The 288,358-nt window shown below is 32.1% G+C and overlaps 8 protein-coding genes and 1 long non-coding RNA gene across 12 annotated transcripts in view; 3 read left to right on the forward strand and 6 right to left on the reverse strand.

The window, feature by feature from the left end:
• Positions 1–77,958: 77,958 nt before the first annotated feature.
• Positions 77,959–84,168, reverse strand: LOC127698676 (dual specificity protein phosphatase 10-like). Of its 2 annotated transcripts, none has more exons than XM_052202277.1 (4): positions 83,339–84,168; positions 81,141–81,287; positions 80,653–80,838; positions 77,959–79,000 (listed from the first exon to the last, which is right to left on the reverse strand). In XM_052202277.1, the coding sequence occupies exons 1-4, from the start codon at positions 83,931–83,933 to the stop codon at positions 78,735–78,737; spliced, it is 1,194 nt and encodes a 397-aa protein (XP_052058237.1). In that variant the 5' UTR covers positions 83,934–84,168; the 3' UTR covers positions 77,959–78,734. The 2 variants fall into 2 exon arrangements, with proteins under 2 accessions (XP_052058237.1, XP_052058238.1); XM_052202278.1 differs by lacking the exon at positions 83,339–84,168 and adding an exon at positions 81,427–81,621.
• Positions 84,169–87,119: 2,951 nt separating this feature from the next.
• Positions 87,120–90,374, reverse strand: LOC127698715 (uncharacterized). The gene is made up of 2 exons (XR_007980944.1): positions 90,137–90,374; positions 87,120–87,998 (listed from the first exon to the last, which is right to left on the reverse strand). It is a non-coding gene; the product is annotated as an uncharacterized LOC127698715 (long non-coding RNA).
• Positions 90,375–100,996: 10,622 nt separating this feature from the next.
• LOC127737054 (uncharacterized) lies at positions 100,997–125,628 on the forward strand. Its single transcript, XM_052247587.1, has 9 exons — positions 100,997–101,131; positions 101,755–101,821; positions 102,428–102,662; positions 103,073–103,291; positions 107,003–107,385; positions 113,943–114,129; positions 123,843–123,958; positions 124,724–124,882; positions 125,193–125,628. Exons 1-9 carry the CDS (start codon positions 100,997–100,999, stop codon positions 125,414–125,416), a joined length of 1,725 nt encoding a protein of 574 aa, XP_052103547.1. The 3' UTR covers positions 125,417–125,628.
• A 3,464-nt stretch (positions 125,629–129,092) lies between these two features.
• LOC127698641 (uncharacterized) lies at positions 129,093–145,629 on the reverse strand. Its single transcript, XM_052202208.1, has 6 exons — positions 144,440–145,629; positions 140,109–140,139; positions 136,552–136,738; positions 135,415–135,555; positions 132,791–134,926; positions 129,093–132,275 (listed from the first exon to the last, which is right to left on the reverse strand). Exons 1-6 carry the CDS (start codon positions 144,698–144,700, stop codon positions 131,423–131,425), a joined length of 3,609 nt encoding a protein of 1,202 aa, XP_052058168.1. The 5' UTR covers positions 144,701–145,629; the 3' UTR covers positions 129,093–131,422.
• Positions 145,630–147,126: 1,497 nt separating this feature from the next.
• Positions 147,127–165,018, reverse strand: LOC127698693 (delta(3,5)-Delta(2,4)-dienoyl-CoA isomerase, mitochondrial-like). The gene is made up of 8 exons (XM_052202319.1): positions 164,897–165,018; positions 158,745–158,910; positions 157,503–157,591; positions 156,695–156,813; positions 154,339–154,452; positions 153,750–153,892; positions 150,822–150,972; positions 147,127–147,803 (listed from the first exon to the last, which is right to left on the reverse strand). Exons 1-8 carry the CDS (start codon positions 164,934–164,936, stop codon positions 147,708–147,710), a joined length of 918 nt encoding a protein of 305 aa, XP_052058279.1. The 5' UTR covers positions 164,937–165,018; the 3' UTR covers positions 147,127–147,707.
• Positions 165,019–170,963: 5,945 nt separating this feature from the next.
• Positions 170,964–204,606, reverse strand: LOC127698648 (spastin-like). 2 transcript variants are annotated; one of them, XM_052202222.1, is made up of 16 exons: positions 204,079–204,606; positions 201,264–201,350; positions 198,097–198,180; positions 196,536–196,745; positions 188,858–189,012; positions 186,749–186,878; positions 183,156–183,220; positions 181,999–182,073; positions 181,319–181,390; positions 180,872–180,947; positions 180,402–180,493; positions 179,617–179,696; positions 178,435–178,557; positions 177,697–177,767; positions 175,982–176,022; positions 170,964–175,178 (listed from the first exon to the last, which is right to left on the reverse strand). In XM_052202222.1, exons 1-16 carry the CDS (start codon positions 204,497–204,499, stop codon positions 175,056–175,058), a joined length of 1,905 nt encoding a protein of 634 aa, XP_052058182.1. In that variant the 5' UTR covers positions 204,500–204,606; the 3' UTR covers positions 170,964–175,055. The 2 variants fall into 2 exon arrangements, with proteins under 2 accessions (XP_052058182.1, XP_052058183.1); XM_052202223.1 differs by lacking the exon at positions 196,536–196,745.
• A 1,640-nt stretch (positions 204,607–206,246) lies between these two features.
• LOC127698690 (retinol dehydrogenase 11-like) lies at positions 206,247–207,846 on the forward strand. Its single transcript, XM_052202316.1, has one exon. It carries the CDS (start codon positions 206,326–206,328, stop codon positions 207,265–207,267), a length of 942 nt encoding a protein of 313 aa, XP_052058276.1. The 5' UTR covers positions 206,247–206,325; the 3' UTR covers positions 207,268–207,846.
• A 10,457-nt stretch (positions 207,847–218,303) lies between these two features.
• On the forward strand, positions 218,304–242,556 carry LOC127698658 (protein-cysteine N-palmitoyltransferase HHAT-like). The gene is made up of 11 exons (XM_052202242.1): positions 218,304–218,342; positions 222,429–222,579; positions 229,978–230,048; positions 231,435–231,545; positions 232,123–232,320; positions 234,726–235,025; positions 235,718–236,043; positions 236,596–236,631; positions 237,678–237,876; positions 238,666–238,807; positions 239,505–242,556. Exons 2-11 carry the CDS (start codon positions 222,441–222,443, stop codon positions 239,606–239,608), a joined length of 1,626 nt encoding a protein of 541 aa, XP_052058202.1. The 5' UTR covers positions 218,304–218,342; positions 222,429–222,440; the 3' UTR covers positions 239,609–242,556.
• A 9,448-nt stretch (positions 242,557–252,004) lies between these two features.
• Positions 252,005–288,358, reverse strand: part of LOC127698645 (uncharacterized) — a 45,823-nt gene continuing 9,469 nt past the window's right edge. For both annotated transcript variants that reach the window (XM_052202215.1, XM_052202216.1), the window contains exons 2-3: positions 274,190–274,334; positions 252,005–261,234 (exon numbers count right to left, since the gene is read on the reverse strand). In XM_052202215.1, coding sequence (XP_052058175.1) covers positions 258,445–261,216 — 2,772 coding nt within the window. In that variant the 5' untranslated portion in view covers positions 261,217–261,234; positions 274,190–274,334 and the 3' untranslated portion in view covers positions 252,005–258,444. The remainder of the gene's footprint in view (positions 261,235–274,189; positions 274,335–288,358) is intronic.

Genomic DNA, 288,358 nt, shown 5'->3' on the forward strand with positions numbered 1-288,358 from the left:
GACGTATTATGAAATGTGACTCAATTTCGGAAACAATTAGGATTGATTCCGGGAAAAACGGAGTTCTACTTTTATTAAACCAGTTTATCCTAATGTGATAAACTTAATAAATCAAAGATACGAAACTGTTTTTATTTAATATATATATATACATGTCTCATGTGTGATCAACCAAATTTCTCGATTTCGTTTAATATATGTCTCAATTGCGATCAACCCCTTTCGCGGATAATAATAGTTTCTCCTTTTATATTCAAAGATAAATATAATAAACAAAGAATTTGGAATGATATGGCCACAGTATGAATTTTTTGCGCACACAAGATAAGGCAAGATGAACGTACAAACCGCCGAACCATTATTTTTGGCAAGCCTGTGCTTCGCTGGTAGGCATTGAAAGCTACAATCCTCTACGTTATTTGCTGTAAAATAGAGAGATCGTATGGTAAATGAGACCCGATACGCAGCAAGTATTCCCCAAAGAACTCTTTGGTTTACATTTGAAGCTTATTAAAATTCAAAGAGAACACCTGAGCTCCGAACTGGGACCAATTCAGGAACCGGTCTCTTTGGTACATTCATTAGTTTGTGATTAGATCAGTTTAAGATGAACTGCTAATGTTAAGTCAATGATATTTGGTATGCAAATTTATTGGCATTTGCAAGTGTTGTTTCCATGGAGATTATATAGCCCCGTCCCCTCATCATGGGTCATTGACTTTGAAACATTTACATAGTTTAATGTTAGTGTTTAGGTTTGTTTAAAGGGAACGACTTATGATAAGTCAATGGTATTTGGTATGCAGTTGTATTAGCATTGGCACATCATGGCGATTGTTCAGCCATGTACCTTCAGTCATGGTTCATCGACTTTGAATATTTGCATAACTTACATGTTAAAGTATTGCTATTTTAATTTCAACATTTACATTATCAAATTACAAAAAGGCGAGACATATCTCTGTGATAACAGTTTATTTTACAGACAGTTGGTATTCTAAAGGACTAATTTTGTACTCTTATGAAGCAAAATTCATACAGAACATACAGAATTCTCATAGACCGACAGAAAAATATCTTTGTATGTTCTTCATTTCACTTTCAGATATATATTGAGGATGTCATGTCACTCAATAACCTAAATTTCAATTATGGTTGCTTGCATCTCACATATCATAGTGAACTTTTGATTAAATATACTTCCGAAACAGAAGTGGTCTTCCAACAGAGTTAAGAGGAAAATCGACTGAAATCGACATTACTTGAGGTGTAGAACCACTAATTCGGGCCTGGTCACAAAGAAAATACAAGAAAATAGTTCATATTTGAAACAACATAGTTCCTACGCATAGCTATAACTTTGTCAAAAAGTAAAACATCAGGTTAATTTTGGTATCATATGAAAGCCCAAGGACTTGGGATCATTGTAGAACTCTTATTGAAAGTTTCTCTTGATTAATAATATAATATATATATATATATATATATATGAAATTATGACAAGAGGGCATAATTGCCCTGTTTCTCGGACCAGAAGTACCTGCTTTTATACTACCCAACAAGGTATGTTGAATTTTCAGCAAAGGTCAGGATAAGATATAGTTTTGTAAGGGAATGACTGCATTGAACTTAAGACAAAACAGCTATAAATGTTTGAAATTGCATACTTTAACATAAAAACCAATTGGGCTATGAATAAGTGGTTTTATCCAATGAGTCTTACGGTCACCATCACGAATTGGTTGACCAATACGATGTATCTGCGTCACAACCGACGTGTTTTTACGGTCTTGTATCTTTATATATCAGAATAGTAGTTTAATATGTAATTTTACCGATTGTGACCCTTTTCGAATCGATTGTGACATTATAACGGAGTGTATTTGCATGGCTGTTGGTGCATGCATAGCAGGAGATGCTAACCCTGTTGACACACCTGGTCTCGCGCCTTTTGGAGTTCGTGTAATTTAATCAGTTTTGTTTTTTAACCGGTATTTGTATCTTTATGGTTTATGAGATTTGAACATCGGTAAAATAGTGTGGCCTCGTAAATGATACCTTCATATCTTAACAAAATCATAGAAATAAAAAAGCCTATAATAGCATATATCGTAACTAACTACCAATTTTGATGAAAGAAACACGATTGAAAGGGCACTAAAAATACAATAAATATATATCTAAAAGATTGTCAAATCATTTAAATTATCATAATTGCCATACTTCCAACTGAAAGAGGAAATCCATCTCTAACAAAATGTTGACGTTCTAGCTGCGGCATTTTAAAAATTTAAATGAAAGCCTGTGTGCTTAATTCAAAAAAAAGGGAACTAGAGTTCTAAATAGAAATGATTTTAAGTGTGAATATGGTAATCAAAGCAATGAAACAATGAACTGTTTGTAAAGAATACTACATAAAACAAGCAGGAAAGTCACTTCGCAAGCGCATGGCCGCACTACGCCTGCAGATTAAAAACCCGTACACTAGACACATATCGCTTATGAAAATCCACTATTCCGTATACACCCAATCTATAAATGTGCTGATGATGCAACGGAACAACTGAGAATAAATTAAAAAAACCTATTTATTAACAAATATAAACATGATCTTCATTGAATGTGACTACTAAACGACCGAGGCTTATATGATACATTTTGTGGAACTCTGGTAAAATTAAGTTTATTTCTTTTAAATTTCTACTTACTTATGGGGGTTTTTAACGACCTTGACTGGCTATAAAGCCCTCGCACGGTCGGTGTATTAAATTTCTATTGATGCCACCACGACCGTTGCAGAAAACCAATGTTGTACAAGAGATTACCACGGAAAAAGGAATCTTTTCTAGTAGCCATAAACTAAATTTTGAATTATTCGAAACACTAAGGTTGTTTTACTCCTGCCTTAAAGGGCCTTATCCGTATATTGCATAATTTTCCGGTAGTTTTGGTTTCATTCCTCTTTTCAACTTCCTTTTAATTAACCTTTCAACTGTTTCGATTCGGGCGCCACGATGCGATTATGCAGACGAAACACGCGTCTGGCGTAACAAATTATTATAAACCTGGTATCTTATTAGTTTTTACTACCACTGGGTTGATGCCACTGCTGGTGGGCGTATCGTGCTCAATGGTTTCACTAGAACAGTAGTCAGAACTACTGTGTAGACATAAATATCAATGATACGGTCATTTTTTGTAAATTTTCTTTTTACAAATTTTGAATTATTTAAACCACAGAGGTTTTTTTTTACCACAGGCATAGATGGCCTTTGTCGTATTTCGCGCAATTTTTCGATAGTTTTAGTTTCATTGCTCTTCCATTGCGTATTTGATTTGGCATTTCAACTGTTTTGATTCGAGCCCCACTGAAGCAATTATGCAGACAACACGCGCATTTGGCGTCACAAATTATAAGCCTTGTATTTTGATGAACAGTTGGTATGCCAAATCAAATACGAAGTTGAAGAACATTGCAACCAAAAATACCTAAAATTCTGCAAAATACTGCTAAGGTCATCTATATCACCAACCCATTAGTCATCTGTAGTTTGTGTTGACATGAAAAATATTCTTAAGCTATCATCTTTCTGTTATCTGCTGCTTCAAAATTGTTTGGTATAATGTACTCCCATCACTCTAAAGAGAGAGTAGTGCTGCTATATGTTAGTGATCAGTTGCTTACACTACATCTTCCTTCGGCTTTTTTCTTTCTTTTGATCACGAATTGTTTTACTTCTCTGACGTTATGTCCTCTAAATTTCTTCCTTATTTATTGTAGGAATAACATTGTTGGGAAATACAGGTTCCAATTCTATAGTTGTTTCCAGAATATATACTGTCGCTATAGCCCTGGACAGAAGTATCGATCTACAATGTAGATTTCGTACTAAAGTTTGAATTTCAGGTTCTTGATCCAAACGTTCTCATATTCGATGAAAGTCTTTAAATCTCGAAATTCACTATGTTATTGAGTATTCCAGGAAGTTTACTAAACTTGGTGGAACAATAGTTTTAACCAAAAGTATGATAGTCTTCCAAGAATTTGACCCGGATCGAAATTGCATTTTTTTTTATAATAATTCTTCACATTGAACTACAATACTCTCGTAGAGCAGACTAATAATCAGCTTTGTGTTTGATTTGGCTTTCCAACTGTTTTGATTCAAGCGCTACTATGGAGTCCTATATAGACGAAACATGTGTCTGACATACCAAATTATAAGCCTGGTATCTTTGATGAATTTTTACAATCACTGGAGTCGATGCCACTGCTGGCAGACGTTTCGTCCCCGAAGGTATCACCAGGCCAGTAGCCGGCACTTTTATATCTACATGAAATATCAAATATCATTGATATGTTCATTTTCTGTTTATAAAATATTCAAAACACTAAGGTTTTTCTAACCCATGGTATAGATTACCTTAGCCGTATTTAGCACGTTTCGGAATTTTCGGTTATTAATACTCTTCAACTTTCTATTTCATTTGGCTTTCCAACTGTTTTGATTCGAGCGCCACTGATGTAAAAAGTTAAATTACAAAATACTGAACTCCGAAGAAAATTCAAAACGGAAAGTCCCTAATCAAATGGCAAAATCAAAAGCACAAACACATCAATCGAATGGACAACAACTGTCATATTCCTGACTTGGTACAGGCATTTTCTTATGTAGAAAATGGTGGATTGAACCTGGTTTTATAGCGCTAAACCTCTCACTTGTATGACAGTCGCATCAAATTCCATTATATTGACAACGATGCGTCAATAAAACAAACAGACATAATAGGTAAAAATGTCAAAATAGGGGTACAGCAGTCAACACCGTGTCACAATCTTAATCACAACAAAAACAAACAAATATTTAACAAAGAAGCACAAAAAAGCATATATCACAATTAACAACCTCGTTCATTGCTTACTTATTTTTGTATTTTATTTATGTATGCCAAATCAACCCATAAAGGATCGAGGGATTTTAAGCACTGGGACCGAATCGTAATTTTAACATTAACTCTGGCGTAGAATCGCGTGTTTGACGAAACGCGCATCTGGTATACCAAATGATAAGCCTGGTATCTTTGACGAGTTTTTAGCTTGTGTGCATAAGGATAATATTCACACACAAAAAAGCAAAAAAAAACACATTTATATTCGATCATTAGTATGTTCGTTTCTATCTTCTTTATGTCCCTGTAGACCAATATATCAGACAAAAAACTTTCTCAGTCTGAATATAAAATGATTCCTCTTTTATTTCGTATCTGTTGGGTTTTTTTTTTCATTTTACTAAAGTCCTATTGTAATTGTTCCGAATAGTCGTACTATCATTCTTGTTGATTTAAGTAGTGTTCGTAGCATCAAATTTCATTGGGATAAAGACATATTAAACGGTTTGAAATAATGCAACCTTATATATATGTAGGGCTCTGAAACGCGATGGTACTCCGAGCCGCGATGGTCACGCTAAAGTGCGATGGTACTCCGAATCGCGATGGTCACGCTGAAATACGATGGTTTGAAGCTGAAGTGCATTTTTGATTACGCTGGAGTGCGATAGTGGCATTATGACGCTATCTTGTTGATGGCTACGCCGAAGTGCTTTGGTGGTAATGCTGAAGTGCGATGGGCTACAAAAACTTTTGTGTTAATGTTTATCCTAGAAGTCAATTTGTTTAAAATTGTTAGATGCGACCTTTTATCATCATCGAAATTATAAACCGTGTAATATTAAAATTGTCAATCCCATGATAAATAGTTATTGCATTAATAGGCATTACTGTAATGTTGTAGTCTAAAAGAGGGACGAAAGATACCAGAGGGACAGTCAAACTCATAGATCGAAAACAAACGGACAACGTCATGGCCAAAAATAAAAAGACAAACAGACAAATAATAGTACAGATGACACAACATAGAAAACTAAAGACTAAGCAACACGAACCCCACCAAAAACTGGGGGTGATCTCAGGTGCTCCGGAAGGGTAAGCAGATCCTGCTCCACATGTGGCACCCGTCGAGTTGCTTATGTTATTACAAATCCGGTAAATAGTCTAATTCGGTAAGTCACATTCGTGAAAAGGGAAGGGTATTGTAGTTACGACATAAGGAACATATTCGATATCATCTGTGAAACGGTTATTCCATAACGGTCAACCAACTCGTGATGGCGTCCGTAAAATTTACGAAGGGATGACTTCAACTTCACCATTTGGAACTCTTGGTTTAATAGCTTCCTTTTGAGCAGCAATCCTCTATCAAGGAAATCATGATAGGAAACACAAGCCCGGGAATATCGTATCAATTGGGAGATATATACTCCGTATGCAGGCGCTGCTGGAATGTTGCTACATAGAAATGGAAAGTTCACAATTGGGAAGCTGAAATCATCTCTTTTGTCGTAAAGTTTTGTTTTCAACCGACCCTCATTGTCAATTTCTAGATGTAAGTCAAGATATGAGGCAGACTTAACTGTATCTGTGGTATCCTTTATCTCTAGTTCGATGGGATAGATTCGTTCAACATAGTCACCAAATTTTGTATTATTTAGTGAGAGAACATCATCTATATAGCGGAACGTAGAGTTAAAGGATATTGCTAACTTTTTATCTCTCTTCCTAAGAAGCTCCTGTATGAAGTCAGCCTCATAATAATAAAGAAACAAGTCGGCAAGAAGAGGGGCACAATTGGTTCCCATTGGAATTCCGACAGTCTGTTGAAAAACACGTCCTCCAAACGTAACAAATATGTTGTCAATCAAGAAATCAAGCATCTTGATAATGTCAGTTTCAGAGAAAGTACTAGTAGGCTTAGGCAAAATTAAGACAACGTTCATACAATCGTTCATGAATTTATCATGAACTATTATAGTTGCTACATGCATAGGATCTTTGCCATTAACCCAGTATTAATTACAATGACTGAAAATCGTGGTAGTTGTTTGAAATGCATAACGAAACAAAATAAGCCACCAATCTATTTCAACCATACACATCGATACATATTATCGATACCGAAATGTCGTAAATGTTTTATGGACAATATTGAATGTAAATTATATACTAACCAAATAAAAAAATATAATTATCATAACAATTGCACATCTGTAGAATTTAAACTAGCTACATGTGTCATATAGACAATCACAATTTAGCGAAATGACCATCGCACTTCGGCGAAGACCATCGTACTTCAGCATGACCATCGCACCTCTGCGTCCCCATCGCACCTCCGAGTCCTACACATATATTACAATGTTTAACCATTTGAAATAAATCTTGAACATTCTCATACATGATATATTTACTTCACTTTTTTGAATTTTGTATTGACTTCGATTAACATATTGCACGGGAGGTAACAAGTTAACAATATACATTTTATTGATTTCAACCAAAGTTGTCTTTCTTTTCCTATAAAGTTGAACTCGGCATATATTTTTTTCTTTCACAAGCTATCGTGTCGTCATTTGTTTCTTCGAAAGACAGCGAGCAGGATAAAAAACCATAATCACTCTTAAATTACATAACTTTATAGCTTGACGGCAAAGATACATAGGTTACATTATCCGCCACTGGTTCTTTAGAATATTTAATGTCGTTGACACTAAATAAAGTCATTAAAATGACAAAATTTTGAATTACTCCATTCGAAACAGTTTTCGAGATTTGATATCACACTATGCCGCTGCTAAATGACTGCCTCAATCTATACCTGCTCTGTGTACCATTGAATAGCACGGCCCATAGACACTGAAACACATGTTTGTGTTTTGGGGGCAAGAAGAAGTTGTGAGGTCCGAGAAAAGGCTAATTGCAGTTGTCCTTTTAAGCGTACGAGTGACTTTCTCAAGAATTTAATAGTCGCCTTTTAATTATGTTTCTGGATATTGGCCCATACCCGGATAATTCGTTTTATGTACATTATGTCACTTATTCATTCTCTGTCTTCTAGCATTCTAGTAATTTTATCTTCCCTCATTTATGAGTTATTTGAATATCCTTCGTCAGTGGATATTTTTTTTCGGTTGAGGAAAAGGTTGATTCAGTTGTGATTACTATTGTACGATATATTATATATATATTGTGTACTTTGTAAATGTATTTTATACTTAAACTCCTATCCTCTTATACGTAAGAAATGTAAAACAATAATTTATAATTGTATAATACAACGGATTTTTATCATAATATAATGTTGTTGTTTTTTTCTTTCTCTCGTCCATATTTTATATGTTATTTAACGAAAACAAGTAAAATATCTGTCGCTACACGTTAAGCAACTATGCAATAATCCTTCAATCGTGTAATTTAACAATTTTTAAATTACCCTTATGAATTAAATCTGAGCAATCAAATACAGAAATTGTACCTTATATTTTATTTCTAATTTGATAAACAATTAAGATGCATTTCGTATTATCCTTTACAAATTTACAAAAACTATTCCTGGTTATGCTATGGTATTATAGATCTTACAATAATTCATAAGACCAATAAAGTTCTTTATCCATGTATCCGAGAATTCTTTTTTATCTTGAAAAATATTCCTATTGCTTTTATTTCAATTTGATACCAAGGCAATTTTTTTTCAAACATAGTCATTATTTATGTTTTGCATCTTTTTATTTTCAAAATTATGTTGAAGTTTATTTCCTAAGTTTTGCCAAACCCAATAGCGCACACATAACAAGTAGCTTGTTAGTCACCAAATTAATTTAATTCTTTGGTAATAACAATGATAACAATGAACTTCTTGTGCAAACTTCAAAAGCTTTATCGTTTTTTTCCTTCATCTTTTAATGATCCGTGTAATGCATAATCAAACTGCATATCATGCGTTTATTCTCACCTGCCGATGACCTATTTACATGACTCATACCTGGAATCTCCGACACGTGCTTGAATATGAGTAATACCTTTTACAGTAGAATATTTAATTCGGATTTAGGTCTTAGATTTTGTATGCAATTCGCCAATTTTATTCATTATCAGATTTGTTTACATACATACACAAATATATATGATACTTAATTTCAAAATTTTAAAATATACTATTAAAATGTTGCAGTCGATGTCACAAAAAGTTAATAAATAAAGATGCCACTTGAATTAGATTGCTGTTCAGGAGTTACGCTAATCCTCGCATGCCGTCATATATATAAACGTAAATTCAATTTGACTTTTAAAGCCTGAAGTTCAAAATTTTATGGTAAAGTTTGCTTCGCAACTACAATATACTCATCATAGATACTAGAATAACAAATTTGAACTTATGACGTGCGTTTTGTCTACAAAAGACTCAACAGTGACGCTCGAATTAAAAAGTTAAAAACTCCAAATAAAGTGAGTTATTGAAATAATTCTTCATAGACACAAGACTTATTATTTAAATAAAAGAAAACAAATCCTGGCACAAAAAAGCAGGCATAAATGCCAAAATTTGGATTTCACTGTTGGCGACTCTAATTTGCCCATTCGGGACCATAACCTTAAGTCTATAAAATATTTTATCTTAATATCTATAGATAGTTTGCAGTCCTTTTTTCAATGAAATGGATCCCTGAACTAATGCAAACATGAAAAGTGAGTTTACATCACAAGATTATGTGGACAGATAGACAGACAGAACCAACGACGATATCCACGAAATGTCCTCTAGAAGTGAGGGGATATTTACTGTATATCAATACCATCATGAAAATCTAAAAGATACTTACGAATCTCTCATCGATGAGTTTTACAAGTATCATTCAGATAACGCACATTGTCGTGTCAATGTTGAATAGCCGAACTTTTGGTACAATAGCGTTCGAATGTTTATATAAGACCATGGTCACATTGTTGTTCATTCAAATAAGCACCGTAGGCCTTTTTAAAACCTACTGGTATTAACTTTAAAAATGCATATATTTCGAATGACGTTGATGTTAGCAGTTATATAGGTCACCGTATAGCCTTCAACAATGGGCAAAATATAAACCGTATAGTCGGCTATAAAAAGCCTGACATGGCACAGTTTGTAATCCAAGTCAAACGAATAAAAACATCGGCTTGATTTGAGACAAAGATATAAACGAAAAACAAATATAACAGACAGCAACCAACGACAACCACTGAATTGCAGACTCTAGACTTGGGACAGACACATATAGAATGTTTTCTCATTCAAATCAATGACATTCAGTCGCAATGGTTAATTTAAGTTGCTTTTAGCTACATATTCATAAGGCGGTTTGAACTGACCGTGAAAGCTTCAATTGTTCTTATTATATTTTTATTCTCCCTCGATCATTTGGATCGATTTCTCTGAGACCAACTTCCTCAATAAGACTAAAAAGAATCCATCGCAAACTCATAATCCTCTGTCCGCAATGTGGACAAGCTTAAGACAATATGCATGCTAACCAGATTATTACTGAAGACCAATAGCAATCGATTACAGTACTTGTTCATAAACATGTGGCAATACAGCAATAAGTTCGTCAAATAAGTGAATATCTTTCCTTAATTCAACTTTTTTCAATCGAAAGATAAACATATGCGTCATCTCCAGTGGCCGGGTGGGTACACCATACAATGTGCTATGAAACAACAGGCTTAGCTATTTCCCGCCGCATTGTCCATTGACTTGGGGCCAGGTGTTCAGTTAAAACGGTTGCTGATTATCAAACTGGAAATAGTTAAAGAGCACCTGGTGGCGGGTTCAATCTTATTGTTAATTCCTACCGAATAACCAATGTTCTTTTTACAACGAGTCAATGTAAATGATATTATTTTTTAGAAAGGGAAAGAATTTAAAACGTCTTTAAGTGAAATTCTTTCAAAATATTGAATTTGTTTAAAGTAATGTGTCAGTCACCCGAGGGTATCACCAGCCCAGTAGCCAGTACTTCGGTACTGACATTAAAAAACGGATATTATGTTATTAAAATTTGCTGTTACAAAATTTCGGAAATTATTTGAATTAAGGACTACACCTCCCTCATGCAAAACTCTATTTCCTAACCCGGCTTTGGCTATGCTTTTTGTTCATTTAGATTTATAAGCTCTTCTATATTTTGATAAGTTTTTGATTTTCTAATATTTTGGTCTCCATCATCACTGAAGAGACATTAACTGTCGAAATGCGCATCTGGTACAGACAAATTGATACTGTTAATGTTATTACTACCACTGGATCGATACCTCTGCTGGTGGACTGTTAGTCCCCGAGGGTATCACCAGACCAGTAGCCAGTACCTCGGTACTGACATGTAATACGGATATTGTGTTATTTAAATTTGTTGTTACAAAATTTTGAAAATTATTTTAAATTAAGGACTACACCTCCTTCATGCCAAGCTTTGATTCCTTGTCCGACTTTGGCTATATTTTTTGTCAATTTAGGTTTATAAGCTCTTCATTATTTTAATAAGTTTTGTATTTTCAAATATTTCCGCCTCGAACATTACTGAGGAGACATTTATTTTCGAAATGCGCATCTGGTGCAAACACATTGGTACAGCTAATCTTATTACATTGAATATTGTTCATAATTTCGAAATTAAATGGCGCAACCACTGATATTTGGGATAAAAAGGTACATCAACTTAAAAGCTCAAAACAATATACGATAAAGAAGACGAAAAGACGACTTTTATATTTTGACCTTAAAAGGTCTTTTTACTTGATGGTTGAACCAAAACAAATTCTTTATTGTCATTTAAATTCCTATTACTTTTCAACTACTTTATGATTTCTTTAGTTTTGTGAATTTTATGTTTGCTTTTATCTAAATACACAATATGATATGAAGCGCACGTCAAAATTAACAAAAATGTCAGATTTGTCATCACACTGCACATCCATCGGAATCCTTCTTGTTTAAAATGTGTCATCAAGATTTTTTCACATCAAAATCAATAATTCTACAAATTTACAAGAAAAAAAGTGGATTAGGTCACCCTCATTAAGATTTGACCGCGCGTGCTTCCATAAATGCTGAGTCATTCTCCGTCCTATCATTCCACAAAAATGAACTGACTTTACATTACTAATTCTTAATGTGTCAAATTAATTGAAGAAATTGCCTTATCCTATCAGAAGGGATGATCTCATCTCTACAAGACAAAAGAAAGAAAGATTCCTGAATTCTCTTTAAAAATGTGATCAAGATATTTCAAAATAATGAAATTGTCCAACTAATAATTTCAATTTGAAATATAGTATTTGAATGCAACTACCCAAGTAATTATTTAATGAATGATGTGTTAAAACATCCCACAAGTCGTGTATGCAGATGCAGTAAGAATCAAAAGCGTAGCAGTAGAGAAATGTCATACTTTTCTTTTTTATTCTGATATTTTTATCATTTTTTGTTTCTTTTTAATTATTTCTGAGATTTTCAGTAGACTAGATTTTATAGTAAGGTTTCAAATTTTTGTATCGGGTCCAAGGGTTCTAGTATTTGAACCTATCAATTCGAAAATGATTTATAGGATTTGAAAATGGAAAAAAAATACTTTAGTCACTATTTATGTACATAAATATATATTAATCACCAAGGCGTATTAGTAGGGAAACTGGCCACTATGTTATAATTGGAAACCAGATATGAACATATACTTTTCCTCTGCTACAACATTTTCTGCATCCGCCCTTGAACTGTTACAGTAGCTTACTGTTAGCGTTTGTAGTATGTGTGACACTTAAAGATAAAATGAAAATCTGAGTCATATATTTTAGACATGAACTCATGATCACTAAACCATCTGTTACAGTCGTCATTTATTATATCATATGAAGATTAATATCATAATCATCCACAGGCAAAAGAGGGACCTTCGCCATGTTTGAAAAGGGAACGTGATTCTTTTTAATTTATCTACATGATGTAATTTTACATTTGTTGCTGAAAAAGAGAAGCGAAAGGGATATTCAAATTCATAAGTCAAAAAAACTGACAACGCTATAGCAAACAAAAACAAACAACAAACAACATAGGAAACATAAGAATGAAAATGTGCATTCTGTGTCTTTTTAATTGCAGTGTTGAAGAATACAGAAAAGCGATTTTTTTTAATAATAATAATAATAACAATAATAATAATAATAATAATAATGATAATAATAATAATAATAATAATGATAATGATTTAAAGTCAACTATCATTTTAATCATTGATATGGTTGTTTTGTTGCGTCTATTAATATCATATTACATGCAAATTATCAAATTTGTCCAGGAAAAACCTGGATGTATATAGATATCAAGCCAAGTGGCATTACCAGTTATGTACAACAATTGAATAAGAATGACACAAAGCAAACACAAAACTACCAAACAAAGCTCAACTAAACATGAAAAAGATGCCTTGCATTATAAAAAATTGGAATTGAATATAATAGCTTTGCGTTCAATTTAAATATAATCGTTTGTCTTTTGCATTCTACTTTTATTACTTTGTGTATTGTTAAACGCGTTTTTTAGCCGTTCAATTAATTGTGACTGTTCTCACGATAGTTTTTGATTGCACAAACACATAGTTTTTAATTAAAATAAATGTTTACATTTGAAACAAAAAATGATAGAGTTTGTTATTAAACAAAAGTGATGATATTTTCAGGTAATGATCCGTATATAAATCAATCGAGTGTTCCTTTTATCATTAAAAAATGGAAAATATTTACACTATCAAGAAATCAGTTCCATCATATTCAATTACAATAATTTGTTCGATTGTTCTTTTTTTTACAATGATATAGATTAAGCATCATATTTGATATGAAAAAATGTATTTGATTGATAATATCAAATAAACAATGAATCATCTAATAGAAATCGAATTTCTATAGCAACTATATAAAAGGTTCTTTTTATACAAAAAAAATATAGCAGATTTGTATTAAAAAAACTTCATGTGATTGAAAATAGTTGTGTGCGATATATTTTTTTACTTATATCATTGAAAATAGTGAAGATATAATTTGCATTTAAACTTAGGATTACTTACACGACCTTAATATTTTTGTATAACTTCAACTGATTTGAAGGGGAAATGGTTTAAATGATTCTTAAAAAAGATAATCTAATTCTGCAATTTGGCCCGAAAAGAAACATGCAAAAGTCAAGAAATATAAGATTTTAAATTTGCCTCTTAGAAATTATATACTTTCAAATTGGCATCTGTTTCATGAACAATCTGTCTGCGTGTAAATCTAGTCCCTCTCACATACCATAACATTTAATAGTTGCTAATTTGCCTATTTAATACCTCTGAATCGCCAGAGCTGTTTAGTTTTTTTTTTAAATCATTTGGTTTTGCTAAAATATTACATTTTGATTATGACTCTTCTTTTTATTTCAGGCAAAACAAGCTTAAAGCAAGAAGCAGCTCAATGTTTAAACCAAGTCAATGCAAATCAAACAAAAACATTAACATTTTATATGTATATGTCATGCAGTATTTATAACGAAAATGTATATTGACCTATTGGTGTCCTGTGTATATAAACAGTATGCGGGGTTTATTTCAATGAGACTGCAACACAATAACACGAAAGGTCTCTTGATGTCAATGTACGGTCTCCAAAAATTTAGAAGAGCGTCTTCTTTAAATGAAAAACTCTAAATAAATACCTTGCTTGAGAATTGTTTTCTTTTGTCTCATTAACTTGAACCACTCATCTCTTTTATTCAACCAAAGTATGAGGGAATGCAAAAGTTATTAAAGACCAAAGCCAAAGGACAGACGTTATTCACGTAATATGTTTGACAATAAAAAAAATATGCATGTAAAATTATTCTTACACTTCAAGATACTAAATAGAAAACCAGTGTTTGAAACTGAATGTTTGGCTTTGCATGCATTGATGACATAGATTCATTAAAGTTTTGTTTTTTTCGTCAAGAATTTGTCTAAAGAAATAAACGTCTCAACTCACTATTGGTTTGTATTCAACTGAAGTTTCTACATAAAAGGAGTATATAGGACTTTAACTGTCAGTTTAATTCTTAAACATATTGTTTGTTGTTATATTGGCCAAATTTACCAAGGTCGTTCATATACCGGACAAATGTCCAGGTTGTGTTATTGAATTTACAATATATATCCATTATCATGCTATGTTTAGATATAACGCACGAGGCAAAATTAATGAATAGAAAATTATTGTTCACTTTGAAATATAATATCGTAATAAGATGACGAGGTAAATTGGAGGTTAAATCATTGATAAATAAATTCCACATTGAAAAGACACGACATGTCCAACTGTTAATTAATTTTGATGTAAGGGTATATCAATATTAAACTATAAGAAAGCAGTATTTTGACTTAGCACATTCAGATTCATTATGTTAGCATTTTTTTGAAATTTGCAAGTTTTTTATAAGGTTTGACCGCCTCGGTTGTCTCGTAGTCGTAGGCCGTGGGTTTAATTCCAGACAGGTTAAATAAAAAGCTTGAAAATTGGTATTTGCTGCTTCTCCGCTATTTAGGAGTAAGAGCAAAGACTGGTTGGCTCGGAGTCAGAATAATGTGACCGCTTAGGTTGACATGCCATCCTGTGGACTGTTATCTTGTAAAATAGCACGTTAAAAATCCAGTTCAGCTTGTCCGTCTAGTACAAAGCAGAATTCATATTCAAATCTCATACACATGTTCTCGTCCTCATCATAATAAGGTTTGAATACACGCAAGAACCTATAAAGAAACCACTGAAGTCCGTACTCGAAGTCAAATAATGGAAAATATGACTGATTTGCTATCAATTTCAGTGGCAAGAATCATGTCAAACAGGAAAAGAAAGAATACAATTCAAGACACAACATCACTACAAACACATCGGGAAACAATAACTCAATCATGGAACAGCACATTTATTGTTGTTCTTCATCTCGTAAAATTCACGATATAGTCATCATTGATTTTACGGGATCTTATAATAAGAGATGTTACCCATTACAACTTAAACACATTAAAAGAGCAATTTCTGTCAGATGAAATGCCTAAAAATCGGACAGTTCAGTTGTTCAGTAGCTATATTTAGATGTTCAACCTTTTTTGGTTTGTTTCTTCCAGTGTTATGGGCTATCATTGTTGACGCTACAACAGTTCTGTTCTCTTAGCTACTTATTCACTTCTATTGGTATCATAGGTAATGCTAACCCTAAAAAAATCCGATAAATGTAATCATAAATGTACTGTTACAACTTTTCTCAGCTACTTGGAAGAATAAAGTATATAAATAAGGAGATGTGGTTTGATAGCCAATTAGACAACTAACTACCAAAAGAAGAATTGTAATATACGGGTGTTTTACAACTACAGATCACCATACGGCCTTCAAAAATGATTTTTTTTTTATATAAACAAATGCAGGATCTAATTTTTACTTTTATTGCAGACGATTAGTGATAATCATTTCGGTTATCATGGCGGAAGATCACTATTCCATTTATAATATCAGTGAATGTATTCTTACATCTAGATAGTTGATATCATGCACAAGGTATTTACGAGACAGGTAGTAGCGGGTGGTTACAGTTCAAACACCTTTGAAATGATTCCGTCAAAAGATGTAGGTGTCATCTCATACATCATACAGAAAACAAGCAGAGAAAATCAGGAAAAATATGTACATAATGTCTTTGATGGATGGTACCGTGCAAGAATATGTCTATACATCAACTTATAACCAGCCTTGAGGAATGATATATATATATATATATACTCAACAACTGAAGAAATGCAACACCACCAATGGTTTATTAAACTATTTTGCACACATTTTTTTTTGAATTCTTAATATCAAATTTCAAAACAAAGAAGGAATTACTATTTGTCCTTTTTTGCTCCACTCCCTGATAACGAAAACAATGAGAATTTCTCTGTTGGCTGCGGATTATTTTCTTAAAAAATATCAACAAACTATGAATATAGTATTTTATAGTATTTTAACTACTAGTATTCTCCTTTCTACAATTTTAGATTTTACTTATGGGTGCATTGCATTTGTGCCAATTTGTAAAAATCCAATCTTTCATTTGCCCCACAAGGTTATATTTCATTTGCGCCAAAAAATAAAATCTACATTTCGCCATTTTTCAGGTAACATATAATAACGGAAAAGTTTAAAATATTCAGTGCTACATCTTGAATAAGAATTTTTCCTTCCTGGGTAAATAAGTAAGTTCATACTCATTTCTAATATAAAACTGAGCGTCACTTAGGTTTAAAATTATATAGTGTTCACATGTTTGAGGTGTCAGGATTGAAATTGTCAATTCTGAGACAAACAGGAGGTTAGTTTTCTCAAAATTAAATTGTTTTATATTTTTCATGTCGGGGCCGTTTGTAGCCGACTATACGGTATGGGTTTTTCTCATTTTTGAAGGCCGTACGGTTGTCTATAATTGCTTTCTTCCACTTCATTTAAACTTTGGTGGATAGTTATCTCATTGGCAATCATACCACATCTCCTTATTTTTATATAGAGGAAATAAGTCTGTAATTTTTTTATGACCACACATATGGGTTATCCAGTGTACATGAGTACATCCGAGCCGTTGCTTACAAGTCTTTTGTCTGAACAACATTTTGGTTTTACTCCAGTGTATAGTGCTTTCTGTTAGGTTTTATGATCTCGTTATTAGAAATAAGAAGATGTGGTATGAGTGCCAATGAGACAACTCTCCATCCAAGTCACAATGTGTAAAAAGTAAACAATTATAGGTCAAAGTACGGCCTTCAACACGGAGCTTTGGCTCACACCGAACAGCAAGCTATAAATGGCCCCAAAATGACAAGTGTAAAACAATTCAAACAGGAAAACCAACTGTCTAATCTATATAAAAAAAATCGAGAAACGAGAAACACTTATGAACCACATCAACAAACGACAACCACTGAACAACAGGTTCCTGACTTAGGACAGGTGCTCGTTAGTTTAAAACAGAACTGTGTTTTAACATTATTAAGAACGTATCAGTGAATAATGCTTTCATTATGGTTACGATGACTGATTTCGGAGGAATATGTTTTATAGTGCTATCAAAAACTGTGTTTTAAAGTTATTATTAAAAGAATCTTTTGAATAAAACTAATTTTTATACTATTTACCTTTATTTACCTGTATTATTGGCGCATATGAAATGTTTTATTTTGGCGCAAATGAAATATGGTTTGTGGCGCAAATGAAATGCCAATTGGCGCAAAAGCAATTTGATTATCTAATTAATGTTATTTGTAATGAATTAATGAAAAGAATGGAATGATTGTTTTTGGAGTGTAAAAAAACCTCTTGTATTTTTTTAGATAAACTACATGCTTTTGATGGTCCTTTCAATTCTGTAGACAGTTTGCCTCTACATTTCCACACAATATTGTCACACAGAAGTCTTCTTATTTAAATCAATGGTCTTTTGAAAAATATGATTGCAACATATGTTTCCTGCAACTCATATAAAGACTTCTTCAGTAATTGAAAATTTAATAGGCTAGATATGCTGCGTAGAACTGTGATAAGATGATAAAAGTTGTAAATTTTCTTCTTAACAACATGAACGTTTAGAAAATAAGTTTATCGACAAGTTGTATGTAGTAGTTATTCATATTTGCATCCCTTTAATAACAGACTTGTTCCTGTATTTTTATGGATCACAGTGTATGGCCAAACTCCGTAAATTCCTTTTAATAAAATTATATATATATAAACAACATGTCACCGTTATCCAGATGGCATTTTGTTTGCTTGAAAAAATCTAGAATTCCCTAATACTGGGAAATTTACTTTAAATAAATCTAATATAAACTGCAATTATTGTCCTTTGCTAGATCCGAATATTTCAATTTCACACAATAACTCTATACAAAAATAGACGACAAAAGATACGATGTTTCTGTCCCCTTTCGTAGACGGTGCTGTTCCTTTGGTCCATTCTATCGGTGCGTATATAACCCAAATCGTTCGCTATGCCTCTGTATGTAGTGATGCTTAACTCTGTTTAAAAGTTCAATAAACGCTAAGGGGACGACCATTTGATATTCTGGGGGGAGGGGAGGGGGGGGGGGGGCAGGAGGATTTTGAAAATAAATAACTCAGCCTTGATAATCACAAAAATAAATGGTTTGTTCTGTGGTAGTTCGAAAATAAATAACCTGACTTACAATGTATTGAAAATGAATAACTCGGCAGGTCTTTAAGCCATTTTATAAATGCTATTCGAAAGTATGAGGTGGCACTAGATTCTTCATAAAATTCATCTTTTTTTCAAAAAAAAAATTCGGGAAACACTTCCCAAATCTTTTTATAATAAAGGTATGAATATTATTTAAATATACTTGAAATGTCTGAAAATGGGTTTCATTTAACTTGAGGTATATTGGCTCAGGAACACTTACCTCACTTTTATTACAGGGCTGTAACTACATTGAGGCAAATGCCTTTATGTAGGAAATTTTAAAACTAAAAGCTTGTCTTTATATCAAATTGTTTTCACAGCGAGTGTTTGCAAGAAGCAAGTTCTGTTCTCCCTTGGACGTAGCACCTGTTTTTTCGGGATCAATGTTTCTTTAAATTTGTCTTTTGTTCATTGATTGCCTTCTGTATTCTCTTAGTGTTGCATTCCTTTTGTGATTTAGTAATTTTGTTTTCAACTTGATCATGAGTTTTATTTTATTTAAGACTATTTAGCTAATTTTACAACTTAACTACTTTAAATTGTATCCCAGTTAAGAGCTACATCAAGTTGTAATTGAAATGTGTTATTAAAAATTACTTGACATAGTTATATCACTGATAATCAGCCCCCTCTTAACTTAATTTGAATAAAACCCCATATAATTTACAGGTATAAAAGATTTAAATTCTGCATGCCAAAACAAAAAAAAAACAAAAAAAAAAAAAAAAAAAAAACCAGCAGCCACATACTTAACTATGTGAATTACATTTTTACTTTATTCTTCATATTGGTCTTTTAATGTTGTCCATAAAAACTTAAGTCTTACGCTGAATCTAAACATTTTGCTTTGAGACCAAAATATTGTCAAAAAATTATTAAAACAGAACTTGCGTTTTCAGAATAAGAAAGGGTCTGGGAATGCCCAGAAAGCACGATTTTGCACCATTTGTTCTATAGTTTCTTTGGGCCTTCAGCGGCTTCAAAACCCTTCAAAATTTTTTGGCCTCGCTCCGCTCGGCGTAAATATATTTGGCAATACTTTTAAAAGAGGCTAGTCACAGCCCAACTCTAATACCGTGTATGTATGCAATACATGTATATGCAGTTTGGAATTCAGAAGATTCATTTCCGCACAGGATGATGATTAATTCTGATTAAATGGTACATTAATGACTTGACTGTACATGTATTATTTATAATAAAAAATGAATTTAAAAATTGTATGTTTTCAAATATTATTAATATAGTTATGAAAATAAATAATCAGTCCCTTGTTTTAATGAAAATGAAAAATCTTGCTTCAACAGTGCAGAAAATAAATAATCTGTCCTCTTAGTTTACAAAAATAAATAACCGATCCAAAACAAATCCTCCTGCCCCCCCCCCCCCCCCCCTTACCCCCCCCCCCCCCCCCCCCTTAGAATATCAAATGGTCGTCCCCTAACCGTGTATAAGTGGTATTTTTCAAGTACGGGATTTCGTTACAACACATTACTAATTTTTTGACTTAATTCTTTCACAGATACAAACATTTGTTTTGGAAGTTTGGCTAAACTTTTAGATACCTTATTACAAACGGGATTACCGTTGCCTATTTTTTACGATAATGTTGTTTATAGAACCGTAAATTTTGATACAATTCATATGTAAACATATTGATTCTTTCAATATACGTATTCTTAAGTTAACAATTTAACAATTTAATTCATCAATTTTAATGTAGTTTGATCTTTGATTATTGTTTTTTATTGGTACCAACATTGATTTTTATATTAATACATTAAAACATAACTAAATATGTACTAGCTGCTTTACAGTAATTGACACTAATGGTCCTACATCCTGTCGATACTTCTCGTTTGGCTTTCAGTAACTAAGGGTACTCTTAGATCGGTTCTTGGTGTCTTTTTGTCTCTTTATTAGTTGTTTTTCGACTTCGTGTCGATCTGATGAGTCAACCCCTTTCCAAATATTTTACTTCTTATGTTGTGTTGTTGTTCGCAAATATTTTTAATCCCACGTCACATTCTGTATGTGCCTGTCCTGAGTCAAGTTAGGAGCCTGTAATTCAGTGGTTGTCGTTAGTTGATGTCTATCATATTTGTTTTTCGTTTATTGTTTTATCATAAATCAGGCCGTTAGTTTTCTCGTTTGAATTGTTTTACATTTTGTCATATCGGGGCCTTTTATAGCTTACTATACGATATAGGTTTTGTTCATTACTGAAGGTCGTACGATGATCTATAGATGGTTATATCGACGTCATTTTGTTACTAGTAAATAGCTGTCTCATTGGCTATCATATATTTGCTTATTTCTATATTTTTAATAAGGAGAGCAGTGATTTTTTTTCACAAAAATTCTTACAAGTTTTACTCTTAAGATTTTTTGTGAAAAGATTTGCAGGATTTTGGCTGCTGATTATATTCAGTTCTTTTACCATAACATTGTTAATCAAGTAAATGTCTTTCCTTGAAAACTTCTATTGAATGCCAAATTCCTATACACTTCTTTTGAGACTGTTGTCAAAGGACATGGATCATTAAAGGTTTTATTCGCTACAATTCAGAATAATGTTTTAATTAAGCCAAACTATTTTCAGAGCATTAAAACCTATTTTAAATAAGATAACAAAAAATATAGGCATCTGAATCATCACCACGATGACAAGGAACCGCTTTCAAATTTTGACGGTATTTGATATAATTTATGCACTTTTAAAAATGCTCTCATCAAATGGTTTTGGCTCATGCTGATCTCTCTCTCGAGATATATATATATACATATATCATTACCTTGGTGCATGCATGTACTGATGTTCATTAATAAATACTATCATATAATTATTTATTCATGCCCTTGATGCAAGGGTAAAGGTTCTTTATTCTGTTTAAAGTCATGAGTTTTGATTATTTCATATATTTTTTTCTGTATTTTGCAGCTAATTTTAACGGAATTAAATATAAAAACTAATATTTGTGTGTAAACATTTTCCACAATCCAATTTTGATTTGATTTTTTGCTAAACCTTTCATCAACCATTACTAAAAATCGAATATACAATATGCTGGTTGAAAGAGAAACACGTACTTAATAATGTCGTTTTATGATGAATCAATGCAACTGTTTGGTTGAACATTCACTCTGACTATTATCTGTTCTGGTAATTCCGTCTAATCAAACTAAATCGGTCTATATTTGGAAAGATTTAAATTTTCATCAATATTGCAAATAATTATGTTTTGTTTATTCGGTTTTTAATGTTGGTACTCGAAAAAAAACCTAGAAATGTTAACGGACAACATTCTTTGCAAACAGAAATACCAATATTTTCTTTAAATAAATAGATGTTAGGTATAGGCCAATAAGATGACAACATTTTCTATTTAAAACCGACTAAGCATGTTTTTTTTTTGTTTGTTATACAATTTTCAGATTTTTTATGCATTTCACTACAAACTGCAATTCCGAATACTTTACTTAGCAACGACCACTTCATTGTTAGCTAGTTTGCAATTAATATTACAAATAATTAACTCTTTATTCGTCCCACTCATTACACATAATGAGTATGATGATCTAATATAAAATCTATTTTACATAGCCCGAATGGTGATTTGATTACAAAAGTATGCAGCGTATATGTATGTACATTGCAGAGGTACAATTCTTTCTCAGTCGACTAGAGTTCGGAATGATTTGATTAATTGAATAAATTAGTCTGATTATAAGAAACATTATGGTTCTACTGAGTTTGCCCCCATCTTCCTATATATATATATATACAAATCTAAATTGAAAACAACGTTCAAACCTATGATTGACTTGGATAAAAACCGCAATTTTTATACGTGTGCATGCAAAACAAATTTCTTGGTAGAGGGGTCTAAATACAGCACAACATTTTCCAAAAGACTAAAAAAGTGAAAAAGTATATTTTAACAAAACGCATTTGACTAGCAGGTCGAACAACTGATGTTCTTAAACCCTGCTGACTGCCATTGGCGATTGCCAAATAAACGGATCACCAGATGTAACAAAATGGATCTTATTATTGATTTATTACCAAACAGAAAACAATAAATTTGCGGAAAAGATGGTATACCGCAAACATGAGGTGCAAAAATTTGTACACCATATCCGGATTTCGACAATTAATGTCTCTTCAGTGACGGTAGGAATCGAAACGGTATTTGGAAGGCCATATAATTTACCTCAATTTAGGATAACTCTTGAATTTTGAAAGAGTCGAAATAGGATGAACGGATCATATAAACCCGAAGGCAAATATAATACAAGCCCAAACGAAAGAATATAAACAAATCTAAATTGAAAACAACGTTCAAACCTATGATTGCGTTGGATAAAAACCGCAATTTTTATACGTGTGCATGCAAAACAAATTTCTTGGTAGAGGGGTCTAAATACAGCACAAACAACATTTTCCAAAAGACCAAAAAGTGAAAAAGTATATTTTAACAAAACGCATCTGACTAGCAGGTCGAACAACTGATGTTCTTAAACCCTGCTGACTGCCATTGGCGATTGCCAAATAAACGGATCACCAGATGTAACAAAATGGATCTTATTATTGATTTATTACCAAAAAGAAAACAATAAATTTGCGGAAAAGATGGTATACCGCAAACATGAGGTGCAAAAATTTGTACACCATATCCGGATTTCGAAAATTAATGTCTCTTCAGTGATGTTAGGAATCGAAACGGTATTTGGAAGGCCATATAATTTACCTCAATTTAGTCAAATGCGTTTTGTTAAAATATACTTTTTCACTATTTTGGTCTTTTGGAAAATGTTGTTTATATATATATATATATATAAGTGTCATCGAGACAAGTTTCCACCAAAGACCAACGAGCAAGGGTGTGGATAACTAAACGTCACTAAACGACCTTCAACAACAAATAAATCCCATGTATTATAGCACGCTATACAAAGCCCCAGGAAGACAAATGTGAAGCAAATCTAAAGAGAAAACTAACGACTACTGTATTTTAAGGAAAACGTTAATGCAGGCGTCACACTTTCCCGAAACTGACACCATATGGCCATACAAATATGGAATTTTTAATTTCCCACGAAGATGATCCCGAACTTTTTCAAAAGCCAATCATCAGTCGGATGCCTACAGAAGGTCACACGATGGCGCCCGAACAACACACGAAGGTAACACGAAAATATAAATTTTACTTACGATCTTATACGCAGGACACAAGATGTCGTATTGAGAGTACGATGCGTTCTAACTTGGTCACGAAGGCGTCACGAGACATCCCGCTGGTATGAAACCATCGGCAGGCTGTGGGAAATTTAATCTAATTACCTTTTTGGGGCCTTTATCCTTACTAAACAAGTAATTTAATTTTATATCCAAATTTCAGAAACAAATTTTGCTTTAAGTTACAATGCAATATGGGAAAATAATGTGTTCATCATCACAATGTTAGTGTCTATGTATTGATTTTACTGACACTGCATTGTGGGAATAATTACTGGGTTATCCTGTCCTGCCACGGCATCAAACAAGCCTTTGAGGTAAAGTAGTGACCCAGGTATATTCTTATTTGCCTCCCATCCTGAGTTCCAGTGTTCCTTGCCCTCTCATGGTAAACATCCAGAAGTACTTTGTCATTTCTCACTGCCCCTGGGAAGACATCAGGTTCTGGTCCTCCAAGTTCATCAGGTTTTTGTCGGTGACTGGATTTCTCTGTCTAATGAGATTTTGAAGGATCACACAAGTTGTGATGATTTTTCTGTGTGTCTCTGGCTTCTGGTTCATGATCCTCAGCAAAACTCGGAACTTGTGTGCCAGAATACCAAAGACATTCTCCACTACACGCCTGGCTCTGGAGAGTCTATAGTTAACTACTTTCTCATGATGCTCCATTTTTTCTGTTGGAAAACCGGTTCATCAGGCGCTTGTTGATCCCAAAAGCATTCTCCCCTACTATGTAGAATGGGACAGAAACGTCATCACCAGGTAAACATTCTCTTCAGGAAGATTGAATATATTGTTCGAACTTTCAAAGCCTTCTGTCAGTTCAGACCCATTGTAGATACTGGCATCGTTCCTGGAACCATCAGAGCCGACATCAATCCAAAGAAACTTGTAGTCACGTGACCGAAACATGCTTGCCATCCAGAGCACCACAGCAGTGTGGAAATTTCCGTTTCTTCTCAAACTGCTCTGCAATGGCGGTCTACTCCTCAGTTGTAGTAGGACACTAGATCACCTCAACAGCAAACTCGGTTTGATGGCATCGCAGATATCATTGATGATAAGGGAGATGGTGTTTGGAGCAAATCTGAAGTTGAAGGACATGCTTGGATAATTGTCACCGGAGGCCAGGTGTCGTACAGTGATGGACAGCTTGAGACGAGGAGGGAGAGACTGTCTGTACCATGTGTCCTTCTTCTCTATTCTGCCTTATACCCTTCGCAGGACCTCATCGTAGACGCCTCTGGGAAGTCTTGTGTAGTTGTAGCAGGCTTTCTCATCTTCTGTCTTCAGCTACTTTAGTAGAGTGCTATAGTGGCTATAGCTTTCTCTTCGTTTGTCAGACAGCAATTTTCTGACCCGCATAGACCTCCGGTTCCTCCTTCGCCTCCAAATTTTGGAGTAACGTACTCTTGCCCTGAATTTCAGTCCAAATATGCGAAGGAAAAGGTCTTCCTTCTTGGGTTTTAGTTTTGTCTGACCAGATTTTTTCTGACCCGCATAGACCTCCGTTTCCTCCGTCGCCTCAGTGTGTCCCTGTACTGGAATATAAAAAGCAAAACAAGACAAGGACATTGTCGAATATTAGAAAGGCAAATATCAAGATATGACAAAGATATGCTGCCTTCTTTTTCCTGATTGTCTCATCATCAAAGTATGACATTCTGCAAGAACTGATAGCTGAATAATTTTGATTAAAGCTTTGGAAGTTACAACGCCTTTGTTCTGTTGGGAGGAAGATAGTCTGAGGCTGGCCTTTGATATGTCCACGTTAACATGACCTATGTGAAACGCTACTCAAATTCGGCTGTCTTCGCCGGCACCGTGGTCTCATCTCGATGTCATCTTACTATAATACAATTGCTTCAAGACGGCATTGCTAGGGCTTCGCGTAGTCGTGTGGCCTTTCTGAGACAATCAGGCAGCTTATTTTTTCCTTCGTATTGTCTTCGTGTGGCCAAAATGCCCGATGGCACTTATGATCACACGAAGTAAAGACAGATGACACAATTTGACAAGATGCCCTCACGATGGCCTTACGAAGGGTAAAATAGACATACGAATTCAACACGAAAATGAACCTTCGCAAGGTCTTTCGGAAATTTGTTGGCATGCCAAAGATTTTGCCACCGCTCTCAAAGTTGCTGCCGGAGCCTGAAAACTCAACCGACGGTCATACGATGGCTTAAGATGCCCTCACGAATGGCCCGATTGTTTTACGATCACACTCGAATTTGAACATTTCCTTTACCGTGTGTCCATCTTGCGTCAATTTCGGGACAGTGCACATGCCGCCTATATAAAGAAAGTTTTCTTCGATGTATATTTAGTTTTAATGATATTGTATGATAGATTAGACAAATCAAGTTTGTATAAATGAAAAGAACACTGTTTTTGATAGTTAGAGACAAAAAGAGTGCCGAAACGATTGTATGTTTGAAAAGTTTTCTGTCCTTTACTATATCATAAATCTAGCTAATCATGGCCTAGTAAAGAACGCGCGCGGGTAAAACTGAGTTATCAAATATCAAGATATGACAAAGATATGCTGCCTTCTTTTTCCTGATTGTCTCATCATCAAAGTATGACATTCTGCAAGAACTGATAGCTGAATAATTTTGATTGAAGCTTTGGAAGTTACAACGCCTTTGTTCTGTTGGGAGGAAGATAGTCTGAGGCTGGCCTTTGATATGTCCACGTTAACATGACCTATGTGAAACGCTACTCAAATTCGGCTGTCTTCGCCGGCACCATGGTCTCATCTCGATGTCATCTTACTATAATACGATTGCTTCAAGACGGCATTGCTAGGGCTTCGCGTAGTCGTGTGGCCTTTCTGAGACAATCAGGCAGCTTATTTTTTCCTTCGTATTGTCTTCGTGTGGCCAAAATGCCCGATGGCACTTATGATCACACGAAGTAAAGACAGATGACACAATTTGACAAGATGCCCTCACGATGGCCTTACGAAGGGTAAAATAGACATACGAATTCAACACGAAAATGAACCTTCGCAAGGTCTTTCGGAAATTTGTTGGCATGCCAAAGATTTTGCCACCGCTCTCAAAGTTGCTGCCGGAGCCTGAAAACTCAACCGACGGTCATACGATTGCTTAAGATGCCCTCACGAATGGCCCGATTGTTTTACGATCACACTCGAATTTGAACATTTCCTTTACCGTGTGTCCATCTTGCGTCAATTTCGGGACAGTGCACATGCCGCCTATATAAAGAAAGTTTTCTTCGATGTATATTTAGTTTTAATGATATTGTATGATAGATTAGACAAATCAAGTTTGTATAAATGAAAAGAACACTGTTTTTGATAGTTAGAGACAAATAGAGTGCCGAAACGATTGTATGTTTGAAAAGTTTTCTGTCCTTTACTATATCATAAATCTAGCTAATCATGGCCTAGTAAAGAACGCGCGCGGGTAAAACTGAGTTAGCCCACCATATTTGGTGTCTGTCTCTAATCAAGCAATCTGGACCATGTGATGTTTGCTGTTGTTTGTCTTTGTACTAGTATATAAAAGGAATCACCAAAAAATATTGAACAGTAGAACAGACAAGACTAAACATCAACACCCGTCTTGTTTTTCCATAAGAGTTTGATACTTGGGGTTGGTGTGGTCTGGTGTACCATCCAATATTTTTAATAATTCCTGTGATCCTTTTTACGTATCATGAGATTGATAACATACTCGCTTGAACAGGCGAAACCAGGTGTGTCATCAATGTTACCATCTCCAGGGTTACGTTCAATATCGTAGCAGCTAGTATAGCCGCTATGTCCTAGATATCTATCTACCCCGGTATGTTGAATGACATGCCTAACTTATCAAAATGACGTTATTAGTAATAACCTATCCGACGCCATTTTGGATTCTCTGAATAGCATGAATTATACAGGCTATCTAGATTTATTTAGCGGCTAGGCTAGCTATACGTTCAGTAGTCAAAATCTACGTAGCATTACGAAGAGGCTACGATATTGAACGCAACCCAGCTATACCTACATCACCAATTACGGAATTCAAAGTCATATCAAGTTACAGGTGTCGAAAGCAGGAAAACGACACCGCCGCTGATAGTTTTGTAACATAAGAGTGGTTGTTTTTTTGTTGCTGTTTATCATATTTGTTTTTCGTTTATTGCTTTGTACATAAATCAGGCCGTTATTTTTCTTGTTTGAATTGTTTTACCTATGTCATATACGGGGCCTTCTATCGCTTACTATGCGGTGTGGGTTTTGCTCATCGTTGACGGCCGTACGGTGACCTAAGTTGTTAACTTCTATGTCATTTGTTCTCCTTTGGAGCATTGTCACATTGGCAATCATATCACATTTGATTATTTTTATAGTTAATATGTTTCTGGTTGGTCGACAGGCTGAGGTAGTGTATGATCAACACATTCGCAGAACTTTTGAAGTAACATGTCAGTTGTTATAAGAAGAAAGAAATATTGAAATGTTTAGAGTCCACAGCACAAAGCTAGACGATGGAAATAAATAATTAATCGCAAGGACATGTTCTGGCAATGACAAAATTTGGTAAGAGTTCCATATGGCACCCCCACCATACTAAAAGAACATAATAATGTATTACAGTTTATTCCGTGGGGGTGCCATATGAAACTCTTTCCCAACATTTTAATGAAAGAGCTGCGCCATGAGCGCATCATACGCCCGTTGCTTTTTCAACGGATAAAGTTCCACAACTCCTCAATGTCATATCAGAAATTTATAAAAGAAAAACTAAATGGAGCTTATTTCAATAGATATAAAGCAGTCACCAAAGTTTCATGAAAACTGCTCAAAGCTTTTTTGAGTTAGTGTCCGAAAACTGGAAAATCACCCCTTTTTTTTTTAATAAAATCCCATAAATCGGAAACGTAAAATCTAAAATTTATAAAAATCAAAAAGGAGCTTACGTCAATAGATAAAGTTTCATGAAAATTGGTTAAAGCGTTTTTGAATTATAGTTGTCCAACATGTTAACGACAGACGGACGGACGAACAACGGTATACCATAATACGTCCCGTAAACGGGCGTATAAAAAGTATATTATACATGAGAAATTTACATTGTTAAAGGATGAACTAAATTCATTTTTTATAAAAAAATCTACAAAATAATATTTAAAGCTTTATTATGTAACGCCTTCGGATATCCCAAGTGCTAGCTTCTGCTATCTTTGGTGTTTAAATTTTACATTTGCCCGGAGTTACCTATATTGCATATGTAAATTGCATTGCTCTCAACTGAAAAAAACAGAAACAAAAACAAAATGATTTTTAATTGATTGTTTTTTAACAACAAGTTACACATTAATAACAATGTTTATACTGAGGCGACTGTGTGGAAAATTAAAGCTAAACATCCAGAGATCAAAACAAGACAAAGACATACCTAAAAGGACATCTTGCTATTGTTGAAGACCGTTTGTTGACCCCTAGGTCGATTTTTATTCTGTGTCGTAGGTTGCTGTCCTATTGACGTATACCCACAACTGCTGTTATTCATAAAGACCAGTGAGATTTATCAATAATTAAATACAATAGTAATATATATATGGAAGGACAAGCATTGAATTTGAGTATACCCTATAGTCACAAAATCCGAAATATCCGGTAATTAGTCATGTCATATCCGGTTTTAAAAGCGAGGCATTTGAAAGAAATATGTTTCCTGTCGTCTCTTATATACTATAAGCATGCTTTGAAGGCGAACATATACAAATTTTACTGAAGATCCAGACCTGGTCTGAAAGATTCCTTGATTGAGTGCTTTCTGAGATAGCTATTTCCCTTTGGAAAAGAAGTCATTGGCAAAATCTCTTTTAAAAACAGTAAATGAACTTTGAAATATGAAACAGCATGCAGAAGACGTAAGTTTATTACCAAAGGAAAAGAAAAATTAGCGTTTCTGAAATTTAAACCAGTTGATGTAATTTGAACTACAACATGGGAAAAAAGATAGGAAAGATAAAGCTTTAATTGAAAAATGCAGTCCTAGTTTTTTTCTTTACCTGTAAAATGTATACTCACCTTTACGCGCTCACTTTAAAAAAGTGACTATGGTTATAAACCAAACCAAAGGTTCTTCTCCAGAATGAGAGAGGGCCTCGGGTGGTCTAAGTAGTCGAACTACTGTATCACTAGCCTGTCAACAATGAGGTTGCGAGTTCGAATACCGCACGTGGCAAGTATATCGACTCCAATCTTAATTGACTAGGATTGTCAGTTTTCCTACCGAAGGTCGGTTGTTCTCTCCGGGCACTCCGGCTTCATCAATCAATAAACACTGAAGCCACGAAATAACACAATAGTGCTGAAAATGGCGTTAAACACCAATCAATAAATTCAGAATGAGAAAAAAACCAATGTACTTAAGCGTAACTGTATATTTGTACAAAAACTTGAAAAAGAACTTGAAATAAACGAACAGAAACTGTAAAGACTTCATTATTCTCATTGTAAACAACTATTTTTTTTTATTCTTCTAGTGATTGTAAGGAGTTACATTCCAGTTGAGTACAACACTTTTTAGTATTTAGTGCATGGGTACCATGATAATATAAAATGCACTCGTCTAGCAGACGATTTCAATAATATCAATCTGAAATCTTCATGTTTGGTAAAACAAATACTGCTCTTTTATGCAATTTACACGAAAAAAACAAAGATTTGACGTCACTCCCACAAGAGAGAACGACACGAACCGCGTTCATCCTGATGTAATAATATACAGAGAGTGTAACTTGGAACTGGTCCACTTTGGTGTAGGTGGTAACCAGTAACGTATGTGTGTTTATTTTTGGATTTTTGGCAAAAGAAGACTAAATGCATGTGATGCATGTACAGCGGTAATATCGATGTCTGTTTACCTGTGTGTTGTGCAATGGTAGTTGTGTTTCTTTTTCAAGATCATTTACAAATCTTATTAAAGGTATTTCGTTTCATTGTTTGGTGTATTGTTATGATAATGAGGTGAACGGCACAAATGCTGAATGCTTGTCGAATCCTACAAAGAGGTTCTGTCAAACTTTGGTATTATTTCCCACGAAGTATATCCGAGTAAAATCTCCATGGTCCTATTGTTCCATTGAAATTTTATTGAAAATCTAGATTGACGTCTGAAAAAATAAGCATAAGTACGGTAGTAAACTATCTGATTCTACCATATAAATAAACTCATCATAGATACCAGGAATTAAATTTTGTACGCCAGACACGCGTTTCGTCTACAAAAGACTCATCAGTAAAACACTATGGTTGTTACTAGGAAGGTCTACCAAATGAGTAATGACAATGTCGATGTAGGAAGGACTATGAAAATAATAATGAATTTATCGATGCAGCCACGAATGGGGATATCGATGGAGGAAGGACTGTCAAATGGGCAATGTTTATATCGATGTAAGAAGGACTTCCAAATGAGAAATGATTATATCGATGCAGGACGGACTACCAAAAGTGTAATGGTTAAATTGATATTGGAAGGTCTTCTTAGTTGGTAATGGTTATATATGTTTTAATTGCCGTAACTACAATCTCGTCCCCTTCCCCCGCTTGTGACCTACCGAATTAGAGATATCACCGGGTTTGTACTTACATGAGCAACACGACGGGCGCCACATGTGGAGCATGATCTGCTCACCCTTCCAGAACACCTAAGATCACGCCCAGTTTTTGGTGGGGTTCGTGTTGCTCAGTCTTTGGTTTTCTATGTTGTTTTGTGTACTGTTGTTTGTATGTTTGTCTGTTTGTCGTTTTCTTTTTTAGCCATGGCGTTGTCAGTTTATTTTCGACTTATGTCCCTACGGCATACATGCATGGTTAATGGTTACATCAATGTAGTTTGGACTGCCATTTAGATAATGGTTATATAACTCTCATTAAAGTTCCATCACTCAAGATTTTCCATCGATCAATAGTTCTAGCAAAATCCAAGATGTTATTGTAGTTGTTGGTATAACTTTTCTTCGACCATTGTGGCTAGCGCAAGATGATTTCGTATTATATTGTCTTCGAAGAAGTGTATGCCAATGCAACATTATGCGATAAACAATTCGCCGACTATAAGATTTTGCTTCAAGCTGTTTTGATCTTGTTTTAACTCAGCATCCTTTTCAGCAACAAAAATCTATCACGAAAAGTAAGAGAGTACTATCGAGATAGCGTATTTAAAAACATCATGTCATTCGCCAAAAAAAATAAAATATGAAGCAATCTGATAGGTGTGAGTCAACTTCCTTTTTTGATAATATATTTGGACGTAAATCGTGCAAACAAACGACCAACACGATCCATGTCGTGTAAACAAGAGACCAAACACTACGAACCTTTTGAACTGTGTTTATTTCTTCAGTGTATCGACATCTGTGAATCATGTTTTGTATAATATAACCCTAATTATTTGTGCTTTTTGGATAATTCAAAACTGCAAGCAGGACTAATAAATCTTTTGCAACTAATTACAGTGTATTATTAAACAGTAGTTACCCTAACGCTGATAAACTGTGTCTTTGTTTATTGCCAAAACATCTATTCGTGAATAAATAATGTGTTTAATCTATGACGTAATGTATTATCTCTCGTCAAGGTTTTTGCCAAACTGAAATCATATTCATTAGCTGAAGTGTTTCATCTCTTTAAAGAAGAGTTCTTATTGCTTATTTTTATTTGTAAACTATATGTACTTTGTCAGCAAACATGATATTTGTAGAACCTTTAGAAATGGGTAATATTGTAGCAACGGGCGAGCCTTCGTAGCCATTATAAAATGACTCGTATTTGGCAACACTTTGCTAAAATTGTGTCTATCAACGTCCAAAAACAGAAGGTTGGTGTCTTTAGCAAAGGACAGCTATTTTTCGCTCAATTATTTTTCGAACTTTGCATTATCATTTGAAGTAATTACTGATATTCTGGTTATAAAAAAAACGATTTTTTTTCATGAATTGCACTGTCGAAATTTAATTGTTTAAAATTAAGTAAAACTGAAAACTTCAGTATACTATAATGCATATTTATTTTTGGAACCCTTGGAGTGTTTGTTTTTGCTTTTTCTTTAGATTTCATAATTTTAAATCTGCAACGGAAACTCAAAGTTTAAATCTATCAGGGCAACTTGTTTGTGAAATAATCTTCTAATAATACGGAAAGTAACTTATTATGGAAACTTCGAAACTTTTGGATTTATCGCTGAATAAACTTAAACATGAAAGTCATTTTTAGACTGAACGGTAACAAAATTTTACAATGCCGTTTTTATACTAATTGTATTTACTTAAACTGATAATTCCAACACCGTATTTAATATAACAATTTTTAAATTGATCTGCGTATGATATTAGAAGAATACTGAGACTCTAAATGGTCCACAAGAGTGATCTGGGTCAGTTGATTTTGTTTCATTATAAATGACAACTTAAGTCAGGTCTACCTGTTAATGGTTTCTTTTCTCTTCTATTGAAATTTCCTTTTTTAAGTCAAGCAAGTGGTATATTTAGACGAAACAACACATTTGCATTGTATTTCTACAAGACTTTTCATTACTGCATTAAATAGTGAATTCTATTCAGTATTTATACTTCATGGAAATTGGATTTGTAACAAATTACATGGTAACCGAGAACTAATTACCCTATTAAAAACTAATCATTTCTAACCAGAATGCCATGTTATAAACGTATTTCTTGTATTATGTAATTATATTATCCCCTAATTAAAGTTAATGGAAATATGTTGCTTCTGTGGAAACAGAATCTTCAGAAGTCCTTAATAATGGATGAAAGACTATGTTGCAAGGAGACACTCGGAAGGCCTATGAATGAAGTCATTGATATATTATACATACAATCAATACTATCGTGGTCTTTTCATTAATAAACCATGCAATATTCACAAAGCAGAACAGGAAGCAATGTCAAGACCTATTTCTGCTTGCATGATTTTTTGTATATTTACTGTGGTTTATCATGAATATTTCCACTTAATTGTTTGTGATCAGAAATTTTGCTTTCGTATGCATGCACATTGACACATTTAGTTTAAATCTCATCTTATTTGATTTGATATTTGGTATTCATGTCACTGAGACATCAACCTAATGACACAAATAACTAAAACAGCAATACCGGTGTCTATAAATTCAATATTATTTCTGAAAATGGTGAAAATATTTTAAAAACCGACTATCAAACTTAAAAGTTTTATACAATTATTGTTTTGCAATGTTTGAAATCAGCTTGTAAACCCCATTGCTAATTTTGATGTTTACTCCGCACATTTCGTATCTTATCCCTCTTGCAGTCACATTAAGGAATATATTATTTCCAATTAAATAAAAAAAATATCAGTTCGTGAACTTGTTAATCGGGTTTTATTAGCAAAATTCGAAATAACAAAATAATTCGCTTTAGCAAAAGCTGGTTCCGGAGTATCGAAAAAATCCTTTAAAATATTTATAAAATAAAAAATTGGACAGTTTCGATATTGAGACAAGATATTTGATATAGTGTTCACCTTTATTCCACGTAACTTTTGAAGTTGAAAAATTGCGCAAAGAAAAATATTCACTACAAAATGTTTCATTTTTGTCAAAGACTGCAAAATTGTTGCAAACCGTTTCGATATATTTGCTATAGATATAAGTTTCTCTAGCTCATGCTGACATGACTTTTCTGGTAAGTCATTCTGTCTTTACCATTTTTGGCAGATGCATAATGCCAATACATGAATGCTCAATCGGCAGCCAAATCACCACTTGTTTACGTTTCCACCATTCTGTAATAAATACAGTAATGATATGATATGCCATCGCAGAGTGATTTATCATTTGTTTTTGCGGTTAACCTGCTCGCGTGGCTAATTCATACATATGACCAATAGAAACGTCCATAAGTGTTGCTAATCATAGGTATCTCAGGTAACCACAGGAATGCAAGAGATGGGCAGGTGCTATTTTGATTGACAGATGATAGTCATTCTACTGATAAATATCAGTTCGTTCACTTCGCCAATGCATTGGAACAGAATATATATAGTGTTTGTTGATCGTCGGTCACCTCTATTATTTTTTTCAGCACACATGCACTGGATCAGAAGATATTTACGTTTTGTTTAAAAAAAAAATGGAGAGAAGATACCTAGGGCAATCAAAAACTATAAGGCAGAGAAAGACGGAAATCACAACGACAAACAAGAAAAAAAGACGAACAGACAAACATCAGTTCACAAAACACTCAATGCAATTTTCATCGTCTGAAATTGTATTCGTGCATTTCATTCAAGCTATTTTGTTTCTGCTTTTTTTTTTTTAATTTATTTCCAAATCATCTGAAACAAGAAAAAGAACATTCGTGTTGATATTTAGCGCTTATGTAAGGCTGAAGTTTATGGGAAAAGTCTTCAATTTTATGTTTTGGCCTATCAGGCATATTCATGTTAATTTTATATATTGTTTAATATTTTGGTATATTTAGGATTGAAGATTTTAACATTTTGCTTACTTAATGTTTGAAATTAGACAAAAATGTTTTCTTTTTTGTTTGTCTTGTCTGAAATTCTGTATAGGTTTACTTTGGGCAATCTCCAGATTGTGTTGTCCTACACTTATGATTTTACTGTATTAAATCTAATATCAAGTACAGCCGCTGATATTAGAGGGGTTGGTGTTTTGAGTTTAAACCCATGAGTAGCGAGAATTCTTTGAAATAGTACTAATTATTGTTATTTCAGTTGTATCTTTGTTTTCGTTGTCGATTATTACGATATTATAGAAAAACACATTTTTACTGAGCTGATTTTAGATCCCCACTTTAGGAGTAGGGGCTATACAAATTGCAATCACCTTTGTCCGTCCGTTCGTTTGACAGTCGGTTGGTTCAACAAATATTTTCGTTACATTTTTTAAGGTACTATTTGAACAGAATGTCTTCGTAATTGGTCATCAGATTAATAGTTGTGAGTTGTAACGTGTGATCACTTTCGAATCTGTCATGAAGAAACGTACTTTTTGTTTCCAAAAATTGTGAATTTGCAATATAATGAATGAACTTGATATTTTCGTCATACAAAATGACTTTATATTTTGTCAACAGTGATGAGTTGATACGTGTTGGTGCATTTAGAATCCGTCAGACACCAAATTCCTGTTTTTCGATACTTTAAATTACGAGTACCGGTATGCTTAGCACGTCAACGTGTGTGGCTTCTTGTATATTGCATATTCGTCTGCGTACCTTTTGTTATTCAACTAATGGGGATATAAAAAGATAATGACTGAATTATTAGAATACATGTAGTAGTTAAACCCCGTCACTCGTTCAATTGTTTGTCTACAGTTAGGGACCTTCTGAATTTTTTTTAATAACATCGTAATGTTTTTTTTTTAAGGTTTTGTGTCTATACTGAATGAGGTGTTGATTTATTCACAACCTTTCTACAAATTCTGTGTTTTTGTGTCCTTCGGTTTTCATTTTATTGAAATATATATTCCATATCATCATAATTTCATATAAAATGGAAAAACGGAAATGTATTTATACTTCCGTAGAGGCGAAGGTGTTATATCAAACCGCAAGACATAATATAAATAACACATAGCTGAATGGGTGATAGAGCAGATTGTTACCCCGAGAAAACATTGTCAACGGAGGCGAAGCCAAGGTTGACAATGTCTTTTCGAGGGGTAACAATCTGCTCTATCACCCTTTAGATATGTGTTATTTAATTTATTATACTGAATGTTCTGTTATTACTGTCTATTAAATTTCAAATTCAAAGTACTAATAAACTATGTCGTCTTGTACATAACAACCATCCGTATTAATTAAAGCGCACACTTGAGCAAGCGTCTCCGTGAAGGGTAATAGAGTATTTGCCATGGAATAGAGTAAATTATCTCCCTCGTATTAACCAATCAAAATCTGGCATTTTGACATGAAGTATAATGAAATAAAATGACTTTCCTTTTCACTATTCCCTCTTTCTCCAGTGGCATCTTATATGTTCATCTGTTCATTCCGCTTGACTCATTTATTTTGACCTACCTATTGTAGTAATAAATGCTGGTTTGTTCTCGTCCTGAATAAGCATGAAATATTTGACACTGTACGTTTAGCAAACATCAACCAATCAATTATGCCACCTTTCTAGTTAATTGGCTTGTCGAGTTCCTTGCAAAGTATCTGATCTAGTAAGAAATAAACTATTTAAAATTCTCGGCCCTATTTTTTTAAAGAGGCATATTCGATAATTGGATAAACTGTCTCGCATTTGTTCTCACCTTGAAATCTCAATGTTTTCACAATTAACTGCAGTTGAGCGCTCCTTTTCAATGACGTAAACAAACTTATCGACAAATCGTGACAACAGTCATTCTGAAGAGGATTTCTTTTATTCACAGTTTTGTCATCCTGTCGTATTGAAGAGCGTGCACGTACAATTGGGACGATTAATTTGTGTAATTAGTCACTTAATTTGCCATAAATTACCCTCCATGTTGAAGAGGTTTATTATAGAGGATTATATCGATTGATTCCCACCGTAAGTGGTTGTCCAGACAATTATATGCACTAATTTCGAATTAAACATCGAAAAAATGGCGATTTTATTCTGTTAAAAGTTTATGAAATAATTACAAATTTTTAATGATCAACACACAAACTATCAAACATATATAGCAGCATAAAGTGGATGAAAATATTAGTCGGATACGCGTGTTTAACATTTATAAGTGTTGAAAAATGATTTAATTCATTATATTGATGCATTTCCCATTCTTCCCCCAGAGAATATTCAAAAGAACATAGCAGTTTTGAATCATGTATGATGTCTTTATTTGTCATCTCAAAAGACTGTCAAAGAGGTATGGTACATATGTACTATTATCCTTTCTATTCCAACAAATCAAAATAATTGGCACACTTATATTGTGCATCAATACTAATTTACTGCACATCTATCTTTCGCCTATCAATCAGCTGTTGTATGAGCCAAGTTTAGAAACAATTAGTTATCTGTCTCATCATATTGGGGGCATCCAAGTATAGTTGATGTTTGTGTTTTGCAGTTTGTTTTCCCACGTGCTGTGTTGTAAAGTTGATGATGCTCTCAGATGAAAACAAAATGACTTAAGCTGTAAGGAATTTCATCAGCTTAGCTATGACGTTAGATTGTTCGTTTCTTCCTTTAATGGAATGTAAATGATCATTTTGTCGGCAAGCTAACTTTTTCAAACAGCTACAGGAACTTATTGCTTTATAACAATACAAATTTCCAGTTCTGCCAGTAAGCAAACAGGTTTAATTTGCAAATATATAATCTTTTCTTGTCGAAATAATTTCCCCTTTATGTTTGAACTTGACCAGAATGCATCTTTTTCTGAGTTCAAAGCACGTTACTTGGACGGTCAATCATGAAAGGTGCTTCGAGAGCAAAACTCTCGGATTATCTGATTTCCCTTCAATAAAAACGTTGTAATAAGAATAAACATAGTTAGATTTACTACATTAGCTATCAGGTTAATTTAGCTGCAAAATTCCAAACAAAAGTCTTAAAACTGGCATAAGGTTTTCAGTAATGTTCCTCTTTTAACCATAACCATAAGTTACCTCAACAGAAAGGGTTGGAGATGATTAGAGTATGGTAAAGCACAAAGTAAACAATGCATATATAAAGTTACTTGGTACATTTTTTTATAACATAATGATGGATAAAACAAGGTCAGACAAACTTACATCCATACAGATACGTTATCATTAAATGCATGTAGGATTTTCTATTAAAGTACAGTAGCATAAATGCAAGTGCTCGCAAAAGGTCACGTTTAAAATTAAATGGGAATGCAGCCTTATAAATAACAAATTTTATTATAAGATATGCATAATTGATGTAAAACCAAAAAACAATATAGATAAGACAGTATCAAACTTTATTGTTTCGTCATTTATTTCAAACTTAATTAAGATTCCACAAATTATTCTCATAAATATACAAAAATAATATTAATACACACAAAAAAAAAATAAACACAAACATCTTTTCGATGTAAAGACAAAAGAATTTGACGAAAAATCAAATTTGAGTTGTTTTACGAATCTGAGGACAAAATGAGAAATATACAGCTGGAATGCACAATATTTTCTTGAAATATGTCTATATCTTTTTATGCAAACTTAATTTTATGCTAACCAAACGATTCAAAAATGAATAATCGATTGGAAAAATTGAGGTTACCTTACATTTCGACCTCAGAATATATTTCAAAGTGAATACAAAACATTTCTATGAACGAAAAAAAAGAAGATTTAATCAATTGTTTAAATGATTATAGTTCTTAATTGAATTTGTACAACATACTATAGTTTATACAGTGGAATTATAGAATAATACCAAGGGAGTAATCAAAAACCTTAAGTCGAAGAGAAACAGACAACACCATGACGAAAGCTTACTCATAAAACTTCTGCTAACCAACTTCCCTTTGCATATTTTTTTTATAGATTTCAATTCCGATATTTAACATACAGAAAGTAACAAATCTAACAGTATAAACAAATTGGAATTGAACAGACGTCTTTCTGGGCAAGACTCCAAGTAATTTTATATAGATACTTTATTAACTTTGTTTTTTAAGATTTAAGAATGATAAGAATAGATCTAACAGGTTGGAATATCTAAAATTAAAATGTATGATTCACTATACTATGATTTACGCATTTTCTAAGTTCATTCATGAAAGTTTGAAGAGTCAGTGGCCTTGAATTGCAGCCTTGTGATCCTGAATGTTTAGAAGAAGCGTATTTTATTCATTTTATTTTTGCATACTTGTGAATGTTTTTAAGATAAACAGTTTCAGATGTTAAACTGAACCAATTCGTTTGAATAGCAGACCTTAGGTCATGTACAATATGACCAGAGTTTATCCCATGGTATCTTCTGCAATCTTTTTTTTTTCAACTAAGCAATTACTCCACCTTGATTATCAGAGATCTTTGAATCTGGTTTTCTTTCTCAGTTTTCTTTAAATTTCAAAATAATGTGCGTCAAAGCCAAGTTAGGATATCGTCATTGTTCATGGTCAATATTTCTAATAGTTAACCATAGTGTTTTAAAATTTGATATAATAATATTTATGAAATTCACAAAGTTTCAAAAATTGCAGATCTAGAGTTACAAATAATGCCACAATAAATGAGTCAACATTTAAGCTTTTCATGGTTCCCAAGTATTTACGAAACGAGATCATATATCTTTATCCAGTTGACTCCAAACCAAAGGTCAGTCCAATCATTTTCATAAAAGGCATTTTATGGAAAATAAAATGGGAATATATCATTTCAAGATAGACCTTTTTATAAGATAAGAAGAAGAAATCTTTTGATTTCATTTTTAGATGTATTAATGATGTCCTTTGACCCAAAATTTAATAGCTGAGTATTGACATCTCCTAGAAATTCAGGATCTTCCAGAAAAAAGATTGATTCATATATAGATTGCTTTTAGAAATAAACTGATAGACTCAAAACAATGATCCATGAATCTGATTTTCTATTGTCATCATTATGCTTTAATAGTAAGAAACCAACAACCTTAGCCATTTTGGTCATTTAGCTACTCGATCATTTAAACATCCGTTGCTTCCAAGTTATAATTTTTCACAAATGTGAGTTTCTTGTGATGGTCACTTCGGGCGCACAATATTTATTAAGTGTTAATAATCTTTCTAGCTCTGGATCGATTCCGCTGCTGGTTTGAAGTTTAGTCCTCGAGGGTATTATTAGCCCAGTTGTCAGTGGTTTGCCACTAACATGATTTATATCATACATTTTCTAAATTCTCAGTTTTTATATTTAGTAGAAATTATGAAGAAAACTAAAGTTTTTAGTCCCTCATGCAAAATTAATCCTAGATTATCTTTGCTATTCTATTTGGGTTCCTTTATGTAATATAGCTTCTTAAGTATTTACACATCCCTGGTGTTTTAAATTTTTATGTTACTTGTCAATGTAAAACCGGAAAAGCGATGCGGATGCACCAAATTTATTAGTTTACAATTAGTGTTTAACATTGCCTTATCTCATTTAATACATGTCCTTTTTAAGCCGATCTCACTCTTAGAGATATACTTTCCACTCGAAACCAACTCCAATGGGTTTAAAGGAAGACCGAATAAGTGATAATGCCACTAGTTCTATAGTGTCTATATCAAATATCTATAAAATTATATAGTCAATGACGCCAGAAATGTTTGTCACAATATGCCGATTCGCCGTTTCAGAATCTAATGAATTCTGGATAATATAAAGCGTACACCAAAACGTTGTGATTTACTTACAACGTCATAAACAATAGGAATTCAACCAATGACGTGACGTAATTTTCATTCTAGGGTACGAACAATGAAATTACCCACAATGCTTTAGATTCTGAAACCGTGAATTGTCTGGTGGTGGTGATACCTGACTTACTATAGGATTGGTTACTCTTATCAAATCCCATTCTTTTACTGGTATATATTATCGAAGTTTGCTATGGTACCTAGTTACATTTACCATGGGTCTGGAGATTCATTGGCCACTCATCATAAGGTAAAGGTCAAGGAAAATTGTTAATAACATAATGATAAATCTATTTTCTGTTTAATTGTCAACACTGGTATTTATGTGTAAAGAATAAAATTTGAACTTAAACACTGTTCTATAATAATACAGTTTTGTGAAATAAGGTTTGCCTTTCTCTCCATTATCTTCTTTTATTTTTTATTCATTTCCTTGTTTTGAATATATTTTGTTAGTTCAACCCTTCCATAGAACTTACTTTCGTTTACTATAAAACGTGCTATTTGTCCACGAACTTTTGTTCCAAGATGATTTAACATCCCTTAAGACCAACTGTAATTTTAGTAATTGTAAACAGTATCATTGACCTAATGATTAAACAATAGCAAAATGTCAACGCCTTTAAGGATTTTTTTTTATAAAATGTGCTATCGGATAGAAAATTAAGACTATTTTGCGTCATTAAATAAATTTCGGTCGATAAGAGTTGTATCTTCATTAAAAGTACTACGTCTTAAAGACTATAGTATTGATTAAGATTGGAATTACTTGACAGAACGATGTCAATATTCTAGGCCAACATTATTTCAATTATTTCTCAGCATTATATTAGAAAATTGTCTTGCATGGAATTGAAAAAGATATAACATGGTGTAACTCAGCAGATGACAATGAAATGAAGTCCCATAATATTTAATAATAGAATAAAAAATGAAGTCTGATAATGTTTAATAATAAAATAAAAATGAAGTCCGATAATGTCTAATGATAGAATATATGATTGTGTCCAATGAACACTTTGAACATGAGTTGGGTAATAACAGTTGTGAGAGAACAAATAGAGAGAATATACCAAGATGACATTCAAATATAACAAGTGGAAAAACACAAAGCAAAACCATGGACAAAAAAGACGGATAGACAAACAACAGGTCACACACAAGTACACTACAAAAAAACTAAAGTTTGAGCAACTCGAACCCCATCAAACACCAGCTTAAATTCGTGGGCTTTGGAGCAACTAGTTAGGCAATACAACATTTTCGTTTTGATGTGTACACATCATGATCAATGATTTAATTATTGCTTCCGTCTTGAATAGTCATGCTGATAACACATATTATTAGTCACAGAGTGTGTTAGTGACCTTAAACGATATATAAGGGTTAGCAGTTCCATATGGGGCGAGAGCAAGCGAAGCTCGAGCCACATTTCAAATTTACGGACCTCGTATATATCGTAATAAGTCACAAGCACATTGTGTAACGAACTTATCTTACCAACTATCTTGATTTAGGGGAAAAAAAGTTAGACGAAGTTGAAAAAAAATAATGATCATGAACAATCATTCTTTGTGGAGAACCATACTGATTCCAACAACAAATACACCGAATATGATACACAATTCTAGGTTTTGTATTGACAAGATATTTGTTTGGTTTGGTGGAATGATATTTCAACAGTCAGTCGGTAATCCAATTATGCACCCCTAGTGGTCGACTTTTTTTTGTACTCACATAAAGCAGAATTCATATAAGACCTTCACGAAGACAAAAAGAAAAAGCATTTTGCAAAATTCTTTAATCTAACCTTCTTATTTATAGATGATGGTTTGTCACTCAACAATCCACACATCAGTGAGTGATTACATCTCATATATCCGAGTGAACTTGACATTAAAGGATACTACCAAAACGAGAAGATCTCCACAATATCTTGATATTGACAAAAGTTAATGATTTCATACCAGAATCTATGGCAAACGTTATGATTTCAACTTTCAAATTGTCAACTCCCTATTTCTCAGCAATAACATACCCTCTGCCGCATCGTATGGTGTATACATGTTTCAATTAATACTTTACACTCTTGCATGTTCACATTATACAGACTTTATTACATTGCATACAATGTATTACCGTGATTTCCCAGTGAATTAAAAACCGATAATTTCTGACGTCATACAACAATAGGTGTTGTCAAGACGTTGTCGATGACTTTGCATCAAAACAACTGTGAATGCGTAGAAAAAGATATAGTTCCTTACATTTTCTACTTTAATTCCACTAAAAATCCCATTGTTAATGTAATAAAAAGAATAACTAACCAAAGAATTCAAATATCGAAAAATATTCAACTCTAGACCGAACAACACTGATAATAAACTCTTGCGCTACGCGCATTCGTGAACTTATCTGTTGTTCGATCGGTCCCTCGTTGAATATTTTTCTCTATTTGAATTCTTCGATTAGTTATTCGATAATTATTAAAAGGTGTGTGCTCCTAACGCAAAACGTGCTCCCACAGGGTTATGAGAGAAAACGACTCCATCAGTAATACTGTCGCCATCACGAAACGGTTGAATGATACGATGTGTCTGTGTATCAATTTACTAGCACCATGTTTTAGCGGTCTTATATCTTTTGATATTAGAATAGTCGTCTGATCTGGAAATTTGCCGATTGTGTCCTATTCCGGATTGTGACATGTTGATTGAGTGAAGATTCACACGTCGACGCGTTCAGCGTGCATATCAGGCTCGCATTTTTCGGAGTTATTTTTTTTTTTTTTTGGTTTGATTTACCTTGTAAATCGATTTTTGAGATTTGAACATCGTGAAACTACTGTTGCCTCCAATTTACATCTTAAGGTCATGTACTAACTATATCAAAACTTTTAACTTTTTTCAATGAACGTTTATCCGCAGTAGGAAAATTGTTGTTAAAATGCCTCCACTCTACCGTTCTCAATAAAGTAAACACACTGTTTTCCTGGAAACAAAGATCCCTTATTATGCTTTAACTAATACTAAAGTGAAAACCAGAGTATCAGTTGATTTGTAAATTTCATTTATGTTATTCGATCATATTCTTAAAAGTTTGCCTGATACCCGATCGCCTCCTTAATGAATACGACCTTTTCTGTTGTGACCGATTATCATGTATTTCATCACATTATAATTTAGATTATGATACACTTAATGTCATTATATGTGAAAAAATTATAAATGGCGTAAAAGGTTTTTTCAGGAATTTGTAACAAAATTATTTCACCAAAAAATAAAATTCAATTCAATATTCATAGACAGTACAAATTGATTATTTTATTTCTTAATTCATCATCTATATAGTGTGATATTAAAACTAAATTCTAAATGGGCGAAATGCCGGTAATCACAACAAATAACTGAATATCAATAATAATCAATAATCAATGAGTCATTAGAGTTGTGTTCTACAGTTGTTTACAGTATGGACATTTTCTCTGCATAACCATGTTTATAGCAACTTGAGACTCGGTTTAAGGTGTGAGTCTGACACATCGTGACCATAGAAATTCTGATAACAAACCTGAGGGATATTGTTGAATGGTATTTATATGTTTTCGGAAAATTAAACGATCGTGATTATCTTATCCCCATGGCAAAATATATATGTTGTAGATTGACTTGCCAAATGTATTCCAAAAAACTGTAAAATTTACAACTGGGACACATTGTAACATTTAACTGAGCTTCGTAAAAACAACACAAAAGCAACGCAAACACAATTTTAATTTAGAATTAACTTTGGCATTGAACAAATAATTTTAGAATGGATTATTCGTAATGAGTCTTCTTTACTTTTATATTTTGATTTATTCAAACGTTTTATCTATTATGAAATAAAAAAAACTACTTTTTCATTAATATTAATTAAAAATTAAGCACTCGTGCCAGAAGTGACAAATATAAAAAATCCTTAAATCAGATTATTTGTAGATTTTCAGGTTCTATTAACAAGTTTTTTTTTTAAATACTCATCAACATATAAATAAAATAAAATTTATTTTGTTTCAGAAATTTGAAATGTTTCCACAATTTTGATGAGAAATTTTTTCAAAAGATGGTAAATCGACTAGTCTTATGCAGATATCTCTTGTCCCTTTACTTTTCATATCAATCAATACAGTTCACCACAACTTTTACACGAGGGGAACTCCCCAAACATCTTTTCAGCACCTTTTGTAGGAACGAAAAAATCCAGGATTAAAGTTTTTTTTTTAAATTTGTCTAAGATATAATTGCATTAAAATATTACACATCTAGTTCTTGCAATGCATTAAAACTTTTCCATTTGTCTGTTGTCAGAGTAAATTTTATGGTGTAAATATAGCCATATTTGTCAATACCTTATGATATACCTTAGATATTTATAACAGTTTGATAAATTGCGATAAAATAAAAATGATAATATGTATATGTAAATATGGATAAAAAGAGATGTGGTGTGTACGTCATGATCAATGAAACAGCAAACAAATGACACATAAACCGTTACTCTGTTTTCATCATTCAGATTTCTTAAAATGAAAACCCAATAATTCTTCCTATTACACATTTTCCAGTTCAAAAATGGCGAATTGTGCAATAAAATAATTAAATCAGAATACATTTCACCAATGCAGTTTATTTTTCCCTAAGTGTACATCCTTTGAGATGAAAAAGGTTGCGTATAAAATATCATTAGATATTGTGCCCCCTTTTTTTAAGCTTAAATGGAGTAGGAAAAAGAAGAATTTTGGATGAATTCTCGTGAAACAAGATATATAAAATAAATGGATACAACAAAAATCCATCGAAGAAATATCGCTTTAAATGATGTTCTTCATAGTTATAATGTGTTGGAAAGCATTAACCATGCATAAATTAGAACTCAGTACTTTCAACGCATTCATGACTGCCCTTAGTGACATATGCATATTATTGTGTGTACCTAGTATACGATTAAAGATACGAATTTTAGATATAGTGTTATCATTTTCTAAAATTTCTAAATAATTTTTATGTTTTTTTTTTAATTTTCATATCTTTGTCACATCAAGATATTTCACCTGGACGAGTATATAGTAATTCTCGAGATAGTCATTCAAAATATCGATGTTGGATGACGATTTCAAAAGTCACACTAATATGTAACTCATCAATGTATTTTTTATTAATCATTTCTTAATAATTTGACCAGTTATTTTTCTTACTAACTATGTACTTATCTGTGGCTTTTTAATTGTTTATTGGGGATCTCATTTTTGTTGAAATATTCTCTAATATTAAAAGATGTAAGCAATCAAAGGTTGATCCTTGTATTTTATCAACCAGGGAAATAGTTTAAACAAGTCGATTAAACTCACACTTTTATAGTTGATATATTGATCGTATTATCTAATTAAAGGAGGAATAAGTCAATATTTAAAAAAACCACTACATGTAGCAATGATCGAAAGAAAATATAAAACAGAGACACAAGGAGGATTTGTCAATTTCTAAAGTGTATTTGTTTGTTGCTATTAGAAATAAATGAACAAACAAGTAAACATACACTCCAACAGAGTGATGATTTATAAGCATAAGAGGAATTCCAGAATCTGAATGAGTTGTATCGTGACAGTCATCTAATTATCGATGTTAAAAATACTTTTCACTGTATCACAATTTCTTTCTCTATTTTATGAAATCTATCTTAAAAAGACCAATTCCTAATGATTATTTTCAATAGTAAGATTCATTCAAATTTAAAATAACAATACTTGTACTACATGTGTAAAATATATGTTCGAAAAGAAAAACAAAATAGATGGCATAAATGATCATAAATGGAAGAACAAACATCACTAATAAAAAGATAAACAACAAAAATGCACAAACCATTACCACTAAGAATAATGAAAACGGACGGAAAGCATGCAGTTTCTGACTATCGACACCCATCATACTGCTTATATCGAGTAGAAATCCGGTAATAATTTGTAATTAGTGGTGTCATGATTTATCAGAGGGTGAAGGGATAGTAGCTTCATGCATATATATATATACTTATGACGTCTGTCACAAAAATATTCCTAGACGGTCAAGTTAAGGTTGCAACGCTAAATATTTTTAAGAAAAAATTGTAACTTTACCATAAAAAAAAACACTTACATTTCAATAGTAACTCGAAAAAGGATCAACAATAACCCTGCTTCTGCAAAATCTGTAACCCTTATGTATGCATCAAGTTAAAAATTTGATCATATGCTTTAGTATGAAATAAATCTAACTTTTGTTATATAAAAACTAAATCAAGTTTTGTTTTAAGCTATCAAATTCTGAACCTTAACCTAAAAGGCAAAATTTGAAAATTTTACATCGCATCTATAGATAATGTGCTCCAGTAACGTAAAAATTAACAACTGATATTTTACTTTTCTTCATTCCATCTAGCCTGCTGATGGTGATAGGAGGCATTTTATTGCAATCTTATTGATCATTATTGAAGTTTGTATTGAATAGTTATCTTCTTAATGAATTTCTGCAAGAATTTATCGTGTGGTGTGCGTTTTTATGTTTTTTTCAAGGTTTTACGACAATCATCAAGTTAGCAGTTGTTTCACAGACTATTTAAACAGATGCAAAGAAGATGCCAAGGGGACAAGTAAACCCCAGAAACACACTTCCAACACCAATGGCGAAGGAAGAATGACGAACAACAATATACAAAACGATACAAGGAAACTAAAAAAATTTCAAAATAAACCCAAGCAAAAATCGAAGACGAACTTAAGTGAGCCTGATAGATAAAAAAAGTTTAATAATTTTGATCGACATCTTCAATTAATAAATTAATATCATAATTTGATATTCATATCATGAAATTTCACCTAGCAAAACAACGAACTGTAGAACAATGATCGGATTAGTCACTAAAAATATGAATGCTTGATAAAGATATCGAAATTCACACTACTAGTAATATGTAATTCATCAATATCCTTTTTTAATAATCATTTCTTACTATTTTAACCAGTAATTATTCTGACTAATATGTAACTTGTTGCGGTTTTTTTTAATCGTAGTAAAACACGTATATTGGGCATTTCATTTCAATTGAAATTTTTCTATAATATCACAAAATTTCGAGAAATGAACTGGTGACCCCTGTATTTTATCAACCAGCAAAATAATAAAATTAAGTCGTTAAACAAAGGAATCATCAAGAGCAAAATACTAAAATCGGATACAGCAAGGATTTGTCAATTGCTTAAAATTCTTCACGGATACTAGGCTTATAAGTTTGGACATCAGAGGCGCGTTTCGTCTACATAACGTTTACTCTGTCGATTAATCTTAGAAATCAATGAAAAATATAAGTACACATACACTCCAGCAGCGTGATGATTCAATAGAATAAGAGGAATTCCAAAATCTGCATGAATTATATCGTGTTTTAGTCATCTTAATATCGATGTTGAAAATAGTTTTAAGAATTTCTAACTGTATCACAATTTCTTCCTCGATTTTATGGAATCTATCAAGCAGTTTCTGTTCCATTAGTGACACCAGTCATACTCTTTTTATCCAGAAAAAAGTCTGAAATACGTTGTAATTAGTTATGTTATGATTTATCAGAGGGTGACGGGATAGTAGCCACATATATACTCATGGTCACACATATCTGTCACACATATATTCCATAAAGCTCAAGTCATGGTAGCGGCGGTAAATCATTCAAAGAAAACATTTTAATATCTTTACCATAAAACCAATAACATATCTTTAGTGACAGGAACTAAAATCAACAATAACCCTGCTTCTACATACATCTATAACCCTTACTTATCCCTTAAAAATTTGATCTTATACTGTAGAATTCAACAAACGTAACACAAAAACAGGTTAAACACCGCTACATTTTGTATGTGTCTGTCCGAAGTCGGGAGCCTGCATTGCAGTTGTTTTTGTTGGCTTCTATATTTCATATTTATTTTTTCGCTTATTATGTTATCATTAATCAGGCCGTTTTATTTCTCATTTGAATTGTTACACCTTTTTGTCATGTTGGAGCCTCTTATAGCTGACTATACGGTATGAGTTTTGCTCATTGTTTGAGTCGTACGGTGACCTATAGTTGCCTACATCCACATCATTTGAACATTGGTGGATAGTTGTCTTAATGGCAATCATACCATATCTCCATGTGTGTTTAAATGGTGGGAAATCATTCAATATTGAAACTTTTAGTTTATAAAAACTAAATGATTAAGATTGCTTTTCCCTTCAATTTTCAACCTTTGTACTAAAAAGGGAAAATATGAAATTTTGCAATTCATCTATAGATAATTTGTTCTAATAATGTAGAAAATCAACAATACCTATTTTTTTTTACTTTGTATCTTGAATAAAAAGATTCATTTTATTTCAGTCTTATTATCTTTCATTTTATATTTTATTGAATGCGTATTTTATTAATCAATTTCCAGAAGACATTAATTGCATGTGTGGTGTTAGTTTTTTTATGAATTTTTTAGAGCATTACGGCAATCATCAAGTAACTAGGTACTTAACAAAAATTAATTTCAATTATGAAAGTCAGAACATGCCGAGGAGAAAATTAAAACCCATTAGCTGAGGATAGACATACAACATTATAAAAAGAAAAAATACGAAAAGAGTAACAACAGTCAACAATAGTCCACAAGGAAACGAATGATTTGGAAACAAAAACTCAGCTACGCAGGATGAATAAGCAATTTCATTTCTACTGGGTACACCAATCATCTTGCTCCTTGCAAGTGAACATGTTTGAGGTGTCATAAACGAAGAAAGAGGACGGGAATGGTGTGGCTACCACAAAAGAAACACTAATATGCAAGATATGAACAAGTTTTACAGAAAACTATAGAATATCACTGGGTGTAGCATTTATCATGTCAAAAAGTTTAGAGTATGTTAATTACAGGTAATATTGTGAATTAGCTTTAAAACTTAATGTATTCATTTACAATTAAGACAACATTGGAAATTAGTAGAGCAGTCAATCTCATTTAATTGACTGTTATGTTTTGGTTTTGATTTTGGTCAACGTCATATAAAGATAAATAACTATTGTGATTTTTTATATTCTCATATCTTTGCAAAATCAAGGAATCACACCTATGAAATAAACGAGTTGGGCAAGAATTCTCGGGATAGTCATTCAAAGTATCGATAAAAGTTTCACAACCGTACTAACTAATATGTAACTCACCAATGTAATTTTTTATAATTTTTTATTAATCATTTCTTACTATTTTTACCAGTACTTTTTCTGACTAATTGTGGCTTTTATACATCTTAGTCAAACATGTTTATTGTTAATTTCTCTTTTGTTAAATTATATTATAATATTACAAAAACGGGAGAAACCAACTGGTGACCTCTGTATTTTATCATCCATCAAACAAGTTAAAGCAAGTTGATTAAGCTCACACTATTCATGTTGAAATTTTGATCAAATTTTTAAAATCTAGGTTAAGTTAAAGGAGGTATACGTTAATATTTGAATTCTAGCAATGATCGAAAGATCATGCAAAAATTGGATATAGTGATGATTTGTCAATTGCTAATGTTATTTATGTGTTACTCTTGGAAATAAAGAAACAAACAAGTACAAATACACTCAAACATAGTGATTTTTTAATACCATAAGGGGAATTCCAGAATCTCAATGACTTATATCGAGATAGTCATCTTAATATCGACGTGAACATGTTTTTTTAGAATACTTAACTGTAATAATGACTTCCTCTATTTCTTTTAATCTATACACAAAAAGATAAATTCTTTATATTTATTTTCAATAAAAAGCGTCTTTCTAGTTGATTTATTATATAGTAAATGTGTATAGTAAATGTTGGGCAAAAAAATAAGTTGACAAGACAGTCATTAATGGAAGAACATACAACATCATATCCGAATAAAAAAAATTAGCAACAATCCACAAAATATTACTAAGAAACTAAATAATAATGCACTTCCCATTGAAAACGGAATAAACTCGACTCTTCCGAAACAATTGAGCAGTCCATGTTCTACCAGAGGCATATAATAAGTAAAAATCCAGTAATAAGCTAGTCGTCGTAATTATTGACGAGTGATTTATTAGTGATGAGTCATGATGTATTAGTTATGAGTCATGATTTATCATGTATGAGTCATGATTTATCATTTATGAGTCATGATTTATCAATGAGGAGTCATGATTTATTAGTGATGAGTCATGATTTATTGTTATGAGTCATAATTTATCAGTTATGAGTCATGATTTATCAGTGATGAGTCATGATTTATTAGTGATGAGTCATGATTTATCAGTGATGGGTCATGATTTTTCAGTGATGAGTCATGATTTGTCAGTGATGTAGATGATTTATTAATGATGAGTCATGATTTGCTAGTTATGAGTCGAGATTTATCAGTGATGAGTCATGATATGTTAGTGATGAGTCATGATTTATCAGTGATGAGTCATGCTTTATTATAAATTAGTTATGCTTTATTAGAGTGTGACGGGATAGTAAATATATGTTTACTCATGGTCGTAATTGACACGGATATTCTATACCAGTCAAGTTAAGGTCCTGACGGGAAATCTTTTTACGAAAATAGTTTATCTTTTCCATAAAATAATAATACATCGTTATTAGCTGGAACTAAAATCAGCAAAAATCTTGCTTTTGCACATATCCATAACTCTTACCTGTCCCTTGAGTTAAAAATCGTTTAAAACTAGGATAATATAAGCCTGATATATATTTATAAATGGTGTAGAAGTATTTGATGTAGAAACCACTACTCAAAAGGAAAAATATAAAATTTTGCAATGCATCTGGAGATGATGTGATACAATAAAGTAATGGATTAACAACATATGAATGTTCATTTTTTCGTATTTCTTAAAAATCTTTGGTGAATGTAAAAAGAGTCATTTTATTGCAATTTTATTACATTTTATTGTAGATGTTATTGAATGGTTATCATTTTAATCAATTTCTACAAGAATCTTATTGTGTGGTGTGAGTTTTTATTATTTTTGTTTATGGTTTTATGGCAATCATTAAGCAACTTGCTTTATCTTGTTCTACAGAATATCCAAATTGTAAGAAGGTGCCAGGAGACAAATAAAACCAATAAGCTGCAGACAGACAGACAACAGCATTACCAAAAGAAGGACTAAAAGGTGAATATTCCACAAAACACTACAGGAAGGAAACCTAAAGAATGATCAACACGAACCCAAACAAAAACCGAGGACGAACTCATGTATTACGGAAAGATTAAAAAAGTCCTGCTCCACCACTGTTACGTCTTGCTCATGACAAGATAAATTCCAATGATAAGTCGCATTTTAGTAATGTCATAAACAAAGAAAGGAAGGTGTGAATGTTGTAACAACGAGAGCAAATCTATTCAAGATTAGAACATTTTTACAATGAATCGTATAAAATAACATTGAATGTAATGAACATTGGTAAGATCAAAAATTCAAATATACTAAAAATCTGCTGAACATTTCAAATTTAATGAATAAGGGAACTTAAAAAACAGCCAATCTAATATAAATGTCTGACTGTTGGGACCCTTTTCGTTTTTATACGCCAAAAGGTCTTATTTTTTTATCTAAATGTCATGTATTTACATACAGTATACTCTTAAATATTATATATCATGCATAAGTAAGAAACTAGGATTTATTACATTAATTTGTTATATACAACTGCATTGTAAAACAAAATGTCGCATGATCTGTAACCAAGTAATCATTGAAAATTGTAAATAAAACGAAAAGAATTATTAATTTCTTTACTTTTTGAATTCGATTTATGCACGATAAATTATTCAAACTCATTGAGAATAATATGTGTCATATTCGTAACGGAAAGTACATAAAATAACATTAAAAGATGGGGGCGTTGACGTAATTTAGTCTTGATTACCTATGCAAAATTATATGAATAAATATAGACAATATCAAGATCCAGAATTAAGGTAATGTTTGAAAACCCTTCCAAAAATTGTATCAATGTTCCAGGTTCACGGTGTTCCTACCACGCTGGACCAAGGGATTTAAAAATGCGATGTCATTGTGATATTTTAGAATACTGGAAAACACAAAAATCAACCAGTGTAAACAAACATGCAGACAACCTACAAACAATAAAAGTCGATTAAAAGGTGAATGATAAAAATTAAATCAAAACACGACATATATCAAATAAACGTTTTAGTGGGTCGTTTTCCCACTAGTTGTAATAAGTACCCTCTCTCATTTTTATCAGAAATATAGCTGTATACTATAAATGTTACATAATACTGGCAATTTTAAGTAGTGGGTTTTCTTTAAAACTATGCGGTTTTATGAGACAGCATTTTGTAAGAGATATAATTGTCAAATAGTCTGCTTATGAGATGATAATATGACATATACTCTTAGGTTGATGATGTAACTGTCTGCCTTCAGTATTCTGGGTTATGTTTTATCTTCTGAATCGTGATTGGTGTTTCATAAGTATGGTCGTTTTTTTGTGTTTTTTTTTTGTTTTTTTTTTTTCCTTTCATGTAAATTGTATTTCCAAATTATCTATTTCTCAATAAAAAGACCCCTCGCAGTTTTATTGCGATTAAATTTCAAATTAATCGATATATATTGTGATTCACTAAATATGATAGCTGCGTGATTTTAAAAAATAACCAACAATGGAAATATTGCATATTCGAAACCTCATCCTTTTAATTTCACGCACACGCATCGTATGTACATGTAACACTATATCATTGTTCAATCCAATGTCAATACGATCATTATCATGGTTAAATCTTGTTCGAAATTGACTAGCTGAAATTTAGATTTACATTCACAGTCAAAATGACACTTTACTCGAGTAAAAATGTTAATGCTATATTAGAAGTCAAACTTGGATTTCGTAAGTAATATATTGGGTTTAGTATATATTGAACTAGCCTTTTTCCCTATCTGCTGGATGTTTGGTTTTTTTTTTCTCACCTAAAACGGTTATCAGACTATTACTGTTTTTAATGCAAGCAAATAATTTGTGTTCTTATGTTATGCTGTTACACCACTGTCCCAGGTTAGGGGAGGGTTGAGCTCTCACAAGATGGTTTAACCCCGCCATATTCTTTATGTGCCTTTCCCAAGTCAGGAACCTGCGGTTCAGTTGTTGTGTTGTCGTTGGATTATTTCTGTCATAATTTGTTTTTCGTTAATTTTTCTTTTATAAATTAGGCTGATAGTTTTCTCGTTTTAATTGTTTCACATTTTTCATGTCGGGGCCTTTTATAGTCGACTATACGGTATGGGTTTTTTCTCATTGTTGACGGGCGTATGGTTGCCTATAATTGCTTACATCAACTTCATTTGAACTCTGGTGCATAGTTGTCTCATTGGCAATCATATCGCATCTCCTTATATTTATACTGATGTTAAATTTAAGGTTCTAATCTTTAAAAAAAGACATGTAGTCTTTCCCTATTTCACTTAAAAGACTCGATAGATTTAGAAATTATCTGACAATGCAATGTTGTGTTCTTATGCATATCTTATTGAAGTACAGTCTATCACAGAAAATATAATATAACTTCTAACAAAGTTAATGTGACATCAAGCAGCTCATATATTTGTAAATTTCAACCCAACTTTTAGTAGGTATCTCAACGGTTGTCCAATTTCTAGTTCTCTATGTAATTTTTTATGGTTCAAAGACAAATTTCACTGTTTTCAGTGTCTGTCTTTTTTCATAAAATGTGTTTTTGTGAATTCTTCTCATTTGTTAAAATATTTATATTTTACCATGCTTGCTGTATTGGTAAAACAATATGGTATTCAAATATATGATACAATAACGGCATTTTGGTGTACCTTCTCAAACAATATCAGAATGTTATTGTTTCGCCTATATGCAAATTTTACTATTTTTCTTCAAAATGAAATCTTTTTTCTTTGAATAATAATATGCCCTCCTTCTGCACAAATTTGAATGGTTACCATATGTTTTCATCAAATCTATATGCATAAATATGTATATTTGAAGACATATTATTAGTGACAGTGTGCTTGTAACCTATTACGATATATACGGGGTCATTAAATTCCATATTGGGCGAGAGGGAAGCTCGAGACACTTATGGAATTTACTGATCCTGTATATACAATGTATTACATTAGGTCTATCTTAATATGTGGAATTTAAACGTAATTGTGAAAAAAATAATTGATATTTTTCAGTTGTTGTTATAGTGATCAATATGAGTCATTAAAGTAATATTTTTGGTGAATGGTGGACTATTACAGTAATCAAGTCTTCAATACCAAGAACCTACTTCCACTGGTCTATACAAAAACAAATGCCAACAATAGCTATCAAATATCAAAATCCTTGATATCACAATATCAAACACAACTTTCAATATATTATTTAACAGTGAGAAAGTCGGCGTCTAACACATTTTTGTGTATAAATTGAAAAATCATCATTATGAATTTGGAAAATAAATGTTAATGACACCATGACAATTGTGATATTTGCAAAAACATATTTGTTGATTATGCATTCATCTCAATGTTCTAAAATTAACCAACAAATGCTGGTGCCATGGTATATCAAAACCAGGGTATTTGGACATGAAATAAAAACATATCCAGCTGCTATATATTTTTCTACAGTGTTATTTTCATTTAACCTTGGAGTGATTGATTTATTATATAATAAATGTTATTGAACAATAATCTAATATCAAATATTTCTAATAGTATATATAAAGATTACCACATACACTACAATTAAATGGACGTTATTCTACTCATATGAAACAGATTTTTGAAACAAGAAAAAAACATTAACCTGCAACTTCACTTTTAGATTAGTCAATTGATGTTTGCGTGACGCCGTATCAGCATAAAATTTTATTTCGCGATCAGCTTTACTTTACGAAAAATTCGCTGGGTTTGTTTGTGTGTTTTTGTTTTTGTTTTTTTTTTTTACTATGATTTGTCTTCTTAATCGATTGATGACCTTTGAACATCGGTAAACTACTGTGACCTTGATTTATAGATCAAAACCTATTCACTCAGTCCGACATTTCTATCGGTGTTATCATATTTCAACACTTACTACTGGACGTGACTTTGAACTATGTTACGAGTGATGTATATAAAAATAAGGAGATGTGGTATGATTGCCAATGAATCAACAATCCACCAAAGTTCATTTGAAGTGGACGTAAGCAATTATAGGCAACCGTACGGCCTTCAATAATAAGAAAAAACCCACACCGTATAGTCGGCTATAAAAGGCCCTGACATGAAAAATATGAAATATTACAATTGAGAAAACTAACGGCCTAATTCATAACAAAACAATTTACGAAAAACAAACATGACAGACATGAACCAACGACAACAACTGAACTACAGGCTCCTGACTTGGGACAGGCACGTAAAGAATGTGGCAGGGTTAAACATGTTTGTGAGCGCTCAACCCTCCAATAACCTGGGACAATGGTGTTACATCACAACATAAGAACAAACTATGAAAATCAATTGAAACGGTCTAACTCATCAGATAACAGAAAAACAGTTAACAGAAACACAGACCGGACATGGCAGGTTATTTATTATTATACATCCATAACAACAAAAAAGCAAAAGTACAGATCTGAGATTACTCGCAGTTACTGACAGCTAGTTCAAATCCATTAAAAATAATAAAAAAATCATGTATCTAAGACTAAAATATCAATCAGTACACATCCAATATCCAATGGATTTAGTGTAAAGACGTCATTAACAGCCAGAGAAAAACATGACCTTGTGCAATGCCAAAATATAGGTATCGAAAGTGTAGTATCGCGAAAGTGCATATGTATACTAAGAGATGTTTCCCTGTCAAAGCACCTGGGCACTCGGTCATAAAACATTACTCTGTACTCGGAATACCAAATGTGTGCTCGAAACACTAAATCCAGATTGATTTACATTCTGAGTCTGAGTATAATAATCGTGCTCAAAATTTTGATGACTGCAAGGTCACACTCCATTTGGAGCTCAGACTATTTGTTTGTTTTCACTTTTATGATTATTTATTGACCTTGACTTTTCAGATATTACCTGAAAATCGATGTACTACCTTTATGTTATCAAAGTGTTAAACTCGTTGCTGCGGATCGATGCAATATCAGTTATATCTTGAAATCATATTAGAATAATGTATGTATTAAATATCTACATCTGTTTCAGCCTAATTATTATTCTTAAAAAAGTAATACTTTATTACATTAATAATCCATTGCATTAATGTTTACAGAAATGAGTGTACTTTTATATGATTTGCCTTGACTGAGTTTCTACTGTACTTCTTCTATCCGGCAGTAGGGCATTCGTCTTGTTCTGCGGGATGTATAAATACTCAGTCACGTCAGGTCGAAATTTTTAAGTAAAATTCAATGCCTCGAATAGAGAGAGTACCAGTATATATGTACATTAAACACACTTCTTAACAGTGTTTAAGGAGTCAAAGGGGACAGTTAAATAGCAAATTTGCTGCCCCTAATCAACATAACATCGTTTTCTGGTGGCAGTGTATATTTCCATATTTGTCCGGGTCCCCCCATTTTGTAGAACCTACCTATTGAAATAATGTTGATTGTTCTCGTCCTAAATATGCATTAGATCCTTGTCCCTATGATATGTCATTTTATTTCTAGTATTTAAAACGTGCCGATTGAAATGAAAAATGCAATAAAATTGAATTTGGTTTTACTGCGAATCTAGGTTCAATGGCTGCATGGAATGGTTAAAATACGATTATATTGCCAATGGCATAATAAATAAAGTACCTTCAGCACTGTACGGAACAAATTACATATTTATTTTACAGCCACAACAATTCTACAATGAGGATTTTTTACGCAGAGAAAATTGAATTCTGATCGATATCGTATGATTCATTGGTTCTAAGCTATGTTCAAATATCAAATCAAATTGTGTAGTACTTTGATTCTGTTTTGTTGTAGCATTTCCATCTGTTTTATTTGACGCGACTACAGATATAGAATACAGATTTGTTTTAGAAAAACAAAATTGATTTAACTATCTTGAGGGAAGACCTTTAGTTTGCTTTTGATATGAGACGCCGATAGCTGCAGAACGACTTGGTTAAAGATGTATGTCTATTGTTCATTAAAATCGTTCAGTTTTAGACAAGGTGCAATGATCTTTCCTTGCAGTTAAAGAGACTATTTCAATCACAGATTCATGACGTATATTATTTTCACAGTTTCGAAATTTTTATTCGGAAGGGATTGGATTGTTCGAGTCAAGATTTTTCTTTGATATCAATGAACTCATACACTCAGTGAACAACATCTAAATATTTTCACACATTCAGTCACTTATGACCTAAAGGTCAAATGGCAAACCAAACAATTTTTTTAAATTTTATACTTAAGAGAAAACCAAACATGATCATCACATTTTCAAAAATTCTTCTTCGTTTATTGTCAATGTTGTCATAGATATATGTCTATTTTCTGTATACCATCAACCATCTTTAATCTCATATTTTTAAATGACAAATATTTTGTTAGATATTGAAATTTACAATTTGAATTCTTCTTTTTCCCTCCACAAACTGATGACGTAACCCTTTGTTATAAAATGATTATCTCACGAATTTAGATTTTTATAGATTGGATAAAAAAAGGATGGTCTTTCCTTTAAAAAAATACAAATACAAACATTGTAAAAGAGTAGATACGATAACGAAGTCAGGGAGCACCTTTACTGTCAGACGCTTTAGCCCAAAGGAAAGGAACGCTTTACTCTTGTTAATATCTTTACAAGATTGTTTAAAAATCAATACGTTCATGCCGATTTCTATTAAATGTTTTATAGAAAGAAAAATCGGTGCATTCGAAAAGTTCTATCAGTTTAAACATTGAAGTATCAAAGCTAGTTCCATGATACCTAAACGTACTCCACTAATGGAGCGCCATTGACTTAACGAGGAAACATCCACTACAGTATGAAGTGGACGAAATTAGTATCAAATTAACGAATTAAAATGTTTATATTTATTTAATATTTGATTACATAACATGCATTCAAGGACTATGCAAATGGATTTTGCAATTAATATACGATAAAATTTGAATTACCTGGATTTGCAGGCAGTAATCTATTTACTTTATCAATAATCAATGCTAATTATTTGTTTGGTACCATAAAGCCACCTGCCTTTCTGTTTTCTAGATAAGACCGTAACCACATATGTAATCATATACACTGTAACAAGTAAGAAAATCTTTATAATTATTTGCTGGTAAATATAGGTATCGAAGGAAAGACATGTGTGGAATGACGTGTTACGCCAAACACTTTCTTTGTTACTGACCAGCAGCAAGAATAACAAAAAATGCATCCGGATGGTTTTATGCTATATATAGTCAAAAGTAAAAGTAGTAAAAATTTATGTGAACTTATTTGCATTAAATCTCACAAGTTTGTCATAAACTTTGGTAAACAGAAATAGACGTTTTGTCTTTATAGCAGCTTTACAAATAATAAAGTTAATGGGTACAAAAGTGTAAACGTAGTGATCGTTCATTGGAGAACAAAATATTCTTGTTTCTCCTATCGTACTATGACATCATTTGGGTGTTAGCGCCAAAGATAACATGCATTCAATCGAAGAAAATATCACTTTCATAAATCACTACCACACTAACTGTAACTTTATGTACAAGGATGTTTCATTCATTATGGTTACACTTTTGGAGTACACTATACCACTCTCTGCTTTGATTACAGCTCATTTTTGCGAAGTGCGGGAAATATTTGGTTGGTGTGTTTGTGCGTGCTCGTTGCTCGTATGCCTTACTTATGATTTGTTTGATTCATATTTTGTCACCTGGAATTTCAGCTTCGACTGTTTGCATAATCGGTACGATATTATTTTTTTATATTATCAATTGTTCTGTTATAAATTAGGCCGATTGTTTGAATTGTTTACCATTTTTCAAGTTGGGGCCTTTTATAACCGACTGTATACGGTATGGATTTTTCTCGATGTTGAAGGCCGTACGGTAGCCTATAATTACCTACATCCACTTCGTTTGAACTATGGGGAATATTTGTCTCATTGGCAATCATACCACATCTCTTTGTTTTTATATATTCCAAAAACGCTTGTCGTGCATTCTAATTTCAGAATCATAGTTTATCTGCAACCACTAGGTCAGTTCAGCTGCTAGTAGTCTGGTAGTTTCCAATCGTACGATTCGCCCAGTAACCAGTACCTTGCATGATTTAAATGATGCCCCCTAATCGTAAATTCTTAGTTAATGAATTAAACGAACGTGTTGCTGCAACTCACTCATGTTATCTTGGCCCTCGGTGGTTTTGTTTCATCTATTTACGTACCTAATTCAATTTTGTTGGATCTTAAATGTTGTATGTTTTTTCGTTTCCAACTTTTCGTTTCAAGCGCACATGATGATGTTTAATAGTTAACAACTTTTGTGTGCGCACTGAATTCTGAAACTGCTTAAATGAAGAAAAAAAAAGTGAGAGAGGATAACCAGGGGCAATCAACAAATGACTTGAATTTATTTATATATCTATAATTACATTACATGTATGTTTCACGAGGATCCGTTAGTTTGATTGGCTAACAACAAATGCGCGTCATTCAAAAATTAACCTTCATATCAAAATGAAATGTTACATTCATGATGACACGTGCTTCCACAAAAAAGTGCACAGGTAAATAAAACAAAAACTTGATAAAACTTTTTTTCGTGGTCTTAGCATAAAAATGTAATTATAAGAAATGAATGCTTCTTTTGAGTTATTTCATAGGGTTGTAAAAGTGTTGATCGTGTACACATTTATGGAATGAAGCGCTTCCAGGCTTCATACAAAATGTGCTTCGGTCAACGCTTTTACACCTCAATAAAATTACAAGAAGAAGCTTTCATTTCTTAATTATTTTTTGAATTACTCAAAAGACATATGATACGATGTTGTAACATAAAAAAGTCTTCAAAACTATTGTCTATTCAGAACAATATTATTTGAAGACTTTTTTATGTTATAACATCGTATTATATGGCCTTCGAAAAGTGTTTACTTTAAGTGAATAAAATGTTCTTTGTCAGGAAACGACTTTTATGTAATTAGCTTTGTTATACTCTCTGAAGTAATACCTACTTCAGAGAGTATAACAAAGACAAGCTGCTGCTTGAAAAATAACATAAACAACGCAATATTTAGTTCACAAATTATAACAGTATGCAACACTTTAGTTTTTCAATGTATGTTTGATATTAAACGGCAAGCATGATAATTTAGAGATTTTTTTCTGCGAGTAGAGAGAAAACTTCGAAGAGCATGTCTCACCACACGCACGTATCTCTAAAACATACATATATACCTTAATATAACATTAAGGTACCATATATAGGTAAAACATTTCACAGACAAGTGCCTGTGTGTCTCACAGAGAATTTTCCATCAAAATCTAAAATCTAATCCGATGATAAATAACAAAGAACACAAAACTAAACACACAATCAATTGCTTGGGTATTTATATTAGTAACAAGCCAAAACTAAGGCTTGAGTTCCTCGAAGTTCAGTTAAAACCTTAAAACATTCTTGAAAAAGGTGTTCGATACTTCAATCGTTGAAGAATTTCTTAATGAACTTGAGAACTAAGATAAACACAGCAGAGAAAGATACACATAAAAAAGTGCAAAAAAAAAGAAAGTTTTATTAAGAATACGACAGATTATCGCTAAAAATATCATTTATCAGACGATTTCGAATTACAGCAGGCACACTATGTATACTTTGTTTTCACTTTGTACTTACATGAGCAACACGAATGGTGTTACATGTGGAGTAGGTTCTACTTACCCTTCTGGAGTACTTGAGATCATCCCGGTTTTTAGTGGAGTTCGTGTTGCTCAGTCGTTAGTTTTCTATGTTTTGTTTTGTAGACTTGTTTTGGTCGTTTTTTGACATGACGTTGTCAGTTTGTTTCGACTTATGAGTTTGACTATCCCTTTGGTATCTTCTGCTTCTTTTTTTAAATACAAATAGCATACAGCAAGCAGTTTATCCTGGGATCTCGGTGTAATCTCTCTTACACGTCGACTTGGCGAGACGTTGAAGAATCCAAGTAATTACTTTTATGCGCTGCTCAGGACTGAAGTATGTAGACAAACGTATGTTAGTCAAATCTTGAGTTAACATTTGACTAAAGGCCCATTGTCACTATCAAAGTTTTCTTTGGCAATGTTTTTGATGGATTTTTGATAGTGACAACCGTCAAAGAAAACTTTGATCAAAAAATTTGACGGACTTTGTTTCTTGAAACTTGGATGGACTGACATTTTTCATGTCGGGGCCTTTTAAATCCGACTGTATGGTATGGGTTTTTTTTATTGTTGAAGTCCGTACGGTTGCCTATAATTGTTTACATCCACTTTTTTTAACTTTGATGGATGGTTGTCTCATTGGCAATCATACCACATCTCCTTATAGTTTTATACTGGTAGGGAATTATCCAATCACAGAGCAGTCTTTTCTTTGACCAAGTATTTGATGAAAAACTTTGCTAGTGACAACCGATGACTTGGACCTTACCTGATCATAGTTTGCTTTTACAAAGATTTTTGATGAAAAACTTTGATAGTGACAACAGATGCCTTAGACCAAGTTTACCAGGTCAAAACAAACTTTGATCAAAATAACTTTGATAGTGACAACCGGGCTTTACAATGAATATCAGAATGGTTTGGTTATTTTATTTGTAATAACAACATCCATTAAATTAAGAACAATGATTTTTAACAAATTCGTGTCTATATTAATAGTTCCCGCCATACGCCAATACCTGAGCAATTCCACATACAATGCATCGTTCTTACACCCGATAAAATTGAGAATGGAAATGGGGAATGTGTCAGACACAACAACCCGACCGGAGCAGATAACAACCGAAGTCCACCAATGGGTCTTCAACACAGCGAGAAAATCCCGCACACGGAGGCGGGCTTCAGCTGGCCCCTAAACAAAAATGTGTACTAGTTCAGTGAAAATGGACGTCATACTAAACTCCAAAACATATAAATGAACTAAAATCAAAAAACATACAAGACTAACAAAGGCCAGAGGCTCCTGACTTGGGACAGGCGCAAAAATGCGACGGGGTTAAACATGTTTTGTGAGATCTCAACCCTCCCCCTATACCTCTAGCCAATGTAGAATAAACACATACACAGCAATACGCACAGTAAAACTCAGTTTAAAAGAAGTCCGAGTCCGATATCAGAAAAGGTAACAAAAGAAACTAAGCAAAATGACAATGATACATACATTAACAAAGGACTACTAGCAGTTACTGACATGCCAGCTCCAGACCTCAATTAAACTGATTAAAAGATTATGTCTTCACCATATGAAAATCAAGCACAATCCCTCCCGTTAGGGGTTTAGTATCATACCATCATAAAATATATGAGATGAACATAACCCGTATCATGCCAACAACTGGTTTTAGAATAAATGTGTTTATTTCCGATAAAAAGACCCTATGAGTGAGTCTATATTAATACCATAATATGCAATCTTTAATGACATGACAACAGTATCGTAACTATATCCCTTTTGGATAAGTCTGTTTAAAGGTTTGGCTAGCTTTTGAGGTGAATGCCGACATTTTTGTGCTTTGTAAAGAATATTACCATAAAAGAATGGATGTGAAATACTGAACGTACAAGATGGATAATTAACAATAGCAAATGAAAACTCATCTCTTTTATCATAAATTTTGGTATTGAGCTTCCCGTTTACGATATAGATATCAAGATCCAGTATTAGCTTTATTTAAAGTCAGTTCAGCAGGATAAATCTCCTGAGTGTACATACTGAAGTCGTCATTATTGAGAGCCAATATATTATCCAAATATCTAAAAGTGTTACTAAATTTTTGTATCATATGATGTTTCGATGGGTCTTTGCTGATTTTTTTTTGAACTCATAACAATACAGAAACAGGTCCGCAATAAGTGGTGCACAGTTGGTCTCCATTGGAAATTCCGATTACTTGACGATATACGGAATCTCCATAGCAAACAAAAATGTTATCTAGTAAACATAAATGAATACTGTAAAATTCAGAAATTATTGCGTGCATTTATTATTGCGATTTTCGAAGAATGGACATAAATGCGAGATTATTTATTGCGACTTCTGGAAAATATACACACATATATATGTATCAGATATCAGAATGCGAGTTCTTATTATTGCAATACTCACCCAGTCGCATTATTCGCAAAAATAAAAACCTCGTAATATTGTTTGTCGTTTTATTGCGCCTGTCTCTACTACTGATCAGGGAGCCATGTTTCCAGGTTAAGTACATTTGTGTAAAATGTTCAGATCAGTGGAAGATTCAGGGGCGTAGAAGGTGTAAGCCTCCCTTTTATTGGAATATATAATTTTTAAGAATAAAATCGTCAAAAAAATTCCCCTATATTTTAGACAATTACGCTCCTTTTCAGAAATCCTGGATCCATCCCTGTAAATACATGAAGCTGACTTATCATATCATAGTAGTATATCACTTTTTTTCGTCGTATTCTCTAACATTGCATTAATTATCCATATCATTTCAATATTGCAGTACCGGAGTAAAAAGTATTTTTTCACTTTTGTTTGATATTAATTGAAGTATAATGATGATACTCAATATGGAGTTAAACATATTTATGTCTCATCCTAGAGGGGGTGACACGCTTTTGGGATGTGGGAAAAATTGGAGGTGTGGGATATCGGGGAATAATAAAGTGAGATCTGGGGGAAAAAGTGGGAAGTGGAAAAAAATACAAAAAGTAGTGTGATTGGGAAATGAGTACCTGCGTTTCACCCACCTCATCATATTCAAATAGAGACAATTCTGAAGAAACAAAACAATTCTTTTAAATGCTTTTCTGTGAAACTAAAAACATATATATAGAACGATTCTATCTACTTCGTTAGAAAGACAAAGTAGTTGAATTGTTAGTAACTAAACTCAAGTGTTATACAAAGGAGTTAATTAAGTATATACATGTAATTCACATAATGTTGAAAACGCAAACTGGTTACATGATGGGAGGGTAAATTAAAGCAATCATATGTAACACGATTCCATATTTTGAACAATCTCCTGGTTATGATTTAGATAATTTAATAATTCACCCTCGATTTTTGGTGTGGTTCATGTTACTCAGATTTTAGTTTTCTATGTTGTGTTTTGTATACTGTTATTTGTCTTTTGATCGTTTTTCGTTTTTTTTTCCATGGCGTTGTCAGCTTGTTTTCTAAAAATGACTTTGAATGTTGTCCCTTTGCTGTCTTTCGCATCTCTTTTGCTAAATCCATAATGATTGAAAGGATTTCAGTAAAGAGGTGTACATGTATGAGAGCTTTTGAATTGCATATTTCATTTCAATGATGGCTGTTTATATTTGATGAGTAACATTAATGATACAATAAGTGCATACATTTTTCCATTGGCTACATTGACGTAATTGGTTTTCCTGTCAGGAAATGCAATTTTATTATATTTTTTCAATCCATTTGCTTATTTTGCTCTTCCTTTCAAATACATCAATGACAATTTAAATAGTTTTTTTTAGATTTTCGTTCATTAGTGTATTTTCAAAGTATCTCTTTTCCGAAAATTAAAGGAAAATCTAAGTTTCTTTTCATTTTAATGAGTAAAAGATTAAAGATTGAGATTCTAGATATTTTTCTTTTTTTTCTACAATATTTCAATAAACCTTGATTGACCTATATTGTTGGTTATCATGCAATGTTTTTCGCCAACTATACTCATAAGCACTGGAAAGAATGTTTTGGTTTGCTTTTATATTATTATTCTGGGTTTATTGTTCTTCAAAAATGTTTATAATTTCGAACTTCCCATGCATGTGTAGTCTGATGAGAAAATCTAACTTGTTCTCTTAGAAATATAATGTTATTTTATGCAAAGCGAGGAATGGGTTTTTATTTTGTCACGCTTACCTTTGAAAGTAAAACTGAAACTGATTATTGGTATATTTATATGGTCAAATTGATTTGATATTTCTCCCGACTGACCTTCAATATATGCAGAATGAGGTATGCAGTTTAGAAACTAATATAAATGAGTGAGATTCTTTTACTGTCAGACGCACGGCTTTTTCATGATGACTGGTGGCGTTAGATGTCAGAAAGTTTGTTTATATTGATTCAAATAAAAATGAATTTGCATATCCATGCAGTCTTGGGCGGACCATTTTTTTCTCTTGAAATCCTTGTCGTTTAAACCTCAAGCTGATATAGAAAATATCTACAAGACGTTTTCTTTTTAATACTTTTAATATTTTTCATTTCAGATATATTAAGGTCCCTAGACATGTATCTGTTAAATGATACGAAAGAAGTTATTCAACTTCACTATTTTCCTAATGAACTTTTTGAAATTCCTATAATCGCAATTCCATTCAAACCCCCTACAAGTTTCCTTCGTACCACCTATAAAAAGCTTCTGGGTAGTTTTCTTTGGTACCTTTTATAGCATGGAACCTTTAAGTTGTATATGTAAACTGTAAACTGCTTCATTGATTCATTTGCCCAATGTAGAAGGCTGTCTTTAAGAACTCGTGTAGTACCGAATTTGGTGTCAAAACCTTGGTTACCATCTGGTTCGAACAACTGATGCTTTACAATAGTTCCCAGAGGAAATCATCAATCAGGCATGCATTTGGTTTGGTAATATATTTTCTTCCTAATAAATTTTCAGGTTATAAGTTATCTTATTATTAGTGGCCACTCCATCAAGCAAAGTTGATCTTCGGTGATTTTGGTTGTATTGCTTTGTATCTCAAATCTGGGCTGAATTAATACAAGTTATTGTTGTCCAGTGTACTTAACTACTACGTCATTTGGTCTCTGATGGAGAGTTGTCCCTCCGCCATTATACCACATCTTCTTATTTTTATATTTATGAATATTTTTTTTATAGAATCTTGCGTCGTTCGTACTGAAATCAATATCCTACGAACAGACGGACAGACAGAAAGAAAGAGGATTCCTAATTACATTTTTCTTTTCGGTTTTTATTTGTTTGTATTTTTTTCGTATTTTGTTTTGTTTTGTTTTTTGGCTAATCTATTGTCGTTTTTTTCCACGTTTGATTTTCAATTGTATTCTTGGTGTCTTTTGTCTCTTTTCCGACACTGTTGTTAATGCAGTTATAACATAACAATAAGGACACGAACAAAATTTAAAAAAATAAAATAAAATATTATAAACCAAAAATTTATGTTGTAAAGAAACAAATTAAGAGATGAAACAATTAGAAATAGAATAATGCAGAAGAGGGGGATTGAGAAAAAAAAATGCTATCTAATATATTGTAACTCTTTCATTTCGATGACTAAGACTTAGATGCAAGTAATCAATATTCGGACTGCAGAAAATTAATTCCACTTCGTTTGGTCTTATACTAAATATATAAAAATTTATAGAATAGAATTGCCATCTGTTGCTAAAGGATAATTCTCACATGTGTCTCACATGATGTCAAGGCCATAATACATTGACTCATAACATTAAGTCCAACATCTGCTATATTATCAAATCGTTGACAATTACATAATATCCACGATTTGGCAAAAAAATTAGCAGCGTAACTAATCAACTTGAGATTCGTATGCAGAAACACTCATCTTATACATTATATAGACTTTCACAATAGAAAAGATGCGGTCGAATTTTTATAAGTTTATAACATACATGTAGCTGGACATCATCCGTCCATTTGGGAAACAAATTTAAAATAGTGTACCTCTTGGAATATGCTTTTTATCAATTAAAATGATAATGCAAGACTAAAGCATGTGAATATTCCTGGCCTTAACTATTGTTGTTTGAGTGATCAGTTAAAACTATGAACCTTGCATGGAACGGCCGGGCATTATCAATTTCAGATATTGAATGTTTCATATGATTTTGCCCGAACAGGTGTAAACAGAAATGAAATGCGATACTTATTGGTTGAATTATTAAATTGAATATAAAAAACTTTTTTTCGTAGATTGACTGCATTGATTTATGAATTCTCAAATACACTCGATAAATTTGCCGAATTATCAAAATTGATATAACTGATAAATTCCTTAATGTATTAAAAATAAAAGTTAAGATGGCAATTTGTATTTTATTCATTGTGTTCTTTTCCCTTGTGCTGGTAAGTCTAAAATTTCGACAACATTTTCAGCTATTTCAGTCTAAAGTTTGATCAACTACATCAATAAAAAGAAATGAATACAATAGATTCCTGTGCGCCAAAAAATGCATTCTATTTTGATATAGTTCTCACAGATGGCTCCGGGACTAGCAAACTGCTGGTCCAGTTCTCCGCCGCTTGGCAGTCTTTATAGGTTTAATTACGGCCATTTTCAAAAGTTACTGTTGCATAAATTCTCGCATAAATTCAATCTAGAATTACTTCCTATCATATTTTTGAACCCTCATGCAACTTTATTTATTTTGTCAATCATTCCAATACATTTCCTACAAAGAAACACTTCTTGTATAACAATATTTCAAAACAGCATTAGCAAGTTTGTGTCATCAATATGAAATCTTCAATTGCATGTTGATAATTTGACTATGTATTGTTTATTTGCAGTGGAAGATCCAGGATTTTTCAAAGGAGCGTTATTCCAGAAAACGGAATTTATAAAACCGAGAGGAGCGAGGTGAAATTTTTTTAGATGATTTTATTCTACTGAGAAAAAGATTTTTTTCCAATCAAAGGAAAGGCGTACGCCCTCTACGCCCCCTGGATCTGCCTTTTAATTCAACAATATCATTTTCAATTTGACTGATACTTTTTCACTAATCATTGCTAAAATACACTGTTATATATATTTTATCAGTGATATTTTCCTTTCAATTTCTACGTAGTTTTAATGAATAATGAAAACGTTTATGGTACAATCAATTCTTCCTTAGTGAATGTGTTGTGTATTATTATTGTTTCTATATTATTCATAATGATGTAAAAGACACACCTTTGTGACTTATATTGATTCTTCTCATTAATGATTAGGTTGAATTTGATGAATGGACAAATTTGTGAAAAAGAGATATATTCTAGTAAAGTTCACCTCAATTGAAATTAAATAAATGATAAAAGATAAAATAGAATTTGTCAAATTCAAGGAACTGATCATATCTAAAAATAGTTTGTGTCATATCATCACTATGGGTAAACTTTGTGGTTTGTATTGCACTTGAGTATTCAATGTTGCCGTGATTAATCAAAAATTTATAATTTTAGCATGACTGAAGCTGATGCAATAGATTAAATGTACATGCACTGGACGCTAAATGTATTTAATTTCGTCCGTACACTGTAATTGTTTAAGTCGTATACTTGTTCAAATAACAAGCATTATGTTTCCTATAGTTACTTTCAGCAGATGCGCTGATGTCCGAAATTTTATGAAACTTATACCCGTGTTAAAACATAACCGGATACAAACATTGAAATAAACTGATGTTTACTTGCGTTAAAAAGGCATACATATTCATGTGAAAGTAAATAGTGTGCAACTTTTCTATAACTCTAATATAGAACTATTATGACTGAAATATTTAAGAAAAGGCAATTTCATTATTGACTTGAAATCAAATACGTTTTAACTTATATCATTGTCATTAGACATACTGTGATTTCAAGATATGATTGAATCATATAAAATTTATTTCATTAGTGTAACATCTTACATTACGGTATTGCAAACCAAAACTACTAAGATCCCAAACATATCTCTTTAAGTTTGTTCCTGTTAAGACATGCCTCAAACATATGCACTGCTGTAAATTCATACTGTTTACATGGCTTCTTTGGTCATGTGTTGGATAGATAAAGCATGAACTGAACAAAACTGGATTAACTGCTGAGAAAACAGAAAGAAGACCAGAAGTAGGCAATCAAACAACATAAGTCTAATACAAACATACAAAACCACGGCCAAAATGAAAACTCGAAAAGACAAACAGCAATAACAAAAAATTACAGAGAAAACTAGAAATTTAGCAACACGAACCCAACAATAAACCGGGGGTGAGCTCCGGTCCTCTGGAATAGTAAAGTAAAAAGTTTCTGGTCCACGTGTAATTACAAAGTGATGAGAAATTGCATTTCGTAATGTTTAAATCGAGGAAAAGAGGGGACGAGATTGTGGTAACGGCAAGTGGAATATATCCGTGGTCATCTGTGACAAAGATAGTCCATAACGGTCAACCATCTAGTATAAATATGATACCGTCCATATAACTTTCAAATGGATGACTTCAACTTTATTATGCACTAGAAACCCTTGATACAATAGCTTCCATGCAAGCCGTAACCTTCTGTAAAGAAAAGCATAATAGGACACAAAAGCTCTGGAATATCGTATCAACTGGGAGAAATATACCCCATACTCAGACCTCAGACACTACTGGAATATTGAACAATGAGAAAATTGAAATCATCTCTGTGTCGTAAAGTTTAGTTCTCAACCGACCTTCATTGTCAATTTCTATTTGTAGATATGAGGCAGACTTAACGGTATATGTAGTATTTGTATTTCAAATTCATTTTGATAAATTAAGTCATCATAGTAACCAAACTTTAAATAACTCAGCGAAAGGACATTATCTATATAGCAGAATGTGAAGTTAAATAATAATGCCAACTTCTCAGTTTTATTTTTTTCTTCAGAAGCTTCTGTTTGAAGTCATCAGTTTCATAAAAACAAAATCGCAATCAGAGGGATATATTTGGTTCCCATATAAATGCCGTTTGTCTATTGAAAAAAAGTCCTCATAATGTAACAAATAATGTCGACAATCGAAAGATCTTGCATTTTGATGATGTAAGTTTCAGTTATCATTCTGCTCGAATCACAGATTAAAGTATCATTTTAAATCTCTTCCTAAAACAAAACATTTGCATGTGCGTTGGTCATTATGTCGTATGAAACAAAGTTTAACATTAACGTTTTTTTAATCTGTATTTAAGCATAGAATGAGGAATACTAGTGTAAAAAGACGGGGACAGTCAAATATTTTATATATAATATTGCATCAAGAGTTGTGACAAAATAAAAAGGATGATACAAAAATTGTGTCCCTTTGATTTCATTCTTTAATAATGAATAACAACAGATCGAATAATTTAAGATTTTATGTTATATATACTTTATATCGTCATCGTCTACATTTTTGTACAACATTTGGTTGATTCGTAGGTCGGGATTGTGGTGAAATTTGTCTCATCATGCTACTAAAGATAAAACATGATATCATCGTAAACGAGATTAATTAGATATATGGCTGAATTTTATGCAAATATAATCATCGTTTTATGTAAGAACTGTGATGTAACATACTAGATACGTATTAGCACCGTTTATCAAATACTGCCAACACTTTAACTAGAATAACAATTATCATATTATGATAGAAAAGAAAGGATATAGAATATCTATCCATGACACAAAATCAGTAAGTGCACAACAAAAAACACAAAAATCAAATCTCAAAGTTATATTAAGGCCTGGCTCTGAGAACAAAGCCATGGAGATACTCCAAAAAAATAAATGTCATATTATGACCTGCAAGAAACCTTGAATCAGTATATGCATAGTCAAAAAGTGGAGTTAAAAATTGAACAAAAGATACCACAAAGGCAACTCAAAATCATAAGTCGAAGAAAAGCAAACAATACCATAGACAAAAAGTAAAACGACAAAAAAGCACTACACAGATCAAAACAAACCCCGCCATAAACTAGGGGTAATCGCGAATGTTCCTTAAGGGATGCAGTTCCTGTTCCACTAGTTGCAACCCATTGTGTTGCTCATGCTAAGAAAAATTCGATGATAAGTCGCATTCGGAAATGTCACAATCCAGAAAAGAGAACGGGATTGTAGATACGACAAATGAAAGATATCCGTGGTCATCTATCGCACAAATATTCAACCTAATCATAATGGTGTCCCTATAACTTTCAAAGGGATGACACAAACTTTACCAAAAGGAACCTTTGGTTCAATATAGATAATGTGTGACCAGTAACTCTCTATGAAGGAAATCATTATAGGAAACGCATGCTCTGGAATATCGATTAAACTAGGAGAAATCCACTCTATAAACAGGCTGTGTTGGAATTCTGCTACTTAGAAAATGAAAGTTCAAACAACTGGAAACCTGTAATCATCTGTTCGGTCGTTAAGTAATGCTCTCAACCGACCCTAATTGTCAATGTATATATGCAAGTCCAGTTGTAAAGCAAACTTAACTTTATCTGTGATGTACTTTATTTCAGGTTAGTTAGGATAGATGTGTACAACATAGTCACAAAAGCCAGAATTATCTTTTGAGAGGATATCATCTATATAGTGGAATGTGAAATTGAATAATAATGTGTTCGTTCTCACAAGAATCTTCTGCATGAAGTCTGCCTCATATGAAAATAGAAACAGGTCGAATATAGAAGAATCAAGAAGAGAAGCACAATTTGTTCCTGTATTAATACAGGCTGTCTTTTGAAATACACGTCAAATAGAATATGGTGTCTATAAAAAAAGCAATCTTGTTTGAATCAGAGTGTTTTTACAGAGTATAAGTTGTACCTATCTTTAAAATGACATTTTTATCTACGTCTGACATTTTTCATAAAACAAATTTGGACCGATTCTTTCAAACTGTCTTTACGTTTAGAACGAGGAAAACTTGTGTAAAGGGTAGGAAAGTCTAATGTCTTTTTGTCCTATTGCACGAGGACAGATATTTACATTCTATGTATTCTATCACTAACAGACCGTTTTGGTTTTTTTAAGTTTGCAAAGAGCAACTAGGCAACCAGTGGTTTTTGCCTCAATTAAAACAAAATCAGTATTCATGATTTTATGCACAAGTGAGAGGCTATGCATCTTCACACTATTTTATAAAGTTAAAAAGTAAATAGTTATAAAAACACAGTTCAGTTATGAAGCAGATTTTAAGCAAACGATTGAAAAAGAGGGAAAAATAATTGAAAAATGAACATGGGAAATATTATTAGTTTTCTTTTTACAAACTTAACATTGTATTTTTTTTCTTTCAGATCAACAATACAGCAGACAACGGGCCTGTAAAAGTTGTCTCTTTTTTAATAGTAATTAAAACAGTATTAAAGGCCAACACAATTAATTTTGGACAATTGTTGTGAAGTTGCACCTTCAGCCAATTAAACTGGCCATTATGGACACACATCTGTTATTCTTGTTATGCTGAAACCAACATTGAAAAAAAAAGTTTAGCCTCTCATGAAGTAGACTTGAAATAGACTTGCTGTCTCATTGGAGTATGCCACTATCTCCCCAATTTCATTTTGATTTTTTTTCCTCAAACCATCAAAAATACCAACTTGAAGTTAATAAGTTTTCGTCTTTAAAACATTTGAAAGGCCTAACCAGTTTCAAAGTTGAAGAACAGTGAAAGCTAAAAATTTAAAAACAAATGCCAGAGATCTAAGTCTGTGGTTGATAAACTTTAGTGTTCCAAATGGTTTTTAATGTATGCTTAAGCCCGTGTTGTTTTAGAAAAAAATGGTCGAATGGAATCTTCGAGAATCTTCTTAGTTAATCTCCTTAATAAAAAGCAACAGGAGATGACATAATTTTCTGCATATCTTCAGTATACATATCCTTGGATCTACTGGTGTGAAGCTACGGTTAGTAACCGTAAAGGTCATTATCCTTTTAAAAAAAACTTCGATTTCATGATTAGGCACAGCTTATATCAACTATATTGATTCGTCATTCATTACAATATATTTACAATCTACTATACTTCTGTTGTGTGAATTGTGTCGATCGATATTGGGTTCTACAGATACAGGTAGCTGCAAAAAAAGTCGGTTCTAGTAGCTAAAAATGTTCAGATAGCTCGCCACCATGACAACAACCCACGCATTTGGGATTTTGAAAATCGGTTTACTGTCATCACTTCGATACCTTTAGCTTGAACGAATTGATTGTGTTGCGTTACGATAAGTACACGGAGAGAACTGATAAGCATGAATAATATACTATGCAAATAAAGACCATGTCAGCAATAATTCTAACAATAAAAAAAATTCATTATTATAATAATAAATAACAACTTTATACTGGCAGCGTTTTTGTAATTGATATACATTCAAAGATGAGTGCTAAGGTTTTTTTTGTTATGCACAAAATCTATCAAGTAATTTGAATATTCCCATTTTTTAGGATTTCACTAATAAAAGTATACTTCACTGTAAATATCAATGTTTTGAAAAGTTAACAGCCCAATTTTGGTACTTGAAGCGTATTTATATCTTCTGGAGTAAAGTGTTTAACATTTTACAATCATTTTCCTTACTCAAATTTACCAAAAAAACACCTCTTTTAAACAATGCTGAACTTCTCTTAACGCCATAACTTTCCTCTCATTGTTTCAAGGACACTATTAAAATTTCAAAAACTTTAACCACAGAGTGAATATTTGTGGAAGCCGCCGACGACGACGGAATGTAGGATCGCTATATGTCTCGCTTTTGCGACAAAAGTCGCAGGCTCGTCAATAAACCGTAAGACATGTTACTGCTAGACCATATCGAAATAGAATGTGTCAATAGGACACCATACTCCACTCACACTACCACATTTCCATGTATAGTGAACCGCGAAATCCGGATCAAAACCCTATTTTGGCATATATATACATTGTATATATTTTTAAGTTCTCTTCGAAATGAACTTGTGGTCAAGTTTCAAGATGATGTGACCACAACTTCATTCATGGTAACTACCTGAAAGCAAAATGTTTACCTATCATAAACCAAAAATTTATTCTGATACATGTAGGAAGGACGGGCACAGACCGGTAAACACAATGGTCCCTAAAATATAGTAAAGGTTTGGCATGAAACAGGCCGTGAAATTGCCTATTGCATCTATATGAGTTTATTTGATTTGGTGGGACCGTAAAAGCGTGGATTTGATTTCATAGACTACAATCTGGTGGCATTTTTACATTTGATGATTTGATTAGATGTCCTATACAATCGGTGATTTTATTCGATGGTAACCAATCGCAGATTTGGTATGATGACTGTTCAATCGCCGATTTGATTTGGTTACCTCTCTACGATGTCCTGCATAATCGGTGATTTGGGTTGATGTACTATAAAATCGGCAATTTGATCTAACGACCTGTACAGTCGGTGATTTGACTTGATGGTTTGTACAATCGACAGTTTGATTTGATTGATTGTTAGATCGCTTGTGATTTTGTTGCGTATTTAACCGCTATTTTGATATGATATTCTCTATAATCGCCGATTTGATTTTGTGGCTTCTACAGTTGATAGTTTGGTTTTAATTGTCTCAAAAATCGCTGATTTGAATAAATTTTATAGTCATTCAGTCGCTTATTTGAAAAGTCTTTTCGTTCTCAGTTTGCTAAACAAAATTCAATAAACTGGACACGAGCTCTGATGGTCTATGGTGTGGGATGTTAAAAGGACAATCAGAACCACTATCTTCTAAATTAATTATATTTCAATGGTTGACTTCCAATAGTTTACCCCACAATAGGTCAAAATTATAAACCTCTTTTTAAGTCATTGTATACCTGATAATGTGATTCCGATTCTGTAAATGTACATCCCGAAAACGGGCATTAAGCCGTTTTAATTTGTTCTTATGTTGTGCTGTCACAACACTGTCCCAGGTTAGGAGAGGGTTGAGCGCTCACAAACATGTTTAACCCCGCTACATTCTTTATGTGTCTGTAGTTCATGCTTGTCGTTGGTTCATGTCTGTCATATTTGTTTTTCGCAAATTGTTTTGTTATAAATTTGGCCATTATTTTTCTCATTTGAATTGTTTCATGTCTGGGCCTTTTATAGCCGACTATACGGTATGGTTTTTTCTCGTTGTTGAAGGCCGTAAGGTTGCCTATAATTGCATACATCCATTTCATTTGAACTTTGGTGGATAGTTGTCTCGTTGACATTCATACCACATCTTATTTTCATGTGTTCATTTAAGAATCACGTGCATTAATTTCTACTTTTTCTATATTACTTCTCATCAAATGATAGTCCGCCTGCCTTGTGTAATTTGGATAAATATTATATACATACAGGTCTTTTCTAAACAATCTAATCGCACAGAATCAATTTATAAGATATATCCGAGATAGTATTTCAAAATAAAGCCTAAAATATGACAGTAACTGGATGAGACATAGTATTTAGATTTTGTTGGTTACTTGATCACTTACAAAATGATTCAGAGTTTGAAACCATATAAACTAATGCATACTTATATATTAAAAGATGTAATTAAATTACTTCTTGAAAGTTTAAACTTCCCGATTGTAAGGGAAATTTATCCAATGGTACTAAAATCTGCTTTTTGTGACTATTTTTAAGACAAGTCTCTTGTGTATCGTAAGACATGCCATTCTTTTTGATATATTTAGACGTATATATGTCTATGTTTTTCTGAAACTCTAATTACGGTAGTTTTCATATTAATTATTTGGTCGTTAAGTTCCATCAAAGTTATAAGTGCTTTTCGTGTCCAAATTAAATATCATATATATCTTCCGACCATTTTGTCGTTATTTGCTGTTATATCTCTGGAAAAGTTTTCCTAGTGTGGATTCTACAAAAACGTCCCAACCTTTCATTCATTTGACAACAAAAACGTTCTGACCAAATTTTACGTTTTACCCGACCAAAATTATCAGAAATAATGTTAAGCCGCGAAGGAACAAAATTAAGTTGCGAGAATACATAAATTTATAGGAAATGTTCTGAATTGTCTCTGTCAACGTACCCTAAACTCAATTGACGAATTACCATCATCTCGTGACTTAATTCTTTGGTGATTTTGTCAATATGTTTTTTTAAAGACTCATTAAAGCACATTTCTTTTTTACATATGTCATTTTGTTCTCGTTACTTTTTACAGTGAGGATAGCTATATAGGATATGAAGTACAGATAAGATACATATATTTTTAATTCTTTATTCAATATACCAAACATTATGTTCTTAACAGTTTAAACTCCAAGACATCATAAAACCACAATTACCACAGTGAAAGAGTCACATCTTATCTAATAAATAAATCTAACAAATACAAATATTCATCAGTTCCAAGTCTGTCACATATCAAGACACTAGTGCACATTAGTATGTGCCACAACATTTCTTCATCTGCACTCACATAAAACACATATATACTTATAAAAGTTTTACAACCATGTATAACTAGAAAGTCTCTACTCTATGAACAAGTTAAACTTCCGGTTGAACACAGAAGTGTAGTAGGCCATCTAGTGAATGAAAGAGAATATAAAGGCAGTATTAGTTCTATTTCGTCTTCAGTGGTCGTGGGTTTGGCATTTGAACCATTGAATTATTTATTTTGTTACGAGTCTTATAAAAATAAATTAAATACGTATAAATCTGGTGACAATAACATGAATGATCGAATTTAAAACCTGTATAGTCTTTTTCTCCTGATTTTATTTGATGATCATGCCCATGATACATGGACATTCGTTGGAATGTTTAGAATTAAGAAAATATGCTATTCTGATCATGTACACACGTGAATTCTCAAAAAAGAGTACTATTAATTCAACTAGAAGTTACTGTCAACATCAGTACTAAAAGTCGAAATATTGCACAAATAAATTCTAGTAACTGGTACGTTCGAAATACCCTGAGTTTTAAATATTTCTTTCGAACGACACCAAAAACCAGAAGTTAAGTAAACGTCGGACTACACATCACATTCTATCTCCGGAATATTTGGTTGGAGAATCCTTTGAACTTGTCCCTGGTTTAAACACTGTTCGAATTCCATAAGCTGTCCCATAAAATTGAAGTTCGGTGCAATAATTACACGTTTGCATTTAACATGGCGATAGGCCTCCATGACGTTCATTTTTGAATGTTTTAGGATATAAGCAATTGTTGCAGTTGCTGAACGAGAGACTCCCGCTTGACAGTGAACTAGTATTTTCCCGCCATCTGCTCGTGCTTCATCTATAAATTAAAAAAATACATCATGAAATGTTGCAGTTTTGTTTTTACTAATGATTTGCTCATAATAAATTTTAAAGATTGTACTGTGACTGATTTCTTTATTGCAGATTTGATAGTCACATTATTTACTTTTCTTGTATGTACAAACATCTTCTTAACCATTAAAATCGTTTTAGTCTATAAAATTACATAATACTCCGCGTAAGTACATAACCATCTTTTATTCCAACAATCATGACCTACTTCATATACATACAAATAGTATAGGTATTGATTTTCGGTCAATATTTCGATCTAATAAAAACTGGCTGTTTACAGATGACTCATACCCTTAAAGGCCTAGTTGTCGCCAGATGTAACAACCTACAGATATATACTTCCCTGTAGGAATCGATTTCACTGGTTTTACGACTTTAATAGGACTTAACCAATCAATAAAAGAGAAGCTGAAGAGATTTAGGATACAGAATAAATCTCCAAATCTTCTAGTTTGTTTTTCAATTAAGCATTCTAGAAAAATTATATGAAAATATTGTACGCTATGATCTCACTTGAACGATTGAACTTATAATTCCAGTGGGAAAAAAATGTGGAATCCCCCCCCCCTTTTTCCCGAAAAAAAAACACAAGATAAGTCTGATTTAAGGGGAAGATGTAATTAAAATCTAAAAATCTCATAACAAATTTTAATTACTTAATTTGTAGTTTATATATAGTTTACTTGTGTAATAGTTAAAGGGAAGTTTTGAATGCGCGACTCTTAATTTCAATATTACATAAAATGATTTTATCTTTAAACAACCAAATTTGTTTCTAAAACTGTATTTTTAAATTCAAATTCAAACAAATACGATTATTTTGTATGATTCATCAACACATCAACTTGAAAATTGAGACCTCGTATTGAACCGGTGAGTGTTCCGCATTTTTGTCAACCTTTAATTTTACCTGGGAGTTTTTAAATATTCCTTTCAAGTTCGATTAAAGAGCGATTGATAAAGCAGCTTTGGAGGGTAGATCATGGCTCCCATGACTCATGGTCATTTTTAAACACGTGTCAATGACTGGACGAGGATTAGATAAAATGCCATCTGTCGAAACTGACATCCCTCCCCTCATGTTATTCAAGTTCCTAAAGAATCACATTATTTACTTTCTTAACAAAGGACGCGCGTGCAGCTTGTTCGGTGACTCACCTACGTGTCAAAATGTATGAAATGTGCTGTGTTGTAAAGCTTTCAGGTAACTTTCTCCGACACCAGATCTTTTAAATATGAATGGCTTTTCAATCAAATGAATTGGAAGCCTCGACATATTTTTTAATTCAAATTATTTAATACATTGATCCATAAAAAACGTCAGCGGTCGCATTTATAAAGAACTTAAAAAACGCGCTCCATTTGTTTGTAGTGTAATACAGATCATGTATGGTACTAAATCTATAAATAGACTAAAAGGATGCAATGTATTAGGATGCAATATATTACACGGATGAGTAATTATATACATAAATATTATATATCCGCAAGTTAAATGTAAACGTTACTCTTAAAATCACAAACCGTGAGAAAAAGGGGGGTTGCTTCTATAATGCAAACTCTCATTTCCTATTTACTAGTATACTACTGAAATTACTAATTCACAAAACTTACCAATAAACTGAATGGCTTCATCAAAGTATTGTCTGAGATTTTGACATCCACTATCAGAGGCTGGCAGTCTTTTGTATTTGATTCCCTGGTTTTCAAAATATTTTGGGATGTTTGATGTTATGTTAAGAATATGACTAATGTTCAACTCTCGTAAACGTTGGAGATTTGATGCATCTCTTTCGTTTCCTACAACGATAGAAAAAACAAAAACATCAATATTATGATTTGTGACATACTAAGTGAGATTTGTTATCTTTTCACTTGCTTGGGATTTAAAAGCACTTTGCATGTAGATTACCGTATGATTTGATAAAGAAAAATCAGCTATAAGTAACATGAAGGAAGTGATATGAAATTCATTACTAAAAAAATCGTTCTCATTCCATTTACACATTTTACCAACAATTCAGTTGGATTTGACCTGGCTATTGATCCATCTATAAATATTAATTGCAATTTTATGTAAAAAATAAAACAATTCAACTTACCGAGGTAGAGGAATGGTAAAATTTGCGAGGCAGTTGCGGTTTCTATTTGGGGTTCGATGATGGGTGTTGTTGGGCTGTACAGGGGACGGGATTCCTGAGTATTTATGTGGTCATCACTACATTGAGTTCGGAATTCTTCGATGCCACCTGAAAATCAAAATTTATAGTCATGTAAAGATGTATCAGGAGTTTACATCAAATAAAGTCTGTTCTCTATACAAACATGTTTAGAAAGTAAATACTAAACTTGAGACAACACTCAAATCAAAGAAATAAGATTTTTTACCTATAAATAAACTGTATACGATCATTCTTTTGAATATTTAATCTGGATCTTGCTAGAAAAAAAATGCCTTTTAAAAACTTCCAAGAAGGAAGTTTAAAAATATATATTCGGTTTTATCCGGATTGTGTTGGTGAAATTCACTAAGCCACAACCATAACGTAATCGACTTTATATAAGCATTAATTTAAAATTACATCAAACCAGTACTGACGGGTTCAGTACACGTAGATATGAGTAAATATGTATTTGTAATAATAATGATTAATCATAATAGTAATGTGTATTCTATTTACACGATTAAATAAAGAGTTATTTAGGAAATTGACATCGTTGGTCACAACCATATAAGTCATACATGTGTTTAATGTGTGTTTATCATTCAGGATGAGTCATGCCTCAGCGAGACACCTTGAACTACCTTCGCTTATAATCAACATATCTGCCAGATGGTAGCCTAAAAAAACGTTTCTACCAGATCTATTTATACTTATCTTTGAAGTCTATAGTTAGACCTCCTATCTTAATGTCTGATTTCGGAGATAGATAGAAACTTAAGCAACAAGTGTGTGTACATAGTGTACGTACTAATATATTTTTCACAAGTTTGTATTTTATAAAAACTTGATTACCACATAATAAAACTAACAAGGAAATTGACTAATTGGTAAACATAAGAACATTAGTATTTTAGGAAAAGATTAAGTTTCTTAGTTATTATTTTATTATTGTAATATCGTCCTCTTCCGCCTTTGAAGTGTTATGATTCATTTCCATCTATTTTGAAAACGGATGAATTAGTGAACTGTGGGAAAATTTCAATCACATTTCCTTGTAGGGTAAAATGAAACATTTCGAAGGAAATACAGTTTAAAACCTCTTAATAAAACTCATTATGTAATATCTTTATTTTCAATAATTTGTATATATATTAAAGCTGCTGTGCTCGAGGATAAACTCGATAATTAACTGGTAGCGTATTATGACAACGAAATCGATAGAAATATGAATCATAACTGAAAACGACATCTGCAGCATCGTTAAATGATCAATGTTTAATATAGATATAATATATATATGGGATCTACATTAGACTATAAACTGCACACTTGTCATATCAAAAAACGAGAAAAAAAAATAAAATTGTTTAACTATAAAAAAAAAGATTATTTGAAACATCAAATAAAGTAGTTTCTAACTTTTCAAACTTTATACAAGTTGTACAGAAAGTGAAAAAAAAAAGTATCTCATAATTCAAAACACATATATTTGAAAAAAAATCATAAAAATCATGTTTTGCAGTGGTGGTCCTTACAGTTCATTTAAACTAAATAGTTCTATCGGGGACAAGATCGAATGAGTAACATAAATGGTTGAACAAAAACCACATTCCTTCCTTTGTGAGTCTTTCATTTATTTGTTCACCTTTGACCCCTTTGTATACACAAATTACTCTAACTATGAGTGACTCATGACTAAAACTTGCATCGCTTTGGTTGACCTATACATGGTTCGATTTTGATCCCATTATTTTCTCAGGGGTTATTATATCATGTTAAGATCAACAGATTAACAATACAAGATAAAATCTTATGAATCATGATTTGGTGTGTGAAATTTACCTGTAACACGTAAAAAATGTACATCGGTTTGTAAACATCATGTTCATGATATCTTTATTTTTAGTAACTGTATTACAAGACAGGTGCTTCTTCTTCGTTAATATGAGCATCTGTGTATTGCATTTAAGTAAGAATGAAGAGTTAATTAAAAAGTTTTAAACCTCCAAAAGATAACTTTCTAAGCTCCAACGCATCAGTTCACTTAGACTGGTAAATGTTTACTAAAAGCATCTTTGATATTTATACTACTGTTAATTTCATGCATATAAATAATTTAACCATAAAATGTATACCTTTGAGAATATAAGCTTCTCTTCCCTCTCTCAGCAAAGATGCTAGAACTATATGCATTGATGTTTCTGGTGAGAGTTGGTGAATGTCTTTGGTGTGGTCATCATAAAGAATTATATCTTTTGAACCTCGTCGTTTAAACAAGTCCTTTCCATCTCTTGAAGTCACTAAATCAACAAGACTTGCTTTTCCTTGCTGAAGTCTTTTTCTATTAAATCTGTCCGAGCAGTTCACATTGACAGCACCATTAATATGTGCTATGTTATAGGACACAAAAGGTCTACAGTCCACTAATAACATTGATTTTGATTTCCTCAGTTTGGTGTCCAGTTCTTGAGGTTGAATAGTCCTTGCTTTCAATGCCTCTGTGTTTGTATTTTGCTGTTTTAAGGCACTGCCACTGATAGAATAATTCATTGATTCCAATCTACACCTTTTCGGTAAGTGGTGGAAATCGTCTGTCTTACCACAAGTAAAATCAAAATCTAACTGTAATGCTACTCTTCTTCTCCCCGAAACTAATTCAGAAGTCACGGACGGTGGGGGTAAGACTTCCAGCTCTCCGGATTCGGGCATCGGAATTGATGGAATATACATTAATCTTTAAAACCACACCGTATACAAATATACTTGTACAATTTATAATCTGTATTTGACTATCCACATATTATCTAATTAATTAAGAGTAAATCCCTCTTTGAATTTTATAAAATATTAAACCACGTTACACAAGTTATTTCACAATCAGCTGATCGGATCAACACTAAATTCAAATTTTGATGAAGAAAGACGATCCGATATCCTAACGCTGTAATGTTTGTATGAAAAATTCTGCCATAAGATTATCGGTTTTTATACTACTGCCTACGTCACAGCCGATGAGATCACCTTTCTGTTTACAATCTATAAATAAGTTTGTGTTTATCAAATAATTGGGGCATCCACTTATAAGAATAGGTAGGGGAAATTTTTACCATGCGAGGAAAAATACTTATTTTGATAAATATGTTAAATTCAAGTTTACGAAAAAGAATCATATTTTCAGTCGAAGAACTGAAAAATAATTTGAAAATTAAAAAGTGCATAATTTATATTGCGTCCAATATCTTCATTCAAAAAAGTTTTTAACACAATATGCACATCTATAGATGTTCTTCTGAAGTATTTTAGATTAATGACTGAACGATTTATAATTTGTAATTTTGCATATTGCATGTTTGAATTTAGAGAACAATGACTGAAAGGAGCATTCGTTGGAGCTACATCGTTTGTTTGAATTGACGAGCGATTGTTTCAAGGCACTTAATTACCTTTAGTTTATTCCTGCAGTGCAAATTAAATTTTGATTTATAATTAAAGGAATCAGATTTTAAATCTTTTTATGACCAAAATCAAAATTCTACTTCTGTCATGAATTTAATACATAATATATACATATACATTGTATCTTAATTTTTTAATGTTTTTTTTTTTATTTTATCAATGTTTTCAAATTGGCTCACGTATTCGGATGTTATACATCCTTTTAGGTCCAGAAAAGCGCTTCGATCCAAACTTATCAACTGTTATTTTCATTAATTACAATATCCTGTCCCCCGGGTCCTCTTTTCTTTTGTGTCAGTGTGCCAACTTAGTTTTATTTATAACACATTACACAACCCCTTGTCAGTTGTCAGTAATGATTGTTCTGATGCAAAATTGCCCAATGGGTGTACTTTAGCATTAATACCAAAATGCATTGTGGTCAAAGTAGGAATTTTTCCAGGTATTTTCTTAATGAACCTGCATTTATATTTTAATTTTCGCGGCAACCCCTTAAAGGTTGATTTCCAGTGGTTCTTGTTCTTACAGTGAAAACTGTGTTTACAAGGTCCTCATGGTTCCTTTATACTAAACGACATTTTCCACGTTTAAAAAAAGATGAAGTAAAATTCGGAAAACAAAGAATATTGGAGGGCTGAAGATTACACAACTATATAATCTTTAATTAACACTGTTCTGCTCTCTAATTCAATAGTCTAAACAGAGTGGCGTTATCAATAACATTGTCTTTCATTAGAACAAATCTATACAGAAATAGAATAGTTTAATTAAATTAAATTTAAGCATTTTTTCATATAAGATAAGGTTATTGATTTTCAACTATAATTGATACTGTAAATATTTTAACATTGCAATCTGATTAAAATTCAGACCTATAGTACTCGCCTGCTCGTACATATAAGTCTTATGAGGATAACGAAATCAGAGGTATATATTTTAATTAGATTGTTTAACATTGAATCCTGTTTAGACAGAATATTGTGTGTTACCCCATCATATCCTTTCTTTTCTTTTCTATTTTATCATTTAGTTTATTTTAATTTAAAGTAAAGTTTATTTATTGGGTGCATATATAACTGAAGGTTGTTAAAAGATTTGTTTAAAACAATGTCTCAAACAGATTTTTCTTTGTCATGGAAATGAAATTTTCTTGTATTTCTTTTTATACATTTTTTGATGATTTCTAAGTTATTAATCATTTTCACAACAAGACATCGGTAAAATTTTACTTCATCAACCGTGACAAACAGTTAGTCCTGAAATATGTTAATTTCACTCCGCTTAGCTGATTCACCATACAAGCCTGCATTTGAATCAGCCCGCATTAGTATGAATAATTTGCTAATTTTAATTTTTTTAAAGATTAGTAATAAATAACATAAACTTGATGAAGCGTACAATGTACTTTGGACAGTGTCCAGTTTATTTAAAAGTGACCATCTCGATAATATGTAATAATTGTGTGAATACAGATGAATCATATTGATCTTACTCTGTATAGGAATTATTAGAATGTATTTAATAAACATGACCAGTATAAAGAAATACTGTCTACTGGTCAGATGCCACTCTAGGTTACTTAAAGTTCATCAGTAGTAGGTGATGATGATCGATGGCTGTTTAATGACAATGGCAAATAAAATGCATATTCAGGACGAGAAAATGTTACTGCAAGTGATATGACTATGAATCCCGCTTTAAACTATACCAACACACTGAGTCGGATTTTCAACATGATAGTTCACAAGATACCAGCCTGCAGGAAGACATGTCACCATATCCCGACATATTATTCTGACTCTGCATGGGCCGACCAGTATTTACTCTTACACCTAAATGCCGCGTACTAAGCAGAGAAGCAGCAACTACCAATTTCCAAGTCTTTGGTTTGACTCGTCCGAGGATCGAACCCACGACCTCCCGCATACGAGGTGAGAACGCATGATAACCACCAGACCCCGAAACGGTTTCATCAGTAGCAGGATTGACCCTTGTCCATACCGTTTAATCAGATATAAAAAAAAACCTGCATGACATGACAAAATGTGAAACAATTGAAACGAGAAATCAAGCGGCCTGATTTGTGACAAAATGATTAAAAAAAAACAAATATGACAAACAACCACAAACGACAACCACCGAATGACAGGCATCTGTCTTGGGAAAAGTACATAATTAAAGGATGTTAAGGGGTTAACATGCATGTTTCTGGGCGCTAAACGTTCCAATTTATTTGAGACAAAAGAGTATCAGCACAACATAAGAACAAACTGTGAAAAACAGTTGGAAATTGCTTTACTCAACAGAAAAAGTATAAATGTACTATCTTTCCAAAGCATATTCATTCATTCATTTATTTATTTTATTTTATTTAATGGATCAAACTGTAAGTTTGGAATGGTTTCACTCAAGAAATAAAGCAATATGTACTATCTTTCCAAAGCGGCATATTCTTTTATATATATATTTATTTATTTATTTATTTTCTTTTCTTTAATGGATGGATATTAATGACATGAAGCGCTTTTGTGTTTTGTTCAAAAATATGATGTGTCATTGTACATTACACACATAAAATTGTCTACAACCTATAAGCACTAAACCTGGTCATATGCACAATGATTATAAACTATGTGTACGTTATCTTTATTACCTTGAGATAAATATTATTTATTTAGAACAATCTAGAATATTTGTCACATGTCTACAATGAAAACAAAATTATTGTGTATATACTGTATAAAACCACTTCCTTCTAGCATATTTTGCGCACATATATAGACATTATAGCAGTCAAGGTCATAAAATCACAAAAGATGGCCGGAAGATATATATTAAAGGGATGTTCAAACTCATAAGTCGAAGACTTACTGACAACGACATGGCAAAAAAGAAAAACGACTTAAAGATGAACAGCAGTTTACAAATCTTAACATAGAAAACTATAGACTGAGGAACACGAACCTCACCATAAAACCGTAGTGATTTCAGACTCTCCAAAAGGGTTAGCAGATCCTGCTTCCATTTGGCACCCGTCGTGTTGCTTATGTTATTACAAATTCGGCAATAAGTTCACATTCGGAAAAGAGGACTGTATTGTGGTAACGGCAATTGGAACATATCCGTCGTCATCTGTGAAACAGATATTCCATAATGGTCAACCAATTGGTGATGGCTAACATCAAATTTTCGAACAGGGAAAACTTCAACTTCACTACTTGGTATAATCTGGGAAATGAACTGTCTCACATGAGCTCCTTCAGGCTATGTTGGTTCAGCCAGGTCTTAAATATGCAGAAGGGTCAATTGCTGAGGAAATTTAGTAAGAAATCTTTATGTCTGAAAAGGGATAGAATAAGCTTTTTACTTTACAGGTTTAAAGTCATTTAAAAGTTCAAAATGTTTTAAGAGAAAAAGACTAATATTGATTAGATTACAGGTTAGATACTTAGTATATATACAATTTGTTTTTTCTCGAAAAATTCCATTACAGAAAGGGAATACGTCAACAGTCGAACATAGACACACGCAAAATATTTCCTTTGCATTAAAATGTTTGACCATGCTGACTCAGTAGGAAAAGCTCCTCTTTGAAGAAACCACACCGATCTTAATCATTGAGTTTCCTATGATAGGCTCATGTCGTATCTTGACTGACGCCATTGCCTCGCGTTCAGATATATGGACAAGGTTTGTGGTTTTGTTCCCAAAACAACATACCCAGTTTTAGTTAATGATTTGCAAATGATCGTGTGAAAATATGTTGAATGGTTATAGAAATTTTCATTCATAACCACATGGGAAATTCAACAGAGCGTCAAAAGCCCTAAAGACAGTAGTGCAAAGTCTACCACAAAATTACAAATTTCCTCACTTGAATTGAAAATAAAGGAAATACATACGTATTAATATATTGAAAACGGAAATGCAAATGGATGAATCAGCATCATGAGTGATATTTTCCTGTTCAACATTTATTTATATACTGATCACAAATATATAATATAAAAAAAGATAACGATAAAAATCAAATTGAATATTCCAATTATTTTTTCAGTGAATTTTTATAATTTCATGAATCAGTAAAACCGTTCCCTGTAGTGTTTCTTACTGTAAGTATAAAGGGTTTGTTTCTTAAAACTGTGTTTTGTTGCATTGTAGTAAGTGTTTATAAATTGTATAGATTTACACACAGTAATTTTACTTAAACATCCTTTAACCCCGCCACATTCAATAGATGCCAGTCCCAAGTCAGGAGCCTGCAGTTCAGTGGTTGTTGTTGGTTCTTGTCTGTCATATTTGTTTTTCGTAAATTGTTTTGTTAAAAATTAGGTCGTTAGTTTTCTCAATTGAATTTTCATATTTTTCATATCGGGGCCTTTTATATAGCCGACTTTACGGTATTGTTTTTTTCTTAATTGCTGAAGGCCGTACGATTGCTTATAGTTGCTTACATCCACTTCTTTTGAACTTTGGTGGGTAGTTGTCTCATTGGCAATCATACCAAATCTCTTTATTTTTATATAGTTTGTGCTACTTCTCTTTCCTCTTTCAAGGAGATTCGTTTGTTGACGACGATGGATGTATAAATTATGAGTATGCATTGCATGAAATATTTGTTACTGACTGTTAAGCAAACAACAATCGACCAATTATATTTCAAATCTTAGTGTATGCAATGGCTGAAGTTATCATATGACATATTGCCACGGACAATATGCCACGTATGTTAACCTTGTATTGTTCTCCTTTCGCTAATGTTTTCAGTGATTGTATCGCTTTTTTTTTACTAACTCACTCAACACATTTCAAAAGCATGTCAAGAGTACTATAGGGAGTAATAGAAAGGATGCATATTTATATAATTTATTTAGCTAGCCAGCAACAAAGGATAAACAGGAAAATATCACTCATGAGGTTGAATCATTTGTTGCATTTCCCGCTTATAAGTATATACATACTAATGACTTCCCCTATATATATATATAATTTCTCTTCTTGTGCGCTTTAACTTAAGCCTATAGGATTGTCAAATTTCCATTATGTAAACAAGGTTGTATGTTGACCTTAAGATGTCTTTCGATTTTATGCTGTAATTGTTCAATTGTTGTATTATTTTATTCATGAAGCTAAAAATCAAATGTGACGGTAATATCTATTTAAGATTTCAAGGCGCACTGCGAGTAACACATAATATAAACACTTTTTTTATTCGAGCGTCACTGATGAGTTTTTTGTAGACGAAGCAAGTTTTAATCCTGGTATCTATGATGAGTTTATTTAGTTCAATGACAACTTAAGGGGCTGCCCGATTTTCTTTTCAAATTCAACTCTTAACTTAATTTTATACAAAAGAAGCTCATTAGCGATCGTAATGGGACGTTGTGACCTTAAATAAGGATTGTTCTAAAACATTTCAAAATGCACTGTACCTATTATAATGATTGAATTCGGACACAGTCCCTAAATACAATTACCTTGAATGTGTTAAAGTAATCACCATCTTGCGGTTTTCAGCTACCGCAGACTGTTAAGAGATTCTTTGAACTGTGACTCAGGGAGTTCGGGCCAGTCTGACACATATCTGATTTATCATTCAATTCTGGGTATGAAATTATATCAAAGAAAGATTATTTCATATCCATGACACACATAAAAAAAGAAACCGCATGTTTCCGCATCGATGAGGTGTTAAGCAGGAAGAAAATATGTATTTGTTTGTTTACAAACACTGCCATGGTATATATTAACAAATGAACCGTGAATTTAAAACCACAGAATGATTTCAGAAAAATGGTTTACGATTCATTATATCTTTAGATAATATTGATTTATACAATAAGAAATACTTGATTTAATACATATTATCCCATTATTCAGTGCTCAATTATTTCTGCCTTAAAAGGTAAATGTTTAAATAAATATACTGCAAACAGTTCGTTTAAATCACTTATTCGTTCAAATAATAAATCAGTCAAGACATTTGTATTTAATATATTAACTAAGAGATATATTATGTCATTTTCAACATGTAACCAGATCATATATTCATAACTGTTGTTGGAAACTGCAATTTTGATAAATTTAGGCAGATCTTGACTACGTTCACCCTCTTTAAAAAAAGGGGGCAGTCCAAACGTTAACTGAAATTTTGTCGAAATAAAAAATGTGTATTAGCTTTCAGATATAATGAATCCATTATGGTTCTTCTTTTCCTTCTAAGCAAAATCAGTGGCGGATGCAAGTGGGGGCATACAGTCTCTTTAATTTGTCGGGGAAAATATCCCTTTCTGGCATACAATTGTAAAAAAATCGTCTTGCTACTCTGCCGGGGTGTTAATATATCATTACATACAATTACGTCCCCTTTCCTCGAACCCTGGATCCGCCCATAAAGAATGCATGTATGTAAAATAAAAAGCCGATTGAACCTAACTGAATGTTTAGTCATTAGGTTCACCAGCGATCCGATTTTGAACATCTGAATGCAACAAAGCAATTATTTCATATATTTGTGTCCCTGTAGACATGAGCTGTAGCTGTAGAAGTGAGATCATCTGGTTTTCAGTGAGTTTCAGACACCACACTTACCAATATCGTCCGTCTTAATTATATACATGTACACAAGGAAGTTATAAGGGTAAGTATTAACGACCAAATATCCTTAATGCTCAAATTTCGAGATCAACTTCCCTAATAGACTTCTTTTCAAAACTTAAGAATTAAAAAAAAACGCAGATATCTAAAAATATATTAAATATTTGTTGTCATATGCAATACCGGCTAGACAAAAATCTGACGAAAATCTTCCGGTCGTCGACAGGTTTCTCAGAGTGCACGGGTGTGAGTACATGGTTACTGGGGTGCTGGGAGGATTATCTCATTTGAAAAAGATATATGCTTTTTAAAATATTTTTATATTTGTTACGAGCTTATCCTGATAAATTTTCGTCCATTTATTACTCCAAACGTTTCGCATTAAACGCAACAAAAGCAACCAACGTTACAAAACGTTTGCTTATCTGGGCAGTGTAGTTGTGAAATGCGTTTTTTTATATGTAGTTGATTAACATCGAAGCGCTTATTAACTTTAACATTTCGGAAAACTAAAATTATTTACTATTTTTTGTTTTCTGCATTGCAATTTACATCTGCATGTAAATAGTTTGGGTTTTTTTCAAGCACGGTTCGTGACTTTTATTTTTGAAATTTTCCCAGAAGTACAGCGGTCGATGTTATAGTTTAGTAAAGGCAGAGATTCTTTCTTTATCAGCATATTTCTTAATCTACAGGTAAACTTCGGTTAGCCAAGCATACTCTGAAATCATTTCTGTTTTGCCTTCTGTTATATATATGCCTTGTTTTGTCTTCTGTTATATATATATATATATATATATATAATATATATATATATGCCTTGTTTTGTCTTCTGTTATATATATATATGCCTTGTTTTGTCTTCTGTTATATATATTCCTTATGTTTAGCTTTTTCTGAATTTATTTTGATTGTTCTTTATTATTTACACCGTTTGCTACTCCAGTGACCCAGACGAAAGGGAAGGGTTGCAAAACCAAAAATTATTTTTGTTAAACTGTTTGCCCTTAAAAGTTGGGTGTTGATGATATAGATCTTTGGAAGTCTTCGTTAAATTTATTCCAATTTGACTTAACTCTAAATGATTAAGAGCCTGGCATCAGAGGCACTTGACTATTGTCAGTGAAGACATTATTTTAACCTCTAGGTGTTTTTTTATTTAATTGTGTTGTTGGATTGCTGTTTAATTTGTATATAACCAACATCTCTTTTTTGAAGCTTTGCATGTAAACGTCACGTTCTCAAATTATTTATACAAGATCCACCTAAATGTGTAAGATTCCTGTACACACAACTTATCTTGGTTAAAATTTTGATTCATTAAATTTTCTGAATGAAATTTACATGAAACTGACATTTCTTAAACATTTTTCATATCACCTCCAGCTGGTTTGATGCACAATGTGGCAACATGCACAACTTACGCCTAGACGAGTGCACCTACTTCTGGGGTTAGAAAACAGCTGGATTCTGTAAAAGCTCTATAGATATATTTTTAGGAATAACTGATAACAGAAGATTTGAAAGCAGTTTATATTTTATTTTGACGTCATATTTTTACAACATTATAATATCAGAATTATATTTATCACTGATTATAGGTAGATAATTTATATCATTTTGAATCTATCATATTTTATGAGTATCATCATATAGATTGTAATTAAGCTTTACACTTTCCGAAATTAAAAATTAAAGGTACGAACTCCTCACGTATCTTTTTGATGCAGAAACGCTAAAAATCGTTAGATTTCAAACAAGCAAAAACTTTCTTTAGGAGCAAATGTAATCGCTTGATTGATCAGTGCTTACAAGAAGATGCGTACAGACCTTTTTATGCGATTAAATCGGCTTATTTTGTCTCTATTGATTGAAATCCAAAGAATTTTCATAAAAGTGTTGCATTAAACTTGCCATCAGTTTTTTTAAGATTGGAAACATCGCAATATTAAATTAACAGATTTGTAAAATAATATAAAAGGGTATATGTGTAAATGTGTTTGAAATTTCTAATTGAAAAAAAAAATTTAAATACGGTAATACTATACACTTGATTAATGAACAAAAAATGTCATATTTGTAAAATTTATTGGCTTATTCAGTGAAATAAAGTTAAAGATGTTTCCCAAGGCAGTTAAGCTATGACTCAGTTACAACAAAACACCAAACATTGTATAGTCCTTTGCTATGGGGCATTGTCCGTTTTAACTGTAGCCTTTGTGGTCAATATTTTATTGTAATGGGAACAAGGATCAAATGACCCATCAATTTGTCGAATTATTAATTGAGATATGATTGAAATATTTCACTGATGAATAAAAAATTTGTGAATTATTCACCTGTAAAAAGGTATGAAAAAGAATTTGGTTGACCTTGCAGAATACCTTAACTACTTAACAATACGAAAAATGACTCATTTCTTTTTCTTTCAAGTTTAAATATATTTTTGATACAAAAAAAAACTAACTTTAATCAGATTTTAAAGATATCATTAGCATGTAAAGTAAACTTACAAGAAATGTAATTAATGTTCAAATGCAATTTTAATTCTACCTGTAGTCAACATGTAAAGGCGTGTCAGAAATTCTTTACAATACATTATTACAGATACTTGTGGTAATGTTGATTCACGTAGCATTAAAATCTAAATTTATGAATAAAACAAATATGTATATATATATATGTGTGAGATATCCGTTCGTAAATTTATACACAAAACACACCATTTAAAATAGACCTTACAGTAACAGTGCATGTATACGCAACAATTAACCAATTTCTGCAGATTTGATTAAGAATATAAAAATCCTTTTTTAAACATCGTGTGAATAAACTTATCAAGACTTTGTATATATATTGCGTAGATAGACTTCTAAATCAGGAAAAATTCAACGAGACAGGCACCCAACAATTTAGAGTGATCAGAAATGAACAAGATTATAATATAAAGTATGACCAACGAATTATTTGAGTGTTGGTTATTAAACACTCAACAGGAAATATTCGATATACATTCAATATGTATACCGGTTTTATGCATCTCATCTTTATTTTATTTCCTTATTACAAAATTTACATATTCTAAATTTTAGATTGAAATTGTAGAAACGCCCCATTTCTTATTCATCTTAGATTAAATAGTTCTTTATGGGTACAATATTTTCAATAAGTATGGCTCAAAATTAAATTTTGAATAATCGATAGGTTCTATGATTATGTTTCGATGTTTTATGTCGTGTTTTATCGCAATCAGTTCGTTTGTTAACAAATAACAATATTTTGAACATAATGCATTTGTCTGCCGTATTTTTAATGCTCGTTTGAAGAAAGCACATGATGTTCTTGCAACCCAAGTGATTTCGGGATAGAACGAAAAGTTATCACAGCTTTATAGACAATCTGTTTGGGAGAGTGTGATCATTTGTTATTATAATGTATTCGAAGTACAATCATTTTCCAACATTTGATCATTATATATCATTATACATGTATATATATATATATATATATATATATACGTCTGAACCAGTCGGACAACTCTACGACAGATTTTATCCATCGGATCACCAGTGATGGTGATATATATATATATATATATATATATAAGTACGTCTAAACAAGTGACAACTCTACGGCAGGTCTATCCATTGGATCACCCGTGAAGGTGATATACGGCTGAAAACACATATTCTATTCATAATTACTCTAAATATCAGCACAACAATGTTAAATCCAGCGCTTTAGACCACTCGGCCACCTAGACTGAATAAAAATTCAGCTTTCGTTGGCCTAATATATCATGTACTGTGTTACAACTCTAGATTATACTGACGCGGAAAGGTTGCACTCGGCCAACGAAAGCTGAATTTTTATTCAGTCTAGGTGGTCGAGTGGTCATGAGCGCTGGACACAGTGCAGGCGGTATTGTCACGATATCCCAATAGCATGAGTTCAAATCCCGGCGAGGGAAGAACAGAAATTTGCTTCCGCAAATTTGCAGATATAACATTGTTGTGCTGATATTTAGAGTAATTATGAATATAATATGTGTTTTCAGCCGTGTATCACCTTCACTGGTGATCCAATGGATGGATCTGCCGTAGAGGTGTCACTTGTTTAGACGTACTTATCAAATAATTATTTCTCTGACTGCATCTTACGATCCTTTACGACTGATAATTTAGCTAATCTGCAATAAATTCCATCTTCATGCCTAATATATCATGTACTGTTATACAACTCTAGATTATACTGACGAGGAAAGGTAGCACTAGGCCAACGAAAGCTGAATTTTTATTCAGTCTAGGTGGTCGAGTGGTCTAGAGCGCTGGACACAATGCAGGCTGTATTGTCACGATATCCCAATAGCATGAGTTCGAATCCCGGCGAGGGAAGAACAGAAATTTGCTTCCGCAAATTTGCAGATATAACATTGTTATGCTGATATTTAGAGTAATTATGAATATAATATGTGTTTTCAGCCGTGTATCACCTTCACTGGTGATCCAATGGATGGATCTGCCGTAGAAGTGTCACTTGTTTAGACGTACTTATCAAATAATTATTTCTCTGACTGCATTTTACGATCCTTTACGACGGATAATTTAGCTAATCTGCAATAAATTCCATCTTCATGCCTAATATATCATGTACTGTTATACAACTCTAGATTATACTGACGAGGAAAGGTAGCACTAGGCCAACGAAAGCTGAATTTTTATTCAGTCTAGGTGGTCGAGTGGTCTAGAGCGCTGGACACAGTGCAGGCAGTATTGTCACGATATCCCAATAGCATGAGTTCGAATCCCGGCGAGGGAAGAACAAAAATTTGCTTCCGCAAATTTGCAGATTTAACATTGTTGTGTATATATATATTTATATATATTTGTTTTTACATCTTAAACTATTATATACTATAAATCAAGGGCTTTATTAGTCTAATTGTTTTGTGATTGTGTATTTAAATTCTATGTATCTATGCTGATCAATGTTCTTTTTTCCTTATACGTGTATGCTCAATATGCCTCTTGTGGTCCCTTAATTGGTAATAATATATGTTCTTGTTCTTAAATTCGCAAAACTTAGTTGGAATTGCAGTTTTTCATTTGCAAATATACATTGTTTCATCAGCGAGATTCGAACTCAATCTGTTGGAGATCAACGGCAAAACACTATGATCTAAAGCCAATACTATGATAAATGCATAGACTTTTTACAAGTATCACTCCAAACGTTGGCTTGTCAGCCCCCCTTCATTGTTTTCAAAATCCTGGATCCGCACCTGATATAGTAGACCTTTCAGTTAGACAATCTGATTAAACTACTGTTCCTGTGTCCACACTTCGCTTACGAGGTTTATAATTACGACAAAATCAGAGAATCCCGAAAGGTCATAACTAAACATATTTTGTACTAACATGAGCAACACGACGGGTGCCACATTTGGAGCAGGATCTGCTTACCCTTCCGGAGCACCTGAAATCACCCCCAGTTTTTGGTGGGGTTCGTGTTGCTCAGTCTTTAGTTTTCTGTGTTGTGTTTTGTGTACTATTGTTTGTCTGTTTGTCTTTTTCTTTTTTAGCCATTGTGTTGTCAGTTTATTTTCGACTTATGAGTTTGAATGTCCCTTTGGTATATTTTGCCTCTCTCTTAAACACAATAGAAAGGAACATTGTCATTGTGAACTTTTAAAAACGTTGTTTTCGCTGGTCGAGTGATCATGTTTTAGTTTGATATGTCATTATACGTTATGGATATTATGCAGTTGGTTTTTTTTTTTCTCTATCTTTAATGACAATTGTAAAATATTCTTTTGAAATCAAGTCGTCAAAAAATCGAAATTTAAATTAGTTTTATTTCTCAACTTTATTGTCATTTCACTTAACTTAATCTATATGATTTTTTGACAAAACAAACAAAACATAGTTTGACAAACACATATAAATGACAAAAAGAAAGCATGTATGAATTTAAACAAACTTATGATAAAAGTTTATATTTCAATTACGAATCGCGTACAAACGACTGATTTTTATAAGACCCTATGGTTTCAACCAGTCTTTGTGTTGGTAAGCAGAGAATATATTTTATTATTTCATTATCCTTCAAGTCATTTAACTTTTCGATATATAACTGAAAGCCGAAATTGGTCAATTTGATTAATTTAATTTGTAATTTTAACTGTCCGCTAGTTCACAATGACTGTAATCAATTTGACTATGTTAATAGTCATACACAGTCTCTCTATGATTAGTCACATTTGACCAAGTAGGATAGTAATAAGAACTATGTTAGGAAATCAGGATGACTTATATAGTATATGTTATAGTCATAATGACTAATGTGATTGGTCAAATTGACAATGTCCATTTTGTTTCTTCTATTGTTTTTAGTTTGTGTTGTTTCTCTTCTGTCTGATTGACAAATAAATATGGACTGTATGTCACAACAAGTATAACATATTAACATCAATGAAAACAATCGGAACAAACTGAATCTTGCTGCATGTAAGACATGTGCACAACGTTAAAAGTCTTCCGCCACCTTCGAGGAATAAGAACACAAAAATGTACTAATTTCTTGGTATGTGGTTGCTTCCTTTGATTTTGACTGGCGATTAACTACATGATATCAATTCTTTTTTCGTGATGCCACACACAAATAATTTCTCTTTCTTTAGATTATTTTAAGACAAAAATATGGTTTAAGTTGACATGTGATACCAATACTGAGTGACAACTACTGTAGTCTAAAAAGACAAAGAAAATATATTTACTACATAGGCACTCATCAAAAATATACAAAGAAATGATGTATAGGCCCACAAAAAAATGCGCGTTAAAACCGATATTAAAAACCGAGCAGTTTATTTGGAACAGCGTCTGCTAACCCTTCCGGAGCACCTGAGATCACCCCCAGTTTTTGGTGGGGTTCGTGTTGCTCAGTCTTTGGTGTTCTATGTTGTTTTGTGTACTTTTGTTTGTCTGTTTGTCTTCTTTTTTGTCTTTTTTGTTAGCCATGGCGTTGCCAGTCTATTTTCGACTTATGAGTTTGAATGTCCCTTTGGTATCCTTCGCCTCTCTTTTATTTGGTTTGTATCTTCACAACCCTCTAATTTCTTTCAGTTAACATGAGCCTCCGTTACGATGGCTTTTTAAACATATGTAAACCATGTATAACATCCTGATAAGTCAAGATTCTACATAAAAAAAAGGATTCACATAGTTAGTCTCGTCAAAATATTTGTACTACACTTTTGACCTTTATTTTCATTTCTAAAGGATAACGATACAGTTCTGGTCTCGCTGCTAAATTCAAGGCATTTTTTTTCTAATTATAGTTCCTAGAATATATTGACAAAAAGATATTAAAGTGAAGTTTTTGAAAACAAGATTCAACTGTAAGATCAAGATAATAAATGTCATTAAGGGATACACTTGCTCTTTGTGTGGCCCCACATATAGAGATAAACATGTATCCATAATAGTTATATACCTGTAAATAGATAAATAGTGTAAGAGACCAGTACAGGAATTTATTGTAGTAAAATTACTATTTTTTGTTCTTTTTAACCAGTTCGTTCGAACTATGAATAAAATTAGCATTATGTTTAATAAGAAAATTAGAAAATTATAACCTGAAACTTTAGCAGATCTAAATTTTCATACTTAACCAGAAATTGTTATCGTGTTATGTCTATGATTTGTCATGAGTTTTGTTACAGCTGCATTAAATGTAAGTTACCTTTGATCACTATAGTCCTCAAAATTATTAAAGCTATTTTTCAAATCTTGTTTATTTTCTTATTATAATTAGTTAATCGTCTCTGTAACCAAAAGACAACTTACATCAGAAGAAACTAATTTTCAAGGTTAAATTTCGTTTTTTGAGAATTCAGTATCAATTTTTTTTATAAAGAGATAAAGAATCTCCTAATTTAACCCCTCTTGATATTTCAAAAAGTTCTTAGTGCTGATTTTGCAGTTTGTTGGCTGGTTTGAGCTTTGATATAGTGTTGTTTTGGTATAAGTTATACCTATTTAACCAACATCTAGATCATTGTCCTTTTCATTTAGCAGCACTTTTCGCCCTACAGCATCAAAAGCCTTCAAAAAACACATCCGAAGTTGTGGTAATGTCAATTTTATGATAAATATTAAAGGCTTTGAGAAAATGGCGTTGTTTGCAATACATTCACTGTAAATTGGCCTTTCCTCTCTTCTTAAAACTTTTCTAAACTTTCGGGGGAGGGCTACCAGTTTTGAATTGACACTTGTCTAAGAACTTTTGTTGAACAGCAGTGTTTATATTGATGTTGGGTTGATGTCTCATTGACATATAACCCACTTTTCATTTCATACAGAAGAACTTTAACCTTAGCGTAAGAAAGAGTGAGAATTCTCTGGTTCAATATTATTCAGAATTGTTTTAATGGCACCTATGTTTTCTATGGTGAGACGGGGTCGTCTGTTACAACGACTTTTAGCAGTGAAATTTTTCAGAACTGCTTTTATACGTTATTTTATGTACTACATAATTTTCTTTTTCACTGATCATTTAAAAAAAAAAAGTAGCAGGATAATGATTGATTGATTATTAGTTGTTTAACGCCACTTTCAGAACTAGGATAAAGTGATGAGAAATTTCTGAAACCAACAACATATTAATGTGCCTGACTCTAGTCAGTAACCTCCGTAAATGGGTGTTTTTATCTATATCTAGTTTTCGTCTACTTTCTATGTCCTTTAAAAACTTGTTTCCGTTTAATTTGTTCGTAACTGGTCCGAATTCGTTAAAATTTAGAGCTTGACATATTGTATATAGATACTTTAGTATTTGACCTTGAGATGTCTTCTGGGTTTTCTGTGTTTTTAGTTGTTGTATTATTGGCGTAAACCCCGCACCTTCTTTCGTGCATGTGAAAACCGCTTTGTACTGTATTTACACCCCGGCTCGAATTTTGAACCTGCTACATGATCCTGCATGCATGAAAGGCCCACAAAAAGATCAAGACACATTATTCGGATTTCGAGCACATTTAGTCTTAAATACGAGACAGCAACTTTACAGTTTTAAAGTCTTAACTTTGAACTAACGATGATTAGATACTAAACCCGAATCGCTGCATCAAGCAATATGGTTTTGTCCTTTTTGGTTTTTGGTCGACAGCCGTCTTATTGATAGTCATAACAAATCTTCTTAAATTTATACAATAATCAAAAGTAAGATTTGACCTAAATCATTTCACAAAAAAAAACCCGTTATTTTTCTGTTCATTGAGGGAAAATCCATATACAAACAAAGAATATTGTTTTTGTGTGTTCCACAGAGACCACGATATTCTATTCTGTAAGAAAGAGTCTTATAAGTATCATGAAATTTGCAAAGTTGAGGGTTTTGCAATCCGATTATGGTTGTTAATCCTTAAAATATTTGGAAATGAGGGTTGTAAATCATTCAATATATTTAGCTTGACGTTGATGCTATATTATTTGTATTTTTTTAATACCGCAGTGTATACAGCCTGCAATGATTATCATACGGCTGGGACAATTTGTAACAAGATTGCATGGAACCGACTTGTACAGTAACGCCTCCTATTCCTAACGTCACAATGTCCAATGACGCCACTAACGTTGCGCTTAGAAATTTAATCACGTGACGATCTGACATATGCACAGCGCTGTATGACTACGCTCTGCAAACATCCACGCTTTCAATATTCTCAGTAGACAAAGAACATGCCGACATCTAGTCAAGCCTTGATAGTTATCACAGATGAAGGGGAGGATCCTAGGGTGCCAAGGAGACACTATCCAGCAACTGCCCCTAATTATCCTTTGATAAATATTGGAAATTCCGATAGTTCTAGCAAGGTAAGAAAAACTATACAGTAGAAGATAAGATAATCTTTATTCCAGACTCAAAAGGTCCATAAATATATATGACTCAAAATATGCTGTCTAAACAGTATACAACGTTAAAGTATTTACAGTGTTTATTATAATTAAAATTTAGATATAACTCATCGTACCATACATACTCTTAGCAATTTTGAAGAATACAGTAAATTACGAAATAACCAATGATTTTCAGATATTTTTAGGCGATTACAACAAACATCTTACTTGCACTCATCTTTATTGATATCCCATTTTTATAAAAAATATATATAATATAACGAACCACTTCATGGGATTTTCATTTTCATCGGATTTCACTCTAAGAGCTTCGAAAATATAGTTAATTTTGTATCCGATGAAACTGAAGACCAGGTAAAAGACTTTAAGGTCACAATTGCATTTTACCACGGATGTACTATATCAATGTATCACTTTCATGCTCTTACAAAATGAAGCCAAGAAAATCGTTTGATTTCAATAACGAAGATAAGAGATAATTCTAGATATTATAATGATGAAATTAGATACAATAGCAGCTAACTTGGAATTAAAAAGTAAATTGGTACACACAATATAAAACTTTATTTTTTTAACAGAGCAAACTACCAGGATTGAAAAACACTGCAAAAGGATCAGGTTTTCAGAATCTAGTCAACGTAAAAGGTTATCGTGGAACCATATCATACGATGCAACAACACAAGCTCTTCGTTGGTTGGTTGCTTCACAACAGGCTTATCGCAATGTTCCACTGGTTCCTAATACCCAGAATATAACTGGTACCGACAAAGCAGCACCACCTTGCTATATTGACCACACTGATCAATGGACTACTTCTAGAAGCAACAATACTTTAGAGAATCAAGGTGAACAGCAACGTCAATTTTGAAAGTTTTACATGACTCCTTTTCCTTTTTCTTAAATTTCCAAGGATGTATGTTTGCCAAATATATGGCCAATTTTAAAAGCTTTAATGCTAATTATTCCTTTTCAATGAAGTTTGAATTTTTATTTTAAAAATAAAAATTCTTCTTTTAAACAGATTTCCGTATAGAATCATTTGTAAAAAGGAAACAGATTTAAGAAGGTCCAAACGCAATATTCACGTATGATGTATCGCTTTTCTCAAGGATCGCATATAGACTTGCCTACATATACAGTTTATGAAAACAATTATATATAGCAGTTCAAATGATTTGTACTCATATGATGTTGGTAAACTCGTCTTTCTGTTTTTTAATATTTCTGTATCAAATACTGTACTTTATTAGCTTCAGAAAAACGACGAGCACAGTTGGAAAATCTTGGTGTCAGAAAGAGAAGACCAACAGGAATTGTGTCAGGACAGAGTTCAAGGGATATAATATCATGCTCCTCAACTGTACTTCCAAAAGATGCCAAGTTTATGCCATCACCTCCTGGCCAGAAGCCACGCCCGATACCAATAGGAAAAATCAGTCGAGACAACGTCGGTGATATGTGTGCTACCGCTGCAGTAAATGACAGGTATGCTTACAGTAAAATACTTTTCAATGTCATTCAAAATCAATTCATACATCAAAAATATAACAGGAATCACCAAAAATATTCCGCACAGCACAACAAACCACCAAAAACAAAACCCCTAAAAAACACAAGCACCAACAGCAACAGCAACAGCAACGAACTAGCACATGGTCAAGATAGCCTGACTTGGTACAGACACACAATGTAGTGGGGTTTAACCAGATTTACGCGAACAAACACTCCACTTTTGTCAATCTGGACCATATGTCCGTAAATCGTCGAATCATGTAGCTGAAGATTCTTGCATTAATAAAGCTATGTTTAAAAAAAATCTGAATTTACCTCTCAACCTAATTTACTATACATAAACTGAAAAAATTAAGCCATTAATTTGAATTCTTTTGTTTCAGACTGGTTCCAAAAGAAAAAAAGAAATCTCTACTTGACGAATTAAAAGAAGCAGTTTCATATGGCAAAAGATTGTTTCCTTCTATGCAAATGAGAAAGTCTCTACCTACTCCAAGTCCCAACAGCGTGTGTTTCAGTCTCAGGAGCAATGAGGAATACACACACCAAGAAATAATGGACTTGATTAAGAATAAAACTGGTTTCAAACCACGCACTATCCAGTATGATCCAGTCGATGTTCGCGCAGGAAATTCAATGGTTCCAAGTAGATGGGTTGTTGAATTTGGATCTGCTGAAGAAACAAAGAGTTTTCTTCAAAATGGACTTGAAATCTGCGGAGAAAAAGTTATAGTAAAATTACTAGATGAAGTTCATAAAATGGAAGTTACTGCTTACAGACTGAACCAAGAAGAATTGAGAAAACTTGCTGAAAGACAAGCAATGAGTTATGTTACACGTAAATCTCGACGAAGCCATACAAACACAACACAGAAAAATGAACGATTCAGGATCTGAACAGTGAACACTTTAATATATATAGAGAAGGATTGATATTTTTACCATTTTTATTATTAATAAAATTGATTTTTTATTCAATTGGGTATACATATTTGATGTGGTTATTTCTTTGGGGAGGGGGGTGAGGGGTGTGTGGGATTTGTAAATAATTCATTTGCTTAACATTTCTATCATATATAAAACACAGCATTTTTTATTAATTCTGTCAAAAATTTAGTACTTACTCCCAAAAAGTATTCCCAGTAAAAGCTGCCGCGGGTAAGTGAGACGAATTTTCGTTAAAAAAGTACAGCTATATATGTTCAATAAAGAACGCACAAACCATAGCACTTTTCTTATTCTTGATTTGTGGACTATTTCAAACTACAGAACAATAGAGAAAAATAATAAAAAAGTAAGTAGCAGAAATAAATATTATTCCTGCTAGTGGCTAGAACCCGTATTGTTAATTTGGTTGGTCATGCTTAATTTATTGAATGGCGACTGTTTATACTATTGTGATGAGCTGCTAAACCTTACAGGACTTTACTGATCTTTCTCAACGCAACATCTATTTATTATAAGGTGTCGTCATGGGAACTGAAATAATCAAATATCTGTCACAAACACCCATTTTTCAAATAACGGAAATCATTAAGGACGCCCTTGATTATGTTCTTGACTTGGGACGTTCACACGAAACTGTGGCGGGGTTAAAGTAGTTTTCAGATCTTAACCCTCAGCGGTTATTTCAAAATAATTGTTATTTTATCCATTGAAGAGACCGAATTTAGGTATGTCTGTCTGGATATTTTGAATTTGAATAGTAAACTTTACTCCAACTTACAATGTGTCAGCCAATCATGGTTAAATCAAAAGAAATGAATGGAATGAGACTAGTGTATGAGAGACGAGACTAAAAAATCCAAGGAATCATTCGGAAATAAGCGTCAACCATGCCACATCATTCGTTTAAAACATATGAATTTACAATTCATTTTTGTTTTCATTCTTTGGAGCTGACAACTAAAGTTGAAGTAAAAAGATATAACGGTGGTGTCAATTCAACTATGTGTAAATATCTGTTTTTTGATTGTATTGTAATTTGTATGTGAGGGCCTCAGGGAAGATTAGTTTATTGTAACTAACTGAGTTTACCCTCTTTAAATAAAGAATTTATTATTATTATTATTATTATTATCCCCTGCTGACGGCGTGTCATAAGCTAAATGTTCGACGCGTTTGTGATTGTATATCATTAGTAAGTTACGGATAATTGCAATTGCAAGATTTCATTAAAATAGTCTCTCGTTGTCTCAAAATAGATCCAATTTGTCATATTAAATCGGTTTGCATATTTTAAAATTCCATATACAAATTTGTTCACTATGTATTCAGATTTTCAATGAAGGTGTGACAAATTCTGATGGTAGATTAAATATTTTGTCTAAGAGTCGTTATACGAAAACATACACACATAGAATACATTCTCTAGCTTTTAATACGGATAATGATTAAATCATTAGAATTAAATACATGTGAACTAAGCTTGTTGATAGGTATACATTAATGAAACATGGTTTGAATTGTGATTATTACCTATTTTTCAAAAACAAAAAATAAGGTAAGAAACAGATTGACCTTTCGAAGTTTTTTCCACGTTGTTCTTTTATAATTTGTTTGAACAGTTTGTTGAATCAGAATATGAGTCTTTATCTTTGGGTTTTTTTACAGTTCAGAGTGAACCTATAATGTGGCGAATGTTTCCGGTGAAGCACGCTCTCTATGTAAGGCAAAGACACTATATGAATTGTTTGTCGGAAATCCCCACAAAGCATTTACGGAGATTTCCCAATTACAATGCAATACTTATATTCTAAAAGCACACAGCCATAAAACAGCCCAGTAAAATTTATTTTTGCCTAGTTTTATCATTACGGTAATGATGGTTGAAATTTCAAACTTGCCTTTTAGTGAGCGACTAATATGTTAAAATGAAGAAAAATATATGACATGTTCAAGATCAATACAAACATTTGAAATATATTTCCTGTAAGAATTACCCTTTTTTAGTATCAAAGGAGAACCAAATCGACATGCATTATGTTTATCCAAGTCAGGAGTCTGTAATTCATTGCTGTATACCATATATTGTTTTGTACATAAATCAGGTCGTTCGTTTTCTCGTTTGAATTGTTTTACTCTTGTCATTCTGGAAACTTTTACAGTTTGCTGAGCGGTATGGGTTTTGATCATTGTTGAAGGCCGTACGGTGAACTATAGTTGCTTACTTCTACGTCATTTGATCTTTGGTGGAGAGTTGTCTCATTGGTAATCATACCATATTTCCTTATTTTTTATATGATCTAAATTAACAGTTAAGTTGATCACACATGTAACCGAATGTACATATAGATAATCTTAATCCCATTGTTTCAACGGTATATCAATGTTTAAACGTATACTATATATATTATAATAATCGACTTATCATTTCTATCATACACATGAAAAAAGGTAACAGTAATCCGTCTTGAACTATACTCGATCCAAAAAAAAGATAACATCATCATCTTATATATGTAATAACTTTCAAAAAAGTATCGCCTGTACAATAAATAGAGGGGAACGACATTATTCTTCTAAAGATATTCCTTTACACTAAATGGTGCACATGTTTCTTTTAGAACTTCAGTTGAAGATAGCATTTACCGATGTTAGATGTATAATAATCAAAATCGTTTTCTTGAAACACAGTTAGAAATTTCTCACAAAACAATACGGAGCAATATTCTGCGTGGCCATCTAGAGGCCTATACACCACCAGACTCTTATCTTATATCATAAATGTATAAAACCATATTTACAGTCTTCCCTTTAAGTGGACCAAATTTGCCAATTAGTAAAATAAAGCACATAATCCAATGGCATCTACAACATCCATGCTTTCACCATTATTTCATTTATAAACACCATTTGAAGTCCGGAAAAGAAATAACACAAAACAAAATGGCAATGCATTACCATGTTAGTCGTTGTGTTTGTCGTAACGTTTCGATTTTCACGGGAATGTCGTATTAAGTTTCTGTTTAAGACATATTTAGCATGTTTGCTGAGTCCGTTACTTCTGGATATAGGATGCAGAAAAGACAAGACATATGTCTGAAACGATACAACAATGAAATAATCACCTCTAAAGGGTTAACTGAACTGCTGAACTGGTGCTTACAATGAATGAAAGATGTTCGAAGAATAAAATACAAAATTATTTCAATTATATGACTTGTATACAATACTAGCGTTTAACTGACGTGACAGAGGACACTCAAATCATTGAAATTGTTTTAATCCCAGGAGTACAATTTGATTTTGTATAAACCTTTGTGTGTTGTATTTAGACTATTGCCTATTCATCCGAACTTTGTTTATTTTAGGATGCCCTCTACAGAAGCACAAAACTGTATTGATGATTCCAATATCGGTATGAAATCATTTGAATTTGTCTTCATGTTTAACAAGAGTACAGGAAGCCCGAAAGTTTACTATTTAATGGTGGACCCTGTCGGAAAATGTCGACTTTTCCCCAAAACGAACACGGTTCTTTTCCCAAAGTTGAAAAATCTTGTGAACTTTCGAGTAGTTGTCTTAGATGATTGTTTATATGTGATTGGTGGTAAAGACTGGGAAACGGGAGAACATATAAATAAAACATGGAGGTACGACCCCGCAAACAGTCGTTGGAGTCAAAGAGCTAATTTGATCAATGCAAGATGCCGCCATACAGCAACAGTACTAAATGGATGTATTTACATTACAGGTTTGTATGCATGTCCTTTGTTGAGTTTTTGTGTCGTTTGGTAGCTGTCTCATTCACATATATTCTGCATTTCCTGTTATGCATGATACTAGTACTCTATTATTTTAGTTTCAATTCCGTGTAAGAACTGGCCCATTGATAGTATTTTCGTCTTAGGTGATACATTTAAGTTAACACATTTTCTAAAACAATTCTAAAATTAAGATATGTCTATTATTTCTTCATTAGGAATTCTGTTTTCCATCAGTAATTGCAATTTGATTCATTCTTATATTTTTCTTATAATCTTCATTTATCTTGAAAAAATGCAACTTTTCTACTATAGAAACTAAAATAACGATGTGTGGATATGAAATGGTAATAAGTCATATGAGTTGCTTTGTTTTTGACAGTGGCCATTTGGGAGGCTAGAAGCCCGCCCCATTCTTACAATATTTGAATGTTGCTTACTTTTAGAAAAAAAATGGGTCAGGTACGAAACCGATTAGCCAAAAGTTTGGAAACATGTCAAATATCGTTGTTTCTATGGCTTTCGGTACATATAAATTATATTTCTGCAAATAAGAAATAAAACCTGTTTATAAATACAATATTATACTTAGATCTGATTTAAGTAAAAACCCTAAAAATAAATAAATAATGATCAATTGATTTATGAAATGAATAAATAAAAGTAAATTAGCATTAAGTCTATTTCAAGTTAACCACAATGAAGTATGATCATAATATACAGATGTACGTTGAAAAATATCCTTAATCTATGTATAACAGACACACTTGCATATGGAGTGTCTATGTTGTACTTGAGACTATATATATTCCATAGCTTTTGCTTCTTCGACAGAATGTTGCTATATAAAAGAAAGGGAGGTTTATAAAGGTTAAGATGAGTTGTATTATTTAAAAGTTTCCGGGTCTCTTCAATATTTAGAATTGAAGATATATTAGAAGCATAATTATAGGTTACATGAAAAAGATATGTTTAAGGACGCGTGCCTAATGTACTTCAGAGAGGAAACAAACATTTACCTCATTATTTAAAGCAATTCAGATCTTTGCATAATCATTTGGCGTTTGCTTAAAGCAATAGCTACTATAGTTATTGAAGAACATCAGAGATTACCGCTCCTGTCGACGCTGACGGCTCTTCGTCCATGCTCTAAGATGTGAACTCTGTAGTTCATCGTTAAAGGTGACCTTGCAACTGTTAGCGAGAAAAGGAATATTGTTTCTTTGAAATATACATAATTCCTAGTATTTCAAAAATGCATTTTTCGCTTCCTTTCTTCTTTCTAAAAAATAAAAACTGGAATGCGCTTGTGTATTTAACGCTTTGCTCAAAGAAGAACACAAGTGTAAGTGTCAGCCGAAAACCAGCTAATCAAATATTATAGTTTAAAAATTGAAGTTATAACTAAATATATCAGCATTTTTATAAATAGATTCATTAACTTGCTCGTTTGTTGTCTTTACAAATTAGCAACCAACATTTTTTATTGTTTTGAAATACAAGTTTATAAGCAAAGTTACTATTGGATAAATCCTCGTGGTAAGTCCCCAATATGCCGTGACTTGGCGTATGTAAATCAACTGGGAAATGTGAGGTTTAATTGAGAAAATATATTTAAAAAAAAGACAAGTGAAGGTCTATCTACAAAAGGCCAACATTTCAAAGAACTATTTTTTTAAATGTGAGCGTTACTCTTTGATATTCTTCAATAACAGCGGTAACTATGACAAAATTATTTAAAGTTTTATTTTTTTTTCTCTTAAGATTTTGCAATATCACAATTTTCTGCATCTAATATTTTTTCAAAATCTTAAAAACATTTCATAATTTAAATTTTCCAAATAAAATGAAGATTTAAACATACAGTCAATATAATTTGAAATCTCTATAATAATTTCGTGCGTTATGATTTATAGTATATATAATCTTAATGAAAGCTTCTGCTAAATTAATTACTAAAACATCTTTTTCCATCAAAGAAAATTGTTTAAAAATGTGAGTCATGCCACTTTTCAAATAATTAATTTCCAGAATGAATCATGCACAGATTAATAACCAAATACAGCAAACGACCAATTATTTTCGCTGTTTCTAATACATATTAATTAATTAATATGATACTGCACAGGAATCCGCCAATAAACAACCTGACGCGCTGTATCTGCTGCAAGATGTAGCCAATCAAACACGTGCTTTACTGATGTGTAAGTTTCATTTGAAATCAACACGATCCAAGTCTGTCAATTCCATGCTGAATTAAGCAGCATCGTGTTTCCTTCTTTCATCGATATTAAATGTAACGGAATTTTTCCTAAGAAAACGTTGTTAGCGCGACTCATCTTAATTTAATAACCCGAGCACACTGAAAAGACCGACAGGATTGTTTTCCAATGATCAAATTACAAGTTTATTCTTCAATCTTCATTAGAAGGCGCAAATTATTTATGAACATTTATCTTTTTTTCCTGTTGTCGCCTTAACCAAATAATTGATACGTGATCGGCCTCTAATGAGAATGTGATAGTGAAATATATGCCTTGATTTGACAGTTATGACAAATTAGAAACGACCTTTTAAAGAAATCGCCCTTCTAGAATTATTTAGTCCTTATGTATTGTGATGCTTTATTCGGTATTATTTCACCTTTTTACTGAAAACAAAAAGTGCGAAAGAAAAAGGTTTCCTCTGCTTTAAAACCATGAATAGAATAATCCCTTGTCGCCGCCTTGAATCTACTGGACATGTGTAAATTGATCTAAATAAGTTAAAGACTTTGGTTGAAAAAATCAAAGAAAATGTAAAGGAAATGTTAGCTGTGTCTTTTTAGACGACAATTCTAGTCAAATAATTAATTCCGATTTTAAATGGCATCTTTTATTTTGGTTGCATGTGTTTGTGTTTTCCCTATATCATTTTTACCTATCCATTCTTTCAAAACCATGAAACGTTCGGCGATTGTTCTGCACCTGCTAATAACACATGCCTTTCATTTTATTTTTGCACACTGTTCCGGCGATATATAGGAGAGAAACCTCGGCTGTTCCTTTAATCATGAGTCAGATATAATACAAGAACTGTTAATAAAAAGATAAGCAACTGGTCTGCTATACATAAAATGTTCTTTGTCTAATTATTCATAATTTTAAAAAAAATAGTTTATTTGTTAGTTGCATTTATTCCAATGACCTTAGAATAAGGGGTTCCACAGATACAACTATGCAAGTAAATTTTCAGTGGCTGGGAAAGATAAACATGACATATTTTGTTTCGTCGTGAACTTTCTGTGTATGTCAACGGACTTATAGGGCCCTTATTTGCCTAAAGAGACGCAACCCGTAAAGATCTATACCGTCCTAACCCTAAAGCTAGTCCATACCTATAGTATGCATAACCAAAGCTCTAATCGCAACACTAATACACAACCCTAACCTCAAATCAATCCTAACCTAAACCTAAACTGAAACAAAACGCTAAAGTACAGAAACCCTTAAACTAAATAATGACAGAATAAAGCTCCTCTACATGAAGCAGCATCTGGAGTGTATATCTTAAACTATAAACGATATTCCATATACCGTGTTTTTATAGATGAATTTCCTTGATAGAAGAATGTTACGTACAAAAAAACCGATTAACATGGTCAATAGGTAAAGTTTATTCAATCTCGTCGGTCGTATACGTATTATAAATAAGGAGATGTGGTGTATTATTGCCAATGAAACAACTATCCACCAGAGACCAAAGATGTATAGGTGTAAGCGGCTGGTTTAACCCCATCATATTTTAAGTCAGGCTATCTGGACCATGTGTTGTTCGTTGTTGTTCTTTTGTCTGTACGTCCATTTTCTCAGAGTATTGGGGTGTATGTGGTTACTATGGTCTGTTGTATTGTCCATTATTTTTGGAATTCCTCTTGCATTTTAATGTTTTATTAATTTTATTCATGATGAACTCTGTATTTTATATGTAGAACCTATCAAACAGCATCAGTGTCCATGGACGGTATATCTTAAATTATCTTACCTCCTATACATTTCTAGGAATATGATTGGTTAAAAGCAACCGCGTGGAGACCGTGTATATTCCATATTGCGTTAGTAGGCGGGGCTTATTTCAATACACGGTTAGTAGTGGTATAACTTTATAAAAACAACACGGTGTTGAGGAAAAGAAGAAGACGAAGAAATTGATGATGAACGAGTGAAATAAATTCATAAAACACATCTAAAGCTAACAAGTTGTTATTGTTGGCATTTGTTTTTGTATAGACCAATGGAAGTATAATTTCTTAATACTAACGGTATTGAAGACTTGATCACTTTGATAGGCCACTAGTCTAAATACCTCATGTTAAGATAGTCGGTAAGATAAATTCGTTACATAGTGTACTAGTGACCTAATACGATATATATGGGGTCAGTAAATTCCATATGGGGATTCGAGCTTCGCTCTCACCCAATATGAAATTTACTGACCCCATATATATTGTATTAGGCCATTAGCACACTATGTAACTAATAGTATTAACGATACTCCATAAACTTTGTTCCTTATAGGGATTTCCTTGATAGCAGAATTCTTCTTATAAAGAACCTTCTGAATGGTAGGATGTGTGGACGCTGGTGTGGTTTACCTGACAACACACAAAAGAGAGGCGAAAGATACCAGAGGGACATTCAAACTCATAAGTCGAAAACAAACCGATAACGCCATGGCAAAAAAAGAAAAAGACAAACAGATAAACAGACAAACAATAGTACACAAAACACAACATAGAAAACTAAAGACAGAGCAACACGAACCCCATTAAAAACTGGAGGTGAACATATGTGTCACAGATGAAAAAGGATATGTTACGTCTCCATATCTCTGGTCCTTTTTTAATTTGCGAACTAATATCAGATGACCATGCACAACCCAAAGGTATCGAAGCACATCGAGGTGTAGAACGTTTTATTATTTACTTAGTCTTTAATTTTATATTTAGATGATTGTTTGTCTCTATTTTGTTTCATTTATTCGTTACATTGTTTCTCTGCATTTGATTTGCGGTAACCGATTGGCTATTTTGTAATTTTTAATTTGCCTTATTCACATATTTGGTTAATGTTTAATGCTTTTTCCAAGGAGGGAAACACAAAGTATTGCTGCCTATTTTTTTATCTAGAGAATTTAAGACGATTGAATATATCCATTACAATTTTTTTTATAATTTTAATTGAAGGAAAGCATAATTTATTGTAGTATTTCCCCCTAAGCCATGCGGCACATAAAACCATGCTGTCGCGTTATCATTCGTAATTGGTGGTTTTGGGAATTATCACCCTTTCAAAATGTGTTAGGATTATTTAAAGCAGTCACCGTATCGTAGTCTTAGTCGAACAAATCAGAAGTTATACTGGATAACCGGGTCACATCAGTGCAGTATTTTTATATTGCTTAATCTGCAGAACCCTTCATGCAGGCTATTGCGATTTTCGTTGATGTTAATTTGTTATTATGTCAACAAGTTTTCTCTTTTACCTCTTTTTCGGTATTTTCTATTTTTAGAGTACCGTATAGTCATGCTTTTTAATCACCAATATTGCGTTCAATCATTTTAATTGAATGATTTTATATGAAATTTTAACTTTCACTTGGTTCTTTGTCGATCCGTGAAAACTCAAATAGGGGTAACGAAAACTGAATACAAATATTCATTTTCAAGCATCCTTAGAAATTTACAATTTCATTTTTATGTCATTTTGTATCTGTGTGCAGGCTCAGACACCAGCATTATTAAAATTTGACACCCCCCCCCCCCCTAATTGTACGACGTAGAAGATATTACAACAACAAAATCAGAGTGCCATGTTTTCCGAAACGAATTAAAATATTGGGGGGAAATGCAGTCAGAAATTCTGATGAACAGAAATATTCGAATACAAACTAAATGACTTTTTACGTTTTCTGTATCATATAAAGTCAACAGCAGTTCAAAACTTGGAAATCCTTTTTGAATATAAAGCGGAGCTAGACTGGTTGCGTCGACATAGTACGCGTCTCCAACTATGTATGCATCATCCATAATGCAAACTCAGATTCAGTCAAAAATGACACGAAATTATTTGGGCAACATATTTCTAATGTGCAGCTCAGCATGATTTAAAGCAACAGTATTTTACCGATGTTCAAGTCACATAATTAGACTGGGAAGACTGCAGCAAATCAAGGTACCAAACTGAGAGAATTGCATGACATCAAAAAGGACAGAGTAAGCGTCTCCTCCAACATGTATTCTTTACCCGCCATGCAAATCCACACTATGTCAAAATGTCACCCTCGGGAATAGGACATAATCGAACCAGTAAAAAAATTTACACACTAGCTGTCCGAAATATCAGTTCTGAAGGCTTTACCATTTTTAATTTTAATTGTAATTGGAACTGATTATGACATAATTATCTTATATGTGTTCGTGTAGATGTAGTGATAACAAACATATATAGGTATTTTTTTTCATTTTTTTTTATTTACAAATCTGAATTAGTATTCAAAAATATTGCAGGGGGAGAAGTAATTGGAGGGAAAGTTACAGAAAGTTGTGAATGTTATGACCCAGTTAAAGACAAATGGACAGAAATCCTAGATTTACCCAGACCAAGGGCTGATCACGCAGCGTGTGCGAATGGGTTGAACTTATATGCTTCAGGGGGCATCAGTAATTTGAAGCATCAATGTTCTAACGTTTTTTGGTAAGTATAGATCAGATAATTGTTTACCTATAAATATAGGATAATGTTTGATCTGTATTTCATATTGCATGCGTTACAAAAATTATAGAACTTCAGATAAATGTAAATTATATTTATGCAGAAACATCAAATTTCTATTTCATATAAGTCGCTTTTTTAAATATACTTATTCATTCTTGGCTTTCAAATATTTGCTTTGAACGTTTCACATAAAGGTTAATCCAGAGAGGCGATTCGGACGCAGCAAATTTATATACATAAAGTGTTATTTAGTGTTTTAAACAGAATATGATGATAACATCAAAAATAACAAAATTCAATACAGTTTTAAAAAATGACATTTACCCCCCCCCCCCCCCCAAAAAAAAAACAAACTATTTTTCAAGTGAGTTGTAAAATTGCAAATATATTTTTTTACATGATTGGATGACGCACAAGCAGACGTTCTCTTTTGCTTACTTAAATTCAAAGATTGTAATGGTCTTCCCTATAGCATGAAGATAGAGATGTTTCAGATGTTAGTACGTTAACCATGCAAACATGAAAACATTAAAAATGATCTATACTTGATCCGCGTTTTCCCCATTTTCCGAGACCTATGATCTTTGATTTGGTTTTATGCACAAACGTACTATTTGTACCAATTATATTTATGCAGAAACATCAAACAATCATCTATTTGTCAAGAGACTTTCGTTAACTTTTCCTCTCTCTCTATAAATGGTCGGCTACAATGTGACTCACACTATAGAAAGACATCAAGTCGGCATCTCTTAAAGAAATGGTCAGGATGCGTCGATTTTTTACAGATGTGGAAAAAAAGCTTTTCGTCATTAGTTTAATCGTTACATCATGGTAGTGATTCATAAAGTCAGTAGAATAATTAGAGTGATATAAAGCCAAGCAGTATTTGTTTCGAACATGAATAGTTAATTACACTATCTAATAACAATTTTACCAATTTGTAAATAAAACATTTTTGCAAAAACATCTGTTCCTGTATATATTAGAAAACTTCATTATCCTATTTATAGGTAGTAGCATGGAGCTTTATTTCTTTTCTTTGGTTTACATTTTTAATATATTGAAAAATAAAATTAGCAATATATAATTATGATCAAAGTTATTTCCAAGCTGTGCTTGCAAAAAGTACAATAGACATGTATAGAGAAAAATATTTAATTTTTGAAATATGTTTCTAAATTCAAACCGATATGGTTAAAAAAAACATTTAGTTTATCCATCCAAGAGATAATATACTCATACCTAAACGTTGCTAGGAAATTGTATTTTGAAAAGAATAAATGAATTTGCATTTCACTTCCATATTAATTTAACTTATTATAATTTCATGTGCCAAAATAGAAGCTCAGTTCACTAATTGTTCTCGACTTTTTTTGTGCTTGACTTAGCCGAGATAGTTAAATTGGACATATTTTCTGTATGTTTTTTCCGACAAATGTATTTAATTTTTTCGCGTTAACAATCAATTAAAGTTGCTCAATGCTTTAGATTTGTTCAACTAATGCAAGAATAATATACTCATTAATTTCGAAGTAATATGAAAATAATTTGTAATTATGCAATAATTAACTTCTTTATCAAATATTTATAATGCATCAAGTTGTTTTATATAATAATGATTACTGCGCATAGAGACTGCATGTTAGTAGCTATTGGCTACGTTTCCAATACAACTAAATAATTACTAAGTGAGTTTTGCAAAATCCATTCGATGTCTTGATTCGTAGTGTTCACATATGTTTAAAGTTCATCAGGTCACATGGTATGTTGAGTCAGGTATAGGAATCATGCCGTAAAATTTTGTTTAGATGACATCATGTTTCAATTTTTATAATTGTATGCGTTATTTTAACTATTTTCAAGTTTATCAGATTGAAATAATTTTATGTCGTACGTCACGGTAATCTGTATAGTTTTTTCATGATTAGATTTGATTTGTTTTACTTCATCTCTATCGTCCAAATTGTCCGCTGAAGTACTATAAATGTTTACCAACTGCGTCCGCCAATACTACGGTCATTGCAATCGTCCATAAATCATTGCATATTCTGTGAAAAAATATAAGCTATTAGAGGAGTTTGGCAGACAACCTTTGTCCCTATATTGGACATTTTACAAAAATAATTTGAATATGCTATGATGATAGCATAATTATGATTATTGCAATAAACATCTTTATCGTCTTTACTTTTTTGAAGGTTGCCTACGTTGAATTGCAAGGAAATATACTTACTGTAGTTTTTGTTAAACATACAATTCACAATTTATTCAGATATTTGAGTAAAAAAAAATAAAGAAATTTTATAGAATTGTTTAAACTCATTAAAATAAAAAAAAAAACCTGTCACAAATAATGGTCACTAGGTTTATTTTAGAGAATTTACAGCCCTAATTTGCACTATTGTATAGTTTTATCAGAATTGCTAATTACGTTGTCTTTGTCAAATTTTCTATTTTAGTATGTTTTTGGTGTCTTAGCACCCTGGGAAGTTTATCAGAAAGTATCATTTCTAAATGTGGAATTGGCCTTTTAAATGAGTTTCTAGAATTTTTGATTTGTTTACTTGCCCAATTTTCTATTTGAACGCATCTATCCCATCGAACTTGAAATAAAGGATACAACAGATACAGTTTAGTCTGCACCATATCTTGACTTATATTAAGAAATTGACAACTAGGTCCTTTATATTCCCAATTGTGACTTTCGATTTCTATGCAGCAACATTCTAGCAGCTCCTGTACATAGAGTATATATCCCCCAGTTGATACGATATTCCAGAGCTTGCATTTTAATCATTATTTCATTGATAGAGGGTTGCTACTTACAAGGATGCTATTAAACAAAGAGTTTCATGTAGTGAAGTTGAAATCTATACCATTCGAAAATTTTACGGACGCCATCACTAGTTGGTTGACGGTTATGGAATATCTGTTTCATAGATTACGACTGATATGTTCCAATTATCGTAACCACAATCCCGTCCTCTTTTCCTCTAGTGTGGCCTACCGAATTATCACCGGGTTTGAACTTACATAAACAACACGACGGGTGCCACATGTGGAGCAGGATCTGCTTACCCTGCCGGAGTACCTGAGATCACTCGCGGTTGTTGGTGGGTTTCGTGTTGTTTAGTCTTTAGTTTTCTATGTGGTGTTTTGTTTACTGTTGTTTGTCTTTTGATCGTTTTCAATTTTTAGCCATGGCATTGTTAGTTTGTTTTCGACTTATGAGTGTGAATATCCCTTTGATATATTTCGCCTTTCTTTGTAGTCATTATAGCGACCATGTCTGATGCAGGTTGGGGTCATCAACTATAATTCTTAAAGAAGATCACATATTATATCATTTCTCAAAGACTTAGAAACTTTTATCTTTTGTTAAATGTTTTTTTTGGAGAGTATGGAGGGTGCATTTTTGCTGATTTTACGACTTTATTCATTTCTATTTTAAAAGGCAGTCATGTCGTTCAACTTGCGAGAATATCGGAAATGAAAACTTGGGATAAGTCCCTCGCCTATTTTTCACTCCTCCTTGAATGCAAAATTCTAGATCCGACCCCTGATTTTATATTAAGTGCGATAAAAATACAAATCGATGAAAAATATATATTTTGATATATAAGGAAGTTGGGCAAGAATACCATGCTATATCTAGTCTATCGAATATTGGCTTATAGAAAAGCAGACTGCCTTCAACATTATATGCAAAAAAAAAAGATCAAACGTTAAACAACAAATAATCAATCAAGAATCAAATGGTAATTTTGTAGACTAGCCATTAGTGCAAGTATTGCTATTAACGATTAGCAAATAAAAATTGAAATTTACCAGTACTGTAAATTATAAAATTATGCATTCTCACGATCTTTCAGAAAAGATCAGAATATATGCATATAAATTAATTTGGAAAATATCGCATCGTTGAAGTTTTATCACTTTTGTTAAATTACAAAACGAAACTACAATACAGTTCATTTTTTCTATTAACAGTTCATTATTATGTTTTAATTAAATTGAAATAACATTAATGATAGGAAATTGTTTGTTTAACTGTACCACACAAACCCCTTTTACAAGTTGAAACCACAAATTAATTACTTGAAATAGTAAAACGTGTGTTTCTTGACGGCCAATTTACCCCTGCACAATACGCTAACAAGTCAATCAGAGTTTATTTGACGCACTTCATTACAGAATGGTAATTTACTGATCGGCACTGGATGCTGGCAGGTTATTGGTTATACCTTAATTCAGACATGTTATAATATATCTGAAAATAAAAGATTTATAAAATATAGTGCATATCACTTTTTTGTAAACAATTTTAATTGCTATGAAATTATTAAAAGGCCATCTATCCTTTTTCAAAAAACAAACCAATCTCTCTCGGCTGAAGCATGGTGGTTAAAAATTGAAAATGCTTAGCGTCAAGGTTTTGCTCGCTCAGTCTGTTACGGAAATAAAATGTTTTGGCATACACTAAGAAAAAAGTTTTATAGTGTGTCATTTGTAAAAGAAAAACTTGATATTTATACAGAAAATTTGATGATAACTATTGGACAATTATAAGCATTATTCATCAAAGTTTTTACTGTTTGCTTTTGATATAATTACAAAGCATTAATGTGCTTTATCATATGATTTTGAGAGCTGATAAGTTCGCCAAATACTTGTTTTATTGTAAAATTAGATAATTGTTTCTCCTCCATAAAACAGTAAATGTTTCTGAAGGATGTTGATAGCAGTTAAGTATTGACCTTAGCCACAGTTAACGGTTTCCAGTACACAAAATTATGGTCCATTAAATTTATCCTCATCACCAAGACAGTAAATTGGTCTTATCGTCGATAAATGCAGATGAATTATTTATCCTGCTATCAAATTTAACCAACAACCAATGCGTCATCTTACGTATATTTACCTCTTGGGGGACGCGTTATTTTTTTGGGTAAATTGTAGCATATTACAAATTGCAAACAAATTGTTATCACGTGATCAATATGGAATTTTTATATTTTATACCTATTATCATATCTGATTGTGAATTGCTTTTTATACTTTTTAAAGTTGTTTTTTTAATCATCATTTTGGTTTTTCCAATGTTATTTTGTAGGATACCGCTGCATTGCTTACGTACTTAAACCGTGTCATGTGGTTGTATATACTGCGTATACATCAAACAAACAAAATCACAAAAATCATCTGCTACATGATAAGTGAATTGAGTATTTTTCGTCATCACTGGATTAAAGCAAACTATTATCAGTCAATCAGGAAAAAAAACGTTTTAAATAATTTGATATTGAGAATCCATCGGGTATTATTTATCGAAGTGTGCATCAATATGAATATCTTTCACATTTATAAAATAAGAAGATATGGTATGATTGCCAAAGACACTACTACCCACCAGAGACCGACTGATGTAGATTTAAGTAACTATAGGTCACTGGTGTGGTGTAGCAGCAAAACAAAAGAACCAACTATCAGAAAAGGGGTCGACTGATCAGATCGACCCAAAGCACAATGTACAACTACTAAAACTTAGTTTTCACATGAACAAAGGTTTTGTTTTTCGTGTTTTCTTTTATTTATTTGGTTTTGTTTTTTTTTTGCTTTTTTTTTGTTGCTTTTTAATGGTTTGTTTTTTTTTCTCAGGGAAAGTGAATAATACAAATTCACTGTCGTACATGAGTCCATACAAACAAAAATGAAATGGATAAGATATTTTCTAACAAATACGTTATTCTGTTCTTAAGATGATCTCCGTGTCATCTAAAGGACTCGACACCTTACAGGTTCGTTGGACTTCCTACTGTCACGGAAATGGACAGTGATGCTGTCCAACCAATGTCCAACAATTGAACTAATGAGCGTTTATTGAACTGACCATGTCCAGTTGTCATATTTCATTAAAATATGATTGATTGTGAAAAAGACAATAGCGTGAGTCATGGTCGAGATTGACTCGTAATCTCCGATTTAATCACCGGTCAGTTTCCGTAATTATGACCATTTTACCAAATGATAATAGCTAGTTCCATAATAGATGGTTCTTATGTGCTTCTAGCTTAATTAAATGTTGAAGTCGTTGTCTTCTTAGTCAATTTGATAGTTATATAGTTCTTTCGTGGTGAGATTAGTGGTCGCTATAATGTTAATTCTCATGCTTGTACCATGATTCATACATTACTGGTAATTAACACATGCCATTGCAAAAGACATGCCTATATTTGAATCCATTTTATTTATTATTTGTCGCAGATTATAACAGAAATCTCGAAAGCACTGCGACTGGCATAGTGTTTATTTCAACTCACGGGCTGCACAGTGGTCTGAATATAAAATATGTAATTGCAATTTCTACTTCATCTACAATAGTTGTACTATTCAGAAAAGTGTTTATGATTAATTGATTTATCTATAGTGTATCTCATTTATATATGCAGAGAAATGTGTAGAACATTTACAAAATATTTGAATTGTAAGTGGTCTAAAGGGTGACCTTGGTATAAAATATAGCCTAGTATGTAGTCGCTACAACTATATGATACTGCTCAAACTATTTATCATACTTATATTTACTCTGTTATAAAATTGGTATCGTTAATCTTATCAGAAATGTAAGGCATATTGTTTATTTAAGTACTTCGTCCAGTTGTTAAGTTTCATTTGTTTATATCGTCCTGAACATGCATGAAATATTTGCCACTGGACGTTAAGCAACCAACAATCAATCAATCAATCATTTGTTTATCAAATCTTTTTAAAAAATGTAATTTGAAGAAAATTTATTTGAAGAATACATGTGACTTAGCCCTGTGAACAGTCAATATATATATTCCTGCTTAGCCGAGACTGTAAAAAGGTTTGATATTTATTAAATTCTTGTTTTGTAAAAACGTTTAATTGAAAATAGTAATACAATTGCAAATCGTTCGTTTAGTTTACTGTTGTGTTTGTAATGGACAACTTCAGAAATGGTGGTATACGTTAGTTATACGAAGAAGCTTCTTCTACGCATCATAATTTACGAGAACGCAGTGGCGTAACTTATATGTATTTATTGGAATCTTAATTTTAACATTTATAAAAGGGATCTTATGTTACATAATGAAAATACCACTTGACGCCGGTTGGGGCTAGCACTTTTCTGGCTTATCCTGCACCAGGAACGCTCAAATCCACTGAAAATTTGAAAGCCATGGATTTACTCAAGTTGACAAGCTATATGAACAACAAGGAAATAATCATTTTTAGAAGTCAACTTTATCTGAGAGAGTTACCGGAACCTTAAATTTTACCATTTTATTAATTTGGAAAATTTTAGAAATGAATGTAATAAATTATGTCAAAAGCGAAGCACTGGCTTCTTTATACTGATGATACCCTAGGGGATTTAAATTCAACCAGCAGTTCTTACAAATTGAAAGTCTTAGACTCTAACGTGGACACCGGCATATTAATATCCAACTATGACGAAATAAACTGAAATAGCTGCTTAATTTTTTATATGCTGCCCCAATTGAAATAATAAAAAAAACACTATTTCATTAACAAAATATCGTTAGCTTTATCTTTATTTTTTTGGTGTTGTTTTCTGTTGACTGCTGTTTATCTTTTATGTTTTTTTCCTCTATTTGTCACGGTTTTGTCTGTTTCTTCTTCGACTTACAGTTTTTATTGCATCCTTAATATCATCTCCCCACTTTTCAACTAGTTGGCTCTATGCTGCTAGCAATCCTCGTTAAATAAAGAAGGTTTTTTTTTAATTTTTAATGAGAACAAACTATTAACTGCATCAATTTCATAAAAGAAGATATTCTACTAAATACTGAAATTCAACACTTCATATTTTCTGCCTGAATTTCTTTTCAGTGTTTTACAGATATTTATTTCAAAAACGGTATTTAACAAATGATAAAATCTAAATTATAGACATCTGTCATAATATTTTTTATTATTTGGGTCATTATCCTAGGAAATGGGACATTAAACATTTTTTTACAAACGTGGCAGTATAAAAAAAAAATCATTAATTAACTCAATATGAGTCACAAGTCATGCGAGCGAGGTCGTTTTCCTTTGGTTTTTTAATTAGCCGCTTGTGTATTTGTCAAGAGCAACGCTCGAGGAATCTATTTGTGTCAGAAGAATTCGAATGGAAAGTCAAACGTTTTCCCTCATTTTAACAAATAAAATAAAAATCAACTACACTAACTTCTTATTTTTTAACTCGTGTATTTTTGTTAAATCTTAATTATTTCAACTGAAATCATCTCATTTATTCTTTAATAAAAAGTACTCTCGTTTTACTGAACTCTTCTTTCTTTTTACTTTTACAGAAATGATAAAAAAAAATCCTTTTAAACTGATAAAAATAATATTTCGAAGAGCCTCTCAATTGTTATTGATAATTATTGAAGAATTGTTACTTATAAAAAAACGTTGACAAATATATCTTTTTAATGAAATAACAAATAAAAATATGCAGAGCATTACAATAATTATTGATAAATACTATAGTACTATAAAAATTAAACCTTTAGGAAAAACATTGGCAAATATCATTTTATTTTGAAATTATCTAACTATTTGTTCTTTACATTTAATGCATTTACTTGAAATCGTTTATATTCAATAGAAAACTAGCAACATCTTGTCTAATGTTGAGAGGTAAAACCATAGAGTGACTCACACTTTTTTATAAAAGGAAAACAATGAATTATTATAACGCTTTGTCTTTTATTCTATTCTATCAATAAAATATGAAAAAAAGTACAATTAACATAAAAAATCGAACAAATCATTGTCTAAGCAAGAATCAACTGTTTCCAAAAAGCGTTGAAACACCTGAAAATTGAAAAATTATAATGAGTGATTCATACCTTTCTATGAGTCAGGTAAAATAATGAAAGAAGTAAGAGAAAGTGAAACGCTTTGAAATTTTATACGTGAAAATTATTTTTGTTGACAGTATATTCGTTTGTACCCATTTTGTCGCGTGTTTAAACAAATTTTTTAATAATTAAATCTTTTTGTTCCGTGTGATGGACAATTACTTTAGTGACTTTGTTTATTTAATTTCGTTTTAATTAGTAATTACAGAAACAAAGGATGTTCTATTCCGAATAGAACCTCCTTGATATTACATACAAATACTAATGTATTGTATACCCTGAACTATGAAAAGAGTGAGCAACATATTTTATATAAACACGCTTTTATTATATATATTTTTGGAATAACGCTTAAAATAAAATAATAGGGAAATCAGTGCAGTTCTGGTCAACATTGCAAATCTACATAAATATAGATGTTTTTAATTATATATCATTATCATATGCGTATACTTCATGCTTTATATATAATTTTTCAACTTTAATAATGACGAAAAAAATGAAAAGATAAGTTATTAATTTGAGTCGTTTTTTTTTAGTTTTTCAACAAATTGTAGAGCTATACAAAAAACACAGAAGATGGCATACTTATGTACCCCCCTGCACAGTATATCATACGAGCGATATTGAATTTGATAGAAAAGAAAAAATGAAAATGTAGGAATCTTGTTAAACTCTACTGATACAACGCAGACCTTCTCTGGATACCATCATAGCATACAGAGTAGAAATAGAATTACCAAAAAGATAAAACTCAGATTTTGTTATTATTTCTTCTTTTACTCTTAGGACATACGACCCCATCACTAATGAATGGACAGAGCCTCTTCCTGGAGTAATTCTTCCACATGAAAGAGAAAAACATAATATGATTTCAGTTGGCAAAAGAGTGGTAGTTATAGGAGGTTTGTATCTTGCACACATTGTAATCAGACGATGCAAATAAGTCAGTTAGAATTGAGTTAATGAATAATACAGTTTTGTTAAAGAAAAAAATATAGCAAATGATAAAAACGGCGAGAAAATGAGAACTGGATAAGCAAGATGACTCCCAGAAAATTCAAAAGACCATTTTTATTGACCAATGACATGATTGTGGAAATTGGTTGAGGGGAAAGAATTTATATAAATGATCAAATTATAAAAGTAAGAGAAAAGATGTAGTTAATGAGATTTGTTATTGTTAACATTGAATTTCCGCCTTTTCTTTGACCAATCGCCGGAAATACTGTAAACTGGAAACTTTGACTTTGGCTAAGTTTTTGATGGACCACTCTGGTTGTGATAACATGGCTTTAAATGTTGCCGTTTCACACTCTGTTGGTATTTTCAAGATAGTCAATTGTTTCGGTCTGTTGTACACAGTTAAAGGTTTGATCTAGTAACTTCTTCTAAAGGACGGATAAAGGAAACATTTTATGAAATTATTTAAATTTTAACTTGTTACGGAATTACTCATCAGCGCTGTGCTGAATTGCTATATCGTGATAATTTCTAATAACATTATAATTTTTATTTTCCATCCATGAAGTTAAACAACACACTAGAGCTTATTTGAACACTATTTCGGTTTCTCGCTAAAGATGGGTCTGAAATATGTACAACTGGACTGAATCAATCGTTGTTATTATATTTGATGATATTGTCATTTCACTTTGTCTTATCTTTAGGACGTGGATTTGATCAAGAAACTTTCTCAGAAAAAGACGAGGGAGCCGTTTGCAGTTTTAATACCCATACGAAAGGCAATGCGAGAAAAGACGGGATTTGGGATATATTCCATCCTAATGTGTTCAATCCAAGAGGAAATGCTGGTGTTGTACTGTTGGGTGAGTTCTTCTGTAAAATACTTGTAAGCTGGGGTAACCTTACATTTTACACTTGGTGTCACACAAACCACATCAATAAACAACTTAATACGTACCAAAATTTATAGACACAAAAAATTGCATTACCTTTTAGTTATTATTTTGAAGTCAAGACATATCCGACACAAGACATAAAAAGACAGATGAAAACTAATGATTCCTTGGCATAAATTTGATAGAAATACTAGTCGAGTTTGCTTCTTTCAAGACAATGATTAACGCTATAGGTAATTTTCGTGCTATTCAAAGCGGAATAACTCTTTATTTTTAGGAAGAAATGTGTACCTGATAGGTGGTAAAAGCTACCAAAAGGACTGTGATGTTAGAATGGTTGAATGCTATAACACAAAGAGGCGGAAGATTAGAGAATCGTTTCAACTACCAGACAGTTTTAGCTATGTCAACGTAGATTGTGTTGTACTAAAAGTACCTATTACAAATACAGATATTAATTTTGATGACATATTGTTGTATGATAAATGGATAATGTGGTAGAATTTAACACTAGTCTATTATGTCTTGCCTAAAATTAAACTATCCAGTTTTACACTGTACCTCGAAATATGAAAAGCTTTACAACGAGTTCAAAGTATATTTCTTTTGTTTTAAGAAAAGTCGTTTCGATAAAATACGGTCATTTTAGATGCAATTTATATTTTTATGCAAGTGCTAACATGTTTAATGATAACAATAAATATAATTATTTGTGTAAGCTTTCAATTCTTTCACTCATTTTGAAACTGAAATGCAAATATGCAACCACAATAGCATGCCACGTATCAATTGTCTTGTATAAACCCTATCAGGAAACTTAAAAACATTAATTTGAACAATAGAAAAATTCATGTTGGCTGAAATGCATCAATACAAATGGAAACGCTTACCACATATTAACCAAATCAACGGTGTAATGTGTGTATACTTTTGACTAAATGCACAAAATAAGATAATTAAACATTTGAACAATTTATCACATTCCAAAATTCCTTAACGACTCTTGGTTGAAAGGGGAAATGATTGATTTTTTGTTGCTTTGTCTTGTGGCAAATATTTCATGCATATTGAGGACGAAAACAAATTATCAATACAATAGAACAATTGTCTTCTTTAATCGAAGAGAACATGTCATTCTCCTTACACGGGGCATCAAATTTAGTGACCTCATTCCGACCAGACGTGCTGTGTATTTTTTATATCCCACAAAGCCAAACGGGAGAGAGAAGATTCAAATACAATAGATTTTATGCTAATACAATACCATACCATAAATCAATGACCTATCATTAAAAAAAATCTCCTGAACTACCCACATGGTATTTTGCAGATATTTAGGAAAAAAAACAAACAAAAAAAAACGCTATATCAGACCTCAACTCTAACCTCATACAATTTGGCATTATGTTATTACTTAGATAAAACTAAATGGAGAATGTGTCCATGGGACACAGATGATGCCCCCGCTTGCATATAACGTTGTAAAGGGACATAACTCAAGTACTGTAAAAGTGACACTACCCAAATGTGTACCTGATCTGAGTTTTGTGGTAATAAGCACAGTTTATAAGTTTCATAAAATTTAGTTGAGGCAAACTTAAGTTAGAGAACGGAAACGAAAAATTCAGCAATTTTTCCATTTGAAAAGGGGCATAACTCTAGAAGGGTTAAAGCGCACCACCAAAATTCAAATTTGATCTGTGTTTTGTGGTAATAAGCATTGTGTATAAGTTTCATAACATTTGGTTGAGGCAAACTAAAGCTAGAGACGAGAAACGATAATTCAGCAATTTTTCCATTTGAAAAGGGGCATAACTCTAGAACGGTAAAAGTGAAGCCACCAAAATTCAACTTGATCTGTGTTTTGTGGTAATAAGCATTGTGTATTGGTTGAGGCAAACTAAAGCTAGATAACGGAAACGAAAAATCAGCAATTTTTCCATTTGTAAAGGGGCATAACTCTAGAACGGTAAAAGTGACGCCAACAAAATTCAAACTTGATCTGTGTTTTGTGGTAATAAACATTGTGTATAAGTTTCATAACATTTGGTTGAGGCAAACTAAAGTTAGAGAACGGAAACGAAAAATTCAGTAATTTTTCCATTTGTAAAGGGCATAACTCTAGAAAGGTAAAAGTGACGCCACCAAAATTCAACTTGATCTGTGTTTTGTGGTAATAAGCATTGTGTATTGGTTGAGGCAAACTAAAGCTAGATAACGGAAACGAAAAATCAGCAATTTACCATTTGTAAAGGGGCATAACTCTAGAACGGTAAAAGTGACGCCACCAAAATTCAAACTTGATCTGTGTTTTGTGGTAATAAGCATTGTGTATAAGTTTCATAATATTTGGTTGAGGCAAACTAAAGTTGAGAGAACGGAAACGAAAAATTCAGCAATTTTTCCATTTGTAAAGGGCATAACTCTAGAACGGTAAAAGTGACGCCACCAAAATTCAAACTTGATCTGTGTTTTGTGGTAATAAGCATTGTGTGCAAGTTTCATAACATTTTGTTGAGGCAAACTAAAGTTAGAGAACGGAAACCAATTTTGGGACTTACGGACGTACAGATGGATAAGGGGGCATAACCCCGCCATAAAAATGGCCATAACCGTAATGAAGCATGTTTAACATGAAAAATGGAGATGTGTAGTAATATAGTCAATCTGTAGACAAGAGAACATGCACTCGAAAAACATCCTGATGTTAACCCAAGACCATAAACTAAAGAAACGTACAGGAATATAGGCCAGACGACAGCCTCAAAATTAAACTTGATGAAAGTCAGTGACTTATCAAATTTTATGAGCCTAGCAATACAGCAAGCTTTTACGCTGCAAAGAATTAAACATATCTTTCCACCAATCTCTATGATTGGGACTCACTTGAATGCTTCATTAATGCATCAAATTTGGGAATAGTATATATATTATGTCCCAGATCAAATGCAGAGTCCTATGGACGCACGGCAATTAATTTGACAACTAAGTTTTGTTGTATTTGTCAAACTGTTCTTAGCGATGTAGAAAATGTTGATTTAGTTTCATACTGGTGATTATGTAGCATCTATACACTTTATTTCTCAGTAATTTAACATTGATGTTTACACTATGTTCATTGTTTCCTTTTTGATTTAATTTTGTCCCCCAAGTCACAACATGTTCACTTTGTTTTAACATATGTATAAGTAGTTGGTTCAATAGCATTATTATTTATTTTGTCATTTTTACCTCTCTGCATAGTCAGTAAAAAGTACATAAATTTGAACTAAAAAAACAGCAATAAAGGCGCTTTTCCTTTGTTTGTGTTTTTTGCTTTGCACATACTGATTTTGTGTCATGGATCGATATCCCATATCCTTTCTTCTTTATAAGACATTTTCTACTTCCCAAAAACTGCAGTTGCTTGTTTTTTTTTAAAAACAAACTTTCACAAATCAGAGACCTAAGACTGGAGTAAACAGTTTAAACACATTCATGTCATCTTTCATCGAGTAGCTGAGCATGAATAGTAGTAGGTAGATTCCATTTTCAAAATAGGGAGACACAACTGTGTATTAGTAAACGTGCGACGATGTGGATGCTCCAGCAAACACCAATATAAACAAGCTACACCAATCACTGCTGTGAACCAAATTTGGTATCAAAATGGACAGTGATGTGGAAAATAAGTGGAATAAGCAAATATATTTCAAACTCAGAGGCGGATTTAGGGGGGGGGGGATTTTGTTGGTTATTTTGGGAATCACTGAAGCATGAATGGAACGGGCCCCCTCTATGGCAGTCAGTGGGCCCCCTTGCTTATGAAAATTTCTGGATCCGCCACTGAAACTGGGGTCATCTTGATCTTGAAATAAGGTGTAAGCTTTTGCCAAGTATTGAAGGCTTTACCATGTTGTTAAGATGAGGAGCAGCAGTAAAAGTACTTTTCCTTAGTTTTTGGGTTTGTTAGATTTGTAATGGATTTTGTGTCATGAATTCATACACCATGTTCATCTTTTACCATTATGATAATACTTTTTGCAAGCAATATTTTAATGGCATCCTATAAAAGTGTCCTGTACAAATGTTACTGTAGGCAACCACCTCCTGTTTGAGAGCTTCACAATATTCCATTGGGCTTAATGTAATAGTCAGCTCGTCAACATGTTAGTAGTCAAAAGAAGAAAGCAAATCATATGTGTGATCAGATTTAATTTTTTTAATAAACAATGGTCTTAGTATGTAGAACTTGTAACAATAAAATAAAATATCACAATTGTTTTCAGGCATAAACATTATTCATATAACAACAACAAAGTTAGGCTAAGGACATCTGAAATTAAGTCTTAAAATGTTAAAAGCCCTGAGCAGTAGTTTCAATTTTCAATTTCATCTTTTTTATATGTTACATAGGATGATCCAGATTTAATTTCTTTCAAAACCACATTTATGATGATCACTGGTATGTATATATATCTAATTTTAGGTAGTGCAGAATTCAAAAATGCGCTCCGCCTGGAGCAGCTGGATACGACCGCAGAGGTCGAACTATGAACAGTTGGGGCAAGTATGGGCACAATATTCAAGCTTAATACAGCTCTGAATTTGGATAGTGCTTAAATATTTGACACATTATAGATTTCTGACACAGAATAAATGTGGTCAAATAACTGAAAAATTTTAAATGGGAATTTAATCTATTTAATGGTCCAATATCCAAAATCTAATTCCATGGTTAGATTCAGCATATAAAAAAAAACCATGAATTCAAACAAAGTTTAATTTTGGACCCTTTGGATCTTAATATAGACTAATTTGAAAACAGGGCCCAAAATTAAAAATCTGAATATTCAGCATATCATAGAACCACAAGAATTCAGTTTTTGACTTTAAATCAATCCTCATTGAAATTGGTTAAAAGATTTGTATTTATTTTCAATTGAAGATTTCTTGCTGTTGCACAATACTTAGTAAATCTGTTTACAAACTAAATATAATAATTTACACACCCTGTTTGGTGTGTATCTCCTGCCATATCAGTATTTTTTGTTTCTTTATATAGATCAGAAATAATTTATGTTAGAACCAGCTTAGAAATTATTAGAAAAGTCTTGTTTTTGGCCCCTATTTGGCCTCTAATTTCTTAACAATTAAAGCCACAACCCACAAAATCGACCCCAACCTTCTGCGTATGGTATGGAACCTTGTGGTACAATTTCATAGAGATCCATTGACTAATACTTAAGTATTTGTCCGGAAACCAGAAAAACCTTGTCCCCCCCCTTTTGTCCCTTGTTCCTGAACAGTTTGAGCCATAACCCCCAAAATCAAACCCAACCTTCCCTTTGAGGTATGAAACCTTGTGTTTCAATTTCATAGAGATCCATAGACAAATACCTAAGTAATTGTCCATTAACCAGAAAAACCTTGTTTTCCCCCCTTTTTTGCCCCTAATTCCTGAACGGTTTGGGCAATAACCCCCAAAGTCAATCCCAACTTTCCCTTTGTTGTATGGAACCTTGTGGTACAATTTCATAGAGATCCATACACTTATACACAAGTGATTGTCCGGAAACTAGAAAAATGCCTTTTTTGGCCCCTTTTTGACCCCTTATTCCTAAACAGTTGGGACCATGACCCCCAAAATCAATCCAACCTTCCTTTTGTGCTATTGAACCTAGTGGTTAAATTTCAAAGAGATTCATTCACTAATACTAAAGTTATTGTCTGGAAACCAAATGTCTTCGGATGACGATGACAACGACATGATAGCAATATATGATCTCAAATTTTTAGCGGTCTTATCAAAATTAATTTTAAATGTCTAATTTGGTATTAAAGTAATATAAAAATGGTCCCAAACTCTAACCTCAATTTTGTAAGTCCAACCAGTGCTTAAAATACTTGACCTCTCTTTTAAAGAAATACCTTTGTTTTATATATGTAGTCTTAAAATGAGTAGCGATATGACTTGAGACTTTGTATATATGTATCCTTTCTAGCATAACTAATGAAAATACATTTATTCCATTAGTAGAAATTTCATTAATTTGAATTAAGTACTCTAATCATTTGATGGAATTCATCCTTTTATACCTGAAGATGATACTAAAGCAATCTGAATACTATATTGGTCCATTTAATTATCTAAAGAATACTCGCTTGGCTAAAAGTCACTATTACAAAATTTTCTTCACTTTCAGAAATATATGAGTGCATATATAAAAATTTAGCCAAGAAAATCAATAATCAAACTTTACTTTATATCAAGAAATAATTGTTTATATTACTGAGACATGATGAAAATCACAGTAACTAAAACTCCAATTTTAATTTTGAATATTAAATTTCCTACATAACCTCAACATTGATTGTTTTGAGTAATCAAAAACATAATAAATTCAATGTAAATGTCAGTTGTTTGAGATACACAATAACATAGATACACATTAATTTTTAATCATTTTAGTAATGTTTTCTCAGACTAAATGGACACCAATTTCTTATACTTAAATGCAGACAACTCTAGAGAGAACTTGTGAACAAATCTTTAAGAGTCACCAGAAAAGCATCTTTATTTTGTCCACATATAAATTTATAAAGTCCTTTCATTCTTTCCAGATTATTTCCCCTTTTTGTTACACAAATAACACTGTCGTCTGCTAAATCAGAAAAATCATGCAAAAGTGCAAAGTCAAAGACATGACAACAGGATTCAGCTGTCATTAAATGCTTGGATAAAATTTGTAGAAGGAATGTTTGCAGTCTATATACGAGGTATTTAATAGCCAATGAAAAGACTTCCAAACAATGATAGACATTTTCAATAGATTTATCACAAACCAAAAAATGACCCGTTACATGACATTTGTCAGTACATTTATACAGGTAATGTATCAAATAGCGAAAGGCGTAAAATGTTGTATCTTCTATCACAATTTCATTTTTATTGGCCTCTAAAAATTTCCCATGAAGCATAGCAGTGAACAAAGGTGACGATTCTGATAGTAAGTTTCTACAACATATAAGTTTCTGGTTTTCAACTAAAAATACAACTTTATGTGACACCTCAGCGCAATCAAATTTACATGCCTCCAAATCAATGCTGATATCCATGTCTACCCCATTTAGACAATCTTCTGATTCAGGTACAACATCAACTATATTTAGACGATCTTCGGATTCATGCACAACATAGTCCTTTCTAAAACTTTTATCTTCACATTTCATCTGAAAATTGATCATCTTCCCAAGAAAAACCAAACCTTGAAGTGCTGCTTGGCATATAGAAGTATTAACTGTTAGATTCTGTAGAATATCAAAAATTTTCGTCAAAAAATGCATTCTTCTGAAGTAGTGTCCATGCATGCCTCTCAACCTGTAAAGTATTAATTTTTTAAAATCAAAATATACAAATTTTGTTATTATTGTTATAGATTTATTAAGTTTTTTTTTCTAATTAAAAGCTCACATTGATAAAAAAAAAGAAATATTCTGCTTGACACATTTGATAAAAGATAATAAATATTGCTGATATTTTCTGGCACTCCTAGTTAAGGCATCAAAGTAGATTCAATATACGGAGCTGAATTAAAATGAAATTATGTTCATTGTGCCAACTCTTTGTGTGCAGTATTACTTGTAAAGTATTAAAATGTATTTTTTTATAAATATAAGGAATAAATTGGTGACTCATACATGTATATCTGAATGTGTACTGATGCTTTCAAAGGTGTAAAAAGGATGTAATTTAGCATCAAATTCAATGGAAATCAGTTATTTCAATCTACAAATGAAAAAAATGAATCAGAATTCTATCAAATTTTCAAAGACAAAAACTAAAAAATGCACCAAATGATATAATTGAAATAAGCAGTACCATAAAAATCTTACCATAAAATATACAGCACATCTACAGCTAACCATTCTCTAATAATGTCTGGATATCTGTACACCAAACGTTCAACTTCACCTCTACCAAAATGACTGTCTGCCTGGATACACAGATCTTGCAATAAAGTCAAACCAACTTGTGCTTTAAAATAGGACTTTTCTTCTTCTGATGTCATGACATTTTTTCCTCGGTCTGCAGCAGATCTTTTTCTTTCATTTTTATCACTTGGAATGCTTTCAGAAATTTTAGTTAGATTATCAAGAAAAGAATACTGTGAATTATTTCTGTAACCATAGTGATCAGATCCTGATGATTTTCTTCTGTCAGTACATCTCTTTACCTGTGATGTTTGAAGAATGCAGTTGTCAGTTTTAGAGAGCTTATTTATTTCATCTTCGTATTTGTACAGACATAACTTGTAATAAACCAACATACTAAAGTTCATTTTCAGTAACTTCTCAAAACATAGAGGGTTTTTAGCAAGCCTGGATAGAATTCTGGCTGCTCTTGGTTGTGGATTATCAACTTTGTGTAAATAATCCAATAGGCAACAGACAATTTCTATGGTAACTATGTGCTGACTTGGATCATTCATTTGTGACACACGTGACAGTAATATCAATATTTGATTTTCAATTTCTTTAACATGTCTGGACGATCTCAGATCTGACTCAAAAGAATCAAGTTTTCTTCTTTTTGACGGGTTTTCTACATTAATGTCACTTCTATCATCTGTCATCTTAGTCCTTTTTGTCTGTACATGTGTCTCCATATTGTTTGTATCATTCTGCTTTATACTATCCCCATTTACATTGGGCATTTGTTCAATAGTTGTCTCCCATTCTTGTTTCTCTACTGTTTGATCAATTTTATCAACAGTGTGTTTGATTTCATTCATATCTAATGTCTCTTCCATCTTTATTTGTGTGATATTATCCAACAACAAAACATCACATTGTTTTTCCTTTGATTTGTCAATTTTATTTCTAGAATTTTCATCTTCTAATTCATCATCCTCAGATTCACAACTTGAAAATTCTGCTTCATCTTGCTGAAATGGTACAGGTGATGACGCCATAGGACTTTCACATTTTTCTGGACTTCCACAAGAGTATGGAATACTACAAACCATGCCATAGTTTGGATCTTTATTAACCGTTGAAACTGAAAACCAATTTTCTGGAGTACTTTCAGCAACACTCCATGATGAACAACCGGGACTACTAAATGAGAATTTGGATGGACTTAATGAATACTGATTAGAATTTGTGGGACTTTCTCCACTACTTTCAGAGTTACTTTTTGGTGAATAATATGAAACAGTACTTAGGGGACTGTATTCTGACAATTCTGTATCGTTCTTCACAAATACCTGTTTACATTTTTCACCTTTGGTATATTGGTCAATATCCCACGAGGAATGTGGAATGTATGATGGACTGTCCATGCTGTAAACAACAGATTTACGTTTTTCTTCTTTTTCCTCCACCTTGTCTAGCTGAACCTTTGCCTTCATTTTCTTTTCTGTTACATTTCCGTTGCATCTGGAGTCAACTTGATGTGGAAACTGATACAGTTTCTTGAACATTTCTTGCTCTTTTAACATTTCCTCATTCATTTGGTCTTTACTGATGAAAGTTGGAATCAGATCTTCTGCTTGGCAGACGACACTTTCAAACTTGGCAACTCTTTGCAAATGACTGACCAGAACTTTAATCAAACCATGTTCAAGTAAAACTGAAATACTTGGATCATCATATAGAAAGCATTGTAAAGCACTGATGACTTTATCGTGTAGCACACTGTATTCATCCTTGTAAAGACATTCTAAAAATAACTGCAAAATTTCATTGTCACGTATTTTTATTCGATTGACACCATCTTTACAACACATGCAAAGAATATTTAGCAATGTATTTTTGTCAATACCATTTTTTTTATCATGAAAAATATCAAGAATTATTTTTATTCCTCCAGCTGATCCCAAGCCCGCTCGGAAATTAGGCTGGTTTGAAAGTCTGTTTATCACTGTAATGGACTGGTTGACTATAGTACTATCACTGTGAAGCATTAGGGACAGTATGTCCGGCAGGGCACCAGAACTAACAATCTGACTGGCAAAACCTACAGAACAACTGAAAAAAAAATGTAAAAGTATTAAACATTTTTCATTATTTTCATGGAAAAAAGTAGATTTCAAAGCATATTAAAATAAACACTCACTGTCATTTGAGGTAATTAGTGTTTTGATGCTAGTTAGTCAACCCTATCTATTTTCACAGAAAGTATATTAACTTGACTGACGAAAAATCAGACTGATTAAAAAAAAAAGTCAGAATGAAGATGTAACAATATTTATTGGAAAAATTAATAATATTAAAATATAATGACTGTGTGGTAGCAGATGTATATCAATCTGTTGAAAACTTTATGACACAATATACATGTGCTATCTTGTTCATATAAAAACAATTCTGCACTACACATGTAGTTTCTTTGCAGGAAAATTTGATGACAACCACAGCCACTTTTAGAATTCCTTGTGTGAGACAAGAAATAAAATTTGGGAACAGTTCTTTTTCAGTGGTACTGTTACTTCTCCATCAATCTATAGGAATCTTACCTTACAGCAGAAATCTCATGAATAGTTCTTAATATAGAATGCTTAACTTCTTCCTCTGAATCACTGAGATGTTTTGCTAGATACAGAACAACATCATCTAATAGAAGCTTCTCCATCTGTCTGTTGTTACTAACAAGCAACCTAAAATTCAGTTAAAAATACATGTACTAATCTTTCTTTTTTTAAGCAGTATAATTAAGTGGAATACACCAAAAAATCTATGTGAATGTAGTTTTACTTTGTATATTCAATTCATTCATATTTTCTGATATCTGACATATGGACAAAAAAAAACCCACTATAAACAAGAAAAATTGTTAATAGGACACCATGCCCTGCTAGCACTATTAAATTTCAATGTTAAGTAACTGCCTTTATAAATTGATCCAAATTGAATTTGGTATACCACTTTTAGCACTCTTGGCTATATTGTGTTGGCTAATTACATAGTGTCCGACTGACATGTATACATTGCAATGATTCTATACTACAAACTTTAAAAAAAAATCACTTGACAAAAAACTAAAGAATATTTCATTGTAATTCTATTATTAAACTGTTTTCAGAATCAAATGCATATTACTTTTTAAGTCAATAATAAAAGATGTTTCTCAAAATTTGGGATATTTTTAAAAACATTTTAACAAAAAATATGCTAAAACCTATTTTTTTTCCTAATTTTTGGCATCTGCAATCAATTTAGATTACCTTTTTAAACCTTCAATTAAATTTTCATAAAAAGATGTTAGTGAATTTATAACTCAAATATAACTGTTTTATTGCCAATCCATTCCAGAATTTTCACAAAAAATGAAGTTTTTATATTAGGAATCAATTGTGAATACTATATACATTGTATCAATTTTTTTTAAAAATTCTTTCACAAAAATTGTGATTTCTGAATTTATTTAACAACTTTTGTCCAAATTTTACAAAAAACAAAATGGATTTTCTTTTATAGGTTTTAACACTGCATAAAAATTATGGAAATAATAGTTTGATGAAATTTAGCTAATCATACAACAAGTAAGTGCTGATGGACAGAGAGACAGGCAGACAGATAGACAGACAGAAAGATTACTATAGTCCTAGTCTGTGGCTCCCTAAGAAATATATTTATTTTATCTATTATTGTACCTTACTGTTCTGCTGTATGTCAGAATATTTTCTTTGGTTTTTGTAGATTGTAGTAGTTTTCCCAGGGTTTCTGCAGCATCTGCCTTAAGAATAATAACAATATTTTCCTTTGTTAAAGCCAAGTTTGCCAGGGTCCTGGAACATCTATTTTGTATACTTTCTGTCTTCGATTCACCAAAAACATGTGCTAAAAAAGAGAAGTAAAAGGAATTTCATTACATATTCATGGTAAAGAGTTATTTTAAGAAAAATCCATACTTATGTTGTGCTGTAACACCACTGTCCCAGGTTAGGGGAGGGTTGAGCGCTAACAAACATGTTTAACCTCGCCACATTCTTTATGTGCCTGTCCCAAGTCAGGAGCCTGTAGTTCAGTGGTAGTCGTTGGTTCATATAAAAAGAAGATGTGGTATGATTGCCAATGAGACAACTCTCTACGATAGACCAAATGACACAGAAATTAACAACTATAGGTCACCGTACGGCCTTCAACAATGAGCAAAGCCCATACCACATAGTCAGCTATAAAAAGCCCCGAAATGACAAATGTAAAACAATTCAAACGTGAAAACTAACGGCCTAATTTATGTACAAAATAATGAACGAAAAACAAATATGAAACACAGCAACCAAAGACAACCACTGAATTACAGGTTCCTGACTTTGGACAGGCACATACAGAGTGTGGCGGGGTTAAACTAGTTTGAAGGCGCCAACCCTCCCCCTAACCTGGGACAGTGGTGTAACAGTACAACATAACAACAAACTATAGTAAAATGCTCCGCAGGGCGCAGCTTGATACGACCGCAGAGGTCGAACCCTGAACAGTTGGGGCAAGTATCGACACAACATTCAAGCTTGATACAGCTCTGAATTTGGATTGTGATTAAATATTTGACACAGCATAGGTTTCTGACACAGAATGAATGTGGTCTAAGAACTTAAAAATTTTAAATTGGACATTCACCTATTATGGTCCAATATCCAAAATCTAAATACATGGTTAGATTCAGCATATCAAAGAACCCCAAGAATTCAATTTTTGATGAAATCAAACAAAGTTTAATTTTGGACCCTTTTGACCTCAATGTGGACAAAGTTGATAACGGGGCCCAAAAATAAAAAATCTAAATACATGGTTAGATTCAGCATATCAAAGAACCCCATATATTCAATTTTTGTTGAAATCAAACAAAGTTTAATTTTGGACCCCGATTTGGACCAACTTGAAAACTGGGCCCATAATCAAAAATCTAAATACATGTTTAGATTCAGCATATCAAAGAACCCTAAAAATTCAATTTTTGTTAAAATCAAACTAAGTTTAATTTTGGACCCTTTGGACCTTAATGTAGACCAATTTGAAAACGGAACCAAAAATTAAGAATCTAAATACACGGTTAGATTCGGCATATCAAAGAACCCTAATAATTCAATTTTTGATGAAATCAAACAAAGTTAAATTTTGGACCCTTTGGACCTCAATGTGGACTAATTTAAAAACGGGGCCCAAAATCCAAAAACTTAATACACGGTTAGATTCAGCATATTAAAGAACCCCAAGAATTCAAGAATAAAACCCCATTGAAATTGATCAAGAAATAAGCAATTTATACGAAGTATCTTCTTTTGCACAATACTGTGCAATTGAATATTTCTTGCTAGTGCGCAATACTGTACAATTGACAATTTCTTGCTATTGCGCAATATTGTGCTATTTGATATTTCTTGCTATTGCGCAATACTGTGCAATTGAAGATTTCTTGCTATTGCGCAATACTGTGCAATTGAAGATTTCTTGCTATTGTGCAATACTTATTATATAATAATTTACACATCCTGTTTGGTGTGTATCTCCTACCATATCATTATTATTTGCTTTTAAATATAAATCAGAAATAACCAACTTAAAATGGAAAATTTTAAAAGAAAAAAAAAAGGAAAAAAAGAAAAAAAAAGAAAAAAAAAAAATCCCCCCCCTAGGTGGTATAGTACCTTGCAGTACAATTTCAGAGAGATCCATACACTTGAACACAAGTTATTGTCTGGAAACTAGAAAAATGCTTATTTTTGGCCCCTTTTTGGCCCCCAATTCCTAAACGTTTCGGGCAATTACCCCCAAACTCTATTCCAGCTTTCCCTTTGTGATATGGAACCTTGTGGTACAATTTCAGAAATATCCAAACACTTACACACAAGTTATTGTCATGAAACTAGAAAAATGCTTGTTTTTTGCCCCTTTTTTGGCCCCTATTTCCTAATATTTTGAGGCAATTACCCCCAAAATCAATCACAGCCTTCCCTTTGTGATATGGAACCTTGTGGTACAATGTCAGAGAGATCCATACACTTACACACAAGTTATTGTCTGGAAGTTACAAAAATGCTTATTTTTGGCCCCTTTTTGGCCCCTAATTCCTTAACTGTTGGTACCATAACCCCCAAAATCAATCCCAACCTTCCTTTCGTGGTATTGAACCTTATGGTAAAATTTCATGGAGATCCATTTACTTAAACTAAAGTTAGAGTGCGAAAACCAATGTGTTTCCGGACGACGCCGGACGACGCCGGAGACGACGCCAACATCATACCAATATACGACCCAAAAATTTTTAATTTTTGCGGTCGTATAAAAATCAGTTGAAAAAGGCACAACTCATCAGATGGATACAAATAGAAATACATCCAACAAAAACACAAAGTGGAAGTGGACGGGTACTTGTACATCCCATCTCATGTTTGTCATATTTGTTTTTCTTAAATTGTTTTCTTATAAATTAGGCCGTTAGTTTTCTCAATTGAATTGTTTCATATTTTTCATATCAGGGCCTTTTATAGCTGACTATACAGTATGGGGTTTCCTCATTGTTGAAGGCTGTACGGTTGCCTATAATTGCATACATTCATTTCATTTGAACTTGGGTGGATAGTTGTCTCATTGGCAATCATACCACATCTCCTTATTTTTATATTGTGTGTACTGATAGAAATGCAATACTCAAAAGAAAAACAGCAGTGTTCTTACTCTTAAGCATACATGCCAACCTTTTTTTGTATGAAATGACATGTTTTTAATGTTTCACCACATAGAAAAAAAAATTCAGAGTTAACAAAAAATTGTACATATTCGGTAGGGTTGGCATGCACAATAAAATGTATGCCTGAGATTGGCATTTGCAAACAATAGATACGAGTTTCAGTTTGTGTACATCATTACCAAGACTTGATTAGACAATCTTTGAGCTTTGAGTTTCAAATTCAAAAGGCCACGACAGAGGGGCTTGGCCAAGCAATCTCCATGGAAATAAGATGTGCCAATGCTGATACAAATGCATAACAAATGCCCTTGACTTTTCATTAGTAGCTCGCCATAAACTGACCTAATGAAATCTTCAACTGCTTGACACAGCTTGCCTTGGTTTCGCCTCTCCACATTTTTTCAATTAAAACTTGTGCTTCATATTCAACACAGAACTAAACTTACTTGTTTTAGGTAACCTACAGAACATACAAGAAGCTAAAATATATACTGTCATATCAATTTTTCCAATCCATACCTATAATTTCTATGCCACTGGATCTTCTGACCTGAATAAGAAATAAAATTTTAAATCATATTATTGCCTTTACAAGAAATATAGAGAGTCAACATTAAAATATCTCTTAGAGACCTTTGCTTTAAACATTTATATAAACAGGTTGCATCGAGTGAACCAACACCTTCTAACGGTACAGGCTGGTAGAGAGTAATCAGGATGGATACCCGGAGGTATGCTGTGGTTGTCTTAAAACCTCAGGAAAATAATGCTACACAAAGACAACAACATCGTAGATTACTGCAAGGAAAATCTTTATTTTGATCTACATGTTTCGCCACTTACGGTGGCGTCTTCAGGACAATTTAAACATAGAAAACAAATACTGAAGTACATAAAATGCGGTGCATATGGGGTTACAAAGGTTAACAAGACGTAACGTCACAATAATTGATTTGACAACTTTAAAATGAAAGTGAAAGTAAAAGTTAATAATGCATTGTCAGTGTCTTTTCCAAAATGGACAACACCTCACAGGACATTCCGTACCATTCCAAAAGGCTTCACACATTACATGATACAGTACTATAAATGTTTTCATATCACTATGCTTCTTTTGTCTAACTTAATGAATCAATAAGGGAAATTCTGACAGTCTAATAATATTTGAAAGGTCATATGGAACGTTAGTTTTTCATTAAAACATGCACAGAAATTTCCAACACTTCCATTGAGATTAATGGGGTCAAACTTTGAGGGCTCATATATTTGTAAAAAATGTTCAAAATGGTCTGAAATTATCAGCATTCCTATTTTAAAGGATGTTGAATTAATTAAAGAATTATGATACAAATTTGGGGGGTAAATTTTTTTGCTTGGGAAACATAAGATTCTTTCTTATGTAATCAATTATGCCATCAGATTCAATATTTCGTCAATTTATATGTCTTTTAACTAGACCATGTGCAAATTTTTGACCCCTTCCCTCTAAGTTTACCAACAGTGTAGCTGTCTGAAATTTGACAAACATAACTATTTATCTATCATATAGTTTTCAAGATAATAGGCAAAAAATGCCATTATTTTGAAAAATTATCATTGAAAGGCAATAACTCCAATAACGAGTCAACTGAAGATTTCAGCAATGTCACATTATGTGGCTTATTTGTAGATCTTGTCCTGCTGATCGTTTTTTTTTTTGCTATCTAAAAATTCTATCTATCTATTTCAATTATCAAAATAATAGACAAAAATGTCAAAAAATGGGAAAAATCATCATTGAAGGGCAATAACTTCAATAAGGAGTCAACTGACAATTTTGGTCATGTTAACTTATTTGAAGATCTTGTCTTGTTGATTATTTTGGCTATTTATAGTTTCTATCTATCTATTATAGTTTTTAAAGGGGCATTAGCTACGAGATATAGAAAAAAATAAAATATGATTTTTTTGTTCAATCATTAATGAAAGTGAAATAGTGATATAATAATTTGCTTTTAGCAGCCAGTTTAGTTCAGTTTTGTCAAAATAAGCAAAGAAACATCGCTAATGAATTATTCACTTGCAGGTGAATAATTGGACCTCATTAAATCCGTATTCATGTGAACTTCAATTGAACCCCTTAGCTAGAGATGGGTTACGCATGGACTAGGCGTGTTCAGCTATTAAAAAGAAAAGAATGTCAACATTGAAAGCGAAACAAGGGTAAACCATTTGGTTGACTGATTCGATCTACAAAAACTAATTGTTATATAGGTAAAAACGATTATTAACATATTTTTTAAACCTATAATATGAAATCAAACAGACCTAGAAAAATCCAATTGCATGAGTTTGCTATCTATTTATATCTATGTTTATGTTTATATCTGGTTATATGACCGTCAGCAGTCTTCGGAGGTCACCTCAATGGTTAATTAGATGGCATCTAGACTAAAATACACACGAAATGCTGATACATATTATCAAGGCCATGCATTGTAAATTATTCATTTTAGACTTTTTATTATTTGGATATACGTTTTAGTATGTTATAGATCAAATATGAGAATTAGAGTCAAATCGGTGAACATGAATTTGAAAAGCAAGCAATTAGTAAAAATGGTAATCAAAGAGCAATAACTCCAATAAGGAGTCTTTCAACAATTTCAGCCATTAGATTTAATTGTAGATTTTGTCTTGATGATCACTTTTCAGGAAATAAGATTCTTTCGGTCTACTATAGTTTTCAAAATAATCAATCAGCAAAAATGAAAAAAAAATGGTAAAATTTTGACATTTATGTGCAATAACTCCTAAATGAAGTCATCTGACAGTTTGACGTACATAGACAGCAGATAGATCTGACAACATTCTAAACATTTCTCTATTCAAAGTGATTTTTAAATTAATAAACAAAACTTGCATTTTACCCCTATGTTCTATTTTTAGCCATGTAGACCATCTTGGTTGGCAGGTGGGGTCATCAGACACATTTCTAAAAGTAGATACCCTAATGATGATTGTGACCAAGTTTGATTAAATTTGGCCCAGTAGTTTCAGAGAAGATTTTTGTAAGATATTAATCAAAAACGTCATTAACATGATTAAAGGGCAATGACTCCAATAAGGAGTCATCTGACAATTTCGCCAATTTGACTTATAAGTAAGTCTTGTCTTTCTGATATTTTTTTCTTACTAAAGTTTCTCTCTATCTATCATAGTTACCAGTTTTCAAGATAATGCCTGCCATATTGTTTGGCAGGTGGGTTGATCGGACACATTTTTTAAAACAAGATACACTAATGATGATTGTGGCCAAGTAGTTTAAGAGGTGAAGATATTTGTAAAAGTTAACGACAACAGACGACGATGACAGACGCCAAGTGATGTGAAAAGCTCACTTGGTCTTCCGTCCAGGTGAGCTAAAAATGTAGTTTTCTTTGTAATAACAGAATTTTCATTATAAAATTAAGTCATTATTAAAGTGAAGACTCAGATTGTAAAAAGGAATTCATTTTGAAGAAGATAGCTAGCTGTTATAAAGTGATAAGGGAAAAACTTGATGTAATAGACCACTTTCAAGTTCGTTGCATTTCATTCAAAAACTTTTGTTTTAGTGAACATCATTCGTGCGTTTAGGGGCATCGTCACTTCCTTCCCTTGTTGAGCAAGAAGTTGAAAAAATATGATGCTTTATTGCACGAATTATTCGGAAAATTAAATTCTTACAATTGATAATCAGCACTGTTGTCATTAGGGAATTGTGATTAACAATGATTAAGTACCTACGGAACAACAATTATTTTTAATTTGTCTTGCATAATGACAATAGTGCAGGGATACAGGCGATCCCCTCTATCTGGTAAATGACATCATAAAGGCGCGCATAATTGAATGAAGAACTTTTCTGGTGAAGGACATAACTTGAAAGTGCTCTATTTACTCACTAAGAACAGAGACATATAGGTACAATGTAATACGAATATGTGTGTGTGCTAATGAAATTGACTAAGAATACTTTTCAGAATGTATTATCTTCTAATTCTACTTCTTCAGGTGCACAAAACTGCTGGATACTGAAGATTACCTGTTGTTGTGCATAGGTGGTGTTTACCAATTTATCTTGTAAATGCCAAAAATTTGAATATGTGCATGTATATTACAGTTAAGTGTTTAAATGAACAGTATTTACATTTGGTATTTATTTTAAATGTGTTAACAGAGAACACCTTGTGTAAGGTTAATTTAAATAAATATGATGTCTTGAAAGTCTATTTCAATTTTTTTCTGGGACTCCTTCCTGCAACAAGGTGTGCTCTGAAGCTGTCAACTGTGTTTGACTGTATTGTAGCTACTAGTAGCATGTTCCAATGAAATACCATTTATATGTTTTCTTTGTAGTTCATACATGTATATGTCTGTAAGTATTTGGGTATTTTTTTCCTGTTCTGCTGTCGGTTGGTAATAGTATTTCAGTTGGTATGGTAACATAAACAAGGCTGTGATTAGTGTGATTGACTTTATAAAATACTATTTTCAAGTTGTTGTTATGTTGATATAGGTATTGTTAGTTGTTTATCATATTTGTAACACTATTGGTGTTTTGGTAGTTATTACAAATGTACCTATATAGGTGCTGGTCTCTTTGACTTTGGTGATAACTATTTCTTCTTATTTTATATTTAGTAGGTATATTTATTTATTAACATATTCATCCTCGTTCAAAGGTAAGTCAAATATATAATTAAAGACCAAAAATATTAAGTTGTATTTATGGTATTTTTAATTTGTTCTGTAGTCTTTGGTAGTGTGAGGTGGTGAAGCTACCAACTGACTGCTCAATACTGTCATAACCACAGAGTGTATTTTACCATATTTCTGGCATCATTATCCATACATAAATTTCCCAGTGTACTTAAAATGACATCAACACTCTTGTTATCAGTATCACTTTTCTGTAGTATTTGAAGAATCTTCGGGATACCTCCGTTTTTCAACAGATAGCTTATCCCTTCTTTGGTTTTCAGCACATTTTTACGGATTTCAACAAGACAGTTAAATACTCCGTTTTCTGAAGAATTGTCCAGTTTCAATATGAGTTTCTGGATTGTTTTTCTTGCTTTTTGGTCCATGACTATTGTAAATGGGCAAATGGGGAGGATATTTCATGAGGCAGCAGTTTTTTGTTGATCTTCGGTTTTTTCATTGATTATCTCCCCTACCAAGATCTGACATAAGCCCAAAAAATTACCTATATTAAACCATAGAAAGAACGTAATTGTAAAAAAATCATTCTAAAAAGCTTATCATCTCAAAGTTCATAGTGATTATATATTGAAATGTGTAGGGTTTATGCATGCCAGTTTCATGTTTGCAGAATAGTCCTTTGCATATCAAAATTAATTTATTTGCAGATCCTCATCCTTATCAGAGACATATATGTGTATATATGTCTCTGTCCTTATACATGTATATACTTTATTTTTAGTAAATATTCTTTCATATTTTAACTTATTTAATGCATTCTAACTATTTCACATACAATATCACAATAATAGTAGTTTATCAATGGTGCCCCTCTATTCTTATTTTCCACAGGCACTTGTCTCTGAAAAAATACTTATATTAAAGTATATAGGTATTTTTTTTTTCAGACAAGTGCCTGTTATTTTCCACAAAATAAGAATAGAGATTGAAAAACATGATATATCAGGTGCAGATCCAGCCATTTTGAAAAGAGGAATGACCTCTGAATGTATAAAACAAGTACATCACTGAAGCATTTCAAAATATAATAAATGAGCACCTATATGTTTATACAGTTTCTCATATGTGAACTTGATTAATGTAAGCTTACAGAAGGTGGTTGATAGGATACCATTTATGAGAGCCTGACAAACTCTCACCGTGACTGGCCTTATTGTACACAGTGTGGTGATGCTAGAACAATGTAAATGACATTGTCATCGTTTCATGACATTGTCCTTTAATTTACTACACTATGGTGCCTGTCTGATTCAAAACATTGATTTTTACAAATCACTTTCCAGGATAAAATCAAGTAATACATCATATTTCCTTAAAGATGTTATTGTTCAAAGCACTCTTGCCTGCTTTGTCTCTTCTACAACAATTGTTCTTCAGACCAAAATTATCAGATTCTGTTCTTTTCAATTGCGTCAAACCCACTTAGAGAGATGTCACAAAATGTTTCTCTAAAGAAAATGAGAAAAGATTTCAGACATACAGCTGCTGTTAAAAAGTTCAGCTTTCTATCAATTTAACAGAATGTGAATAGCAGTGCATAGAAAGTAACAATACTGTCTCTTTTCGAATCTATCCAAAACCAATATGGAAAACTATCTAATCATCTCAAATCTAAACAAATTGTGAATATATTCAACAGAGGCAAATATATATCTGACATTAAAAACACATTCCAACAAGTGAAAATGTCAACCACTGGCAAGATTCAAGAACTGGGAAAAAATTTATTTGTTAAAAAAGTATTAATTTTACTTTTTTAACACATTTCTTTCAGGCTCCAGTATAAAATTCAGCTGATGTTATTATTCAGGTAATTTGCATTGAAATTAAATTATCTAATAATTACATGATAGCTATTAAATGTTGATGCTTTCAAGGTTGTAATTTGACCATACTTCAATTGAAAATAATCAAACCAAACATTTTTCAATCTGTTCTTTTTTGCATTGAATGATAAATTAACAACAGATATCTTTCTATTTCTCTTATATCTGTCATTCAACTAAACTTATTGCTCAGAAAAAAAATTGAAACCCTGGTTTTAAGAGACCATCTACTTTCAATGTGTGATAATATGATGTAAATCTCTATACATGTATTCAATAATAATATAAAAATATTGAGAAATTTATGATCATTATGCTGACATAAAGAAGAGGCTCCTAAGAGCCTGTGATCAGTTTCACAAAAAAATCTACGACTAAAGTTGATCGTAAGTATACTAAAGTGTTCATGACTTATTATCAAGTTTAGTAGCAAGATTTGTGGGGAAACTGATCCTTGATATGCTCACCTGATAAAAATATATCTTGTAACATTTTCACTGTTTACAGTTTGTACCTATCTATTATAGTTCATGAGATATAAGGCAAAAGCTCAAAAATAATTAAAAATTGTCATGAAATGGCAATTACTCTTTAGGAGTCAACTGATAATTTTGGAGGAAATAAATCTTGATATTGCAATTTTTCACCCTGTAAGATTTTCTCTTACTTTTATAGTTTTCAATGCATTTTACATTATATTCTATTTATAGACATGGTGGCCATCTTGGTTGATTGACGGTAACAATGAACACACACTCTAGCTAGATACCATAAGGACCATTCAATTGAAGTATGGTTGAAATTGGTAAAGTGGTTTTAGAGAAGAAGTTTACAACCATGACATACTATAACAGACAACAACAATGGACACGAAGTGATGGCAATAGCTCTAAAAATCTACTACTTTTAATAAGTTTTTGCATAAATATAAAGATTTTTAAATACCTTCAGAAATCACAAATATAGTATAAAGAACACCTTTGTTTTGTGCCAAAATATTTTGATTAAGTTTTACAAGAATTGGTATACTGGACTAAAGTTATCCCATGGAAACCACAAAGTCTACACAGGATGAAGATAAAACCATATCATGTAGCAACAAAAATTCAAGGCATAAAAATCCAAGCATAGTTTTTCTTTTACAAAATTTGATTTCCATAGACTGTTGAATTGCCACTAGAAAACATCAATACCTGCCCACTTGCCAAATAGCAGACCCTTTAAAAGAGTTTTTCATTATATCTTCTCTCTGTTGAAGTAAAACCTGGTCAATATGTGCAGCTACAGTATTTCTTACCTCAGAACTTACCGGTATTTCAGTATAAGAAAAAATGAGGTCCATATACAAACAACTTCTGTCTTGATTATATTAGTAATAATGTTAAATAAATCATCATGAAATTTACAAGAACATAGTATTAATTAAATTATTATCACAGTCACTTTATGTTTATTTCATTATATCCAGAATTAAGTCTGGTCCTCTATTAGTATCTATATATAGTCAACTTCTGCTCATATTCAAAATCAATTGTCTATAAATGACTTATAGTTTTGAAAATTTTGGTTCTTTCTTTTGCATCATTGCTTCTGCAGATTTCATTACATCTTCACTCTGTAGCATTGCCTGGTTCCATAAAGCCTAAAACAAATATGAAAGTTAGAATGTTTCATAATTGTTACATTAGATTATAAAGTTCATATATAGACAACATATTAAAAAAGTCTCCTGTGAATTGAATACTAGGATTGTTCATTCAAAGTGAAGTTATTTAAGAATTATCTGAATCATAATTTTACAATCATGCATGTACATAATGGACATTTTTTGCTATGGCTTTGTTAATTTTGGTTCTAATTTATCATATCATATTTGACATATCATTTATCAGTACAAAAATAAAGTTATTGCACCAGGTAATGGGTACATTCAAAGTGAATATACTTGTAGTTATATACCATCACATGAGTGATTATTCCTCATTATCACTAAAAAAAGCCTATACCTAATCAAAAAATATTTTTTTAAACTGATCAGTACAGTTTAAATAGAGACTAGAGTTATTTCAAAATTTGTTACCTGATAAAAAAAAAATTGCCATGATCAAACACTTCAACTATGGTCAACTGGTATTTAATTGGCTCCATTTTTTATTGGAATTAGTTCTTTATATTTATGGTTTCCATAAATTTACTTTTTAAATTATAATTTTTAGTGATCATAACTGTAAATCATTTGTATCAACTCAACTTAAATTATGGAAATTGTCATTATTTTGATATTTGACTAGATTGTAATAATTAATTAAATGGACTTAATTTTCACTGCAGCCTTATACCAAAAGGATGACCCACAAAAGTTAATGAAACTTATTTCCAGTGGGGTCCTTTAAGGGGCATTTCAAATTCAAATTCATGTTCACGGATTTGACTCAAATTCTCATATTTGATCATCAGATGTATAACATACAAAAACGTATATCCAAACTTCAAAAAGTATGAAATAAAAACAATTAACAATGCATGAACTCCAGAATATATATCAGCATTTCATGTGTATTTTAGTCTAGACGCCATCTAATTAACCATCGGGATGACCTCAGAAGAATGCATACGGTCACATAACCCAATATAAATATAAATATAAATAGATAGAGACCACGTGCAATTGGATTTTCCATGATCTGTTTGATTTCAAGTTATAGGTTAAACAAGAATGTGTCCATAGTACATGGATGCCCCACAAGCACTATCATTTTCTATGTTCAGTTGACCGTGAAATTGGGGTCAAAACTCTAATTTGGCATTAAAATTAGAAAGATCATATCATAGGGAACAAGTGTACTAAGTTTCAAGTTGATTTGACTTCAACTTCATCAAAAACTACCTTGACCAAAAACTTTAACCTGAAGCGGGACAGACGGACGAACGGAGGAACAAACGGACGCACAGACCGAAAAACATAATGCCCCTAAGTGGGGCATAAAAAATAAGTTATTCATCGTTATTACCTGTATAAGAATGATTTTTTATGGCTCCAATCAGTCAACGAAATGGTTCACCCTTGTTTCACTTTCAATGTTGACATTCTTTTCCTTTTAATAGCTGAGCATGCCTATTACATGCGTAACCCATCTCCACTTAAGGGGTTAAATTGAAGTTCACATGAACACGGATTCACATGAGGTCAAATTATTCACTTGCAAGTCAGTGCTGTTTTTGAGCTTATTTTGAAAAATTTGGACCAAACTAACTGCTTATAACGAAATATTATTTCAAATTTACGCTTTTATTAATACTTGAAACAAAATGAATCGTATTTTGAATTTTTGTCTAACTTGTAGCTAATGCCCCTTTAATGTTTGAAAAGTATTATTTAGTAAGTTGTTATACTTAAAATTTTAAGCTTGTCCTTAGCACAATTTCAGCATATTCAGAAGTAAAGCAGGTACAAAAATGCTTCCAAACTTGAAAGATCTATCATACGAAGACACATTAAAACTCCTGAAATTACCAACACTTAGATATCGTAGACTACAAGGCGACATGATCGAGACGTACAAGATTCTCAATAACATCTATGATGAAAGGGCATCAAGTGGTATTTTCACATTAAGTAGTGGTTCAACAACAAGAGGGCATTCTTTGAAGTTAGTCAAGAACAGGTGTAGGCTGGATGTTAGAAAGTATTATTTTACCAACAGAGTAGTGGAAGTCTGGAACAGTTTTCCTGAGACAATTGTAACTGCCAAAAACGTTAAAACATTCGAACGAAGACTAGATAAATATTGGAAAGAACATCCTATGATTTATGACTACACAGTAGATTACAACTTCACGATCGGAGGTAGCACAGTAATCAACAGTGATAGTGACAGTGAAATAGAGCCAAATATAGAGGAGCAAGCTGATCTCCTGCGTTTGGAAACACTTAGGTAGACTTAGGTAGGTAGGTAGGTATAATAAAAGAACAGAGTTCCTATATCCCCCACCTTGCACATATTTTATATATCCAAGGTACAAGGGCAATAACTAAAATAAGCACTTATTTTTTGTTCTTTAAAACTTTTTATTAATATCTAAGAGAAATGAAGGCTTCAGAGCAAATGCAATGTGATTTCCATTATAATTAAAATTTCCAAGGGGCATAACTCGTTAAAAATATTTGATCAGCACTTATTTTCGAAAGCGTCAAAGACAGTGCTGATATAAAACTATGATATAAGTTTCATAAAATCCTGGCAGTAATTGTACACATGAGAACCTGACAATGCAATTTTCCCTATAATCAATATTTCCAAGGGGCCTCACTCTTTTAAAAATAATTGATCTGCACTAATTTTTGAACTTGTCAAAGACATTGATGATATAAACCTACAATATAAATTTCATAAAAGTCTGGCAAGAATTGTACACATTGGAGCGCTCATAAGCAATTTTCCATAAAATTAATATTTCCAAGGGTCATAACTCTTTTAGAAATTATTGATTGTCACTGATTTTAGAATGAAGTTTTATAAAAATCTGGCAAGAATTGTTCACGTGAGAGCGCTAACAGGACCGGACAGACGGACAGACTGTGTTTCTATGTCCCCCGCAATGCGTCACGCAGGGGACAATTAACCTTGAGCCATCTAAAATTTATTTCAGTGCAACTTACTATATGAGAAAGTCCTTCAGGAACAGAATGGTCTCTGGAATATACCATACTAACTTTGGTCCCTTGTACTGCCACTGGACTTTTACTAGCAATCAATGATGCTAGTTCTATTGCAGCATTAATCATAGAAGCTTTGTCAGGAAAGATACGACTGCAAAGGAAAGCATAAAATTTTTAAATTAGTCGATAGCTGAGATTTACATGTTCACCTGACAGGTTAACTAGCACCAGATATGATTTTATCTTTTAATGGCTGTACCTCATGTTGAACTGGTTTGCATTCAAATAATTTCAGCAATAAAAGATTTAGTTTTTGACTGTATTAAACTGATTAAACTAACTAGAGGCTCTAAAGAGCCTGTGTCGCTCACCTTGGTCTATGTGCATATTAAACAATGGACACAGATGGATTCATGACAAAATTGTGTTTTGGTGATGGTGATGTGTTTGTAGATCTTACTTTACTGAACATTCTTGCTCCTAACTATTATCTCTATCTATAATGAACTTGGCCCAGTAGTTACAGTGGAAACTATTTTGTAAAAATTTACAAAAATTTACAAAATTTATGAAAATTGTAAAAAATTGACTATAAAGGGCAATAACTCCTTAAGGGGTCAATTGACAATTTTGGTCATGTTGACTTATTTGTAGATCTTACTTTGCTGTACATTATTGCTGTTTACAGTTTATCTCTATCTATAATAATATTCAAGATAATAACCAAAAGCTGCAAAATTTTCTTAAAATTACCAATTCAGGGGCAGCAACCCAACAACATGTTGCCTGATTGGTCTGAAAATTTCAGGGCAGAGAGATCTTGACCTAATGAACAATTTTATACCATCAGATTTGCTCTAAATGCTTTGGTTTCAGAGATATGAGCCAAAAACTGCATTTTACCCTATGTATTATTTTTTTGCCATGTCGGCCATCTTGGTTTGCGGGCAGGGTCATCGGACACATTTTTTAAACTAGATACCCTAATGATGATTGTGGACAATTTTGGTTAAATTTGTCTTAGTAGTTTCAGAGGAGAAGATTTTTGTAAAAGATTACAAAAATTTACGAAAAATGGTTAAAAATTGACTATAAAGGGCAATAACTCCTTAAGGGGTCAACTGACCATTTTGGTCAAGTTGACTTATTTGTAGATCATACTTTGCTGAACATTATTGCTGTTTACAGTTTATCTCTATCTATAATAATATTCAAGATAATAATCAAAAACGGCAAAATTTCCTTAAAATTACCAATTCAGGGGCAGCAACCCAACAACGGGTTGTCCGATTCATCTGAAAATTTCAGGGCAGATAGATCTTGACCTGATAAACAATTTTACCCACGTCAGATTTGCTCTAAATGCTTTGGTTTCAGAGATATAAGCCAAAATCTACATTTTACCCCTATGTTCTATTTTTAGCCATGGCGGCCATCTTGGTTGGTTGGCGGGGTCATCGGACACATTTTTTAAACTAGATACCCCAATGATGATTGTGGCCAAGTTTGGTCAAATTTGGCCCAGTAGTTTCAGAGGAGAAGATTTTTGTAAAAGTTTACGGACGACGGACGACGGACGCAGGACGACGGACGCAGGACGACGGACGACGGACGCAAAGTGATGAGAAAAGCTCACTTGACCTTTCAGGTCAGGTGAGCTAAAAAGGAGTTTTAATGAAAAATTGACCAAATTATTTACAAAGTATGAGTGTGCATATATTTGTATATGTAATTCCGTATAAAAATATCTAATCAGAAAATTTAATATAAGAACAATGTAAGCATGACTGGGAATGAGTCCTATATTCTGCATGTAACTGAATGCAAATTCACATGTGTACTAAATATCAACTATCCTTCATATTCACTCATTCTAGAATATGCTTATAAAAATATAAGCAATCTACAATAATTAAATTGCCTCCTTTCCCAATTACCTTGATAAGCATTTAATGATGACAGTGGCAGATCCAGAAATTTTCATAAGGGGGGCCCACTGACTTCCCAAGAAGGGGCCCGCTCCCCCTAAATCCGCCTCTGGATGATTAAAATGGCAATAGAAGTAAATTTAACTTCAGCATCAAAAGGACTAAAATGCAGGTCACTTAGTGTCTGAGAACTGAACTGAAACATAAACTATATACCAGATAATGAAGCAAACAATGTAGGTCAGTTTTACCTACTTTTCACTGCCGACCTTTTAATATAATCCTTTTGATGTATATCTATTCACCAGGTTATATTTTCAATAATAGATAACTTTTTAAAGTAGCTCAGAATTGAACTCAATATAAAACTTAATTCTGACTGAAAACTTTATATGAAAAAATGAAGCAAGTGTGTTAGAGTGAACTTCTTTTTTACAAGTAAAATATAGATAAAATGTCAACGAGGCAACTCTCTACCAGAGACCAAATGACATAGAAGTTAACAACTACAGGTCACTGTACGGCCTTTAACAGTGAGCAAAACCCATACTGTATGTTTTCCATTTGTAAAAATTTTGATTTTTATATAACTTCAGTTTTTCCAATTTGTGTTACTTTAATCCCATTTTACAGATTTTTTTTATAAACAAACATAAAATGACATTCCTTTTTTTCCTGTATAGAACAGGGGAAGGATCATCTGATCAACCACATGCAATAGAGATGTATGAATGTTAATGTGAATGTTTACCAAATAACAATTATCTATCAAAAGTACTTGCACTTATAATTCTGAAATGAACCTAAACAGAACACTTAACATTTGGTATCGATGGCATTGGGAATAGTACGATCCATATCTCACTATGGGGACAATTGTAGGGAATAAGACAAATAAACTTTATTTCACTCATTATTGATATAAGCTATCAGATAAACCGCATTTAGTAAATGATTGTTCTATTCAAGTAAGAAAAGAGAATTGCAGACAGTTTTTTACCTGACAAAACCTATTTCTTTTGCCTCATCACTATGAAATTTTCTGGCAGTATAACATAATTCTCTTGCCAAGCTGTCATTTCCTACAATCTTAGGTAACCTCTGTAATGTTCCAACATCTGCTGTCAATCCTACATCTATCTCCTGTATTTAAAAAAAAAAACATATAATTGACAATCAGATTCTGGCAATTTTAAACATGGGGAACCTCTTATAGAGTACAACAATTTATAAATTTCTTTAAAATAAGAGATTTCCTTAATATATTATACGTAAAAATCTTAATAACAATAAAATATGCCATTAATTGAGTCATCAATGTCAAAATTTTAGATACTGTAATAAAATTAAATATATTCATAGCACTAGACTGTTTATGTGACAACATTTCTAATGCATACATACCATATACTTCTTAAACTCACAGTCACCACACTACCAAGTTTAAAAATACAGGGTAAGTAATATACTAATTAAAATTCACATTTTTAAAAATATGTACCGGTATAAGGCCAATCATCATGTTTTCATATTTGTGTCTTTTTTTCAAAAACCATATTAATAAATGTGTTTTAAGAATATTTACTAACCTTAATTTGAAACCATGCGTCCTGTGTACAGTATCTGATGTCACAAGCAGACGTTAGGTCAACACCTCCACCAACACAACCACCATGTACTGCAGCAATCACTGGTTTTGGACACTAAAATACATAATGATATTCAGCTTAACTTCCCAACTACCCATCTAATTCTATTTCTTTAAAAAATGAAGCGTTTGTCTTTCATTTGTATTACAAATGCTATTTTGGTCTTTACACATGGAAAAAAAACCTCATTTACTAACTGTTGAGTAAAACTACTTTACGCATAAAATGAATATCACAGGTGTCTGTTCATGCTGTTATACAGCTGTTCATCTTTCAGTCTCTCAGGCTCTTTTCTAAAAAAATCTTAAGACTAAAACTGGTTGGAAGTTATAGTGAAATGTTCATGACTTATGAGTAATTTTTCCTGTAAGATTTTTTTGTGGAAAGAAATGCTGGGTCCTAGACATACATCAATTTTTTTTTAATAGATATACTTCAGGACTCCTCTTTCATTTGATATTGCAGTTGTTTTATTATTTTATTGTAATTTTCCTTACTATTTGTATAAGGACAAATTTCATAATGTGATTAGTTTACATTAGGTCCATTTCTTACTAAAAAAGTAAAATAGGTACTGTATATTATGTCTCTAGAACTTTTTTTCATTTTAGTTGGACATATATTGTTATATAGCGTTTTTTTACAGTGTATAAATATGACCCACTTTTGAAGGCAAACTGACTGACTTACATGTACCTAGATTCACTCAAATTTCAAGTTTAATAATTCACTCAGTGTCTCTGAGAATATGTTTAAATAAAGTCAAATATAGTGAAAGGTAAGTTCAAATGACCTTCTTTTGATTATAATTTGTCACAATCTCTTAGTTGCAGCCACATGCCTGTAGGTCAAAATATCAAAAGAAGACATTAAGAAGTCAATTACACATAAAATGAATGATGTGACCAATGCTTAACAGATGGTAGAGTGCTTACACCAGTTGTGTATCAAATACAATGGAACAGGTGCAATTACTTTCTGCAGTTGGTTTGAAAAAAAAACTAAGAGGCTCTCAAGAGCCTGTGTTGCTCACCTGTATCTACTGTGGTTTTGGAAATCATGTAAAATAAGGTTAAAATCATAATAAATAGTATTAGATACCCTAATAATTATTGAGGCCAAGTTTGGTTTAGTTCGACCCAGTAGTTAAATTTAAAGCAGGTCATCCCATTGTAGTCTTACAATAGTAACTGAAGACCCCTTATCATTATTTAAATTAGTTTTCAGGTTGTGACCATTTGAAATTGGTTTTTTTTTACAATTTTCCCATAGACTTCTATAGTAAACCCCTATGTTCTATTTTTAGCCATGGCTGCCATATTGGTTGGATGACAGGGTCATCCGATACATTTTTCAATCAAGATACCCTTTTGAAAATTGTGGCTTAGTTTATTTCTATTTGGCCCAGTAGATTAAGTGGAGAAGATTTTTGTAAAAAATTACAGAAATTTACGAAAAATTGTGAAAAATTGACTTTAAAGGGCAATAACTCCTAACTTATGGGGTCAATTGGCAATTTTGGTCATGTCGACTTATTTGTAGAGCTTACTTTGCTGAACATTTTTGCTGTTTACAGTTTATCTCTATCTATTATAATATTCAAGATAATAACCAAAAACTGCAAAATTTCCTTAAAATTACCAATTCAGGGGCAGCAACCAAAGGGTTGTCTGATGCGTCTGAAAATTTCAGGGCAGATAGATCTTGACCTGATGAACATTTTTACCCCGTCAGATATGCTCTAAATGCTTTAGTTTCAGAGATATAAGCCCAAAACTGCATTTTACTCCCATGTTCTATTTTTAGACATGGCGGCCATCTTGGTTGATGGGCGGGGTTATCAGATATATTTTTTAAACTAGATACCCTAAGGATGATTTAGGCCAAGTTTGGTTTTATTTGGTCCAGAAGTTTCAGAGGAGAAGATTTTTGTAAAAGTTAACGGATAACGACGACGAACGCCAAGTGATGAGAAAAGCTCACTTGGCCCTTTTGGGCCAGGTGAGCTAAAAACAAGACTGTATACCAACATATCTCCTTCAACTTTGCATATATAAGCATCTAATACACATAAATTTTACAGATTTCATGTACAATGTTAAAGATAATATAGGAGTTTCCAACCATAAAATTCCTGATTTTAGGTTACAGTTTATGTACGAACCCTACCTCTCCCCAAACACTGTGGATTTTTCATTTCTATATATATAAATATAGAGTGGGGTTTTCACAGTTCAGGAATATGAAATGTAATAATATTCAGATGAAATCAAGTTTTATATTTTTATAAGGAAACCTTTTCTATCGATGTAAAAGATTCTTGATATTCTTCAATTTTTGGTCTCATTTTAAAGGCATTTCTTGCTACATCCTTTCCTGTTGGCATGACATCACCCATATCCATCAAATCCAATCCTATAAGACAAAAATTAAAAGTAGGTCATTTGGGAGATTCTCTTCAACACTTCTACATATATATCCAGGTTATTCATAATGTATGACTGTTCATACCTTTGTATGAGATAACTGAACTTGGATGGAAAACTTGTAGTAAATTGTATGAATGGAATGGAATCTTGTTCAGCAGCTAATAGTACATGCATATTAGGGATAATAGCATGATAATGTCATATGAATAAACCCTTCGCTATATCAATATGTTAGGTAAGATGTTTATATATATCATAAGCTAACAGTCTGCTAAAAGTCACATCAACCTTAATTGACACTTTATAACTTTAGCTGAAAAGTCTTACCTCTTACTCATAATGTTGTGTACAGTAAATCCTAGAAATTGAAACTCTTACTTGAACAAATATGATTTGCCTTTAAAGCCTAGTCTTGATTACAATAATGATTTCAAATTTTACATTAACCCAGAAACAGTACTAATTAGCCTTAAAGAAAGTTTGAACAAACTGTTTTAATCATTTAATTACTGTATATCAACCCAAGTAAAGAATATATTTCATTTGAACTTTGGTGGATAGTTGTCTCATTGGCAATCATACCACATTTCCTTATTTTTATAATCAAATGAACAGATTCAAATAGCAGTGGTGTAAACAAATTAGTTATATGTAACTTTTCCAAATTTTTCTCACCTGCTGTAAATAATCTTCCTGCTCCAGACACTATTATCACTCTGTAGTTCTTATCTGTTGCTAATCTTTGAAAGCATTCCCTGCATTCTCTACAAAGATGAAATAAAGTTCTCTTCAGCAAGAGCATTTCAAGAAGAAGGGTTTGCATTTAGGCATTTTTTTTCTGTTACAAAGGGCCATCCATCACTCTAGTAAAACTGAACATTATGACAAAAAGATTGATTTGCATAAGATGGTAGGAATTCAAGTACATGTAAAACTACATCTCCTTATTCATAAACTAGATACAGTTTTAAGTGATTTTGTGATTAACAAAGGACCAAAAATCTAGGACAGACTAAGGGTCAAGCAAAATTTCAAAATACAATTAAGCATTTGGTAGCCAGATACAATGTCATGTTTCTCTTCAAACAAAAATTAAACAAAGAAACCATTTCTTTCATTTTTTGCAATGGATGATGAAAAAAAGTATGTTATCATCTTCACAATTAAATGAGAGAAGACATTATCCATAATAATAATAACAGGATTTTTTTTTTTAAAACACACACAGTTTTAACATGTTTACAAGAAAGAGTTTCAGTTTTAATTTTTTTAACCATGAATAACAAGTTAAAGTGTGAGCTATCACTCACTAATGATACCCAGGATATAGCAGGCCTACATAAAGCTTGAAATCAAATTTGTCAAGCCTTGACTTATACTTTCTGAGAAAACAGAGACAAAATTTCATACATAGCCATCATGTGTAAGAATATAAAAGTATTCGGTTACAGGAAGTTGATGAGCAATGAATCTGAAAATTCATCACACAGTATAGCAGACTCATATCAAGGTTGATATCAAATTTTAAGAAGCTCTGCTGTGCAGTTCCTAAGAAAAATGCAACCATATTTTACAGTGACAAAGAGACAGAAACTCAGACAGACCGAAGGACTAACAGATGGAAACCAGTTACCCACTCCAAAGGAGAGGGGGTTTGATGAAAACAAATATATGTCTGTATGAGACAGCTTTTTCATTTTTCTTCTTTATCAAAAAAAGTATACATATAATAGCAGCAAAACATTAAGATAAACAAGCCAGCAAAGATGGACAACCAGAATTTTTCCAATGACAGTAGAAGGCATCCAAACAAATGATTTGCCATGCATTTGTTTGTAGGTATTTCAAATTTTCAGCTGATAGTTCTTGTTTAATCAGAAAACATACAATGTATTATACTCATATTCGTATAATTACCTCCAAAATGCTATGTTCATAGCATTTAGCCGGTCTGGTCTGTTCAGTTCAACATGAGCAACATCCTCTCTTGGAGAAGAAACCTTTAATGTTTCAAAATCATAACTTTCACCGGACATCTTTCTTACAGCAAGACAGGTCAGTGATGCATTCTTATCAAGAGAATCTGTCAAAACAAAAAAATTCAAAATATGAGTGTGACATACAGGTATATGTTAGATCCTTGTACACATGGTACATGTAATTTTCAAACATAAAATTGAAGTAAATTTAATCTTCCAAATATCAATTTATGATGTACATGATGTATTCAGGGTTCTCACTTTGATATTTTTTGTGAGAGTCCATAGTAAAAATGTATATTTTAATTACTATACACTATGTCTAAAAAAAATGTATCACTTATCTGTGTCCAGGAGGAAGTTTATATAGTACATGTATTGTCATTTTCTAGTATGTTGATGGTGATAACACTAGTAATACTAGTCCTTCCTCTGATCTGGAAGTTCAATACTTACAATACCACATTGGTGACAACTCTAAACATACCAGTATTAACCTTACTTTTTTTTAAGTTTAGAAATCTCTCTATTGACTGATTATTTTGGAGATCTATGAATTTCTGTTCATTGAATTTTTTAAAAGAAGCTAAACATTGCTAAAGGCCAGTACCTGAAATTCTTCTATATTCCTTCGTTGGGTGATTGGTGCCAACATTATAAGAGGTAATAACATAAGATGTTTTTTATTGTTTTTTTTTTTTAATTGAAATGACCAAAAACGCCCTGAACCATTCATACTTCTTTTATGCTATAGACAGAGTAGTTAAATTTTCCACTCATACCACCATGTTTCAACAAAGAAAATGCATGAAAACTCAAAATTTTTATTTGACCAAGTGATATTTTGATTTCAGTTTGAGAATTGTGTACCCCTTTTTAAATCTATGTCATTAACAAGTAGAATTTCAAAGTGCTGAGAAATTACAGCTACATATACCTGTACAACTGAAATTATAAAGTATTTATACCATGTCATAATGGTGAATGAAAATAATTTAAATTTTGATTTTTGCATGGTTTGCATGAATATAATAAATATTCCATGGCATCTAATCGAAATTTACCATTATTGTCAGTTTTGGACAAAGAATTTAGAGAAGTGTCTACAGCCTTTATCATATTTATAATAGATATTTATTTTAAAAATTGTAAAGTTAAATTAACTTATAATATTTTCTAATCAGAATCATGTTTAGGTTTATCTTGATGGAAATCTCTTGAGCATGTTGAAACAGTTATAATTCATACCAGTAAGGTCAACATAACAAGGACATTTATTAATATATCTAATAATTCGATCAGTATCTTTGCTTTTTTTTGTCATATATTTTTGAAGATAATTGATCAAAAAATGTACCATTACACATGCTTATATACTCCTTTTAAAAAACATACCACCACTACCATGAATACAGAATAAATAATCATAGATTTAGTTGACATATTTTTGATGTTGGTCCTTTTATAGCCAACTATACGGTATGGGTTTTTCTCATTGTTGAAGGCCGTATGGTTGCCTCTAATTACTTACATCCACTTTATTTGAACTTGGGCTGAGAGTTGTCTCATTGTCAATCATACCACATCTCCTTATTTTTATATAGTGCAAGAAAATAGTCTAATCAATAAGCAAACATCACTCTTTCATGATATTTAAAAAAATATATATATGAACTATAGAATGGCATGTATGGTAGAGATTAGAATGATAAGCAAGTAAACTATTTATAAAAATTTCAATATTGATTTGATGTAACACAATGTGGATCTAAACTCCTTAAAAATTTATGCTAACATCATGAACATTAGCATGAATAGTAAGCAATAGTTTTTTTCTGTTGAATGAGAAGTATAAATATTATATCCATGCATGATTCTCTGTGAAAGCTTTAGTTTAATAATTGGCACTTTGAAATTCTGCTTAGTACATATCTAGAAAGGGTTACTGCACATAATCCTTTAATGAAGGGAACCAATAATAACAATTATTATTAATGGTACATCTTGCATTTGGTATGGATATAAAGCATTACATGGCATTCAACAGAAATAGCATGCTGCAAATACATGTAGCCCCATAAAGATGTATTTAATTAGTTTAGTTTAAACAGTATTTATTATTGAAAAATTATAACAATAAGAATAGCACAATTTTACATTATATGGTAACAGTCAAATATGGGATCCGAAACAAGTTTGGAAAAGCTATTATAAATCCATCTCCTGAGGAGAATTTTGAGAATTTTAATTAAGTTGGAACTGTAATCCCTTTTGGGATTCTGAGTCACAGGCACTTTTCTCTGAGAAAAAAATCCTACATACCTTAATATAACACAAGGTACTTGACTCACATTTTTTTTTAAATATCACCCGGTCGCGAACTTCCGTTCTATTTCCATACTCGGTTTACTACCATGGCTTCCAAAACGGTCATATATTCCAGACATTTATAAATTTACCAGACATTGTCCGCCTGGGAAAAGCATGAAACGGACATCTACTTATTAGTTTTCAAGACTTTCTTAAGAGACGGTCATTTTAACATAATTCAATTGGAAGTTTATGCGATCTTTTCTGCCTTAAACAGCCACACATTTCCGGTCATAAAAGTGACATGATGATTAAGTACTATCAAAACAACCCCTACTTTAATACCTTCTCATTTTAATCAAGGCTAATTAGTTGTGGGACAATTGAAATTTACCTGTTCAGGTGACAGGTACTCTATATTTTGTACCGTACATTGATCGGTCTATTTAAAGAAATTTAATTATGCATCCTAATTTATTCAAAAATGCTAAAATTATCATTGATACCTTTATCGAACGTTCATTTTGAGTATTTTCTTGAAGAAATAAAGTGGAAGGAGTTACTTAAACTCCATCGTGCTTTATAAATTTACACGGATTTTATGTATCCGTCTCTGGTCTATGTTTTACCATTGTCAAGTCAACATCCGGTATTAGGAAAATTTGTTTTTAAAAACGAAAGTAAAGTTTTTGTCAATGTTATTTTGAACAAATAAAGAGTCTAAGGCAGATATTAGTATGCTGATGTTGCACACTTCGGATGATGCACTGCCAATTTAACAGTTTACGTCAGAACATCAAATTTATATCAAAGTAAAGTTCAATATCTTTTTTTAATATCAATCATTGGTTATAATATATGATCAATGATGGCCAACTAATTACGGTACCTCGAATCACCGAATAACACCGTTATTAGCCAAATAACACTTGTAATCACCGAATAACACTTGAAATTTTAGTATTAGAACATATTGGTGACATTTAAACATTGAAAGGTAAGTAATTTTATAAAGTATATTTTCAACATAATATTTATTAGAATGTATATGAAATATATAAAGAACAAATGTGAAATTGTACATATTTAATTTTAATGAAGACATTAATTTCACTAATTCGATTATATTTAACTTGTTTCTTATTTTATTTTCTTTGGCAATATACATTTGTATATTCAATTTACTTAATTTACTAAAAACTCAGAAATAAAAGTAAAGGAAAAAAAATAATATTCTTCGTATTGACGTTTAATTATTTTTTTATTGCTATGTTCATCCATTTTAATACATAATTCAGGAATAAAAGTAAAGGGAAAAAAAATAATATTCATCATGTTCATAGTATAGAAGTTTAATTTTTTTTATTGCTATGTTCATCCATTTTAATACATTAAATTAAGTTTAATAATGAAATATTTTTTGCCAATTAGATAATTTAATTGTGATAATGCCAAGTTCCCAATAATCAAAATATTTATTACCTTACAATTCTATCATATTGTTAATTAGATTGTTGTTTACTGACACATGCCCATTACATAATTAATCATTAAATGATAATGAAATTATATTACGTATGGACACTCTGCATTAAACAGGCTTGTGACTGTCTTGGTATACCAAGGCTGCATTACCAAAACCAATAATAATAATTAAGAAAAAAGAACACAAATAAATATTTACAACTATATACAATATATGTACTTCCTAACTATATCTTCTGTAAAAGTGTAATAAGCTTTATTGTTTCACAAAGAATTTTTGATTATTTAAAATAATAAAATTTTTCTTCAGAAAATAAAAATAAAAAAAAAAATTATTTAAACTTATTTGATATGAGTTTTTTCTGTTTAATAAAATACTTTTTTTTTGCAAAATTCAAAAGACATTCGACAGATAAGCCCGTGCAGGATATCTTAGTAGTTTTAATTTTTCACAATAAAATTCTAAATAGTTTTCGCGGACTATGACAGATAAGCCCGTGCCTTGTGCAGGATATCTTAGTAGTTTTAATATTTTACAATAAATTCTAAATAAATTGTTATCGCGGACTACGATAAATAAGCCCGTGCCTTGTGCAGGATATCTTAGTAGTTTTAATTTTTTACAATAATTTCTAAATAAATTGTTTTCGAGGACTATAACAGATAAGCCTGTGCCTTGTGCAGGATATCTTAGTAGTTTTAAAAGGGCTTGGTTACTCTCCATTTTTAAACTAAAAAAAAAATAAATAATACACAGATATTTTATTTCAAAGTAGAAATTTTTGATTATAATATTATTTTTTTAATAACTATAAAAAAAAATAATTTATTATTGTAAACAGTTCAATATTCCATATTTTCTTTAAAAGGGGAGGCGCCCACCCTCACATTGTTCATTGCCTTGACGTGGCGTGAGGGCTCCACATTAGTGGTCTAAAATGAACACGTTGAGGGATTGTATGCAATCATTCTTTTATTCTTCCCATTGTGTTTTCCTTGGTCGCCATGTTGGATGTACACACTAATATTTAATGCGATCTTTATGAACTTACCTGCTTTCTATAAATCATTTTTAAGTTATAAAATACACTTATAATACAATATTATTTAATTATCAATGTTTAAATGTCACCAATATGTGCTAATATTAAAATTTCAAGTGTTATTCGGTGATTACAAGTGTTATTTGGCTAATAACGGTGTTATTTGGTGATTCGTGTTACCCAACTAATTACCATAATTGCCTTTTGTTACTTAGTCTTAAGGGATTAAAATCGGGATAATACATAAAATGTACGGCTGGCTCAAATATTTTTTGGAAGCCCTGTTTTCTACCCCACTAAAACTTGTTATGCCGTAAATCTAAATTGATTTATCCACACAATGGTGTATAACACACTGCCTTTGTTGTCGGAATCATTCGTAGCAGGCCTCCCCAAGTATGTCAACCGTAATTATTTCGTCTTCCCACAGCCGATTGGAAATATAAGACTCGCAGTAAATGATTAATTATAATTGTCCTTTTGGTATCTTTCCCCTCTCTTATATATATCTCAGTTTCCTATTGGTCAAATTGTATTGCTAAAAATAAATGTTTCTTGGAGTTATCTCATTTTATATGTAAAGTCCAGAGAGATTCTGAATGATAGATGTATCATGTAATGGGAAAACTTGAGTCTAAAAATAGAAACTCTAACTCATTAGACATACCTCAAATAACACTTGTTTGATTTTTTTTCACAGAATCTTTCACAAATTTACTATCTGGATGATAAGTTCTATTCAGACAAAAACTAACAGATTTTTTGGAAATACTTTTTATAATTAATCATTAACTGTGACAAATGTGTGAGTCTTATAATTAATAAATTATATTTCCAATTGGCTGTGGGAAGACGAAATAATTTACAGTTGACATACTTGGGAAGGCCTGCTACAAATGATTCCGACAACAAAGGTTGGTGTGTTATACACAATTGTGTGGATAAATCAATTTACAATTAAGGCATAACAAGTTTTAGTGGGGTAGAAAACAGAGAAATCGAAAATATAATGGAAGTTCACGACCAGGTGACGTTTTTAAAAAATGTGAGTTAAGTACCTTGTGTTATATAAGGTATTTAGGAAAAAAATTTCTGAGACAAGTGCCTGTGTTCTGAGTCCGGAGCGATTTTCTGATGTAGCCAAAAACTGTAAAAGATAACTTGGCAGAACTCGTAAATATCTCCTGTTCAAGTTTTAAATTGTTTAAGTTATTTTTTTTATTCTCTTTGTTTGGATGTATTTTCTACGTACAATTCAGTATTTTTCTCGTTATATGCCTTAATCCATGCATTTAGATAAAAGGGGTAAAGTCCAACTTTCCTGTTAATTTCTTTTGCAGTTGAATCTGTTCCTGTGACAATTTCCGCAACCAAATCAGTTATGATTGCATACGGTAAACCAGTTCAAAAATAAATTTCCCTTCATACTCGTACGTGAAACGTAAATTTTCCGGATTATTTTTAAATGCAGCACTCAAAATGACACTAATTTTGTTGTTTCCAAACCTTTTAACTTTTAAAAGTTGCACACATTCCTACATCGTGTCTTGGATATACCTCTATCTTGTAATTTCTTTTAAATCATTTTAAATTATCCTCAGCTGATTTTTTTTCTTTAAATTGGTTTACACTTTTATTAGGGACCGATATCACTAACACAGGCACTTGTCTCTAAAAAAATACCTATTAGTATATACTTTTATATTAAAGTAAATAGGTGATTTTTTTCAGAGAAAAGTGTCTTTGCATCAAAAGTTCAATGTAGGATACACATGGAAGACACGTCATTGTTTACAATTCAGAAAAACAACACTCACAATACGTACTGCATAAGCTTAATTCGAATAGATTTTTCCTGCCCCCCCTTTGTTACTTAATTTGGAAAATATTGATTGCCCGGTATAGGCATACATGCCTTGAGATGATGTTTTTAAATGCATTTTAGTATGCAGTACGTATTGTGAGTGTTGTTTTTCTAAATTGTAAACAACGAATTGTGTAAAGTGTCTTCCGTGAGTATTGACTACCTGACTGGAAACATTGATGTGCATATATGCTAATGAATCAAAAATAGTACTAGTCAGAGTGGAATCTGCATTTTTACATACCAGTATCCTACAAACCCAAAACAAACTTACTGATTGATATTTTAGTCTTAGATACATGATTTTTTTTATTAGTTTTTATTGGCTTTGAACTAGTTGTCAGTAACTGAGAGTACTCTCAGATCTGTACTTAGTGTCTTTTTGTTGTTAGGGATGAGGGATGGATAAATACGCCAGACATACATGTAGTCTACAAAAGACGCACCAGTGACGCTCGAATAAAAAAAAAGCTTAAACGGACAAATAAAGTAAGATGTTGAAGAGCATAAGGGACCCTAGCAAACTCTCATAACTAATATAAAAAGTCTTACACATGAATAAAAGGATTGTGGGGGTACATCAATGAGTCGGCAACCTAACAAAAAATAAACAAAGGACCTATGTACATGCACTAAATTGATCTCTAAATCTATAAAATTTGAGATTAAATCAAACACATGTCTGTCATCAACTGTCACCATTTTTTAATTTGTTATTTGTGATTAACAGACCAGTCTAGATAACTTCATGATTAAGTTGTCCTGCTTTACAAATTATGTTCTAATAAGGCTGGTCCCATAACAGAAATCTTTTTTTATTTCTTTGTATCATTATGGTCGTGAGATAACTTTTGAAAGTAAAATTCCTCTGGGATTTTAAACCAATTTTTCACATTTTTTCAGAACAGAATTTGGATCTAACTGCGCCATGGTACTGTATATAAAGACATGCCTATATCATGTTGAATGTTCTACATGGATTAAAAACATTAGTGTTTCAATGTTTGGTGGTTTACTTAGTTACCCAATAGAAGTTTTAGCTAATTTGGTGCTTAACTAAGTCACCAAATAATGTATATAAAAAACATACGACCTTAAATCACCAACTTTTCTTGTATATTAGATAAGAAGATTTGGTATAATTGCAAATGAGAAGATTATTTAACAGAGCCCGAATGAAACGGATTTAAGCAACTATAAGTCACCGTACGGCCTTCAATAATGAGCAAAACCTATACCGTATAGTCAGCTATAAAAGACCCCGACATGACAAAATGTGAAACAATTCAAACGAAAAAAAACTTACGGCCAGATTTTTGACAAAATGAAAAAAAACAATCCAATATGACCGACAGCAACCAGCAACAACAATTGAATTACAGGCTTCTTACAGAATGTGGAGGGGTTAAACATGTCTGCGTGTGTGCAACTCTTGTCTTACCTGGTACACTGGTGTTACAACACAGCATACGAAAAACTGTAAAAAACAGTTGGAAATGGCTTGCAAGTTCATCAAACTGGCACGATGCACATAAAACAACTATCATAAAGACAAAAGAAACAAAGTGCCGATCTAAGAGTACTTACAGTTACTGAAAGCTAGCTCAAAGCTAATAATAACTAATGAATAAATCGTTTTCTCCCAGACGACAGTATCAATGAGTACACACCCAACAGATTTAGTGCAAAGAAGTCATAAACAGTTTGAGAAAACACGACTTTGTGCATTTACGAATTCATATCTATTAAACCATACGTGTAAAACAATGCCCCCTACTGTCACTCTGATTGCAATTAGCACATATATGGCGTATTGCATGCATGTACATTCATAACAATGGTTTTGAGTCCATATGGATAAACATTGCAAAACATTTTTGATACTTAAGCATTATCAAATAATAAATAAGTAACACTTTTTTTTCAGAATCGCCTTAGCGAGATCAATACTTCTCCCAAATGCTCTGAAAACCGATGTTTTCTCATCTGTGTTGAGTATATTGCACTTTTAATGGGTTAAAGGGGGGTTGGGGGTTGGAGAAGAGGTAACTCGAGATTACTATGACGTCTAACAACCCTTTTTAGGACTTGTTGGGGCACTGTCTAGTGTTTTATATGAATTTTCTGATCAATTGATATGTCTTTCACTTTCGAGTCGTAAACAATTCACTGCATAACATTTAAAGTACTAGTGTAAAGACCATTGTTCTGACGAACAAAATGTTAGCCTACATCTCCATTGCATGTTAGGGGACGCCAGTAAGCGCAAATACAGATGTCTAGATTGACGTAAATGATTCAAATGATGTAAAATAAAATGTTTTATATCTCCTATTTAGTATTATAAAAGTTGTTAAGACCTTCTTAGCATGACTTTGGTGGATTTGCACTCCTCATAGCACACTTATTAATGCATTTGACATAATTGTATACAATGGAGTCAAATTGACACAATTGTATACCATGGAGTCAAATTGACACAATTGTATATCATGGAGTCAAATTGACACAATTAATCTTTAAAATAAATTGCTTCGCCTAGCGCAGCTGGATACGACCGCAGAGGTCCAACCCTGAACAGTTGGGGCAAAAATGGACACAATATTCGTGCTTGATACAGGTCTGAATTTGGATTGTAATTAAATATTTGACACATAATAGGTTTCTGACACAGAATAACTGTAGTCAAAGAACTTAGAATTGGTTATATGATTTGAATTTATATTAAATGTTTTGCTTTTGTGCAATACACTATGCTGTTGCGAATTGACCCCCCCCTTTTTTGCAAGAAAAAAAAAATATTTGAAAACATTTTCTTTTTAATTTCTGAAATCTGAAATGAGAAAAAATTGTCCCCCCTCACAATTTCTTTTTTTACCCCCCCCCCCTTTTTTTTCACCTCCCCCCCCCCCCCCCCCCTTTTAAAAAAAAAATTTCTTTCCCTCAAGATATGGTCATAATCTCAATTCAAATTTCATATGGAGTTTGCAACCATAATTACCCTTTAAAATACATCATAAAAGTCTTAAAATAGAAAATGACATACATAATCATGGCTAAAATTAATATTCCTTAATCAGCATTTTTAAATAGTAACTTCTATAAATAAATTGACAGCTAATCACCTCAAGACAATACAACATTTCTTTATACATAATTCAAAAGCAGTGTAAGGGATGTAATCCAAACATAACATTGTACTTTTTTTAATTGTCCATTAACCAGGAAACCCTTGTTTTTCCCCCTTTGTTGCCCCTAATTCCTAAATGGTTTGAGCCACAACCCCTAAAGCCAATCCTAACCATCCCTTTGTGGTATGGAAACTTGTGGTATAATTTCAGAGAGATCCTTACACCGTTCCACAAGTTATTGTCTGGAAACTAGGAAAATGCTTATTTGGGCCCCTTTTTTGCCCCTAATTCCTAAACGGTTTGAGCCACAACCCCCCAAAGCCAATCCTAACCCATCCCTTTGTGGTATGGAAACTTGTGGTATAATTTCAGAGAGATCCATATACCGTTCCACAAGTTATTGTCTGGAAACTAGAAAAATGCTTATTTGGGCCCCTTTTTGGCCCCTAATTCCTAAACTGTTAGGACTATAACCCCCAAAATCAATCCCAACCTTCCTTTTGTGGTTATAAACCTTGTGTTTAAATTTCATAGATTTCTATTTACATTTACTAAAGTTATTGTCTGGAAACCAAATGTCTTCGGACGACGACGACGTGATACCAATATACAACCGCAAAAAATTTTGCGGTCGTATAAAAATGATTCAATTTACATAATTGTTCTATTCCTGTCTTTCTTACCTGGTACGATCAAGTTAAATTGGCACATTCTGTTCAATTGATTTCAGAGTACAATTGATGCAATTGTATTCACCCTATTCAACCACACATTCCCTGTTTCCATTCTCAATTCTACTTCTTAAATGATTTGGTTACGTTCAGTAACCTTAATTGACACAACTTATTCAGATGATCTCAAAAGCATCACATTTCAAAAAAAATTATTGGTTCATAAAATTGAGTTTTGTTTCCACCTCAAATAATTTTGTCTTTAATTTTCATGAATATGTGATAAACACATCTATATATCATTCATAAGAATATTATGTTGCAAAATAAAAAAAGTAAAAATTTGATAAATAAAAGAATGTGTCTGAGGACACAAATGCGCTCAAACTTGAAAAGGGACATAACTCTAGAACAGTAAATAACTCACAATCCAAATTTGAACTCTGTCTGCGTGTTGTGGTTCTTAGCATTGTGTATAAGTTTTGTAAAATTTGCATGATGCAAACTAAAGTTAGAGTGTGGAAACAGAAATAGGATGGACAGAAAGACAGACTGAAGGAAGGATTGAAGAACGGACGGAAGGATGAAGGGTCAAGAGTAACACTTAATGCCCCCATTGCCTACAGCAGGGGTATAAAAATAGCAAAACAGCATAATCACCACTGTGATATCCAATGATGTTCATGTGATAGCATACATGCTATAAATGCAGGAGTTCATAAGCTGGATCCCCAACAATGTCAAAGCAAGGACTTAAACATTAATTTTTTTCTGCTTTTCTACTAAGCTTGTATCATGTACAAGTAAGCAAAGTCAAGCTAAGATTCAGACTAATGTGTGCAGGTAGGAAGACATGGCTGCCTATGGACTGTTACGTTTGGGGTTGCTATGTTAAAAATTCAGCTCAGCATGTTGATCTAGTATAAAGCATGATTTAAATTCATATCACATCAACATTATATTGAGCACATTTAAAAGATTGCTCTCTGGACATTATAAATTCATCCATCCTTTTTTCATGCCCAGAATCACACAGTTGTTCATTTATGTCTGTTAATTAACAATTTGTATTAGAAGTCCAGACTTACCTACAGATTTGTTTACAGCTTTGATACCTTGGTTCTTTGAGCTACCAAGTATTGAGAAGTTTTTTTTCAGGCTGTTTCTCTATGCTTACACCGCCTCAGTGGTCTCCAGGAAGCGTGGTCACCTGGAGTACAGGAGGTCCTGAGTTGAACTCTGGCTGGGTCTAACCAAAGGTTTTAAAATTGGTATTTCCTGATTCTCCGCTAAGCACCCAGCATTAAGGAGTAAAAGCAAAGACTGGTCGGCTCGGAGTCAGAATAATGTGTCCGGGTAAGGTGACATGTCTTCCTGCAGACTGTTACCTTGAGAACTAGCATGTTAAAAATCTGGCTCAGCGTGTCGGTCTAGTACTAAGCAGGGTTAATATTCATATTGCATTAACATGTTCTTGTCTTGAATATGCATATTAATTTGCCATTGGATGTTAAGCAGCCATCCATCATCATAATCCCTATGCTTGCTGATTTTTTTCAATCATCATGTCCTCATCTTTGTAGCTTCTTTTAAAGTCTTTGCCTAATGAAAAATGACTCCATTTCTTTTCATTTCTTATAAAAAAATACACACTTAAAGCATTTCAGAACTTATTTATTAATATAAAACATAACTTATTGAATAAACATCTGATTATGTAACACCGAAGATGAATGAAACTATGAAAAATGTAAACAAACAAAAAAGTATTTCCATTGATGGCATCCAACTTTGGTAATTTTGTGATTCATTATTAAAGCCCAGAAATTTGTTTAACATATGATTACAATTTTTCAGTTTATCTTGACTGTATATTGGTAAAAGGAACCATGTACTTATGACACTATAAACCAATGATATGTCTGAAAACAATTAAAAATGCTTATCATAAAATCAAACTATTTTTAAAGTACAGTATGCCTTCATTTTGAATACATGATTTTAACCCAAAAAAATTCACATCTTTGTTACAAGTATAAAATGCAATTGTATTTTGTCACTGTGATTGTGTATTATATATTTAGGTAAAACCAAAAATTCATACAAAAAAATACAGAAAACACAATTACAAAATATATATAAGTGTGTTAATAAATCATTTTTTTGCACTAACATATAAACAATATTATACACCAATAGTCACAAAAACTTCACATATTTTGCCAGAAGAGTATATTCCAGGTTCAATAAAAATTCAAATATAAGAGACATAATTCCAGTATATTCCATGTTTTGAATGGTATTTCGTTCCTTTTTGTAGGCTGTCTTCACTTTCACATATTTTAATACAAAATTCATAAAACAACAGAGATAATGTATCAGATTGAACTGACCGCTCTTGTCTAATAGGCATATGGTCATTTTTAACAAGTGATCTTCAAACCTCAGCTCTAATAAATTTTCAATTTTTTAAAGTTTTTAATTTATAAAGATTTGACTATGTATAATTTACTGGGTAGCCATTTCTTTTGCATACAATGGAATGCAGACTTGATACTGGTACTCCTTAAGTTTACCCTTCCCCCTATCATCTTATCTTTTCCCCCTGCTGTTTCATATTTCTTTTATCTCTTATTTATCTTAGCAGTGCCATCAAATGGGTAATAATTGGAATGAAATATGAAGTGAAAAGAATTTTTCTCAATTTTACAAGTAGAAAAATAATGCAAATATAAATCTTTGTGAATATGTAAAACTTGGATCTTCTCTCATATGAATAAAATATGGACATTAGAAAATTACGAAAAAATGTTGCTGCGAAATAGACTAAAAAGGGCAACAAGAAAAAAAAAGGATCCACGAAAATAAGTTGGCTTACAGTTTACTGCATATTTCATCCATATTCATTCTGTATATATTTACCTATAGTTCTGAGGTAAATCAATTTTATGTTCTAAATATCTGTTTTTTAATGAAACTGGAACAAAATCTGCATGGATGTTAACATGATTATATTACCTGACAACTTGTCACATTAAAAATACTGTTAATTCAGAACTTAATGTGAACATTTAATATTGTGAATCTTAAACCACTGATAATAGATCTACAATGTTAGTATTACTATTGTGATGGTCATCCTGTGACCACTGATAATAGATCTACAATGTTAGTATTACTATTGTGATGGTCATCCTGTGAAACTGTTTTTCACATTAACAAGAAAACAATACATCACATTAATTTTTGAATTTACAGCAGCGAAAATAATGAGGTAGTAAGCTGACACAAGAAAATTTCCATCTATTCATGTATATTTAAATATAACAAAATAAAGCATACTGGATGTCAAGTATTGATACCTATAGCAAACAGATAATATCATGAAACAAAACAGTGTATCACCTTGACTCATAGAAAAATGTTTTAACAAGTATACATAGTACACATAGTAAACATTTCAAAACATACTTAAACAACATGCCAGGTAGAACAGACCACTAATTTGATCATAGATTACTGAATTCATCTAATCAGACTCATGTATGACTTTAGGAGGTAAACTAAGGGGACACAACTCTTGAAAATTACTTGTATGTTTGTGTCAGCCATTTTCATATATAAATTCCTAGCTTCTTAGTAACATAGATTGTTTAACTCTGTTTCACACGAATGCTTAAAGAGCATTAATGAAACTGACAGTAACATACCTGATTTAAAGTGTTATATCCTCTAACTAAGGTCTACTTTCTTTAATTGCTGTGCTATTTAGGGTCAAGAAAATGTTAACAGCCATGTCGATTCAAAACATTTAATTGGTATCATCAAAGGAATCATCCAGTTATTACCACTGTATATGTTCATATGAATGTATTAAAAAACTTTAATTAACTTATATAAGAAGTTGTGTCAACTTGCATTATGTTGTTGGAGTCCACAATCTTTTTTTTAATTTGGAAATTTCCCGTTGAAAACCAGTCTTATGGAAAGGAATTCAATCTTCTACTTTGGAAAAATCTCTGAATTTCTCCCACTTACAACCTGGTAATGAATGAAAGCAAAATTTGTCCATGAACCATAACCAAGCTGCCGTGTGGATACAATACAAAATATGTCTTACAACTATCTAACCAATTACAATGTAATACATGATCATACATTGTAAAAACACATCAACATAGCATATGCACTTTTATATAAACAGTAATACATCAAATACACACACACACACAAAATAAACATGTAAAAAGCATTGCAGAACTTTATGACTAGATTGTCAATATAATCTTGTCGGCGGGGAATGGGATTGGCAAGGGAGAAAAAATACTGTTGAAAAACCCGTCTAAACCAAATTCTGCTTATACTGGAAACCTGTGTAAACTGGATCAGAACATTCAGTTAATTGTTTGAGTAATATGTTGAACCAGGTACCTATCTTACACAAACAAAATCATCAGTCAAAGAGGTGTTCAGTTTGGACAGTTTTCACTTTAAAAATATTTAAAAAACTATTTACCATTTTATCAAAAGTACTACTGTGAGATACTGTATACAAACTTATAGGCACAGATTTTAGTTTGAATCAATGTACACCTAACTAAATGAAAGAGGGTTAACAACAGATATAACTACAGGAAAAAATGCATTTTCATGTGTTGGAAATAGTCCATAAATTCAAGTGCAAACAGCTATCAAAATGCAAATACATGTATTTAAAAAAGTTCACATTTGAGGACAATAATAACTTAATCCTGATTCCGCATACAAATGTAAGTAAGCATTTAATGTGAAAATTTATGCGAAATATTCTTCACGAAAAAAAATTGCATAGCTAAAATTATGTTGATTCATTTATGAATATGAAAAAAAAAACATGTATTGGTACCGGGCATTTCATAGTGGAAGAAATGTAAATACATATAGCAGTTTGTCAGTAGAACCCGTTAATGGGTATATATTTTTAAAAACAATATTGTTAACATATTATTGCTATTACAATGATGAACAACAGGTTTTACATCAAATGTTTGTTAACAGATGTACATTTCTTTTGTACAGTAAGTAAAGCTTCCTACAACAAATATTGGATAATTTTATACAGCTAACTCATTAACAGTATTTTAAATGTTATTAAATGCAATGAGTATACAAATAAATTGCACAGTACAAACATAAATGAAATCTTTATATGACTGAATTGGAATGTTACCATCTATATACTGTTCCCTTTTAAAGCAAGATATCTATTACAAAGTTCATTTATAATTTGATATTCAATCTTTCATCTCATTTTCCAATTTTTTAAAAGTTTGGTCAAACAAATTCACTAAGTTTTTCCTATTAGCCTACATACATTACAATCTTGCTGCTTCAAAATTAACATTTAAGTATGTTCTTCAAGAAAAATCCACTTATATAGTATATAAAAGCATTTCTATTAAACATTTTTTTAATGATCTCAGAAAAATTTATACTAAACATAGTTCTTATACAGAGCTCTTCTTTAGTCCTTATAATGGTGAAACAGTTGATTTTCTTCAATATTGAACTTTATCAAATCAAAATGGCTGCTTTGAACCAAAATAGTTTTGAAGATGCTGATGAACTGTATTTAAGATACCATTATTAGAAAAAAAGTAATAAACATTTAATTCTGGCTTCCGATCATATTTAGTCATAATATTTTGTGAAAAGAACCACTGACATAATGAGTATAGAACAGCATATCATATTTTATAAGTTTTGTCACACTGCAACAGCTCCATAGTCTCTATTCCACTCCTCATATTTCTGTAAAGTCCCCTGAGGCACACTTCTTCTTATTCTTTGTAATGATTGTAAAAAGTCTTCTACACTGATCCCCCTAACCTGAAACAAAGATGTACAGTCGATAAAAAACTCTTCATAAGGATCAATCAACCTCTATGAAACTCAAATACAATTTCAACTGTAACTAAATTTATTATGTAAACACACAAACTGTTTCTACAGACTTATAATGATAACAAATACACACTATATGACCACAAAATCTTGTAGTCATATAATATTTTATAAAAAGGGCAAGGCTGCAAATCAGCATGAATTGGTCAGATATTATGTATGTCCAAAATCAAAAATAGAAACTCATCAAACCCAGAATGCTTATTCAGTCTGTATATGTTTAGTAGGTAATTTTTTTTCCAAAATATCATACCCTTGTCAAAATTTTGACTTTTTACAGAAAGATATTTGAATACTGATCAACCACAATCATGTATTTTCCCTGCAGTCCATGTTTTGGTCAAAATAAAAACTATAAGGAATATACTTATACTATGGCAGTCATATTTTTCACCAAAATGAAAGGAAAAGGAATTTTTTCTATCAATAATTTTCAATATATTACCCCTGAATCATTCATTTCAATTTTGGTTAATTTTGACCATGTATTTTGAGAGCAGATGATGTCAATGTGAAAACTCAGTGGTGTTAACCCAAATCAAGCAAGTTCAATTCTAGCAATTTATTTTCCATTATTTCCTATGATTTTAAATGCAATTTGCTGAAATGTTTTTCTAATTGATGTACAAAATGTTTTGCCAGAATTAAAAATAAAAACATTTCAAAATATAACAGGATCAATAACGGAAAAATTAATATTTTTAAATCAAACTCTATCTGATACTTACATTACTGGCTTGTACTGTTTTAACTTCACTGGCAGATAAATCTAATAACACAGTAAAATTATTTATTAGAGATTTATATATTATTTTGAAGTGATTGAAAACTAAAAATCTTACATCCAGAGGTCTTTATTGACAGTTCCTCTAATTTTGTAAATAACTCTGTCTCAAACTGAACTGTCAAGATTAACTGACTGATAAAATTATTAAATACTAAAAAACTAAAAAAAATACTTATAAATATGTAAAGTATGTAAAGACAACAAAGTTGTATGATAAACAAATCCTTTCTAGTCCCTATTCTTTAAACAAGACAAGTTTGTAACATATTTTGGCCCTGCAAAAACGTTTATCTTTCCCCTTAGTATCAACTAAATTTTGTTACTTCATGTATCTGTGTGTGCAAGAATGTACACTGACTAGACTTTATCAAGTTGGTACTATATCATTTACTTTGATCCAAGATCTTGAAAACAAAACAATTAACCATGTCTGATGAAGATATCCAAGTTATTTTGTCTGTGTTGGGATGACTAGGGTATGGTCTGATGAAGATATCCAAGTTATTTTGTCTGTGTTGGGATGACTAGGATATGGTCTGATGAAGATATCCAATTTATTTTGTCTGTGTTGGGATGACTAGGATATGGTCTGATGAAGATATCCAAGCTATGTCGTCTGTGTTGGGATGACTAGGGTATGGTCTGATGAAGATATCTAAGTTATTTTGTCTTTGTTGGGATGACTAGGGTATGGTCTGATGAAGATATCCAAGCTATGTCGTCTGTGTTGGGATAACTAGGATATGGTCTGATGAGGATATCTAAGTTATTTTATGTCGTCTGTGTTGGGATAACTAGGATATGGTCTGATGAGGACATCTAAGTTATTTTGTCTGTGTTGGGATGACTAGGATATGGTCTGATGAAGATATCCAATTTATTTTGTCTGTGTTGGGATGACTAGGATATGGTCTGATGAAGATATCCAAGTTATTTTGTCTGTGTTAGGATGACTAGGATATGGTCTGATGAAGATATCCAAGGTATTTTGTTTGTGTTGGGATGACTAGGATATGGTCTGATGAAGATATCCAAGCTATGTCGTCTGTGTTGGGATGACTAGGATATGGTCTGATGAGGATATCTAAGTCATTTTGTCTGTGTTGGGATAACTAGGATATGGTCTGATGAAGATATCCAATTTATTTTGTCTGTGTTGGGATGACTAGGATATGGTCTGATGAAGATATCGAAGTTATTTTGTCTGTGTTGGGATGACTAGGATATGGTCTGATGAAGATATCAAATTTATTTTGTCCGTGTTGGGATGACTAGGATATGGTCTTATGAAGATATCCAAGTTATTTTGTCTGTGTTGAGATGACTGAAATACGGTCTGATGAAGATATCCAAGGTATTTTGTCTGTGTTGGGATGACTAGGATATGGTCTGATGAAGATATCTTTAGTTATTTTGTCTGTGTTGGGATGACTAGGATATGGTCTGATGAAGATATCCAAGTTATTTTGTCTATGTTGGGATGACTAGGATATTGTCATTTAAAACTTTAATGGACAGACCTAAAATTTACTACTGGTTTATCACTCACTATTTGTAACAAACCAATATGATAATCAAGAGTAAAAGTAGTGCTGGAATCAAAAGGCAGACATGCATACTTAAGTTGCATCTATAATCTATAATAACAAAGCTTACCCCTGATTGGCCCTAATGCTGCATCTTTTGCTAAAGCATTTAAATCACTGCCTGAATAACCCTCAGTCAAACTGAAATTAAAAAAGATTCTACATAATGTAAATGTTATCAGCAGTAATGTTTACCGTTGAAAAAAATGCTCTCCTCTCAAATCTTTTTTAATATACATTTACAAAATATCTGTAATGCAAAGAAATACATTGCAACAAAATAATGCCTAAACAATAATGAAGTTTTCTTTTTAACACTATATCTATATCAAAATAAAATGTTTAAAGGTAAAGCTTTAAAGATCTGAAAAATTAAAGCTGTGAATTGAAACTTATAATATTTACTAAAACTAGGCTTTCTTGTGAAAAGATAACAATTTCTTTAGTTTATCAAGCATACATATTCATATGTGGAATTCACACGGAGATATTAGATGCATTTATTTCATTTGTTAATACCAGGTCTAAGCCGTCTTGTATAAATGGATCTCAAATAAACACTTATTGATAACTTCATTTATTCACCTAGCAATAATTTCATATAAATCAGCATTAGTTTCGTGATAATCATCACACTGAATTCACTAGGACAATCTTTACCATACATAATCATTTTGACTGGTTACTCTAAAAAGTGTGCTTTTAGTCAGCAGGAAAAAGCAATGTCAAAAACATGTAACAAGATAATACAGTTGTGCTATGTTCTGTGCATAAAAATAGGGAATATTTCCTAATACTAAAACATTACCTTGCTATTTGATTTAATTCTGAATCTGACAATGGATTTCCTTGTTTAGATAATAAATGTTTCAACATGGATCTTCTGGTTTCTCTCAATGGCATTTGTACATATATTCTTTTAGCAAATCTCCTGTAAAGAGTATGATTATAACAATTTATTACTTTTTAAGGGTTTATAGGTATATTTTAAGATAAATACAATCTTAACATTCTTATTTACATGGTTACAATCAGCAGGAAGACATTTTCTGACTGCAGGCCAAAAAATCTTCGTTCCTACTTTAAAATGCTGTATGCCTGGTCATTTTATGTTTAAACTTTTATGAAATGTGCAGGCCTAAAAAACTAGAGGCTCTTAAGAGCCTGTGTCACTCACCTGACTCTACTTTGGTTTTAGAAATCATGTAAAGATAGATAAAAATCATAACAGATACCCAAATAATGATTGAGGCCAAAGTTGGTTTTAATATTGGTCCCGTTATTTAATAAAATATCCTGGTGGCCATCTTGAACAGTAAATCGGCAACAAAGTAGTAACACTTGGTCAACACCTCATAAGGAACATTCATGCCATGTTTGGTTCCATTCCATTACGTGGTTATCTAAAAGAAGACATTTGTATGCATTTCCCATAGGGTCCTATGTTAAACTAAGTCCCCTGCTGGCGGCCATCTTGGATGATGGACCAACTGCAAAGTAACAACATTTGGTCAGCACCTCATAAGGAACATTCATGTTATGTTTGGTTTCATTCCATTCACTGGTTCTCTAAAAGAAGACATTTGTATGTATTTCCCGTAGGGTCCTATGTTAAACTAAGTCCCCCGCTGGCGCCCATCTTGGATGATGGATCGGCTACAAAGTAACAACACTTGGTCAGCACCTCATAAGGAACATTCATGCCATATTTGGTTTCATTCCATTCAGTGGTTCTCTAGAAGAAGTTCAAAATGTAAAAGTTAACGACGACGACGACCGACGATGACGGACGACGGACGCCAAGTGATGAGAAAAGCTCACTTGGCCCTTTGGGCCAGGTGAGCTAAAAATAATAGTCATTAACCATGTTAATGATTGTGTTGTTGGTTTGCAGTAAAATTGACACACTCCTTTTATTCATATGTTGTTAGAGTGAACTAAAAACCAATGGTAAATAAGTCATAAAAATTGTATTTCTCACATTACCAACCTAAGTACAGCATCATCTAATTCCTGTGGTCTGTTTGTAGCTCCCATAATCAGTATCTTATCATCAGAACAACCTGTCACCTACATAATATGATCATAAATTTAATGTAGACAAACAACATTCATCAATCATTTTTTTATTCCTTTGCATGTTGTTTTCCCCTTCCAAATGTGATTAAAGATGGAATATTTTAGAGTTTCAAAAGCTACATTCAAGTAATTCAATCAATTAATAATTTATTGGGGTTTGAACGTTACAGAAAAGAGTAAAAAAAAATATTTGTAATAGAAGTCATGTTAATTAATCAATATTTGCTTAAATCTAAGACAATGATCATTGTAATATCGGTACATTTATATGTAGCTACAGTTAAAGGCAACAGGTGTAACAATTGCTGACATAGGGGTTTAAATTCATAATTTTGAAAGTAGACATCAAAGAGATGATCTAGATTCAATGCAAGTGTTGTAGAAAGTGCACTGTATTTTTTTTAAGTATTTGACTACAACTGACATATCCCAATAAAACAAACTGAAGAATGAGAACTATTAAGAATCTGAACCCATTTTTTTTTAAACTATGAAGAAAATTATAAACTGTTTTTGTTGCTAATCTGACCATTCAAAAGAGTAAAATATCAGCTGGAATATACACCACCAAACTCTTAAGTGTTCCAATCATGCCTAATTCTTGTATCAATAGACAGAATTTTCCTAGACCAAGTAAACAACTTTTTCCTGTTTTAGTAAACTACAGTACATCAATATAGAATTATGTTATCTTACCCCATCAAACTGTACTAAGAATTCTGTTTTTAATCTACGACTAGCATCATTTTCTCCTTCTCTTCTTTCACATAGAAGAGAATCAACTTCATCTACAAGAAAATAAAGTTCAATATTTTTCCATTCATCATAATATATGCAAATCTGCAGATTCCTTCAACTTTGAACTGCACATCTAAATGTAAAATGATTCAATGATTGAAATACATATTGTAGATTAAAAAAACAGTTGCTGATGTGCTTACTTTGCTATTATTGTACATGTCTGAGAAGTTTTGTGTTCAACTGGTTCAGTAGTTACAGATGAGAAGATCTTTGAAAGTGTTTATAAAGAACAGACAACAAGTGATAGCAGAAGCTCATACCGGCCTTTGGTAAGATGAGCTAATAATGGACAAGGTTTTCTTGCACATCCTTAATCATGACTCTTGTATATTGCTATAACACTGGAATAATTTCTTCATATTTACCCATGAAAACAATTGATGGTTGCAATTCTCTGGCTAAGGTAAACATAGCTCTAACTAACTTCTCTCCTTCACCAACCTACATAATTCAATACATTTACTCTACCTAATTGTGTATATGAGTGTTAATGCATATATAATTATGTATACAAATGTTAATGCATATATGTACAATTAATTGCAAGAGATGTACATTTAACAAATAAAAATTCACTTAATTTCCTAAATTACTGAATAACCACTGAAATATTTCTTTAAGATTAAATCTGAACATAACTGTTTAAGGAGATCTTTAACTTTTCATACCATAATTAAAATTACAAATAAGAACTGTTTACTTTTTTTAAACCTTTTTTAAAGCATTCTAAGTCAGACTGAAAGCTACACATAATAACTGGACTGACAAATATAAACATTTTTAAAATCCAAAGGAAGCTAATTTAAACATACCCATTTTGATGTGAGACTTGAGGCACTAATATTAAAGAAAGTGGCACTTGATTCATTGGCAACAGCTTTTGCCTGAAATAAACAAAAAAACAAACAGATTTATTGTTTTCTGCAGATACTAATTTTATATTTCATAGTATGCAAAAATTTGACTGATAGCAACAATATAGAAGAAATATATTATTCTTCAAAACAGTTAATGATAATACATAAGAATGCCATGTGACACTACACAACATGACGTACAAGTTACAAGATGAAGCATGAAGTCATACAAGCATTGTTTCTAACAATAGAAAGTGTATTTATACAAGTTATAAATAATCATTTTGAATTGTTGAGGTGGGGGTAGTGTAGAAGTGCTCCATAAGCAGCCCTTATTAATTACAATTTTTGCTAAGTTGGCAATGGCTAACTGTGCCAGGGGTGTCAGGATCAAATCTCTTGGCTAATAATGTAATTAATTTTGGAAGGCAAATCATGCTTTCCTGTTACATAGTAATTCTGACAACTATATAATTCATATCTAACATCAATTTTGATTGGTCAATTATCAGCAACATAATGCATAAATTCATTTGTGCAAAAATACTTTTCGAATCAATCATTAAAGACTGAACCAATATGTAATGAATTTGGTAAACGCTCACAGCAATTAACATAACTTAAAGACTACTCACCAACATTGTTTTTCCATTTCCTGGTGGACCAAACAACAAAAGACCTCTGGCAGGTGCTCTTAAACCAGTAAATAACTGTAAAACAACGGAGCTTTCATAATGATGTTTCCCTATACAAGATTCCTGTTTTTTGTTCTCTTTTGGAAAGGTATTAAAACACTACTAAATACTAATTTTGTTGTCTTTTTTAGATTGTAAAATAATTATGGGGCAAAAGTAAAAATAAACTGTTAACACAGAGATATGTCTCGCCTATTTGTTATTTTGATAATGCAAATGTTGAAATTGAAATAGCAACACTTTAACATGTAAGTTATGCAAATATTCAAAGTCAATGAACCATGACTGAAGGTACAGGGCTAAACATTCTCCATGGAAAACAGATGTGCCAATGCTAATACAACTGCATACCAAATACCATTGACTTTTCATAAGTCGTTCCCTTTAAACAAACCTACACACAAATATTAACTTGTAAACTATGTTAAAGTTTCAGTCAATAAACCATAATGAGGGGGTGGGGTTATATAATCTCCATGGCAATGAAACTTGCATATGCCAATACATTTGCATACCAAATATCAATGACTTAACATTAGTCGGACGCTGGAAACAGCATACCTATGGCTCACTTTTTGACCCTGTCAAGGCAAGACAAAAATTAATGTGAAATATTATACAATTTTTTTTTAAAATCTCATATCAAGTCTCATTGTGGGTTACGTTTTAGAAATATTTTCAGTATTAAAAATTATAAATATCAAAATACATTATATATGCACTATATGGAAATACCTGCCAAAAAAAGGAATCATTGTTAATTGAATTTAAATTGATGTTTTTAGAAATGGATATCATTTTGGATGGGGGATACGAAATCCTCAACTGACAGATTTACAGAATTTTTAAACATAATAGAAAGTGTGAGAAAAGAACATCCTTTATATAGACTAAAGCTGTAATATTCTAGTGGTTTAAACAGGACATGGACATTTGGATTTTGTGTTTATTAAAAAAAAAAGTATTTATAATTTGCAATTATATACATGTATATACAAATAACATGAATAACTATGTGTAATTGCAAATCAGCAGATTATTTACAATCATTCTAATATATAAAAACAAAAATTGACAATAAATGATAAAAAGTTTACCTCTGGTCTAAGAGCAGGAAGTATCACTATTTCATGTAATGCCTGTTTAGAAGCTTCTTGTCCAGCTGTAAATAAAAAAATATGATATAATAAATTGCTTCGCTGAGCACAGCTGGATACGACCGCAGAGGTCCAACCCTGAACAGTTAGGGCAAAAATGGTCACAATATTCGCGCTTGATACAGGTCTGAATTTGGAATGTAATTAAATATTTGACACATGATAGGTTTCTGACACAGAATAACTGTAGTCAAAGAACTTAGAATTGGATATATGATTTGAATTTATATGTAATTTTTTTGCTTTTGAGCAATACACTTTGCTGTTGTGAACAGACCCCCCCTCCCCCCACAAAAAAAAAAAAAAAAAATTACCCCCCCCCCCCCCCCCCTTTTTTTTTGCTTTTGTGCAATATATTATGCTGTTGCGTATTGACCCCCCCCCCCCCACACACACACACACACATACTTTGGTCATAATCTCAATTCAAATTTCCAATGGAGTTTGTAACCATAATTACCCATTTAAATACATCATAAAAGTCTTAAAATAGAAAATGACATACATAATCATGGCTAAAATTAATATTCCTTAATAGTAACTTATAAAAATAAATTGACAGCTAATCATCTCAAGACAATACAACATTTCTTTATACATAATTTTGAAAGCTGTGTAAGGGAGGTAATCAAAACATTGTGTTTGGAACATCCCTTACACTGCTTTTCAATTGTCTTAAGTAATTGTCCATTAACCAGGAAACCCTTGTTTTTCCCCCTTTCTTGCCCCTAATTCCTTAACGGTTTGAGCCATAACCCCCCAAAGCCAATCCTAACCATCTCTTTGTTGAATGGAAACTTGTGGTATAATTTCAGAGAGATCCATACACCGTTCCACAAGTTATTGTCTGGAAACTAGAAAAATGCTTATTTGGGCACCTTTTTGGCCCCTAATTCCAAAACTGTTATGACCATAACCCCCAAAATCAATCCCAAATTTCCTTTTGTGGTTATAAACCGTGTGTTTAAATTTCATAGATTTCTATTTAATTATACTAAAGTTATTGTCCGGAAACCAACTGTCTTCGGACGATGAATACGACGTGATACCAATATACGACTGCAAAATTTTTTGCGGTCGTATAAAAAATATCATTATTGACAGTATTCTATGCTGGTATTACAAATATTATTCATAAAATTAAGAAACTTTCAACTAAAGAATAAATATAACATTCTGTCTAATATCAACAAGACTCCCAGTGGTGTTGTGATAAAAATACCTATCTCATTTTACGTATTTACACCAAGGCATCAAACCAAATATGAACTATGGTAACTATCAGGGTTTCCGCTGGCGGTCGCCATTTTCGCATTTGGCAAAAATAAAAATTGTGGCGAATAAAATTCATTATTTGCGAAAGAATTTGGCAAAAGAAATATAATGATTCAATTTCATCTACCTTGTTTACTTTTTTTCGGGTTTCTCGGACTTGACCCGATCCGACAATATTCGGAATTCACCTTGAACTCGTTATGATTTTGACAGAAAGTCAATAATCAGCTGATTGCATTTTATAGCTGTAGGCAACAATGGACTAATTAATCAAGGTGTTGATTGTATTTATTTAAGAAATAGTGTGGTTAAATGGAGTCACATGTCACCTAAAGGATTTATTTACAACTTTGCAACGCACATGTTTGAAGCATAGCGTTAAGTCTCCTCTAATTCTTTTTAGCGATGGTGTCGAAAGTAAACTATTATTATGACGAAAACTGTCAAAGCAAAAAACAATCGCCCACTTTGCACTTTATCTTTCAACTTTGATAGAAATAAATGATTTGAATTGCCAATTTGGGTACCAGTCCTTTACAACTCTTTTGGAAACGCATGTGTTTCAAGCATAATTTAATGCCTAGACTTTTTCTTTTACGATGATCCGGAAACCTGTTGCTTCTAAGAAATATATTCTAAAGATAGAAAAATCTATGACTAAGTCTTTATCCTTCAACAAGACGGAAAGATATATATCCGTTAAACTATTTGAGATCAATCTCGTGTATGTGCTGAAAAGTAAATGCTTAGTGTTTATTCATTACAATGCAGATTAAAAAAAGATTTGTACAATTATCTTAGACTAGTATGGGGCAAAATGATGTTTTTTTATTGATAGAAAGAAGGGAAAATTCAAAGAAAAAATATATTTATGTTAGTTATAAGTTGGCGAAAAAAGAATTGAAAGTGGCGAAAAATATATTATTTTGGCGAAAGAGGTGGCGAAAAAGAATATTGACCCAGGGGAAACCCTGGTAACTATGGTAACTGTCTAAAAAAATAACACTTTTTGTGCTTTCACAAGCTTAATCATGTGTATCATTTACAAAGCTATTTAGCAACTGTAACTCCAAACTAAATATTTCAATGTAAAAATTTCATCATATGCAAATGCTTTTTTTACTGATACATCCCACTAAATATGAATAAGATCTGTCAAAGATAAAAGATCAGTTTCCAATACAATTTTAAATAAATGCATCTTTTACATTGGTGAAAGCAGTCTTATCTATAATAAATAAATGGAGAATGTGTCCATTGCATACAACATTATAAAGGGGCATAACTCAAGAAAAATAAAAGTGACGCTATCCAAATTTGTACTTGATCTTAGTTTTGTGGTAATAAGTATTGTGTATAGGTTTCATGTTTGGTTGGGGCAAACTTAAGTTACAGAACGGAAACTAAGAATTTTGCAATTTTTCAATTTATAAAGGGGCATAACTCAATAATGGTTAAAGTGACACTACCCAAACTCAACTTGATCTATGTTTTATCAGTGGAAGGCAAAATTAAACATTGCATTGTATAAAGCATTGATTGTAGTTGATTCAACTATAATCATGGACAAAGGAAGATAACTCGAATTTTAAAAATTACATGAACAATGACATCATTGATATTTTAAGGAAAAAAAATGAAAAATTTAGCAATTTTTCCATTTGTAAAGGGGCATAACTCTAGAACAGTAAAAGTGACGCCACCAAAATTCAAACTTGATCTGTGTATTGTGGTAATAAGCATTGTGTATAAGTTTCATAACATTTGGTTGAGGCAAACTTAAGTTAGAGAACAGAAATGAAAAATTTTGCAATTTTTCCATTTATAAAGGGGCATAACTATAGAATGGTTAAAGTGGCGCCACCAAAATTCATACTTGATCTGTGTTTTGTGGTAATAAGCATTGTGTATATATAGTTGAGGCAAACTTAAGTTAGAGAACGGAAACCAATTTTGTGACGTATATACGTACGAACAGACGGACAAGGGTAAAACTTAATGCCCACTCCGCTTCGTCGGGGGCATAAAAAATAAAAAAATATATATAATACTTACAAGTTCATATTCCTATCATAGCAAATTTTCTATTAAACTTGTCTTGACTCAGGTAAATTTAAAACTTGACACTTTATTGTTGAAATCGTAAGATGACCTCTAAATGTCAAAAATGATTTTCGTGTTTTATTGATGGGTTGCTGTTACATTGGTTTATACCCTATTTCTCCATTTATTCACAACTATAATTTCTCTGATCTTACCAATATCTTTAAAATCAACATGAGGTCCAGTATCTATAATTTCTCCTAATATTGTCTCTGCTAATTTCTTATCTACATTTTTTAATTTTAGGCGATTTAAATCTATCTTCCTTGGATGGTTTGAGGGCAACTGAAAAATTAAAGTTGAGTAATTATTTGATAACCTTTTCATTTTCATTAATACATGTAGTACATAAGTATATCATTTCTTAGTCATTATGAATTAACTATAAGCTCATAAATTAACTATAACCATATATATTTTGATGCCTCCAATTTAAGAAGATTTCCAGGTCGAATAAGTACTCTTGTAACAACTTTCATGGTTTTTCAATATCATATGTATTGTAAGTATTTACTAAATATTTCATAGCTTATCAAGGATAATAGTTTCAAGATTTTATCGATACTGCTAAAATTGGTCAGTCTAAAAGGATAATCTCTGTGAAACTGATACATTCCAATTCTTACATAACTGACTACCAATTTGGTAAACATTATCCATGTCATTAGGGACCTAATCACAAACTTAAATCTAGTAAACTATGTGAAATATTCAAATTCAATGGTGCATGACTAAGGAGGCGGAGCAATATTCTCCTTAAAAAAGAGACGTACCAATGCTAAATCAATTGCCTACCAAATATCATTAACTTAACTTTAGGCCTGGGACCACAATTAATTTTCTAGTGTATTTCTTAAGAACAATAAATGCAAATTCTAAAAATGCCACCTGTGCTTTTTCTCAATAAGATTTTTACACTGTAGTGTATCACTTTTGGGACAAATTATATCAAAATTATAGAAAATAAAAGAACAGAGTTCCAATGTCCCTCATGTTTTATCTACTTTATCTATCCAAGGCCACAACTAAAAAATTTTTTTTTGGTTCTTTAAAACTTTTTACAAATATCTTAGAGAAATGAAAGGCTTGAGAGAGCAAATACAATGCCATTTCCAACATAATTAATATTTTCAAGGGGCATAACTCTTTTAAAGATATTTGATCGGCACTGATTTTCGAACTTGTCCAAGACATTGCTGATATAAACCTTTGACATAAATTTGATAAAAATCTGGCAAGAATTGTACATCGCCGCTGATTTTACAACTTGTCCGAGACATTGCTGATATAAACCTATGGTTTTCCCGTTTGAGTGGTTTTACACTAGTAATTTTTGGGGCCCTTTATAGCTTGCTGTTCCGTGTGAGCCAAGGCTCCGTGTTGAAGACCGTACTTTGACCTATAATGGTTTACTTTTATAAATTTTGACTTGGTTGGCGAGTTGTCTCATTGGCACTCATACCACATCTTCTTATATCTATGATACAAGTTTTATAAAAATCTGACAAAAATTGTACATGTGAGAGCACTAACAAGACCGGACAGATGCCTGGTAATTCTATGTCCCCCGCAACACGTTGTATGGTGGACAAAAATAGACCATGACTGAAGGAGCAGGCCATATAATCTCATTGGATTAGATATGCCAATGATTATACAACTGCATACCAAATATAATGGACTTACCTTTAAAACTTACTTTTAAAATGACCTAATCACAAATTTTAGCATGCATATATGTAAACTTTGAAAAAGTTTTTAAAGTCAATGGATCAGGACTGAGGGGCTCGGCAATAAATTATCCATGGAAAAGAGATGTGCTAATGCTAATACACCTGCATATCAAATATTTTTGACTTTCCATCAGTGGTTCACCTAAAAGTGACCTAATCACAAGCCATAACATGTGAACTATTCTGAAATTTCGCAGTCAATGGACCATGATTGAGGGGCACGTGATAAATGAAATGTGCTAATGCTAATACATATGTTTACCAAATATCATTGACTTGCCATAAGTGGTTCTCCTCAGTGACCCTATCACAAACTTTAACAAATTTTTTAAGTAGGTTGAAACAGCATGCCTTAGTCTCGAATCTGCGACAACATAGAGACAAGACAAAAATCATAACTTTTACTGTTCATGATGATTTCTCCTATAGAAATTCATATTTTCTAACTGTGGTCTAGACTATATGTTGATCAGGATTGTGTATCTGTACATGATCATGTCCCTTCTTATGACACCCTATGTTCTGACTTACATTTTCTGACTGTTGTCTGGTATGTGTTCGATTTGTCCTCGGTGAAGGTGTTTGAGGCATCCTATTTCCTCTATTAGGACTAAATGTTCTAGGGAGACTATTACTTTTATGTACAGCTATTGGTTGTTTCATTCCTCTTATTGGCTTGTAAGTAACTGAAATTAAAGTTATAAATATACATTTATCAATTATTCTGCAAAATATTACTGAGACATGTTTACAAATGAAGCCATCTTGGCTATCTGTGACTTCAGATGTAAATAGAGTCTAATGTAATGCACCAAAGCTCACAAAATGATACTTTGTCCCTTGTATTTGTCTTAGTGTATAAAGTATTGACCCTTACCATGCAGAGAGAAATTCCAACTTTATTTTAAACACACTGTTCGGGGTGGGCAAAAACAATTGAATATCAAGCATCATTTAGGGCATTCAAATGTTCTAAGTCAAACATTGTATATTTCAAACTATGATTTTAGTTTTGGAGACAGGCATTTAAAGCATAATTTGTGACACACCCTCAATATGTCATTATATATGAATATAAATATATAAATTAAAGGATATGTGGAGTGTATACCATTGAAACAGCAACCAAACTATCCAAATAACCAAAACACATCTAGAAAGCAATATATATGAGACAGTGCTCAGCCCATCTTCACAAATCTATAGGGCAACACAGTCATCAACAGTAGACAGGTGTCTAGATAATATGTCAATCTCTAAATTGATCAAGGATGGGAACAAATAATTTATGTAATGTGAGAGTGTTTTTTATGATTTTTTGGTGAAGGCAAAGTTGGCAAACCCCTCCACGAAAAAAAATTTCAACTAGTTTTTGTCAAACCAATTGGTTCCACTTTATTAGCACAAAATTTTCTTAAATCATTTTCAAACACAAATTTTCCTCATCAACATGTATATTTGCTGTTTTGGTGGAAATACATGATGTTATTTATACATGTTTCTATTTTAATGAATAGTTTGTATTGGGAAAAACTTCCCCATATGCAGAAATGGAGTAAAGTTCATGATTTGCTATGGGAAACCTCACAACTTAACCTGAAAAAAAATTATGGAAGTTGACAACTACACATGCTGTGGAGTTATTCTATCAAGTTTTGAATCTTTCTTATTCAAACTGTATGAGATTTGAAATTGACAAAGTTTGTGATGAACACAGACAGACAGACCAAAATATGTCTCCTCAAACATGTGGGATTCTATAATATACAAATTGCAAAATTTCTCAGCTGTAAACAGAAAATAAGCTGTCTCAGTGATTTGTCTTTTTAGCTCAAGCTACTACAAAATGTACATACACTACATAGTTCAATAACTTCTATAACATTCAATTAACTGTAATAGTTTATCAATCAATAAAACATTGACAACACATGTGGTATAAGCTGAATAATTTATATTGGATATATACTTTCACTTATTACTGACATGATTTTATCTTACTTTAGAATGTTGTGTAAACTTTTTTTATGAGAATATTGTTTTTTAAGTTTTCAAAGAAAAGTTACTTGATGAAATAATTGTGCTATTTTTACATTCTAACATATGAATTTCTTATTTTAGTACAGATTATTTTCTATGTAGATAGGAAATTATATCACTTTTTATTTTTTTAAAGCTTAAGGGGAAACCAAATTTTTTTTTATCAGGTCAATGATAAATATGCCTTAAACTTTACTCAAGACAAAGAGGTCCTCATTTAAAAACTCAGAAAAACATAATCCACACTGACCCAAATGTTGCTGGACAGCTCTAAAATATCCAAGAAGACTGTTCTGGTTCTAACAAGTGTAAATGGGTCACAGATTTTTCTAAGATTTGCTTATAACTACTTAAACTTAATATCTTTGAAAAAATGCAATTATCTCTTATAATTTTCTGAAAGTTATTGCATGAATTCTTTCAAAATAGGTGTAGTTTTGTATAGAAAGAATATTCCATGGATGAAAAAGTTCTTTAAATCATCAAATCTCAAAAACCAATACATAGATATTTCTAAAAATTGATTTGTTGTTGCCACATAAATTTCTGTCTGATTTATAATCATAATAATCATAAGGTCACTGACTTCATTTTTGATGAATTAACCAATCACTTTCATGACCGTTTTGGAAATGAAAATTTTTTTTATTTCAAATTATGTTTATCTTTGATGAGGTTTTATCTTTAATTTGCATTTGACGTTTTTATTTTAAAAGAATATCACTTTCACTTTCGTATCACCAAAATAAGAAAGTTGGTGACTATAATTGTTTTACATAATTACAATGATAATTTGTCTGTTATTTTGTGTTGTTTATCCTATGGATAAATTTACCCCCTTGTTAAATCCTTGGTTAAATGATTCAGATTTAATCTTGCTCTGGACATTTATTAAAAACAAAAGGTAGTCTCTGCCACGTCCATATTGAAGTTGCACTAAATAATATTAACTTTGAGCCTTTGAAATTTGTAATTTACTATTAAAATAACAAAAAGGTAAGAAATATCTCTGCGTAAACAGTTTATTTATAAAAGTAATCATATTCATCAGCCAAAACAATTTTCTAGGATCTGGAAAGTGTTGATTTAACTTTTAACTTAAAAAAACTTCAGTGAAAACTTAACCATGAATTGGATAAAAAGAAGTTGAACACAGGTTAAGATTTAACTCAGGGTTAATATATTAACCAAAAGATGAACAATTGGGTCAACAAATCTGATATACATGAGAATTGATAATTAACTTTCTTCCTAGAGGAGCTACAAGCAAACTTCACAAAATGATACCCATCGCCCCTTGATAAGTTCATGATTTGCTAAGGGAAAATTATTCTCATTAAATACAAAATAGGAGGTGCACAATAGCATTACATGATTAAGATTCTAAGAAAGTTTTAATAATTTCTAATAAGAAGGTTAGGAGCATTTGCATATACAAACGTGAACTGTAGTGTGATTATGACTAAGTCCATCTCATGCCAAAGTTTTCCTACAAAATAATTTGGCCGAAGAAATGAAATAGATGCAAAAGTACATCATGTGAGTAAGATTCTGTTGAAATTTCACAAAATTCTAACACATGCTTCAGGAGCCATTGCACATACAGATAGGAGATGGAAGAACGATCAAACAGGTGAACTCCAGTATATATATCGCCTGCTTCTCAAAGCATGGGATAAAATAAGCACTGCCACGACTGTTAACTAAAGGACTAGGTATCAAATGGCCTTTATTTGGTTTTGTTGTTCTAAGTGTGTTCATATTTACCACATTTTTACATAATGACCATATCAAACATTTCAAAGAAGATAAATATACAAAGTTTATAGATTTCAACTGGTGACCAGTTGAAATATTGACGTTCTTTTTTTGAAGAAACTTACATGGCAAAAAATTTTAAAAACATTTTCTTTTCTTAAAAAATTTTCAGCCATTATAATGATATCCCTTGCTTTCAAAAATTCAAAAAAATTTATAAAGATGTAAATTGCAATATTCCTAAACATATTTTTGGGATCATGGCTAGGATAGTCTTTCAGAATATAAAAAATGCTTCAATTTTTTTTCTTTAACAATAATTTGCAAAAAACAACCATCCAATTATAATCATAGAGACATTAGGAAATGAGAAAGAACATGGAAAGTGATTTTTCATTTCTAATATTTGGAACCCTTAATAACCTAAATACACAACAACATTAATAAGTAAAGGTATAAAACCACTAATTCACAGCCCCATTGCTTTCTATGTTAAATTCTGCAATTTCAAGCATAAATGGCTACTTTGTCTGAAGTTCAAATAAAGTGGCAGTTATTTCATGTCAAAACTGTACTTTATGCTGACTTGTGCTGAAAAAATCAACATACCTTTAATTGCATATTAGAGCGTACTGGTTCCCAGAAGTTTGATAGTACAAAAACAGGAACTTCTGATCTGAACAACAGGCCAAATGAGCCCTCCTATTAAAATTGCATATACTTCTTTATTATTCAAATAAAACTTTCAACAAGGGTTCTACAGTGATCCCAAGTCCCCAAGCTTTCATTTGATACTAAAACTACCCAAATATTCCCACTATTGACAAAGATACAGCTATGCGTAGGAACTATTTTGTTTAAAATATGTACTACTTTCTTGTATGTTCTTTCCGACCGGGCCTGAATTAGTGGTTCTATACCTATAACAGCACCAAACTTGTTATATTGACTTCTGCTTGACTTAATTTCCTTCTATGATCTATTTCTAGCATAGAAAAACACATAAAGCTTTTGTCAAAACACTATATCACTGAATTCAAGCTCAAATTGGACTGGTAGTAACATATGCGTTAAATAAAGAAAACTACATATGGATACCAATAGTGACAGATATGACACTTTTTCAATTTTTACCAGTTCTGATTTGTTAATATCTACTCAAATAACAGTGTTCTTACCTATATGTCTTATTTTTATCAGAAATTCTTCCTTGAATATAAATACAGTGGTCCAAACATGAAATATAATTGATAATTTTGTCCCCCCTTTTTTCTACATGTTGGAAAAGGAGAGTGATTTGGTAAAAAAATCATACTTTTATGTATAAACATGGATCAACAAGAGCAATTTATGTATTTCCAAGCTAGACAACTTGCTAAAATGGTTATTAAATGCATTTCAAGAGAGATTTTGGAATTCCTATATAAGTATACACCAATTTTCCTTGAAATAAATAATTCACCAAGAAACACAATAAAACTTGAACACTCACTAGATAATTTGACCAAAAACAATATTTATACTATAAACTAGTCATAATATACAAGTTTCATTGGTTTCAGTGTTAGATAATCCAAAAATTTAAATTTCAGGTAAAATCTTAACTGTGTGCATGCTAAATGACCAAAAAAGGCTAAACTACCTTATTGTAGCAATTTGAGGGCTGTAATTTGACACTAACATAATTGTTACATAAAAAAAATAATGTAACATGATTTCTGACAACAAATGTGACCAGTTTTCACTGTAAAGGGTATGATTTCTAAAAATAGAATTTCACATGCCTGTCAGTATAACAGCACCAAACTTGTTATATTGACTTCTGCTTGACTTAATTTCCTTCTATGATCTATTTCTAGCATAGAAAAACACATAAAGCTTTTGTCAAAACACTATATCACTGAATTCAAGCTCAAATTGGACTGGTAGTAACATATGCGTTAAATAAAGAAAACTACATATGGATACCAATAGTGACAGATATGACACTTTTTCAATTTTTACCAGTTCTGATTTGTTAATATCTACTCAAATAACAGTGTTCTTACCTATATGTCTTATTTTTATCAGAAATTCTTCCTTGAATATAAATACAGTGGTCCAAACATGAAATATAATTGATAATTTTGTCCCCCCTTTTTTCTACATGTTGGAAAAGGAGAGTGATTTGGTAAAAAAATCATACTTTTATGTATAAACATGGATCAACAAGAGCAATTTATGTATCTCCAAGCTAGACAACTTGCTAAAATGGTTATTAAATGCATTTCAAGAGAGATTTTGGAATTCCTATATAAGTATACACCAATTTTCCTTGAAATAAATAATTCACCAAGAAACACAATAAAACTTGAACACTCACTAGATAATTTGACCAAAAACAATATTTATACTATAAAATAGTCATAATATACAAGTTTCATTGGTTTCAGTGTTAGATAATCCAAAAATTTAAATTTCAGGTAAAATCTTAACTGTGTGCATGCTAAATGACCAAAAAAGGCTAAACTACCTTATTGTAGCAATTTGAGGGCTGTAAATTGACACTAACATAATTGTTACATAAAAAAAATAATGTAACATGATTTCTGACAACAAATGTGACCAGTTTTCACTGTAAAGGGTATGATTTCTAAAAATAGAATTTCACATGCCTGTCAGTTATAACAGCACCAAACTTGTTTTATTGACTTCTGCTTGACTTAATTTCCTTCTATGATCTATTTCTAGCATAGAAAAACACATAAAGCTTTTGTCAAAACACTATATCACTGAATTCAAGCTCAAATTGGACTGGTAGTAACATATGCGTTAAATAAAGAAAACTACATATGGATACCAATAGTGACAGATATGACACTTTTTCAATTTTTACCAGTTCTGATTTGTTAATATCTACTCAAATAACAGTGTTCTTACCTATATGTCTTATTTTTATCAGAAATTCTTCCTTGAATATAAATACAGTGGTCCAAACATGAAATATAATTGATAATTTTGTCCCCCCTTTTTTCTACATGTTGGAAAAGGAGAGTGATTTGGTAAAAAAATCATACTTTTATGTATAAACATGGATCAACAAGAGCAATTTATGTATCTCCAAGCTAGACAACTTGCTAAAATGGTTATTAAATGCATTTCAAGAGAGATTTTGGAATTCCTATATAAGTATACACCAATTTTCCTTGAAATAAATAATTCACCAAGAAACACAATAAAACTTGAACACTCACTAGATAATTTGACCAAAAACAATATTTATACTATAAACTAGTCATAATATACAAGTTTCATTGGTTTCAGTGTTAGATAATCCAAAAATTTAAATTTCAGGTAAAATCTTAACTGTGTGCATGCTAAATGACCAAAAAAGGCTAAACTACCTTATTGTAGCAATTTGAGGGCTGTAATTTGACACTAACATAATTGCTACATAAAAAAAATAATGTAACATGATTTCTGACAACAAATGTGACCAGTTTTCACTGTAAAGGGTATGATTTCTAAAAATAGAATTTCACATGCCTGTCAGTAATAGGTATAAAACCACTAATTCACAGCCCCATTGCTTTCTATGTTAAATTCTGCAATTTCAAGCATAAATGGCTACTTTGTCTGAAGTTCAAATAAAGTGGCAGTTATTTCATGTCAAAACTGTACTTTATGCTGACTTGTGCTGAAAAAATCAACATACCTTTAATTGCATATTAGAGCGTACTGGTTCCCGGAAGTTTGATAGTACAAAAACAGGAACTTCTGATCTGAACAACAGGCCAAATGAGCCCTCCTATTAAAATTGCATATACTTCTTTATTATTCAAATAAAACTTTCAACAAGGGTTCTACAGTGATCCCAAGTCCCCAAGCTTTCATTTGATACTAAAACTACCCAAATATTCCCACTATTGACAAAGATACAGCTATGCGTAGGAACTATTTTGTTTAAAATATGTACTACTTTCTTGTATGTTCTTTCCGACCGGGCCTGAATTAGTGGTTCTATACCTAAAAGAACTTTCAGAAATGAGGCTAAAATGAACAAATACAATCCTAAGTGCTTTACTAACCACAAAATAAGCAATATATACATGTAAATTTATGTATGTGCACAAACCATGCTTTTTTGAATAATGCTAATACTTAATTTTTGCTATTTTAAATTGAACCATCATGTCATTTCTGATTATTTTTTTTTGTAATACAAACCTTTTATGGATGCAGACAGCATTTCAAAAGAAATATTGTTTCTGAACTTTTAAAGCTATGGTTACCAAAATTTTATAATAAATCTTCTAATAAACTTCTGATAGGGTAAGGATAAATAGAAATCTAAGTTTTCAATATAATAATGCTATAAAGCCATGGAAAACACCATGCAAAGTTTCAATATGATTACAATGTAGTTGATTACCTGGAGTTTTACTTGTGTCTTGGCTTGGCTTGGTATTTTTTGGAGGTCTATGTAAAGGAGATTTAGGAGTCAACATTTCTCCTTTACGCTGTCTCATAGTTATATTGGAAGTCTGAGGAGGTGTAAAAGGGTATGGTTCTTGGACCTCACGACCTTCATCAAAACGTCCAGGAGTATTATCTAACATATTTATTTCCCGTAAAGCTTTTTCTAAACAAAAACAAAATATACAACAACAATCACAATAAATATATACAGAAGCAGAAGTCTGCATCATGTGGCTTTTCTATGTTATCAATTTCTGAATCAAAACAACAATCACAATAATAAATGAAAGCAAAAATTTCTGAATTAAAAGTATTGAACTCTATTTTGCATTTCAAATAAGTTTTTTTTTTTACATTTACTATGATATCCTTCTTATAAATTTAAAGCACAGCAGAATCTTTTCTCTAGTGATGCAACACATATATAATAAAAGCTTCAAGCCACATAATGCAGATTGATATATGTATGCATAGGTGTCAAAGTCTCAAGATAGGTAAGGAAGCATCCCAATACTTTTATAAACCATTGAAACCTCCCTCTAAAGCCCAGAAAAGATTATGAGATCTTCCTTTAGAAAGTTTGAAAAGTTGACACCTATGTCTTTGTTTCAAGTCATATATTCTCTAAGAAATATTCAGGTGTTATGCAGTATAATTTGTATGTTTTAAGGCATCTATTACTCTATTACATACATCAATGACCAAAACGTTAAAATTTTGTTGACAAGATTTACTTATGTCCATCACCAGAAATCTTTAAAATATGCCGTTGCACAAAGATAAGATTTAAAAAAAAAATGATTATTTCAAGATTTTCTTGGGGATCCAGTTCACTTGAAGGAATAATTTTAAAGGCTAGTATTATTAAAGAAATGACTCAAACCTATGCACTATACCATTCAAAAATTAAAATACACATTTTACATTTTATTCAAATAAATTCACTGATCTTCTGGTACATGTTAATTGTGAAATGTGTTTGATTTGGTAAAATTTATTTTCTATACCAAAAACTACTGTAAACCAACTTATTTTCACACATACTTTATTTCATGAAAAGTTCTTTCTAACCAACTTTTGCGATCTTCTCTTTTTTGTGATATATTTATATAAAGGAAGCTACTAGTTTCACAATTTCGCGACGGTTTAAATTTGCAATATAAAAGAATATCAGTGAGTTTAAGAGATGAAAGAATATATATCTAAAAGATTCACGACACTAAGGAAGAGCTATGAGCACAGGTGTACTATTTCTATCACACATATATATAATAATAAACTGATAAATAGATAAGCCAAAATAATTATCACATCTATAACCATAACAGCATTACTAAAAATAGTCTTGTGTCTATGTAAATAACTAAATAGGTCTAGTCTAAATGACACAGCTAATTACATATATATAAATGTATTCATATAACATATATCAAAGAACTGAGAGACAATTTTATGATACATGTATGAACATGTTTCTATCCTATTACATGCAAGACAAATAACTCCTTCAATACCTAAAACATCCAGTCTATCTTTAGCCATCACCATATTTGTCACCATTTTTTCTTGCAATCTTCTTGCCCGATCCCAGGAAGAGCCTGGAATAAGGAAAATGCATATATATAATATTTATTTATTCTAATTTTTATTTATTATACTGTCTTTTACAGTTTAAATGGGACAAAAAAATATGGTTTCTCCCAATTTAAAGGTCTTATCCTCAACTTCAGCATCTATAAAAAAAATGTTGTGTACTGTTGTTTGTCTGTTGGTCTTTTTCTGTTTTAGCCATGACCTTGTCAGTTTATTTTCGACTTATGAGTTTGTATGTACTTTTGGTATCTTTCGCCTCTCTTTTACAAAAAAACTGTTTCTGTTAATGTCCGTCACAGATATGAAGTAAAATTTTGAAGTATTGGTCAACATATGTAGTATGACTGTTAGTTTGACAATGAAAGAACCTTAGTGAGCGCGCTCACATACCCCACGTCCCCACATTGTCATTGGAGAAATAAAATAAGTGTAAGAAAAAAAAATTGTATCAGAAAAAAAAATTGAATCATAATTTCCTGTCAATATGCACATCTACATAGTATGTCCTTATTATCTACACAGTTTCATGAAATTCTGTCGTGTGGTTTGAGAGGAGTTGCGATGACAAAAGGTTACAGTAGTATATTGGGCAAATAAGTTCAAAGGGGCGTAACTCCTGGAAAAAAAATTGAATCGTAATTTCCTGTCGATATGCACATCTACGTAGTATGTCCTTATTATCTGAAAAGGTTTCATGAAATTCTGTTGTGTGGTTTGAGAGGAGTTGCGATGACAAACTGTTGCAGTAGTACATTAAAGTAAATAAGTTCAAAGGGGCGTAACTCCTAGAAAAAGAATTGAATCGTAATTTCCTGTCAATATGCACAACTACATAGTATGTCCTTATTATCTAAAAAGGTTACGTGAAATTCTGTTGTGTGGTTTGAGAGGAGTTGCAATGACAAGAAACAGGACTGACGGATGGACAGACGGACAGATGGGTCAAAAACATTATACCCTCCGCAACTCGTTGCGTGGGGTATAATAACCCTTAATGAGAGTACTAATTTACTTTTCTTAAACATGAACCTAAATAAAATTCAAAGTTTACTAATAAAATATCATTTAACACAAGTAGGTTCATAGAAATGCATAATATAAAAATATAACTAAAGCTGACCAAGTGCATCATTTTATGTAAGTCACAGTCACTCATTTGTTACACATGCATTTTAAACATGTACTATACACTGTATCATAAACATGATAAAGGCAAATCAAATACTGAATTACCATGAGAATTTTAAACAAAACATTTTGACCCCATTATTATTTACCGAAGAAATGTTCTGTACTTGATATTATTATTAAGGGAAAGAAGAATTTCAAGTTTTTATACAGTAATCATGGTAATACCATAGATATATTAACATTGGTCCCCAAGAAATAATCAGATTTTCTTCAGGCTTTTTGGAAAGTATTCATTGCATCACAGCTATTACCCCCTTGGTATCATCATATCAACCTTTTTTCTTACATTTTTTTTCAATTACGTTTTAAGTTGAGCTTCCTGAAAATATCTCATATTGTGTGAATTTTTGTCACATGAAAAGTTAAGAATCAAACCCCAGAAAAAATTCACAACCAAGGTTTGTCAAAGTCAGAGAAGTATTAATCAAGAGTGTCCAAGATTTCATAGTTTTTCACTATTCCTGGTGTTCAATTTTTTTTCTAACTCATTCAAAGTTCAATTAATATAAAAAAAAATCAATAACAGCAGGAAAAGGGGCATACACCTTGTCGTACTCCAGGTTCATAGCAATGGCATGGCAGTTAGGAGGGTCTGGATGGGGTTTACAGACTAGAGAATACTGGGCAAAATGTGCAGGATAAATGGCCAAAATAATAGAGAAAATTCGTAAGGGTTCCGCGGAACCTAGTGTCTCGCCTACTTCTGCTGTTTATCACAGGCTCAACAAAAATGAGGAAAAAAATTAATAAAAATATTCCTCTCTATACTATCTTTTGATTGTAAGTAGCTTCTGTCCAAGTTTGGTAAAAATCCAGGATAGTTTATGAATCTAATAAATGTTTTAAATAAAAACTTAAACTGTTATGTAACTGGAAGAAAAACTAAGTCCATTTATAAGTAAAATACGGAAAAAATGGAAAAAAATTTGAACAAAATTTCCTTTTAGATACTAGCTTTTAATCATAAACAAGCTTCTTTCCAAGTTTGGTACAAATCCAGGATAGTTTAAGAAAGTTGTTAAAATTTTAAAAACTTTAACCACAGAGTGAATGTAATGTTAACTGGCAGAAAAACTAAGTCCATTTATAAGTAAAATACGGAAAAAATGGAATTTTTTTTTTACAAAATTTACTTCTGGATACTATCTTATGATCACAAACAAGCTTCTTTCCAAGTTTGGTACAAATCCAGGATAGTTTAAGAAAGTTATTAAAATTTCAAAAACTTTAACCACAGAGTGAATGTAATGTTTCCTGGCAGAAAAACTAAGTCCATTTATAAGTAAAATACGGAAAAAATGGAATTTTTTTTTTTACAAAATTTACTTCTGGATACTATCTTATGATCACAAACAAGCTTCTGTCCAAGTTTGGTACAAATCCAGGATAGTTTAAGAAAGTTATTAAAATTTCAAAAACTTTAACCACAGAGTGGATGTAATGTTTCCTGGCAGAAAACTAAGTCCATTTATAAGTAAAATATGGAAAAAATGGAATTTTTTTTTTTACAAAATTTACTTTTGAATATTATGTTATGATCATAAACAAGCTTCTGTCCAAGTTTGGTAGAAATCCAGGATAGTTTAAGAAAGTTATTAAAATTTCAAAAACTTTAACCACAGAGTGAATATTTGTGGACGCCGCCGACGACGACGACGACGACGACGACGCCGACGGAATGTAGGATCGCTATGTCTCGCTTTTTCGACAAAAGTCGAAGGCTCGACAAAAATAGGGCAAAAAAATAGAGAATAATCGGGTGCTAAAATATAAAGAATAGAGAATAATAGGCAAAAAATATAAAGATTACAGAAAAATGACCAAAAAAGTAAAGAATACAGAAATGAAGGACCCCCATCCAGACCCTCAGTTAGCAGCAGACAGAAGAATAACCTACCTTCGCCACTACTGACATCAACAGCAATCCCTTTCTCAAGTTCTATAATGCCTTTTTTGTACATATCAATTGCTATATCTTGTTTGCCTGTAAACATGGTAATGAAAATATGAATATTCTTCTGAATTAAACACTCATTATTAGCACATCTTTATTGAAATAATACTATGATGATGCTGTTACACCTTGTACAATAAGGGCTCTTACAAGAAAACTTTATTTTTGTCAACACTAAATTTGCATATTTGTACATGTTGTATTTCAAATAAATTATTTTTTGATTGGTTTCCCTGTTCCCATGAGAATTTCTTTCCAGATAATATATAAAAATATGTACATTGTATACATGTGTACATGTTATATCAAATGAGGGATAACCCCTCAAAAAAGTACTTCTTATGAGGAATTTCAAGCATTGGAAGAATTTATTTTGGAATTATGTTTACTTTGATTTAAGAGTTAAAACAGCACATCTTCACATAAATTGTTACTATTTTCCACAAGTATATATAAAAAAACAGTTGTGGAAGTATTATAGTTTGAGGGGTAACCTGGGTTTATCCCTCATCTGAATGCTTATTTTCATCTTGTGTTCTATCAGTGTAAAAGTTGATCATTCATTGCATATATATGTATACCTGCTAACTTTTCAAAATATAAGTTTGATTTAAAGTAAAAAACAAAATGCATCACTTTAAAATAGATTATACTTTACTCCAAATTTATGGGCCCCAAAAGGCAACATGAAATTATAGGTTATATAATATATTAACAATAAACAATTAAACAAATACAGAGGGAAAGAATTACTTGATTGATTGAATATAAATAAGACAAAAAAATTTAAAAACAAACTTCATACATATATATTATCCAATACTAATTAAGTTTGATTTGTATTGTACATGTTGTAAAAGTGAATAGCATTTACACTAACTTAATATACGTATATATATACACATGCATATTTCAGGTAAGAATTTGGCTAAAAATTTAATGCAAATATTTAAAAATTTACTTACATAATATAAATTATCTTTGTCTTCATTATTTAATATATAGAAGACATTTTCATCTTTATCTTACTAAAATTTTTCAATTTATTAGATATGACAGAAAAAACTTATTCCCATTCACTGTGGTAATTGTCACATTTAATTTAGAAATGTAAGGCGTTGTGACTTTGTCAACTTCATTTTTTTCACATTTAACTTTAGAACACATTCTATTTTCTATTGATATATTTTCATATGTTCCAGTTTCTAATACAAATGTGTGTGATGATACAATGTATTCTTGACCTTTTTGAAAAAAAATTTAATTACATTAAGAGAACTATCTTAGCCATAATTAGGTATCGGGTCCGTTCGCGCCCAATACACGTTCGCACCCTACACGTTCGCACCCCACACGTTCGCCTCCTAGGTCCGTTCGCACCCTTTTTTTAATTCAAAAACCTGATAAATTTTTAGATGTTTTGTAAAATATTTTTATTTTCATAAATAAAAATTCGGGAATTTTTAAATGAAATATTGTTTTAAATTGATTTGATGATTTATTATTAAATGTTAATTATGTATGATTACTGCTAATTGGTATTTATACACAGCCTAATATGATGTTATTGTTGAGTGTTTAAAAATCATGATTGTTGTCATGGTTGTTTTAACTTGCTTTAAATGTAAATACTGCATGTATTTAGCTTGGTATGAGTAAAACTTTGAAGATTTTAAATAAAAAACATGAAAGATAATTGTTTTTAACAGCTTGGCTCCTTTGATCTCATGTGTGTCAGAATCTCACTTTATTCATAAACAATGAAAAAAAATATTTATAGCAATACACTATCCAAAACATGATTACGAATTATTCAACACATAAAAAAAAACGTTGTCAGAATCCCATTTCCTTTTGAAACAATAAAAAATAAATATTTATAGCAATACACTAACCAAAACATGATTAAGATTTTATCAACACCTAAAAAAACGTTGTCAGAATCTCACTTTAGAAACAATGAAAAAATCATTTATATATATATATAGATATAGAGATATAGATATATAGAGAGCAATACACTTACCTAAACATGATTAAAAATTATTCAACACAAAAATAAAATACTGGTCGTCAGAATCTCACTTTATTTAAGAACAATGAAAAAAAAATGTTTATAGCAATACATTTACCATGACACAAAAAAAAACCTTGTCAGAATCTCACTTTATTTAGAAACAATGAAAAAATATATATTTATAGCAATACACTTACCAAAACTCGTTTACAAATTATTAAACACAAAACCAATAAGAATTGGGCGCGAACGTGTAGGGTGCGAACGGACTTTGGGTGCGAACGTGTAGGGTGCGAAAGTGAAAGGGGGGCGAACGTGCATGGGGGCGAACGTGATTGGGCGCGAACGGACCCGGATTCCCATAATTATAAGAAGTGTTTTTTAATATATCATACATGTACTTAAAAGTTTATTTTTAAGTTAGTGCACAGTATATGTGCTTAAAAGCAATTTTAACACCTTGGATTAATAGCTACATGGTGGATGCACGGTGTAATATTGTCCATTGGATCTGGGAACAGTATATATATATATATATATGTTCCTGATTGGATGTGTAACCATACCATATCAATATTCAAGTCAAGGTAACTCCCCATAAATAGAAAAAATTGTAGGTCTGGGCCATATAAAAGAACAAATTCCATTTTATATCCATAAATGAAAATATGAAGAAATTTGAGGCAATGTAGCAAACAATTCATATTCTCAACACTGAAAACAAACAGACATGGCTCGTACCATCATGTTCCTCATCAATTTTCAAAGCTTTTGAAATATATTCAAAAGCTTTCCTGTGGTGATGTTTCTGTGAAACTAATGCTGGTTCACCAGGACCTGGATCCCGAGCAGCCATTTTTGGACTTCGATGAAGTTCAGTATTTGCACCAGATTCAGCATCAGAAATTAAAGCTGAATTTTGTCTCCATCTATTTCTGGAAGGAATTGCAGATCTAGACCTGCAAATAATAATGCCTAACACTACCCACAGTTGCACTGCTAAATATCGTAAAAGGCTAAATAAAAATAAAAGTGGAGCAGCAAACAAATCTAAATTTCTACGATGAAATGAATCATAATTTCTTCCTTGGTTACGATTTGGTCGACCTCCCTTGTCACCCTTTTTACGCCCTCCAGATCGTCCCCTGTCTTTTCGATGCATCCCTGTTCTCCATCATATAAACAAAATTATGTGTATTTCTTGGATAATACATGAATTATGAATTATCGATCTTTTCTTTCGATTTGTGCTTTTCCCTCAAAAAATAAATAAAGCATATAGTAAAGGTAAAACTGGATGTCGGATATAACCATGTTATATTTCCGTATGAGTGTCCCAGGCCAGTAAAATTTTCCTGCAAAGAGGACTTTAAAGAAATCCTGTTGATTTTTGGGCTTGTAAGTCAAAAACTTTTCAAATTGGACTATCATCTAGACTCAAGTGAACAACAAGCACTGTGTGACGTCACAAAACAGTTTTAAAACAGGTTATTATTATAGCAGAAATGACTGAACACAATATTCGAACTAGTTCATGGAAGATTTGACTGAATATATAAAATTGCAGACAAAAAGGAAGAAAGCATGGGTTTATCTACAATTATTCTGGAGTGTGAAGTCTTGGATAAAGCTATATCCTCCTTAAGATCAGTTTGTCACTCTGCTGAGTTGACAGATGTGATTTCTCTTCTCAGTATACTAGACTACTACGGGTTTTAATCATTTCAATGATATAGGCCTAAGTCAATGTATAGGATAAATATGAAACTGAATAATTTGGCGTGGATATAACTTAAAAATTATTTGCCCAAGCTGAGACTACTATAACACAATGAGTTACCAATTTCTGTGTTATAGTAGTCTCAGGCCCAAGATAGGATGAACCAGAGACATATATACACAAGTGTATATATGTCTCTGGATGAACATTGATATTCCGTCTAACAAAATGCATGATGAAAATGAATATTCTGACAACAATATACAGAACAATGCAGGTAATGATCATGTACAAGAGTGAAAATAGATGTTTGTGCTACAGTCTTGCAAAATAAAAAAAAATTCCATGCCGTAAAATAAAACCCAAACTCTTGCCCCTCTCCGAAAATCCAATCAGACGGTAGTCCTATAGGGAAAACGGTACTATTTATTCTGCCATAGGCGACAATACTAACATTTTCTAAATTTACCACTTTTTATAATAAAAACCTGGATAAAACAGTTATGTGTGGTGTTAGTACTTTATTATTCAATTTAAAAATTGAAGCCAAATAGTATCATCGGACCAATTTCCAACGGAGCTTGTTTATGTTATCCATGCCCACCCGGCGTCATTTTACACCAAATTTATGAAATTTTGGAAGCCTTTTCGAATAATTCTCTAGAAAATATTTCAATAGGTTTTAAAATTTATATTGTAAATATACACACTGCAGTTATTCATAGATAAATAAAAAAATATATTGTACACTTACATCCAATCACAGCGCTCCTAATTTGACTTCCTTCACCTGCCTTGGGTACACAAAAGGCCAACCTAATGCTGGGAAAATGTAATAGTACCGTTTTCCCTATACATCTAATTCTATAACATAAAATATGGTTTCATTCACTGACGTAGCAGCCTGTGGGCAAAAAAGGGGGAGGCAAATGCCCCCTACTTTTTTGCAAAAAAAAATGTATATACAAAAAATAAAAACTTCAAGACTGTGAGTTGATAATTTTTTTTTGCTTGTCACTATATGGAGTTCCCCAGCTCCCATCCTCCCCGACTATTCAATCTACCACTAGTTGTCATGCCGTGACCGGAATATTATCTGTCGAGCCGGATTTGAGGGTCTTTATACTAAAATTGGTTTTACATTTAGAAACTTTTTGCGACTGGTTTCCTAACTTACTTTCCCTCAGCTCTTTCAGTGATAGACAGCACTATATATAATATGAAATGAAAATATATTTGTTGATGACTTTGTGCATTGAATCTCGAGAATGGAACCACCGACATGGTATGTCACAGCTTCAGTAACTTTAGTGGGAATGTATATTACTGCTGTTCTGTTTAGATCGCTTCGTACGAGGAGATGTAACTCGACTGTGTTACTGCATGGCAAAACATGTATCGTGACTGGTGCAAATACCGGCATAGGACTTCAGACCGCATTAGAGTTAGCTAAACGCCACGCACGTGTAATAATGGCATGTCGAGATCAAAATAAAGCAAGAAAAGCTATTGAATACGTAAAATCAAGAACAGAAAATGGAAGTTTGGTATTCAGACCTTTGGATCTTGCATCTCATGCTTCGGTAAAAGAATTTTGTAGTGGCATTTTAGAAGAAGCGCATTCTTTAAATGTCTTGATAAATAATGCTGGTGTAATGGGACATCCTTACCAGGTTTCCGAGGATGGGATAGAAATGCACATGGCAGTAAATCACTTTTCAGTATTTTTATTGACAAATCTGTTGCTTCCAAAGTTGAAGGAGAATTCTCCAAGTAGAATAGTTTTTGTATCATCAGCTTTACATAAAAGAGGAGAAATTGACTTTGAAAACTTGAAAGGGAAGCAGACAAAAGGGTATGCCAATAGCAAATTAGCAAATGTATATTTTGCTAGGGAGTTACATGATCGTTTGTCAGGCTCCAAAGTAGATGTGTTCACAGTTCACCCTGGTATGGTAGATACTGAACTAGCTAGGCATTCAGTGTCAAAATGGCTTTGGAAGCTACTTTATCCTTTAAAATTGCTCTTAATCAAAACAGCCAGTCAGGGGTGCCAAACAGTTGTACACTGTGCAATTTCTGAGGAATTGGAAGGGAAATCAGGTGGCTATTTTGGCAGCTGTGTACAGGAACCATGGCCTGATGTTTCATCATGCAAAGAAACTCAACTTAAAATATGGAAAAATAGCAAAGAAATAACTGGACTTTAAAATTGAACAAGAACTTGTTATAATTTCAAATAAAAGTCTTGTTCTCAATATAGTGCATGAATGAAATATTTGCTGCTGGACATCAAACAAGCAACAAATAGAACAAGCAATCAATAAGAAGTTTTATTTTTTTGTGTGAAAACTGGTCACTTTGATCTACCTAAATAAGAATACTTTACATACAATGACATATTTTAATAGATTGATTATTTAATGTGTTTAAAGTCTTTATAATTGCATCTGACAGTTTGTATGTTAATTTTGTTATGATTTCTATGTTTACGCTGAACTGAAAAACTGTATCTGACATTGAAATTTTCACAATATTTGTACAAAAATTATAATGAAAACATTTTGGACATTTGAAACAACAAAATGGTTAAAGTTATCTTGATTTTGGCACAACTGTCAAAATAATTAAGAAAAAGTTGATGCATACCACAATATCACAGATAAAAAACCTAAGTCATTTGGTGTACTTTTGCCAACATGGCCAATGGCAATGTATTGAATAATGTATTGTTTTTAATCTGATTTTCTATCATTATTTTACTAAGTTATTAAATGTTTTGAAATACAGTTCATGTATCTTAGTAGTGGAATCCACAATATGGATCTTGCCTATACACAAAACAAAAACGTGGTCCTGAATATCTTATTTGTATGCCTTCTTTGATAGGAATCAGAAGGCCTTTGATAAATGAATCTTCAGGGAATTAAATTGGAGTGAATTAAGGGGACAATTTAAGTCCAAACTTATTCAGAATATTTATAAATGATTGCCAAATTCTATAGAAATGTTTCCTGTTTTTTATTGAAAAGGCAATTCACTGCTTGATATATATGCTGAAATCATTTGATTGTCAACACTAGTATTAAGGCTATTTAAAATAGATATGCTTATGAAATACCTGTACATTTTGTACCATGATAAATAACATTCAATATACAGCATGTACAGAGAAAAAACAAATATTTTGTTTATTAGTGGAAAGACAATTCACTGCTTGATAAACATATATATATAATTATGTAGAAATAGTTTTATTGTCAACTCCTGTATTAAGGCTAGTTAACAATAGATGTGCTTATTAGATACATGTAAATTTTGTACCATGATGACTAGCATTCAATATACAGAAAAAAACAAATGTTTTGATGAAACAGGAAAATTATTACTTATTAAATTAATTCTATTGTTCATAAACAGTTTTTGTCAGGAGACACATGGTGTTCAAGTGAAGGTTAATTAATTGGTACTTCAATTTGTCTGGTATATTTAAATATGATCAAAATAAATTGCAGAATAAGCCAAGATGATGAAAGCTTACTACAAAAGATTTCTTTTGTCTGAATTAAGAAATAATATTTTAAAAGTGCATCTTTGACTACAATATCAAACCAATATTCCTTAAATCTGTGCAGTAGACTAGTCAACACATAACAATTTACAGATGGTAACTGGATAGTTGGCACTGCATACAGATCCTCCCTGAACGGCACAATAAATGAGGGAAAAAAATGCATAAATTGTTTGGTTTTCTTGTATTTCAATGGTTCAAAATAGTGTACTTTGAGGGACAAAATAAAACAAACATGTAATAAAATAATTATTATTGCTAATTTTTCATCCGTAGAAATATGTTGCAAAAAATGGGATATTGAAGTTATCATTAAAAAAAACATGACCAAGCAAGGACTATATTATACAGGGTGTCTACAAAGTCTGGAATCAAAATTTTACCAATTCTTTCCCCAAGAGCCCCAATATACAGAAGAAAAAAACTTTTGGTAACATTTACATTTGGAAGAAATTACGTTTTTTCTAAAAATTACTTTTTTCAGGTGGCCTTAAAATTATTTCAATCATTCAAGGGAAACTAAAGTAACCTCTAGAAATAATTTTAATATATCTATATATTTTATATAGTATCAGTGACCATGGAATTTAGGCCTATTGACCCTAAGGTCAGTATGCTTAATTAGTTTCCTTTCGTGTGTCTTCATTCCAATCAAGAAAGGGAATCTAACCATTTTCTTCAGGCACACAGACAGAAAGAATGTTTACTATATTCTATATACAGCATCTGTTAAATCATTGATATATATAATAAAAAGATGACGCACTAGTACTCTGCCTTGGTGTAATCCACTTGTAACATTTTGTCATTCAGATTTCCCCCATTTAGCGACAACTTATTCAAGTTATTGTATACGTTCAGTTAAGAAGTCGTTTAATCATCCCAACATGGGTCCATGGATACCGGCATCTTCGCTAGCCAAGAGTTACGATCCAGTATCTTAAGAGGGGAGTGGATCGTATTCATTGGTTAGCGAAGATGGGATACCGGATGTATACAGGGTTTTTGATAATCTTTTATGAGACATTTTATCGAAAGCTCTTGCAAATCGAAGTATATACACCACTGCAAATAGAAACGATCAACTAGACAAATCAAATTACAGACCAGTCAGTCTTGCATATTTTTTCCAAATCCTTTAAAAAGTTTTTTAGCTACAACTTGCTGATTATTCTGATTTAATCCATATCTTTGAGTTATCTGTCGTACCCATGGATGTCAAACCACACTACTTAGACTGCTTGAAGATTAACTGATAAAAACCTTTATATTGCTGCTGTTCAAGTTGATGGACCATTTAAAGGCTTTTGACTGCTACCACATGAAATTTTGCCTGATTAATTGTCGGCATATGTGTTTCGGCGCAGTCTGTTTCTCTTCTAAAATCGTACTTGTCAGATAGAAAGCAACAGATTCAATTAAGTGATCTTAAATTTCGTTCTTAGTAGCTGGGCTGATATCAAAAAGACCTTTGCCAACATTTTTATATAAATGAAAAATTTTATTTATCAAAAAGGGATCACTGTACAATTAATTATATGCAAATGATAATACCTAGCTTTCATTTTATAGTCCTGATTATAATACTTTAATTTCAACATTGGAATAATATGGGTCACTTCAACTAATAGATTGGGTCAGGGTGAATAAGATGCAAGCAAACCCTGATAAGTTTCAAGTTTTGGCTGTTGGTAAAACACTTATAGTAAAAATCCTTGTATTCATATTCAAAACACTTTTATGTGAAACTATAGTTAAATTACTTGGTATATAGATTATCAACTAAATTTTGACGTACATATAAGTAAGATTTACAGGAAGGCATCCAAGCAACTAAATATCCTCATACGTTTAGGAACCTTTTTGAACAAACTGGCTAAATTAAGCATTTTTCGTTCATTTATCTTGAGTAATTTCAACTTTTGCCCTTTGGCGTGGCATTTGTGCACAGAGAATAATTAAAAAAAAAAGAAGGAAAAAGTGCAAGTAAAAGCACTCCGTTTTGTATATGCGAGAATTTCTCTTGTATGAAAATTTACTAGAAAAAGTGGAGATGCCTTCTCTGCAGGTCAGAAAAATGATAACAATGGCGATTGAAACTTTTAAAATTGTTAATAACTTATCACCTGTATGTTTACACGACTTATTAAAGGTAAAACTATCGAAATATTCTTTCAGATATAGCAATATATTGGATACTCCACAATAAAAAAACTGCTACTTACAGTAAGAAAAGTTTCAAATATGCTGCTGTTACATTGTGGAACAGTATTTCATAGTTGAGTCTTTTACAGTCCTGGAATGGCTCGGAATGTCGCTGTTTTGTATGTAGACAAGCTTTCATTTTATTTCACTGTGCTCGTTTTACATTACTTTGCTTTTTAGCTCACTTGGCCCATTTGCTTTTCTCATCACTTCGCGTCCATCGTCCGTCGTCGTTTGTTAACTTTTACAAACATCTACTCTGAAACTGCTGGGCCCAATTTAACCAAACTTGGCCACAATCATCATTGGGGTATCTAGTTTTAAAAATGTGTCATATGACCCCCCTCCTTGCAAACCAAGATGGCCGACATACTAGTAGCTAAAATGGAAAATAGGGGTAAAATGCAAGTTTTGTCTATTTTTTTGAAAACTGTTATACTTAGAAAATAGAGAAAATCTGACAGGAGTAGAAACGTTCAGAATTAATGGTGAGCTCTACCAATTGTCCATATAGGTCAAAACTGTCAGACGACTTCTTACTGCAGTTGTTGCCCTTAAATGACAAATATATTACCATTTTTTTTTTTTTCATTTTTGCCTTTTATCTTGAAAACTATAATAGATAAAGAGAAACTTTAAATTGCAAAAATGATCAGCAAGACCAATTCAACAAACAAGTCCTCATGGTCAAAATCGTCAGTCGACTCCTAAGATCTACAAATAAGACAATCCAGAGGAAATTGACGGTCCAACAACTCCTTATTGGAGTTATTGCCCTTTATTGACGATTTTACCATTTTTTTGCGTTTTTCCTTAATGATAAAAATTTTAATAGATGAATAGACACTTTAAATATCAAAAATGATCAGCAAGGCATTATCAACTAACAAGTCAAATTTTGCCGATATAGTTAGTAGCCGCTATTTATAGGATTGATTGCCCTTAAATGAGGATTTATTTTACCCTCCTTTAGATTTTGAGCAAAACCTAAAGAAGATAGAGAGAAACTAAACAGACTAAAAGATCTGCAATACAAGATCAACAAAACAGATTTTTGTCATAATGTTGGAGAGTGTCCTTTGTTGAAAATGCACAGAGACCAAGGTGAGCGACACATGCTCTTTAGAGCCTCTAGTTTATAGTTATGCTAGCATTTATAGTTTGCTCTGCAATGCTTGTGTTTTGTCTACTTTTGTGTGCGCTTCCCTATTTTTAGTTTGCTTGCATGATTGTGCTTTTTATATTGTGTATGTTTGTATGTATTCGGTTAAAAGTTCTATAGAGCTTATGTTTCGTAGTTTGTAACTATACTGAATCTAAATAAAGCTTTCTTATTGTATCCCAGGATATACCATTTTCCATAAATAGTGACCAGTCTTCCATGTCATTGAGCAACTGTAAAATGAGGGTATGAATGCCCTTTACCGTCAGGCGTCAAACGGTCATTTTCGGCTACCGTTAGCGTCAAATTGGTTAAAATTTTACCGTGATTCGTCAACATATCCTTATCGTGATTCGTCAGAGGTCTCAAATAATTATCGTTACCGTTATTTTTGGAAAAAAATTAACGTGATTCGTCAAAATCTGTCGATTTTTACATCGCGATGACCTTGAGGTCATTCCGATGTATTGCTATCGCCTAGATTTCCATTATGTAAATTATTTTTGGGTTTGTAACCGATCTATAAACATGATAAATATGCGCACATAAACGAGTGCAAAATAACATTCCTTGTCATTTGATATAAATACATCTCTTCAATGAATACTGATAAAAATATTTTTGTTTACAACATAAATTAATAATGTGAAAATGTTTTGTAGTTAGATATATATATATATAAGTAAAAAATCATTGATAATATCAATGCACACGTACCGAAAAATTGTGTTAAAGCATGCGGAAGAATATCTCAAAGAACGTTTTGCGACAGGACCGGTAACTCTGTAATTGTTTTTGCTGGAAAATATGAATGCCTACTCGTATCCAATCTTAGAAAAATCGAATTTTTACAGAAAAGTGTCCACCATGCACTTGCATTGCACTATTATTGGAACAGTAGAATAGAATGATATACAAACGGATGCAAATCATATATATATGTAACTGTTATTTTAATATAATATATAACAACAAATCAGTGTATACTGATTTGTATCACTACAATATAATAGTTATTACGGTGAAGTTGAATTTCCTGTCATTTATTCATCATACTCGCACGCACTTGTCTAGAAAAAAATATATCTCTGTACATTAACCTCAGTTTCAGGTAAAGAGATATGTTGTTTTTTTTCTGAGACAAGTGCTTTTGACCATCCTCAAGAACTTGTGGTCATCCGATGTTCAGTACTTCAGTACTTTGATTTTTATCGTCTTGAAGAAAGTCTTCATTTTATCGTCATGCACCAAAAATTATCGTTAACGTCAGTTATTTGGCAAGATTTTTTTACCGTTAATCGTCATGAAGGTACCCCCATTACATCCCTCTAAAATACATGATCTTTCATAACGAATGTCGAATTAGATATTAAACTCCTCGAAATTAAGTTATTAATGACAATTATTTTGCTTACGACTAATCTTTTCTAAAGTTTGCATACAATTGAAGTTAAACGGCTGACTCGCCTGTAGTTTCCAGCAACTTTGGTGTTTAAAAGGTGGAGTTACTCTAGCATCTTTCCATTCTTTGGGACTATTACCATACAGTGTCAGTGGACTTTTGAAGTGTCAAAGTCAAAGGTTTCACGTTTGAAAAACTTTTTTGTCATAATCTTCACAATCAAAGGATGAATATTATTCGGCCCCATAGACTTACTTCCATTTAATAAAAGAAGATATTTTTAAACTGAGCATTGCTCTACCATAATTAAAATATTCTAATGGCGATTCTAAATTTCTGTAATATCAGGTACATTATTGGGATTTTCAGCAGTAAATACACTAGTGAAAAAGTCATTTAATACTGTAGCTTTTTCCTTAACAGAAATAGTTAAGTTCCCATCAGGTTTTGTGAGGTTTGATATTGAAGATTTAGATTTAATATAAAAATAAGAAGATGTGGTATCTATGATTGCTATTCAGACAACTCTCCAGCAGAGACCAAATGACATAGATGTTATCATCTATTATAGGTCATCGTACGGCCTTCAGCAATGAGCAAAATCCATACCGCATAGTAAGCTTGAAAAAAGCAACGAAAATACAAATGTAAAACAATTCAAACGAGAAAACTAACGACCTTGTTTATGTATAAAACAATAAACGAACAAAAAAAGATATACAGCAACAAACGACTAATGTAGATTCTTATTTCTACTTCATCATGGTGATTCTATATTTTACTCATTCAGCTTTCAAACAACATAAATAAACAAAATCAAGGGAGCGTCATTCAATTATCTATATAGACGTATCTTCATAGACGATCCGAGTTGTCTTTTTCGTAATTTGTATACTCAAAATCGGCATCAAAGATTTATTAGAGACTTCTCTTCAGACACAGTCTTTTTCATTAAATCATTTATTTCGTCAAAACTCTAATTATGTACTTATTCTGAGTTGGCATTATAGACGGTCCGAGTTGGCATTATAGACGGTCCGAGTTGACTTTATAGACGGTCCGAGTTGACTTATTGACGGTCCGAGTTGTCTTTTTTGTAGACTCTCACTTGTAAATTACATTCCTAATCCTAAGCAAAAGCTTATATCCTGCTTGGTTGTAGATATTTTAAAGTACACGGATATTGATTGATCCGAATCGCAATTAAACACATTTATAACGAAACAATTTCGAAGTATATATTTTTTGTTATTAAAATTTAAAAAATACAAAAAATCACGAAATCATTTATGCAATAAATCTGTGTTGATCAGCATAATGACAGAATAAAAAGAAAATGCTGTGTGATATTTTTCGTTTTACTTTGTCAAGAGGGATGAAATATTCCAAATTAAAACATAAATGACTTGAAAGGATTGATTTTTGCAAGGAATTGTATATTTTCCATTCCTTTTAAATATACAATTCCCTGATTTGTATTAAAATAAACATATTCTTCGTATTCTTCTTCTATCACTATTTTGTCAGAGACATATAGAGAATATCATATGGCTTTTTTCAATATTACACCTGTATCAACCCGAAACACCAATATTATCCCTAGAGCTCTGCTCGAGGGATTATATTGGTTGGGGGTTGATACGGTGTGTGATATTGAAAAAGCCATATATACACTTTATTATATAGATGTACCTCAAGAACAGCTAATCTCTCTTGTGTATTTTTCACGAGACATGACGTAATACATATTATGATTTTGTAACCGTGATTGATATCGATTACGCGGTCCGTCATGCATACAGATTAGGGGTTTGATAAATCCTTTGCAACCGTGACTGATATCGATATCATCACGGATGGCTGATACAGCACGATTGTCATCAATTGTATTACACATACAATTTACCTGTATTTGCTTCTAAGTATATAATATCAAAGTACTGAAGTACTGAACATCGGATGACTGCAAGTTTTTGTGGATGGTCACAAGCACTTGTCTCAGAAAAAAAATCACATCTCTATACCTGAAAGTGAGGTTAATGTACAGATATAATTTTTTTTCTTGGACAAGTTCGTGCGTGGATGATAAAAAAATGACAGGGAATTCAACCTCACCGTAATAAATATGATATTGAAGTGATACAAATCAGTATACTCTGGTTTGTTGTTATATATTATATTAATATTTGTATATTACAGTTACATATGTATATATAATTTTCATCCATTTGTATATCATTCTATTCTACTATTCTAATAATAGTGCAGTGCAAGTGCATGGTGGACACTCTTCTGTAATGATTCGTTTTTTCTAATAGATTGGATTTGCGTAGGCATTCATATTTTCCTGCCAAACTTTCAATCTCCCATGCAGAGTTATCGGTCCTTGAGAGAGAGCTCTGCATGGGAGATTGCAAACGTTCTTGAGGTATTCTTCCGCATGCGTTAACACACATTTTCTGTACGTGTGCATATATATTGAAGATTTTTTACTTATACATATATTACTAATATGTTTATTTTAATACAAATCAGGGAAATTCAATTGTATACTTAAAAGGAATGGAAAATATACAATTCCTTGTACAAATCAATCCTTTCAAGTCATTTATGTTTTAATTTGGAATATTGGAATATTTCATCCCTGTTAACAAAGTAAAACCAAAAATATCACACAGCATTTTCTTTTTATTCTGTCATTATGCGACGCCAAAACATTTTCATATTATTAACTTATGTTATAAAAAAAATATTTTTAGGAGTATCCATTGAAAAAATGAATTTATAACAAGCGATAAGAAATGTTATTTTGCACTCGATAATGTCCTCGTATTTATCATGTTTATAGATCCATTACAATCCCAACACGAAAGTTACGTAATGGAAATCTAGGCGACAGCAATACACCGGAATGCCGGCCTCACGGTCGTCCGATGTAAAAATGTATTATATGTCTCTGGTAGTGTTAAGTGGTATTAAAATAGAAAATTGAATATTCAATCATAGATATAATGGCTATTATATCTATGATTCAATGCAACAATGAAAACAAATATCGAAATCCTGCAATTTTTTTTACGTGTGCATGCTAAAAAAAATCTTGGTAGAGGGGTCTAAATACAGCACAAACAACATTTTCCAAAAGACCAAAAAAGTGAAAAAGTATATTTAAACAAAACGGGTTTGACTAACAGGTCGAACAACGGATGTGCTTAAACCCTGCTGACTGCCATTGGCGATTGCCAAATAAACGGATCACAAGATGTAACAAAATGGATCTTTATTATTAATTTAATACCAAACAGAAAACAATCAACTTGCGGAAAAGATGGTATACCGCAAACATGCATGAGGTGCAAAAAATTGTACACCGCATATCGGATTTCGACAATTAATGTCTCTTCAGTGATGTTAGGAATCGAAACGGTATTTGGAAGGCCATATAATTTAGGCACTGGCTACGGTTACATGGAAATATAACAATAATAGAATAATTATTGTTACATTGGAGACTAATTGCCGGAATGCAGTGTTGGGTAACTTGTAAGGAACCGATTAATTACGAGTGTAACAATAATAATTGAGTCTACGGTTACATTGATGCAAAAACTTGAAAACTTTTATTTGAATTTTGCAATGTTGCATACAATTTTTATTTTTTTTATTTACAATGTCAATTCTACAAATCCCGTATGTTGTTTATGGAAGCATGATTTAGTCCCACGCATTTTAGTGAAACCACTAAGCAGCCATCACAAACAAGTGATGCAGCAATGTGCACGTCTGTATTGCATACTGTACAATTACATTTTGCACTATCTCTTTTTGAAGTTAAAGGAAACTTTCAATGTCTGTCATGATTTATATGAAAAAATATTTTTTTAATCTTGCGATGTTTATGTTATATTGTGAAGGCAATTCAGTAACATTTGCCGACATGATGAAACTGGTGGAATCAGTGCTTTCATTTTCTGAGTCCAGATATTATGTGATCGCAACTTCGTTCTTATTGGCGAAAAAAAATTCAGCATCAAAACTATAAGGTTTAAGTTTAATAAATCTAGCTTACATTGAAGTGCATAATTAATATGTAACGATAACGCAATGCAACCGTAGACTCAAATATTATTGTTACATAATTAATCGGATCCTTACCCAACCTTGTATTCCGGAAATTAGTCTCCAATGTAACAATAATTTTATTATTATTGTTACTTTTCCATGTTACCGTAGCCAGTGCCTATAATTTACCTCAATTTAGGATAGACTCTTGAATTTTGAAGAGTCGAAATAGGATGAACGGATCATATAAACCCGAAGGCAAATATAATAAAAGCCCAAACGAAAAAATATAAATAAGTCTAACTTGATTGAAAACAACGTTCAAACCTATGATTGCGTTGGATAAAAACCGCAATTTTTATACGTGTGCATGCAAACAAAATTTGTTTTTTGTATATATATAGATATACTGTTCCCAGATTATGTTATTGTATTGTAGCATGCCAACTTTAAACAAAACTTTGTGTTCGATTTGATTTGTCGTATGAGTAAGTTCCCTTTGACCATTGACAAATGCAATCAATAGATAGGCGGGGCTTTAGCTTGTATACTCTGTATTTATATTGGGGACGGATCGACTTTAAATATGGGGCCGAATCGACTTGGGCCGGATCGACTTGGGACGGAACGACTTGGGCTGGATTGACGATATATCTAACATTGAAGTGTCATGTACTATCTACTATCTGTTAATTGATCTTAATTACAATACTTGAGCAAACATTTAAACAAACAAAGCAAACAAGCCAACCAAATCTTTAAATTACAATCATTAGGAAAATAACTCCTAAGAAAAAAGCTGACACTTGTTTATTTTTGATTCGTTTCATTCCCCATTCTTTATTGTTGCTTCTGGATGCAAAAGGAAAGAAAGCCCGGCTAGGTATAATTTAGTTGTAAACCCTGAAATCTGAAGCCTGCTATTTTACAGCTCCCTTATTTATACACAAGGTAGAATATTAAGTTCCGAGTTTCTTCTTCTTCCAAGTAAGGAACCGAATTATACATGAATGTGTATGGTCCCGCGAAAACTTTGCACAGTGCCAGCACAGGGGTTTGTTACAAAACCCCTGTGGTGCCAGGCAACACAGCTAGTCCTCCCAGGGGAGCGTCTTTTTACCACAGAACACCACAGAATACCACAGAACACCACAGAATACCACAGAACACCACAGAATACCACAGAACACCCAAAATTTACCACAGAACTTCGAAATATTAATTCTTCAGACATTATTATCATGTTATTGTTCATTCTTTTAATAATTTGACATTTATTATTCAAATAAATTTAATTTTTCTATTTAGGGTCGACTCACTATCGCTATGCCCCCAACTAAATGGCCAATAATTGGGATCATACTGAAAACCCCTAGCTATTAAAACCATAATATACAAAGAGTATTTATATTTGTGACATTTATATTTTAAATACATTTTAATCTTTTTTGAAATTTTTAATTCATTTTTGAAAATACGTAATTATTTGTTAAATTTATTTTGTTTATCAGTTTTTTTTCACTATTTTATTATTTTTATGTTAAGAGTTGTTACAATAAATAATAAAAATGGTTAATGTGACATTTAATTAAAGTTGTTGTCAACAAATAATTAAACTTTATAAAAGTGATTAAAGGAGTTTTTAAGCTGATATCTAGAGTTGTTTCAAACAATTATTTAAACTTGACTAATGTTTGTACATCAAAGTTTTCTCCTTTAGAGTTATATATAAAACAATCCTGTGTTAAGGGCTACAAATACTTTCAAAAAGAAATCTGAACTTGTTGTAGGACAGTTATATTTGAGTTGACTAATAACATATTATAAGTGTGTCTTTTTAATTATCAAAAAGTTCAAGTTCGATGACTGTTTTTGGATTCTTATGTTGTGTGTGTATCTTCTCTAATCATTTGACAATATTTCGGATTTTTACCAAATTTTGTATGCATTTAGAAATCGTTGAACTGAAACTTTATATCGAAAAAACTTGTATATGTAGCATTTACATATAGATTCTATATTTTTGAGACCCAAATTAATGTTGACCTTAGCAAGTTCACCGACACAATTTTTAAAATAACCAAAATTTAATTAGATTAGCCAATTTTGACACTTGTCGTATTGACCAATCAAGCCAATTAACATGTCATTTAAGTTTTCACACCTGAGACATCAAATATATTTAATTGAATTACATTATAAAATCAGGTGGCAACTAGAATCCAAACAATGAAGAATATTGTAAATATTCCATTATTAATGATATATATTATATTAAATAGAATGTTGATAGCAGTCTTCCTGTTCTCTAATCATTGTCAAGTAATTTCAAGAATACAATTTTTATAATAATAAAAATTCAAGATTAAAATGTGAGCCGATGTTCAACATCATTTTAGTTGAAAAATTATATTTATTGTCTTATAGGTTTATTCATTTCACAGAAAAAATAGTTACATATGAGAAATATTAACTCTTTCTGCCAATCAAGCCAATATTATTCATAGCGTGATTCGCGCCGGTAAAATCAGTCAGGTCAACTTTTTTTGTAGAAAAACATTTTTTTTACTATAAAGGTTATATTTTCATATAAAATATTCATTATTCTCGCAGATTTCTTAATTTAATGAAAAAATGTTTAAAAAGAAAAAGCGAAATTAGCACTTTCTGTCGATCAGATCAATATTATTCGTAGCGTAATATTCCCTGGTAAAATCCGTCAGATCAACTTTTTTTGTAGAAAAACATGTTTTATTTATATAAAGTTTTTATTGGTAAACAACATATTTAATAAACTCGCAGATTTCTTAATTTCACGAAAAAATATTGTAAAACAAAAGAGATATTGACACTTTTTATCGATCAGTTCAATATATTCAAAGCAAATATTGATCAGCGACTGTGAAAACCGTGTGGTAAATGTTTTTTGCTCAAAACTATTTTTTTAAATGTTTATTTTAGATTTTCATTATTACAATGCATTAGTTTAGTGTCTCAAAGGTCTCCAAATGTAAAAAAAATATGCCAAAAAACTAAAAAATTATATCTCAACCAGTCAATCGTCATGTCATTGGTGTAACCCGAATTAAAGAAATAATATAATTCTGAATTATTAGATTTGCGTTTTATAAAGTAAGTTTAATGTTCTGTGGTATATTTCAGTAGCTTTATTGTATTTTGTGTAGTTCTGTGGTATATTTTGAGTGTTCTGTGGTATTCTGTGGTGTTCTGTGGTATTCTGTGGTGTTCTGTAGTAAAAAGACGCTCCGTCTTCCCAGAGTTATTTACATTTAAAAAATTCTCCATTTTACAATTAAAACTATATACAGGATGTGCTGCCTATTTCCTTTCAGAGCCTGCTTTCAGAGCATCTCTCAATCCCTCTATAATTTGTGTTGGCCGAGGTGACTTAAGATGGAAGTTGATTCCAATCCCTCATGGTCTTTGGGAAGAATGACTATTCATAGGTGTCATTTTTTTTTTGCTCTTTCTTGATAAAAGCTGCCTATACCTCTGGTGCGGCTGTAGTTGGGGATTAGATATTGTTGTCTGTCTATATCTATTAGCCCATGCTGGATCTTAAATAATGAATACACCTTATCACTATTTGTCCTCCATTACTGGACATCACATAAGTTCCCGTAAAATTTTGACGTCATAATAGAAAATATCTGACGCCACAATGAAAAAGTGATTGTTGTATGACGTCAAAAGTTCAAGTGGAACAGATTTCCAAATAGCGATAAGGTGTACAGCATACATAGTCTGTTGGTTTTATTTTTTCCTTTGTTGCTGGCTTTCCCACTGAAGTTGTTTTACCATGTTTGTTACACAGCCAGGTGTTTGGTCTGTGTAGTTGTTTTGGACAAATTTTGCTGCTCTTTTTTGTACTTGTTCTAACAATTTTATTGTTTTTTTGGCTTGTCAGATGGGTCCCAAACTGTGCAGGCATATTCCACTGTAGGTTTTACCATTGGCTGTATATGCTGCTGCTTTTACTGGTTTAGTGCAGTCTTTTAAGTTTGTCGGATTAATCCCAATGTTTTATTTCCTTTGCCTACAATGTTGTCTATGTGTCTATCCCAAGATAAGTTGTTGCTGATGGTTACGCCTAGGTATTTGCTGGCATCAACATTGTCAAGTGTATGTCCGTGTTTCTTATTATTTTAGATCCCACAGGAAGGAGTCAAAGCAAAAAAGTAAAGTATCCTTTTAATTTAAGATCTGATAAGGGTCATCAAAAGGAATTGAAAAATATGGCCGTGTTTACACCACAAAATCTACTCTGAGTACAGACAAACAGATGCATCTAGGAAAGTTTTAAGGTATTACTGGACCTAGATATATAAATGTTATATGCAGTTTATGTTCCAGAAAATGAAAAACTTGCCTGGATTTTGATGTGCATTTAAATCCAGTCTGTAGAAGATAGCAAAATAAACAAACGCTTGAGTTTCATTTGATAAGTTCCACTCAATTACACAGTTTAAATCACTTATTGTTTGCAGATGTCTCTTGTCCATCTATTGTCCATTTTTAAAAATCAATATAACTCACAACATTTATTATGTGAGGGGAGCTTCTCAAACCTCTTTCCCAACTTAGCTTATTTTGGCACCTTCTGCAGGAATGAAAAAAAAAATGAATAGCAAAATCTAAGTTTTTAGTATTCTGAAGTCTAAATTGCATTTAAATTTTATATATCTAGGTCCAGCCATGCTCTAAAACTTTTCCAGATGAACAGGTTTGTCTGTACCTAGTGTGAAATTTGTGGTGTAAATATGGCCGTATTTACTAAAAGGTTATGATTAACTTTAACAAGTTTGGTAATAATTTATCTGTACTATACTTTGGCATGTGCCCCACAGGGCTCATATTACAATTTACCATAAATGTTTTCTAATAGATCACATTATTATGCATGTAAATTATTAATGTATTAGACTAAGGGTATGTTTTATATTATTAGAAATGCTGGGAAATGGAAACCAAGAAAAAGAATATGGATGTCCAACCAAAGAAATCAGAAGTATTGCCTGCATGGGAGACCTACTTTTATAATACAGTACACGTATCTGTAGTAGCATATATTCTGTACTGTGTTTATAGGGCATCAACTAGTAAGTGTGATACAACTATAGTTGACTTGTGAACTATTATACTTTGTTTGTATCACTGTACATGTACATGATGTATGAGTGTTTTAGTCGGCAAGATTCAATAGGTGTGTTTGATATAAATCCATTGGTTGCACATAGCTTAAATTATTTTTCTCTTAAACTTAAAATAGCTTTCTTGTGGACTTTTATCTCCCCTGGCCCCATTGGCTAGATCATTGTGACACTTTTATTATAGCAATACACTATACCATATAGGATTAGCTTTAGAAAATTTCTTATTTTGTTTCGAAAGGCTGAAAAAAAAAACAGTTGCTAGAATTAGAATTTTCATTCCAGAAACGAGGGAAATCAAGTATGAAATTTTCAGTCGAATAAATTGTCACCTCTTTTAATAGTCCTAATGTAATTTTATTCCAAATTTCTGACATTTTGTTGTGAAATCCTAAAAAAAATGGCCTTTTCTCTGACTCAAAGTCCTGCAAAATATCCATTGTTGTGAAATCCTAATTGTACATGTATAGCAAAAATGGTCTAATCTCAAAGTCCTGCAAAATATCCATTTACCTGATTTATAAATTTATAAATAATTGATGTTTGATAATTTTTAAACAAAATGTTTCACACTTAGCCTATAGAGACTGGCTGATATTTGTATTGTAAACAGTATAACTATATATGTATTGAGGTTGCACTGTAATTAACAAATATATATATGTAGAACTCATATCTATGGTGGGTTCCAGATCTATGGCATATTTCAAATTTATGGCAAATATGACGTAACAAACTCCATACAAATCATAAATCTATGGCAGCTTTTTGTTTTCTCCAAATCTATGGCAGATTTAGAAATTGCGTAATTTTTTGGGAAAGAAGAGTTAACTATAACGTTACAATTAAATAAGGTCACATTACGTCATTGCTGCCGCTAACGATGGCAGAATACATAGATTCTCATATGATGACGGTTTGTTATATTGAAGGAAAAGAAAAGGCCACTCTCTAAGGGTGCCGCATGCGGAGCAGGAAATGCTAAGTACTCTTCTGGAGCACCTGATTTTCCTCTTGGTAATGATAATTCCCATTGTTCTTGCTTTGGTTCTTGGTGTTTTCGGTGTTTGTGTTTTGTGTTTATTTCCGCTCATTATTTTCTTGTCCTTGTCTGTGTTCCAGGTGTTTACTTGATTTTATGAGTTTTGACTGTGACTTTGGTATGCTTTTTGATTTTCTTTCATAATTTTTTTTTATCCTATGCTGTTTTCTTGTAATTTTTTTTATCCCTAAATGCTACTCTTTAAATTTGATCTACAGCATATATCAGCTATATAACAGCGACTACCTGTAATATTGTAACAAATAAACATTCTTGAGATTTGGAAACTAAAAAAAAAAAGTCTGTCATAGATTTGAATTTCTAATAACATATTACATATATTTTTGTTACTGTTGGAGAAACTAAGATTTCTTCAGAAAGCCACTTATTTAAGGTAAGTCATTGATCAGATATGTACTGACTGGTCCTCCATTTGCAGAAAATCTGCCATAGTGTTGGAAACTAGAAAATATGCCATAGATTTGGAAAGAAGAAAATTTGCCATAGAATTGGATTCTAAAAAATCTGCCATAGATTCGGGATGGCATGACTTAATATTTACCATAGATTTGGAATCTGCCATAGATCTGGAACCCGCAATAGATGTGAGTCCTACGTATATATATATATATATAAAGACTTTTAACCAGAAATAAATTGGTGACTGATTTTCAAATTTTATATTAGAAATGCAACTTTTAATCCTTGGCAGGAATGAGTCCAATGCAAAACCTATCTAACTGAGTCAAATTGTCTTTTTATACGACCGCAAAAAAAAATTTTGTGGTCGTATATTAGTATGACGTTGGCGTCGTCGTCGTCGTCCGAAGACACATTAGTTTTCGCACTCTAACTTTAGTTTAAGTGAATGGATCTCTATGAAATTTTACCATAAGGTTCAATACCACAAAAGGAAGGTGGGGATTGATTTTGGGGGTTATGGTACCAACAGTTAAGGAATTAGGGGGCCAAAAATAAGCATTTTTGTAACTTCCAGACCTAACTTGTGTGTAAGTGTATGGATCTCTCTGACATTATACCACAAGGTTCCATATCACAAAGGGAATGCTGGGATTGATTTTGGGGGTAATTGCCTCCAAATTTTAGGAATTAGGGACCAAAAAGGGGCAAAAAACAAGCATTTTTCTAGTTTCATGACAATAACTTGAGTGTAAGTGTATGGATCTCTCTGACATTGTATCACAAGGTTCCATATCACAAAGGGAATGCTGGGATTGATTTTGGGGGTAATTGCCTCCAAATTTTAGGAATAAGGGGCCAAAAAGGGGCAAAAAACAAACATTTTTCTAGTTTCATGACAATAACTTGTGTGTAAGTGTATGGATCTTTATGAAATTGTACTACAAGGTTCCATATCACAAAGGGAAAGCTGGAATTGAGTTTGGGGGTAATTGCCCAAAAAGTTTAGGAATAAGGGACCAAAAAGGGGCAAAAAATAAGCATTTTTCTAGTTTCCAGACAATAACTTGTGTTCAGGTGTATGGATCTCTCTGAAATTGTACTGCAAGGTACCATACCACAAAGGGAAGGCTGGGATTGATTTTGTGGGTAATTCCCTCAAAATTTTAGGAATAAGGGGCCATAAAAGGGCAAAAAAACAAGCATTTTTCTTGTTTCAGGACAATAACTTGTGTGTAAGTGTATGGATCTTTATGAAATTATACTGCAAGGTTCCATGTCACAAAGGGAAAGCTGGGTTTGAGTTTGGGGGTAATTGCCTTAAAAGTTTAGGAATTTGGGGCCAAAAAGGGGCCAAAAAACAAGCATTTTTCTAGTTTCCAGACAATAACTTGTGTTCAAGTGTATGGATCTCTCTGAAATTGTACTGCAAAGTACCATACCACAAAGGGAAGGCTGGGATTGAGTTTGGGGGTGATTAATCATAAGGGGGTTCAAAAAATTTCGGGGGGGGGGATTTTTTTTTCATTTTTTTTCTTTAAAATTTTCCATTTTAAATTGGTTATTTCTGATTTAAATATAAAAGCAAATAATAATGATATGGTTTGAATAGGTAAATTAAAAATTTTAAAGTTCTTAGACCACTTTCATTCTGTGTCAGAAACCTATGCTGTGTCAAATATTTAATTACAATCCAAATTCAGTGCTGTATCAAGCTTGAATGTTGTGTCCATACTTGCCCCAACTGTTCAGGGTTCGACCTCTGCGGTCGTATCAAGCTGTGCCCCAGCGGAGCATTTTATTTTTAAAAAAGTATATCAGTCAGGTCTGACCAGGATCAAAAAATATATATCACCTGCAGGCCAGATGAGAGATACAGGGTGTAGTTAAGTCTTATTCTATTGATATCATATTTTTTTCTTTTCATAAAATATACAAAAATGTATCATGATTATAATTGTTTTTCAGTGTTCCAAAAATTATATTTTGCACTGAATAGAATTAAATTGTTCTCTCTCTTTGCTTTTATTTCAGCCAAGAAGGTAAATTAAATTTTGTTTAGCCATTGAAAATTTCTTGCCTGTATATTATGAAATTTATTTCTGAATTGAATTTTACAATACTGGTCAATGTTAAAAACCATGAAATCAAATTGCTTATATAAGATGCAGTTAACATCACCTGAATGTATTTTTTTCCTACTTAAACTGAAATTTTTCTTGTCCTTCTGAATGAAGTAGGGAGGCTAACAATCATAGCATGATATAGGCATGTTTCAGCACATGAGAATGTAAACATGCAAGTTGTTATGTGAAAGAGCAAAGGGGTCTTTCCTACTTTCAAGCTTAGCATGGATTTTTTTCGCCATCAGGACAAGAAGTTGTGTATTTAACTCCTGCCAGGTTATGAAATTGTGAACAAAAAAATTTCACTCTTTAATCTTTGAACTATTTAGATACGAATAGATAAATTTGATATTATAATCTTCTTTTTAGATCCCCTGGCTCATCACTTGGTGTCTGTCGTCGTCTGTTTAATTTTACTAAAATCTTCTCTGAAACTACTGGGCCAATTTAACCAAACTTGGCCACAATCATCATTGGGGTATCTATGGGTAATTTAAAAAATGTGTCCGAAGAACCTTCCTGCCAACCAATATAGCTGACATGGCTAAAAATAGAACATAGGGATGAAAAGCAAGTTTTGCCTATTAAGTGCCAGTCTTAGTAAGAATCAGGCAATTTAGAAGAATTTCAAAACATGGCTGAAAAAAACCTGCCGACCACACCATCCTATTTTGAAGTTACCCTCATCTTTAGTTGGAAATGGTAAGTCTTTCGTTTCTGTGTGTCTGGTAATTCATGAAATCTCTAGATAACTTTTGGTTAGAATGATAGCAAATTACGGATTTACTTCCCCTAATTGTTAATTTCTAGTGCATTTCAACCAAATTATATCATGAAATCCCAGAACAGGAAAAGGAAACGAATGTTATATTCGTGAACCATTATACATTCTGAACTTAATTATAATAGATAGACAGAAACTCTAAATAGCAATAATGATCAGCAAGACAAGATCTACAAATAAGTCAAACATAGTCGAAATCTTCAGTCAACTCCTCATTAGAGTTATTGCCCTATAATGACGATTTTACCATTTTTTGGCGATTTTGCCTAAAATCTTTGTTTACATAGGAGAAAATGCTCTCCATAAAGTTGGCACTTATGTCTAAAAAGCCCTTTTTTTAAAGGGGCACTAGCTATGAGATTTATAAAAAATCTAAAGTATGATTTTTTTTGTTCAATCATTAATGAAGGTGAAATAATGAAATAATAATTTGCTTTTAGCAGTCAGTATGGTTCAATTTTGTCAAATTAAGCTAAGAAACATTGATGATGAATTATTCACTTGCAAGTGAATAATTCGACCTCATTGAATCCGTATTCATGTGAACTTCAATTTAACCCCTTAGCTAGAGATGGATAACACATGCATTGTGGGTGTTCGGTTATTTAAAGGAAAAGAATGTCAACATTGAAAGTGAAACAAAGGTAAATCATTTGATTGACTGATTCAATCCACAAAAATCATTCTTATACAGGTAAAAACGATGATTAACATATATTTTTAATCTTTAATATGAAATTAAATAGACCTAGAAAAATCCAATTGCACGAGTTTCGCTTTCTATTTATATCTATATTTATGTTTATACCGCTTATATGACCATCAGAGGTTTCAGGAGGTCAACTCGATAGTTAATTAGATGGCGTCAAGACTTAAATACACACGAAACGAAGCTACATATTATCGAGCTCATGCCCTGTAAATTGTTTATTTTAGACTTTTTATAATTTGGATAAGTGTTTTACATTGTTATAAATCAAATATGAGAATATGAGTCAATTTGTAATACTGGTTATTTTAAGAAGTTGTAAAAAAAAAAATCTTATCCATTGATTTTCTGATGCTTTCAATTTTTGTTTTTAAAGATGAAAAGGATTATTAATATGACTGAAAGTTATTCATGCCAAAATGAAAAATACTTTATAGGAGTTTCTTATATGTTGGCTGTGCAATTTTGCCTATATTTTAAGGTCGTGTTACAATTTGGTAGCATTAAAAACTGGATAAAAAAATGTTAGAAGGCATGAGTGCTTAGTGATTAATGCTGTCTCGTGTGACACACTTAGTCATTATCAAGAAAAGAAGAGACAGACGTGCATATTCTATAATGTTCAACCATATCATGATTTTATCTATAAAACTTTTAGACTTCAAGCATGTCAAGTGAAAAGATAACCTCAACTTAAAATTTCAATATCTTCCTGGTAAGCAGCAATCATATATGAAGAAAATAGTAGTAAGAAAGGCAATCCCTGGAATATTGGTACAGAACAATTCCATGTTATCATGACCTGGAGCAGATTTTGTTATTTTTACATATTCTGGTCTATCTGAAATGATGTATCAATGATGCTGTAAATTTACAAATTAACACCTGCATTTGTTATTGAGAATCACCAATTACTGGTGAGATCTAATCAATGCTGTTGCTAAAGTTTTGTGATGAAAAAATACTACAGTAAATATGAATGAGTTTTTGTCTCGCCTTGACAGAGTCAAAAAGCGAGACATAGGTATGCTGTTTCCGGCAGCGGCGTCAACAATGTATTAATTTGTGATTAGGTCTAGTTCATGGTGAACCACTAGTGGTAGGTCAGTGATATTTGGTATGCAGTTGTATGAGCATTGGCACATCTCATTACATGGAGATTATTTGGCCCAACCCCTCAGTCAAGGTCTATTGACTTTGAAATTTTTCATAGTTTACATGTATTAGTTTGTGATTAGGTCAATTTATGGGGAACCACTAGTGGAAGGTCAATGATATTTAGTATGCAGTTGTATAAGCATTGGCATATCTCATTTCCATGGAGATTATTTGGCTCCGCCCCCTTAGTCATGGTTTATAGACTTTGAAAATTTTGCTAAGTTAACATGTATTAGTTTGTGATTAGGTCAGTTCAATGGGAACCATTAGTGGTAGGCCAATGTTAATTGGTGTTCAGTTGTATAAGCATTAGCACATCTCATTTCCATGGAGAATATTTGGCCCCGCCCCCTCAGTCATGGTCTATTGACTTTGAAACTTTTGCTTACTTTACATGTATAAGTTTGTGATTAGATTAGTTTAAGATGAACTGCCAATGTTAAGTCAATGATATTTGGTGTGCAAATTTATTGGCATTTGCAAGTATCGTTTCCATGGAGATTATATAGCCCCACCCCTGATCATGGTTCATTGACTTTGAAACTTTTACATAGTTTACAAGTTAATGTTTGTGTTTAGGTTTGTTTAAAGGGAACAACTTATATAAGTCAATGGTCTTTGGTATGCAGTTGTATTAGCATTGGCACATCTCATTCCATGGAGATTGTTTAGCCATGTACCTTCAGTCATGGTTCATCGACTTTGAATATTTGCATAACTTACATGTTAAAGTATTGCTATTTTAATTTCAATATTTGCATAATCAAAATTACAAAAAGGTGAGACATATCTCTGTGATAACAGTTTATTAATTAAGTAATGGAAACCTAATACTACAGCATTTTTTTCGAATTTATAAAAACATCGCAAAAACTTCTGAATTCACAGTAATTCACCACTGACAAATGACTGAATATATTGAAAAAATACAATTATATCATCATAATCTACTTTAAATTTACGTTTTGCATGCATTACCTAAATTTTGCATCAGGTATCAGAAGTGTTTTCTCATATACTTTTAATTGACGAAAAATGGCATATTCAATGACGTATTTGCTGGCTCAATATGGGACATATTCTGAAATCTTACTGATTTTCATTGCAGAGTGCATGTATGCTGGTCTCCTTAATGTATATGATTTTGAAACTGGGTGGTCTTTTATTCTGAGGCAAAAGGTTTGTTGTTAGCTATAACCTATTATTTTAATAAAGATAATGTAATAATTTATTTTATAGAATGAAATCTAAAGATGCTAACCATAATACATAATGTTATTGCATAATATTTTAAAGTCTGACATTCCTGAAGATGAAACTTCAGCAAATTAGACAGACGAATAAACAAATAACATCTAATTATACATATTTTCATATCACCTTGTATGTTTTTATTAAGGGATTATGTTACATGTATAGAAAACTTTACAAAGGATATGGGGTATCCATCCATGACACAAAATCGGTACATACACAGTAAAAGCACACAAAAAGCAAAGGAACAGTGCTTTTATTGCTGTTCTTCATTTCATTTCGGCTTCTTTAATTTTGTCAATTTGTGATTATTGAATTTAGCAACAAAATATGCCAAACTGAACTCGGAGAAAAATATAATGAATCAGTTTAATTTAATTACCTCAGCACTGCTACATACATTATAGGATTGCATTGGTATTGTCCATTTTAAAGTTCTGATAGTTTGATTCTTCTATACATTGTATTAGTATTTGACCTGGCTACTTTGAAGGATTGTTTAATTGGCTAAAATAACAAACATTATGTTTTTTAATAACTCTAAACAAAAGTAGTTTGTTTGTCATTTTTCTTGCTTTTATATTTCATTTCTATAGGAATAAAACCACAAATTCATAGCTCCATTGCTTTCTATGTTAATTTATACAATTTCAAGTATGTATAGCTATTTTGTCTTTAAGTTCAAATAAAGTGGCAGTCATTTCATAGTAAAACTATGTCTTATCTTGACTTGTGCTGAAAAATTCAATATACCTTTAATTGCATATTAAAGTGCACTGGTTCCCAGAAGTTGGGTAGTATAAAAACAGGTACTTTTGATCTGAGCAACAGGGAAAATATGCCCTCCTATCATCATTTCATATACCGGTATTTATTTTATTATTCAAGAAAAACTTTCAACAAGGGTTCTACATTGATCTCAAGTCCTTGAGCTTTCATTTGATACCAAAATTGCCCAAACGTTTTATTTTTGTGAAAAAGCTGTGGGTAGGAACTATTTGGTTTGAAATATGTACTACTTACTTGTATGTTTTTTGCGACCGGGCCCTAATTAGTGGTTCTATACCTATATAACAGTTTATTGCTTGCAAATTCTATTATCAAGTACAATGTTTTACTACTACCATGATGAAATTAGAAACATGGCATAACTTAATTGTCCTTTAACATGTGACCAAAATTCTGAAAGAAATGTGAAAAAAAAAATTCATCGGTTATTCATCACAACTATTCATATATATATATATATATATACACATATATTTCATTATGCTTTAGGTATGCAGTTTAATACATGGATGTTTATTTTAGGATATGTCTAACTATGAATGGCATTTTTTCTACAACTTATTTTGGATTATTATTCCATGGTATATTGCCTACATATCTTTGGACGCGGTAGCAGCACATCATCTTTCTGTGGTGAGTTAAAATATATATACCGGGATGTGAATGTGGGAAAAATATGATTTAGTACTTCAAGTAACTGTATGGTGAAGTCAGCTGTAAAAGGCACAAAATAACAAAATGTCAAAAATTACAAAAGAAAACTAAATGCCTGATTTAAGCTATTAACATTAAGCAAAAAAAACCAGACAGCAACCAGTAACAATGACTTGACTACAGGCTCCTGACTTGCAGCAGACACACAATGAATGTGACAGAGTTAAATATGTTTGTGTTTGAGAGTGATCAACCCTGTTTATTGGCATAAGTGATTATATCCTACAATGAGGAATTGTAGGATCTCATTTGTAAATAATGATGAGAAAAAATCAACAGGTGTTTTATTTGGCTCTAAGTTTGGTGTACGACCTGTATTCCTGAATTCTCATGATAATCAAAATAATATTTACTATCACTTTCAATCCTCATGCAGATGGTAAAAGAATCAACCTCACCTTTTAAAAATTCCTTAAACTCATCATCATTCTGACATTTTGAAAATTTAACCCAGACACCAATTATTTTAAACTTTTTCTCTCTATAATTTGGACAGATTCACAGAAGACAAACGTGTTTGATATATTCTCTGATAGTATTGACATACCTGCTAGGATGGAAGTCATTATTGCTGCTTTGTCTACATTCTGTTGTGATGTATCTGATCAGCTTATTCCAATCAAAAGTTTTAGTGTGGATACTTTCCATTGCTTTGATTTCAACATTAAATTTTGAACCATTTATATCATGGATGGTAAGTTTGTATTATCAAGACTATTTTCAAGAAACTGAAAGCCAAATAAAATGTATAACATATATGTATTAATTAACAATTGAAAATAAAAATAATTCAGATCTAATTATGAAATATCATTTAGAAAAACAAATGAAAATGATAACATATGTAAAAAAACATAGAACAAGTAACATTTAATAACAATTTTATCAATGCAAACTGCAAACAGATCTGTTGTTGGAATATTCTGTTTTACGTGCAACACACACATGATCAAAATCAACATTAAGTTTCTTGGTTTGGTTCATTCTTTAGATATTTTAAGCAATAGTCAACTGTATTTCATGTTTGGAGTGATTGAAAGGTATACATGGAAGTTCTGCAGTATTCATCTAACCTTGACCTCATTTTCATGATTAGGTCTGTTTTACACATACTATAAGCAAAAGATCATATACATTTGGTGTATGGCATAATTGTAAGGTATATATACATATAAGAATAAGAAGATGTCGTATGATTGCCAATGAAACAACTCTCCACCAGAGACCTAATGACGTAGAAGTTGGCAACTCAAAAGTTCAAAAGAAATTCAAAGGGGAAAATGTTGGAACTGGACAAAATACCTGTCAGACTAAGTTAGCCTGACCTGGACCTTATTTCATTGATCATTTTTCAATGTTTAGTTTTTGTTGTTTGTTCCCTTTCTCAGAAACTATTAGGAATAGGTCAACTATATTTGGTGTATGGTATACATGAAGCTGTACATGTCCATCTTGGGGAAATCCACTGACCTAGACCTCATATTTATGGATCATTGATTATGTTAAGTTTATGGGATACCTGTAGCAAAACCTTCATCTTAAAGACTTTCAATGTTGAATTCAATCATGATCAGTAAAGCAGTTGAAACATTATAGTGTTGGAACTCTTGTTGTAATAAATATGGTCTTGATGTATGACAGACCTTATTATACCCCCTGCAACGAGTTGCGGAGGGTATAATGTTTTTGACCCGTCCGTCTGTCCGTCCGTCAGTTTGTCAGTCCTTTTTCTTGTCATCGCAACTCCTCTCAAACCACACAACAGAATTTCACGAAACCTTTTTAGATAATAAGGACATACTATGTAGTTGTGCATATTGACAGGAAATTACGATTCAATTTTTTTTCCAGGAGTTACGCCCCTTTGAACTTATTTACTTTAATGTACTACTGCAACAGTTTGTCATCGCAACTCCTCTCAAACCACACAACAGAATTTCATGAAACCTTTTCAGATAATAAGGACATACTACGTAGATGTGCATATCGACAGGAAATTAAGATTCAATTTTTTTTCCAGGAGTTACGCCCCTTTGAACTTATTTGCCCAATATACTACTGCAACAGTTTGTCATCGCAACTCCTCTCAAACCACACAACAAAATTTCATGAAACCTTTTCAGATAATTAGGACATACTATGTAGATGTGCATATCGACAGGAAATTAAGATTCAATTTTTTTTCCAGGAGTTACGCCCCTTTGAACTTATTTGCTTTAATGTGCTACTGCAACAGTTTGTCATCACAACTCCTCTCAAACCACACAACAGAATTTCATGAAACCTTTTCAGATAATAAGGACATACTACGTAGATGTGCATATCGACAGGAAATTAAGATTCAATTTTTTTTCCAGGAGTTACGCCCCTTTGAACTTATTTGCTTTAATGTACCACTGCAACAGTTTGTCATCGCAACTCCTCTCAAACCACACAACAGAATTTCATGAAACTTTGTAGATAATAAGGACATACTATGTAGATTTGCATATTGACAGGAAATTATGATTCAATTTTTTTCTTACACTTATTTTATTTCTCCAATGACAATGTGGGGACGTGGGGTATGTGAGCGTGCTCACTAAGGTTCTTTAATTTTGGTTGCCGTCAGTTTCAATTTTTTTTTATCCAGTTGCAAAATTTTTGTCTTTGAATATTTTTACTGGCATTTTTCAAACAAATTTGTTGTAGCTGTTACAAATTATCAACTGTAACGGGCCTAATTGGGCAATAGTCACACTTCAACATAACATTTTTTCATACTTTTTTAGAATTTTTTTTCTAACTATCATAGATTTAAAGTAATAAAGTAGACAACGAATGGATGGGATTGAAAAATCACTTTTTTTTTATGATACATGCATGCCCAAAATAGAATTGCTCGGCAATTTACACTTTCATGTACCATACATGTTTGAGTCGAACACATTTCTTTGTCAATCATATAACTGTGTCAACATTTTGTGTCAGTATACACTAAGTTAGGTCAACATGTTTCAGTTGTACAATACTATTCCATTTTGAAATACTATGAAAGAAAATGTAACCAGTTTTGACCTCTAATATACTTTAATATGCTTAACAATGTATCATTTTCAGAGGTTATTGAATCCTGAAGACTCTGATGGGAAGTCCTACTATATGTTGATGTTTACATTAGCTCTAACACATCTACGGTATACCAGTTTTTGTCTGGAACATGTAGAGTGTATGACTTGTACCAGTTCTCCCCAACAAGACATTGACACAGATAAACTGTATATGGAAATTAAAAAAGAGATAAAAGACACACAGACAGATGAAATGAAGTTTTCTCTTGTGGATGCCTTTGTTTACATCTTTTATTTTCCATTGTTTTTCTGTGGACCAATTATTACTTATGAGGGATTTTCTAAGCAGGTATACAAACATAATTTGAGGAGCATTGTGTAAAATTACAAAATATAATTTAAGGACTTGCATGTACATAAAAAAAATCAGTTATCTGCTTAGGTTCCAGGTGCAATGATACATAAAGATATATTTATATATATATACATGTTGTTTTTGTTCCTGCCTCTCTACCTACCCTAACACATTTTATGGAAATTTTTTGTAAAGGTAAATTCATCCATTTTTGGTTAAGAACTGTTCAAATCCACACATTTCCTTATATAATCCATGTAAAATATTTTTCAAAATAACATTACTGTAACTACCTACCTTCTCTATTTTTTTCTTAACTAAGATATATATTAATTTTGTTTATGAAAACACATAATATGTAGAAGACTGAAAGTCACTAAACATTGATTAGATAGAAACTGCCTTTCAAGCACTTCTGTGATTTTTATTATTCAACATATATTAAAAGGAAGTGTTTCAGTGTAACATCTTCTACAGTTTACACTTGAATTTCAAAAGAAACTTGGTCAAATTTCTTCATTACATGCACTGTTGTACAAGTCAAAGTTTTATTCAAATCTGATAATCATTTTTGTTTCTGTCTGCTCTGACATGAAGTTGGAAATTGGAAACCATGTTATTTTAAAACATAAGCATAATTTGATTTTTAAAATGCAACACTTACAAAAAACTTCATTGATTTTCAGATGAATGAATCTGCACAGAAACCACTGCAAGAAAATCAGATGATATCTATAGCATTCCTTGCTCTGAGAATGATATTCTGGGCAGTCTTTAATGAGTTTATCCTACATTTCTTCTACTTCAATGCTTTGCAGCACAATCTGTCTGTTATTGAAGATATGGATCTATGGACATTATCTGGTATTGGTTACTGTCAAGGTCAATTCTTTATGATAAAATATACAGTTATGTTTGGTATACCATCTGTAGTGGCTAGGACATGTGGCATTGAGCCACCAGCAGGACCAAAATGTATAGGTCATATATATACGTACTCGGATATGTGGAAGTAAGTTTATAATATAAATTTCTTTATGATACCTGAGTCGTCTTCATGAAATGAAAAAAAAAATGCACCTCTATTATTTTTTTCAAAATATTATGAAATTGAGAATGGAAATAGGGAATGTGTCAAAGAGACAACAACCCGACCAAAGAGCAGAAAACATGCATATGTAACAGGAGAGGTTGAGTATATGTCTGTGAGACAGCAATCTGACAACACAAAACCCAAGAGATACCTAGCAGTCAAAATAGGCCTTTAAGCAGATGGCAAGACCTTGTATACAATATGTCAAAATCCAACTTGTCCAAAAGTTGACAAGTTTTAAATAAAATCAACAGATAGTATCACAGATATGAATTTCTCCTTTGGCTCGGGGAATTTAAACCATAAGCCGGGAATGTCACATTATATAACCTGTCTGAAACCTGAATAACATATAATATTTGTTACAAATAGATTCCAAGAATATGAATGTTTTTATTACTCTGCTTTTGCTGTTTTACATTTCTTTCCAAAATAGAGTGTCCTTATTAATCCAATTCATGAATATTTCAGGTACTTTGATAGAGGAATGTACAGTTTTATAAAAAGGTTAGTAATGCAAATATAACTAAACATTGAATTGATGTTCTTTTTTTCTTTTGCCAATTCCCTTATCATCAATATCCAAATAACAAAATGTGGTATGATTGACAATGAGACAACTATGACGTGGATGTAAGCAATTTTAGGTCACTGTACGGCCTTCAACCATGGGCAAGACCCATACTGTATAGTCAACTATAAAAGTCCCTGACATGACAAATTCTGAAACAATCAGTTCTTTTGAAAGCAGCACCTTTCCCAAATTGCTTAAGGATCAGCACAGATAATATGTCATAGGCGGATCCAGGGGGCCTGGGGGGCCCAGCCCCTCCCCCCCCCCCCCCTTTCGTGGGAAAAATTTGGTTGATTACATAGGGAATCACTGAAGCATGACTGGAGCGGGGCCCCCCTTAGGTCAGTCAGCAGGCCCCCCTTATGAAAAGTTCTGGATCCGCCACTGTATGTACAATTAAAAGTGTTAATGTTAATGTCATTTGTACTTGACCGACATGCTGATTCCTTTCTTAAGCGCTTGGATACAAGTTAACCATGTGTAGGAGGACATGTCAACTTTCTGACTGCTAGTCAGCCAGTCTTTGATCTTACTCTAAAATAGTGGGTGCTAAGGGGGAAAGCTAGGTCAAATAGAAATTGTTAAGACTTTGTTATAAAAGCCAGATCAAACCCACAATCCTCAGCATCCAGTGTGTGTATGCTAACATCATATATTCAAGATTAGTTAGAGAAATCCATAAATTTCTGCCAATGCAAAACAGCATTTGAAATTCTATCAAACAGACTCTTACTTTTAAAAATAAAATTAAATTCATATTTTTTGCATATAACTGTTTGATGGTCCTTTCTTTGGTTTGTGATTATGGTCATGATGTGAAACAAGAGATATTTCTTCAGTGAACACATATTTTAAATAGATACTGTGAGAATTTCAAAAGAAATTGTAAAGAATTAATTCTAATAGCTTCACATGCACCATATCAAATGTGAACATTTCTGTTGAAATAGGTAACTTATAATGCAGTTTTATTTTTCAGATATATTTATTTACCATTAGGAGGTTCACAAGGAAACATTATACAGAAGTTACTGTGTTCTTTAGGCTGTTTTATATTTGTGTATATTTGGCATGGAATAGAATACTTTATATTTCTATGGACATTATTTAACTTTATTGGTATCTCACTAGAAGTACTGGGATATTGGATAGACAAACAGACACCTGTATGTAAATTTGTAAGTATACACAGATAATTTAAAATAATTTTCTACTATTCTTTCTTGCGTCAGCATTTATTAAGGGTGAGGAGAGGTTGGGGAATGTATCAGTGGATCTTTCCACTTGACTGAAATAGTTGAAAAAAATTAACAATCTTTCTTTAAATTATAATTCTAATATGACGTCCTTCTTTCGCTTTGGAAACAAAGCCATGTTCTAATTACAATAAAACATGGGCTGCACGTGATTGATGTCACAATTGATATTGCAACGTCAGTTGTATTTTGAACAACGCCAGAGGTCCAAATGGACAGTTTTGTTGGTGTTGCTCGCTAAGAAATTAAATAAAATCATTCTAAAAGTAAGTTTACGTTTATATGTTAATTTTTTTATCGTTTAACTGTTGATTTTCTATAACATTTTTGGTTCATCAAATCAAAATGGCTGCCTTTTGAATGTGTACTATAGGTCCGCTTCGAAGTACAAAAGCTCTTAATATTCCTATCAGAATCGAAATAATTCTATCATTTCATGCTTTATGCTAATTTTAACATCGGTAGGCAGTATATTAGTCAATATTTTACACCTCGCTAACGCTCGGTATAAAGATATTGACAAATATAATGCCTACCCATGTTAAAATGAGCATAAAGCATGACATGAAAGAATTATTTCTTAAACATTCAAATACCGGTAGTGTGAATAATGTGTTCTTATTTTAATTAGCTTGAAAATCAACAACATTACTGGGGTAAATTTCACCAGAATATTAACATGTGATAGTACTGGTAATCTTTTAATTTCAGAAAAATTCCATGCCTGGTATATACAGGAGAATTCAAGGTTTAGCTGTAGTACCATTGTTTGTAATGTCAACATTTACTGCATTTTGTTTTTTTGGAGGAAGTGTTATTGGATACATGTATTACCAGAAATTTATTGTTAAAGGTAAGCTTTATAATATTCAGTTAACCAGTATCCAGGCCCCCCTCCCAGTGAATGTTCACATCTGAAAAAAGAAGCCTGTTTATCCACCAAAAACCATTACCTACCAGTTAAACAAAAAAAATGCCCCTTCACTTTAATGGTGATATAAGAAGAATTAAGTTTACAGACTGAATTTTCAAAGTTATTGTGGCATTATAGAACTTAGCATAACTGAACTAAATTTGTATTTGTAAGCCTAATTTGAAAGCCTGCCACGAAAAATTATGGCAGAAAATGAATAATAAAAAGAATTGCAAATATTTGCACTAAATATGTAATATGCAATTTTTCATTTTATTTGTTGCAATATAGCATTTTGCGCTAATGCAGTGTACAGTAAGCACTAATTAATGAATAACTCTATTTGTTTTGTATTTTAGTTGATTATTATATGCCATCAACCCCTCAGGGTATAAATGTTCATTTGAAATAAAGATTCTTAAAATTTAAAATGTTTGCCCTGTTTAGGTTAAAAGGGATTGAAGGATATGGCTTCAGATTAAGACAGAGAAATTGTGTGGAGTTAAATACCATTGTAACTACATTTATTATTAGATCTGCAACCTTTTATGTTGATAGTATGTTTGTCTGAAAAGGAGCTTTTCTATCTACTTCAATTTTACTGTTTTGTATTATCTGTAATGTATATATGTTTCAGGATGGTTGAAGTCATGGTCAATTGTCATAGTTGTAGTATATTGTTGTGTTCAGTCAAGCATGGAAATCCACGAAAGGCAAAAGATGAAAAAGAAGAGAGAGTAATCAGTAACAATACGACTACACAAAGACTTGATGGAAAGGAAATTAACGGATTATCCAACAAAAAATTACAATTTGAGATTCTTATGACTTTCTCAGACTAAAAATCATGAAAGTAATTTTTTAGAATTCTTTTTTAACTCAGTGAAATGTAATGTGTTGCCAGCATGAAAAAGACTTACTGAATCGCTTAGAAAATATATGGCAAATGTAAAATTAGAAGAAATTGCTGTTATGATATATACACATATATATGGCTGAAATTTAAATACATATAGCTTCTACATAAAAGTTATTGCAAACACTAGTAAGTAATAAGGCATGGAAAGATATATTATAGATTGCCATGTTATATTACTGCAGAAAGGTGTCAATAAAACAATTGAAAAAGTGGAACTTAGTTTGTATTATTAAATCAGTAAAACCATATTACTGGTAATGAAAAATCCATGTAATTGAGTGTTATTTAAAGCCTTTTAGCTCACTCCACCTAAAGATGTCAATTGCTGTTTGTTACTTCTAAACTTATTTAACTACTTATAAAAATAAGAAGATGTGGTATGATTGTCAATGAGACAACTCTCCAATAGAGACCAAATGACATAGAAGTTAACAACTATAGGTCACTGTACGACCTTCAACAATGATCAAAACTCATACTGCATAGTAAGCTATAAACCCCAAAATGACAAATGTAAAACAATTCAAACAAGAAAGCTAAGTAATTTAAATAAAATTGACTAGAATGTTGGAGGTTTACATTTTGTCATTTTGGATACTTGTCACATGCATGTCACCCAAATAAAAAAGAAATAGAGCTAAGTTAAGACTGGATTTTTTTTTACATTCACATAACTGATGTAAACATCTAATTACTCACCTAGTCTGATATCCCATGTTAGATATTGTCATCACTTGGCATCTGTCTTTGTCAGAAATTTAGAATAAAAATATCCTTGTCTGATACAAAAGGACAAATTTCTTGCAATTTTGCCCGAATGATCCTATGGGTATCAAGTTTAAAGGTTGTGTATTAAGTCCATGCCAACTATGTATGCTCACCATTGCAAAAGATTTGAGCATACGGGTAAAAAACAAGTTATTGTCTTATATTTTGAACATCATTATAAATAGCAAAAAAATTACAGGAGGTAAATTTTCAGAATGCTTTAATCTCCCTATGTTATAACTAAACTATAAGAAGACTATTTACTTACCCTCCTTATATTAGTATTTTTGTCTTTTCCTTAAAAGTCTACCTAGTAGACACACTTACTGTAAATAATTAAAATAGATCCATCAATTCAGGATGCACAATATTACTGAAATCATCAATTGACACCTTATAGCAGTTTCTGACATTTAATGATGGTTTTATGAACAATTTTAACATTTTTGCCATTATCTTGACAACTTAAATAGATAGAATGAAACTCTACACAGCAAAAAATTATCCACAATACAAGATCTAATGAACAGACCTCAATCAATTGACTCCTTACATTTTTTACCAATAAGATTTTTGTCTTATATTTTAATAATGATTTATGACAAATTTTAGACTGTTCAGGAGTGTGGAAATATTTGTTGTTACCACTTGTCCCCGGGCAAGTGAAATTGTAAATTTTACTTGTCCAGAAGAAATGTTACTTGCCCTGATTTCTTAATGAATTTTGGAATGAAGATGTATTTTACTGTAAACGTGTATGTTTCTAAAACACAATGAAAATGTTATTTGTGGTCTTTGTTTGTATGTAGGAATGATAAAAATATAAGTAATATAAGGATACACCAATGAGATAGAAACCCACCAAAGAAAACGACTTTAAACTAAAGAATCTAGAGGCCAATTTTGCAAATTAATTTTCGATGCTAGCTTACATGAACCTGGGATATTATATAATGAATAACATTTTCTTCACTGTGAGTCTGTGTGAAGTTTCAAAGTAATGAAGAGATGAAAACTAAATAATTGATAAATTATTGGTTTGTTGTTTCTTGTCAAAACCAAGTTCTATGATCATTAGTTTTATTTTTATGAGGCGCCTCTTTTCTGTTGGTCAACTTCCGAGCGATGACCTATCTAAAGATGCTTATCCAACTCGACCGGTCTTTAGTTTTCATTCTTGAGAACTCATAGCTGGAAATTAATAATGACCATTTCCAGTGTATTGTTGCTATAACCTGATCGACGATCCCGGATCAATGGGAAAAAAAATCACAGAATATTAATGAAAACCGGGTCCGCATACTTATTTTTTGTTGTTTGACAATCGATCTATTTCTTGATCATTGATGTTGTTATACTTACATGTGGCTTTCGTCTTATTATTTGATATTTTTCTACTTTGATGAATAAATTTTGAGGATTTTTCTATATGATTATGAAAATTAACATTGTCAAGCAACAGTTTTTTTACTTGTCCACGGCAGAGACATATATACACATATATCAGAGAAGAAAGGTTGTGCAAATTATGTCATAATAATAATATAGAAGACGAAAAACATTTTATCTTGCACTGTACAAAATATGAATCACAAAGAAATGTACTTATATCAAAATTGTCCAATTTTAAAAATTATGACAAACAATCCAAAACTGAGGATGAATATATCAAACTACTACTTAATAGCAAGTGTAGAAAAACACTTAGATTAATATCATCTTTTATTAATCAATCATTTGAATTAAGGAAAAATGTCCTGACAAATGAGTAATATGAACATTATGAAGCTATAACATACAATGTATGTATGTCAGTAGCCTATTCTACATTAACCTATGTATATTAATATATATATAACTGCAAATTTCATTGTTCGAAATGTGCATATTAATATGTTATGTAGTATTGTTTAATTGCTGCATCATAACCACTTGTATACTAGTTGTATGGGCCGTTGCCAATTATTGTAATTGAGTTTGTGCCAATAAAATATTTGTATTTGTATATATGTGTATATATGTCTCTGTCCACGGGCAACAAAGACACAAAAAATTGCTTGTCCGGTCGGTTAAATATACGAGTCTGGTGAGTCGGGCATAGCATTTCCACACCCCTGACTGTTTGCCTTCTATCTTAATATACATTAACAGAAACTACACACAGTGAAAACAGTTAGCAATACAAAATTTGCAAAAATAACAATATAACTATAAACCATCAAATGAAATTTGCCCTTAAAGGTTGATTTTAGACCAATTATAATGTATTTTTTATTATGTCTGGAGTAAGATTATAATGACTTATTAGCAAACTTCAAACTCAACCGATGTGGATGCAGGATATTAAACAAAGTGGGGTTCTACTTCAAGACAATGTTAAGAATGAGACTTGTAATGAGTCTATACATTAACCATGTACTGTAAATTCAGAAATTAATGCATTGTTTTTATTAATGCAAAAATGTGACGATATCAGGTTTGCTGTAATAAAAACTTGCATTCATAATTTCAGTAGGGATTTTCCTTCTGACATAAAATGTTTGCAATCACATTAATTAGACATCACCATTTTCCTAGTAGTAAAGGATTCACAATGATAAATGAATGCATTAATTTCTGGAGTTGGAGTAACAGTATGCATCTCAACCTCTGATTCATGTTAAATATATACCTCTTGTGCACAAATATACACACAAAGTTCTGTCATTCTTATAATACTTGAATTCCACGAAGGATGTTATTAATACTGGGTCCACTAACTAGTTTCGTGTTACTCATACTCATTAAACATCCATTGATATTCACATTTGTGCCTTGCAACGTTTTTGTTTGTACTTCTTGTCCTTGGGTGTGGTTTGTTGTTCTGCTCAAAAGATTTTATACAGATTCATGTTATCCCTTTTATGTATGATTATATAAGTTATTCTCGCTAAAAAAAATTAAATCACGAAACAGGAAAGAAGAACTATATATGGTGTTGCTATGTGTATCTGGGACACGGATATTCCATATGCGATCATATATATACTTATGATAGTAAAATATGAGTTCAACTTAGGGATCATTCAGAACCCTTTGTTTTATAGCTTCTCTATTAACATCACTATATCAATGAAACCAAATAGGAAATACAAAAACTTGAATTTAGTATCAATCGATTTTGGTGTATATATACTATAGCAATCAATATTCAGGTGCTATGGAATGTAATTGTATATTTGAGGAAATAGAAGTCATCTTCTTTTCCCATAAGGGATTTATTCGCTTTTAAGTGTTCACAGGAGTTGAAAAGCTTATTATAAAATTGAGAATGGAAATGGGGAATGTGTCAAAGAGACAACAACCCGACCAAAGAGCAGAAAACAGCCGAAGGCCAACAATGGGTCTTCCACACAGCGAGAAAATCCCGCACCCGGAGGCGGGCTTCAGCTGGCCCCTAAACAAAAATGTGTACTAGTTCAGTGAAAATGGACGTCATACTAAACTCCAAAACATATAAATGAACTAAAATTAAAAAACATAAGACCAGAGACACATAATACATTATTATATGTCTCTGACAAGACTAACAAAGGCCAGAGGCTCCTCACTTGGGACAGGCGCAAAAATGAGGTGGGGTTAAACATGATTTGTAAGATCTCAACCTTCCCCCTATACCTCTAGCCAATGTAGAATAAACAAACACACAGCAATACGCACAGTAAAACTCAGTTTAAAAGCAGTCCGAGTCCGATGTCAGAATAGGTAACGAAAGAAACTAAGCAAAATGACAATGATACATAAATTAACAAAGGACTACTAGCAGTTACTGACATGCCAGCTCCAGACCTCAATTAAACTGATTGAAAGATTATGTCTTCATCATATGAAAATCAAGCACAATCCCTCCCGTAAGGGGTTTAGTGTCATACCATCATAAAATATATGAGCAGAGCATAACCCGTATCATACCAACAACTGGTTTTAAAATAAATGTGTTTATTTCCTATGCAAAGACCCTATGAGTGAATCAATATTAATACCAAAATATGCCATCTTTAATGACCTGACAACAGTATCGTAACTATATCCCTTCTGAATACGTCTGTTTAAGGGTTTGGTTAGCTTTTGAGGTGAATGCCGACATTTTTGTGCTTTGTATAGAATATTACCATAAAAGATTGGATGTGAAATACCTGAACGTATAAGATGTCTGCATGTTGATTTATATTTACGAATGATGTCCTTGTACCGATGATAAAATTTAGTAAATGTTTTGACTAGTTAATGATATTGAAAACCCTGGTGTAATAAGGGAACGTCACCATCTAAAAATGGATAATGAACAATAGGAAATGAAAAATCATCTCTTTTATCAAAAATTTTGGTATTAAGCTTCCCATTTACGATATAGATATCAAGATCCAGGAAAGGGCAGTGCTCATTGGTAGTATTAGCTTTATTTAAAGTCAGTTCAGCAGGATAAATCTCTTTAGTGTACATACTGAAGTCATCATTATTGAGAGCCAATATATCATCCAAATATCTCAAGTGTTATTAAATTTTTGTATCAGATGTTGTTTCGATGGGTCTTTGCTGATTTTAGTCATCAATTGTAACTCATAACAATACAAAAAACAGGTTCGCAATGAGTGGTGCACAGTAAGTCCCCATTGGAATTCCGATGACTTGACGATATACGGAATCTCCATAGCGAACAAAAATGTTATCTAGTAAAAATTCAAGGGCAGTTATAGTATCAAAGCAGGTAAAATACATAGATAAAATTGAGGATGGAAACGGGTAATATGCCAAAGAGACGACAACACCACCAAAGAGCAGAAAACAGCACAAGACCAATGGATCTTCTACACAGCGAGGAAATCCCGCACCTGGAGGCATAGATATATAAAAGCTAAACTAATAAAAATAGCAAAAGAATTTTAATTCATTTATAACTGTCGTTACTTGATATACACGCAGTTGTTTAACTTGATGTCTTGTATACGGAGTTAAAACTTGACGCGTTGTAAGATATTTTATTTCCATCCTATAGTTTACTATTCCCCATTTTTTATGTAGTTTGAAAATGTGTTTATTGTGTTTTTTAAGTTTCGCCATATACATTATACATAATTATTTTCGAACAAATAAAATCTCGTGTGTATCCCATTTATTAAACTCCCACTCTTTCAATTTACTTGTGTCATTAGGTGCGAAATGGTGTGATTTCATAAAGTCCAGGACTGATTCACCAAACTTACTATCTACAGGAGATTGCAGAAATTCCATTAAAATTGCTTCAACTCGAACTTGGTGAAAAAAGTTGAAAGCTCCTGTGAGGACCTTTACTTCTGAAAGTTCAACGTCCATTTTTATCACGGCTCGTTTAAAGTTGTAGATTTCTAATAAATCGTCTAGGGAAACGGTGTCGACAGTGGGTTTACCAAGTTGAGATTTGACCAGCCATGTCATTCCAATATTTTGTTTTCCCGTCGACAATGATACTTTCTGGTGTACGTTGGAAACGGCATTGTGAACAACTGTTAATTTATCTGTTAACCCTCCTGCTTTCATGGACGCACACATTCTTGCTGCATTGCCTATTTGACAATCAAATGCTATAACCCTATATCCCAGCGTGGCTAATGTAATGGCAAACACCCCAACATTAGCTCCAATATCGAGAAACACAGCATTAGGAAAACGTTTCATGTAGTCAATGATTATGGCAACATTTGAAGGCTCTTGTTCTCCTCTATTAATTACAGATTTGGAAACATATTGGTCAACTTCTTCTGTGTAAACATATATTGGTGTATTCAGTGGATATTTTAAATGAGCCAAAACGAAATCATCCCCATGTTGACATATATCATCAGCAATTCTCCAATCGGTCATATTTCGTGTTATGACTTTACCAACTGTACTAGAATCTGTTAATTTGGATTTTTCCGTCAGACATCTTCTTTTATTTTTCAATTCCAGATATCTGCGGATTTTCATTGTATTATATATACCTAAGCTTAACATGTATGATACAGCTACAAATGTCAGTAAGATCAAAATACGAGTCTTCTTCAACATTTTATCTGCAAAAGAAAGGTTACAGTAATTTGCATAACGGTAAATATATACGATTAAAATGACATGTGATAAGACAGCAACCCAATGACATAGAATATCAAAAGACATATTCAGGTCAATATATACTTACTACTTATTCTCTTCATTCCAAGTTGGATAATAAGGAGACAAAGGTCATGGTATTTAAAAAATAGATACGGGTTTGTGCCATCTATAAAGCTCTAAATCGCCCCATGTTTATTAAAAAATACTCCCAAAGATCTGTTATCAACACAAAAACTCACAAAGAAAAAAGAAACTCATTAAAAAATGACCAAGTAACCATTGACAGTGTTCCCGGTTCCGAAAACACTATTCTTGTATTTGTTAATGACAAACTTTCGCCAAAAGATTCATTTTTTTACATAGTTATTAAGTAGAAATCATCAGTGTTAAGTTTCAACCTTTTTTTCATTTTCTAAATTTACTAGACAACATTTGGAATATCTAAAAAAAAACACTAGAAGAAGAAAATAGGTAGATTGGTCATAGTCAATTAGCATGGCAAGAATATAGACATAATATTGAAAAGGGATATAAGTCGCTAACAACTTGCATTGCAAAAATAATAATATAAAAATAAGCTGTGATATAAGACAAAAACCAAAAGACAAAATTTTCGTATTTAAATGGGAAATTGGTCATTAATTTTGCTTCACAAAAAGAACAACGAAACTGGTCATAAATAATTTGAAAAGAATAACATTTCGGGCCAAAGATGAAACTGAAGTCTCCATACCTGTACAAATTTTCCCTCACTCGCTTGTGTCGAACAAACATTTAAAATGTTAATTTTCATTTTAGGAAAATCTGCTTCGCAAATTAATATTTATTTGATAATTCCAATGAATTGTAAGTCACTAAACAAATCTTGATCATTTAAATAACGATTACTAGCCATTTTTTTCACGCCGAGGATAAACAGCTTGTTTCGATGTTTTTATCAATACATGTATAACTTGGTAAAGTAACGACAGGGAAAAAAGTATTTTCATGTATATTTTATTTCGTGGTCAGTTTACAAAAGTCTGCATACATCCTATATAAAATTTGCTCTTTAAAGAAAATTGAAATCACCAATTGGTTCACCTGTACCCACGAAATCTACAAAAACTTTTATCACTTGAATAATACTGAATCCACTGTAATTTTTTGTTGTTTTGTTTCTGATTGTATTTCTGTATTTTTTGAAGTTTGTCTTGTAAGTTACAGTGATTTAATATGTCAAATCTCTTAGAAAGTTTTCTATACCCCAACTTAAAAAGGAAGTATGAATAAATGATTTACCTTTCTGTGTTCCTCTTATCTGTTACATTTTCCTTAGGTGATTCTAGATATTTTCCGACTAAGTTCACCTAAGTAGGGTGTACTGTGTCATGAGAGACCTCTTCTTTTCTTTCATCTTTGAAAGACCTACAATGTTATAGGGTGTGGATGTGGGTGAACAGAATAGAGAATAATGGGCAAAAAATATAAAGAATAGAGAAAAATGGACCAAAAAATAACAGAATAATGAGTGCTAAAATATACAAAATAGGGAATAATGGAAAAAAGTATAAAGAATAGAGAAAAATGGTCGAAAAAAATAAAGAATACAGAGATATGAAGACCCCTCCGCCCCACCCCACCACCCCCAATCCAGACCCTCATTTTACATATTTGCAGATCCCAAACAAATACATTTCAGCAAAATGAATGCTGGGTATATGATATTGAGACCGCTACTAGCAACACAAAAGAACGCCTATGAAACAACTAAATTTCAAGATAAAATTATTGTTTGAGGGTCAGGAAGAAGAGGTGTAAGAGGGGCGGTAGAAGGGGTTGTCAATCCGAATTCCCGAACAAAATAAATCATTCTTTCCCGAATCCCGAAAAAGTAATCATTAATTCCCGAGTCCCGATAGGTGTAAATCCCCAATTCCCGCAACAAAAAAAAATCCCAATCCCGACTTGTGAATAGTCAGGTTACAGTGGCAAATATTTCATGAATATCCAGGAAAAGAATAGTACAATGAATATGTGTTAAAAGAAAACTCTATCTACAAGAGTGATTTCCCTTTAGCACTGACAATTCAAAAAAGACAAACTACATTGTATTTGAATTTCCAAGACTGGAATGAAACAAATAAAGAGTTGATCTTATATAGGTGCTACCAATTGATGCCATGACCAAGTATTTAACAAACGAAAAAAGTTACAGGAATTGTAATATTAAAGCCATTACATAACACGAGGCTAGAGTACACTTGTTTGACTGTCAATGAAACAATCTTATATTTATGGTCTAGGCTGCAACTTATACATAATGTAAAACAAAGGGATGCTAATCTGGAAGCGACACAGCTGTCCTGGATTGAGGGAGGGTTGGGCATCAGCGTGTATGTTTGAACATGCCACATTCTGTGAGTGCTTGTCGGGAGCCTGTGGTTCAGTGATGCCGTTTCTTACTGTGTGTCAGGTTTGTTTTTGTTGTTTTTTTTTTTACATGGATCTTGATGTTGGTTTTGTGGTTTGGATTGTTTTCTATTTGTCATGTCTGCCTTTTGTGGCTTGCTGTGTGGTGTGGATTACGCCCATTGTTGAAGGCCGTGCGGTGACCTGTGGTTGTTGGCTTCTGCATCATTAAATGTCTCTGGTGGAATGTTGTCTCATTGGCAAACTTACCACAACTTCTTATTTTTATAACGCAGTATAAAGCTTTATTTTTTCAGAATTGTCAATCCATATCGTATAAAAAAAACGTATGGTCTGAAGATTTTTTTTGTTCAGGTATATGGACCTAATTTTCATGTTTTAATGGTTGCATAAAAACATTTGATTAAACCATGATCTTTCATTTACTATAATTAAGAGGTCAACTTGTGAGGTTGTTTGTCAGATGTAATTCACCTGGCCTTAACCTTATTTCGTTAGTGATAAGGTCAGTTTCCAGATACTCTTAAGATATGTCAACTATATTAGGATTATAAATCATTATAGTGTACATGTTTGTCTGAGAGGATACCTCGGACCATGACCTCACTTTTGCCAGGTTGGACGAAGTCCAAAACAGGATTATGTTTGTTTATTAAGTTTGTTCAACCAATCTGCAATAAACTAGAACTTAGTTGCTCTATTTTACTTTGATGTTGCTTGAATAATAGGTGTAAATAAGCTAAATATAAGAACGACATGAAATGGGGCAAATATGTCTTGGACACTATTTGAAATTCTGAAGATTTAAGTAGTTAAAGTGATGATTTCTGACAGTTCGACTACAACTTTAAATATAATGATGGCTATTGATTGGTGTTTCATGTCAAATACTACATGCATATCAGAACGAGAACATGTTAATGTGTTATGAATATTAACCCTGCTTTGTATAAGATAGTCATTCTGAGCCAGATTCTAATCTGATGGTTCCTAATTTATAAGGTAACAGTCCGCAGACAGACCGGTCACCTATACCAGACGGCACATTATTAGGGTTCTGAGCCAACCAGTCTTTGCTCTTACTCTTAAGTACATTATGCAAAGCCAAGCAGCAAGTACCAATTTTTAAGTCGATGATTTGACACGACCTGGGATTGGAATGCATGACCTCCTGAACATGAGGCAAGCACACTACCAAGAGTCCACCAAGATGGTTCTTTATATATTGCATGTATAATTATTCAGAAAAGACTAAGCAAACTGAATATTTTCTTAAATTTAAATGTAACATTCAACATTATTATAATGCCGTCTTTTGTAAATTTTGGTGAAAAATGATTATGTTACCAAGTTAAGAAAATATGGAAAAAATCCCCAAAATATTTCATAATAGATGCACAATTTCAACATAGGTGCAATCAGGGACAGTCTATACTAGTATAGAAAGTCCCTGGTACAATCTTTCTGTGGAGTTTTAAGGATTGGTGTTGAAAACTGTAGGAGGAATGGATTACACAAGTTATGTTCTCCCTTTTCCCTGCCTGCCTATCCAATATCACCATACTATAAGACAGATATAGACTTTGTCTAACCAATCCAAGTAAGATCCGTAGTAAGTAACCATAAGTCAAAGTTACCCACCACAGGTGAATATTATTGTCATAAGTTAGGAACCTTGTTAGTAGTTGTCTACACTACCGTGTGTTTTGTAGATTGAAGAATGTTGTGTTGATGGCAGATCTTAACATCCATGGTTCATCTTTCAGGGAATGTTGTCTAATGCCTAGTGTGATTGTAATTATTCTTAGTTGTTCTATTTCTATACCGGATCTGGATCTCTGTCGCTGCATGCAATTGATCGAGGTAACTTGTATACTGAAGCATAACTGATCATTCCCCTTCATCGAAACCATTTTTCTTGTACAATGAGTGTTGTAAAATTTCAAACTAATGGCAAGCAGAATGTGGCTGCAAGGCAGATCTTAAAATTGCTTACAAACTACAACTCAGCATTATAAAGCTGCATACCAAATATAAAATTATTCCCTTTCATAGAAGCAAAGAAAATTAATGAAAGTTTTGTACGGAAGTATTTTCAGAGAAAGACAGACTGATGGACAGAGTGAAGCAGTTACTAGACCTGCTTTCACCATTGGCAACACAAGGTAAAGACATCTGTATACAACACCTTCCTTTACTAGCTATCTAAAGCATATGAAATACTAGTGTCATAACAATGTAAATGGCCTTTCGAAACGGTGTTTTCTCGTTTTCTCGTATAATTCGTGATGGCAAGATACTTAACCCCTAATGGGATGGATTGATGTTAATTTGCATTTGATTAAGACATAATCTTTCAATCAGTTTAATTCAAGTCTGAAGCTGGCATGTCAGTAACTACTGGTAGTCCTTTATTTATGTTTGTCGTCATTTTGCTTACTTTCTTCTAGAACTTATTCTTACATGGGACTTCTTTTAACTTTACTGTATCTTTTGCTGTGTGTTTGTTTATTTCACATTGGCTAGAGGTTAAGCGGGAGGGATGAGATCTTACAAAACATGTTTAACAATGCAACATTTTTTCGCCTGTCTCTAGTCAGGAACCTCTAGCCTTTGTAATTCTGGTTTGTTTTTTAAAAATTTGGTTCATTTGTATGTTTCGGAGTTCAGTGTGGTGTCCATTTTGTTGAACTCATATAATTGTTTAGGGGCCAGCTAAAGCCCACCTCCAGATGCTGGATTTTCTCCCTGCATTAAAGACCCATTGGTAGCCTTGGGTTGTTGCCTCTTTGACACATTCCCTGTTTCCATTCTCTATTCTATTTCAAATTACATTCAGTTGGTTCTGCCATTTGAGTCTGACCAATTTTTTCTCGAGGGTAAATAGACTTTCTGGGTGCAGACTAATGTTGAAATTAGCAACATAATTAAATAAATGCTTGTGCTTTAATATGATAGCTAATATCTTTCATGAATCAATTTGAAAAATACATTATTAACAAATATACTAAAGTAATGCTTATATCTTTCATGAATCAATTTGTAAAATACATAACTAACAAATATACTAAAGTAATGCTTATATCTTTCATGAATCAATTTGTAAAATTCATATTTAACAAATATACTAAAGTAATGCTGAAATCAGTTGAATAAGATATGCTGTTGGTTCCAAAATACAGAAATAATTCACTAATAACAATAACTACAACATAAAAAATAAACACATAAACAAAACGTTTACAAATAAATATATATGATAATCTTTGATGTACATGAATAAACATTGAAAATTGGTAATTGAAATCACTCAATATTAATCAATTTAACAACTATTTCAGTTATTTAAGAATATAAATGAATGAAATGTTGGTAAACCAGGGAGGATAACCTTTTTAACACCAATTTAGATACTTAATTGTACAGGATCATTAGTTTAAATCCCACATGGTGTAAGTGAAATGCTTAAGTATGTTGATTTGATTATTCCTGTCAGTTTATTTCCAAAAGAAGAAGAAATTACTGTAAGTTCAGAAATCATAAAGAGGTTTTTATTAATGAGAATAATGCGACTAGTTGAGAATCATAATAATAAGCACTCGCATTCTGATATCTGATACATATATCTGTATGCAGATTTCCTAAAACCACAATGATTAATCTCACATATTTGTTTATTCTATGAAAATCGCTATAATAAATGCACGCAATAATTTTTGAATTTACAGTATTCTGAGGGTGCAATGGGTTGCCAACATGTATGACACCAAAACCATTCTTTGATATTATAGTTTTACGTGGCCATGATTTTATGGCCTAATCGGTGGTATTATGCTATTCTTAAACATGTCTCTGTAAGTTTTATGGCCTCATAGGTGGTATAATGCTTTACTTAAACATATACATAAGTTTGGATATCTTTTAAAGTTTTTAAAGTCTACAGGTCTTCTGGTTTCTGCTGTTTCACCTATGTTCACTCAAAAAATCCTTTTGTTAATACTTTTGAAAGAAGTTTTATTAAATCCTTTTAATGGTTTAGTTCTGCTAATAGGGTCAATATTATGGTTAATAAAAAATAAAATTTCAATTTCAATCAACTCAAAGACCTTGTAGATATATAAAATTATTTTCCTTCATGCACATCTTCATATGATATGTACTTTACCTTGTGTGAAGTTTTAGTAAAAACAAACACTTGCAAGGAGCTACACTTGCAAGGTCAGTTTGATCAGATGAATCAAATAAGTTATCTCCCCCCTTCAAATTGTTTTGGTTCATGAATATTTTTACATGGTATGCAACCTCGGGGAGACATTTAATTGAATATTGCAAATTTCTAAAATTGAATTATTTTTTCTTCATGATGTTTGGTCACCTTTAAGTTCATTCATGCAAATCTTTGAACGGTGGCAATATTTGATTGAAAATCATTGAACTCCCCAAAACAAAATTCTACAAAAGTTAAGGGATCAGAAGTGTATCTTAAAAAAGTTAAGTAAACCTTAATGCCAACTGACTATATACATGTTTTTTTCCAGAATTTTAATTTTAATCTTATTTTGTTTAAATGAACATCATTGCATCTCATAGAAAAACCCATTAACATTAAATACGAAAAAAATACAAGCAGATTCATTTTTACCTTTTGATTTAATGATACAAAAACTGAATTATATTGGACGTAAAACTTTAAAGGTGTGCTATTTCGATTTGGAACAGTAAAAAATACTTACAAAAATTATGTTATAAAATTTCTTCTTTATGGTACAAATTTGGTAAATGTACTGTGGGTTCATTATTATTATTTGGGTAGCAATTTACATGGAATTTGTATGTAGGTAAAGTTGAACAATAAATATAAGTGTTCAACAAAGTACCAATTATTGATAAGCTTGTAGGACAAAATGTATGAAGATTACTTCAAATCACAGACCCCCCCCCCCAAATCCATGAAAAAGAATTGGTACACATGAAATAAATGAATTCACAGTAATACAAACATGACAAAGATGAAAATATAACACATGAGGTATATAATTTTCAAGATTTTCACAAAATTACAATTTTTATTAAAAGTAATTGCTAAATAAACATCATTACAATTAACAAGGACCAATTCACTATAACAATTCAATTCAATACGGAACAACAAGAGGCTGTCAGAGTGACAGCAAACTGGATTTCCTGCAGAGGTCGAACCCTGAACAGTTGAGCAAGTATGGACACTACATTTAAAACAGCTCTGAATTTGGATTGTGATTGAATATTTGACACAGCATAGGTTTGTGACACAAAATGAATGTGGTCAAAGAACTGAAAAATTTGAAATTAGACATTTACCTATTATGGTCCAATATCCAAAATCTAAGAACATTGTTAGAATCAGCATATCAAAGAACCCCAAGAATTCAATTTTTGATGAAATCAAACAAAAGTTTAATTTAGGACCCTTTGGACCTCAATGTGGACCAATTTGATAAAGGAGCCCACAATCCAAAATCTCTAAGTACATGGTTAGATTCAGCATTTTGAAGAACCCCATAAATTCAATTTTTGTTGAATCAAACAAAAGTTTAATTTTGCACCCTGATTTGGACCAACTTGAAAACTGGGCCCAAAAATCTAGTATTTTTAAAAATACAGGTTTAGATTCAGCATTTGAAAGAACCCTATATATATTTAATTTATGTTGAAATGAAACACAGTTTAATTTAATCCATATTATTTTCTGTTCAAAGGGAAATAACTCAAACTGAATAAATTATAAACACATAGTTCTCTAAAATCAGATATGATTTAACCACTATTTTCTTAAATTAGATATGATGTTAAACAATGTATATCTATTTTCAAATTATAATCAAATATAATTAATAGTTCCAAATATTTTTTCTTTCATTTGTCACAAACTAATATAGATTTGCAACTTATCTATCAATGTCAACAACTTTATCTACACAATGTAATGTAATGAAATATATCATTTAATAAAAATAGATTATTATCTAATTAAAGGAGTTCACTTCATCAAAAAAAAAATACATATTTAACATTCAGAAAATTAGTTTATACAGAATAACAAACAAACCTACCACAAAATTCTTCAAACAATTTACCAAAGAAAAGGAACAATCCAAAATGTCATTTATCATTCATACAATGTCTTTTAAAAAATGAGTTATTTCCCTTTGAACAAAATGGAGTAATTAATAAGAATTTCATAAAAAATTAAACTCTTGGGAAAGGGCTATAACTCAACAACGAGAAAAGCTAAAACCGTGAAAATTGAACTTGACCTTCATTTAGTCACAGGAAACAACATATCTTAATTTGAATAAATTTTGTCAAAGCGTTTTCATGGTAATGAACGGACACTGTTTGGCAGCCACCCGCCCATCCGCCCGCCCACCCACTCGCCGTACATCCCCAAAGCAATAACCAATTTTTCTTTTGAAAATCCGGTTAAAAACTACTATTAAGTAGCAACATCAAAGAACATTAAGATATTTTAACTTTATACAAAGTGAATCACTTTCTAAAAATATCACATTAGCTTCTATTTAAAGTGGATTGTGTAATATGAAATTAATGCAAGAAACATTTCACTAGATAAAATCTATTTATGGGGGACATCTAACTAGATAAAATTTATCTATGGGATTTCAATTTTTTTTTTAAATTCAAACAAAAAAATGAATAGATGAAGATGTTGATGGTTGGCTGTTTAACTTTCCGTGGCAAATTAAATGCAATTTAGGATGGGAGCATATCAATGTGATAAGAATATGAACCCTGCATTGTACTAGACTGACATGCTAAGCCACATTTTGGATGTGCTATTTGACAAGGTAACAGTCTGCAAGACAATACCCTACCCTTTCACATTATTCTGACAAGACTCGTACTCTTAAATGCTGCATGCTTGGCAGAGAAGCATCAAATACCCAATTTCGTTTTTGTATTTTACCACAGATTTGGATTGGTGTTGAGTTTTATAACATCACAAGGTAAAGGATCAAAGAGGCTTATTTGGTGAATGCAGAATGGCAAGTTGATTTTACACCGTTTCATTAATGTGACATAACATGACTAGCAAATTGACATGACTGAATGTCATATATGGCATAAGTTAGGCAAGAACATAAAAAAATGTATGTTTTGTAAAAAATTTACACAAACTGGCTTATGGCACTTCAAAATGACTTGCAGCAAATAATAATTATGCTAACTGTATACAAAGACTGATTGATTGACTAATTGGTGTTTACTTTACACAGCCTCAGCACAAAAAGGCAAGAGCTTATTCAAATATTTTTACAATAGGTACTGTTTGGAATAAGAAAAAAAGCTCCTTTAATGTAATACAAATTTACGATGACTTGACTGTAAGTGTTGCTCTCCACCTATTGCAACTTATTCAAAATTCTGACCAAATTGCAATGTGTTTTATAAAACCAAACTGTTCAACTGGTCAGAAATTTGAACAAACTGCTGAAGAAAGCCACAATCAAGTCGTGAAAGTGCAAGGTGATGAAATAAAGCATACTTACAATCCTATAAGACTTTTATTCCACTTCAATGTTTTTATGAAAAATTAATTTAACCGTTTGTATAGAAATTTTATTGTTATTGTCATGCTAAAGGTGATACTAGTAGATAGTAATTTTGAATTGCTATAAAAATGTCCAAACTAAGCTTTCATACAATTTGTCTTTCAAAAAGTCTTCTATATTCATAAGAATCAGACATCATTTGAATTGAAATATCTTATATTCAGTAAAATATATGTGAAATTACAATACATTTTTTGGAAGTTTCCATGGGAGTTAATCAATTTTTCTTTCAAAAAGTCTTCTTTATTCAAAAGAATAATGTTTTAGGTTATCTCGTTAATTTCGGCTCAGTTTAGCATTGTTCCAGGTAACAAATGATTTTATTCTTGCCTAAGTACAATAATTCAGATATTTCTACATCTTTTTCTGTTTTAACTGAAAATTTGGGACAGAATTTACAATTTTATGAATGTTTACATGTATACCAATTTTTATGGATAAAATCGTTTTTCAAAAATTATTTTAACTAACTTTAACAACGTGTCCTGTGAAGTTTATCAAAAACACTTCATGTACCTTTTCCCTTGGACTGGCTCATATAGTTATATAAACATGCTAAATGCCAGTTAGATCTTCATAAATATAAAATGAATCTGGAGTTTACCCCTCTCATTCAGAATTATGAATCATACTTGTAATTTACAAGTGTTACATGTGTATCTGCTGTGTTTATCAAGCTTTCGTGAGTTTTACAATGGGTAAGTGATTTATGGAGAATTGCATAATATGAACATATTTTGCAATGTTTGGAAAAAACTAAAATAAGACTTGCCATTCATATTAATTATAAACATTGATAAATTTAATACAATAGATAAAATGGGTTTCATTCAGATATAAAAGGTGAAATTTATCATATATCCTGAATACTCTCTATCAATAATAATAGTATGTACTTTATAAGCAAAAATATCACTTTCAAAAAACCTGACAAAATTGAGAAAATATAATCACACATTTGATGAATGTTCAAACAGATTTTAGTGTGAAAACTGCTGCTGAGTGAACAAATTATGAGCTATATATAATGTTTGTGGAATTTCATAAACATTGAATGCTTAACAGACTGTAATTCTGTAAAAATTACAAAAATAAAAAAAGACAACATTTAATACTGATTATCTATGCACAAATCTGACGAAGTGAACAGGTTACGTAATTAATGCTGTTTGTAAACTAAGCTCTTCAACCCACATAAAGAAGACTGATTTTGTAAATATTGTTTTACCCAAAACTTGTAAAGCTGTAATCATTTCTAAAATCTCTGAAGAATCTTTGGCACAATTTCATACCAAATCAAGTATTTCAACAAAATTACTTGTCCTTTAAACCAAATATTCTTATTTTCATTATAATGATTGGGAAAACATCATTCTTTTCTCTTGCGTAACTATTGTACAATGTGTTACCATATCACTTTTGCTACTTTGGTGCATGGGATTAACAATTTCTTAAGATTGCATCCACTTTCAGCAAAATATCTAATAACTACAATGTATGACAAGCTTAAAGATTCAATTATATCTGGATTAAAACAAATCATATACAAACGTATTGATGAAAGTACTACATTTTGTACTAGATCACCATATATCACAATGTTTGTTATTTTATATTGTCAGTTAAATTTCATATTTATCCAACCCTAAGATTAAAAAATCTTTTTTTCAATAAAATACTCTGTGTATAAAAGACTAGACTACTTCTCTTGCTTGTAGTGAGTATAAAATACTAATAAAACTGGGGTTTTCCGTCTAACTGCTTTTTCTTCTGAACATGACCTCACCCTTTTTCCATGTATTAGTGTCATATCTATCCATTCCAGGGCCTAATACAGGGAAAAGGTTGTGCTTTTCTAGAAACTGTAAAATGTAGGTACCAGATTTATTTCCTCTGTGAGATACGAATTCTAACAATAAAGCTTCAACTTCAACAGTACTGAAAAATTTCTCAGCTCCTTCTAATATTTTAGCTTCAAATGTCTCAACATCCATTTTTATAATGACCTTATTATCAAATTTAAATATGTCTAATATATCATCTAATAAAATGGAATCAACTGTATTACCTACGTTTCCTGTATTGGATTGTATCTTTTTAACAAAAGTACCACCTATATTGCCATTATAAGTACCTAATGTTACTTTTTCTCGTTGGTTTGATAATGCATTATAAACAATTGTCATTCGGTTTTCAAAACCAGCATTAGCTTTCATTGATGCACACAACCTTTCAACATTGCCTTTCAAACAATCAAATGCAATCACTCTTTTACCACGTTTTGCTAATGACAGCGAAAACATTCCTACATTTGCTCCAATATCAAGAAATGTTGCATCGGGAAATTCGTTGAAAATAAATGCAATTTTCTGAACAAGGTCACCTTCCCAATTGCCATTCCTAATAATACTACCAGAAACCCATTTATCTTCTTCTGGAGTGTATACATATATTGGTGTGTTGGGATCACGGTTCAAACTTGCTCGCACAAAATTAGATTTTGCTTGGCAAGAAATATTAGCTTCATTCCATTGTTGCACATATGATGATCGTGATATCACTTTCCCTAATGTTTCTTGGTCAGATGTAATTTGATTGGAATGTGAAAATCTATTTTGAGTTTGTGGAATGTTTCGTTTTTCAATGTCTCTGACTGTTGAATGTTCCTTATTCCTGGTACTGTCTTCTTTTTTCCTCCTCCAAGCCACTTCATTTGGCCATGTGGATGTGTCTGCATACTGTGATGTGGACGGTAGTATTGGTTCCATTCCATAGGAGTCAAAAAAATTACTGATAAAACTCCCACTATGTTTTCCCTTGTGAGCCACGAATTCTAACAAAAAATAATGTACTTTTACAGAGTCAAAAAACTTTTTAGCACCATGTAAAACATTTGCTTCATGTGTTTCAACGTCCATCTTAACAACTACCTCTTGTAGTTCAAAAAATGTTACTAAGTCATCGAGTAAAATGCTGCTAATAAGGCTATCTCCACTGGCTGGTTCCTTTATATAGGTTCCTCCTACATTGCCTTCGTACGTTCCTAGAGAAAAATTCTTCCTTTCATTGGAAAGGGCATTATAAACGATTGTCATATGCTTATCAAAACCAGCAGATTTAATTGAATTACAAAACCTTTCAACGTTTCCTTTTAAACAATCTATGCTGATGACATTTCTCCCTTTACTTGCTACTGCCAATGAAAATACTCCTATGTTGGATCCTATATCTATGAAGACAGCATTTGGAAAGTTGTTCATTTGTACTAAAACTTTATTGACAAGATCCTCTTCCCAAATTCCACCTTGAATTATTCTCCCAGAAACCCACTGATCTTCCTTCATAGTATAAACAAACATGGGTACATTATATGGGCGTCCTAATTTGGTGGCAACAAATTTACTTGTATCAGTAGGACAAAAATTTTCATCTGACGTCCATTGGTTTCCTGAGTATGATATGACTTTTCCTAAAGCTTCATTTTTCGAAGTGATTGTAATTTTATTTTTATTTTCGGAAATAGCTGTTGGAAGAGGTTTAGTAACAGTCACAATAAGTTTTTTTTTACGTAAAAATAAAACTTCATTGCCCCATTTTTTATAATCATTTTTAATGCTATCTGCTACATTTGGCTCCAAGCCATGAGATAGTAAGAAATCAGCAATGAATTTACCACTTTCTTTTTCTCTATGTGCAACAAATTCTATTAATAATGCTTCTACTTTTACTTGTTCAAAAAATTTGTAGCCTCCCTTCAAAACATTAGCTTCAAAAGTTTCTACATCCATTTTAATGACAACTTGATCAAAAGAATAAATTTCTAAGAGATCATCAAGGAAAATTGAATTAACCGATTCAGTTCCTGTCTGATGACTATGTTTCCCCTGCTTAATATAAGTTCCTCCTACATTGCCATGGTACTTGCCTAATGAAACCTTTTCATGTGTGTGAGATAATGCATTATACACGACTGTCATCTTGTTGGTCAATTTTGCAGCCTTCATTGAAGCACAAAGACGCATTACATTTCCTTCTAGGCAATCTATTGCTATTACTCTATATCCATAGGCAGCAATAGAGACTGAAAACATTCCAATATTAGCACCAATATCAAGGAACACTGCTTGTGGAAACTTTCTCATGTAATTATGAATTGTACCAACATGACCTCCTTCCCAAGAGCCATGAGCTATTATACTTCCAGACACCCATTTATCTTCCTCAGTAGTATATACAAAAATAGGTGTGTGAGGAGGGTCCTTTAAATGTGCAAGTACAAAATCGTAATTTTGATGACATATTTTATTGTCAACTGTCCATCCTTTTTCATTTCGTGTGATTACTTTTCCCACAGTGTTTTCAGCAGTTAAAAATCCATTTTCAGATGAAGTTTGTGTTTTTCCTTTAGAATTGTCGGTCGAGGATTTTAGAAATGTTGGTTTATCAAAGTAAAATGTATAGAAAACAACCACTAACACCACAATGAAGAAAATACTTGATACCGTCTGCTTCCCTCTTGCCCTCATTTTACATCAGTCTGTTACCTGAAAAACAAAACATAATCTTCAATATAGGTTATAAACAAGAGTTGATACACTAATAAATGTCTTGCAAATTAAGTTGCCCACTGCAATCTTTGAGTTACCCAATGTACATATATGAACTCTTAAACTGAGGTCAAGGTCAAGTGAAGCCTGTGAGATTCGCATGTGACATGTTCTTTTTAAATTTAACTCCTGTACAAAATATTATGAACCTACCACTAATAGCTTAGAAATACAGACATCACACAGAAACTTAAAACTTACCATTGGAAAATTGATAATGAAGTAAAATAAAAGGCTAAAAGACTTAATGGCATATGTCAGTCAGACTATACTTCATCCACACAGCAATTCTCTTTTCCAAATATTTTAATTTAACTTGTATTTGAAAGTTTCATTGACATATTATAGTTGCATGATCATTTCCTGCTAAAAGTGAATGTTTTGGAGTGTCAATGAATACAGTCAAAAATACCAGTACATTATTGGTCATTGAAAATGCACCCTACAATTATAGTTTCTGCATGCTAATTCAAAACAGACCAAATCTAGAACCTAAAAACAAGGAGTTATTTGAATATGGAATAATTTTGTCTTCTGGAAAATTGATAAGAAATGTATGATAATAAACTGTTGACAGAGATATGTTTTGCCTGTTGGCACAAAATTCAGAAAAAGACAATCTGATGGACAGCAACATTGCTTATTAATTCAGTCACTGGACCATGATCTAGTAGGCAGGGCCTGAAAATAGTTGACAAACTGATATGTACTGATAGTAATGCAACTTCATACAAAATATCATTGATCTATCACAAGTAGATCCTATCAAACTAACTTAAGCAGAAAACTTAACATTGAAAATTGCTTATTAATTCAAAGTCACTGGACCATGACTTAGGGGGCAGGGCCTCAAAATAGTCGTCAAACTGATATGTACTGATAATAATGCAACTTTATAAAAAATATCATTGATCTATCACAAGTAGTTCCTATCAAACCAACTTCAGCAGAAAACTTAACAATTGTTGTCGCTTGAGGCTCTGAGCTGGAGCCAGAGATATCGTCATCTCCAGAAAAAAAATCCCTATGTCTCGCTTTCTCGTAGGCGAGACAAAAACAGAGCCTGTAAGAATCTTAGTAAAAAATACTATAAAAATGAACTTGAGCAAAGATATAAAGAAATATAAGACAATAAGATATCATATCTTGATCAAAATAGTAAACTCCATTTGTTTTAACATATAATAAAATGCTCCGCAGGGCGCAGCTTGATACGACCGCAGAGGTCGAACCCTGAACAGTTGGGGCAAGTATGGACACAACATTCAAGCTTGATACAGCTCTGAATTTGGATTGTGATTAAATATTTGACACAGCATAGGTTTCTGACACAGAATGAATGTGGTCTAAGAACTTAAAAATTTTAAATTGGACATTCACCTATTATGGTCCAATATCCAAAATCTAAATACATGGTTAGATTCAGCATATCAAAGAACCCCAAGAATTCAATTTTTGATGAAATCAAACAAAGTTTAATTTTGGACCCTTTTGACCTCAATGTGGACAAAGTTGATAACAGGGCCCAAAAATCAAAAATCTAAATACATGGTTAAATTCAGCATATCAAAGAACCCCATATATTCAATTTTTGTTGAAATCAAACAAAGTTTAATTTTGGACCCCGATTAGGACCAACTTGAAAACTGGGCCCATAATCAAAAATCTAAATACATGTTTAGATTCAGCATATCAAAGAACCCTAAAAATTCAATTTTTGTTAAAATCAAACTAAGTTTAATTTTGGACCCTTTGGACCTTAATGTAGACCAATTTGAAAACGGAACCAAAAATTAAGAATCTAAATACACGGTTAGATTCGGCATATCAAAGAACCCCAATAATTCAATTTTTGATGAAATCAAACAAAGTTAAATTTTGGACCCTTTGGACCTCAATGTGGACCAATTTAAAAACGGGGCCCAAAATCCAAAAACTTAATGCACGGTTAGATTCAGCATATTAAAGAACCCCAAGAATTCAAGAATAAAACCCCATTGAAATTGATCAAGAAATAAGCAATTTATACGAAGTATCTTCTTTTGCACAATACTGTGCAATTGAATATTTCTTGCTATTGCGCAATACTGTACAATTGACAATTTCTTGCTATTGCGCAATATTGTGCTATTGGATATTTCTTGCTATTGCGCAATACTGTGCAATTGAAGATTTCTTGCTATTGCGCAATACTGTGCAATTGAAGATTTCTTGCTATTGTGCAATACTGTGCAATTGAAAATTTCTTGCTATTGCACAATACTTATTATATAATAATTTACACATCCTGTTTGGTGTGTATCTCCTACCATATCATTATTATTTGCTTTTAAATATTAATCAGAAATAACCAACTTAAAATGGAAAATTTTAAAAGAAAAAAAAAAGGAAAAAAAGAAAAAAAAAGGAAAAAAAAATCCCCCCCCCCCCAATTTTTTGAACCCCCTTATGATTCATCACCCCCAAACTCAATCCCAGCCTTCCCTTTGTGGTATGGTACCTTGCAGTACAATTTCAGAGAGATCCATACACTTGAACACAAGTTATTGTCTGGAAACTAGAAAAATGCTTATTTTTGGCCCCTTTTTGGCCCCCAATTCCTAAACGTTTCGGACAATTACCCCCAAACTCAATTCCAGCTTTCCCTTTGTGATATGGAACCTTGTAGTACAATTTCAGAAATATCCAAACACTTACACACAAGTTATTGTCATGAAACTAGAAAAATGCTTGTTTTTTGCCCCTTTTTTGGCCCCTAATTCCTAAAATTTGGAGGCAATTACCCCCAAAATCAATTACAGCCTTTCCTTTGTGATATGGAACCTTGTGGTACAATGTCAGAGAGATCCATACACTTACACACAAGTTATTGTCTGGAAGTTACAAAAATGCTTATTTTTGGCCCCTAATTCCTTAACTGTTGGTACCATAACCCCCAAAATCAATCCCCACCTTCTTTTCGTGGTATTGAACCTTATGGTAAAATTTCATGGAGATCCATTCACTTAAACTAAAGTTAGAGTGCGAAAACCAATGTGTCTTCGGACGACGACGACCACGACGCCAACGTCATACCAATATACGACCAAAAAATTTTTAATTTTTGCGGTCGTATAAAAATGAATATAAACAAGCCTTTTATTTGACATATATATCCTAATCTTGATAAAAGAAAACTTATATGCAAATTAAGAATGAGTAACCATTTCCTCGCTATTGAAATGGGAAGATATAAAAATATTCCATGCCCTCAAAGACTTTGTAATAAGTGCAAAGCTCTAGATGATGAATCATATTTCCCAGTTCTCTCTGGGAACTCCGGCTTCCTGCACCAATAAAAACTGACTGCCACGAAATAGCACAACAGTGTTGAAAGTGGTGTTAAACACCAATCAATCAATCAATTCTTTTTATTATGTAAAATAAATAATGAATTAAGACATGTCTTTTTTAACGATTTAAAAATCCAATACAAAGATTTTTCTGATAATAAAATCAAATATATTCTAAATCCAACTACTAGCCAGCAAGTGAAATCTTTAGGCTCCTTTTTTAAATAGTCTAAGGAACTGAGGACAGGGGGCACTTGAGGTCATTTGTTGTGTTGTGTGTTCAATATTTTATTTTGTCTTATTTTTATGTAAATGTCATGAATTTATATTGTTGTTGCATGTAATTGTAATTATAATTATACCTTTGACCCTCTAAAGGGTATAATTTGTTCTTAATAGAGTATTATTAACCAACTTACTACAATATGTAGAGAAATGCCCCTGCTTTATAAAAGGAAAATTTCGACAACTGGTCATTATGAACGGAGAAATTGCTACAGCCATGCATTACGAAATCTCAGTCATGCATTACGAAATCACACCCGTGCATTACGAAATCACAGCCATGCATTATGAACAGATGAAACGGGAAATCGATTAAATCAAAATGTCGTTTATTTCTTCAAATAAGTGACAACTTTTTTCAATTTTTTTTTAACTTAATATCATAATGAAAAAAGTTTAAATGATGTTCAGTGTTTTGTAACGACTTGAAACGGAAATATTACACAGCCTTTGTTGTTGTTGTTCTGTATCTTTCCTCCACTTTTTCGAGTACGACTTTCGATTATTATCACTGTTTCATTTCCGTTGATCAATTATCAGAACGCAGACTACTCAGAGTAAGAATAGTTAAACTGTCTGATTTATTCTTCCCAGCTACTTTATATTTGCTAGATGAAATGAATTGTAATAGCATAAAATAAAGTACTTGGATGAGAAATCAGAAATTACATCTGACAATGTTGAACAAAAATCCATCGTGAATGCAATAAGACAAGTTCAGCTATGTCTATGAATTCCTGTATCTTCTTCACGGTAAGATTCTTACTCTTTGTTTAATCGAAGAATTAAAACCATTTACGGTAATAAAAGTGTTATGAACTGGCTTTTTTTTTGTATTGGTCCTGTTATAGATTTGTGGTTAGCTGTATTTGGATCCGAGACTCGAAGACTGTTCTTGAATGAAGTTGCCTTAGTTGGTTAATAAAAGTATCAATATATGGACTTTTTCATATTGGCCCTGTAACATGCCCTTGGTATTAATAATGGCCTCGGAAAGTTGTAATGGCCCTCGGCGCTGCCTCAGGGCCATTACAACCATCCTTGGCCATTATTAATACCTCGGGCATGTTACAGGGCCAATATGAAAAAGTCCATACATTAATACTATATTAATATCCAATATATATGTATAAAGGCTTGGTCAGTTTATATTTATATTGTTTTCATTTTTGTGGTTTTTACATCGCGATGACCTTGAGGTCAATCCGATGTATTGCTATCGCCTAGATTTCCATTATGTAAATTAGTTTTGGGTTTGTAACCGATCTATAAACATGATTAATATGCGCACATAAACGAGTGCAAAACAGTCCTTATCGTTTGATATAAATACATCTCTTCAATGAATACCGATAAAAATATTTTTGTTTACAACATAAATTAATAATATGAAAATGTTTTGTAGTTAGATATATATATATAAGTAAAAAATCATTGATAATATCAATGCACACGTACCGAAAAATTGTGTTAAAGCATGCGGAAGAATATCTCAAAGAACGTTTTGTGAAAATACCGTCAAGGACCGGTAACTCTGTAATTGTTTTTGCGGGAAAATATGAATGCCAACTCGTATCCAATCTTAGAAAAATCGAATTTTTACAGAAAAGTGTCCACCATGCACTTGCATTGCACTATTTTTAGAATAGTAGAATAGAATGATATACAAATGGATTCAAATCATATATATATATGTAACTGTTATTTTAATATAATATAAACAATAAATCAGTGTATACTGATTTGTATCACTACAATATAATAGTTATTACGGTGAAGTTGAATTTCCTGTCATTTATTCATCATCCACGCACGAACTTGTCTCAGAAAAAAATATATCTCTGTACATTAACCTCAGTTTCAGGTAAAGAGATATGTTGTTTTTTTCTGAGACAAGTGCTTTTGACCATCCTCAAGAACTTGTGGTCATCCGATGTTCAGTACTTCAGTACTTTGATTTTTTTTATAGGGGGTGGTTTTGTTAACGAATGGAATATAATGTTCAACATTCTACATTTCTAAATCAAACATCAATTGATATGAAAATGATTCAGTATAATTTTAAAGCAATACAAAAATACAGAACAACAAAACTGTTACGAGAAAAATAACTGGGAAAAAAAATTATTCAGGGTAAGAGGTTCAATTTCCGTATCATTGATAATTGCGGTCTGAATTTCGTAACCAAAGACCATACGATCACAGCTATCAGTTTGTTGGTTAAAAAAAAGAAAAATTTACATATATATACATCCAAGACTAAAGCATAGTTGATTTATCACTTCAAATATTAAATGGTTGTATAATAGCCAAAAATTGCCTTAATCTTAGTTATACAAAATGTCTAACAGCTATGATTGAATATACTCTCTGAACAATTGCAGAATCAACCGTTATCAGATGTATAAAATTTAAAGTTATATTTAACTTTTGTTAATTTTTCAGATGCCTAGATATAGATGTGAATCTTGTGGATACAATAATTTCCAAATATTGAAGAATCAAGTAGACAAAATATGAAATTATCTTTATGTAAATCCTTTGATTTATTGTAAAAATGTAAAATAGACTGCTGTTTTACCAGAAATGGATTAGCCAGAGAATTTGTAAGTAGTGAATTAAGAAACAATATTATAATTAACTTGTGCCTAATGTTGCACATTGATTATCAATTACCAATCCAATACTTCTTATAAATTCTCTAATACAGAAAACATTGGTTTTTAAATTTTTTTTATTCACAACCATGTTCTGCACCATTTGAAGACTTATTTTATTTCACCCTTGGTTTACTGGTTTCTATAAAGGCAATAATGCACTTTGACAAATACATGCTGTGGATTCACTGAGGTGTGTACTTCACTGTGTGTAGATCTAGACAACCTGAAGTGAAGCAATTCAATCTGAATACATAATCAATATCTGTTCATTTTAGGTCCAACAAAAGGAATGACAAATATGGCAGTGACTACTCTCAAGTAAAGACAAACCAGTGTATCCAACAAAGTTTTAAGGCATGGCTGGACCTAGCTAGATATATAAAGGTTATATGCATTTTATGTTTCAGAAAGTTAAAAACTTACCAGGATTTTTTTGTGCATTTTTTTCAAGTCTTCAGTGATGGCAAAATATACAAACATCTGAGTTTCACTTGATACAGTCCACTCAGTTAAACAATTTCAATCACCTATTGTTTACAGATATCTATTGCCCCTCTATTTTTCCATGTCAATCAATACAGTTCACTACAGCTATTATGAGAGGGAGCTTGTCAAAAATGTTTTACAACTTAGTTTCTTTTGGCACCCTCCACAGGAATGATAAAACATGCATAGCAAAATCCAGTTAAGTTTTTAAAATTTTAAACTTAGGGGTTGGTCACAAAATACAAGTATTGATCTCAATAGCAAGTTTGCATTCATAACAACTTTCTGTGTAAACACCATTTTTTACCACTGTGACTATTTTTAAAAAAGGCATTTACAACAAAGCAAGAATCGACAACAATAAATAATTCGTAATGTAGGTTTTCTTTAGGATTGGCTCACTAAATTAGAAGTTTGTTGTGCAAAAATACCTGTGTGTAAACAGATATACAAAGAAAACAGAAATGAAAAAAGGGATACCATAATACAACATAAAAAAAAAACTTTTTCATGTAAATTATTTACCAAAAAATTTTAAACTAATAATGATTTTATATTAATTTAGATAAATATGTTTAGGAAATACAATGTATAATGGAGTTTTGCTTAAAGTACTGATTAATTTAATTCACCAAACAATACTGCTAAAAATTTGTAAGGGTTCCACGGAACCCAGTGTCTCGCCTACTTTTGCTGTTAATCACAGGCTCAACAAAAATGAGCAAAAAAATTAATAAAAATATTCCTCTCTATACTATCTTTTGATTGTAAGTAGCTTCTGTCCAAGTTTGGTAAAAATACAGGATAGTTTATGAATCTAATAAATGTTTTAAAAACTTAAACTGCAGACTGTATGTAATGTTAACTGGAAGAAAAACTAAGTCCATTTATAAGCAATATACGGAAAAAATGGAACAAAATTTTAATAAAATTTCCTTCTAGATACTAGCTTTTAATCATAAACAAACTTCTGTCCAAGTTTGGTACAAATCCAGGATAGTTTAAGTCTGTAAGAAAGTTATTAAAATTTGAAAAACTTTAACCACAGAGTGAATGTAATGTTAACTGGCAGAAAAACTAAGTCCATTTATAAGTAAAATACGGAAAAATGGATTTTTTTTTTTACAAAATTTACTACTGGATACTATCTTATGATCATAAACAAGCTTCTTTCCAAGTTTGGTAGAAATCCAGGATAGTTTAAGAAAGTTATTAAAATTTGAAAAACTTTAACCACAGAGTGAATGTAATGTTTCCTGGCAGAAAAACTAAGTCCATTTATAAGTAAAATACGGAAAAAATGGAATTTTTCTTTTACAAAATTAACTTTTGAATATTATCTTATGATCATAAACAAGCTTCTGTCCAAGTTTGGTAGAAATCCATGATAGTTTAAGAAAGTTATTAAAATTTCAAAAACTTTAACCACAGAGTGAATATTTGTGGACGCCGCCAACGACGCTGACGGAATGTAGGATCGCTATGTCTCGCCTTTTCGACAAAAACCTTGAGGTATCATGAACCAAGCTTACAAGAACAAAATAATACCCTAAATATAAAAAGAAGATGTGGTATGATTGCCAATGAGACAACTCTACACAATAGACCAAATGACACAGAAATTAACAACTATAGGCCATGATTTGCTAATGGACATTCAAATTATAATTTGGATAAAAGATAAAACATACTAGGAGGTGCTGTCACGATTGACAATAGCAGCCCAAGATAAAACAATGGAAAAGTCTAAAATTTGCCAAAACAAAATAAAGAGCTGCATCATGAGTGCATGATACAGCTGTTGCTTAAACAAGAATTAAGTTCCATAACTCCTCAATGTCATATCAGAAATTTATAAAAAGCTAAAGGAAGGTTATGTCAATAGATAAAAACCAGTCACCAAAGTTTCATGAAAACTGCTCAAAGAACTTTTGAATTATTGTCTGAAAACTGGAAAATCCCTCTTTTTTATGAATAAAATCCCATAACTCAGAAATTTAAAATCTAAAATTTTACAAAATTCAAAAGGGAGCTCACATTAATAGATATAAACAATTCACCAAAGTTTCATTAAAACTGCTCAATGCATTTTTGAGTTATTGTGTGAAAACTGAAAAATCCCCCTTTTTTAATGAATGAAACCCCACAACGTAAAATCCAAAATTTATAAAACTCGAAAGGGAGATCACGTCAATAGATAAACAAAATTCACCAAAGTTTCATGCAATATGGTTAAAGCATTTTTAAGTTATTGTTCGACATGTTGACAACGGACGGACGGTATACCATAATACGTCCCGTAAACGGGCGTATAAAAAACAACTAGATTGTCGATAACGACACAAATGGCCCTGCTTGCAAAAAAAGCTTGAAGCCATTTTTAGGAGTGAAAATTTTAGAATGAAAGTCTGTATAAAAATTCAGTGGAGCAGAACCAGATGTAAACTCAATCTGTAACTCATCATAGTAGACTCCCATACTAAAAATCAGCTCAATATGTTTTCATGAAATGTTTAAAGTTCAAAGCCCGTAATTTCGGCAAAAATCAGAGGAGCAGAACCAAACGTAAACTAGATCTGTGACTCATTATAATAAACTCACATACTAAAAATCTACTCAGCATGTGAAGGTGTTTAGAAATAAATTGCCTCGCCAAGCGCAGCTGGATACGACCGCAGAGGTCCAACCCTGAACAGTTGGGGCAAAAATGGACACAATATTCAAGCTTGATACAGGTCTGAATTTGGATTGCAATTAAATATTTGACACATAATAGGTTTCTGAGACAGAATAACTGTAGTCAAAGAACTTAGAATTTATATTCAATTTTTTGCTTTTGTGCAATACACTATGCTGTTGCAAATTGAACCCCCCCCCACCCCCCCCCCCCCAAATTTTTTTTTCACCTCCCCCCCCAAAAAAAAAAAATTCTTTCCCTCAAGATATGGAAATAATCTCATTTCAAATTTCCAATGGAGTTTGCAACCATAATTACCCATTTAAATACATCATAAAAGTCTTCAAATAGAAAATGACATACATAATAATGGCTAAAATTAATATATCAAATATTCCTTAATCAGCATTTTTAAATAGTAACTTCTAAAAATAAATTGACAGCTAATCACCTCAAGACAATACAACATTTCTTTATACATAATTTAAAAGCAGTGTAAGAGAGGTAATCCAAACTTAACATTGTACTTTTTTTTAATTGTCCATTAACCAGGAAACCCTTGTTCCCCCCCCCCTTTTTGCCCCTAATTCCTAAACTGTTTGAGTCATAATCCCCACAAAGCCAATCCTAACCATCCCTTTGTGGTATGGAAACTTCTGGTATAATTTCAGAGATCCATACACCTTTCCACAAGTAATTGTCTGGAAACTAGAAAAATGCTTATTTGGGCCCCTTTTTGGCCCCTAATTCCTAAACTGTTAGGACTATAACCCCCAAAATCAATCACAACCTTCCTTTTGTGGTTATAAACCTTGTGTTTAAATTTCATAGATTTCTATTTACATTTACTAAAGTTATTGTCCGGAAACCAAATGTCTTCGGACGACGCTGACGACGACGACATGATACCAATATACTACCGCACAATTTTTTTGCGGTCGTATAAAAAGTCTATATAACTGTTCGTTGCGGAATGAAAGAATAACAGATAAGGGAAAAACTATATGTCCCTGACAACTTTGTTGCGGGGCCATAAAAATAATTTTGATCAAAATCAAAATATAATTTTTATGGAACCTTCTCCTGAACATGCATGAAATATTTGCCACTGGATGCCCTAGCAAACAACACTCAATCATCTCGTTGCATTTCAGAATTTAAATAGGGATTATTCTCAAAACATGCGAGAAGGGTTTTACCAAAGGAAGGGGTAGCTGTCATTTTAATAAAACTTATATCTATTATTTATAGTCTTAAAATTAAATTATGTCAAAAGTATACAAATTGAACAAAATTTAGTTCTTTTGATATTTACAATGCCCTGCCAATGGGTTGGGACCATATATAAATTAAAAACTAACTGTATGAAAGGATAATTGTGTTAAGGTTCCAACTGGACCATTGATTTACACAGAAAGAATTTTTTTTTACAGCAGACTGACATGACAGACATAAAAAGTCCTATACGTTTTTTTAATATTGTACACCCAAAAAAAAATCAGTATTTTAAGCCTTCGAGACATAGGCACTTGTCTCTGATTTTTTTTTACCTATATATACTTTATTTTAAAGTATATAATATACTTTATTTTAAAGTATATAGGTGATTTTTTTCAAAGAGAAGTCCTTGTGCTCCAAGACTTTCTTTAAGTATAAACTCTATTCCATCAAAACTTTCTATTTACAAATCATACATATCATCAGTATCATGTCTATACTACCTGTTAATACTATCTACAAATTCAAATGGGTTCAAATTCTAAAGACATTAGTCTTTTAATAGTATATTGATAACATTTACAACTTTTCAGTGTATTACTTATGGTTTTCAATTATGTTCAACTTGTACACAATTTAAAAGTTTGTGACCCTTCTGTCTTTTTCATGGGAAGTGCATAAAGATTATTGCCCAAGAACCCCTAAAATATCCACCACTATTTTCGTTAAAACATGCATGTCAAATGCAGCTCTTGACAAACATTTTTTTCTCTCAAATTCTTTTTGTTCTTTAACAGTTTTTTAAAATTGAAAGTTTATTTCTCCACAAACATTTAAGTTGAAAAAGCAAGTCATTCAGAGAAAGCAATTTTATGCCAAATATTAATTTTCAAGTCTTTGTTTTGCCTCAGCTAGAGGTGGCTGATTTCCATACAGATCAACTGTAATAAATATGATTGTAGCTTTAGATCTTGAATCTTCAAAAAAATCCAAAGTGAACTGACCAGCTGAAAGTATATTGGTAACAATGCATAGTTTAAAGGAGGATATGGATGGGGTTTACAGAATCAAGAATAATGGCCCAAAAGAATAGAAAAGTGGCCAAAATTAAAGAATAGAGAATAAACTGCTTCGCTGAGCGCAGCTAGATATGCCCGCAGAGGTCCAACCCTGAACAGTTGGGGCAAAAATGGACACAATATTCAAGCTTGATTCAGGTCTGAAATTGGATTGTAATTAAATATTTATCATATTATAGGTTTCTAAATAAATGTAGTCAAAGAACTTGAAATTGGTTATATGATTTGAATTTATGTTCAATTAAAGATTTCTTGCTGTTGTGCAATACTTAGTAAATCTGTTGTCAGACTATAAACAAATAAAGTTTAATTAATTCTCAATGTCATATTAGAAATTTATGAAAATAAAAAGGGAGCTTACATAAACAATTCACCAAAGTTTCATGAGAATTGGTGACAGCATTTTTGAATTATTGTCTGAAAACCGGAAAATCACCCCTTTTTTTAATGGATAAAACCCCATAACTCAGAAATGTATAGAATTTATAAAATTCTAAAGGGAGCTTATATCAATACATACAAACAATTCGCAAAAGTTTCATAAGAATTGCTGAAAGCATTTTTGAGTTTTTGTCCGAAACTGGAAAATCACCCCTTTTTTTATGAATAAAACCCTGTAACTCGGAAACATAAAATCTAAAATTTATAAAAATCAAAAGGGAGCTCATGTCAATAGATATAAACAATTCACCACAATTTCTTGCAAGTTGGTGAAAGCATTCTTGACTTATTGTCCGAAAACTGGAAAATCCCCCTTATTTTAATGAATAAAACTTCATAACTCGGAAACGTAAAATCTAAATTTTATAAAAAACGAAAGGGAGCTCACGTCAATAGATATAAACAATTCACCAAAGTTTTATGCAAATTGGGTAAAGCATTTTTGAGTTAATGTCCGACATGTTGACGACGGACAGACGGACAACGGTGTACCATAATATGTCCCGTAAACGGGCGTATAAAAAGGGGCAAAAAATAAGAATAGAGAGAATAAGGGGCAAAAAAATAAAGAATAGAGAGAAATGGGGTGTTAAAATATAAAGAATAGAGAATAATGTGCAAAAATATTAAGAATATAGAAATATTCCAAAAATTAAAAGAATACAGAAATGATGGACCCCATCCAAACCCTCTTCTAGTGTAATGGTATGATACCTTGGTAAATGTTCTGTAGTCTATTTTTGTTCCTTGTATCTATGTCATGATAGAAATGTCCAGCGTCAGCATCTTATTTTCTTTCTTTGTCACTTTTCCTCAGGTAAACAAATTCATCCAGATGTAGTACCATGGTTTACATTACCTGAAAAATACGTAAAATACCACCACATAAATTCAAATGAAACAATTAAGATATTTCTATAAAAGTTTAATCCATTCATGACTTGAAATGAATGTACACTTGACTATGAAAATTTTAATAGATATAGGAAGATGTGGTATGAGCGCCAATGAGACAACTCTCCATCCAAGTTACAATTTATAAAAGTAAACCATTATAGGTCAAGGTACGGCCTTCAACAGGGAGCATTGGCTCACACCGAACAGCAAGCTATAAAGGGCCCCAAAAAATTACTAGTGTAAAACCATTCAAACGGAAAAACCAACGGTCTAATCTATATAAAAACGAGAAACGAGAAACACGTATGAACTACATAAACAGACGACAACTACTGTAATCAGATTCCTGACTTAGGACAGGTGCAAACATTGGCAGCGGGATTAAACGTTTTAATGGTACCAAACCTTCTCCCTTTTCTGAAACAATAGTATAACATCACAACATAGAAAAACACACTATAAAATATCAATTGGAAGGCTTAACTCAATCAAAAAACGTAAATTAACACACAATGAACGAATAAATTTGACCTGTGACACCTGAATGCAAATACATAGTTAATAAAAAATTACAAGGGATAAATAATTAAAGTCAAAAGTAAATAAACAGGTTTAAACAAAGTTAGAATATGTTATCACTGTGAAATTTCAAACAATTTATAGAAAATCATCACTTTTGAAGAAACCTGCGTCATATTATACACAGGTAAATGAAAATAATTTTGTTGTTATGTATACTTCTTCTTCTGTGTGTATAAAATCTTCCGTTTAGGAATACCAAGAAATTTCTTTAATATCAATAAAACTAATATAACACTTGGTACATATGGGGTGAATATCAACATTAAAATATACAATTAGTGCTAGATAAAACTTCCTGTACAGGTCCAAGAATAGCATCTAAGGAAAAATGAAATAATTTTGATGTTCATAGTACGAAGAAGTGAAAATCTGTAGTAATTAAATACCAAATAATCAAAGCTGGTATATAGACAAGATCCATGTTAACATTAAATAACAAAAAAGCATTACAAATAGTATCAACAGGTCAAATTAAAAAGAAAGTACGATTTGAGAGTACTCGCAGTTACTGACAGCTAGTTCAAAGCCAAAACAGTTAATAATAAAAAATCATGCATCAGAGACTAAAATCAACTAAAATACATCCCAGGGATTTAGTATTTTAACGTCATGAACAGTCAAAGAAGACATGACTTGTGCAATGCCAAAAATAAATGTATCATCAGGTAGTAGGATAGTTAGGAGTGACTTCTTTATAGATAAAAATGAACGTGTGTGTGTCTCTATACATCCCGTTTGAAAAGAATTTTAAGATTTGAATAAAAGATGTGGCTGTAAGAAACTTGATTTTAAAAACCCATAAGACATATACAGGTCTTTTTCACTTCTCTTTTTAATAACAATAATTTGTTCAGTTCTTTGTAGCATTATATATAATAACAAAATTTCTATTTTCCAGCCAAATTATGATAAAGTGAATAATTGATGTTTGTCACCTTTGGAAACTTCACAATTAACAGCAGTTTTGAAGAATTTTTCAAATTGCTTAAGCGTATATTTTTGAATAGGTCAATAATCAGCTCTTAGGAAGTGGTTATTTCTAATTTGGGTGTGAAATTACACCACAAGGACATCACTTCCTGTGGTTATGAATAAACTTAAAATACATGTATCAAGTCATCTTCGATGTATTTAAGCTTATTTTGACAAATTTGGGCCAAACTAACTGCAGGTATACAGAAATATTATTTCAACATTCTGCTTTTATTAATACTTGAAACAAAAAAAATAGTTCAATTTTTTGTCTAAATCGTGGCCAATGTCCCTTTAATAATACCGGTATATTATTAAATGACAAAATTACCCTGATGAATATGGATGGAAACGTGACTTATTAAACTACATGCAATGTGTATCAATGATAAAATCCAGTCAATTATACTAAATAACTGCATTTAAAAATTCCACGTTTCCAAACCTGATTGTTTCCAACTTTAAGGTGACCTTTGACTGACGTATGTGTCATCTGGTGTACTGTCTCATACTGTTCTTATCAGTGCAAATTCCCTCTGACATTTGTCAACACTTGTACATGATAATGACCATTAAACCAATAAAGTTGAAATTTGGTCTGACATAAAATTGAGAATAAAAAAATGAGAGAATAAAATGAGAGAATAAAAAAATCGCTGGTTGCATTTTAACTCTTCTAACTACTGATGTTGAGTTTTGACTTAATTGATATCTAATATTCAAAATTGACAACAACACTTCAACTGATTCACCAAACGGAGTTTAATTGATATCTGTAGACAAATAAAGGGTCTGAAATTTACGTTCAGTTTCGACAGCTTCAGACCAAATTTTCAAGGACAGCAAGCTGCTTAGTTATCTGCAAGTTAACATAACAATAAAAGCTGAGCCATTTCTAAAAAAAAAACAAACAAACCAGAATTCTTCAAAAAATTGTAATCGTACAGACAGTCAAGATTGTGCAAGTCAGATGCTTTTGACAAAAAAAATATGGTTTCATTCATTCTTAAAATTAAGGTATCAACCCCTCTAGGGCCAGACGGCATATTTGATAACCTTCGTTTCAATAACATCATGAACCTGTAACACATGTCATTTATATATCTATTTATGCTTATGGCATAAAACACATAAGCAGATATTGAATGGAATTTGCAAGTTAAATTACCACGTGTAAGTTTAAACAGCCAGATTATTCAACATATTTCATCAAATATGACATTATTGAATAAAAATCATAGATAACATTGATAGATTTTATTCTTCCAAATTTGTATTTAATCTAGCTACACAATGTATGGAAGCACTGATAAAAAACATTAAAAAAAAATACAAGCAAGGACAAAAACAATAGTTGATACATACATGTACAAATGTATATATATATGTTACAAAATCTATGAAATTTGACTATAATATACACTTACAATATAATAAGAAAAAAATAACAAATGAAAATGCACTTATATGTGTGTTCAATGAATATTTACATTTTGTGGATGAAAACCCTAAATCCTATCGAAAAATCTTCTCCTTTTCTCCTACCATTTTTCTTTATAGAAAAATATAAATTAAAATAAAAACGACTTTACCTGGAATTTGACTGCAGTAGCCTTGATTGATTTTTATGACCTGTTCATATCTAATCTCATTGGTAATAGTGTGTTAATCATTCTTAAATACACAGATTAAAATTCAGGAAAAATCCAGGAATTAGACATCACAGTTTGGAGTATTGATTACAGGCTACATCTGTGACAATTGCCTCCTGGACAGATGACCTCTCAAAAATATCTGAGTTTAAAACTGCCATTATTTAACACTGAGTAAAGGCTGAGACTACTATAACACTATGATAGTGTTATAGTAGTCTCAGGTAAAGGTTAGTCACAGAAAGGTTTTCACAGTATATACCATTCCTGTAGGTAAAATTGAGAATGGAAATGGGGAATGTGTCAAAGAGACAACAACCCGACCATAGAGCAGACAACAGCTCTAACCAATTAAGCACATATTCACAAGCCCAATAATCTTGATTTTTTTCTGATTATTAATTGATTTATTAATATTTACTTTTAGTTGATAAAACCACTTTTTACCCTAGGCCTTTTAAAATAAATTTGAGTGAAAAAAAAGATTTGATCACTATAAGTATACATCTAACCAGATTCTTTATAGAAGTTGGAAACTCCAAAGAGCCTGAACAGGCTTAATTGCACACCTGATATTTTGACATTTATTTTCACCTGTTTTGCAATTTGTGACACTTGCTTATTTGTTGATCTTACCTAGCAGATCTTTTTTGGTGTTTTGCAGTTTCTATCCATCTATTGTAGTTTTTGAGATAGTATATAAAAACTGGGAAAAACACATTAAAATAAGACAAAAATCGTCCTTAATTAAAGGACAATTGAATAGCTTCTTAAAGACTCATATAACGGTTTCTGTAATATTAACATTTTTGCAGCTCTTGTATTGCTAATCATTTTTAAGTATACAGTTCTACTTAACATAACTGCTATAGTCTTATAGATAATTGCAAAAAAAACATGAAAATTAGACAAAAGTCGTCATTTCAAAGCATATGATACAGAAAAGATTGCTTGTTGATTTTTCCTTTAAATTTTGACACAATCAATTTTGATATGCACTATCATTTATATGCAAAACAAGACCAATACCAGGTCTGGACCTATGTCACTACATGCAATTGATTTAGGTAAAATGTATACTGGAGCATAACTGATCATTCCCTTTCAATGAAGCAAAGAAAACTTTGACAAAAATTTTCCTTGTAAAATTTCAAACTATCGGCAAACAGGAAGTGGCTACAGGGCAGATGTAAAAATTTCTTACTTGCTACAACTCAACATTATAAAGCTGCAGACCAAATATCAAATCCTTCCCCTTCATAGAAACCAAGACGGAGTCGAGAGGTAACTAGACTTGCTTCAGGCGCAGGTAATAAATATACCTTCATGACTTACATCATGTACACAAAAAGATATTTCAGTTTGAAGTTAAAAACACAAAATTTCAATTTTCCATACTTTTCTAAAAATATAACACTTTCAAACAGAAAGAGATAATTTTTTGCACCCAGTCCATTTATAATGTTACTTAATTTATACACCTTAAGCTTTTCCAACAATCAAGTACCATAACTCTAGAATGATACAAGTGAAACTACAAAATCAAATTATACCTGTCTTTATCACACCTTGGGTTATCAGTGACGTTATGTTTTGTTTAACGCTGTCACGTGGTGACCACCTATGGATCCATATGGGGTCAGTAGATTTCATATGGGATTCATGACGTCACGTCTATTATTAATGGTGACGTCATCTATTAATGTTATTGTGTTTCATTGTTTATTTTTATACAAAACTTCAATGGCAGGAAAAGTCCTGTGTGTGATAAATTCATTATACGGTACACTACTGACCCCCTACGGATCTATAGAGGATTATTAAAATCCATAGGGGATTCTGCCCTCTGTCTCACCACTATGGATTTTACTAACCCTCTATGGATCCGTAGGAGGTAAGAAGCAAACCATATAGCTTATATTAGGGGTCCAGAACATTTCATTACCAGGTAAATTTGAAAAAAAAGGTTCTCCATTTATCATCTGGAAACAGTAAATTTTTAAGTTTTCAAACAATCAAGGACCATATAATTCTGGAATCAGGGGAGGATTCAGGTGGGGGCATGGGCCCCCCTAAAATTTGCAAAGCATGTGTTGTCCTCAGCTTAAGAATATTTCGATAATTTTACCTCAAAAAATTTTCGCCTCGCTCTGTTCGGCCAGAATTTAATTTTGCGCCCCCCTAACCTAAAATCCTGGATCTGCCCATGGGAACAGTAAAGATAAATTTAAATATAACCTCAGTCCTGTATTTGATAAAAACTAATCCATTAAAATGTATTTAATTTCAAGAAGCAGTTCTCTATTTCTCATCTGGAAACCCAAAATGTGATGGACAGACATGAGAATTCCTTTATAAAAATGGGGGTAAATGTGCTCATTTTTTAACTAGAAATAGAAAACCTAGTTGTTTAAATGCTGAGATCTCATTTCCTTTTACGGCAAAAATTATGTCCCATTGTATTCTTAATGCAACATCTTTGTGCAGCTATACACTATATGATTTACTGTCATATATACTAATTTATTTAAGCTAGAAAAGTAAACAATTTTCATCTGCCTCAAATTTTTTGCCCCTGCAGTAAATTTCATGTGCATAAATATACATTGTAACAACATGTTGGTTTTCCATTGCAAATACTAATTCTGGTTACTGATTTGATGACCTTAGTGATTTTTCTGTGAATTTTAGATTCTTTGTATAATAAGTAATGTTGCAAAAACATTATTATCTGCCCTTGCTACTGTATCATCTGCCCTTAAGAGCAATAACTCCTTTAAGAGTCATCCAATGATTAAGGTCATTTACCTTTACGTAGCTCTTGTATTCCTAATCATATTTGCTGTTTACAGTTGTACCTTTCTTTTATAGTTTTTGAGATAATAGGCAATAATAACAGAAAAAAAATCCTGATTAAGGGCAACAACTCCTATATGAGTCTGATATTTTTGTGACAAATAGAATGCAAGTAAATCTTGACCTACATAATATATAGCATTTTTACCCATGTCAGATTTTCTATATCTATTATAAATAGCATGTACAGTTTTCAAGATAATAAAAAGATATTAAATACATTTTACCCTTCAGCTCTATTTTAAGCCACAGCAGCCATTTTTGCTGATTGACAGGAATAGAATAATAACTAGATGTGTCAGAATGACACGAATGGCCCCGTCTCAAAAAGTTGAAAAATCTGCAATTTCAACAACACATGTGGACACAAACATGTATGGATAGTATCCAGCTCTCAAGACCAATACTAGTTTGAAGAAAAATTTCCTTGATCAATGAGTAGTTAAATTTCAAACTATCAGCAAACAGGAAGTGGATGTACTGCAGATCTAACAAGATGTGTTGAAACGACATGAAAATCAGCATAACGGAATGATACATAAACTTGATCTGTAACTCATCATGGTAGACTTACATATAAAAAAATCATTGGGCAAAATCTGATGGCGTAAAGGAAAAAAGTCTGTATAATTGTGCTTTCAACAATTTTCAAGTCCAATACCTGTAATTTCGGCAAAAATCATCAGAGCTGAACGAAACTTAAACTCAATCTGTAACTCATCATGGTTAACTCACATACCAAAAATCAGCCCAATATCTGAAGGTGTTTAGAAAAAAAGTCTGTATAACTGTGATTTTCAACAATTTATCAAAGTCCAAAGCCTGTAATTTCGGCAAAAATTAGCAGAGCGGAACGAAACTTAAACTTGATCTGTAACTTATCATGGTTAACTCACATACCAAAAATCAGCCCAATATCTGAAGGCGTTTAGAAATAAACAGCTGCGCCATTAGTGCATGATACACCCGTCGTCTTGTGTGTGAATTTTTATGCAATAAGCATAAATAGTTTCTGACATACGGTGTGACATGCGAAAACCCCCTTTTTTTTTTACAAAAAACTCAATATCTCTAAAATAAAATTTTGAATCAAAACCAAAAAGTATACAGATCTTAAGATTAATATAACTAAGAAGTGTGTAAAGTTTTAAGCAATAATCATAAATCGTTTTAGAGATACGGCGCGACATGTGAAAACCCCCCTTTTAAAAAAAAATTATCGATATCTCAAAAATAAAATTTTGAATCAAAATCAAAAAGTATACAGATCTTTAGATTAATATAACTAAGAAGTGTGTACAATTTTAAGCAATAATCATAAATTGTTTTAGAGATAGGCGCGACATGTGAAAAAACCCTCCCCCTTTTTTAACAAAATACTCAATATCTCTAAAATAAAATTTTGAATCATCACCAAAAAGTATACAGATCTTAAGATTAATATAACTAAGAAGTGTGTAAAGTTTTAAGCAATAATCATAAATTGTTTTTGAGATACGGCGCGACATGTGAAAAAAAACACACACCTGTTTTAGTTACTAAGTCCCGTAACTCAAAAAGTTTTAATCTTATTTTCACCAAAAAGTATACAGATCGTTTGACCATCATAAGAAACAACTATGTTAAGTTTCATGAAATTTGGATAAATCATTCTCAAGTTACAGTGCGACATGTTTACGCCGGACAGACAGACGGACAGACAGACAGACGGACAGACAGACGGACGGACGGACGGACAGGCGTATAAAAATTGCATATAATGGTTTGTTGAGGAATGACGGAATGACGGACAAGGGTAAAACTATATGGCCCTGACAACTTTGTTAAGGAGCCATAAAAACTTGATAATAGATACCAAAAGGATCATTCAATTCAAGTTTAGTTGAAATTGATCTTACAGTTTCAGATGAGAAAATCTTTGAAGAAGTTTATGACAACGGCTGAATGTTTAGTATAATTAGAGATTATAAAATATATCCAATAAACCTTTGTTAATACATATAACTTTACATGCATATGTTTTTACAAGATATATAATAGAAATTTTTTTAGTACATATGTCTAGTGATTAGACATGTACAAAATGTATTCATTATTTTTTTCTTCCTTTTTGAGTCATTGTAAGTTCATTTTCCATTTTCTCTCTTTATAAATTCTTTCAAAAACTGTCTGCATATTTTTTTTAATAAATAGAGTGCTATTAAATTATTTAATAATTTTTCAGAGAGAACAAATGTAACATGTTGGTAGAAATCTAATAAATGCATACCAATTATCAACTACAATTGATTCATAAATATTTGTGATTAACTTTTCTACATGTTAAGTCATTTTATCATGTTTATAAGGCAGTTGCATGCATTGTTGTGCTAAGCATGTACCCCACTATTATTCAAAGGAGGTGTATAACAGATCCACAAAGCCAGACAAACATGACAAAGGGCTCACATTTACAAAGTCAAATTTTACAAATTATAAGCAAACAGGAAGTACATGTACAATTGCGGGTATGTGACAGAACTTAAAAGTGCTCATACATTATATATAAAAATAAGAAGATGTGGTATGATTGCCACTGAGAAAACTCTCCACAAGAGACCAAATGACACATAAATTAACAAAGATAGGTCACCATACGGCCTTCCACAATGAGGAAGAACCATACCATATAACTCATTACTCTCAAGATGCTGTCCACAATCCACATAAGAAGTCATTCTGTTCATTAGTATAGGTACATGTATATTATTAGTAAATTTACCTGAGAAAAGTGTGACACAATTTATCTGTTGGACAAAGGAAACATTATCAATAAAAGTATTCATATTATAGCCCAAAGTGGTAGGAATAAAAAGAAATATTTGTTAATGTACAAAACAAAATGTACAAGTCAATCAGTAAAATTTCCACCTTCTTTAATCATTTTAGAAATCCATCCATTACCTCTAGCTGGGACAAACAGATAAAGAAACATTTAATTTCTAGGAGCATTCAACAATATAACTTGATTTTCAGTGTCCTCAAGCTATTTATTTAATGGTAACTTTCCAATTTAATTCTGTAAATTATATCTTCATGTTTCTGTTTATTAGTTCTAGTCTCTAGTCATCAAAGAGAGAGAAAAAAAACTCCAACTTGTCTAAATGATAAAATCATGAACTTATGAATATTACAAACAATGATCATTTGAAATTTAGAGTCTTAACATAAATCATAAATCACAACTGTTTCCCTTTTTATATAAAACTTCAGTTTTTTTGATATATAATTAGTATACCTGTACCATCAAGCACTCTGTGAAAATAATTTTAATAATTATTACCAATGTTATTTCAACTGATCAGGCGGAGCTTACCTTTTAATTTGCATAAGGAGTCTATTTGAAGATGTGTGTGATAAGGATGATTGCCGTTATAATTATTATTGATTTCTAATCACCTATCAGTGTCCCCAAACGGATAAACAAAAGAACTGAGTGTATGATATGGAAAGAATAGAAAAGTTTAAAACTTATAGCATTTATATGTGCTAAGTATTTTAAAGTATCGTCTATTGTATTATTCTGTTTAAAACATTTCTAAGTGTGAGTCAGAGATCAATATGGATATGATTCATCACCCATAAACTCAATCCCAGCCTTCCCTTTGTGGTATGGTACCTTGCAGTATAATTTCAGAGAGATCCATACACTTGAACACAAGTTATTGTCTGGAAACTAGAAAAATGCTTGTTTTTAGGCCCCTTTTTGGCCCCAAATTCCTAAACATTTAGGGCAATTACCCCCAAACTCAAACCCAGCTTTCCTTTTGTGATATGGAACCTTGTAGTACAATTTCATAAAGATCCATACACTAACACACAAGTTATTGTCCTGAAACTAGAAAAATGCTTGTTTTTTGCTCCTTTTTGGCCCCTAATTCCTAAAATTTTGAGGCAATTACCCCCAAAATCAATCCCAGCTTTCCCTTTGTGGTATGGTACCTTGCAGTACAATTTCAGAGAGATCCATACACTTGAACACAAGTTATTGTCTGGGACCTAGAAAAATGCTATTTTTGGCCCCTTATTCCTAAACGTTTAGGGCAATTACCCCCAAACTCAATTCCAGCTTTCCCTTTGTGATATGGAACCTTGTAGTTCAATTTCAGAAAGATCCATACACTTACACACAAGTTATTATCATGAAACTAGAAAAATGCTTGTTTTTTGCCCCTTTTTTGGCCCCTAATTCCTAAAATTTTGAGGCAATTACCCCCAAAAATCAATCCCAGCATTCCCTTTGCGATATGGAACCTTGTGGTACAATGTCAGAGAGATCCATACACTAACACACAATTTATGTCTGGAAGTTACAATAAACAGCTGCGCCATGAGCGCATGATACGCCCGTCGTCTTGTGTGTGAATTTTTATACAATAAGCATAAATAGTTTCTGACATACGGCGTGACATGCGAAAACCCCCCTTTTTTTTTTTTACAAAAAACTCAATATCTCTAAAATAAAATTTTGAATCAAAACCAAAAAGTATACAGATCTTTAGATTAGTATAACTAAGAAGTGTGTAAAATTTTAAGCAATAGTCATAAATCGTTTTTGAGATACGGCGCGACATGTGAAAACACCCCTTTTAAAAAAAAAAAATCAATATCTCAAAAAAAAAATTTTAAATCATTTTTGAGATACAGCGCGACATGTGAAAAACCCCTCCCCCTTTCTTAACAAAATACTCAATAACTCAAAAATAAAATTTTGAATCATGGAGATCCATTCACTTAAACTAAAGTTAGAGTGCGAAAAGTAATGTGTCTTCGGACGACGACGAAGCCAACGTCATACCAATATACCACCAAAAATTTTTTAATTTTTGCGGTCGTATAAAAACAAAGGAAATGCATGGAATATATTCATTTAAAAAAAGTTGACTTTTGAAATGTATGAGGAAGCTGTGATATATCCAAACATATATGTAGATGGGCAAAAATGTTGATTCTAAGATGAAATTAAAGAGTTATGAAAAAATAATAAGTAAAATTATGCACTATTGTTGAATTAACTGATTACTAAATATATTGGCAAACAGATAAAAAATTTCATCTTAAAAGTATGAAAATTACCTTCAGTCTACATGAGCCATATTTTCTCATATTTCAATATTGTAGTTGTTTAACCCTTGCAGCATATTGTGTTCAAACACAACTTTTCATTCTTCTACCCTCCAACTTTTGAATTTGTGAACTGGAACTTGTTTGCATTTAACACAGCAAAATTTGTTTCATTAGCAAACAAGAATCCAGTTTAAGATAATTAAAAAGATTCCATGTAGAAAGATTTTCTAGTAGGAATAAATTAATTCTGGTAGGAATCTTGTAGTAGGAAAATGAATAATCTTATCATATTTTCTGTCCAAATTCCCACTTAAGATTTTCAAAACAGAAAAAAATCCATACAGACTTTTAAAATTCCAGCTAGATGGTAGAATTTTGCAAGTGGAGAAAATAAAAAATCCAGTCAGAATTTTGTTCATTTTCCATGTCCGCCTACTTTCTATATAGAATCTTTGATACTAGGTGGATTCCTACTACATTCCTACTAGTGTCTAGGTGGAATCCTACTACTTATTTCGTACGGGCGGGCCAGGCTGAGGTTTAAAGCACATGTCTAATGTTTTGTTTTGAATGGAAGGCTGTTACACTATTCATACTTACTCCATCAAGTATTTTATATAAAAAAAAAATAGAAGTAACATAGAGACCTAATGGGTAAATTTTTTGATTATTGGCCCAAAATTATGATATTCATGGTCAGAGTTCGTATATATCATACATTAACATACATCAAGAAAAAAAAAGTTTATTTGTAAAAATGAATTTTTAAGAATTATTTTCTGAAGATTTATAGAAGTCAAACGGACTATATCTATTATAGTTTTCAAAATAAATACTTGAAACATATTTAATTCGGTGAAATTTGATTTTTGATTTTTTTATCACAAGATACTGATCTTAAATTCAATGTAGAATCAATGTGCTTTTGAAAAAAAAATCATTTTGTATCAGTTAAATGACTTACCTAATTGAAATTTGTCCAGCTTAATATTTTAGATTTAAAGAACATTTCTATAGAGTTAAAGTCTTTTTATTACATAATGTTATGTTGTTATAAGTTATTTGGGATATCAATCACTGAATCAGTAAAATATAATTGAATCAAATTATTGTCAAATATTATGTTCCAGGTTCCAAAATTTAATAAAATGCTCTGCTGGGGCGCAGCTTGATACAACCGCAGAGGTCGAACCCTGAACAGTTGGGGCAAGTATGGACACAACATTCAAGCTTGATACAGCACTGAATTTGGATTGTAATTAAATATTTGACACAGCATAGGTATCTCACACAGAATGAAAGTGGTCTAAGAACTTAAAAATTTTTAATTTACCTATTCAAACCATATCATTATTATTTGCTTTTATATATAAATCAGAAATAACCAATTTAAAAATGGAAAATTTTAAAGAAAAAAAAGGGGAAAAAAAATCCCCCCCCCCCAATTATTTGAATCCCCTTATGATTCATCACCCCCAAACTAAATCCCAGCTTTCCCTTTGTGGTATGGTACCTTGCAGTACAATTTCAGAGAGATCCATACACTTAAACACAAGTTATTGTCTGGAAATTAGAAAACTGCTTGTTTTTTGGCCCCTTTTTGGCCCCAAATTCCTAAACGTTTAGGGCAATTACCCCCAAACTCAAACCCAGCTTTCCCTTTGTGATATGGAACCTTGCAGTACAATTTCATAAAGATCCATACACTTACACACAAGTTATTGTCCTGAAACTAGAAAAATGCTTGTTTTTTTGCCCTTTTATGGCCCCTAATAATATAATTTTGAGGGAATTACCCCCAAAATCAATCCCAGCCTTCCCTTTGTGGTATGGTACCTTGCAGTACAATTTCAGAGAGATCCATATACTTAAACACAAGTTATTGTCTGGAAACTAGAAAAATGCTTATTTTTGGCCCCTTTTTGGCCCCTTATTCCTAAACTTTTTGGGCAATTACCCCCAAACTCAATTCCAGCTTTCCCTTTGTGATATGGAACCTTGTAGTACAATTTCATAAAGATCCATACACTTACACACAAGTTATTGTCATGAAACTAGAAAAATGCTTATTTTTTGCCCCTTTTTGCCCCCTAATTCCTAAAATTTGGAGGCAATTACCCCCAAAATCAATCCCAGCATTCCCTTTGTGATATGGAACCTTGTGGTACAATGTCAGAGAGATCCATACGCTTACAAAAAAGTTATGTCTGGAAGTTACAAAAATGCTTATTTTTGGCCCCTTTTTGGCCCCTAATTCCTTAACTGTTGGTACCATAACCCCCAAAATCAATCCCCACCTTCCTTTTGTGGTATTGAACCGTATGGTAAAATTTCATGGAGATCCATTCACTTAAACTAAAGTTAGAGTGCGAAAAGTAATGTGTCTTCGGACGACGACGACGCCAACGTCATACCAATATACGACCACAAAAATCTTTTTGCGGTCGTATAAAAATAAATATGTACACCCTATTTTTCCTTCCTAAAATATAATCATAATATATATACAGCTTTAAAAAAAAAAGGAAATGTTGTTTTACGCATGAATTTTTTACCGCTTCTTAGATTTACTAATTAAGCACATCTGCTAGCTCGAGTATATCATTCTGTATTAGGAATCATGGCAGAGTGTAAGAAGATACTTTTCTCTCAGTCAAAAGAAAACGTCTGCAACGTGTCAAAGGCCACTCCAGTAAAAACCTTTAAAGAAAATTCTTCTTGCTGTTCAATAAAGGAAATCAATAAGGTCGAAGTATCATTTGCAACGTATCCCCTGCCCTACCCTAACAAAACAAAATCATTGGGAATTAAATGAGGA

The sequence above is a fragment of the Mytilus californianus genome, unplaced genomic scaffold (genome assembly GCF_021869535.1).
Source record: "Mytilus californianus isolate M0D057914Y unplaced genomic scaffold, xbMytCali1.0.p SCAF_4, whole genome shotgun sequence".
Lineage (NCBI taxonomy): Eukaryota > Metazoa > Mollusca > Bivalvia > Mytilida > Mytilidae > Mytilus > Mytilus californianus.

Coding starts and splice junctions, on each gene's coding strand:
- LOC127698676 (XM_052202277.1), bottom strand. CDS start 83,933: ATGTATATTCCATCAATTCCGATGCCCGAATCCGGAGAGCTGGAAGTC. Junction 81,288..83,338: donor AGAAGCTTATATTCTCAAAG/GTATACATTTTA, acceptor TTTGATTTTCAG/GTGGCATCGAAGAATTCCGA. Junction 80,839..81,140: donor TTTACCATTCCTCTACCTCG/GTAAGTTGAATT, acceptor CTATCGTTGTAG/GAAACGAAAGAGATGCATCA.
- LOC127737054 (XM_052247587.1), top strand. CDS start 100,997: ATGCCGACATCTAGTCAAGCCTTGATAGTTATCACAGATGAAGGGGAG. Junction 101,132..101,754: donor ATTCCGATAGTTCTAGCAAG/GTAAGAAAAACT, acceptor TTTTTTTAACAG/AGCAAACTACCAGGATTGAA. Junction 103,292..107,002: donor TTCAAACCACGCACTATCCA/GTATGATCCAGT, acceptor TGTTTATTTTAG/GATGCCCTCTACAGAAGCAC.
- LOC127698641 (XM_052202208.1), bottom strand. CDS start 144,700: ATGGACCAAAAAGCAAGAAAAACAATCCAGAAACTCATATTGAAACTG. Junction 136,739..140,108: donor CAGTGGCATAGAAATTATAG/GTATGGATTGGA, acceptor TCTCTTTTTTAG/CACATGTTTTTGGTGAATCG. Junction 132,276..132,790: donor GATGTGCTGTATATTTTATG/GTAAGATTTTTA, acceptor AATACTTTACAG/GTTGAGAGGCATGCATGGAC.
- LOC127698693 (XM_052202319.1), bottom strand. CDS start 164,936: ATGCATGGATTAAGGCATATAACGAGAAAAATACTGAATT. Junction 156,814..157,502: donor AGGAAGATTATTTACAGCAG/GTGAGAAAAATT, acceptor TTTGTCTTATAG/GATTGGATTTGATGGATATG. Junction 153,893..154,338: donor ACGCATGGTTTCAAATTAAG/GTTAGTAAATAT, acceptor TTTTAAATACAG/GAGATAGATGTAGGATTGAC.
- LOC127698648 (XM_052202222.1), bottom strand. CDS start 204,499: ATGCATCGAAAAGACAGGGGACGATCTGGAGGGCGTAAAAAGGGTGAC. Junction 189,013..196,535: donor AGACACAAGTAAAACTCCAG/GTAATCAACTAC, acceptor CTTTAATTTCAG/TTACTTACAAGCCAATAAGA. Junction 180,948..181,318: donor CAAGTCTCACATCAAAATGG/GTATGTTTAAAT, acceptor TGAATTATGTAG/GTTGGTGAAGGAGAGAAGTT.
- LOC127698690 (XM_052202316.1), top strand. CDS start 206,326: ATGGAACCACCGACATGGTATGTCACAGCTTCAGTAACTTTAGTGGGA.
- LOC127698658 (XM_052202242.1), top strand. CDS start 222,441: ATGGAAACCAAGAAAAAGAATATGGATGTCCAACCAAAGAAATCAGAA. Junction 222,580..229,977: donor TGTTTATAGGGCATCAACTA/GTAAGTGTGATA, acceptor TTTTCATTGCAG/AGTGCATGTATGCTGGTCTC. Junction 237,877..238,665: donor AGACACCTGTATGTAAATTT/GTAAGTATACAC, acceptor TTTTAATTTCAG/AAAAATTCCATGCCTGGTAT.